The 257,042-nt window shown below is 44.3% G+C and overlaps 16 protein-coding genes and 1 long non-coding RNA gene across 27 annotated transcripts; 8 read left to right on the top strand and 9 right to left on the bottom strand.

Annotated features, from left to right (window-relative positions):
• Window positions 1-6: 6 nt before the first annotated feature.
• On the top strand, window positions 7-12,511 carry LOC117594402 (dynamin-like 120 kDa protein, mitochondrial). Of its 2 annotated transcripts, none has more exons than XM_034291804.1 (21): window positions 7-12; window positions 209-313; window positions 423-509; window positions 719-832; window positions 1,794-1,874; window positions 2,578-2,652; window positions 2,840-2,911; window positions 2,991-3,090; window positions 3,810-3,940; window positions 4,211-4,283; window positions 4,445-4,517; window positions 4,701-4,816; window positions 6,279-6,343; window positions 6,538-6,614; window positions 8,263-8,428; window positions 8,854-9,006; window positions 9,390-9,498; window positions 9,924-10,144; window positions 11,500-11,616; window positions 11,918-12,011; window positions 12,315-12,511. In XM_034291804.1, the coding sequence occupies exons 2-21, from the start codon at window positions 209-211 to the stop codon at window positions 12,494-12,496; spliced, it is 2,211 nt and encodes a 736-aa protein (XP_034147695.1). In that variant the 5' UTR covers window positions 7-12; the 3' UTR covers window positions 12,497-12,511. The 2 variants fall into 2 exon arrangements, with proteins under 2 accessions (XP_034147695.1, XP_034147694.1); XM_034291803.1 differs by having other exon boundaries at window positions 209-319.
• A 15,337-nt stretch (window positions 12,512-27,848) lies between these two features.
• On the bottom strand, window positions 27,849-31,017 carry LOC117594401. The gene is made up of 3 exons (XR_004575699.1): window positions 30,900-31,017; window positions 30,735-30,812; window positions 27,849-27,971 (listed from the first exon to the last, which is right to left on the bottom strand). It is a non-coding gene; the product is annotated as an uncharacterized LOC117594401 (long non-coding RNA).
• Window positions 31,018-48,405: 17,388 nt separating this feature from the next.
• LOC105007540 (cytochrome c oxidase assembly protein COX18, mitochondrial) lies at window positions 48,406-55,766 on the top strand. The gene is made up of 7 exons (XM_010866507.5): window positions 48,406-48,571; window positions 49,151-49,586; window positions 50,283-50,383; window positions 51,201-51,367; window positions 51,500-51,615; window positions 52,028-52,135; window positions 55,075-55,766. Exons 2-7 carry the CDS (start codon window positions 49,161-49,163, stop codon window positions 55,240-55,242), a joined length of 1,086 nt encoding a protein of 361 aa, XP_010864809.1. The 5' UTR covers window positions 48,406-48,571; window positions 49,151-49,160; the 3' UTR covers window positions 55,243-55,766.
• Window positions 55,767-55,962: 196 nt separating this feature from the next.
• Window positions 55,963-67,742, top strand: igfbp7 (insulin-like growth factor binding protein 7). The gene is made up of 5 exons (XM_010866506.4): window positions 55,963-56,442; window positions 58,149-58,258; window positions 62,344-62,451; window positions 63,309-63,435; window positions 66,027-67,742. Exons 1-5 carry the CDS (start codon window positions 56,019-56,021, stop codon window positions 66,053-66,055), a joined length of 798 nt encoding a protein of 265 aa, XP_010864808.2. The 5' UTR covers window positions 55,963-56,018; the 3' UTR covers window positions 66,056-67,742.
• A 200-nt stretch (window positions 67,743-67,942) lies between these two features.
• Window positions 67,943-78,145, bottom strand: polr2b (polymerase (RNA) II (DNA directed) polypeptide B). Its single transcript, XM_013133590.4, has 24 exons — window positions 77,952-78,145; window positions 77,470-77,542; window positions 77,212-77,362; window positions 77,006-77,118; window positions 76,509-76,728; window positions 76,219-76,377; window positions 75,625-75,789; window positions 75,336-75,532; window positions 75,060-75,179; window positions 74,693-74,879; window positions 74,442-74,585; window positions 73,061-73,200; window positions 72,687-72,798; window positions 72,172-72,525; window positions 71,531-71,699; window positions 71,315-71,411; window positions 71,132-71,226; window positions 70,748-70,998; window positions 70,296-70,385; window positions 69,733-69,840; window positions 69,046-69,159; window positions 68,796-68,956; window positions 68,444-68,639; window positions 67,943-68,312 (listed from the first exon to the last, which is right to left on the bottom strand). Exons 1-24 carry the CDS (start codon window positions 77,968-77,970, stop codon window positions 68,223-68,225), a joined length of 3,525 nt encoding a protein of 1,174 aa, XP_012989044.2. The 5' UTR covers window positions 77,971-78,145; the 3' UTR covers window positions 67,943-68,222.
• A 149-nt stretch (window positions 78,146-78,294) lies between these two features.
• On the top strand, window positions 78,295-82,203 carry noa1 (nitric oxide associated 1). Its single transcript, XM_010866505.5, has 7 exons — window positions 78,295-79,689; window positions 79,891-80,055; window positions 80,236-80,447; window positions 80,801-80,932; window positions 81,021-81,137; window positions 81,229-81,346; window positions 81,430-82,203. The coding sequence occupies exons 1-7, from the start codon at window positions 78,411-78,413 to the stop codon at window positions 81,663-81,665; spliced, it is 2,259 nt and encodes a 752-aa protein (XP_010864807.2). The 5' UTR covers window positions 78,295-78,410; the 3' UTR covers window positions 81,666-82,203.
• An 83-nt stretch (window positions 82,204-82,286) lies between these two features.
• rest (RE1-silencing transcription factor) lies at window positions 82,287-90,575 on the bottom strand. Its single transcript, XM_029119383.2, has 4 exons — window positions 90,431-90,575; window positions 87,757-88,764; window positions 87,542-87,625; window positions 82,287-87,234 (listed from the first exon to the last, which is right to left on the bottom strand). The coding sequence occupies exons 2-4, from the start codon at window positions 88,751-88,753 to the stop codon at window positions 84,671-84,673; spliced, it is 3,645 nt and encodes a 1,214-aa protein (XP_028975216.2). The 5' UTR covers window positions 88,754-88,764; window positions 90,431-90,575; the 3' UTR covers window positions 82,287-84,670.
• Window positions 90,576-92,843: 2,268 nt separating this feature from the next.
• On the top strand, window positions 92,844-109,664 carry b4galt1l (DP-Gal:betaGlcNAc beta 1,4- galactosyltransferase, polypeptide 1, like). Its single transcript, XM_010866503.5, has 6 exons — window positions 92,844-93,783; window positions 97,052-97,287; window positions 102,508-102,695; window positions 104,623-104,745; window positions 105,695-105,799; window positions 106,399-109,664. Exons 1-6 carry the CDS (start codon window positions 93,501-93,503, stop codon window positions 106,646-106,648), a joined length of 1,185 nt encoding a protein of 394 aa, XP_010864805.2. The 5' UTR covers window positions 92,844-93,500; the 3' UTR covers window positions 106,649-109,664.
• Window positions 109,665-118,025: 8,361 nt separating this feature from the next.
• On the bottom strand, window positions 118,026-120,698 carry exosc3 (exosome component 3). The gene is given in 5 exon segments (XM_010866502.3): window positions 118,026-118,530; window positions 119,426-119,577; window positions 119,697-119,846; window positions 120,279-120,337; window positions 120,340-120,698. Coding segments are annotated over 5 exon segments (657 nt in total). The 5' UTR covers window positions 120,428-120,698; the 3' UTR covers window positions 118,026-118,322.
• A 744-nt stretch (window positions 120,699-121,442) lies between these two features.
• LOC105007533 (serine peptidase inhibitor Kazal type 2) lies at window positions 121,443-122,865 on the bottom strand. Of its 2 annotated transcripts, none has more exons than XM_010866501.4 (4): window positions 122,528-122,865; window positions 122,262-122,293; window positions 122,006-122,118; window positions 121,443-121,731 (listed from the first exon to the last, which is right to left on the bottom strand). In XM_010866501.4, exons 1-4 carry the CDS (start codon window positions 122,577-122,579, stop codon window positions 121,686-121,688), a joined length of 243 nt encoding a protein of 80 aa, XP_010864803.1. In that variant the 5' UTR covers window positions 122,580-122,865; the 3' UTR covers window positions 121,443-121,685. The 2 variants fall into 2 exon arrangements, with proteins under 2 accessions (XP_010864803.1, XP_010864802.1); XM_010866500.4 differs by having other exon boundaries at window positions 122,262-122,296; window positions 122,528-122,851.
• A 2,502-nt stretch (window positions 122,866-125,367) lies between these two features.
• nipsnap3a (nipsnap homolog 3A (C. elegans)) lies at window positions 125,368-132,464 on the top strand. The gene is made up of 6 exons (XM_010866497.3): window positions 125,368-125,526; window positions 128,594-128,801; window positions 129,023-129,184; window positions 131,217-131,366; window positions 131,484-131,570; window positions 131,730-132,464. The coding sequence occupies exons 1-6, from the start codon at window positions 125,452-125,454 to the stop codon at window positions 131,804-131,806; spliced, it is 759 nt and encodes a 252-aa protein (XP_010864799.1). The 5' UTR covers window positions 125,368-125,451; the 3' UTR covers window positions 131,807-132,464.
• abca1b (ATP-binding cassette, sub-family A (ABC1), member 1B) lies at window positions 132,238-171,740 on the bottom strand. 4 transcript variants are annotated; one of them, XM_013133585.3, is made up of 37 exons: window positions 171,718-171,740; window positions 166,245-166,362; window positions 165,354-165,447; window positions 162,581-162,722; window positions 162,264-162,382; window positions 154,770-154,891; window positions 152,532-152,732; window positions 150,044-150,133; window positions 146,331-146,571; window positions 146,038-146,177; window positions 145,783-145,899; window positions 144,988-145,182; window positions 144,467-144,672; window positions 144,209-144,385; window positions 143,719-143,941; window positions 143,189-143,410; window positions 142,743-142,947; window positions 142,456-142,569; window positions 142,106-142,280; window positions 141,075-141,206; window positions 140,667-140,944; window positions 140,272-140,568; window positions 139,901-140,151; window positions 139,173-139,738; window positions 138,705-138,989; window positions 138,302-138,440; window positions 137,511-137,755; window positions 137,212-137,389; window positions 136,660-136,920; window positions 136,453-136,576; window positions 136,048-136,361; window positions 135,835-135,941; window positions 135,405-135,681; window positions 134,710-134,813; window positions 134,289-134,381; window positions 133,927-134,170; window positions 132,238-133,746 (listed from the first exon to the last, which is right to left on the bottom strand). In XM_013133585.3, the coding sequence occupies exons 2-37, from the start codon at window positions 166,308-166,310 to the stop codon at window positions 133,591-133,593; spliced, it is 6,900 nt and encodes a 2,299-aa protein (XP_012989039.1). In that variant the 5' UTR covers window positions 166,311-166,362; window positions 171,718-171,740; the 3' UTR covers window positions 132,238-133,590. The 4 variants fall into 4 exon arrangements, with proteins under 4 accessions (XP_012989039.1, XP_012989038.1, XP_012989040.1 ...); XM_013133584.3 differs by lacking the exon at window positions 171,718-171,740 and adding an exon at window positions 168,792-168,969; XM_013133586.3 differs by lacking the exons at window positions 166,245-166,362; window positions 171,718-171,740 and adding an exon at window positions 168,792-168,969.
• A 181-nt stretch (window positions 171,741-171,921) lies between these two features.
• slc44a1b (solute carrier family 44 member 1b) lies at window positions 171,922-193,012 on the top strand. 6 transcript variants are annotated; one of them, XM_010900312.3, is made up of 16 exons: window positions 173,403-173,599; window positions 175,271-175,360; window positions 177,347-177,489; window positions 180,819-180,955; window positions 182,564-182,657; window positions 183,433-183,602; window positions 184,237-184,326; window positions 184,517-184,683; window positions 185,010-185,196; window positions 185,373-185,541; window positions 185,752-185,908; window positions 186,280-186,363; window positions 186,481-186,618; window positions 187,011-187,247; window positions 188,100-188,201; window positions 190,038-193,012. In XM_010900312.3, exons 1-16 carry the CDS (start codon window positions 173,483-173,485, stop codon window positions 190,059-190,061), a joined length of 2,106 nt encoding a protein of 701 aa, XP_010898614.3. In that variant the 5' UTR covers window positions 173,403-173,482; the 3' UTR covers window positions 190,062-193,012. The 6 variants fall into 6 exon arrangements, with proteins under 6 accessions (XP_019901490.2, XP_019901488.2, XP_010898614.3 ...); XM_020045931.3 differs by lacking the exons at window positions 173,403-173,599; window positions 190,038-193,012 and adding an exon at window positions 171,922-171,941 and having other exon boundaries at window positions 188,100-189,615; XM_020045929.3 differs by lacking the exon at window positions 190,038-193,012 and having other exon boundaries at window positions 173,390-173,599; window positions 188,100-189,615.
• Window positions 193,013-195,359: 2,347 nt separating this feature from the next.
• tbc1d2 (TBC1 domain family, member 2) lies at window positions 195,360-212,754 on the bottom strand. Its single transcript, XM_020045668.2, has 17 exons — window positions 212,474-212,754; window positions 209,825-210,353; window positions 208,795-208,872; window positions 208,044-208,194; window positions 202,241-202,367; window positions 201,787-201,923; window positions 201,255-201,553; window positions 200,851-201,120; window positions 199,123-199,248; window positions 198,867-198,977; window positions 198,451-198,623; window positions 197,884-198,196; window positions 197,563-197,750; window positions 197,125-197,245; window positions 196,850-197,035; window positions 196,514-196,635; window positions 195,360-195,977 (listed from the first exon to the last, which is right to left on the bottom strand). The coding sequence occupies exons 2-17, from the start codon at window positions 210,347-210,349 to the stop codon at window positions 195,773-195,775; spliced, it is 3,132 nt and encodes a 1,043-aa protein (XP_019901227.2). The 5' UTR covers window positions 210,350-210,353; window positions 212,474-212,754; the 3' UTR covers window positions 195,360-195,772.
• Window positions 212,755-213,438: 684 nt separating this feature from the next.
• Window positions 213,439-223,726, top strand: elp1 (elongator complex protein 1). The gene is made up of 34 exons (XM_010900353.4): window positions 213,439-213,802; window positions 213,987-214,145; window positions 214,266-214,418; window positions 214,520-214,601; window positions 214,725-214,805; window positions 214,921-215,006; window positions 215,159-215,258; window positions 215,611-215,701; window positions 215,808-215,931; window positions 216,208-216,301; window positions 216,503-216,733; window positions 217,218-217,388; window positions 217,662-217,746; window positions 217,831-217,995; window positions 218,080-218,186; window positions 218,961-219,061; window positions 219,289-219,342; window positions 219,511-219,741; window positions 219,849-220,001; window positions 220,217-220,296; window positions 220,389-220,532; window positions 220,693-220,778; window positions 220,860-221,008; window positions 221,176-221,299; window positions 221,380-221,477; window positions 221,556-221,757; window positions 221,844-221,968; window positions 222,057-222,117; window positions 222,214-222,327; window positions 222,493-222,604; window positions 222,737-222,864; window positions 223,097-223,248; window positions 223,341-223,413; window positions 223,560-223,726. Exons 2-34 carry the CDS (start codon window positions 213,996-213,998, stop codon window positions 223,625-223,627), a joined length of 3,975 nt encoding a protein of 1,324 aa, XP_010898655.2. The 5' UTR covers window positions 213,439-213,802; window positions 213,987-213,995; the 3' UTR covers window positions 223,628-223,726.
• A 112-nt stretch (window positions 223,727-223,838) lies between these two features.
• On the bottom strand, window positions 223,839-225,475 carry LOC105028476 (actin-like protein 7A). Its single transcript, XM_010901249.3, has one exon. It carries the CDS (start codon window positions 225,473-225,475, stop codon window positions 224,174-224,176), a length of 1,302 nt encoding a protein of 433 aa, XP_010899551.3. The 3' UTR covers window positions 223,839-224,173.
• A 919-nt stretch (window positions 225,476-226,394) lies between these two features.
• Window positions 226,395-231,562, bottom strand: smu1a (SMU1 DNA replication regulator and spliceosomal factor a). Its single transcript, XM_010900371.5, has 12 exons — window positions 231,436-231,562; window positions 230,817-231,027; window positions 230,350-230,502; window positions 229,738-229,848; window positions 229,316-229,444; window positions 228,845-228,964; window positions 228,573-228,689; window positions 228,336-228,463; window positions 228,118-228,244; window positions 227,841-228,008; window positions 227,579-227,731; window positions 226,395-227,061 (listed from the first exon to the last, which is right to left on the bottom strand). The coding sequence occupies exons 1-12, from the start codon at window positions 231,459-231,461 to the stop codon at window positions 226,963-226,965; spliced, it is 1,542 nt and encodes a 513-aa protein (XP_010898673.2). The 5' UTR covers window positions 231,462-231,562; the 3' UTR covers window positions 226,395-226,962.
• Between the last annotated feature and the right edge of the window lie 25,480 nt (window positions 231,563-257,042).

Genomic DNA, 257,042 nt, shown 5'->3' with positions numbered 1-257,042 from the left:
CTCCGAACACAGGTATTTACAGGATACATCATATGCATGATAACATGGCCAAAAGCATTGCAAGACCATGCTAAATTCATAAGGTGATAGGACCATTTGTTTCTGAACGTGTATGGGTAAAGAAAGGGTCACGTCTGAGAGTCTTGTTGACTGAATTAATAAGGAGATCCGTTGTTTAAACTGGAGCTCGTTTCTGCGTCATCCTCAGATGAAGTACCAGCGTATGCTGGAGAGACTGGAGAAAGAGAACAAAGATTTGAGGAAAGTGGTGCTGCAGAAGGACGAGAAAGGCATCCACCAGAGGAAAGTCAAGGTTAGTGTGAGTCGTTTAAAACATTATTATTAAAAATAATTCAGTAGAAAAGTATGAAGTCCCCCATCCGGCAAAGCTGCAATCACACTTCCATCTGTGTTCCTTACAGAAGTCTCTAATTGATATGTACTCTGAGGTCCTGGACATCCTCTCGGACTTTGACTCCAACTACAACACCCAGGACCATCTGCCCAGGGTATGGATGAACCGTGGATGGACTATGGCTGTATTTGAATGCCCTCTAAAATTAGCAGACATAATTTGGATGTGTAAAACACATTTTCATAGATTTCCCACAACCCCTCTGATCTGCTTCTGGGCTTGGCAACACGGTCTCATCTCTCATGGCCTCGTCTTCCTCGTCATGTTTCTTCCCTCCCTCCCTCCCTCTGTGCTGAACTGTAGGTGGTGGTGGTGGGGGACCAGAGTGCCGGGAAGACGAGTGTGTTGGAGATGATCGCCCAGGCTAGGATCTTCCCCCGGGGATCTGGAGAAATGATGACCCGATCTCCTGTCAAGGTAATACAGCTGATCTATTACACTAGTAGAACCCTTCAGACTCAAGGCACACCCCACTGTAGCAAAGTTATCGAAGGTCCTGTGTTTGCACTGCCCCACTTTCTGATTCCTCAGAGTTCTTGTAGTTTCCACATGCGCTTTGGGAAGATCTGATTGCTGCTTGTCTTGGTGTGTTGATGTAATCTGAGACCAAGAAATGGCTCGAACATTTGTTGCTTCTTAAATAAAGAATGTTGTGCGCCATGTGAAAAACGGTTTGACCTCCCTTGTTAATTCAACCCATTGAAATGGATAAATACCAGGTTTTAAATATACATTTCTGAAGGCATTTCATAAATATGGGTTACAAAGACATTTCTTAAACTCTGGGGCTTTAAGAAAGCCTGTATTTCAAAGACATATTGTCCTGATGGACAATGATTGGGACAGTAACGAATCTTGCTCAGAGTGGCTATCCTGCCAAAACCACAATGAGTATGGAGTAAAATTGTCCAGGAAGTCACAAAAACCCTGAAACAACATCCAGGGATCTGCAGGCCTCACTCTTCTCAGCTACCGTCAGTGTTCTTGACCAACATCAGAAAAACTTAGCAAAAATGTGATTAAAGGCAGAGTAGCAGGGCATAAAACATTTCTGGAGAAAAACTTGCCAAAAGCAACTGGATTATCCTCAGAGGTTCTGGAACAATGTTCTGTGAACCTTTTAGCCGACGTGGGCCCTGTTATGTCTGATGAAAACCAAACACATCTGGGCCGAATTCCTCCACGGTGCTCTTAGAGACTAATCAATAACCACAGGAAGCATTTAGCTGTCGTTCTAGCTGCTGAAGTTGGCGTAACCAGTTACTGGGTTCCCTTTGAGCTGTGCAGGTCTGATCTGTTCCACATGTGTTCCGGGTGGATGGGAAGCATTGTGTTTTGGTTTTGAACCAGGGGCTGCTGTTTTCTTGTCCTCCACCAGGTGACACTAAGCGAGGGGCCGCATCATGTGGCCATGTTCAAGGACAGCAGCCGTGAGTTTGACCTGGGCAAAGAGGAGGACGTAAGTTAACACAGTTTTGGACCAAACCGACTTTAGGGGTGTGTATCCAGGCAACCTGTTTTATGTTTTTTGACAATGTATGTTGTGGTATTTTCATGCTTTTATTTGATAGCAAATGTGGGGACAATTGAGTAGATGGCTTTTGCTATGAAGAGCAGTGGGTTTGATTCAAACCTTATCTGCAGTGATGCAGTTTTGCCCACTGGGCCACCAGTGGCCACGCATTTATTTAAAGGTCAATACACGGTCCCTTCGGCATTTGCAGTTTTATATGAAATAGTTTTTTGATGCGGCAGTCTGCATTCTACTTGGGAATATGAAGTGATTTTGAGAATTTAGTGATAATAATGAAAATTTGATTGTTTTAGAAAATCAGGGCAGATGAGCAGGCAAGCCCTTACATGATGTTGGAAATTGTTAATTTAGCAATAATTCTGCAGTCAAGGCATCTTGGAGGGACGGATTGTGTTGATCTGGATCCCAGGGAGAGTAGTTACTGCGTTTTCAACAGATAATTTTAATCCTAATCAAATTACATAAGAGCATATGACGAGTGAAGCAGACTGAGGGCAAAGACAGTCACGCTTCCTGTCACCATGGAATCATCCAATAATTGTTGTTGTCCTTGGTGACCGTAGTCATGGATGCTCTTTGTTTTTACTGATTCATTTACGTGGCGATGCGGTGATTCTGTCCTCTGTAGCTGGCCGCCCTGAGGCATGAGATAGAGCTGAGGATGAGGAAGAGTGTGAAGGAGGGCCAGACGGTCAGTCCTGAGGTGAGGACACCCTGCATCAAATGTTCTGCTTTGTGTCTTTCATGGCTCCCCAAATGTGACACCCTACTGGGGCCCTTTTATGTATCGGGGCCCATCGGTCAGAAGCAGTTAATGAAGAACTGCAGAGAGAGCGGTGACATCTCAGCCTGGCATTTAAGCTGCTTGTAACTGTTTTATTTTGCGACAGACGATCTCCCTGAATGTCAAAGGCCCGGGCATACAGAGGATGGTGCTAGTGGATCTACCGGGAGTCATAAGTGTAGGTAACACACACACACACACACACACAGGTCGGAGCAGTGATGGTGTGGTGATTTCATGCCGTGTGTTCCCATTAGACCGTAACAGCAGGCATGGCGTCTGACACCAAGGAGACCATCTTCAGCATCAGCAAGAACTACATGCAGAACCCCAACGCCATCATCCTCTGCATCCAGGGTAAGTCGACGCCGGAGTCATCCATTTAGGTCACGTCATCCTGGAACTCCTTAACTCCATGTCTCTCTCGCCTCCCCTTTGCTCCTCTCCTTGGCGGCCTCCTCTTTATCTTCTTTAACCTTGCTGTTCATGTTTTACATGTTAGTAGTTTAGCGGCCACTCTCGTGCAGATCGATGTGCCGTTGGATATTTGGAAAAGCCTGATGCACAGAAAATCACATTTGGCTGGGAAGGGCTACAGAACTTATACATTTAAAAAGTACATTTGGAAAGACTAACAGAATGACTTACCTACTCACGCACTGACTCCCTCCTGTCTCCCCCTCCGGTCTTCACTGTTTCTCCCCTGTCTCCCCCTCTGGTCTTCACTCTCTCCCCCTCTGGTCTTCACTGTCTCTCCCCCATCTCCCCCTCTGGTCTTCACTGTCTCCCCCTCTGGTCTTCACTGTCTCCCCCTCTGGTCTTCACTGTCTCCCCCTCTGGTCTTCACTGTCTCCCCCTCTGGTCTTCACTGTCTCCCCCTCTGGTCTTCACTGTCTCCCCCTCTGGTCTTCACTGTCTCCCCCTCTGGTCTTCACTGTCTCCCCCTCTGGTCTTCACTGTCTCCCCCTCTGGTCTTCACTGTCTCCCCCTCCGGTCTTCACTGACTCCCCCCCGTCTCCCCCTCTGGTCTTCACTGTCGTCGTTACCCCCCGTCCCCGCCCCCCTCCCGTCTTCAGATGGGTCAGTGGATGCCGAGCGCAGTATTGTGACAGACCTGGTGAGTCAGATGGACCCCCAGGGAAAGAGGACCATCTTTGTCCTGACTAAAGTGGACCTGGCAGAGAAGAACCTTGCCAGTCCAAACCGGGTGAGAGGACACACAGATCACAACAGTCAACAGCAGGAAGCATGAATGACATTTCAATCACAGAAATGACTTTTGACACAGAAAAGAGTGTGATTGTCTCAGTCCAGTATGTCATTTTTGCTTCTGGTTGTAATCCTGTTTTACCACAAGAGGGAGCGCTTTAGTTTGTTTTCAAAGCTTGATAATACACAAGTCATGTCTGATGTCCGACTCAGTGAAGTCCATGGACATTTGCCTTCTGCTTATGGAGTTTTGCTTTTCTCCCCACAGATTCAACAGATTGTTGAAGGAAAGCTGTTTCCCATGAAGGCACTGGGCTACTTTGCTGTCGTGACAGGGAAAGGTAGGCTGAATACCAATACTGACATTAACCACTAGGCTGGATATCCTGAAACCACTGATTAAGATTAGTGGATTTTTTAAATATTTATTGGAATGATGCCATCTTGATTTGTGTGGTAGTTGAGTAATCAGGCCTTGAATTGGTCTCCACCTCTTCACCAGGCAGTGCTGGGGAGAGCATCGATTCAATCAAGGATTACGAAGAGGACTTCTTCCAGAACTCCAGACTGCTCAGGTGAGTGTCCCAACTCCTCTTCATCATCATCATCATCATTTATATGTGGACACATGCAGTTCAGGAGGTACCGTATGGGTCATTCATTTAGTTGGTGGGCTTAGTTTTTTTCTGAATGAGTTCTTAGGGGCTTTGAGGTGGACCTAGTTGTCCCTGACCCATGTTCTGGTTGGTCCCCGTCAGAGACGGCATGCTGAAAGCCCACCAGGTCACCACCAAGAACTTGAGCCTGGCTGTGTCCGACTGCTTTTGGAAGATGGTCCGGGAGTCCGTGGAGCAACAGGCCGATGCCTTCAAAGGTAACCTCGTCCAATCACCGATGCGAACGGACTGTCCATTTTGACTGTCTCATACCGGGTCCCCTGTGGGAATCGAACACGCAGCGCTAGTGTTGCGCACGCCGTGCCCTAATGACCGAAGTCACCCAAGGAGTGAGACTGGATCACCGGATGACTTGATAACCAGCGCCGTTCCTTCTAGTCCCTGTCAGCAATTATCCCAGACGGTTGCAGGTGTCCGTAGTGGCAGAGATTTATGAGCTAGCGGCTGTGGTTAGTCCCTGTGGCTCCCCTTGCCATTGTGTGGTGCATTGATCCACGCATAAAAAAAAAAAGAAAAAACTCCCGAGCAGCGAGCCTGGTGCCCGACGCCATGGTCCAATAACCCAGCCGCAATGACCTTCATTTACTGGCCTTTGATTAAGAGCGCGCTCATAAGACGATGATCTCAGCCTCGGCGCCGCTGCCATTTGTACTGTTTGCGAATGTGACTTAGGAATGAACCTGGTCCTGAACACACTTAACGTTAGTGACTTTTTCAATATTTCTAATGAATAATAATGAACCCCCCCCCCCCCCCCCCCCCCCCCAAGATAATAACAGACAAGGCCACTTTTGGACAGTGAAGTTAGTCTCAGCAGCTGCCCTGTCTGTGCCACTGTCTACAGGAGCCTCTCAGCCCTCACTTGGTTCTTTAACGATGGAGACAGAGGTCACATCATCCCATCTCCCTGGGCTAAGTCTGGTGCTCATCCACTAGATTGTCTATGTCTCAGGCTTCTCAGTTAAACCTTCAATATGGTACACTACTCTACTGAACCCTTAGAAGAGAGAACCCTTCAATATGGTACACTACTCTACTGAACCCTTAGAAGAGAGAACCCTTCAATATGGTACACTACTCTACTGAACCCTTAGAAGAGAGAACCCTTCAATATGGTACACTACTCTACTGAATCCTTAGAAGAGAGAACCCTTCAATATGGTACACTACTCTACTGAATCCTTAGAAGAGAGAACCCTTCAATATGGTACACTACTCTACTGAATCCTTAGAAGAGAGAACCCTTCAATATGGTACACTACTGAACCCTTAGAAGAGAGAACCCTTCAATATGGTACACTACTGAACCCTTAGAAGAGAGAACCCTTCAATATGGTACACTACTCTACCGAACCCTTAGAAGAGAGAACCCTTCAATATGGTACACTACTCTACCGAACCCTTAGAAGAGAGAACCCTTCAATATGGTACACTTCTCTACTGAACCCTTAGAAGAGAGAACCCTTCAAACGAGGCTCAGAATCAGATGGGTTTGCATCTCACTGTTTTAAAGGTTATAAAAATAGATAATTTTGGGCTTAGTCGTGGTCAGTTGGCAGTGTACAAATAATTGTAACCGTATATTCTGCCCGCCTGATCATCAGTTGTGAATCTAGTTGCCCCAGTCCTGACTCACCTGGCCTTCTTCTGTTCCCTCAGCGTCACGTTTTAACCTGGAGACAGAGTGGAAGAACAACTACCCTCGTCTCCGAGAGCTGGACAGGGTAAGAGCCACAGAGATGGGTAGATAAACACCTCAGTATGCATACAACTTCAAAATAGTTATTTTCTTCTTTTTCCACAGCTCTAAAAAAACCTGCTTCACATTTTCAAACTAAATTTCATGAGACCGATGATAAATGTACCAGATTCTGCTCACTTATCCCTATTCTTCTGTGTTGATTTTTTTTTCCCCCAGAATGAACTCTTTGAAAAAGCCAAGAACGAAATCTTGGATGAAGTCATTAGCTTGAGCCAAGTGACACCAAAACACTGGTTAGTGTTTTCCCTTATGTTTCCCATATACTTGTCATATGTCACCTGCAGTGTCTGGACATTATTAGCGTTTTTTTTTTATATATATAGTGGAGTTGCTGGACACAGTGCTTAGCTGTGGTATATTGACAATATACCACAAACACCCAAGATACCTCCAAACCAGTTACCAGCACAATTACATATGTGAAAAGTGAGGTCATGCCCATGGTATATGGTCTCTTATACTACGTCCATCAGGTTGTACACTAAACAGTGCGCCTTAGAGAGAAAAAACAATCCATGAAGTCCAAGGAACTCTGTAGAATTGTGTCGAGGCATTTGGAAGGTTCTAAGAAAATTTAAAAAGCTTAAGTTTTGAAGGTTCCCAGGAGCTTTGTGGGCTCCATCATTGTAAAGGCAAAAGTTTGCAACCAACAAAACTTCCTTTAGCTGGCCGTCTGGCCAAACTAAGTTACCGGGCAAGAAGGGCCTTTATCAGGGAGGTGATCAGAACCCAATGCCCACTTACAGAGCTTTAGAGCTCATGCCATCCATGTGGTGAAGCCCAAGGTGGAAGCATCATGCAATGGGGATGCTTCTCATCTCCAGGAACTGGGAGACTGGTCGGGATTGAGGGAACAAACAGAGCCAAATACAGAGAGGTCCTTGAAGTCCTGATGCAGAGCTCACAGGCCTGTGTCGGTTGTGTATAAATAATATTCTACAGAAGCTCTGAGTGATGCAGGTGATTGGTGGGGTGGGGGGTTTCTTTCCATTCGTGTGGTTCTTAGCCTGTTCCAGAAGTTAACAGTTGGCTAAATAAGATGGATGTCCAGCGTTTGGTGAGAGCCCCGCTGCGCCCCATCAGTTGCACTGGATCAATGGCCTGATGAATGGGCTACGGTGCGACCGGGGTGGTGTGGAGCCAAGATGGCCCTGTTAGCCAGCAAGGCTATTGAAGCATCTGAGATGTGTTGTATTGATATGAGTGGAACGGGGAGCGAAAACAAAGGGTTGTAGATAAAATATGACTGCTAGTGATTAATGGGATGTCACGGCATCCCGGGGGGATTGAGGAGGGGCCTGTACCATTGTCAGAGCCTGGACCGGTCCGATGAAGAGCCTAGCTTTAGTTAACAAGCTGTGGAGCACTTCCGTGGAAGCGTGTCCTGAAAAGCAGTCTGTTCCCTATGTATTGCACTACTTTTGACCAAATAAACACAGCAGTCCATTGCTGTCTGAACAGTGAGGGTTTAGGTTTTGTCAAAATGGTCATTTTCCTTTGCATTCTGATAACTTTATATGAAAGTGCTGGCCAGGTCAAAGCCCATATCCTGAGCTATTTATCTATGTTTTTGTCTTGTGGCTGCTATACATTTTTTTAGATCTATGAATGTGCCGAGGACACAACTACTGAATGCCACTTGAGTGTTTTTGAAGATTCAATAGAATTTCTTGATTAATATATTGCTGTGAACATAAAAAAAGGTGATGGAGAACGTTTGGATTAAAACCACTGAGGGCTAGTCCCGGCTATATCCGAACCACACAGGCCACCATGTTAAATTACAACCACTTGCCCATTTGTCATTTCAAGTCTGCTTTCTCAACAACAGAGGGCTTGCTGGACTGTGTTTTGTCCCTGTCTGGCCCTTGATTCATGTAGGGAGGCCATCCTGCTGAAGAAGCTGTGGGAACGAGTGTCCACCCATGTCATTGAGAACATCTACCTGCCTGCCGCACAGACCATGAACTCTGGTACCTTCAACACCACCGTGGACATCAAGCTCAAACAGTGGACCGACAAGCAGCTGCCCCACAAAGCCCTAGAGGTAGCCGACGCACAGTGGCTTAACTCCCATTATTCCCACTCTTCGGGATGGTCGGGCACATCATGTTTTGTTTGTTATTGTATGTGAATGCTTTTACCGTGGCAGTTGATGGTTTATTTGGTTTGAAATGACCATTCGTCTTTCTCTGTCGCTGGTTGTGATGTGACGTTTCTGATTTAGTATGGCAGTAATGTACTGCGGGGTTTCCCACACCCCTCCCCAGGGACCTCCTGGCGTTTCGCATATCTGTTGTAGCCCTAAATTGGCACAACATCACCAGTCCTGGAGAAGGTCCGGCGGTACTTCTGAACCAGGGCTCTCCGGCAGGGGTGTTGCACGCTTAACGTGTGAGGTCCGGAGCCTTCTGGTTTTCGATGCTGAGGAGGTACTGTGTCCGTTTTCACCTGGATCTCCGCTCCCCTCAGGTGGCCTGGGAGACACTCCAGGAGGAATTTGCTCGTTTCATGGCCGAGTACAAGGGGAAGGACCAGGACGACATTTTTGATAAGCTCAAGGAGGCGGTGAAGGACGAAAGCATCAAGAGACACAAGTGGAACGAGAGGTCCATGGACAGCCTGGTATATATATAAATACACACACAAGCACACCTGTGCACATTCTAATGGACATAAAAAGCCAATCATTTTTGTAGCCTGACAAATATTGGTGAGTCAGTCATACAACCTGTTTCAGCACATTAAGACTAAACTGTGTTGAATGACAGACTGCAACTAACTATTTTTTAGGTAATACATTTAATCTGTCAACACATTTATGGTACTTTATGTTCAAATAGGTTAATCGCCTTTCTCCTGTATTTTGCAAACTCAGTGGAGGATGTCTGCTTTGTATAAATATTTAACCATGCCTGTAATTCTGTATAGGAAAACTCGGTTTTTCACACACACATTGTGGCATTCTGTATGAAATTAAGCAACCTGTGTGTGTCTGTTGTTATCAGAGAGTGATCCAGCACAATGCTCTGGAGGACCGTTCCATCACAGACAAGCCCCAGTGGGATGCTGCCATCGAGTTCATGGAGGAAACCCTGCATGCGCGCCTCAAAGACAGTAAGTCTTCACCCATTTCCCCTCTAGCCCCCCCCCCCTCAAAGACAGTAAGTCTTCACCCATTTCCCCTCTAGCCCCCCCCCCCTCAAAGACAGTAAGTCTTCACCCATTTCCCCTCTAGCCCCCCCCCCCCCCCACACCCACCCTCAAAGACAGTAAGTTCCTCCCACTCTCCGATCACTTGAACTGGGTTTTGGCAGAGTCATTAGGTACAGCCATTCTCCATGGCTTTTTGATCATGTAACACGAACCCCCATAGTATGTTATTGCTTTTATATATCAACGCAATTAGCAGAGGAAAAATGCATGTTTTGTCTTGTAGCTTTTGACTAGTCAGGGTTTCAACTGTCTGATAGGCTTGTTCTAACCCACTGGGCCTTTAATATGACTACTTACCTCTTATTATTCTCCTGTCTCGTTCCCAGCGGACTGTGTGATCAACGACATGGTCGGTCCCGACTGGAAGCAGCGCTGGCTGAGCTGGAAGAACCGATCGCCCGAACAGCACATCCGCAACGAAACCAAAAACGAGCTGGAGCGCCTGCTGAAGCTCCATGAGGACCACACGGCGTACCTGGCCAACGACGAGGTCACCACCGTGCGCAAGAACCTGGAGGGCCGAGGGGTGGAGGTGGACCCTGTCCTGGTCAGTCACAGGACCATCTAGCTGTTTCTCAACCCTGCTCCTGGAAGGGTCTCTCCCTGCCCTAACACACCTGTTGTAGTTCATGAAGGACTTGATAATGAGCTGATCATTTGAATCAGGTGTGACAGAGCAGGGAGAGATCTAAAACGTGCATGGAGGGGGTCACCCAGGGCAGGGTTGAGAAACACTGGTTAACTCGCTCTCTACTACTGGTTAACTCGCTCTCTACTACTGGTTAACTCGCTCTCTACCACTGGTTAACTCGCTGTTTACTACTGGTTAACTCGCTCTCTCTACCACTGGTTAACTCTAGCTCTCTCTACATCTGGTTGGGGTTTAGGGTTAGGGTAACCCTGTACCTCTGGTTGAGGTTTAGGGTTAGGGTAACTCTGTACCTCTGGTTGGGGTTTAGGGTTAGGGTAGCCCTGTAACTCTGGTTGGGGTTTAGGGTTTAGGGTAACCCTGTACCTCTGGTTGGGGTTTAGGGTTTAGGGTAACCCTGTACCTCTGGTTGGGGTTTAGGGTAACCCTGTACCTCTGGTTGGGGTTTAGGGTAACCCTGTACCTCTGGTTGGGGTTTAGGGTAACCCTGTACCTCTGGTTGGGGTTTAGGGTTTAGGGTAACCCTGTACCTCTGGTTGGGGTTTAGGGTAACCCTGTACCTCTGGTTGGGGTTTAGGGTAACCCTGTACCCCTGGTTAATTCGGAAGCTCAGAAGGACCCTTGGATGACTTAACATGATGTGCAAAATAAGATTTTTTGGAACAAATCCTGTCCTGGTCCTGGTGCCATGCACAGTATTGATATCATTGATATAATTGATACCCTTGTTAAGCTTCACAATCAATTTCAGATGGGAAAAGTCGGTAGGGTCAACTGAACCAAACACCAAACCAAAAACCATTACAGGTGGCAAAACAGCACAGCTTTTATACCAGGAGATGTTTTTTTTCTTCAAAAACAGGAACATAATAAATGAAGTCATTTCATGGCAGTCAAATAATTAAAAGTCAAGAAATAATAGCATATAAAACCATTTGATGTGTGAAAATAGTGTGTAGGGTAACATTGGACTTTGAAGGGATTTGTGCCACAGGTTAGCATTTCAAAACATTGCAAGGATAACCAGAGCATGCATTCTTGTCAAACCTTTGCATAGACCGCTTAGCAGGTAAAGACACTAATGCGACATTTCGTAATTTGGATATATCCCTTTAATTCTGAAGGCCGAGCAGAGATGCGCTGATCCTAGTCTTAGTCTTTAGCCTGACTCTAAAGATTAACCTTGCAGTTTCTGGTGGAGAACTCCAGTCACAGTGTTTGTCCTCATCGTCCCCTGACTGTTCTCTTTCCAGATCAAGGACACATGGCACCAGCTGTACAGAAGACACTTCCTGCAGAAGGCTCTTCAACACTGTAACCTCTGCAGACGAGGCTTCTACTACTACCAGAGGCATTTCGTTGACTCTGAGGTAAGGAACTAGGCCCTGTGGTAAGGAACTAGGCCCTGTGGTAAGGAACTAGGCCCTGTGGTAAGGAACTAGGCCCTGTGGTAGGATGCCAGCACTTAGCTGTTTTACTCTAGGAGGTTCAGAAGGATATTAAGATTTAGGTTTATTCCCATAGTTTCTCCTAGCCCATGTGCATTGATCCTTGTTGTTGCTTTCTCTTTGGGGTTTCAGGACCTGTAAAAGCCCTTAGTGACAAAATGCAGCTGACTTTTTGGGCAAAGTTTCTAGAAATGATTAATCCTGTTAATCTTCTCCTCCTCAGCTGGAGTGTAATGATGTGGTGCTGTTCTGGAGGATCCAGAGGATGTTGCTCATTACCGCCAACACTCTCAGACAGCAGCTCACCAACACTGAGGGTAATGTTGGGTCTGGTTCAGGGGTATCGGTCTGGGTTATGGTTCTGGCTCTGGGGTATGGTTCTGGGTGGTTCTGGCTCTGGGGTATGTTTCTGGGTGATTCTGGGTCTGGTAAAATGCAGACAAGGCCAAGGTGGAAGCAGATGGGCTGTGAGCTCGGCTGTCTCGTTCCCAGAGCATTCGCTTCACTCACTTAATTTTTTACTACCTTCTGGTGATCAAAGCAGTAAGACTGTGTTATGGCTGCTTGTGGGTGTGTGTGTGTGTGTGTGTGTGTGTGTGTGTGTGTGTTTGCTCTCACAGTGCGGCGCCTGGAGAAGAACGTGAAGGAGGTTCTAGAAGACTTTGGTGAGGACACTGAGAAGAAGGCCCATCTCATCACTGGACGCAGAGTACAGCTGGCTGAAGACCTCAGTGAGTCACACACCCTTTGGTTGATATTTTGGTCGGTCTTACTAGAGAATGTATCTGATGTATTCTGGTAACTGGAAGTTAACACAGATTTTGCCTGTCGGTGAGGAATGTCGTAACTTGCCAGTAGATGGCAGTGGTGTAAAAGAAAAGTCCTCTCGGTATACTGAATGTCCGTGTCGAGTTGGTCTCTGGGGTCTGCAGCGTGATGCCACCGAGAGTGACACTGTCTTAGAAGGTTGATGAGTCTGCTTCATGGCGGTGACCTCTGACCCTGACCGCTCACTGTGCTGCTTCCGTTTACCCAACCACCCAGACACGTGTGTGTCATGCGTTGGAAATCTCTCTCGCCTTATTCTCTCTTCCTGGCTCACTTTCTCCCTTCTCTGTTTATGCCTCCGCGGGGCTTGATACTTTAATTGCTGTTCTCTTGAGAGGAGGAGTAGGAGGAGTTGGTGGAGGGAGGGGGTCTGGCGCTCGTCGTAGCTCACCGTGCGCTGCAGCCAGCCTGTCACGTCCACCCTCCCAGCCTGCTCTCTGGTTAGGAGCCCTGCTGATTAAACACAGCAGTTTGTTGGGAGGTCAAACGGAGTGCCGACAAGTCCAGGCTAGTTCTTCCCCACCCACCCTCTGATAGGCTAAGTGACCGCACTGCCACATCAGTTAGTGGGGGGGGGGGGGGGGGGGGCTGGGGGGGGGGCCGTGTCCCTGTCCCCTCCTAATGAGGGACTGGTCCAGGCCTGGCAGGGATACCAGGTGAGGGCAGGTGACGTCCTGGTCAGAAGGAGGGAACTGCTTTGTCTTGGCCTTCCTGGTCCGCCATTGGGTGTCGGATGTTTTCATGCGTCGTACTTTACGGTTGGCCTACGGTTTAACGGCTGTGGTTGGAATTCTTCTCCTGTCAAATTTTCTGATAACCATTTTCTGGGTGTGTGTTCATGTATTGTCCTATCTTGAAGACAAGTGAGGACATTGGCCTGGTCCCCACTTGCAAAATAATATTTCTGTTTTCTTTTTGATTTGCACTTGGGATTTAGGGTTAGATATAAGGCTCTAGGTAGGTTTTTGGAGTCTGATTAGAATGCAGTTTGTTTTATGGTTAGGACAATGTTTTTCATTGGTGCTCAATTTTACAGTCTCCATTAAGATAGAAGTTGGAGTGTGTGTGTGGGAGAACAGTTCCACGGTTCTGCCCATTTATTGAAGACGTGGTCACATTGGTCAATACTACCTGTCAATACCTGCCTGCACACTAGGATTTCCTGTGCTATGTACATGCTTGTCTCAACCTGTGGTCAGTACTACCCCTGCCCTTAATGAGCAGTCCTGTCTGTCTCTTGGTGTCTGTCTGTCTGTGTCTCTGGTGTGTCTGTCTGTCTGTGTCTCTGGTGTGTCTGTCTGTCTGTGTCTCTGGTGTGTCTGTCTGTCTGTGTCTCTGGTGTGTCTGTCTGTCTGTGTCTCTGGTGTGTCTGTCTGTCTGTGTCTCTGGTGTGTCTGTCTGTCTGTGTCTCTGGTGTGTCTGTCTGTCTGTCTGTCTGTGTCTCTGGTGTGTCTGTCTCGTCTGTCTGTGTCTCTGGTGTGTCTGTCTGTCTGTCTGTCTGTCTGTGTCTCTGGTGTGTCTGTCTGTCTGTCTATGTCTCTTGGTGTGTGTCTGTGTGTGTATACTGTATGCCTGTGATATGAGTCATTAGAACAGCTTTCGTCGTTGTGGTAACGGGTGACCTTATCGTTGTGGTAACGAACTCCTAAGCGGTTGGCTATGAGACAAATACTCAGCGGCAGACATAAAACACACCCCAATGTCCTGCCAGAAACTGACCGTTAGCCATGCCGACTATTCTGATGAAGACAAGTCTGAGCTTGAACTGTGTGTGTTTGGGTGGTTGCTAACTCACTACCAGTCATTGTTTCTTGGCTCAGTTGGTGAGGTGAAACTGGGAACCATTTAACACGCCTCTCTCCCTGGAGCATCGATCTGCGGGACCCCAAAATCCAATCCAGAATGTTTGCTCACATTTACTTTCTGCCTTCTGATGAAAGCTTCTTCAGTTGTGACAAACAACTGCACAATTTTCCTGCCCTCTTCTCTTTGCTCTTCTGGTTAGATGCTAACAGCATTTTGTTGTACTGTACTTGTACTGTTCAATGATCAAGTTGATTGTAATCTAAAATAAGCCTGCTGGTGTGGGAACGGAGAGACCTGTACTGCCTGCCTGATGGTAGGAGGGAAAACAGTTTGTGGCCTGGACGTGGAGGGTCCCTGGTGATGCTGCACACCCTGTGCTGACACCGCTTCCGCTGGTGGTCTACGATGGCTGGGAGCTGGGCACCCGTGACATGCTGCAGGGTTTCCACCCCCCGTTGCAGGGCCTTCCACCCAGCCACGGAGAAACCGCCAAACCTCACTGTGGTGCAGTTAGTCAGAATGCTCTTGATTGTGCAGCGGTAAAAGTTCACAAGGATCTTGGAAGACAGACGGGCCTTCTTCAGCTTCCTGAAGAAGTACAGGTGCTGCCGTGCTTTTTTGACCAGAGCTGAGGTGTTGAGGGACCAGGAGAGGTCCTCGGAGATGTGGACACCCAGGAATTTGAAGCTGGACACGCTCCACCTCTGTGCCATTGATGAGAACTGGGGTGTGACTGCAGCCTTTAGACTTCCTGTTAGCCAAAATGAGCTCCTTGGTTTTCTTTGCGTTGAGGGCCAGGTTGTTATCAGCACACCATGCCGCCAGGCGCTTGACCTCCTCCCTGTAGGCTGACTCGTCATTGTCACTGATCAGGCCAACCACCATGGTGTCGTCTGCGAACTTGACGATGATGCTGGGGCTGTGTACAGGAACGCCGTCGTGGGTGCAACATTGTTTAAATATACTAGCATACCCGTTAAAACAAACTAGCATACCCCTTAAAACAAACTGTTGTCCATTGTTTTCTTTATTATTCTTTATTTCTTTAAAGCAATTTGGAATGGCACCTTTCATACTTCAGGACAAAACGGCTTTGTAAAACATCTGTTGCTACATGCAATTAATAAAACCCTTTATTTTTTGCAAATGCTTTCTCTGTTTTATTAATACTGTCAAGTTGTTTTAAGGAGCACATTGTGCAAGATGAGAAACACCCTCTTAATATATATATATTAAAAGACGTGTAGTTAATCCTGGAATAATCTATTAGATTATCAAAAATAGTTGTTCGTTGCAGCCCTGTTCTCTGTATGAATGAAATGTGGGCGGAACCTCTTCAGTGGTGCTTAGTGACTGAGGGGGAGTGGCGAATGAAATGTGGGCGGAACCTCTTCAGTGGTGCTTAGTGACTGAGGGGGAGTGGCGAATGAAATGTGGGCGGAACCTCTTCAGTGGTGCTTAGTGACTGAGGGGGAGTGGCTCTTGTCTTCTTATCTCACCCTCTTATCTAAGTGCTTCAGTGTGCCTCAGTGGAGCCGCGCACGAGATGAGTGCTGTCAGCCAGGCGGGCCCTTGTGATCTCCTTTACACACACACACACACACACACACACACACACACTCTGTCATTTACCATGACACACACATCCAGTTTTAAAAAATCATGGCAAATGGATTTGGCCACAGCCTGAGAAGTCACCAGTCACATACACAGACAGGCACCGACAAACCAGTTGTTAGTTTCTTCTCAGACTAGATTGGTAAAAGTGTGTACAATGGTAGTATTCCACGTACAGGAATGGTAAGGTTTCGATAGTATTCCACCTACAGGAATGATGAGGTATTTTTTGTGTGAGGAGCTGTTCTCTTCCCTTATCGGATTTCCAATACGGAATGGCATTATGACCTCAGGTGAGGTCAGATTGGCTTTGCTACCACAGAAGAGGAGTGAGAGAACCCTTCTCACTAGAGGAATTCCTAGACCTGCCCGGCCTTGCAGCTCCGCCTCCCCAGCCACCACACCTTTCCAGGTGGCACGGTTTCCACACAACGCCTGCTTCCCCACTGGAACACTGGTCCCCTTTTCAGTACACTAGGAACTAAATAGTTAGGATGGCATTTGGGATGCTGGTCTGTATTCTTCAAACCACTATGACCTAATGTAGCTGTGGTCTTTGGGGCGTTTGAAAAACCGCCAAGTCTGTAGCACGGAAGCGTCGATACGTTGGAATGAGCATGAATTGAACTTGGAGGCCCGAAGCCTTTTGATATTCGGCTTAGTGTGCATTCGATTAAACCCTCTACCTTCCCCTCCCAGGGAAAACAATGGCACGTGTTGGCACATCAGCCTTAACTCCTGAGCTCCACTCCTCTCCGGTTCCTTGAAGTGCCAAGGGGGACTTTGAGACAAGCCCGAGCAGGGCCCCTCTCCGTGGGGTGCCTGGCTCGCCGCTCTCCCCCCCCCCCCCTCGCTCGGGGAGGGCAACACCTGCAGCCGTGGGCAGAGTCAGTGTAGTGTGAAACCTGTTCCCAGCCGACCAGCTCCCCCTCAACCCACATCACACATTGCTTAACAGGAGGAAGTGTTCGAGGCAGTGAGTTATTTCCTATTCCATAGATAGTCTATACCCTATTCAGAAGTTGTGCTCTAGATGGGGTGTGACTTGGTGTGATCACAGGTCGACAGGTGCTCAGAATGATCACAGGTCTACCGACGGCCATAAGATGGTCACATTTTGTTTCATTATTTGGTCAGACGCTAATGTGAATCGTTCTTGTACTGATGTCAGACTCTGCTGAAGTCTAGGTTTTCACTGGTTGTGGGTGTGATCTCAGACCTAATGTTATCTGAATGTTGGTCTTCTTGCCATCCAGTCCAGGGCTCTTGGAAATCGGACTTTGAGCTAAATTAATGTGAGACTCGTAATCCAGTCTGAATTAGTCGTTGCGTTTTCCTTCTATATAGTAAAGGTCAAGTGTTTATAGATGCCTATGGTGAGCTATGAACCAAGCGTCTTGGAGGTTCTGCTTTACTATCGTGAGCCTCACACCTGGGGGCCCTTTAGGCCCCTTGCTCTACTATGGTGAGCCTCACACCTGGGGGCCCTTTAGGCCTCGCCCATCATACTCGACAGGATGTGCCTTCGGATTCAGACAAAAGTGGTTGTTTGGGCCACAACCATGGTGGAAGCACTCGTTCACCTTTGAGGAAATCTCCTGTCGATATGAAGCTACATCAGAACTGTTCTGGGCTCAGGCTGGAGTCCTGCATGTGTCTGCGTTTTGGAGCGTGGAACTCAGACCGTTTTGGCCACCGCTGTTTTCCGAGAACCTCCCTACAACCACCAATATTTTTCTTCTGCAACTCCATTCGCCCGCATAGATTTAGTTACCAAAGCTGAACCGTTAACCCACCGAAACAATCTATTTATTCATGCCTCCAAATGTAATAAATCTGTCATATTCTTAACTTCAATCTCCTGCAGTAATTCAGTTTTGGGGGTCTGCTTCTTTGAACCACTGAATTTATCCATGAAACCCCTAAATAATTCCTAAGTTCCTGGTACATTGCGTGACATTTTTGCTTGAGCTAAAATGTTTCCCTGAAAAGTAGTGTTGCTAGCAAAGTAGTATTGCTGGTTGAGATAACTAGCAACAGATTATATTCTTAGGTGGGGAAAGGGACAGTTCCTGCTCAATTTCTTCAACTCTCCCTGAAATAAAGTTCTGTCTTTTATATAAAACGTTTCCAGCCTGCAAAAGTAATAGTTTTTAAACAGCAACTGAGACGCAGAATGTGATGCCTAGGGAACCCACCACTCTGGCCTGTGCTAGCTGCTAAATCTCATTCAGTCTATGAATACGTTGCTGTCTGTGAGCACATCCTAACCTTTACTATTCAGGTTACATGTTCTACTAACAAAACGCACTGCTCAGAAAAATTAAGGGAACATGTAATCATCACAATATAACACCAAGTCAATTAAATGTCAGGGATATCAATCTGTCCAATTAGGACACACAAGCGATTTTGAATCAGTATCACCTGTTTTGGTGCAATTGACAACAGTTGCACTGCAGAGGCAACCGCAAGACAACCCCCAAAATGGGAATGGTTTTGCAGGTGGTGGCCGCAGACAATTGCTCTCTCCTTATCCTTCCTGACTGATTCTTCTCTAGTTTCACGTTTTACTAGTGTCCTTGTCACAACTGGTAGCATGAGGCAGTACCTGCAGCCCATTCAGGTGGCGCAGGCAGTCCAGCTCCTCCAGGATGGCACATCCATACATGCCGTCACAAGAAGGTTTGCTGTGTCTCCCCTGTAGACCGTAGAAGGGCATCAACCCAGCAGCTAGACAGATGACATCTCTTTTTTTGCGAGTAGGATCAGGAGGAGCACTGTCAGAGCCCTACAAAATGACGTACAGCTCGATTGGCATTTGCCAGAGAACACCAGAATTGGCCGTCCACCATTGCCCCCGGTTCACTTCACAGATGAGAGCTGGTTCACACTGAGCACATGTGATAAACGTGGAAGAGTCTGGAGACGCCGTGGTGAACATTATGCTGCCTGCAACATCATCCAGCATGACCGGTTTGGTGGTGGGTCTGTGATGGTCTGGGGAGGCGTATCCTTGGAGGGTCGCGCAGACCTCCACGTGCTAGCCAACGGTACACTGACTGCTGTTAGGTACCCAGATTAAATCCTCAGAACCATCGTCAGATCTTATGCTGGTGCATGGGGCCCTGAGTTCCTCCTGGTGCAGGACAATGCCTGGCATCATGTGGCCAGAGTGTGTATTCAGTTCCTGGAAGACGAAGGCATTGAGGTAATTGACTGGCCCTCACATTCCCCAGACCTGAATCCAATTGAGAACCTCTGGGACGTTATGTATCTGTGCGTACTCTGTCAAATGGTTGCCGTTCATACAAGGGCCTGTTCATTGCCCGATATGACTGTCAAATTGCCCTGGTAATCCTGGTTCTGAGGTCAAGCAGGTGGCTTCACCAACAGTTGGTTGTCCAGAGGGTGCTGGTCATGGGCATCTTGATGGTTTGTCTGTGTGTGTGTCTAAAATTGAATGCGTTGGCCCTTGAAATCCCCTCCAAGCTGTTGTTTTACGCTCCTCTTCTCCTGTTCGGAGGGCGGAGGTGACAGTTTCTCAAAGGTGTTAGGCCAGGTCAGAGGTCGGCTCCAGGGGTCAGCTACCTAATTGATCGTGCCGAAACATTAGATCTTCCCCTCTCTCACTGTCTCTCCTGCTGTCTGCTTTCTCCTCCCACTCCCTGTTTGTGTGTGTGTGTCTTAAGTGGTGGGAGTTAAAGGTACCAGAGCCTCACCTGGCTGTGTGCTGGAGGGAGGGAGGGAGGGAGGGAGGGGGGGGGGCACTTTTCTTAATAAAGGCAGAAATGTGCACCCTGAGGCAGGCTGTAGCTGAGAGTGGTGTGCCCCTACTCGCAGCCGACCGGCAGAGCCCAACTCCACTCAGGTTTCTCATCGTGTCTCAGGTGTGTGTGCCGGGCAGACGACCTCCGTGTTCATATGGACCTGCAAGGCCCGTCACGAGACCAGAGCCTGGATGAGGACCTGTTTTAACTCTTCAACCCCTGTGACTTTCCGTCCCTCTCTGTTCTGTCTCCACCTCCTTCCACTGTCTTCTCCCCCCTCTCACCCCTTCTCTTTCTCTCACCCCTCCTCCCCCCTCTCACCCCTTCTCTTTCTCTCACCCCTTCTCCCCCCTCTCACCCCTTCTCTTTCTCTCCCCCCTCTCACCCCTTCTCTTTCTCTCACCCCTCCTCCCCCCTCTCTCCCCTTCTCTTTGCCTTGTGATCGACTGTTTGAGTCTCGATAAGTGGGAGGAAATTGCTGCGTAAACAGTGCCAGGGATGGCCCTCCTCCATGGCTCCTCTGACAGCAGGACTCTTCATGTCACATCCATTGGTGGGCCTGACAGGGAGCCTCTGGCTGTCACTTCCTTGTGGAGTGTAAATGCCACTTGTCACGTTGATGGAGAGCGCGTGTGTTGCAGACTGGAGCACAAAGCCAGAACTTAATAACTGAAATTATAAACCACTTAGCTGTTGTTGATGTTTTTCCCTCCAGTTAGCTGATGCTTGGTTACATTGTATACATTTCTGAATTTCTATTTAATTTTACTGAACTTATTTTGGGCCAAAATGTAAATATATGTTTGTTTGCCTTTTTTATTATAATTAACCTGTTATTCCCTATTCATCTGATCTCAATCAATCAATCAATCAAATGTATTTATATAGCCCTTTTTACATCAGCAGTTGTCACAAAGTGCTTTTACAGAGACACCCGGCCTTAAACCCCAAGGAGCAAACAACAATAGTGTTGAATTTCAATGGCTAGGAAAATCTCCCCAAGAAGGCTGAATTTTAGGAAGAAACCTAGAGAGGACCCAGGCTCAGAGGGGTGACCAGTCCTCTCCTGGCTGTGCCGGGTGGAATCTGTCATGTCTAGCAGTAAAAATAAGTATTTTAAATGGTGTAATAGATATCCATAGTTAAGTGTGCCCTCACAAGCCTCATATTAAACTCAAATGTATTAGGAGTATGTTGTTGCATTTGTTACAACTGACTCTTTACCTAAAGTTTGGCTGTTTTAAGTGTGTATAACTGAACGCTGAAGAGGGCATGTGTCAATTATTCTCTGAATTTCCTTTTTCCATACTCAGTTTTCTTCAGACCACTCCTATAGACGCGTCCACATGGTGCTGTTGGCAAATAAATGCAGCTGTTAGGCCTGAGCAAATAAATGCCTACAAAAGCGATTCCATTCTTAATGGCTACACTCTCTAATACAAATTCTGAATCGACTGGTTAACTGAAAGATAATGTTGTTTCACAAGACAAGCTGCAGTGATGGATTGTGTCCTGTTTATTTTCCACCGGGCTTTAGAGTTATACTATAGTATTATTTAGAGCTGTTTATCATATCACCATTACACACCCTGCTGTCACACTGAAAATCTGTATTCAAAACATTATTTTGAGGAAGTTGATAAAGTGCAGGACATATGACCGATTAACCACAGTAATTATGGAATCTGTAATGTTTTGGACAAACCGGATTTAGTTCTGAAGCTGTTAATTTATGTATTTGGCTGTGCTCACAGAGCAGTTTGAGCAGGGAGATTAACCTGGAAGGCGGTGACAGATGAAAGCCGTGCAGTGTCGTCCCAGACTCTCTCACAGCCTCTGTAAACACACACACCTTGAAGTATACCAACACACGCGCACTAACTTCAGTACTCCGCTTCACGTGTGTGTGTGTGTGTGTGTGTGTGTGTGTGTGTGTGTGTGTGTGTGTGTGTGTGTGTGTGTGTGTGTGTGTATGTGTGTGTTGCTCCACAATAGCACTCTTGGTTGTCTGGACCTGCTCCATGAAATTCCCTCTCTCCCGTCGTCTTCCTCCAAGCCTTTCATCTGGCTTCGCTCTTCCTTCCCTCTCCATTGAGCACCTCTTCCTCTGGGGTGATTAGTGGGCGTCAGTGAGAAGTGGCCCTGTGTTTCCTTGTGCCCCAGTGGCTGATGTATAGGACTTTGTGTTTGTGTACTCGCGCACTCGAGGTTTTACTGTGTTTGCTCTGAGTAGCAGCAGAAAGGGCCCTAGTAGCCTGGATCGACCAGGCCCTCCTAACACACACACCCTCTCTCTTGTCTTTGTGTTTGCTCTCTGGTCTCGGTGGAAGCATCTGTTTTAGGACGTGATGGCACTTGTCTGTTTGTGACGATCCCTTGCCTCTTCCACACGGTCTGCCGGGGACTGGTGCAGATTTTGGGGAGAGCCTGAGGGCTACGTCCATTCTGCATGTTTGAAAGATTATTGCCCATCAAGTAACTTCGATTCAGTTACGTTTACGTCATGGAAACCCATGGGGAGAGGTTGCTGTGAACCCCCCCATCTGCCGGAATAAGCTTCCATTTAGGATGTGGTATCTGCCTGTATTTAACAATAGATTCAGAAATTGGAGATCAATGCTTAAATGGATGGAGACCAGATTTTGCTTATGCAAGCATTTTGTGGTCACCTTGTCTCAACTCTGTCTGTCTCTCGTTGGTTCTCTCTCCCCCTTCCCCATTTCCTTTATGTTTTGAAAAAATATTTCATTGTCTTAACTTCGTCTTCACAGAGGCTGATGCAAGGCGATGGAAGTGGTCTTACTAGAAATGGAGGGTAGAAGCTACATTTTCAAAGCAAAGTCTTTTTTCTACTTCTTGGATTTGACTCCCTGTTTGTCCCAAATGGCACACTGTTCCCTATGTGGTAGACTCCTTTTGACCGCAACCAGTTCCAGTTGAAACTAGTGCATTAAGTAGGTAATGGAGTGCCATTTGGGAGGTTGACGCTAACGCTGGCGTCTATTGTAGTGCTGAATCAGGTATTATTATATATATTTATTTTTTTATGAAGAGGAAACATCAAACATTGACTCAGGGCCAACATGTCCATTTTCTCCAGAGCTGGCAGTAGACAAACACACTGTTTGGAGTTGTCATAAAGTTGCTTCAGTGCATTCTGATCTGGCTTCTCATCTCGAGCCAGTTCCCTCAACTCTCACACACACACACACACACACACTCTTCTAACGTGCACACGTATGCATGTGAGTAACAGAGAAGCGTCTCGTGTTAAAAGCATGTGTCGTGTCTCCTGTTCAACCCCGCCCCCCTGACCAGCCAGTCCCCCTCTTGCTTTCTCTCTTTCCCCTGACCAGCCATTCCCCTGCCCTCATCCCTGTCTTTCCCCTGACCAGCCATTCCCTGCCCTCATCCCTGTCCTTCCCCTGACCAGCCATTCCCCTGCCCTCATCCCTGTCCTTCCCCTGACCAGCCATTCCCCTGCCCTCATTCCTGTCCTTCCCGACCAGCCGTTCCCCTGCCCTCATACCTTTCCTTCTTCTGACCAGCCGTTCCCCTGCCCTCATCCTTCCCCTGACCAGCCGTTCCCCTGCCCTCATCCCTCTCCTTCTTTTGACCAGCCGTTCCCCTGCCCTCATCCCTCTCCTTCCCCTGACCAGCCGTTCCCCTGCCCTCATCCCTCCCCTTCTTCTGACCAGCTGTTCCCTGCCCTCATCCCTGTCCTTCCCCTGACCAGCCATTCCCCTGCCCTCATCCCCGTCCTTCCCCTGACCAGACGTTCCCCTGCCCTCATCCCTCTCCTTCCCTGTCCTCTAGAGGTTGGGAAACCAGTCTATCCACACCTCGTGTGTTATGGTGACCCCCCCCCCCCCCTTCCTCTGTCCACACCCCCATCATCCATGCCTGTGTTTCACAGCCTCATTGCTGTAGCTGTCCCAGAGTGGTGGTAAATCACTCCTCACTGCCCGTGCAGAGAAAGAGGGACCAGGGACGTTTTGGGAGGCTGTCCACCTTGTCAGAGACTGGGCCCAGACAATCTGTTAACCCACCTCTACAGCAGTAGATAAAAGCATTTAAGGATGTAACAGTTCAGTCACAACCCAATATTGACTGACTATTGAGATACGTCCCCAGTTCTCCTGAGAGTGTTGAGTATCCATTCACTACCTTCTTTCCCATGTTGGATTCTCTCAGGAGTACCAAGGATAACAGATGTTCTGGGGTCAGTGTTCAGCCAGCTCTAGTAGCAGTACCTGAGGCAGAAGGTTGGGGGGGGCTGATTTGTGGTGCTTCTGGTTTTCAAGGCTTTGGTAGTGGAGGTCGTTTTGGAGAAGAGCTGTGCCTTCATGGGACTATGTGGCGTGCAGAAGGCTGAATCGCTTTTAAATTGGATTTCCCTTGTGTCTCGGATCTGAATTGGCACTTTCGAAGAAGGAGTGGATGAAAAACAGCAGGAGTGGATGGAAAAACAGCAGGAGAGGATGAACAACAGAAGTGTTTTTCTGCCCTGCAGGACTGGAGTGGTACAGCCTTTTGGACTCATTTGACCATGACTGGAATTGACCGCATGTGTGTGTGTGTGTGTGGCAAAATCCAGAATAGAACCAGATTCAGTTCCCTAGGCTAGTGTAACCCTAGGTGGTGACATTTTTGGCGTTGTCGGCAGGGTTCTGGTTTGCCTCACACACAGAAGGGAATATGGATGGACAAGAGGAGACGGTACCACCTACTACCAATATGGCTTGGCCTTGGTTTATGGGAGTACCATGTGGAAATTCAGTGGAAAAAAGGGAGTAATGAGCTATGGCGATTGGGTTGACCAAATGAAAGCCCTCTTATGGGCCCAGGGCCTGTCAGAACAACAGAAAGTGGACTTCCTGTTAAGTGCTATAGAGGGGGATGCAAACGGGAAGTGCTGTTACTGGAAGAGAGAGATAGACAAACCACTAAGGACATTTTTAGGATTTTATTTGGTTTATATGGTGACTGCGCATCAGTGGCTGATTTACGGATGAGATTTTTTTATATCAAGCAGGGGGCAGGAGAAACATTGGGAGCTTTTATCCTCAGATTACGGGAAGCCTTTCAGAGGTGGAAAAGAGGAGAGCCTAATGGGTCAGCCCATGAAGAATCTACGATCCGTGACCATCTGCTCCTGAGCCTTCACTCCGGCCCTCTAAAAAGGAACTACATCGTCAGGTGCGTAGGAACCCCGATATGTCCTTCGCAGAGTTGGTGCAGGAGGCAAAGGAACTGGAGAAAGAGGGCTGGAACGATGAGGAGGATAACATGGCAAGACAAGTGACCTCTACTGCCCTGCCTCCATTAATACATTCACCCAGTGGAAGGAGCAGACCCGTACTGAGTTGTTACAATTGGTCTCGGAGCTGGGGAAGACTCTGCGTGAAGAATTACGGATAACGGCAGCTAAACTCCCCACTACTCCCGGTTCTCTGAGCCTCAGCGACCGCGTCGTCAGCTACAATGGGATGATCAAGGCCGCCCTATCTGCCTCCAGTGTGGACAAGCGGGCCATATGCGCAGAGTGTCCCTGCCTGGCTAGGGAGACTAGACCTTCTTTAAACCGGAACACCCGGCCACTGTAGGGCGAGTGGACGGGGTAAGCAATGAACCAGTGGAGCAACTGCGACCGGTCTTTGTAGGGGAATGCCCTGGAGTGGAGGTGATTGCTGGAGGTGTGACGTTGCCATGTCTATTGGATACGGGCTCACAGGAATGCTCGACTACCAGTGGACCTGCTCCTCGGGGCTCCAGGAAGGATGAAGGGGGAGTTGCCAGGGGACTGGGTGCGGATGCACCACTAGAAGCTGGAGAGGGCTTATGGGACCGTGACTAGGAAGGCTCAACAGAGGCAAAGCTGGGATAAAGGACGCTATGACATCCGCGCCCGGACTACACCATTACTACCAGGGGAATGGGTACTTTTAAGGAACTCCGTTGGAGGACGCAGGGCAAGTTGACACCTAGATGGCAATCCCACCCCTTTGTTATCGTGGGAGCCTGGTCTCCAACTAGCCCGGCTTATAGAATTAGACCGGAAGGTCGAGAGGGGCCCGAATGTACGATTCATCGCAATAATCTAAGGCCACGTCCAAATTTCCTAGGGCCAGGGATATCGGCTCCAATGGACACCTTAGAGGTACGTCAAGGGCACCCGGACCCCCCCCCCCCCCTTTGTTTCCCATTAGACCTCAACCAGATGTGGCTGTGGAGCGTGAGTCGGAGAGCACAGCGCCCCCTGTGATACCGGCAAGGCGGTCGGGATTTGGAGAACCTGACAGTTCCCCAGCATCAGCCGAGCAGAATGATGTGGAGCCGAACATCCAGGGGGCCCCAAGTGTACCGGTGGAAACCGAAGTGCTGGGGGACGGGAACCCCACCGACACCACAATGAGCCAGGAGCAAATGCAGGGCAGGGGGCAGCCCCGGAAATCAGTTAGGGCCAACTTTGGGGTGAAACCTAGCCGGTACGATCATTAGTGGAGGTTGTCGGGACGACTACCTATCAAGTGGGGGGGGGGGGGTCACGGAAGGCAACTAAGACTACACTTTGATTCATTCTCCATTAATTAATTACTCAACTTTTGTCTAGTATTTCTGAGTTAGTGTTTGTTGCTATAATAATTTGCAGTGTTTTAATGTGTAACTTGTTTTAGTTTGGCGGCATGGTATTGTGTGTATGGGTTGGTCATATGAGTTGTTTTGGGTTTGTACGCATGTGTTTTGTTTTTGGTGGCATGGACTTTGTTTTTGTTGCAGTTTTGACAGCTCTTGGTTTGCCACGCCCACTCCGCTTGATCCACATCTGCCTTCAACTAACGCAGCTAATGAGACTGCTGCAATGATTGGCCGAGCAGCGAATTAAAGGATATTTGAAATCCTAGCGAGGGAAGAGGGGAGAACGAACGACAGAGGGAACAGGCCAGCCCAAACTAGAGAGAACCCACTGCCTGCGGGGTACAGCCAGTGGATCGCTGGAGATCACACAAATAGCGATTTGTTGGACATCAGGCGAGTACCTGTTTTATGCGCTCTGTCAAATCAAGTCTTGTAAAAGGCCGATCTGGGGTGCTCTCTTTTCCTCTCTTCTCTCCCCCGTCAAGAGGGCCTGGCGACGGAAGACTGCGACTTCATTAAACGAGCCCGGCTTTGTACTCTGCTAGTTTGTGCCCACCCTTAAAGAGACAGTACCGACGTCTACAACTCTGCCTCTTTGATCCTGGAATCCCGGATGTCCGTTTTAAGAATGTTTTAAATATTGTGGATATAGACTTTGTTCACCATTTTTTGAGTAACTTTTTATATATTTATTAATAAATTGTTCCAAGTGAATTGTTGGTCTGTGTGTGTGGCAAAATCCAGAATAGAACCAGATTCAGTTCCCTAGGGTAGTGTAACCCTAGGTGGTGACATAAACATTACACATTAAGTGAGCAGTAACACAACATTATGAAATGATATCCCACTTTAAGTTTGGAATGTTCCAGGTTGTAATTAGTGATGATCATTACTAGTGAATCAGATAAGCGTTAAAGTGAAGAACCAAAGTGGCTCATAAGTATAAGTTTTACGCATATTATATGTTTACAACATGAAATCAAAATGGATTTAGATGGATAAGTTTCTTCCGACTTTATACATCAAGCCACAGCATTATTGGCCCGAAAGCTAATGCAGTCAATAATTTACTGTTTCGTATTTGTGATCAGTTTACAACAATTTGTAAGTTTAATTTTTCACTTTGACATTATGTACTATTTTTGAGCCGATCAGTGGTAAAAACCTCTGATTAAATCAATTTTGATTACAGGTGGTTTCATGTTTCAGCCCAAGGGGTAAATAACAGCTGAATCATAATGTCATTTGGGCGCAAGAGTTCAGAGAAACGCCTTATCGCACTCTAACTATGGACCAACAAACGTTCCGCATTTTTAAATTGTGACCCTCATGATTTAGACCCGAGGACACCAGGTGGGTACAGTTAATAATCAGGTAAGAAAGAAGACAAGCAAGACCTGACCCTTTGCAGGGAATGAGTTGAATAACCTTAGAAAATGTAGACCACACACTCTGCATCAGAAGAGCCAAGAACCATTGTATTTCTCTTACCTTCACACTTGTCCATCTTGGAGGATTTGTAGGTGAAACCGACGGAACACTTGCACTTGAAGGTGCCACTCTCATTTACGCATGTTTCATGTTGCCCACAAGCGACATCGACACACGTTCTGTTGTCTAATAGTGAGAGTGAGGACAGAGGAAAATCCGACAGAGGATGGTATAAGTGGCGGAGAAAGAAACCTGATGGAATTGTGCATGGTGACCAAAAAGAGTGAACATCCTTGATAAATGAACAGTCACACTATAAATACAATTGTACAGAGCTACACTTATTGTACATACTGTAATAACATTCAGAGTTGTATTTTCCATATGTGTTGAAGCAAGTTCTGTTTCTACAGACGTAATTCTCATTTAGGCACCCATCTACGTTCTTGTGAAGAGGTAGATACACCCCATGGAAAGTTGTCTTTTTTAAGACAACCTTTATCATGTTCATTGATAAAGGTAACCCAATTTACCAAATCACAAAAAAGATGTTGAAACCATATATTGAATAAAAAATCTACAGAAATGCAATTTCTGTACATGGAAAATGTACTACACCCCATCATGTGCCATCAAATAAAATGGCAATAATTCAATGGTTGTAAGTTATTCCAAAAGTCATTAGAGAGTAACCTGGGAGGGAGCAGCCTTCTGTTAATTAGAAACCTATGCTGGTTTGGTCTTAACCATATGGCTGTGTGGTGACTCTGGTTTGGTCTTAACCATATGGCTGTGTGGTGACTTTGGTTTGGTCTTAACCATATGGCTGTGGTGACACATCCTGCAGAGACCAAAAGGCCTGTTTCAGGCGCATTGAATCCCATGAGGCTGGGAGAGGTTACAAAGACAAGTACATCATTCCACTGTCTGAAGGGTAATCTGCAAATGGAGGAATGTACAGACCACTGGCAATCTACAAAGACAGGTCATCCCACCAAATTCAAGGGCGTACTGAAATATTCCTATAGAAGTCACTAAGAACTCCTGGGTAACATCAAGGCATCTACAGACCTGTCTTGCCACTGTCAATGCTGAAGGGCACAAGTCAACAGTCAGAAAGAGACGGCACAAATTTGGCCTACATAGAAAATCAAGAAGGAAGAAGCCTCTGTTCTAAAAATGCCACTGGCATATACTATCAGACAACACCCAAAACTACTGGAACAAGGTGCTCTGGACACATTAGTCAAAGGTGAGTTATTTGGGCACAATACCAGGCGCCATGTTTGCCAAAAATAGAACACTGTCTTTGTATGAAAGAACCTCATACCAGTTGTAAAGCATGGAGAATTTGGCTCTGCGGTTTGGAGCGCTATGGGCACGGACAACTTGTCATCATGAAATCAGGCATGAATATTGTACCAGAGCATTCTTGAGGGGAATGTGAGGACATCTGTCAAAAAGTTGAGGCTGAACCAAACATCTTGCAAATAGACAATGTCCCAGAACACACATGCAAAGCTACAACAGAGTGGCTAAAAAAGAAGAAAATTGACAGTTATGGAATGGCAGAGCCCAAGCCCAGATCTAAGTCCTACTGAAATGCTCGAATTTAGCCGTCCATGTATGAAAGCCCTAGGTTACTGGAAAAAAAAGTGTGTGCAACATTTCCTTTCAGTCAATGTAACAGACTGATTGATAGTTACAGGAAACGGCGACAGGAAGTTAGGCAACAATATTGTACTTATTTTTTCAGCACTTGTGATGAATAGATTACTGGTATAATCTTTCAGTGTAATTTGTTGAAATAGGATATCTTCATCTGTGTTGTAGTGAAAATTATATACTATCATTGTGTCCTAATATGTTAAATATTACTTTCCAGGGGGTGTACCTACTGTTACAAGAGCTGAACTTAGAATTAATAGAAATTATTCACTCAGCCTAGTAAGTCCACGTCTCTCTCACACACCAAACTTGTTCATGCATTTATAGTTTTTTCCCGGTCCATCTCAATAATATAACAAGCAGCTAGTCAAAAACATGACAACTTTTCCTTACCACCCTCATCAGGTTACCCCTGACCAATGGCTGTGTCCCCTCGACATAGTCTCTGTCCTTTTAAAGGAAACAATATTTGACACCTTCTACTGTACATCGAAAACTATAGACTGGCATGCCTTCTGTCTTCACTTTCCAAGTCATTTGAGCATGCCGTCTCCAACCAACTGTCCTGTTTTCTTTCTCAGAACAATCTCCTTGATTCCAACCAGTTAGGCTTCAACACAGGCCACTTGCCCAAAACCGCTCTCCTCTATGTAGCAGAAGTTCATCACGATGCCCAAGCTAACTCACTCTCCTCTCTTCACATTCTCCCACGGTCGATCCACTGCCTAAGAAAGTGTAACCCAGTCTACTCTCCACCCTTTCCAGGTGTCTCAAGCCCAGCACTCTTGGGTTGCTTCCTACCTGGCGGACCACTCCTACTAGGTGACATGTGTCTGTCTCACGGCCACTTACTATTGGCTCAGTTCTAGACCTGTCCTCTCTGTGTATAAGGTCTCCTGGCTCTGTTATATCCCCAAATGGTCTCTCCTGTTATTGCTATGCACATTATATGTACATATGTAAGCTCAGCCTTTTTGTCTACTGGTTGTTAGGGTGATGCTGTCAGTCCAAAACGGGTCCCAGAGGATTTTGTGTTTTGTCATATGTGTAACCCATGTCATTACAACTACTCTCATTGAGACCTGGAATCTCATGACTGACTAAGGTATGATAGTTATTCTACTTTTATATTATGCACATTTAAATGACATGTTACTAAATCTGTACGAAAAATGTAAGGTTTGAATAATGAGTTTGTAATTTAGAAAAGTCCTGGATTGCATCTTTAAGTGCTGAAGCAAAGAACTCCATATGAAAATATATATTGTTCATCATTATTACCAACACAAGTGGATGCGGGTGATGAAGTTAAGCCATTCAAACATCCCGTTCCTTCTGCACTATGGCTCTTGAGAAATGCTAAAAGACACAAGAAAATTACAAACATGAATATGCTATAGTTTACAAATGTTGTGTTGGTTAAAACAAAAACGAAAATAGACTGACCCAGAATCAGCAGAAATAGAAAAACTCCCATGCTCTTTGACAGGTGAGTGACAGTGGTCCAAAACATCTCTCTCTCATGCTTTGTATCATCTACAGCCAATTCCGTTATTTCACTTTTTTATCAAGTTTAGCCACGTAGTTCCTTATTCCTGAGTAAGCTTGACAGACGTAGTTTACTGGCCACTCCCTTCATTTACTAACTTTCATTATACCATTGTGACAGTTGTTTCTTAGGTAGCGCATGAGCTAATTAAATTCTCTGTAATCTTATGTGCACTCAGTTTCATTCTGGGACTTGACACTGACTGTTAGCTCCAGGTTCTCTTCCGTTGACACACAACTGATGATTGCCTGAGAAAAAGTAATTAATAGACAATACTGAAATGAAACTTTAGTCACTCAATCAATCAAATGTATTTATAAAGCCCTTTTTACATCAGCAGTTGTCACAAAGTGCTTTTACAAAACACCTGGCCTTAAACCCCAAGGAGCAAACAACAGTAGTGTTGAATTTCAGTGGCTAGGAAAAAATGTATCATTTTGTTCTGGTATTTGTATGCTTTTTTGATAGAGACTGGTGAAAGATGGTGGAGGTTGGAGGGAAAGGGCAGTAGCCTGGATTCAAACCCATACTGCAGTGATATATTTCAGTCAGGGGAGCGGCTTTGATCTCTGTACCACCTCGGCCACATCATTTTAGATTTTAGTTCAGCCTTTAATTTTATTACCATTGATGTTTTAGGGTTTCACACCCTTTGCCCCTGAAAGCTCTTCATCTAACACGTCTCCTTTAATGATGGCATCTCTTATATAAACCATGTGAAGCAGGGGAGACTGGGGATGTCAGAAACACTTTTTGTTTGAACTTTAGTTACTTAGTGGTTGTTCGTGCTAGATCTGTCAAAGTTTGATACACGGTACCCATATTTGTCTACAAATAAAACTCACTTGGATGTCTACTACACAAACACGGATTATATGAGTTAATGTCAAATACAAAGAGTTCCGTTGTTACAACCTACCCCACTACTGGGGTGAGTTGTAACACTAGCTGAGGATAGATGTTACAATGAGAGGTAATCTGCAGAAATAAGATCCAAACCTACCAATTTATGCAATAACTTAATTTAAGAATATAGGAATAAACAGTTTTGAATAAAATGAACAATTTAAACTGACAAAAAACATGTTTTACTAACAGAACTTATAACTCTAATAGCACAAAAACAATTGATGTGTATGTTTGTGTGAGTTGTGATGGAAATTCCAATGTATTGACACTCGGAGTACGGAACACAGAGACAAAGTTCTCTTTGTACATTCGAACAGTTTTATTAACTATTATGCACATATGAGAGACACGTCCACTGCTTACACACACATAATCGTCTGAGGAGTCTCTGACTCAATATAGCTCATTCGACCGTATATATCACATAGAAAAAGGGGTGTGGTAAGATGCTGCCATCGGTCTTGTCACAAGAGTTTACCAAAAGGGTGGGCTGTCCCCCCACCTTATCCTTCTCAACTTCTGAGGAGACACAATGTCTGGATAGTCAACAGGGACACTAAAGGGTTATACAGATTTACGAGTACCCCTCTAATCCACCCGTGCCGGTCAAGGATGTCTCCTATTCAAACACCAGACCCATCTCGGTATCTTTAACTAGTAACTAATTCATACATGTATAGGACGACAAAGAATACATCCTTCTTCTAGGCAGAAATACCTAATAATCCTCTGATATTATACAGACATGTGTGTCACAATCGAAGTACAGATTTACATACCAGTCAATAGAAAGACAGACATTTCTCAAATGCACCTTAGTTCAAAATTTCCATAACACTCCATCCTCTTTGATACCATGTCAAACCTTGGTATCAATCCTTAAACAGTTCACTCATTAGGATGTAGAATGCAACAAAACAGTACTCTTTAACATGACCCAGTCAATATCATTACCCTTAATGATTATAGAACGGAACAAATCTGAAATGTCTGGATCCTCATTTACATTCTTCTAGATGATTACCTTTGTATAAATTCCAAGATCACACATGTTCATTATACTGAATTATAACATAGTACAACAAAACCTTTTTTTTATTTTAAAATCATAGGTCAAAGGAAATGATTTCAGGTGACATATTGACAGTATGGGATATGCAGCATCGACACGTGAGAGTGTAAACACATTACTGAATGCATCCTACAATTTATTACTGTTACAAAGTCCTCTCATGCCAATTAGATGTACTTCCAAAGTCATCACAAATGTTTTGCTCCTGGACCATTACCTGTTCTGATTCTATCCTCCTTAGTGCGACAGTCTGTCTGCACCAGAGACATTTGTATCTTTACCATTAAGCCTCCTTTTCCTATTTGCTCAGTGTAGGTTAACCTGAATAATTTGGATATGTTTATCCACATAGGACGACGGTGGTTATTAAATTCTATTATCACCATATAGACCAAATCCATGTTAGCCCCGCTCTGCCAGTCAGGAATGGCTGATGGGGAATAACAGTCCTTATCTGGCGGCATCATTTGTGCTGCCACATCCACCCAACCATATGCCTGCCAGTCTGCTACTGAAAATGGGTTAGGGGTTAACATAGGAGAACGTGAAGATGTGTTGGCAAATCCAACAATTAGTCATGTTCTTGTGTTTTGCATAGTCAACCATTATCCTAAGGGCTATGTTGTCTGGCTCTAACAGTGCTCTCCTTACTCTACCTGGTTCAGAACGACGTGGTGCAGGAGTAGGAGCTACAGTAGTACGTGCAACTGTTAAGGGACATATCATAGCGGGTCTACCTTTAGGGAAGTTGGGTGATCTGCAAGTGGTGGTACCCCCATTGGTACCGAAACACCAGTAATCCTGGATTACTCCTAGTGGTTTGGAAATGTTAACAGTACAATAAACATATCATAACATCTCCACCTATTCACATGGTTGAGAAAATGGTGTGAGGGAAACAGAGTTCCCTCCTGTATACAGGTGAGTCCAATACCACTCATTATCCTTCAACACTGGGCATGTCAGCACATAGCAATCCCCATCCGGGGGGCAGCTCATCATGTCACAAGAGATTAACAAAGTCTGTTCGAAATCAGACCCTGTCTGTATCTGTGGTTCGGGCATCTTCTCATGGTGTACAAATGTCTCTTTCCTTGCTTCATCAGGTGTCATATTTACAATCTGTCCATGATCATCACAGTGCGGTTTAGAAATCCACACTATCGGTATGACGATGATAATACTTAAAAATCAGCAGGCACCCGATGGTGCACCTCATTCCTCCAGACCTCCTGAAGGGGTTCCATGGTCCTTGTCTCTCTGGCTCCATGGTTGCAGGCTGTGTTGGAGTTGTTGGTTACTAGCACCACAACCCACGCCGCCCTTAGGTAACTTCAATTTACCTATTCTTTCGCCATATCTTCTAATCATGGAGCCTTCTTACAGTGTGTGGTGTTCAGCAACTTTGACCGCAGAGTGAGTGACCAGTTGAACTTGGTATGGACCCAACCAGTGTGGCTTGCTCCAGTGCTTTCTCTTGCAGTCCTTGATGACTACCCAGTCTCCAGGCTTGATGTCGTACAGCAGGCCTTCAATGGGAGTTGGTAGACAGCTTTCACACTCCTGTTGCGTGTGTCGTCGACCCCAGGTTCCTCTCTCAGCAGTGCCTCCATCCTCTCGACCAGAGGTTACCTTCTCCATCACATTGCAGAATTGTCAGGACTCAAATCAGTCCAGCTTACAGGAAACCAACATCCTGTAGACGTGCGGCACCTAGACGTGCAGCGAGCCAGAGTAGACTCCTCTCTCAGCTGTAGGACAGTCTGTCTGTGTGTCTGTGAGATCCATCTCACCTCAGCCACCTCACAGTTGTCCTTGTAAGCCAAGCTCAGTCTCTCTCTGGGCTCCAACAAGTCCTCTATTGCCGAATCGCTTTCAAGTGTCCTGTATCTGAAGTGTGAATTATCCTTGAGAAGATTAATTGCAACTGCACAGTACACCGTCACATATGTCCATTACGTTAGCTTGTTGCATCTCACTGATACATTAGAACCACACACTATCAAACACTCAAACCCTATATTTCCAATATCTCTCTACTTCCTTTGTCAAAATAGATTAGAACAGTTGTAATCAATAACAGTATCGTTAAAACATTTCTGGTGCTTCTGTTCTGCCAGTATAGCAAAATAACAATTCCACTCTTTTCTATAGTTGGTTTAACAACCAACACAAAGAACAGAAGAACACAATTCCCCATTACTGTTCCAATAACTCATCAGTTAAGATAGTTTGCTTACATTGAAGTACCACTCTCAAAAAGTAGTTCATGGACAATTCTCAGTTCTCCATTTAACCAGATCACAGTTGCTATATAAATTACATCTAAATGTGTTGTATCAGAACTACAATCAAATTCACCATTGTTTCACATAAAGGATCAAATACCTTATTGCAAATCACACCATCTTGAAGGTCAGCTAACATAACTGTTATTTAGCGTAATAACTCTACAAGATTAAACTCAGTGTGAATGTCTCCAAGTCTCCTATAATCCTAGCACCTAAAAGACACTTCTGTAATCCTGTCATAAATCATGACCCCCCCCCCCCCCCTTGCTTTCACAACAGAGTCAACGGAAAATGACTCCAAGTGAAAGCAGAACCATTACAGGACAGACAGACAAAAAATCGATAGTTGGGAGGAATCTAACATTCATTCAGTAAAACGTCGCAAACTGAATATGCAACCAAAACAAACGTTCAAATGATAAAAACACCCACAAATAAAAAGAAAAAAAGAAACATCCATAAAAGAAATAAAAACAACTGTACCACACGGTCGCTCGTGTGAAGTAAGCATATTAAAACAACTCCCAAATTAGCATATCAAAATTAGCATTTCCACAGGCAATGGCCAAACTAAGTTGAGACCAAACAAACATCATGACTCAATTTACCTCCTAAAGTCTAGGGAACATACTCAACTTTAGATGTATGTCTATGTTACTCAAAATAGTGGCGGACAGCCAAAATCGCTACTTGTATAAGTCATGCAAAGACATCAAATTTGTTCTAGCAAATAACAATGTTGGATGACTTAAGGTCTCCACCCTTACTACAATCCGTCTCAAAACCATACATGTCAACATTAAGGCTATGGAGAGGAAAACGCATGTAGCTTCCACGTAATGTTTGATTATCCCCAAAACTAAATATACTCATGTAGGGGAAATTACCACGGGTGAGGACAGGCAGAAAACTCGAACGGAAAACTTAGAGCAAAAGCCAACCCAGGGGGTGTGCCCCCCTTCCTGGAGCCAATGAAAGTCCCCACACAAAAACGTGACATTGTCTTCAGACTGCCTGGAGTAAAAGACGTCATGCCTACAATTTAGCCGATAACCTACATTAACTGAAAGTCCAGAGTTATAGCTCCATCCATCTAATAAAATTGCTTATCTCATCAACACAGCAACAGTAGGGGGGGAAAACTCTCAAAATAAAAGCAAGTCAACAGAAAACAGACGCATGAAGTTACCAAAATCAAGGAACAATCATTGAGTGATCCCCAGGATACTCCAACCTAGATCTCTAAACACAGTCACATCAATCAACCCCAGTCGTCAGTTAACCAGGCTAGAATTTAAACGCCAGCAACGAGCATTAGGCGTTGGTTTTAAAAACACAAGTATAATCCCAGTTATCGTTGGTAAATATAAACTAAGCGAAAGTAAATAATTAATTAACCAAATCCAATTGAACATTTAAAATAGGACATTGTTGAAGTCTAACACTTCCCCGAGTTGGTTTGTTGGAAAGGAGAATAAAGCACCAGGAGTCAGGTCAATTACCGTGTCATATGTCCATTTATTACAGAAGCTTCTGGAGACACGTGTCGCCGCACAATGTCTAAGGATCAACATTCAACAGAGCATTTTATACTTCTACTACGCCCAAAAGATAGTCGTTAAATTCACAGAACAAGTGTGCTATTGGTCCAGTTCCAATTCTATTCCTTATAAGGATAAACGCAAACATCTTCTTGTCTCCTCCTGGTTTCTGTCTGGCCTGTCAGACTATGTGTGTGTGTCTCTAACCTGTGTCCTGTTTCTCAAAAGACAGACATACTAAAACTTTCTCTCCCCGGCAACTGCTTAAACAGGGTTTCCTATTCTCCTACTTGCTCCTTCAGGTTTAGCACATATTACAAACATTTAATATTTTGTTTCATTGGTTACAACAGCTTATAACAATTCACTAACTTATATAATCAATACATCTACATTGGTTACAACAGCTTACAACAGTTCACTAACTTATATAATCAATACATCTACATTGGTTACAACAGCTTACAACAGTTCACTAACTCATACAATCACTACATCTACAATTCCCCCTTTTGATCTCTCCCCAAAGAGATCACCCCTATTCGCCAAGCTCCAGTTCTCCCGGGTCATGCTGCTCCAGTAGAGGCATCAGCATCCCTGATGGCGATCCTGGAGTCTTCTCAATGGCTGTAGAGATCACTCTCATGGCAAGCCCTCTTATGCATGGGATACAACAACACCCACAAGTAACCATTATAGCACCAAATGTAGAAAGCGATAAAAAACAGACATTATCAAACCTCTCAAATACCTCTCAAATACACTGGCCGAACATCGAGGTCAGCCATTCCTCCAACGGATTATCTATCCCAGAATGCTCGTGCATAGTTCGCGAGAGAGTCCTAAGGCCCTGCAGCGCCTTAGCAACCGATCCGTCCGGAGCTGTATTGTTAGGAATGAAAGTAAAACACATGTCGCCAAACATCGCACACACCCCGCCCTTCTCTGCCAATAACATATCGAGGGCTATGGGATTTTGCACCGCCATCAACGAGGTGGGGCCCAACTGTTCTGACAGGCCCTCCACCGCGTCACGTGTCAAATTAGAGAGACGTAAGACATTATAATGTACATAGTTAATGCGGTCTACATTCTTGTTTGGAGTGACGGGGAACAAAGCGGACAGGATAGGAATATTTTCAAATCCTGCCGCGACTTGGTCTGCGAGTTTGAATTCTTTGGGGACCCCTCTAGGGACCCCTATCACATCTATATAGGTTGGGGAGTCCACAGTGAGGTCGAATGTATCACGTGAGCGACGGTCTATTACATGTCTACGCCGGCGCTGAGTAAGGGCATCGCTCCTTTTTGCCTGGAGTGCTTTAACTCGGTCACCTATCAGCACTAAGGGTGCTGCTAACCGTACCATCGCACATACCCCCTGGGTGCCTGTTGGGATTCTTACCAGGAGTCGGGTGCCCCCACAATAGTAATACAGGCCAGACCGGGCCCAGGGTCCGATAATAGATCTGCTCTGAATCGTAACATTACACCACTGCAAGGGGATCTCGCCAACGTTTACCACGGGTTTCTGACTGGTGAAACGGAAACAGGTATATCCACCTCTCCCTTCATGGGGAGTGAACGGCCCTGTCCTGGTGTCGTTAGCTACCGGAGGAAACACGCTTGCCAGGGTGATGCAATTCACAGGGGAAGCGCTATGTGTAAGAGCTAACATGCACTGATATCCCCAAGGGTCCTCTGAATACAAAGGAGCCGGCTCAGTGTATAGTTGAGGTCGGCACATGCCACACAGTCCCCTAAATCTTGTTCTATAGCATTTTGCAACATCCAATCAAGCCAAATATTACTCTCGTGATACCCCGTGGCTTTCTCGATCACCTCTAACAGTTTCAATTTGGTATAGTCCACCCCTACCACTTCCCCCGGTTGCACCTTACCTGCTGAGGTGTCCACAGTCCCCGTAACTGCCACAGCTGGAGAGCTAGTGGTCGGCACCCTAATGTTAATCTTAATAAACGCTTTGGTGTCAGTCCCTGCATGCTCCACTCCGAGAACCAAATATGTCTTGTCCGCGCCTCTGTATGGAGAGGTGTCCCAACCTCCGACAGACAAGGTAAGTGGATTCTGGGAGGAGCTGAAATCTCGTTGGAACTTAAACGAGCTCCACATAGTGGCATTTGGTCCCCATGGGAGTCCGGGCTGCCACTGTCCCGTATACGCTCGGACCTCGTCCCATCCCGGGCACCACCTCTCACCCGGCAGACGTCCCATCAGGCCACACATCCTATCTACATCTGGAGTGTGACACACATACAGGTTGTAATCCCTCCACGAGCCATTATATCTCCCGCAAGCTATGACCGAGCATAGGTCAAACGTGAAAGCAGTATGTGACCCTTTGATATAATCCAATTCAATACCCCCTCCCTGCATCAGGCAGGCGTCCTCTTTTTGTGTCCCCTGCCTTCTCGCTGTGGAAATGGAGACTCGACGCCAGCCAGGAAAATCTGTAGCAACATACAACACACATATCAATATTCCACCAATTCCCACATACCATTTCATTCTACTATCATCACCCCAGACCTTTCTCTGTAACCCTGTCATCTTGGTACGAGTGGTATGAGCCACTCGGTGTCCTATACCCCCTTTTGTTACAGTATTTTTCAGTTCTTTCCCCTAAGAGTGTATTCCCCTGGCGCCGTCCTCTGTCTCCTTCACTCGCTCGTAGTCCCGCCGTGTCCTGGGATCCGCTCCTGGCACTGGTCCGGCTGGTGTTGGTCCTCCTTCCGTCCACGCTGGGGAAAGCTCCTCCTTCCCGGTTTGGATGAGGTCGGTTAGCGACCTTCCTGGCTCCTGCGCTGGTGTACACTGACTCCAATGGTACCACGTCTCTCCTTTGTCCCTCAGGCGGACCGCATGATTCGTTCTCTCCACCACCTGATGAGGACCCGTCCACCTTGGCTCTGACCACTTTCGCTTGATGACCTTCAGCAACACCCACTCCGCCTGGGGCAGGTTCTGGTCCAGCGGGTGCAGGTCCCTCCGTTCTCCGACTCTATTGATGAATTCTGAAACGAGAGCTCGCAATTCATCAAAATACACTTTATGGTCTTTGGGCCACTTTTCCCCTTCCGGGACCGCAGGCCCCGCGGCTGGTCCTGGAAACTGTCTCCCCGTCAGCAGCTCGTATGGGGTGAACCCAGTGGTTTGATTTAACGAGCACCGAATCGTCATGAGTGCCAGTGGCAGTTCAATTTAGTCTGTGCACATATCTTAGCCAACTTGTTTTTTAAGTTTTGGTTCATCCTTTCTACCTTTCCCTGGGACTGTGGGTGGTACACAGAGCCAAAAGCATGTTTTAGGCCCAATAATCTCTCTACCTTCTGTAAATCACTGTTCTTAAAGTGAGTCCCATTGTCTGACCTAATTTTCTCTGGGAAGCCGTGTCTGGGAATGTACTGGTTCACTAAACACTTGATCACTATCTGACTGTCCTCCCTTCTTGCCGGCCAGGCTTCTGGCCACCCTGTGAACATGTCCACACAAACTAACATGTAGCGGCACCCCCGTACAGTTTCCCCCATGTCCGTGTAGTCTATCACTATCTCTTGTCCAGGTCTCGTCGTCATGGGGAACGCCCCCATCTACGGTTTGATCGTCGGTTTTGGATTGTGGTGTGTGCAGATGGTGCATGTCCTAGTGTAGTTACGTACCATGTCTACCATAAACGGGTGCCACCAATGGCACAAGTTCCTCAACATCTGTGCTGGCCCTACATGGCCCAACCCGTGGGCTTCTGCAAATTTATCTCCCCGCATGGCTGGTGGAAGTATTACTCTACCGTCTGGCCCTCTCCAGAGCCCGCTCGTCTCTGTTGCTCCTCTCTGTTGCCAAATTGTTTTCTCTTGTGGGGAAGCCCCCTTTTGATGTCTCACTAGCCTTCTCCCCACCCCACTTCCTCTTCTGCGCTTACCACCATCACTCGCGGAGTGTACCCTGCTGCCTGTTTTGCTGCTGTGTCTGCCGCTTGGTTTCCCTGAGCTACTACACTATTTGAATTATCGTGTCCTTTGCATTTTATGATGGCTACCTTTTCGGGCAGGTCTAGGGCCTCAGCTAGTTCTCTCATCTCTGCCTCGTGTTTAATCGGTTTGTCTCCTGCTGTTCTAAACCCCGCTTTCAACCACTGTCCTAGCTCCACGTGTGCTGTGCCTACTGCGTATGCCGAATCTGTGTAAATGTTTACTCTTGTTCCCTGGGCCAGTCTAAGGGCCTCTATTAGTGCTCTAACTTCTGCTCTCTGGGCTGACTGCATCCCCTCGAGCCTCTCTGCTTTCAGCGTGACTAAACCCTCTGGTGTTAGTTTCACTACCGCAAAAGCCGCCCTCAGGCCGTCTTGTTCGTGTCTGAAACAGCACCCATCAGTGAAGAGGTCCTCTGCCCCTGGGAGAGGTTCTGCCTCCAGATCGGTTCGTGTCTTACTCTCCCTCACTACCTCTTGCGCGCACTCATGTGGTAGCCCCGTCCCCATTCGGTCTGCAATATTTATCCCTTCATGTGTGAAAATCAAATTTGGAGCCCCGAGAATTTTGCTTAGGTGTTGTTGCCTGAGGGAAGTCATAGTGAACATCTGTGAATTTACATACGCCACTACACTGTGTGTTGTGAGTATCTGAAGGTGATGCCCCATCACTATGTGTGCACATTTTTGAATGAGTCTCGCTACCCCCGCTGCATGCTGTGTGCAGGTGGGGTGCCTTTTTTCGGTTTTGTCAAATCCTACGCTTATGTACATAAGGATGTTCCTATCTCCCCCTTTTTTCTGAAACAGGACCCCGTTCATGTCCTGTTTCAGAAACATCTAGAAAAAAGGGTTTTGTGTAGTCAGGTATGGCCAGATCAGCTGCGGTTGCTAGTTGTTGTTTCAGCAAAATGAAGGCCTGGTCGGCCGGGCAAGTCCAATTGAGAGTGGCTTTAAGTTTACGCATTCCCTGCTCCTTAACTAGCGCTCTAAGTGGCTCTGTGATCCCTGAATAGTTTGGGATGTAATTGCGGCTGTACCCCGTGAGCCCCAGGAATGATAGCATTTCCTGAACAGTAGTGGGTTTAGGATGGTGGAGGATGGTTGTGCGGTGAGCTGGGGAAAGCCCCGCTCCCTTCTGCGAGATTACTCTGCCCAGAAAGGAGACCTGCGTCCTTACCAGCTGTAGCTTTTCTTTCGACACCTTGAACCCTTTCTCAGCCAGTCTGGTGAGGACCGTCATTGTAGCTTGGATGCAGGCGGCCACCGTCGGGGCCGCCAGCAGCAGGTCATCTACGTACTGGACCAAAGTTACCCCTGTCGGCAGGCAGCATCCCTGCAGCGCTTCTCTCAGTACCTGGTTGAATATACCAGGGGAAAGCGCGAACCCCTGTGGTAGTCTCGTGTACCGCCATTGCCGACCCCTATGTGTGAAAGAAAAAATATCACGAAGTTCCTCTGCTAGTGGGAGACAGAAAAAAGCGTTAGCCAGGTCAATGCAGGTGAACCATTTTTGATCCGGGGTCAAATTAGTGAGTGCTACATACGGGTTAGGTACCGGTATGGTGGGTGTGAGTAAAATGTTGTTTATAGCTCTGAGATCATGGGCCATATGGTATTTCCCTGTCCCTTTCTTTTCTACCGGGAGGATAGGTGTGTTCCACGCGGAACCTGACTCCTCCAACACCCCTGTGGGCCACAAACCATTCAATGTCACATCCAACCCTTCCTCTGCCTCTGGTTTGTGTGGGTATTGGGGCAGCCATATGGGCTCTCCCGGTCCGATTTTAAAGGTGACCGGTGGGCAATCGGTGAGCCCCACATCCGTGGGGCCCTTGGACCACAGTGAGTCAGGTAACTCATTAAGTCTGGCTGTGGCTACAGGGTGATCCATCTTTTCCCTCCCATGATCCCGAGTTATCTCCCTTCGCTCTAAATATACCCAATCTGTCCCTGGTGCTTCTAACCAATACGTCTTACAGCTGGGTGAGTACCATACGTTTGGCGCCTGAGTGAGTGTCCAATCAGTGCATTCGACCGCCCTTTTAACCATGGGCCCCAGGTCTTTTGCTTGGTGTTTAGGATGCAGTGCCTCCGCCATCATGTACCACTGATCCTGCTCCTCTGTCAACTGGACATCTGCCGCTACCCCTTCAGGGCCTACATATATGAATTTAGACCCGACCTGCCACGTGTCCCCACACACCACATCCCCAAACCCCTCTCTATACACCTCGTCGCCCTGCCGGTCATAAAATAGGGTTACATGTGGGGGGTCTGGCGGAGGAAAGTACGGCTCGAGGAGGGAGATCCACGGCCTCCATTTGAAGTACTGGGACAAAATGCCCTGTTTGTCCGGCTTTTCCGGTGTCAATAGTCCCCAGTATATCTCTGCTATTTCACCCTTCACCGGTTGTACCAGGTAGGGCCCTTTGCGTGTGGTTTCAGGTCCGCACACCGCCGATGTCCCGTCTGGTAACGTGACAGTTAGTCCATCTGGAGAACATAAGATATTAGCCCCCAGTTTTATCAACAAGTCTCTCCCCAATAAGTTCACTGGTGTGTTTGCCGACACCACATACGGATGGCTGAGGGCCTGTTTACCCAGTATCGTTTTAAGAGGAAATGTCACTGGCAAAGTCTGTCCCACTCCTTCAAACCCCACAACTTCCACTGTCTTGGAGGATAGTAGTCCTGTGACGGGAGGGGCGGTGATGGTGGAAAAAGTGGCACCTGTGTCAACCAGAAAGGGGAAGTCCTTCCCGTCGACATTCAGGGACAGCATAGGGTCTGCCCTTCCCCCGCTGTCCCCCCCCCCCCTGTAGACCGTCACGCCTGGTCCCACCCTCCCTCATAAGAGAGTGGGTATTGTCCAGGTGCGCTAGGTGGTGGGATGGCGTGTGGGTTGGGTACTGGAGCTGCCCCTTGGTTTGGGTATCCTCTGCCCCCTGCAGTGTTCTGTGGGCACTCTCTGGACCAGTGGTTCGGGTCACCACACGTAAAGCAGACTCCGTATGGGACTTGGGCTCCTGGAGCCCCTCTGCCTCTACCCCGCCCCCTCCCCCTACCATAACCTCCCCTCCCTGATTGATAGGGCGCGGTGAATGCCCCCCGGGCCACCGTGAGGTTGGGGTGCCCATGTGGGAACAGGGTATAAATCGGGTATGTCAGGTTCTCCTGAGCCTAGGGCTGCCATCTGTCTGTGTTTCTTTTTCCCTTCATTGAGCCTCCCTTTGGCTTCACCCAGCTGTAAGTGCAACAGGTTCTCTTTCAGTCCCTGTATCTGTTTGTCTTTCTCAGTCTCCTCATCTTTAGCCCTCTGTAAATGATGCGCTATGTGTCTTTCCCATACGTGTGATTCACTACCCGGCAAGTCAGGATTTGCCATCATTGCCTCTTTTATTTTCTCTGGAAGTCCCTCTAAGACCGCCCTTCTAAACCACTCCTGCTGCAGACCCCCCTTCCCCGGGTGGTGCCCTGTGTGTTTGGCCCATGTGTCCTTACATGCTTCTAGATACTGTCTAGGGTGTTGCTCTTTTTCCCAAGGTAACTTGGGCATCGGGGCCCCAGCGGGCAAGGGAAATCGTTCCCTCAGGGCCGTGGCTATGCGCCCGACCACCTGACTGAAAGGAGTGTCGTCAGGGCTCCGCCTAGTGGCGGCCCCTTTTTCTATCTCAGTCATAGCCTGGGCGGACACGGCTCGGGCGGCTACTGCCCTCCAGTCCCCCAGTGCCAACATTTGACCAGCTGTGAGTTTATCAAATTGTGACAACCATAGTCCACCTCCCTCTCCCATCGGGGGTAATTTATCTACCAGTGCCTGTACGTCTCCCAGCCCTAATGGTTTATATCGCGGTTCGCCGCCTCCCACTCTAAAGAGAGGCAGCTGAAACCCAGCACAACCAGCTTCCCCTGCTTGTGACCGCGTATACATTTTATTTTTAGTCTTTTGAATTGATTCTACTGCGTCATGGTGTAGTTTATGTTCTGGTGGGGGCGTACGTGGCAGAGGGTATACGTCTACGTCTCCCTTACTCCCGTCTCCACTACTGTCTGTGTCGGGGTCTTCGTCTGAGTCAGTCCATCTCCCTACTGCATTGCCCATGAGTACCACCCGTCCTCTATGTGAATTCCTTTTTTTCTGCCTAGTTCTGGTCCTTCTCACTGTGTCACTATCGTCCGACCCCGACCTTGAGTCCTCACCTACCCTGCCTTTAGTACGGCCTGACCTTCTCTTTATGGCCCCTGTAATCTCATCTCGTTTATTCTTTCCTAGTCGTCTCTTCTCATCGTATATTCCGTACTCTCTCACGGCCCTTGCCTTGAACGGTTTCACCTCCCCCTCAGTGTCTGTTTCGCTCTGTGACTCCGCCTTCCTAGTCAACTTTCTCTTATCTTGCTTTCCTGTGACTTGAGGAAAGCAAGTCCCCAGTCCCCACTACGTTTTCCACAGGTTCACAATTTAGTTCACAGCCAATATGCAGATTTAGATATAACAGGCTCTGCTTACCTTTCTGATGCGCCGGCGCTGGAACCTTTGAATCCTATGTAGGTTAACTGGACCGGATCGAATTCCTTCTCCTCTTTCCAATCCCGGACGAGCCCCCAAAATTGTTGAAGTCTAACACTTCCCTGAGTTGGTTTGTTGGAAAGGAGAATAAAACACCAGGAGTCAATTACCGTACCACATATTCCGTTTATTACAGAAGCTTCCGGAGACAAGTGATGCCACACAATGTCTAAGGATCAACAGTCAAAACATAATTTTATACTTCCACTACGCCCAAAAGATAGAGGCGTTAAGTTACAAAGCAAGTGTGCCATTGGCCCAATCCCACCTCTATTCCTTATAGGATAACTGCAAGTATCCCCGTGCCCCCCTTGTGGTTTCTGTTTTGTCTGTCCGACTATGTGTGTGTGTCTCTAACCTGTGTCCTGTTTCTCAAAAGACAGACATACTAAATCTTTCTCTCCCCGGCAACCGCTTGAACAGGGTTTCCTGTTCTCCTACTTGCACCTTCAGTTTTAGCTCATATTACAAACAATTAATATTTTGCTTCATTGCTTACAACAGCTTACAACAGTTCACTAACTTATACAATCAATATATCTACAGAGCCCTAACCCCAAGTATACTCGCGCCCAAAACGCAAACAAAGTGTCCTTACCTCCCGAGTTCGAAAGTTAAGTCCGGGTACCTGTACTGAGGAATCCCAAAAAGTAGGAGACCACAGGGTCAGTAACTGAGGACGAGCCCCCAAATTGTGATGGAAATTCCAATGTATCGACACTCGGAGTAAGGAACACAGAGACACAGTTCTCTTTGTACATTCTAAAAGTTTTATTAACTATTATGCACATATGAGAGACACGTCAACCGCTTACACACACATAATCGTCTGAGGAGTCTCTGACTCAATATAGCTCATTCAACCGTATATATCACATAGAAAAAGAGGTGTGGTAAGATGCTGCCATCGGTTTTGTCACAAGAGTTTACCCAAAGGGCAACGAACACAGGTGCATTTTATTGATGGCATTTTGAATGCACAGAGATACCGTGACGAGATCCTGAGGCCCATTGTTGTGCCATTCATCCACCACCATCACCTCATGTTGCAGCATGATAATGCACGGCCCCATGTTGCAAGGATCTGTACACAATTCCTGGAAGCTGAAAACATCCCAGTTCTTGCATGGCCAGCATACTCACCGGACATGTCACCCATTGAGCATGTTTGGTATGCCCTGGATCGGCGTTTACGACAGCGTGTTCCAGATCCTGCCAATATCCAGCAACTTCGCACAGCCATTGAAGAGGAGTGGACCAACATTCCACAGGCCACAATCAACAACCTGATTAACTCTATGCGAAGGAGATGTGTTGGACAGCGTGAAGCAAATGGTGGTCACACCAGATAGTGACTTGTTTTCGGACCCCACCAATACAGTGAAACTGCACATTTTAGAGTGGCCTTTTATTGTGGCCAGCCTAAGGCACGCCTGTACAATAGTCATGCTGTCTAATCAGCATCTTGATATATGCCACACCTGTGAGGTCGATGGATTATCTCGGCAAAGAAGTGCTCACTAGACAGATTTGTGAACAATATTTGAGAGAAATAAGCATTTGAGTTCAGCTCATGATAAATGGGGCAAAAACAAAAGTGTTGCGTTTATAATTTTGTTCAGTGTAAATGTACAGATGTGCATGTGGAAACAAAACAACCTCACTAGGCAAGATACAAACTAATCCAAACAAAGCATCTAACAGTCGCTCAACCCACTCAGCCACCAAGTTTTAACAGCAAACATGGGACGCGCGAATACGAGGCTCGGCGGCTGGCTCTGAAATTTCAACCCAGCTTGCTCGAACGGAAGGACCGAGGCTTGTATCCAAGCAACAATATCACGTGATTGATAACGTTTGAAACATCGGACGTCACGCAACCATCTAATGTTGTTTTTTAAAGACATGGCACTTTCCAACCATGCTTTAAAACATATGAAACTAAATTAGTCTCCAGCCTAATTATCAAGAACTAATGACATTCAAAAGAATGAATGTGCAAACGATACTGTTTATTGTATTGTATAATAATTTGTTTTATTTTGTGTATCTTATGACACTTGCCTTATTAATACAAAACATTAGAACGGATGCAGAGTTGAAAAATGCTAGTCGGAAAGGCAAGAAGAACACGGGATACGAACCGGGCATTACAATTTCCCTTTGGAAAGCGCATGCGTAACCACTGCATGTTGGGTAATAAGGAAAAGACGTCAATATCATTCAGCATTGGATATTTATTCTTGACCAACAGGTGACACCCCTGTGTAGTGAGTTTCAAAGCCTCGAAAAATCGAACCATTTTGATGAAAGCCTCAAAAGCTTCAGAAAGCCTCAGTTGCCCGTCGCTAGTTCCACGCACGATAGCCAGTCTACCTATTAATGTAGCAAAACTACAACGAAAACGGACTGGAGCTGTTGATGTTGACCAATGTAGACGCATTTCCTCTCTTAAACCCGCCCAACGTGAAATTTGTGTCAAAAACTCGCTAACGCAAAAATAAGAGAACGAGTGCAAAATCCAGTGTAACGTAACCAAAGATAGGGAAAAAAACTGCAGCCAAAAACATATTTGTTTTAACCCAATCGCGTTATCCAGAAAAAAATATTCCCTCTCAAATAATTATTTGTATTCGTTTTCAATAAAAACATCTGTTTTGCATTTCAAAAGATTTAATTTGCAGTATATATTTTTGATCTCAATACTTTTAGTTGATGTTTTGCTTTCAATATTAATTATTTTGTTTGCAATACTAATACTTTTGTTTGTTCTTATTGAAACAAAAGAAACTTTTTAACTATCAATATAGGTGACGATAACTGACTATCATCATGTGAAAAGACGAGATAATCGTAGAATTGTTATTACGGTTTTGGTCTAGATTACCCCAAAAAAGATGCACGAATACATCCACCATGAATAGTAGACAATTCTATTTCCGCGTACTATTATTTTGGACTAACTAATCTTCTCGCATACTAATCTGGCATACTACACAGTATACAAGTGTGCGAGTTGAGATTCAGTCTGGACGCCTGATCGGCGTCGTTTGCCGACGTCATATTTACTCGACACGCTGGTGGCAGATGGAGGTGAAAACACTGGATGAAACTAATCATAACAAATTCAATCTGATTCAACTGTTGTGGCATAACTGGATTCCTTTTAATAGTAGTTCTTCAGCGGTTCAAACAAAGGTGAGAATGTATTATCACCGGTAGACAGAAGGTTATTATTAGCTATTTAGCCGAACTGCATGTGTAACATATAGCAAACACAGGCTAATATCAGCTCCTGTAGAGTGGCTATAAAGCTTTAGGTTCAGTGTATTCAGTAGTCGGGTTCCGTTGTAATATGATATGTGACTGAATTATTTTAAAACTACACGACTGAACTCAATTCCACGATTTACAATACATTATGGAGTACGGTTCGGTCTCCTGATTTGGACGGTATCCATAACCGGTGGACAGTTTTGATGCAATTGGCATTGTGAAAGTGAATCATGTATTCAGCAAACGTATCAACAAAAAAGTTTTTTGTAGATTTCTTTGTACGTATATGCCCTCTGATTTCTCAAACCTTCTTTAACTACTTGGCGTTCTCGCTAGAAACGGAAGAAACGTTCCACTTTGGAAAATGTTCTGCTTAGTTACAGAAAACTTTGCCACTTTTTATTTTGTATGTTCACAATAAGGATAGCCCACGTCCATTGTCACCCTGCTTCTGCTATTTGTTGGTCAAGTGTTCTCATACAAAATGCCCTCCTCTTACAGATTAGTTAGAATGCTCTGGTTGAAGACGACCATGCAGCTCAGAACTGACTCACTGCGGAAATTATGTCAAGTCAGCCGGCACTCATCCGGACCCCCTGCGCAAAGCGTTACCCCAGCGCCCTTCACCAGTGACCGCAGAGCGACAAGCCGCCACCGTCACGTCCCACTTCACACGTTACCCCTCCTTCACCCCAGTCGGCTTCACAGATCGGCGCCGTGCCTCCATCTCTGTAGACAGGCGTCAACGACCGGTGGCGCAGGCTGGTACGAGGGCGTAGCTGACTCGATTCCAGTCCATGTGACGGAGCAGCTGTTGACCTGGGTCAATCAGGCCACAGGTCTTCCCTGGTGGGCCACCATCGTGTGCACCACCTTTGCTCTGAGGACAGCCATCACTCTGCCCCTTGGAGCCTACCAGGCCGTTGTCGTTGCCAAGGTCAGTTTCACGTCGACAACCAAGTGTCGTGTTCTAGAGTTTGTTGTGCCTGTTCTAGCGCTGGTTTTGGGGACCACAAGTCCTAACAGGCAGTGCTGAGATGGTTGGCCTCCGGGTTGAGTCTCAATAGTTTAGTTGTGTCCTTCGTTGTGTAATTTGCAATAGAGGCAAGCTTTCACCGATATTACAAGTTTAAAATTGGTGAAGGGAAGGAAATGAGGTAGGAGGATGAAGCTACCGTAGAAATGCACACCTGATGCCAGGTATAATAAACTTGACCATTTAAAATGCAGAATTGTGTCCAGTCCAGCAGGTTGGTTTACGTTTAAGTCATTTTGCAGTGCAGACACTCTTGTCCAGAGCCACTGACAGTAGCTTGTGTATAATTTTCTTTTTTGCATTGGCCACGTGCTCTTACCTTTCATAAGAAGAAAGTCCCTCACTCTTGAATGACTTTGCGAACTTCGTATAGAAAACAATAGTTGTCAGCTTAAATTTTGTTGTACTGTTATATCCAGAAAGATCAAGTCCTGGGTATCAGGCTCTTTGGTTAGCCCAAATCCCCCCAAGACCCCATCTTAGGTTACTCATGTGCTGCACAAAATTGAGAAATTTTGGCTGCACTTCAGATGGAGACAATTTTAAATTATGTTGAATCAAAGTCAACCCTCCCTGCCAATCTTTTCCTCCAGCTAGGTTGAAGGCCTTCAACCGGAGATAGCGGAGCTGGCTAAGAGGCTGCACTACGAAATCTCTGTGCGTGCCAAAGAGAAGAACTGGACAGACAAAAAATGCAGGTAGAGACCTGACTTTTTTCTTGGGCTCCTGGAGGGCTGCCTCTGGGAACATGGCACCAACCCCAAAACAACATTGAAACATTTTTATAATGTAAGATACATTTATTATATTTCCTTTCAGTTGGTCAATCACTGCATCTCTCATGGGTTTGACACTCAAACATCTTCACTTTCCCAGTGACTCTGTTGGCAAGTCTAACTGCAATTTAACTGTCTTGCTTGAGTAATTCCATTTTCCTACGGGTATTGTGTGCAAAGGTTGGTTTGTATTGTGTTTATTGACAAATGCAAAACTAGTGGAGTAGTTCTATTTATGTGATTTGTCATTTTTTGATTTTATAAAACTCTTGATTTATTGCCACCATTGGTGAAGATCAGCAAAAACGAAATTTACTTGGCTTACACAAAATATGACACATCTACATTTTAGTTGAGTTAAAAGAAAATAATAAATTCTTAATCTGAAGCTTTGTGAACAGAATGAAATGTAATGACTTGCTTGCTCAACATGAGTCATCTGGCACAAAAATGCACGCTTAAACCTTAAGAGGAAGCCTTGCAGAGTGTTATGCGGCTAATAAACCAGTATTAAGGGCAACAAGCAGAAACAAGTTCAATATTCTTTTGTTGATTTGTATTTACTGTAGTGTCATATAGTGTATTTACAAGGAAATAAACACATTGCACAGAGAAATAGCTTAATACCATTTTGTTTGGTCATCTGAGGCTTCTGCCAAGGACATTTGCCAATTTTGGGCATTTTCTTCAAGTCCCACGTGTAGCTCTTTGAATCCACCCACCGTTTGTTTCCTGTTAGATACCAATTCAAGAAGAATCTGAAGAGGATCGTGTCCGAGCTGTACGTGAGGGATAACTGCCACCCCTTCAAGGCCAGCGTGCTGATCTGGGTACAGCTGCCCATGTGGGTGTGCCTCTCCCTGGCTCTGCGTAACCTCAGCCTGGGGTTGTCTGAAGCCACCACTGGTAAACCTCCACACCCAACCAGTCGACTAATCAGTTCACCATCCAGGCAGTTGTCTTCTCATGCATAATCACATTTCCACACCTCTCCTCTAACCAATATTGCCCCCCCCCCCCCCCACCCCCACCCCCCAGCGTTGCAGGGGGAGCTGACAGTAGGGGGCGCCCTGTGGTTCTCTGACCTGACATTGCCTGACTCCACCTGGATAGTGCCCATCTCGTTGGGTCTCGTCAACCTGCTGATCACAGAGGTGAGGCCCCTGGCTGACAAACACACCCATCCTGAGTAACAGCTCCGTTAGAGGGATTCTAGAGAAAGCGTTGAGAGGGCAGCTTTGATCCGGTCTGTATTCAGACCCTGCGGCTGTTCTTTGTTTTATAAGTGTTTTTACACAAGGACGCCCTTTGATTTCAGGTAGACCTGTGTTTAACACTCAATAGACTCCAGGGGTCAATTTGAGTGTAATGAAATACCCAAATGGAGACTGGACCAATAGCGGTCGGCTATCTGCTGCGATACAGCACTGATTGATTTGATTGGTTGTTCTGCACCCCCCGCTGGCCGGTCCATAGAAATTCGAAACAAGAATGTACTTTCAGAATGTATTTTCCAATAGGAATGAGAACCTTCCCTTAGTGCGCCTGCTTTCCGTTTGTTTTCAGATATTTGCCCTGCAGAGAAGAGAAGCATCCAAGGTCCAGAAGTATGTGACCCACTTCATCAGGGGCATTTCTGTGCTGATGGTTCCCCTGGCCGCCACTGTGCCCTCAGTAAGTCTTTGTGTGTGTATTTATGATTTCATGTTTATGCATTTATTTGTCCAATCATATTCATGCGTGAATTAATGTTATCCTTCGACACAGTGTAATCACAAAAGCTGTTAATCATACCAGATCACTTTCCACAATGGTTTTTCTATTATCTAAGGGACAACTGCTGTGTTTGGAGCTGTTACAAACATTTAAGTATGAAAATGTACTAACTCATTGCTGTAGGTTGCTCTGAAACAAGTAACTTTTACACAAATGTCATTTACAGGGTTCTTCAATAATCAGGTGTAGAGGTTTGATATTGTTTTTCCTGCTCATGTAATAGGCGCTTTATGAAATTAAATGAAGTGGACTGGTTGATATCTGGCTGTTTAGTTACAAGTCAACCTGAGCGAGCAGGAGTAGTTGAGTATTGCGTGAGGTCTCCTGGCCTTGTTATGTTCAGGAGACCAATGGTTCACTTTAAGGTCACAAGCTAGATGATCCAAGTGCACAGAGCAGGAGACCAATTTTAAGGTCTGGGAAAGATCATCAGGAATGTGATATTTTTGCCTGATTTTCATAGTTTGCAACTATGGCCTGCAAGTGCTGGCACATACTGTGTGTAGGTGTTCCTGCAGGTGAGATACAACCGTCCCAGCTAGAGACGTTTCTAGTCAGGATGAGGCCAAGAGGGTAGAGTTTTGCAAGTTCTCCCGATCACTGAGTTTTTATTTATTTATAATTTTTAGTGAAAGAGTTACTTTCTTAAGGTGTGAGGTAAAAGACAGATCCTCAGCCACTCTTTTAGCTCCGGAAAAAATGAAGAGACCACTGGACCTTTTTCTTTCCTTTCCAAAAAAGTTGAAAAGGAAGATTTTGAGTTAGGAACAGAAGGGTTCAATTTGCAGTGGTCTCTTAATTTTTTTCGGAGCAGTATGTTACGTTTTAGGTTGTGTGGATGAAAAGTAACAATTGACAAAAGAAAATGCGGTACTCTAATGATTTGTCATTTGTGTTTTCCAATCTTCAGGACCATTTAGCATGATTATTCCAATGTGACATTTTTGAAAGAGACCTGCGTGTTTTGTTGTTTCTAGGTGGAGTTATGGTCTCATTCGCACAATCTGGACTTATTTTTGTAACTACGGTGTTTCACTGTACCTCCCTATGTTTACAACACATCCATCTTCCTCGTGCCCAGACAGGCACAGCCCTGATGATCCCGTGCTCCTATCCACCCATCGCGTTAGATACAACTTCAGGATGCATGAGGCCGACATGAGCGCACCTAAACGGGGACAGTTGAAAGCATTCTGAGGATGTTTTCCTCCGGAGTCCAGCGATAGTTCCACCAAGTCCATTCGTCCGTACAACATGTCTCTGTCTTATCTGGTGCAAAAGACAGACACACACTGTACTTAGTTGCATCAGACAAACCCCGCTTGTACCCACAAAGCCTCAAGGGGCTTTGAAAGCCCTCGTCCTCGTTTTGCTTCTATCTGTCTCTGCCCCCGGACGCTGGTGTGGCCTCTCAGCGAAGCACATTCAATCTCATGGGATAATCTCGAGTGTCATTTTGTTGTGTCTTCTGTTGCGTGTAGCCGTGATGGAGCTCTGTCTTCAAAATGCACTGGTCCATGTTAACGGGTCCTTCTGTACGCGTCCTCACAAGTGTCCTGAACCTGAGAGAGGGAATTATGGGGGACGTAGGGGATTCCAGTGGGTGACCAACGATGCCGCCTCCATGAGCGAAATGGAATCCCATGACGTCATGCTGTTCTGAGGTTTTCACAGTTTCAAACAAAATAATGGATACAGTTGCCTAATTGGGATTTGTTTGTGTCTGGTTTTAAGACTAAGGTGAAAATAATTTAGCACAACGAACTTGCACGTGCAGGATGGAAAAACTAAAAATAATTTCCACAACTCTGGTGCACAAAATACACAATGTTTTGATCCAAACAGGATCTTCATTAAGATCCCAATTGGATCCAAATGCCTATTTCTGTGTGTTCAAATAAATTGACCATAGGAGGATACTATGTAAGGGGGAAAACCTCAGAAGTAAAATATTTAACAGATGTTTATATTATTATTATACATCCAGAGCGACTTAATAAGTCAGTATTGAGTGTGTACAGTTTTATCTTGTAAAAGTTCAAAAAGCATTTCAATCTTGAAGTGTTATTTAAAGGAATAAATCGTAATCAGTTTGATGGGTTTCTTGATCCCCTCGTGACTCGCTGAATGTTACTGTCTGAGTTTAATCAAAAGCACATGACAACCTTGGGCCCTTGAACCAAGTTGGTATTGATGAGGGTCTGGTTTGAGAGTCACAGTTTGACTAGACCATACGAAAAGCAGAGGCTATTTACATGCTTTGCTTTAGATCAGTGTTTTGTAGCACTGTACTGTTTTGGGGGCGTTTCCAGGGGTCATTATGAAGGGTTACCTGTATGCGCCCTCCGTTTCCAGGTGTCATTATGAAGGGTTACCTGTATGCGCCCTCCGTTTCCAGGGGTCATTATGAAGGGTTTACCTGTATGCGCCCTCCGTTTCCAGGTGTCATTATGAAGGGTTACCTGTATGCGCCCTCCGTTTCCAGGGGTCATTATGAAGGGTTTACCTGTATGCGCCCTCCGTTTCCAGGGGTCATTATGAAGGGTTACCTGTATGCGCCCTCCGTTTCCAGGGGTCATTATGAAGGGTTTACCTGTATGCGCCCTCCGTTTCCAGGGGTCATTATGAAGGGTTTACCTGTATGCGCCCTCCGTTTCCAGGTGTCATTATGAAGGGTTTACCTGTATGCGCCCTCCGTTTCCAGGTGTCATTATGAAGGGTTTCCCTGCATGCGCCCTCCGTTTCCAGGTGTCATTATGAAGGGTTTACCTGTATGCGCCCTCCGTTTCCAGAGCTTTGACTGACACTCATTAAGTTCTCTCCTCCCTCTTCTCCAGTCCATGGCTCTGTACTGGCTGAGCTCCAGCTGTGTTGGACTGGGACACAACCTCCTCCTTCGCTCCCCGCGCCTCCGGAGGCTCTGCCACATCCCCCCAATGCGCTCCGACTCGGACACGCCCTACAGGGACATCGCCTCCTCCCTCGTCGCCAAATACATCAAATGAAGACAGTGGCCGGTGTTCTGCTGGAGAGGACAGGGACTTTCACCGCGAATCGTGTCGACACCAAAGCCCCTTCCCCTGATTCTGAAAATCCAGTAAGTTGAAGAGGAATGCGTGTCGGCGCTGGGCTGCAATAAACCACTTCAGCTTCAGCTCTCTCCTTGGCGACCACTGCACTGAGATCTGGAGTTTGACCACGTTTGGTGTTGTTGATCCACGTGACAGAATCCGCTATACGTGTCCATCTACTGACCAGCTGAAGTGTCAGAATCTTTTTGATTTTATGTTGTACAGCATGTAAAGGCCTGTTTATTTTCTGTAACTGTAAATTCTCCCTGCCTAGCCCATGGTCACTTGTTGTTGTGATTCAAGACTTTGACTGCCATTGTGTAAGAGACCAATTACACTTCTAAAAGGTATTTTAGAGAATTACACTTATAGTGGGTTAACAATGGTTGGTAGACATTTGCCTTATATTTTACTGTAAACTGCATGACATTTTTATTTATTAAATATGAATGTCCATCCATGTGATGCAAATAATTTATTCTGTTAGATATATTCACAAAGTTCAAATAATTGAGTTTAAATTACTTAACTGGGATTATATTTTTAGCATTGGTGCACGACATGGCATTTGCAACAGTTTTGGAAACATTGGATCAAGGAGGGGTTGTGGTTTGGGGGCGTGGTTAAACAAACTAACTACAGACGGTACAGTGGTCCACAGTATGAGATAGTCGTTCTACAGAATCGCCACTCCGAACCCATCAAGCAACATGTTGGTGTTCTTCTCCCTTGTCGTGTCTTTGTCACTTGCGTCCGCAACGGCGAACCGTGTGCCGCGCAGCTGTGGGGCTTGCGAACTCAGCCTGTGCGACCCTATACCAGAAGAGGGCTGCAAGTTTGGCACGATTTTCGACTCCTGTGGGTGCTGTTCATTTTGCGCGTCTGGAGAGGGAGAGCCATGCGGGGGACGCGGATCCACGGCCAAGCGTTGCGCCTCTGGGCTGGAGTGCGTAAAGAGCGACAAGGACAAGAAGACGAAGTTCGGCGTTTGCGCATGCAAGACCAACTACGAAGTGTGTGGTTCAGACGGAGTGACATATAAAACTGGCTGTGAATTGAAAGTAGAAAGTCTGAAAGCCTTGAGCGAGGAAAGGCCGGAAGTCAGAATCCTAAATAAAGGGAAATGCGCAAAAGGTGAGAAGGTGATGAAGGGCAGATGCAACGGTTTGCTTGAGAGAATATTCAGGGCAGATGGAGGTTGTCTTGACGACATAACGCAGTATACTAGAGGAAATGTATTTATTTAGAAAATATGCTACAATGTGCATTATCCTACAATAATTACGAAATTAATTGTGGCCTGAGCCCAGTAAACATCAGAAACCTTCACATAATGTTGATGTTAATATATCCACCGATTCAATGCATTTTTTAGGTCTATGTTAAAGGATACTTCATTATTTCATGAACAAAATATTGGTTTCCACTTAAAATAGTCAAAAGACTGGAAGGGTGCTCTTTGTGGAACAATCCTACAGTCCCCATTTTCCTCATATGAACAGGTCTTGATTTGGCTCTTGTCTAATGCACCAACAGCCAAGTTGTTACTTCCTACCAGCACACATTTGTTTTGGGACCACGGTAGGGACATGAGTGCGCTCTGATGACGGTGCAGAGCTGACCGAGAACCGTGATAAATCTGTTGCTCCGGTGTGGACGCGGTCAACTTCGTCCTCGGGGCCCCGTCCCGTAACACCACCAAAACAACCTAAGCCAGCTAAAGCCAGCCGGCCCCTGAAAAAGCAGAAAGCCATTGTCTCCACTGTGTTGGCACCCTCCCCATAGACTATGTAGCCCTGAACAGACATGTCTGAAATTCCGCCCCTCACAAGAGGGATTTGGCATTTTTAAAGGAGGTTGACCGTCGATCAAAGCGGCCGGCGGACTACAAACACACAGACAGGCCCTGTTGGTTTAAAGCAAAGCCAGTTGGGTTCAGCTTTTAGTTCAGCGAACCTTCACATGATTTATTAGAACTGCATGCCGCCACTCTATCAGTCAGGTAAGGCTTCGCGCCTTGAAAAATAGTGTGTGGGGTGGGGGGGCTAATTAGCTCGTATCAAAACGGATGAAGTGGGTGAGCAGAATAGCTGTGCCCTGTGGTCTCTCAAAGAGGTCAAAGTTAACAACAGAATGGGGCACGTTCAAGGGCAGCCTTCCTTTCCCCTCTCTGGGTTGTTGTTGTTGTCTCAGGGACTGTTGGCTAGTCACAGTGTGGTGTCCTGTTGACCATCCTTAAATGGTTACAGTCCTTTTCACAGGAACAAGAAAGGGGATTGGGAAGTTATTCCTTGAAGTTTAGAACATTCTCTCGTAGACCTGTTATAGCATGACATTCTTTTAAAGAGCATTCTTGTTTGACACACATTCTTGTCTGTACCCATAAAAGGAACAAAAAAACAAAGTTGGTTTTTCTGATATATAAATAGACTTTTAATTTATGCAAATCATCTGTTTTGGCTATGACAGCACTGTTACAGTGTTGATAATGAGAAACCAAATAGAGTTACTGTTTAACTAAATCCAACTTTCATCGCAAGGCAAATGGAGAAAGTATGCTCAATTAATGTGAACTATATTCCTCACTAACAGAGTTCACTCCAAAGTCCTTCTTGTGGTAACTTGGCACCAAACAAGACTACAAACATAAAAGAAACCCACATTATCTCCATCGTAGATAGCTAGGATGAGGGGTTTGTTGACAAGCTGAGCCATTTAAATAACACGTTTATTATAAATCAATCTGACTGTTACAGCTGTCATTATTCCAACGGTGGTTTATTGTCTCTGACTCCTGCCGAAGGTGACCTCTCAACTTTGATCTCTGTTCTTCTCCCCAGCACCTGTCATTGTGACACCCCCCGGCGAGATCTACAATGTCACTGGCTCTCAGGTCTACCTGAGCTGTGAGGCCAGTGGAATCCCCACACCTGTGGTCACCTGGAAGAAGGTACCAGAAGGTTCTGTAGTGAGGTCACCAGGACCTTTAGTGAGGTCACAGATTCAAATCCGAATCCATAGTTTCCTGGGTTGTTGTTCAACAAAAATTGGAAACCTTTGTTTTTAAAACCCTCGCATGTTTAGTTTGGTACAGGGGACCCCGATTTTGTCCACCAGAATTTTTTGGTACCCCATATTTTGGGACTGGCACTCCTACCCCAGTGCATATCAAATAATACAACCTTAAAATCGTTACATTTTGACTTTCATCAAAACTGTACGTTTCTCTGGGTAACAATGTCTGCTTATTGACTAAAATGTTAGTTTAATGAGCATCATCATTTTTCAAATTGTCTTACAGGCAATGGTATACAAAAATGGTATACAGGCCTATAGAATAAAATAACATTTTATTTTAATGAATTTATAAAAAATATACATACAGTGGGGAGAACAAGTATTTGATACACTGCCGATTTTGCAGGTTTTCCTACTTACAAAGCATGTAGAGGTCTGTAATTTTTATCATAGGTACACTTCAACTGTGAGAGATGGAATCTAAAACAAAAATCCAGAAAATCACATTGTATGATTTTTAAATAATGAATCAGCATTTTATTGCATGACATAAGTATTTGATCACCTACAAACCAGCAAGAATTCCTGCTCTCACAGACCTGATTGTTTTTCTTTAAGAAGCCCTCCTGTTCTCCACTCATTACCTGTATTAACTGCAGGACAATAGGCAAGCAGCTTGGTGAGAAGCCAACAACTGTTGGCGCAATTATTAGAAAATGGAAGAAGTTCAAGATGACAGTCAATCTCCATCGGTCTGGGGGTCCATGCAAGATCTCACCTCGTGGGGCATCAATGATCATGAGGAAGGTGAGGGATCAGCCCAGAACTACATGGCAGGATCTGGTCAATGACCTGAAGAGAGCTGGGACCACAGTCTCAAAGAAAACCATTAGTAACACACTACGCCGTCATGGATTAAAATCCTGGAGCGCACACAATGTCCCCCTGCTCAAGCCAGCGCATGTCCAGGCCCGTCTGAAGTTTGCCAATGACCATCTGGATGATCCAGAGGAGGAATGGGAGAAGGTTGTGTGGTCTGATGCAACAAAAATAGAGCTTTTTGGTCTAAACTCCACTCGCCATGTTTGGAGGAAGAAGAAGGATAAGTACAACCCCAAGAACACAATCCCAACCGTGAAGCATGGAGGTGGAAACATCATTCTTTGGGGATGCTTTTCTGCAAAGGGGACAGGACGACTGCACCGTATTGAGGGGAGGATGGATGGGGCCATGTATCGTAAGATCTTGGACAACCTCCTTCCCTCAGTAAGAGCATTGAAGATGGGTCATGGCTGGGTCTTCCAGCATGACAACGCCGCAAAACACACAGTCAGGGCAACTAAGGAGTGGCTCCGTAAGAAGCATCTCAAGGTCCTGGAGTGGCCTAGCCAGTCTCCAGACCTGAATCCAATAGAAAATCTTTGGAGGGAGCTGAAAGTCCATATTGCCCAGCGACAGCCCCGAAACCTGAAGGATCTGGAGAACGTCTGTATGGAGGAGTGGGCCAAAATCCCAGCTGCAATGTGTGCAAACCTGGTCAAGCACTACAGGAAACGTATGATCTCTGTAACTGCAAGCAAAGGTTTTTGTACCAAATATTAAGTTCTGCTTTTCTGATGTATCAAATACTTGTCATGCATTAAAATACAAATGATAACTTAAAAATCATACAATGTGATTTTCTGGATTTTTGTTTTAGATTCCGTCACTCACAGTTGAAGTGTACCTATAAAAAAATTACAGACTTCTACATACTTTGTAAGTGGGAAAATCTGCTAAATTGTCAGTGTATCAAATACTTGTTCTCCCCACTGTATATGCAGACGTTCCCACTGCAGTTCTTACACAACAGTACCAGGGTTCAACCCCATCTTTGAATATGCTACCAATGAGCAGCTCTGGGAAATAACTACCCATTGTCTTGGACCATAGAGGTATAAGGTACTGGTAAATATCAGCTATAGCTACTGTGCAATGTAGACACTCTGTTTTCTGTCACAATTGTAAAACAGTCAGTTTTTCAATAGTTTATTTCAAAATATAATTGTAAAAAAATAAGAAGCTTTTTCAAATTATTTTAATAATTTCTTCAGTAGTTTTGTATACTTATTCATCATTGCGAACAACAGTAACTAGTATTTTTTCTTCAGCTATCCATGCAACAAAATCATGGGCTTTTGACTTCCTTTAAACCATTTTCGCAAAACGAGCGGACGTGCTTGTCAATTCCCAATCACATCGTTTAGTCTGATGGTCTGAAAAACAACATGCAATAGGTAATTCATGTATTTTCCCGGTGTTACATACTTCCATAGTGGCTCAGGCTTCCTCTCCCACTTATTGTTTATCTGGGCTGTATATTTGAGGACAACAATGGATGACAGAGATATGAAAACAGGGGATAGGAAGCGTGTAACGTTTAACCACATACTGAAACAATAGTGCCGGACAGAAGGGCTTAGAGGGGAAATACTGTATTATCTGATCCTTACAGCTTTACATCATACCCACAGTCAGTCACCACCGTTCTAATCGTTCTTCAAGATGTAAATACAAAACAAAGAGGCATGAAATACACCATTGGCTTGACAGAGCTAGAACACCTCCTGAAAACAGAGAGGTTTGATTGAGGATAAGGCCAATTAATAAAGTAGGGGGAAAGGCGTGGAGGGGTTATGGAAAGCCTGGATGCTAGATGTCAATGTGGCGAGCCCAACTCAGCACTGCTGACCATGAATTTAAGCCTCTTTGCCTCCTGCCAAAACAGAGCAAGACACTACTCTAAATAGGATTCAATATGAAAACAGATACAGTATGCAGTCAGGTTGGGTGTGGGGAAGGGTTGGGACTTAACAAAACGTAGAATTTAAATCTGTTTATGTTGTTCGGTTAATGTTTGACCTGCCACCCACACTCTTGCAGCTCTAATGGATTTTTCTTTTCTTTTTTTTTTAACGAAGGTCGTAGATTTGAGGTTTGCCTCGATCGGTTAGGCCTGACCTATTTTGCAGTCGACGACGTACACTGTGATGTAGGGCTTTCGTTGAAAGGGTCAGTCACATGCCGAACATTATTACACTGGTTGTTTCTCTTAGCGGAGGGGCCCCAGGTAATCACAGCAGCCAGTAGAGCTTGGGCAGCGCGCGTAGCCTAACAGCTAGTGGCTTTGTTGCCAGGAAACCAACGGCTGCTACATTGAATCTCAAGTCGTCTTAAAAGCAGTGTGTAATGATGATGACTCATGCCAAGGGACAGCCATGTCCCAGACCTCCTGAACAACGGCTCCCTGGTTGCCTGAAAAGCCCCTAAAAGAGCGGAAAAGGGAATGCAGAAGGAAAGAAATGTGGGGGTGGTGGCGGCATGGAGAACGCTTAGAAAACAGGGACGAAGGACTGACAGGAGAGATGGGGGGGGGGGGGTGAGAGAGGAAGAGCTGAAAGATTAGATGAAACAAAATAACTGGAGAGACTTCTCTGAAGCGTGGCCATTCCACACATCATAAACACTTTGTTTCAGGGCAAAGACCCTTTTGGTATGCATGAAGTAAACATACAACATGAATAGTTGGATTCCAAGAAGTCATGTTAAATGTCACATCCGTTCAAAACTCTTCGTGTGTGTGTGATTTCCAGGGTTTTTGGTTTGCTTTAACATTTCCTCGCTTATGTAGTATATTGTAATTTTTTACCTTTATGTAAATAGGATCACAACAGGGAAGTTATCCAGAACAATTATGTTTTATAGCCTGTACACAACTCAATGTCATGTGTTTTCATAGCTGTACATCTCCGTGTCTGAGCTTAGGTCATAATAAATGATTGTGATCTTAGATTACGTTGAAAAGCGTTGTGCAATTTGCTGAAACCAGCTGGAACATAACTTGTCCATAGACTGTAATAAGTATCTGAAGCACAGTATGTTTTCCGTTTCACAGCTGCACACACAAACACACACACGGCATGCCTTTAATACGCTGATTTTATTAGGTCATTTTTAAGTTGACTGTGGTTTTCCCAGGTCACCAGTGGAAAACAGAGAACGGACCTGCTTCCAGGGGACAGGGAAAATCTGGCAGTCCAGATCCGTGGAGGACCCGAGAAACACGAGGTCACCGGCTGGGTCCTGGTGAGTCCAACTAGCCCACCCAAACACAACCATATACAGTACACATGCTTTGCATATACAGTACTTTAAGCTGTTAGTACAAAGGACCCAAATATTTTAGCCTTCATACAGACTCGAGGATCGTCTCCTATAGACATAAATAAGTGAGAGGCCCTCACAGAGAGGAAGGGAGGGGAAAATGAAACATTCGCTGTGAGAGTTATGTACAAGCTGGCTGATGTTCCATTATTTATGCTCAGTATTTTTCTGAATACTACTTGAGGCACATTCCAAAGCTATTAATGAACACTCCCTAGTGTCCTGTTCTATTCAGAGCACAGAGGGTTAAGTGGGAATTAAACTCCTCCCTGAGTGTTTATAATTGCTGTACATTTATAGGGTTTAGTAGACGAAGACAGACAAATTACAGTATGCATACTGGAGACTGTCATGACAGGAAACAATGGCAACAAGTCAGAACAGTCTTCTCTGAGCAGGCACCTCCCGGTCCACAGAAAACATTGGCGGGCCTGTCGGTGTCATTCATTGGTGGGCCTATTTCCCTGTCAATATTCTCAGTATTCTGTGACGTCAAACATTACATTACCTTATTTATTTCAGTGTATCATTTTGGTATTTTAAGAATTTCAAACGTTTTAGCTTTGACAGTGATTTGTTTACCAAGTTGTCCTTTCGCTGGCGATCTTCCATGTTTGACGTTTGTACTTGGAAGATGTCGACCAGGAAACATTCCTTCACAGGCATGAACAGGATAATACATTAAACTCTACATGATGACCCTCCTTCGAAAAGATAATGGTTCAAGGCAATGCTTGTCTGACATGACCAATAAAATCCATCGCCGCCGTGCTTTTCAGATTTCACCTCTCTCCGAAGAAGAGGCGGGCTCGTACGAGTGTAGCGCTGTTAACGCTAAAGGAGAAGCCTCGGCGGTGGGGACCATTCACGTGGTGGAGTCCATCGATGACATCCCTGTCAAGAAAGGTACACGGTCCTGTTCACTGCTGAGTCTGGATCTGGGCTTTGCAATTTGGATCCAAAGGGTTTATGTACAGTCCCCTTCAGATTTATCTCCTCAGACATACACGACACTGTGTCTGTAAGTCATATGTCACATGCTTGTTAAACCTCAGTTTTAGACAGTAACACGCTTACTTACCCACCTTTTATCCAAAAACAAAAGTTAAAAGAAAGATATAAAGAGATATGTAAAAGGCATAAACAAGGAATATGCAGACAATAATACGTTGAAATGACAACAGCCTGTCTATAAGGGATTACCCGTGTGTTAATGTGAGGGGCTATGAGGTATTGATGTACTGGGTTACGAGGTAGTTGATATGCAGGGCCACCAGGTAGTAGATTTGCAGGGGAATGAGATAGCTGATGTGAGGGGGTACGAGGTAGTTGATGTGCAGGGGAATGAGGTAGCTGATGTGAAAGGATACAAAGTAGTTGATGTGAGGGGGAATGAGGTAGCTGATGTGAGGGGGTAAGAGGTAGTTGATGTTCAGGGGAATGAGGTAGCTAATGTGAAGGGGTACATGGTAGTTGATGTGCAGTGGAATGAGGTAGCTGATGTGAGGGGATAAGAGGTAGTTGATGTGCAGGGGAATGAGGTTGCTAATGTGAAGGTATACGAGGAAGTTGATGTGGAGGGGAATGAGGTAGATGATGTGAGGGGGTAAGAAGTAGTTGATGTGAGGGGGAATGAGGTAGTTGATGTGAAAGGGTACGAGGTAGTTGATGTGCAGAGGAATGAGGTAGCTGATGTGAGGGGATCAGAGGTAGTTGATGTGCAGGGGATGAGGTAGCTGATGTGAGGGGATCAGAGGTAGTTGATGTGCAGGAGAATGAGGTAGCTGATGTGAAGGGGTACAAGGTCATTATATATATATAGTTGCTTATAAGGTATCTACACAACTGGATAGGCAATAAACCTTCATTATATTACATTCTATGATTAGTTCAATGTAACAGTGTGAGGAGAACAGTCTAAGACAATGTGCATCCTCGTATGCGTACGCTCAGCGTGTGGACACCTTTGGAATTCAGGCCTTCAAGCCAGCGGAGGAACCCATCCTGTCCCGACATGTTAGGGAGGACCTGTCGGGCTCCACACACACCTCCTGGCTGTTGTCTTGTCGGGGCTAGACGGTAGCATCGACAAGGCTGCGCGTGTCACTGGGTGTGACCGGCATGAATGTTGACACGTGAACACGTGCACTATCTGTACAGCTTGGCTCCAGGGGAGACACGTGGACAGCTGAGGGAAAGATTCCCACTGGGAATCTAATAAGAGATCCTTGAAAACATATCATTGGGATTTTTACATGGACTAATAACTTTGAACAAATTATATTTGGATACATACCAGCAAATACATTAAAAAAAAAAAAAAGTATTCAATAACTTACATTTTTATGTTCCGTCAATAAAAAAAATATATATATATTCTGTGGAATTTTGTTTACCCCCTTTGCAGTCCCACTGCGATCTTGTATACCAGATACCGGGGATCTTTGTCCTTTCTCTGGGGATACCAGATACAGGGGATCTTTGTTCTTTCTCTGGGGATTCCAGATACCGGGGATCTTTGTTCTTTCTCTGGGGATAACAGATACAGGGGATCTTTGTTCTTTCTCTGGGGATACCAGATACAGGGGATCTTTGTTCTTTCTCTGGGGATACCAGATACAGGGGATCTTTGTTCTTTCTCTGGGGATACCAGATACAGGGGATCTTTGTTCTTTCTCTGGGGATACCAGATACCGGGGATCTTTGTTCTTTCTCTGGGGATACCAGATACAGGGGATCTTTGTACTTTCTCTGGGGATACCAGATACAGGGGATCTTTGTACTTTCTCTGGGGATACCAGATACAGGGGATCTTTGTACTCTCTCTGGGGATACCAGATACCGGGGATCTTTGTTCTTTCTCTGGGGATACCAGATACAGGGGATCTTTGTTCTTTCTCTGGGGATACCAGATACAGGGGATCTTTGTACTATCTCTGGGGATACCAGATACAGGGGATCTTTGTACTCTCTCTGGGGATACCAGATACAGGGGATCTTTGTACTATCTCTGGGGGTACCAGATACAGGGGATCTTTGTACTATCTCTGGGGATACCAGATACAGGGGATCATCTCTGGGGATACCAGATACAGGGGATATTTGTACTATCTCTGGGGATACCAGATACAGGGGATCTTTGTTCTATCTCTGGGGATCTGTGGTAACGGATGCTATTTAAAACTGCGTTCTGTAAGCAGCACTGTGAGCAGCCTAACCACTTTATTTTATTTTGCTTCAAAGTCCACCCACCTTCTGTGGAGAATGTATAGACAGCTTACCTTTTAACTTTCACCACGACCATGAATCAGCAATTCCCAGACTATTGTTCTACCATGACACAACCACTGACAAGATAGGCAAGATACTTGAGAAACACAAAACCAAGCACTCTGGTCTCTCCTATCGCAGCTGTTGAATAGATCTAGTGAAGGACCTTACCCCTTTGACCAGATCACAATAAAGTGTGTTTCGTTGTTCTCTTTTCTCTCTCCTAGTGACTAAGGATGGCGACTCAGAGGAGTAGGGCCACAAGTGGCACCTCCTGTCCGGACCAGGAGAGGAGGGAGCAACCCCACTGCCCCGCCACTGACCCGAAGAGGAGCAACGCCACATCTAGCAACACGCAGAGATCAGATTTCAATTTGACCAATCACGTTCAGAGTGCTGTGTCCGCACGACTAAACCGGCTTATCTCACGTCATCAAACGTTGCCATCTTAGACAGCCCCCCACGATACGCTTAATAGCACGGCGTTTCACGTGTCTGCTTCACCCTTCCTCACCCCTCCTCCTCTTCTTCTTCATGTAGGTTGCCATCTTCTTTTGAATCATTTGTGCTCTTTAAATCAAACTTCTATCTCATCAGGAATACTAGCCTGGACGTTGGACTGCTTCTGCACTCAAATATAATTGCAAGACAATCACTGGTTGGCCGAGGCGAAAATACTGATAGCCAGGCAAAAAATAACTAAAATGGCAAAGTAAATATTTTATTAATATTAATAAATTGAAAGACATTACATCAAGTCCCTTATTAACTACACATTATAAATGTCATTGTGTTTCCATAGGTGTTGCTATGTTATTACCAGGTTAAACAGCATCAGTTATAACATCTGTAATTACACATCTACTTGCTGACGGTTTTGTCACAAACAGTGTGTAACGTTGTCTTGCCCCGCTGTGTTACCCCTTGGATGATGTTGCAATCTCACGTTTGGACGTCACACGTCACGTGAATAACTCAAACTAAAACCTGTCCGTGTTAAATGTTCCTGCTCGATGAGACTCCCTTCAGATCCACAGCTAACATCGGGTTGGAAATCTGAATGCGCGTTCTCAATGTTTCCCACACGGCCCCGCCTGGAGGACTGGCGTGAGTACCGGGTCTCTAAGGCAAGAGGCATCCTTCCATCAAATGTAAACAAAATCCCCCATAGTTATCGGACAATATTGTGCATGATGTATGTACTGACACCAACCAAGTCCCCTCCCTGATTTCATTGTGTGGGACAAATGAGGTACTGTTACCATTTATAATAGTACAAAGTTAATTATGGCACATAAGACATTAAGTGGGTGTTTTGCACAGTCCTTAATTCAATAAACAAATAAACCCTGTTACCATATAATTACATATGTCTAACCCTGTTACCATGTAATTACATAGCATTACTCCTAAACCCTGTTACCATGTAATTACACTGCAATTTCTTGTTGACTACGTTGTTACTACAGGTATTACTGTAGTTACAAAAATCATGAATTAAGAAATTCTAATTTGTATATTGTAATATTTCTAAGCCAACCTCTCTTCTCTTTGACATCCCTGAAAAGTACACATCTTTTGTTTCCGTGACACGGCCCTTGGAACGCCACGAAGAGCCTTCACAGATGCTGATGGCCCAACATCTAAAGCCTAGAATCCCAGCGCTTATAACAGCGGTATAGCAACCAAGCCAGGTATAGGATGTGGGGGGTGAATTTATCAGAAGGTACATTGACTGAAGTGGGACACGGTTGAGAAAGAAAAATCTGTTGTGGTGTTACAGATCCAAGGTGCTATTTCTAGAAGTTGCCAACACATTCAGTTTTCTACATGTATGATTTGTTGTGCTCACGTGGATACGGCTTACTAACTCTGGTGTTACAATGTGACTTGTGCTGTATACCACTAACAATAAAACAAACTACAAGTTGTGGCTATTTGAATATTATATGATCAATGCTTCAAAGATTTTTATGGGGACTGAAAACACTGGACATGGTGGGGAGGGGGGGGGTTAGGTTAGGTTTAAATGCCTTGCTGAGGTCAGACCAACAGATTCCTTAGCTTGTCGTCTCAGGGTATCGGGTGACGCTGTCCTTCGAAGCCACACAAAACGAACCAGCTCAATGCAAAACAGAACAACCAGATTAAAAACCATCCTTTATTTATTCTACTTTTACAAAAACCACTGAAGATGTTCCACCCGTTCCAAAACAGTGCTATCACAACAAAAATATTTTCGCCAGACGTAACGCAAGATCCTAAACCCACAGCGTCGACACAAGAGGACTGCTGAATGTAGAGTGGGCAGTTTGCCGAAATCCTGCTGCTCAGTCTCTCACAACCCTCGGAAGAAAACGGTCGGCCTCATTCACTCCAGACGTTAAGTCCCACTGCTTTAGCAGGTGTCCGATCGCACTCGCCTAGCTGGTCATCATACGAGGGGCGATACTCATGGACATGAGCTCCTGGAAGAGCAGCTTGCAGGCATACGGCATTCTGACCAGAGAGATCTGACAAGAAACATATCGGCAGACATGACAATCACCGTACCGAGACACCAGAAGAGACACCAGAAGGCCCAAAGGAAAACTTGTCAACAAAACCAGTCTGGTTTATACAACGGGAAGAATGTCGGTGGTACCTGGGTCTTGTTGCGACAGCCCCTGCACTCGTAGGTGTGCGTGCGCGTGTTTGCAATGGCCATCAGTCCGCACAGGTTGCAGACGTGAACCTGGTAGGGGTCAGACGCCTCAAACAGCCTCTCGCGCAGGAACTGGGCCGCGCCGTGGGCAATCTGACAGTCACGCTCCATCTCCCCGAAACGAAGACCTCCATCACTGGGGACCACCAAGAGCATGGTTAGCGGACTGGCCTGGAGCACATGTCAATCCCCACGCTCTCCCCGAGACAACCAAACATTAAACGTCTACTCGCAGGTGTTTCAGGAATGCGAGCCCTGAAAAAGGTCAGAAGTTCAGCAGCAGCATTCTCACCGTGACCTGCCCTCCATGGGCTGTCTGTTGAGTATCTGGACCGGGCCTCGGGCCCGGGAGTGGATCTTGTCGTCCACCATGTGCTTCAGGCGCTGGTAGTACGTGGGTCCGAGGAAGATCTGCGAGGTGATCTTCCGACCCGTGAAACCGTTGTACAGCACCTGGAAGGGGAAGGACGAGAGCGGGTCATGGCACTCCATGGGCGGACGAGTCTGAAATGAGGAGAGGGGGGGTCGCGGCCCGTGCTAACCTCGTTGCCTCTCAGGTGATAGCCGTATTCAGACAGCAGGTTAGAGACTTTCTGCACGTTGACCGCGTCGTTGAACGGCGTAGCGTCGCCAATCTCCCCTTTGTTGGCCGAAACCTGCAGGGAGCGCGGCGGTTACAAAACTGCTACGAGGAAACAACCACACACACCAAACACCTGAATGACTAATTAAATGTCAAAAGAATAAAGACTCTACTTGTTTTCCCAATTGAAAAAGTGCACTATAGAATCCTGCCTCTCCAGGATTTAAATAATGACACAATTTCCTCCTCTTCCCTTACTGAATGGGACCAGAACATTATTAGCTTGTCCAGGGTGGTTTAGGGTGGAAATGATAGTACTGTGAGTGTCTAAAGGAAGTATGAGACTACAGTACAAGTCGATGCAAACTGATAGACTGACCAGAATCTCAGGAGCTCTGAATCTTTTTGTAGAAAACCAAAAAATATAATTTTTTTACACACACACACACACACACACACACCTACCTACCTACCTACCTTCTGGTCATTTATGCTAGTATTAATGACTGTAGTACAGTAAAAATCGAACACATGGCCTCTTTAAAAAAAAAAAAAAACAACCGTGGCAGTTTGCAAAACATGTTCTTAAAAAGGCCCTAACACACACACACACGCACACGCACATGATCGTTCAGGCTTACAGCACCTTGCCCTGCAAGCACTCAATCAGATGGCCAACTGTCATTCGAGAGGGGATGGCGTGGGGGTTGATGATGATGTCTGGGGTGATTCCCTCTGAAGTGAAGGGCATGTCCTGCAGAAGGCATCCAAAACAACACAGTTAATCTACAAAGGCTTTGTTCGTCAGTGTGAGTTCAGAAACAGGTTTTCTAGAAAAATATATTTGTAATCATTGTGTAGGACCACCGGTCTGTGAGCATCCAGCGTTCTGTAAATGGAGCATTTTCTCTCATCTTTCTGTACACCCCTCCCCGGTTGGAAAGCATATCCTCTCACTGGAATGTGGGACGTTCTCCAGAAACGTCCGTGTTTTGTCTAAATCATTTTCATAGTATAATCCTTCAGGGACGTTGTTTATCTAAGCATTTCCTGTGAAGAGGCCTTCGGCTGTATTTTTAGGTTCAGTCAAAACAACACTCTAGCAATGACTAGACACCATGAGAACCACTGCTTCGCCTAATCACAGATTACAGTTAGTAGTCCCATAGACCATGTAAAAAGAATAGAGATCTAAAAAACACACTTCACCTCCTGCCTGTACTGAATTCCACAGGTCCCCTTCTGCCCGTGTCGACTGGCAAACTTGTCCCCGATCTGGGGGATACGAACAGAACGAACCTGCCGGGAGAAAAAACATTTGTTTAACCGTTAAACAAGGAGGCATTATAACTCAAGGTTAGAGGATGAAACATTCTATTCATTGACCTCCTGCCTTATTTCATTTGCCTACAACTATAATACGGCTTGTCTATCTTCTTGCTTCCGCGGAAAGGCGCAGTGCTGCTTGTAAAACTAATGACAAACCCCAACAGCGGATGTCACTCCTGTCTATCCTAAATCTGACAAAAACGAGGTAAAGCCGTCAACAGGGATGACTTCATACAATTCCTTTTTCCCCTTTTCTTTTTTTCGGCCAAACCCTACACAATAGACTAGTCAGAACGGGCCTGCAGAGGGACTCCAGAGGAACCAGGACTCACCCTGATCTTGCAGAACTTGTAGCCTTCCTGATTCAGCGTGACCATGACTTGGTCCACGATGCCGGTCTCGCTGGTGCGGAGGAACGTGCTGCAGTCCCGCTTGGTGTAGCGCCGGTTGGTGCTTTCCAGCTCATCGTCGTTCTCCGGCAGGGTCACCGTCTTGCCGATGATCACGTCCTCGCCGGAGACGCGGACGCCGGGAGCTATCAGGCCGTCGTCATCCAACTTGTCGTAAATGGCGTGTCTCATGCCTGGCAGGAGGGGGGGGGGGGGGGTGGGGGGTGGAATCGGGTTATTCGATTGACGTCCCTTGTTCGCCTAAACACTGAGTTGCGCAAAAAAAAAAAAACACCTGTGTGGAGGGCCAAGATGCCCGGGACGTACCTGAACAAGTTTCTCGCGTAGGCTTTTCAAAGATTTCCTCCTGATCGAAGCCTTTCTTCGACTCCTGTTCTTTGTAAGAGCGGTAGAACACAGATCTGCGGACAAAAACGCTTCGTTACCACCACCGTCTAAAGACCCTTTCACGCCGCAGGAAAACCTCAGTGTTCAAACCACAGCACATACCGGAAAAAGCCCCGGTCCACAGCGGAGCGGTTCATAATGACGGAGTCTTCCTGATTGTAGCCAGTGTACGAAGCGATAGCCACAATAGAGTTGATACCTAGGCCGCGAGCGCAAGAAGGGGTTTAACGTTAATACCGTGGAAGAAAAACAACGAAACACGCGTTTATGTCACCGTTCGGGGGAACCCCATTGGCCGCTGTACAACCCAAGGCTCACCTGCAGGAAGCTCTCTGAAACGCAGGTACTCCATGGAGCGGGTGGTGACCAGGGGCTTCTGGGGGTAGTAGAGGACGTGGGCCAGGGTGTCCATGCGCACGTGGAAGTTGGTGATGTACACGCCCATGGCTTGTTTACCCATAGCAGACTGGTATGTGTTTCTGGGAGACTACAACAGGGGGGAACATTACAGTGGAGGGACGTGGGCATTCGTTCGCAGTTAAATGGAGGGTAAATGTATTCACGTGCCGCACTGAATACCAGGACCGGTCCACCAGGACCAGACCACCAGATTCAACCTTGGGACAATTTATTTGCATGGTCAAGGTGCCAGAGCATGAAATTACAGTTTTCATAAAGGTAAAAATATTTTTCCCCTTACAAAAATAAAATATTATTATATATAAAAATATAATAATAAATATATATAAATTAATCTATTATTTATATATAATAATAAAACATTTTTGTATGGGGAAAAATATTTTTACCTTTATGAAAACTGTAATTTCATGCTCTGGCACCTGGACCATGCAAACAACTTTTTTTTTTATATATAATAATAATAATAAAGTTCCAAAAGAGACAAAGTACTTCAGAACAACAGCCGCAGTTCAATCAGCCCGAGCTGGACATCTCACCTGGTTGTGGTCGGGGAAGGGAATGATGGAGGCACAGACCCCCAGAATCATGGAGGGGTGAATCTCACAGTGAGAGTAGGTGGAGCAGTAAGCCACGCCCTTCTCCTGGAGGTCATCAGGGGTCATGGCCAGCATCACAGTCTCCTCCTCCAGGGTGTCGATGTACTCCACCACCCCGCTGGCCACCAGGTCCTGCCAGCTGTAGTTGTTGTACTCCCTCTCCTTCAACTGGTCAATGTGCCTCCTCTTCAGCAGGAGCTTCTGTTTCTCCACGATCAGCAGGGGGCGGCAGATCCTCCCAGCGTCCGTGTAGATGCGGATTTCCCTCTCTCGGATGTCTCGGATCATGGACACCTAGAAGCGGAGGGGGGGGGTGGGGTCGGACGTTTAGCCGGGCCGCGTGGGGAACGTCAAAGCAGGGGCGGTCGGTGGGTTGACGCGAATGTCGATCGATAACAAACCCCCGAACCGGCACAGGAAATCAGAAATAGTCCTGGAAAATGTTGATGTTGTACCTCAGACACGATGATGTCCATCTGTCGCCTCAGTTTCCTCAGAGTGTTCATCAGCTGCTCCGGGTCCTTGTGGATTCCTACCCAGCAACCGTTCACAAAAATCTTCGTGGCACTGTTAGATAAGGAAACGTTTTGGAAAATGACAGCGTTAAAACGCTGATAAAATGGGTTGACAAACTATACAAGGTACGCATAACCCTTTTACAGTGAGATTCAAGGCCATATTATATATATCTATATCTTATTTATTTATATACATATGCACGCACGGCACAAACAATTCAAATTATCCGATGTGACCAGAACATCACAGAAAACACTTGTATTTTGTCCGAAATGATAAAGGGCCGTGTGCTGCCATCTGCTGGACTCACTCTGCAATAGCAGCAGGAGAGATCTCCTCCAGGTTCTCCATGCTCCACTCCTCCAGGAACTCCAGGATGGGGGACGGCTGGGAGCCCACAGAGATGTAGGCCATGAGTGCCAGGTTCTTCACCAGACCTACAGCGTGACCCTGGGAGACAGACAGTAAGGGTCTTTCATTGGCAACGGTAAGGACCTAACAGTGAGAGTCTGGTTCCTTGCAACGTAACCTTAAAACCAGGGTTGTGTAGGTTACTTTTTAAATGTAATCCGTTACAGTTACAAGTTACCTGTCCACATTTGTAATCAGTAACGTAACTTTTTGACTACTCAAAATCAGTAACGTAATCTGATTACTTTGAATTACTTATAGATTACTTGAACATTAAGAGGCATTGGAAAACAAATAGGAATAGCCTATAACCAATTGAACACATTTTGCAGGATCAATCAATGTTAGAGTTTACATAACTGGTCAAAAACGGAATTTGCGTACACTCAATCTGCAGTAGTCTGATGTTTTGCTCCACAACCATTGTCAAAACGTTGTAAAAGCCCCAGGCACGCGAACACACGTTTGAACACCCTCACACAAATACATTTTACCTGCGTGAACGTAACCTGTGATTATTAGGGCCACCAGCTACAGATTTTTTTTTAATTCAATGCGATCAGCAGCCAATGATTTTCTGAGATGCAAAAGCAGGACCTGTATGGATGGAGTTGCGGTGGCTGCAAATCATCATCCTTTGGCAAAGTGCTTCCCAAAAAATTCTCTCCCCAAATGTCGTGATAAAACAATGTTTTATATTGAAGGTAGCACCATGCTACAGCTATCAAACAAATAGTTGCCTAATCTTCTAAACTCTTCCCGGCTGTGTTGTTCAGTGCAAATAGACATTGAAACTTGAAAAATGTATAACACCAGGTAGGCCTATCCCCTGTCATTGTTCTGAGAAAGATGCGTTGAGGGGATAACTAAATCACATTTTATATAGGCTTATATTATCGTAGATGCACTGTTTTTACCAATAAAACTAGTGCTTCATCTGTCACTAACCTGGTTATGCATGCCCACCTTTGTGCGCATGATGATCACAACTGAGGCGCGCAATTGTGATTTTGGTTCAAGTTACGATGTTTTTAAAACATTATATAAAGAACATTTTTAAAATCAAACATGCAATTATTTCACACAACTATTCTCTCAATTGAAGTAATCCAAAAGTAATCATATTTTTTCAAAAGTATCTGTAATCTGATTACAATATTTTAGTTGGTAACGTAACATATTAGAGTTAGTGTTTTTGTAATCCGTTACTCCCCAACTCACAACCAGGCATCACACAAAATAACCCAGACAACTGGAACTTGGAGGGGTACTGGCCATACCTCTGGGGTCTCAGCCGGGCACACCATGCCCCACAGCGTGTTGTGAAGCTGCCGAGGCTTGGCCAGCTTTCCGTCCCTACCGATCGGAGAGTTGACACGACGTAGGTGAGAGAGGGTGGAGGCGAAGGTCAAGCGGTTCAACACCTGAAAACAGCCGAGGCGCGTTGTTGAACGACGACATAGGCACATCCTGCCACAGTGTAACTGCAAACTTACATTTGTAGGGATGAGTATTTTCTGCATTGTGTTACCTGAGACACTCCAGCTCTGGCCTGGTGGGCCTTCTTCACGTCACCCCAGTTCCCCGTGGCCAGGGAATACTTCAGGCCATCGGAGATGATCCGCGTCTTGATGGCCAACTCCAGGTTGAAGTCTTTCCCTCGGTCGATGAACTTCTGGGCGTAGATTCGGATCTCCTTCAGGAGGTTCTTGAACATTCTGAGCGTGCGTGCAAAAAGACGACAGCTCGATCAAAGCTCCAGCCTCGGCAAAGGCTTTGACTTCACACATACTAACCAAATGACTAGGCTGGACGTTTGCACAAAGTAGCAGTACATTAAGGATGTATAGCCTTACGGAGATCTGGGCAATGTGTAGATGTGTTCGTTCGGGTCTTACCCACGGAACAGGAAGGCCAATAGGGGGCCGGCCAGGTCCAGTCTCTTGTTGCCATAGTGATCCCGGTCATCCAGCTCTCTTCTGCCCAGTGCGGCCAACAGCAGCCTGTGGACCATGTACCTGATAACAGACACACAGTGTAACCAACGCATCAGACCACAACCGCAGAGCACCACTGGATGATGACGTCACACATACGGACAACGTGACCAATCAAATCTCCCACAGGGAAACGTCCACAGGTCACAAGATTAATGTGCCGCTGTGGCTGCTCACCCTAAGAAATAGGCCTTCTTGGTCTCGCAGAAGTCACTGACTCCGACATGGGGTAGGACTTCTTTTTGCAGGACCTCCTTGGCGTACTTGATCCTCCTCTCTTTGGTGACACCCGGCTTTGCACCACGAGAGCCGATAAAGTTCAGCGCCACGTTCTGCTCCTGGATCACAAAAGCCTCGTCCAGGGAAGGCTTCACCTGGTGGAACACAGCATGTCAGAACGAGGAATCTGTGTGCCTGCGCGCGCGATCCTAGACCGACAACTAGAAGATCCTAAGGTGCCATTTACCATCTCCATCATCTCAGGGTCATCAAAGTCATAGATGATGTGCTCCAAGATATCTCTGTCGGACACAAAGCCCAGGGCTCTGAACACTATGATGATGGGCACTTCCTGTCTGATGTAGGGCAGAGTGGACACAATCCTCTGACCAATGGCACTTTTCTTCACCCCCTGGGAGAAAAACAAAGGGTGATGTGTACAAATACAGGATGCTAGCAGAACAGGAAAATGTTTCAGACCACTTCACCATCTCCACTTGTTGTTGTGTTATGGACAGAATAAATAATTGCTTATAAATTATTGTCCCATGTTCTCTGCCCATCAAACTACACACACTATCGAACATTGACAGTGGGCAGGTTGTGGCGACGTCATGGATGATCAAAGGACACAGGAAGCATCAGAGCTCAATTTGGAGTTTAATGGCAAAGGGTCTGAATGCTAATGCAATTTATGAAATTACTGCATATTTTATTATGAATTTAAAATGTTACAGTAGATTAAGAAAATGTTGTTTCATCATGTGTGTCGTGTACAGGGACACATTGTAAAACAGAACAAAATAAAAGGAAAATCCATGAATATGAAATTGCAGGCTACCTGTCCTCCCCTGGCCATCATGCTGACCCAGATGGAGCTGGTGGGGCGTGAGGAGTTCTCCAGGCACGAGCGGCACTCCCCGGTGTAGGCATACTTTGAGTCCTTCTTGGCGAAAACATACACAGTGTTGGTGGCCATCTTCTCCTGGGCGATGAGCACCTACAAACCAAAGAAGGCAACTGTTATCAATAAAAACAGCCCCTTAAAGCCAGAGCTTTGCGCCACCGTACGGCAAATCACAGCTGGACCAGACATCCACCTCGGGGGTCGCCCTGAACTTCTCCTTTCACCTTCTCTGACCCGTTGATGATGAAGTAGCCGCCGGGGTCCAGGGGGCACTCGTTGAGCTCGCAGAGATCACGGTCCGTCAGGCCGCTGAGCAGGCAGTAGGTGGAGCGCAGCATGATGGGAATCTTGCCGATGAAGGTCTTCTGGTGCTGTGTCTGCAGCTGGTCCTCACCTTCCTTGATGATGGTCTTGGTTATGTCCACATACAGGGGGGCAGAGTACCTGCAGGATAAAGAGCCGACTTAGTTGACACTGGCAGCCCCGAATGCTGCATGAGACATCTAACAGGGGTGGGTTTCGCTCAGTTTAAATTCCAGTCAATTAGGAAAGAAAAGCGGACTTCCGTTACAAAATGTCCTTGAAGGAAGGCATTTAACGGAACTGGAATTCCAGCGTGATCTCAGTGGTTTTTCCCGAAATTGACTGAAACCAACCGCAAGCTAGTTGTGTCAGGGAGATATGTTGTGATACAAGTAGGGCTCTGTTGAAACAAACTGACGTTAGGTTCCGGAGTCTGGCCTCGTTGGGCATCATGGGCGACGGGGCTCCATCTCTTTCCCAGTGAGTCGGTTTGGAGAGGTAGATCTGCTCAAACTTCAGCAGGTAGCGTGGCTGAAGAGCAACACAAAAAGGATGGTTACCAATCTGAAAGAGCACTACTAGGCCCTGTAAAGGAGCGGCAGGTCAGGGGCATGCCCGTCTCACCGGCTCTTCCACCTCTCCAGAGGTGTGCTGGGCTTCAGCCTGCAGGTCAATGGGCGGGGCATCCTCCACAATCCTCTGCACCGACATCTGGATGAACTCATCAAAGGAGTCCAGCTGCTGTCGCACCAGTCCTTTCTCATCAAAGTAGGAACTGTGAGGAACATGTGAGTAATTTATGTCAGCACGCTTTCTGGTTCTTTATGTACGCTACCTGGTCTTGAGGATCAACGGCAATAGGTAGACAGCGCATCGTTTAACCTGATAACAATCCAGCAAGCTTCCTGCCATAAATCGGGGGTGATTTCGTCCTCGTCTTCGTCGTATTGGATGTCTACAAGAGATCACAACAACAACGTGAACGCAGATACTACTAGGTTTTCTACATCACACCGAAGATAACGTTACTGTAGCTGTTTAAGTTTTGCACATCTCAAACTCAAAGAGCTTATTTTTTGTTTCAACCAAAATGTATGATGTGATGATCACGTATATCTACAGTAGGTGGTCCGTGTGATAAAACTATATTAGGTAACTGGTATGTAGAAAATTACCTATAGTCAACACAGCAAGCTGCTGTATACATCGCTAGCAACATTAAGCTATGCTAGCTAACCGTTGTTGATGTGCTCCTGGCGCCATACATTAGCCCGTATGCTAACTTAAATAGAAATGTAGGTATCTAGCAACAAACCTACATTACGCAAACTCCAAATGAGAAAGGGTTTTAAATACCAACATACCTTCATCCTGGTCATACATGATTACTGCTTATTCCCACTGGTTTTCACCAAATAAGCAGAAACCGACTATTAAATCTTCAACAACGTCGATATCAACGTTGTCTAACGATATACTGACTTCACTAAATGAACACACACTGATATCGATGGTCAATTCCAATACGTCATTTCCTATACCAACTTTGTATTTTGACGACTAAGAAAGTTTTCATAAAATATTAGCACTATTCTGCTCTAAGATTTATTATCATAATCAACGTTTTTCCAACAAACAATATATTTTTTAATATTCAATGACGAATCTTAAAATGTAAATAAACTACTACATTTCCGGCTACGTAAGTTCCTGTCAGGATATGCTTGGATTCTTCTATCTGTAACTCACGTGTTTTTATTCAAGGTTATGTTATAATCATCTGGTATTTGTAATATATTATTTAATTGTATTTGTTATTGAACATGTACAAATTGTTGCAAGTCCCGTTACGTGAACTTGTTTCTTGTAAATGTCCTCGACATCTTTCCGTTCCATGTCTGTCTGTAAAGCATAGGACCAAATTGATATCATCATCATATCCTTTGCCAAGGTGCTATACGTCTGTGTTTCGAGGAAGCATTTTCCATTGTGAACTTTCTTTTGTATTGAAAGACACATGCACGACGAGATTTTACAGCACTGCAAGAGGAACGAGTAGTGAAATTCAAGAGCTGCGTAAACAGGACAATACACAAGGAAAATACACATCCATAGAGCCAGAAAAAGAGGAAACATTTATTTTCCTGGAATACATTGATCCAGAAGACACACACAAGGACCAGCTCAATGGCCCCCTCCATGTCAACGCTGTCCCCCTGATTTCCACAGAAGATGACAGCTTGCTGCCCAGGTCAGGCTTGGAGAAGCAGCAGAGGATGCTGGAACCACATCTTCAGTCACTGAAGCATGGGACTAAAGGGGACTTGTTAAACCCTGATTCTCTCATTGAGTTCCACGATGTAGGGTTTCAGCTTGAGGAAAGAAGCAAAAAGAAGAAAAAGAAATCTAAAGGACAGCAGAAAATATACGGCACGCCTGATTTGGAGGAGCCCGTCAGTGACACCTGTTGTAACGGATGTGGTGCAGTCATGCACTGCACTGACCCAGACATGGCAGGCTATCTACCAAGTGAGAAGTATAAAGTTCTGCAGGAGGAGGACACGTTAAAACAGGCCATTTGCCAGCGTTGCTACTTGCTCACACACCACCAGAAGGCATTGACTTTAAAGATGTCCAAGGAGGAATATCGCAGTGTGGTCTGTCAGGTGAAATCTCAGAAAGCCTTGGTTCTGTTGATAGTGGATCTCCTGGATATCCCAGACTCCATAGTGCCAGACCTGCTCGAGCTCATTGGGGAAAACAAACACGTAGTGGTTCTGGGCAACAAAGTGGACCTGATCCCCGGAGACTCTGAAAACTATTTGCAAAGGATTAAACGCCAGCTTTCACAGTACTGCATTGATTCTGGCATTTCCTGTGATAATATCAAAGACACCCACCTCATCAGTGCCAAAACTGGATATGGTATAGAAAATCTGATCACATGTCTTCAGAGATCGTGGAAGTACAAGGGAGACGTGTATCTGGTAGGAACAGCAAACGCGGGGAAATCCACTCTCTTTAACACTCTACTGGAGTCGGACTACTGCAAATCCAGAGCCTCAGATGTGATTCACAAAGCCACCATATCTCCATGGCCTGGTAAGATGAAGCTCTGCCGAGCCTATAGTCCACAGTTTCACAATGCAATAATGTTACGCTGTGGAACGAGCTTCTAGGTCAAACTTTAACAATCACACATACAACAGTGAACTGATCGCGCCTGTTTTTATTGGCTCACGTCTCTTGACATTTTGAAATCAAAACCCTTCAGTGGTCCTTCCTATTTACTGTCAAACGCAGGCACAACACTGAACCTACTGAAGTTCCCCATCATCAACCCTACACCATACCGCATGTTCAGGAGGTCGGAGAGGCTCCAGTGCTTCTCCAAGCAAACCGAGAAGGATCTCTCCCCAGAGGAGCTCCGGCGACTGGAGCAGTTCAGCAAGCAGGGCTACCTTGTGGGTAAGATTGTGTTGTCAGCTGTTTAACCCTTCAGCGTGTGGCGATACCATGTAATATACCGATCAAAGTCCTCAACCTGCTGTTTTAAAAGGTAAAAAAAAATTATGGTTTGCATTTTAACTCTCGTATGATTTGGACTTTTGATGTGGAATAATTATTAACAATCCTGTGTTGGTTTAGGTCGCATTGGAAGGACGTTCCGGACGAATGGACAGTCTGACAAAGACCTGATAGAATTTGATCCAGATAGTCTGGCGTATGGGGAGGATGTGAGGGACGAGGAGGGAGAGAGAGACCTCTCGAAACCTTGCACCGAAGTCGGCTTGACACACAACGAACTGAAAGATGCCCACTGGCTCTATGACACCCCTGGCATCATGAAAGAGCACGACGTGAGTTACTTTCATTTGTTACAAACCTTTGTGAGGGGAAACGGGACTACCTTCTTATTTCTCTCCGGTGGAAAGGCCATACCACAAAGTATGATGCCATGATTCATTTGTCCTACAACAATAGGACAGATTTGATCCTCCATCTTGCTGTATATAAACCGATGTAACAGCAATGGATTGGTGACTCCTTTTATTTTGTATTGCACCACTCGTGTCAGGGGCTTCTTACAGGAAAAACTCCAACTGAAGTTATTCCTCACCCAATTGTCTGTCCATTGATATAGCACCCCATGGGGCTGTGTACTCTGTTATGGGGTCCAACTCCCTGTCTGTCTCTTTCTCACGCTTGTCAGGTCCTCAGTCTGTTGACAGAACAGGAGGTGAAGATGGTGGTACCCACACAAGCCATTATACCCAGGACGTTTGTGCTCAAACCTGGCTTGTCATTGTTCCTGGGAGCTTTAGGGCGAATTGATTATCTTAAGGTGAAGGACTTCTCTCATTTGTTTCTCATGAGGTCTGATGACGCTCAAACTTGTTCAGATGTTTGATGAGTTGTGTTAATTTACTCAGGGTGAGAAGTCCTGTTGGTTCACAGTCATTGCTTCCAACCGGGTCCCGGTTCACATCACTAGTCTGGAAAAGGCTGACCGCACCTATCAGAAGCATGCCGGTCAAACCCTGCTTGGGGTGAGCTCATGCCACTTACTTTACTCAGGTCATAAAGATCTTTTAAAAAATAAACAAATAGTGTTGTGAACATGAATAACTCTATGACTAGGTGCCAATGGGCGGAGAAGAGCGGATGAAGGAATTCCCCCCTCTCATCTGCCAGGATTTTGAGCTGGAGGGGCAGGGCTATACAAAAGCCAGCGCTGATATCAAGATGTCCTCTGCAGGTAATGTAGAGGGAATTCTACGATGGTCAATCGGCAGTCGGACGTTTGGGCCGGTGCAGTTGTCTAATTCATTATCTCCTCAGGTTGGGTGGCAGTGACGGGGGTGGAGGGGACCAGCGTTATGCTGCGTGTTCATGCCCCAGAAGGCGCCGGCCTGTCCATGAGGAGCCCCCCTCTACTCCCCCATGTCGTTCACCTGAAGGGAGAGCGCATCAAGAAGTCTGTCGCCTATAAGACCAGGAAACCCCCATCCCTGGTGGATACCAGCCTGTCCTACAAGGGAGCCAAGCGGCTTAAGGTTAAAAAGAAGAAACTATGATATTGACGTCGATGAGGCAATGCACATTTTCATGTCATATGCTTTCGGTATTGGATGTCTGAAGTCAGTGGTGTTCACATTTCGCCCACGAAAGCCAGTTCCACCCCATATTTTCATTGCAACCCCCCAAATTAGGGACTTATTTAGCCCTGGGATACCTGGTGGGTGCAATTAATGATGAGGTAAAACAGAAGGCTGAGTCCTTGGGTTAGGGGTTTGCAATGGACAAATGGAGTGGAACTGGCTCAAGGGCTTGAGTGGAACTGGCTCAAGGGCTTGAGTGGAACTGGCTCAAGGGCTTGAGTGGAACTGGCTCAAGGGCTTGAGTGGAACTGGCTCAAGGGCTTGAGTGGAACTGGCTCAAGGGCTTGAGTGGAACTGGCTCAAGGGCTTGAGTACCACCGGCTTGAGGTGGTGATACCACACTTTCGATTGTTTCTCAGCTCTGGGTTCTGTGGGGTTGTAAATGTAGTGAATCTAAATGCTTCACATCAGAGCGGTTTTTTTCTGCCTGTGGATGCTTGTCTGTACATTTACAGTCGTTACGAATCAAATAAAACTTATTTTGTAATGTTGTTTATATATGCGAATTATATCAAAAGCATTCACACAAACAGCACATGAGTTGTAAGACAACTTTTATTTAGAAACAAAACTTCAGAGCAGGATTGTACAGGATGTTTTACACGGCACAAAAAATTCATAACTATCCAGTTGTTTTCTTTGGGGAAGGGGGCATCAGGAGGGAATTGATAGGGGGGGGGGGGTATATTTTCTTTACTAACTGAAAACCTCAAATGACAGGAATAGGCTACAAATGATTACAAATATGTGAATGCAAAATGTTTACAAAGACGGTAATAAGCATCTCAAATTCATTAAAAAGAAAAAGGTGAACAACAAAAATGGATAGTTCAGAAATAAAAATATGTACATTTAAAGTGATAGAGAAACTAACTGTCAAGATAAGAGTGCATTTATACATAGAGGCTAAATAGGAAAAGTTACCCTGGAAACTTGGAAATTCTGTTATTTCTAATAATCAGGAAACTTAAACCATATGTTGTTATAAATCACTATCATCTCCACTTTGGCATCACACCCAAAATACAATATTGCACTGAATTTACTAAAAGAATACATGGCATACGTTTATTAGCTTAGTCTATGAAATCACCTCAGAATAACAGAAATGAAAAACTAGATGTGTATGAAAGTAGGAGACATAAATCATGGATGGCACAAAAAGGATGAGCTTTGGAGGCACAATTCTGGTGAAAAAAAATGAGTTGGGGTCAAAAGCAAATGTTAAAAACAGAATCGCCCATCCCCATATCAAACTCACAGCTCACCCCTGAGAGGGCTGGTAACATCAGAGAAATTGAGTAATCAAACTATTACAACTAATGGAATGATATTAAAGATAAACATGATGTTACGATATACAGTACCAGTCAATAGTTGACACACTTGAATTGGTAACTATGTCCAGATGTTTAATTGGTACTGTAATTTAAATCTACAGTAAAAAACAATTGACTCAACAAACCTACACTCCATATGCAACATCTTAACAGAAAACAATGATTGTCGAAGGCACTGAAGAGCAAAACAAACTAAAATTACTAATCAGTAAAAAAAAAAAAAGACAAAAAAAAGGAACTCTTTGGACTTTACAATATCAAATACAAAACTGATAATGGCAACTTTACAGATGAGTGGACAAACAGCGATTTCAAAACTTGTTTTCAATGTTAGCTGTCCATTCTACAGTATATCAGCGACAGATCTTGTAAATGTCAACTTCTATAGGCCTACACTTTGAAGGGCTATTAGAGATTTTTTAATGAGTAGCATGAGTATTTTTAAGTTTGACTAAATTTACTTGGATATACAAAACATTTGACAACAAAATTCAGACATTGAGAAAACAGGAAACCATTCCATACCCACGTTTCCACCATTCCACCAGACTAACCCAGAGAAGCCAAGTAATTTCAATCGTGGGACCAATTCGCACCCAAAATATTTCTCGTCATGGAGATTTTTGTAAGGTCAATTGCACAGATTGACAATTGATTCAGGCAACTTTTTTAATGAAAAGAAATCAAAGTGGAAGATCAGCAGTTGTCAAGTGCTGCCAAAATGGTGCCGTGGACCAGTCACACTTGAGAAAACTTTGACCAAGCAGCCCTCGTCCTGTCTTCAGAGGATACAGCGCTTCACTGGAGTGGGCACACACAAAAGACTCAAAGAGCTCCATTATCCTCTGGACTTTTTCGGCTTGGACCACCTGGGTCCTTCTAATCTCCCGGCGGAAATACGACAGGGAGGGGCCTTCTTTGGTTCTTTGTGGGGGAAAGAATTACACTTCCTTTCACAATATATTTTGTTGTTGCTGTATATTTCTTCTACTAGACTGATGGACTGAAAAAGTGATTCTCATATCATTGTGGGTTCTTCTAATATAGAAAACTCAACCGGTTTGTGAACCTCAGCTGTTGAAATTTGTTGAAATCCAACCGCTATTTAAAATATATACAGTGCACTGCTATCACAGAATTGTACTTAAGTTAGTGTGAGATTTAAAAGTAATCATGTTATTTTGCTATATTTGATATATATCACACGGCAAACAAAGGATATGAGTTTTGGGCTTCACATGGTTGTCAAATCACATATCCTCTGTGATTTAAATGAAAGGCATCCCATTATGTTTGAATAAAAGAACTGTAGAATGAATTGCCTCACATTCAAAGAAACTGCTATGTGAAAGCCCAGACAACAATAACCATTTAAACAAATCCGCCAAAAAGCTAGTTTCACATAGCACAAAATATTTCATACAACGCAAAGTGACCGATAAGCACTAATTCAAGGTAACTGAATATGTACTGCTTACACGTTTACACAGAACTATACACACTCATATCGGGGTGAAAGAATAAAACAAAATGGCCACATGCACCTGATTACAGAGAAGAACGATGTATTTCAGCCGGCCTTCACTGGTCCGGCTTGGCTGCATTGTCGAGATAGTACACATTGACCAGGTGGCGATTCAGGTGCCGGCGATACTCCACCTCCATGGGAAAGGTGCGGTCGCAGAAGATGCAGGTGTGACTCTTGAGTTCAGTGGGAGTTGGAATTTCTTCCGTGGGAGTTTCAGGGTCGTTGGCCATTTTCCCTGCAGCGGCGGCCAGTCCGTTGAGCCCAGAGTCGTCGCTGCCCTCCGAGGCGCTGTCGCTGATGTCGCTGCCACCGTCGTGGCTGTGAATACCCTCGTCTTCCTCAGTTTCGGAAGGCTTTCCCCGGGGCTTCGGGAGCTCCAGGGAGGGTGTCGTCGGTGTTGACGGTTCATCCCGGGGCTTCGGGAGCTCCAGGGAGGGTGTTGTTGGTTCCCCCCGGGGTTTCGGGAGCTCCAGGGAGGGTGTTGTTGGTTCCCCCCGGGGTTTCGGGAGCTCCAGGGAGGGTGTTGTTGGTTCTCCCGGGGGTTTCGGGAGCTCCAGGGAGGGTGTTGTTGGTTCCCCCCGGAGCTTCGGGAGCTCCAGGGAGGGTGTTGTTGGTTCTCCCCGGAGCTTCGGGAGCTCCAGGGAGGGTGTTGTTGGTTCTCCCCGGAGCTTCGGGAGCTCCAGGGAGGGTGTTGTTGGTTCTCCCCGGGGTTTCGGGAGCTCCAGGGAGGGTGTTGTTGGTTCTCCCCGGGGTTTCGGGAGCTCCAGGGAGGGTGTTGTTGGTTCTCCTCGGGGTTTCGGGAGCTCCAGGGAGGGGGTTGCCAGGTCTCCCTGTGGCTGTCTGAAATCAGGACGACTGTTCCCTTTCAGGGAGCCAAAGCTTTCAGGGTTAGCAGTATCTTTTGCTTTGTCTGCAGTTTTAGTCTTCACCACTTCTATAGTTGTGAATGGATTTTGCGTTGCAAGGTTGTTTGATCGATTATTGAGCCGTTCTTCTACCAAGCACGGCCCAGTATGTGTATTCAGAGCAGGGACAATCTCCTGCTCAGCTGCCCGCTGCTCTTTCTGTAAGCTTTCAGGGGTGCTAACAGGGTTCTCAATCGTGGAACACTCCTTGTTTTCACCGGAAACCTCCGTCTCTCGATTACTTGCTTCTTTCTTGTTGGTCTTTTTGCTCTTCTTCCCTTTTTTCACCGCAGGCAAGTTCATCATCTGGTTTGCTTGGCCCGCCTGCTCTGCTAGGCCCAGTTGCTCAGGCGCAGGGGAAGGTTGAGTCACCAAGCTCTGAGGGGTTGTGGCCTTTGAATGTGTCTTGATTGCAGCCTTGAGTTTCAGCCGTTTGACCTTAATGTCGTTGCAGGGCTTCTCGGGAGATTCCTGTATGGATAAGTCCAAAGCCTCTGCAGCTTTCCTCTTAACTGCCTTCGTCCTGCTCTTCTCACACTGGGCTGTCACTTCCTGATTTTGGGGAGCTTTCTCAACCTTCTTTTTAAGCAATTTCTCTGTTTTTTTAGGAGTCTTCTGAGATTTAGTAGTGTTTTTTCTCTCTTTTTCTTTATCATTCTGCTGTTTTTTCTCCTTCTGCGGTCTCTTGTTTTCTTCCTCCTTCGGTTTCTCCAAATTCTTTTTCTCCACTGTACCTTTCTCTAAACTCTCCTTAAACGATTTCTCTTTCTCAAAAATGTCTTCTTCCAAACTTTCCTTTTGGACTTTCTCCACAGTTTGCTTTATTTCAATCTTTTCCTGAACACTTGTCTTCCATGTCATCTGTTTTTTGAGAACTGCAACGGATTTCTCTTTCCCACTCTCTTTCAGCGTAGTATTGTCCTTTTTATTTGCCCTGCTCATCTCCATATTCTTGCGTTTCAGTTTAACTTTTTTGTCAGCCTTGTCATTTGCCCTTTTAGGTGTCTCTTTGGTAGTGCAGACGTCAGATTTCTGAATACTCTTGTCCACTGGCACGCTTTGTACGGCTTGAACAGGACTGGGCTTGCTGCTCTTCTTAGTTTCTTTGACAGGGTAAATACAACTTCTCTTCGGGGTCCTGTCTGTTGCCATGCTTTCTACTCCTTGAATTGGGCTAGGTCTGCTGCTTTTCTTGGCCTCTTTCACAGGAGCAACTTCACATTTCTTATGGATCTTGTCTGTCGCTGGGCTAGGATTGCTTCTCTTGGTTGACAGATTGATTGGGCGTGATTGTTTATCAGCTCCAGCTGGCACCCCCTCCGTTTCCATATCCTCCTCCTCATCAATCTTCTCCGTTCCACTCACCGTGGCGCACTCGTCGGGGAACTCATCGGAATCGGGTTTCTTCACGCGCAGCTTGACCTTTGACACGTCCATGCCGACCTGCGGGCAGCCGGGGTGTCGAGACTTGATGTGATACTGCAGGTTGCACTTCTTGGAGGCGGCGTACTTGCAGACGGGGCAGAGGAACTGGCGCGGGTTGAGGTGAAGCTCCACGTGCTTTTTGTAGTTGCTCCGGTCGGCCGTCTTGTACGTGCAGTAGGGGCAGCACAGGGGCTTCGGCCCGTTGTGGACCTGTCTGGCGTGCCGAGTCACCTCATGCTGGTTGGCTGCAAGGTAGTTGCAGCTGTCACACTTGAAAGGGCGTTCACCTGTTAAGGAAATGCGTTGGGGAGGGGACGGTTAGTTTGGATACATTTTAACCGCTGGCGTAGGAACACCGGCGTGAATTTCATGCAGGGGGAGACGGACCGCAGTATGGAGGGACATGTAAAAATTACTGGTTAAACACTAAGCATCTCACGGCACATAACACAAACCACTTTACCGTTCTCATCCAAAACCCAACTGCTCCAGCGAATGCAACAAAGGAGAAAAAGTTGACCGTGAGAGGTAGGACTAACAGTGAACAAATCCATCACGTGTCTAATTCGAGAAGCAAACTGCAAACATAGTCACCTGAGTGCGTCCTCATGTGTCTGGTGAGATGGGTCTTCTGGGAGCTTGAGTACTCGCAGTATGCACACCGGAACGGACGCTCACCTGGAGTTGCGCAAATAAAATTACGACAATAAACCGTGAGCAAATTGGATAGAAAGAAAAGAAAAAAAACTCACACTTCGACAATTAGTCGTGTGCTTGGCTAACAGGTCACGCTTGCACGTCGGACCCACCTGTGTGAGTGCGGATGTGCTGCACGTAGTTGTTCTTGCGGTCCGAGAAGTAGCAGCACTGGCTGCACGTGAAGAGCTTGCTGGGGAAGTGGTTCCTCAGGTGCTTCCTCCAGTGGTACTGGCTGACGGTGGTGTACGTGCAGATGGTGCACCGGTAGATCCTCTGATCGTCGCCCTCCCTCTCGTGGTGCTTCAGGTGGGCCATGTAGTGGTCGTAGCGGTTGGTGTTGTAGCCGCAGCGCTCACAGCGGATCACCCCCTTGTTGACAGCGCCGTCGCCAGCGCCGCCGCCCTCGGCCTCCCGCTGGGAGCCCGCTGAAGCTCCGGCGGCCTGTGACTTGTCGCCCTCCACGCGTTTCACCACCATCATCCGGTTGGCGCTGTGGATTTTGATGTGTGTTACAAACTCCTGTTCACACTTGGCCTGGTAGTTGCAGGGTTTGCAGAAGAAGGGTTTCTTCTTCTTGGCGGATTCTACAATCTTGCCCAGAGAGCTAGCTGGGGTCAGAGGGCTAGCCAGGGTCAGAGGGGTAGCCGGGGTCAGAGGGGTAGCCGGGGTCAGAGTGCTGGCAGGGGTCAGAGGTATCAAAGGGGTGGAAGGGACAGAAGGGCTAACAGGACGCTGGCCAGAGGGTTTGGAGAGGTCAACACCTTCCTCTTCTTCATCGTCAATCTCCTCAGTCCGGGTGAGAGTTGGCCGTGGAGACTCAGAGTAGTCCACAATGCACATCTCCCTCTCGTGGCTATCGTAACTGTATCGGATGATGCTCTCATCCTCGCTGTCAGAGTAGTTGTTGCAGCCGACGGTTTGAAGTTCCATCATCTCCTTGCCTTCTGCGGGGTTCTCGCAGGCCACGTTGGCAAGCATGACCAGCTGCGGGGCCGGCAGCTCGTTGTGCGTGAGCTCAGCCAGCCCCTGGGCATCCTCCACCATGGGCACGCTAACTGCACTGGAAAACATGACCAATCCCATTGGAAATACTGTCTGAGCAGCCATGCTTAGAGGGACTGTGGGGAGGAGTTCAAAAGAGGAAGTCAGGGTCACTGATCAAACAACTGATGTTAAGACTGATTGAGCTGAATTATGTTTTTTTCTTTTCATAAATAAGAGGTGGGTTGAGTCAGAGTTGGATTTTTAACGGCCCTTTATTGGCCTTTCTTTTGAATGGCTATCACATATGCCCGATTTCTAAGACCAGACTTAACCCAAGTTAGATACATGTGGTCCCAAGTAATTAACATTCAGCCGCTTCCAAGATATCCAAGTAAATAGTTAGTAAAAAATGATGTAAGGTAATATCACTGTTCCATATAATGGTCTACTTATAGATGATTAATGTTTTTAATACAAATCCAGGTTTGGCCATTAAAAGAAATAAAAAAATTAAGAAAACCAAAATGAAAAGATTTAAACCAATAAAATGTAAGAACACAATGATAACTAGAGGCTTATTTGTATTTCTTAACTCACTGTCTGCTCTGGATTTTTATACTAATTTACAATTTGGTCAGATGACCATGTTGAATTCTTAATTTGTGCAAACTTAATTACCTGAATACTTTCATGACACAAATGTATACCGTTTAAGAAATAATCAGTTAAATAAACATCAAATAAATAGTTATTTTACCAATATATATTTTAAAAAATCCATAGAAATCTGCCAAGACTATCCCACCACCACAACATGAGTTGTTGACCTACTTCATCTATTAAACATTTGACGCTGTGATTTGAGAAACCACCCATGCCTGTTTTTGCTTGCACAGAAATGCGTGTTCGGCCATTTTGAAACAGCACCACCAACTTGGTTGACAGCGCCCAATAACTAAAGTAGCTTGCTGTAGTTTGTAGTTAGTATGGATAGGAATTAAAGCAATAGAAAAACACATTGCGCACTAGATTGTATGTCGTCAATGCGAAACAAAAAAATAGACAAAACTGGTTATAATTCCCTAAAACGTTTTCAAACCGGAATTAGAAGCCTGTCTTCATTTTCTAAAAGCAGAAGTGTGAAGCTTCGACAAAGTTTGGAAAATTGTTTGTATCGAAATAATCACAAATTAAATGACTACCCTAAAAATACACAATCTTTGACACATATACTGTATAGTTGTAAACAAGAACTTAATCTCAACAAGTTGCAACAAAAAAGCGACACGATTGGTAGCAAATGGTTAGCGCATGGGGAGAAACACAACACGTTTCACTTAGTTAAAATTAATGGATTGTAGCCAAAAACAAACTTTAACCAACAATACTTGTTAAATAATCACTACGAAAGCTTGCCACGACAGTGGTAGAGAATGTCGCTGTCCAGCAAGGCCCTCAAAACTTGACTCGGAAAACAAGTTTTGCGGAAGCGCAAAGTCCGAACAAAACACGTTTGTTAACTTGTAGAATTTTCTAAAAAATCTGATATATATTGTATGTAATTACTTTTTCTATATATTTGTATCCCGTCAAGTTAATCTTGCAAACACTTCGAAAGTTTTACACAGCGTGTGTTAGCCTTGGTCCTGATCTCCGTGCTGAAATCAGCCCTGGACAGCGCCTCTCCCTTTCAGCAACCCCCACACCGCCTCCATTTTCAAAACTGTTCGTAAAAGTTAGTTTGTTTTACAACTCAAACAATATACAACACTGTTCATTTCTGAATTACATACAACGTACCCTATATCAGTATCCACTTCTTGTCGGTATTCGATCAATATTATCAAAGTACTATTACACAAACTGTTGAAGGAAGAAGTTTCCGCACATTCCTACACATCGCCCTGGCTCGGTCAGTCTGTTTGCAGGGATGGCTGACGTCAGCACGAGCTCGTGTTTCTGCCCGAGGCTGCTTCCTTCCAAATCCCAGTGCTCCAAATGGTTGAAAAACCAGCAACCATGTTCAAAATGATGATATTACCGTAACTATGTGACTTATCTGGTTAAATTATACATTTAAAATAAAGATATTTTTCATGTTAAAATGCATGACAAAACTATACGATAAACAGATCTAAGATTATACATATATAAGATTTTACAAGCCGAAGTTTAAAGATTTGCTCACAACACGGCATCCCACTGCTGGCTTGGTTCTGAAGTTAAGTAACGTTGGTCCTGGTCAGTCTCTGGACAGGAGACCGCAAATGCTACTGGAAGTTTTGTAGAAGGGCCAGTAGGGGGCACTCTTCCCCTGGTCAAAAAATATAATCCCGATGTCCCAAAGCAGTGAATGAGACCTTGCCCTGCTACTGGTTCTGTTTTTAGCAGGGGTGTAGCACAAATTTCTGGGCCCTGTACATATGTGGTCTCAGAGGGCCCCTCCCCTCTTTATTCAAGATTCAAGCATTTTCGAGGGCCCCTACACGTTATGGTCCTATATACTTAGTACCCATTTCCCCCCGGTCCGATGCCACTGGTTTTTAGGATGGGATTTTAGGATGGGATGTTTTAGGGGTGGGGGGTGGGGTTTGGGCTGTATGCATTCAATACTGTCAATGCTGTAGACAAGAGTGACTGCTAAATTAGATGTGAAAGATATCAGTATGATATTGATTCATCTATATTTTACTAGGTATTCTGCAGAAAGCCCACATTGGGTAAAGAGCTGTTGTGAATGATTTAATTTGTATAAATATAACCAGGGATAAGACAATGTAGAACAAGAGCCACCCATACAGACTGCAATATCAAGGCAACAATGGGGCCCAAGTGATTCTCTACAAATCAACCCGAGCAACCATGAAAAAAAGACAATTTCCAAATGAAACCATGTTCCTTATTATGATAAAAGTGAGTAGTTTTGAGTGCATACTTTCTTCTACCAGTGTCTCTGGAAAACTGTATTAAATATGGCCATTATGTGGCCTGGGGTGGTTGGGTCCCCTGCCTCCAGTGCGTTGTGTTGCTTCAGCTTGGGTTTGTGTCTTGATAAAATCACACTGAAATTTTCTCTAACTTTCACCAGGGATTTACGTAAACCATAACTGTTTCCATCTTTCATTGTGCATATCCACTTTAGTTTTGTGATATCCGTAAGAGTTGTGTATGTGCTAAAAAACGAAGGTGTCATATCATAGCCTTGGAAGATTTTTCTTTCACCACATTTGTGTTCTTAGAAATATGAAAAGAATGGTTATCAACAATCGGTGCAGTGTCATGGAGTGATTTGAGCCCCCCAAAAAGTATTTTGCAGATATTGTATTTTCATCCTCCGTGAAAAGTCCTATAGCAATGCTTCCGATTAGCTTAATTTCTCCAACGTGCCCATCTGTCCACATTTAAGGGTATAATCCTAACTGGACCTATAAAAAGACACTTCAAATGCTTCCTTTGTATTTTGTTTGTCCAATAAGTGAAACTATTTGGTGCGCATATTTACATTTTATAATTCGGAAATAGCATAGAAACAGCTTTTCATCTTAATGAAACTGTTATCAAGTTTCAAGGTTTATTTGTCAAATGCACCAAACAACAATGCGTCATCCTGCACAATGAAATTCTTGTGACATGGCACCCGACTACGTAGTGAGAGTTAAACAACTACGTAGGCGTCCCGGTCATTAATTATAAAAGAGGAACAGGTTGTTGAGTGAAAACAAATGTAAATGAAATAAACTAGGCGGTCACTATTTATATATTTAGTCACCAGATATGATTACCCACATTTCCGCTAACACAACATGAAATAGACAATAAAATATAGAAAATACACAATACAAAGGGTATTAGCCCCGTCTGCCACTGGGTGGCCCTCGTGTATTTAATTTGACATGAAGAGACAACATTTTACTGACACTTCAGTCTCTTAAGCTCATATGCTTGCCACTCGTAGTTGCCAAATATTCTTTGCACATGACGTGGAGTGGAATGTAAGCTAGGCTTATGTTACTGAGTTTAACTAATCATATGCTGTGATCTTTATACTGTGGTAAAGCAAAACAGTTTCATGCCATTTACAAAGCGAACGCAAAAATGTTTAACTTTGTATTTTAAATTCCATTTTTGTATTTTTAAACAAATTGTTATTCTTAAATCAGTTTAAATATATGTAATACCATTATCAGTTTCAATGTTCTTTAGACCCCTCCCTTCATCAGCCACCGACCAAACAAGAAAAACTTATCGTCAGTTACTGGAGGGTCCACACGGAAATGATATTCAGGGCGATTGTAGGCATATATTTTTTCCTAAATGTACAACTCTGAAATTACTTTTATTATAGACGTCTATATTTTAAATAGGCGCATACTACAGGTATTAAGATGTTCTAATCCATCGGATATTTGTGTTTGGTAAACTCACAGGAAACGGTCATTCAGAGAAACTCAAGAGAAACTCGCTTCGGGGTCTTGATGCTGTTATCATTCGCTGGCTTGGATAGCCACTTGTAGCTAACGTTAGCAAACTTTTAGCCAGTTTAAAAAGTAATTCGGGGCAATTAGTAGGGATAGTCGTAACTTGAGAGAGTCTTTTCAGCAAAATAACTTCTTTCTTGAAGGGACTACCACAGAAGTACCAAAGAAGAACTTCGACAACTATTACGTGAAGTTGTCTCGAGCGAAAATGAAACATTTTACTATAAGCTAGCAGCTAAAGTTCATTAGCTAGCTAGTCGACAAAAGACATCCGTGGAAAGTAGGTATGGTGTTGAAACTTTTTAAAGTTTCGAAGATATAGTTCGACCACTCCGGACGTTAGCTCATCCAGTCTTTATCTATATTGCTGTCTAATAGAGCATAGTAAGCTAATGATGCGGGATTCAACAGTGAATTTCAGCGTTCTTCACAGAACATGCAAATTACTCGTCCTTCTATGTTTTCTCCATATTTCAGTCACTTTAATTTTTTACGTGAGGTCGTTAGAAATTCCATTTGCGTTTGCACAAATTCGACAAACGCATTCAGCGAAGAGTGACCAAACTACTTCAAAGGGCACGGAACCTGACCGGGTTGGAACAAACATTTCTGTCGATACCGTGACTACAGTCACCAACAAACTTGAAACATGTCCTGAGACATCGCCTCTGCTTGGTAAGTTTTATATTTTTCTGGTGGTTTGGCGAGTTACCGTACCAATACTGGCTAATCAATGTTTAATTAACATAACGTTCACAATATTTTTGTCTTAAGCTGTGGGCTGACACTTACATTGTTGGCTGACTGGTTGGTATTCATTCAAAAGTTTTTTTTTTTTTATCAGCATTTTAATTTCAAGTCAAATGCAAAAGTAAAGATCCCCCTCAACCAAAGGTTTAGTCTTTTTCATTTGGTCTACCTATAGCCACACTATTAGCTACATGCTGCTAAGGAATTCATTGTTTGAGAAACTTGGCTTATTTCCACATTTTGTTGTTTTCGTTCAGTGGCCTTGTAGCTTATCTCACATTTCAAAAAGGATATGTTTTTGCAGCTGTTTCCCTAGCTGAGCTATCCATCTGTCACAAAACTCTTGACTGTTTGAGGTGTGGAAGTCAGTGGATTGAAGTGGTATGTACGTCTTCCCTGAGTTAACTGAAATGTATAGTTTTGCAGTTCCCGGACATCAACCACCAGGTCACATTACAGAAAACAATCCAGGGCAATGAGTGTGTGTGTAATTATGAACTATGAATATGACCTGTAATTCTATGGTGTATTCTATATCTATCGTGCCTACTTTAGGAACACACTCTGTTTTAATTTAGATATTAAAACAGCTGTTGGTCATTGTCACAGTATTGTTAGTAGGAGATTGGAGATAATTGCCAAGTGCAATGATAATGCCAAGTGCTATGTCTATCAAAAACAAGGAACTGCTCATGATCTGGCTAATACCATCCATACAGTGATGCATGGTGGTGGAATCATCATGCTATGGGGATGCTTCTCAGCGGCAGGGACTGAAATACTGTTCAGGATTGAGGGGGAAAATGAATTTTTCCTTCAGCCCATGTTTTTTGCATTTCCACTGCGGTCTAAAGTCCTTTGAAGATTATGCAAATTAGCCCTCTGACGTATGCAAGTGCCCCATGTGACACTGCAACAGCGCAGTAACCATGGAGGAGATTCAAGTTGTGCTGCTGTAGATTGTGGTTTATTGAATTTTACGAGCCTTTACTGAGATTGACCGTGAGATGACCGACGGATTCATGCCAACGCACATTTTTTTTTGTTCTTTATCTGTTGTGATTTAATAAACACTTCGGCGGTGAGACAGTGTGTGGGAGTTTTCAGATTGACACAAACGGCTACTATACACACACATTGTGGTTCCACAACTAGTTATTTATCTCCAAAAATGTAGGTGCAAAATACAAATGTGCAAAACGCAGGTATAAATAACAACTAACAACTTGTTTTAATTTTGTATGTTTCTCCCAGCACCTTTTCCCGGTGTGAGTAACGTTCAGCTCACTTCACTTTCAGGATATTTTGTATATGTTTAGGAACAAAATACACATTTTGTATACACCCATCGCCGTTTCCAATTCCGGCTGGATTTTGTTTCCTCATTATAAAGACGCAGTAGGGTGTGGACTTTGTCTTCGATGGTGGTAATGTGAATGGATAACGCATGCTGGTTCTCATTGCTTTGGAGTGTATCATCTCAAATGCGTGTTAGGTTGCTGTCGGAATATAAGTGCCTGTCTGCTACATACGAGCGAAGAGTGCACAATAAGCTCCCTGGTCACTTCAATTATCCACCCAGCTTCGGTATCACACCTGTAAATCCGTGGCGAACAATACGGTTTGGAGGACCAATCACGTGCACTAAATTAGTACGGAGCTTAAATTAAATGAGGACCTCCATGGAAATGTTGAAGGAAGATTTAACTACTTGCACTAAATTTAGAAATTATTCAGAAGGCAATATCTGGGTATTCATAGTTGGTAGCTTTTTTTAAATTTCACATTAGCGTCAAACTATTTATTTTTACACAATGAATCGTTGGAGACAGGAGTAGAAGGCAAATAGTGTACCGGTATATCATGTACGTGTTATTGATATTGGCTGCTGGAATAGTTTAAATGTATGCATGTTCAGCCTAAGGAAAAAGCCTAAGGATTTACCATTAACAACAAAAACACACTTGAAACAACATCCTAACAACATAAATTGGATGATTGACATGCAACAGATTATGCACCCCAGAATATATACATAAATATGTAGCTAGGACATTAATACCCGACCAAGGGAAGCAACTTTTATGGTTACCATGGAATAATGCATATATTAAATGTCTCCTGATATTTATTATAAAAATGTGTATTGAAAGCCTTTGTATGATTGCTCAATGTAATTAAACGTGGGCTGCATATCCTCGCTGTTTGCCTGCGCTCCAATTCCATCTGTCGTTCAATTTCTTCTCCACAGTCTTTTCTTCTCTTTTTGTAAGCAAAATAAACTCCTTTAATGACTCCTTTAACTTTAGTCTGCTGAGGACATTTTATTAAATGGCGTTTGCCAACTTTACACTACTACTTGACCAGTCAGAAATGTTCAGCACTGCAAGCCCCACCCCAACATTTCTGGTACTCTGTGACTGTCCTGCCCCCGAGCAGGGACTATTTTGGGGGTAAAATGTCGTTCCTGGTTCCTGTGGTGGAAACGCAGTAAGTTCCTCAAAAGGTTCCTAGTTCCTGGGTAAAGTTCCTGCTGTTGAAATGCCGTTTGAGTCTTTAAGCACTAGAACAACCCAAAGCACACAACCAATGCAACACTGGAGTTGCTTCTGTGAATATTCTTGAGTGGCCCAGCCAAAGCCTGAACCCCATTCAACATCTGTGGGGAAACCTGAAGATCACAGTTCTCTGACACTCCCCATCCCATCAGACAGAGCTTGAGAGAATCTACAAGGTAGAATGTGAGAAACTGGCCAAATGCCAGTGAAAACTTAGTATAGGGATACCCAAGAATATTGAAAGCTGTGATTGCTGCCAAAGGAACTTCTGCAAAGTACTGAATGATTGGTCTGAATACTTATGAACATGAGATTTCAGATTTTTTTTGCCAGACTAAGTGGAGCCGGCCAAGAAGAGTGAATGTCTCTTGTTGCGTGAGTGACTGACTGACTGACTAACCCTTGTTAAATAGCGTTGTGGTTAGAGACACGGGCTGCCATGTAGGCCACTGGGGTTTGATCCTCGCCACGGCCAAAACTAATTATTCATTAGGATATAAGGATGGACAACTTTGCTGGCTACAAGCTTCAGTAAAAGTGTTTAGTTATATTGCGACTATTTCTGGTTTGCATCACCATAGCACCAAGTAAAGTTATAGTGCCTAATGAATAAGCCATGACTCATTCTCTTTCAGTGGGCCCCCTTCGCATAGAATTTTCAAATCCAGTCAGCCTGGATCTCGTGAGGAATGAGAACCCCAATCTCCAGAACGGGGGGCGCTTCAAGCCCAAAGATTGTGTGGCCCTTCAGAAGGTGGCAATCATCATCCCGTTCCGTAACCGTGACGAACACCTCAGGTTCTGGCTCTACTATCTCCATCCCATTCTTCAGCGCCAACAGCTGGACTATGGTGTCTATGTCATCAACCAGGTGGGTTCTTCACGACGACTCTCTGTTCTCCGCCTGCATGCATGTCTACAAAGGGATTTTTGCCAGTTAGTAAATCTCAGGGCAGGCTGTTTCCCAGAATGCTTCAAACAAACAAAGGTTGTTTGTAATTTTAAGTATTGTAGCTGGAGTTAACTGGCAAGATGAAATCGCAAGTATGGATGCTACGCATTGGAAATTGTTGGGAGAATAATTAAAGACATTATGTGAATACATTACATCTGCAGTTTGTTTTGCGCTTGGGGTGAACTGTTTTTGATTAGCAGTGTTCTTTCCATTCAGATATCGATCGCATGGAGGATGCGTCCCATGTCTAAATCCTTTTAAGTTGCGTTACTTGGTGTGATGTTTTCGAGTGCAAATAAATTAGTTTGTAGCTTGTCAAATATACCCGCCTTGGGATGAATCCGAGCGTGGTGGTTTCTGTAAAAACACTCCAGATACCTAAATCATCGCTAAACTAGAAATGGTCGTAGACCTATGTTCGTATAGTTTTTGAACAGTCTCCATCTAGCAATTAATCATTCAAATAAAAGCTAGATCTGGTATCACACACAAAAATGACCCACTGTAATGGCATTTAGCGACAGTATGAGCTGGAAGATGTATTTGCTTTGGGAATAGCTCTTATTGGAAAGCAGACATCGGTCCTGTTTAACTCAGGAACCTAACAGCAAAGAAACTTGTCAGTTAATGGGAAATATTTCTTCCCAGTGTGTCAAAGGTTTATATGCCTCAGTTTTCTAATGGAATGTATTGCTTCACGGTCAGGTGAAAGTGTAGGCAAGCATCTGAATAACTGATTGTTTCTTATTTAAAAAATGCTTACAATCTGAGGCAATCCTTCTGTGTTCGACCTATATGGGGAAGAAATCTGATCATGTAACATAGTGCCAGCATTTGTCTATGCGTCTGTTCTTTGTCTGTCAGCAATTTCCTTTATTTATTCATGGTGTTTGCACAACCAAAAGACTATTGTGCCCTCCAGTAAAACTAGCGCTGAACACAGAAATGGGCTTGGCACAGAAATAGACAACGTGTGGCTTTCAGACTGGACTATCTCTTTCCATTTAAAGACCTGAAAGAACAGCCCTTCTGGAAGGCTCTTTTTATACTTGCATTCCTGTGTCTCTTTTCATCCAGGTCCTTTTGTTTGTGTAATGGATTTTCTTTATTTTTTTTTTATGTATGCAGGTATAAGGGTGATTACAGATGACTGGAAGAAGAATTTAACAAGGGTGGTACTTAAAGTGAAATTCTCAGTGTCTTCCCCAAACTGTCCGTAAGAACATCGTCTCAGTCTAATTCCTTGTTTGGTGCGAGATGTCACTGCCTTAGGTGTAGTTGAGTAAATCCACTCCTATCCAGACTTACTTAGGTCAGTGGGTGCACAAATGTTCAAACCTTTCCATTCTGACTCCTGGTAAGAATAAAACACGCAACCCTGCTGCTGCAAACACCATGCTCCAATGTCCCTACCCCGTTGTACCACAGATTATTTTATTTCAATGCCAAAAAAAAAGAAATCTTCAAGGACTGTGATGTCACAGCGGTGATGCAGCAGTCCAGCCTGTTCCCTAAAATGTAAACACAGTTGCTCTGCCAGTTTTCAAAATGCTTTGTAAATTCCGTGTGCAGAATCTCTAGTTCAACTGGATTGACTGCTTGATCTCATCTGTGGTTCAGAGTTGAGCCGACATAGCTACCTGAGCTGGGCGGAGAAAGCACTGGTTGGGCTGGCATCATTCGATCCTGCAAGTTGACCTTGTTGCCGGGTTGAAGGACAACAGGCCTCAAGTGTCTTTTCTGAACATGTCTGGGAGGGACTTCAGGTGAAGGACTCACCCAGGAAAATGTAGCGTTGCTGTCAGAACAGTCCGTCTGTAGGCAAAACTTACCCGTTGTGGTGTGCTTAAACAACCCGGCGGTAATTTATCTAACTTCCCCTAGTGCAGTTTTAGAAATACTTTACAGCAAGTGTAGGTGAAGACCCTTATTTTAAAATCAGGGTATTCAACTCTTACCCTACAAGGTCCGGAGCCTGCTGGTTTTCTGTTCTACCTCAACATCAATTGCCCTCACCTGATGTCCCAGGTCTAGAATAGGTCCCTGATTACAGAGTTGTAATGGAAAAAATGGAGTGGAACTTGCTTCAAGATCTGGAGTTGCGTATCCCAACTTCAAGATCTATACAGTAGCTTGCGGAGACAGATATCAGCTGGGGCTGCTTCATTGCGGTCTGTGTCCTGGCAGATCTACCCTTTACATTGCTTTTGTTTCGAGCAGACGTCGCTTTGGGCCGGACACCAGGCTTGCACTTGGGAGGCAGCCTTGTTCCATAGAGATTGTCAGTTGCTGAAAATAATGCTCACATCGGTACCAGTGCCAGGTGAATTAAATGCCCTCAATGGCTGTGTCTACACATGCAGTCCAGTTATGATCAATTGGACTGCAGCTGTTGTCACTGTCACACACTATTCACGATCAACATGTATTAGTCATCTGTTCTTCTTTCATGCAATGTCTGACGTGAACAGTGTGGTGAAATCCTACGGTCAGGTCAACACTAGGTCAGGACAAAACTCTAGGATGCTTATTGACATGCCAAATGCAATCCAAATCACACAGGACTGAATGATTTAGGTGCTCTAATCAAATCTGTATCTGTAGGCACTAATTGGCACTTAAGCTGGTTTAGAGCATGAGGGGTGTGATCGACCTCTCCCCTTTGACTGGATGCCGGGATGGGTTACAGGTATAGCATGGGAAAACCAGTGTTTTAGTGCAGAGAGTCGGTCACGCCCTGCCAGTAGTATATACTGGATCAAGACGTCATGATTGTCATGATGCGGTGCGTGGCAAAGAAAATCAGTTAAAAGCTGCTATTATTCTAATGGACCAATCTGACTTTCCGTAGTTAAGAGTTGCCTAGTGATTTCCAAAAGCTCTGAGGCTAAGCACAATTATTGGGTCTTTGTTGGCTTTCTACTCAACCCGTCTGTTTCTCTCTTTTCTCCTGTTTTTCTCATAGCCTTTCCTCTCCCTTCCTCCTTTGTTTTATCTATTCCTTTTTTCCTTTTCTCTGCTCAAATCACCTGTCTTTTGCATGTCGGAGTATCTGGCCAATGGCTGTGTTCGCTGGAGGAGGAGAGAGGGCGCCCCCCCCGCTTGCTCTGACCAATTGCGTGACACCATGGGCTAAGGGGTCTGTCTGGTAATGTGGGCTTCTTTCCTCTTTCAGTTTTTCTGTTGTATTGACTTGATCTGTTTTGGAACTGTGCTTTCTTCACTTCCCTTCAAATGAGCGACCTGTGTGGCGATTTTATATGCACATGCGTATGATGCTGTAATGCCCTGACAGGGAGAGATGAGTCACTAGGCTGAAACAATATACGGCCACCATAAACAAACTCACTCTGGCCTCCTTAACAAATTTTGGTTTTAGACCGTATCGGGTGGGGATTATTATTATTATTTTTTTATCAATGTACATGTTTGTCTGTGTCGTGTATCGCCACTGTGTGTAGTATAGAATGTTACCTACGGCGGGGCTTCAGCCAAGGACGCGTCTGAACTTTGAATCAATCGTCCAAGTGTTTTCGCTAATTTTATGCATAAGAACTTTGAGTCCCTGTTTCTGTTTTTATAAACACTACCCAGGCTTTTCTTTAATTTGAGACCGTCCTTGTTTTCATGTTGTTAGGGAGGGTCATCTGCCCCCGGGTTCTATAGGTATTCAAGCAGGTCTTTTCAGGACCAGATCAGATAAAGCCAGTGATATTTGAGACACGTCTGTTGAAAAGCACTCCATGCACATTGAAGACACATTAAGGCAGAACATGATGCTCCGGTTCTTTTGCCAAGCGACGCCGTTTAGAGAATGGACACAGGATGCTTACGTACATCGGCCCTGGTAATTGACGATGTGTTTTATCCATCTTGAGAGGACCAAGAGTAAATAGACAGACAGGCCCAGCAACTAGTGGAAGACGTCACTGCCCAACCCGATCAACCTGGATGTTCCCTGTCGGATGTGATTTTAATATATTGAAATGTCCATAATAGAACTACCAAATAATTTGGTTGAATAGCAACTTGTGTTTCATTAATAAAATTTCTAAGCCTTTTCTCATGCTATCCATTGGCATAATCTATGTGGGTAACATTTGAAAAACAGAAAAAAACGTCCCAGAGGAATAGAGGCGGTGTGTAGTTATTTGATCCTCCAATTAAGAAATGGGATTATGTTTTCCCTCCAGCTATTTTATTGAACAAGGCTCATGAATGAAGGTCAACAGCAGAAACTCAACCCTGAGGAGTTACATAGATCGAAGACTTTTGAAATCGCAAATGTTCTAAATTATACCAATAATACCTCAGGTGACCTGTCTGTATACCTAAGCAATCCTCTGTTTTGAGTTGTAAGAGCAAGACTCAATTGAGGCGGCCTCTTTCCTTCCCATAACTGATAACAGGAATTCCTCTCTATGTTCACTTTACACTAAGCATTCATGTCTAGATGTTTTTAAAGTGCCGCAGTTGTTTTCAGCTCCACTACATTATGTTAAAACCTGCTCAAATAAAGCCTGGGGCTAATCGACGGTACGATGTAATTGTCTGTCGCCAGGTGTTTGGGACAATGTGTAAATATGTTTCCCAGCACTAATACAGCTATGAAAATCAGGCTGGCTTGCCTCACAATTACTTTGAACAGCAAGCTGGAACAATATACGGATGGATTGTTATTTTCTTTAGAGTCAGACTACATTCCTTTAAATTGTTTATAAGTGAGTCGATTCACCCTAGCCGGTGCTAATTCCCCAGATCTCTGCCGTACATTATGATGTGTTAAGTCTGCTTGCCTAGTACAATAAAATAAATTGATAAACAATGCAGAAGCGATTATTCGCAATTATTAATTTTTCCCCAGAGGACACCAAGATGACCGTACTGTTGTTCAAATGACATCAGAACCCTCACCTCAAGTTGTATTCCTGGTATTCACTTGCTGGTGCAAAACACCAAAGCAAACAATCCAGGACCAGTGTTGCCTATCAATCAGTCAGATTTCTAAAGCCCGTTTTTACATCAGCAGTTGTCACAAAGGGCTTTTACAAAAACACCCAGCCTTGTCTACCGTCCGGATGTTTGTTTTCCGTCCTACGGTTCTAATGTCCCGTTCCCTCCATCCACACTCTCCAGGACGGTGAAGAGGTGTTCAACCGGGCCAAACTCCTCAACGTGGGATACGCAGAGGCCTTGAAGGAGTACGACTATGGCTGCTTCGTGTTCAGCGACGTAGACCTCATCCCAATGGATGACAGGAACACCTACAAGTGCTTCAGCCAGCCCCGGCACCTGTCTGTCTCTATGGATAAGTTCGGCTTCAGGTAGGCCTCCGCCTCCGCCCCTTGGCCAATAAGAGGGCACCTGTGAATTCTGCATTGTCTGTTGCTATAGCTGCGCCTCTTAACGCCTAACTGTGGAAGGTATCACTGGTTACCAAGGCCACCGTTGTCTTGGCTTGATGATGCCTGTTTGAATATTCCCTCGAGCTTCCTGTTCTGCAGGTCTGTAATTCCGTAGCTGTCTAGATATGTTTAAAGAAAACAGTGCAAACCAAGTCATTCGCAGGGTGGTTTTGGTGAACTAAATCCCTAAGACATGTTTCTCATCGTGCTCCACCAAACCCTCGGGTGAACGCCGGCAAATTGTCAGTAATTTAGTTATTTCTTCTTTGGCAAATAACAGCCTGTCTGTAAGTGGAATCAGTTATCCCTCAGTTAGCCATGACATTTTTAGTTTGATAGCAAGTGGTTTTTAAGAAATGGGCCACATACAGAGTCTAATACAGTTTTCTTGTTTTGCCAAATAAAGGCAGTGTAATTTAGGCCAATTTCTCAGACTTACGTGGGGAAAGGCTTGTTTCTCCATACCCATATCAGTAATACAGGCAAGCGTTTCAATCCTTTCAAGACTAACGCTGTGGTCAGTCTTTTAAATACTGGAAGGAGCTTTGCATGTACTTTCAATCAGGCCCTAAGCTCAGCTGCTCATTGCAAACTGCTTGTATTTGGGACCTGATTTGCCTCCTGTCATGTGTTTCTGAGCAGCTTGCCTTTAGACTGGCCTTGTTCTCGTTAGGAATGCTGGCCCCGGGGGTCTGCTGTCAGAACGGCTTAAATGCTTATTATTTTAGCCCGAACTGCTAATGCTGTGTCTGACACGTTTGTGACAATGTTTGCTCGGTTTTCTCCTGTATAGGAGGACGTAGGGCCACTCTGCTGTGTTTTAAATGGTGGCTCCACGTGTAACACACAGTTCGTTTGAACCGTCCCAGGTGGGCGTGATTTCATTGTTCATCCAGGTCACAACGAACTGGAGCTCACAGACATGTCGGAGCCGGTCTCTGTGAAGCTACAGGCATTCTTTGTCCGTGTATTGAATGAAAAGATTCAGGACCTTATCTTCCTTTTTGATGAAAATCTATTTAGCTTTAGTTTGGCTAGGTACACATCTACACTTCAGATGTCTACTTCTGATGCAGAAGGCTAATCCAAACATCCTTTTGCCCTTGTTTTTGTTACTCCCATGTTTTTAAGATTTAGCGCTTTCGGGCAGCACGTGTCAAATGACAGCTCATCATAATGTGTTCTGCCAAAACATGATTACACTTGGCTACGAGTTTGTATTGCTTGTTAATTTTTTTGCAACTTGACCGCTGACAGACTTGTATATGTGCTTTTATGGGCATTCGGTCACCAAAGTCTTGTCCCAAAACTCTGTGTGCTCTGTCATCTTCCTGCTGTTCACCAAACATCTGGAAACAATATCCAGCAGAACTCTGCGAGGAAAATCTGTCTCAAAGACGGACGCTGAGCTCTCCTTGTTTGGCAATTTGTTCGGTGACTAAACCCTACAATGGATTTTCACCCCCACACACGCGCACATTTAGATTTACTATACTGCGGCCGCCTTTTTAATAAATCTTTATGAAATGACATTACGGCTTAGGCTAACCTGTTGTAGTGTCCAAAATCAACATGGAAATGAGCTGAGGCTAAACCAGAGGGCATTCTGCCTCTACATGTGATCATGGGAAGTTCACATGTACAGAAGCAGTCAGACATCTGCTAGACAGATACTTCCCGTATCCTGGAAACAACTGACAATGTTTTCTGTTGGCGCCCCAGTTCTTGACCCCTCGTTTGAGAGCTGTTTAACCCCTTAACAAACAAATGGTAAGTTTCCTCATTTAGGGCTACTCGTTTATTCTGCCCCTCTCTCTCACACCCTATCTGCTTTGACGCCTCTCAGGTTGCCATATAACCAGTACTTTGGGGGCGTGTCATCAATGAGCAAGGAGCAGTTCCTCAAAATCAACGGCTTTCCGAACAACTACTGGGGCTGGGGAGGGGAGGACGATGACATTTTCAACAGGTGAGAGTCTTGGCTGCTTAAGACAAAACCCCAGTGTAAATGCTTATGTAAGTTGAGGCATATTTCTCTCTAGATCCCTTCTCATTTACTCTCTTGTAGTCCATAACTGGTCCTAGCCTGCATTTTAGCAAAGCAGCCATTACAAGCAGATGGGACAACCAAAGAAACTTCTAATTTGTGACAGGGGTGCAGGGGAGTGCTTTGTGAACTTTCTCTGAGACATTCTGGACGACCCCCTCCAGACATCCCCCATGGTCCTCTCTGGGAGGCTGTTTTTCTTATCAGGGCAGGATCTAGCTGCCAGGCAGCTTGTTTGGATCTGTAATGGAGGGAGGGGGAGGGGCCTGGGATTGACGTGAATCGGAAATCGGACCCATTTCAGGATTAAATTCTCTCTACGATACCATGCTGTACCTTGTTAAACATATGCCTTTAAGGCATTCGTAACCTCAAAGCATCCATTCTGACACTTTCTCTGCGACTGAATAATGCCTGTAAATTAAACTCCACGTGGGGGTCATTATTTAACATAGAGCCAAATGGCACAAAGTGTTAAGATGTATTTTTTGTTTAGTTTTTTGGATCCAACAACTGGTCGATAGCTCATTATCCATTTCCATAATGATGTTAACAACTGGCACAGCAGCAATTTCCAAAGATGCCCTATTCTCTGTGGTGAATAGAGCTTTCAGAAGGCATTTATCAGCTGTGTTAGTGAACTCTGCTAGGCCAGACAGCTTCTCAGTACCGATAGACCCGACAAAGTGTGCAATTTCCATCTTGTCCACAGGGCAGCCAAATTGGAAACCAAAGAGCCTGTTTCACTCCCTATCACATCCGGCCTATATTTAACCTTTTTTCCTTGTGTGAAAACCTTGTGCTTGGTGGGACGATCTGTTTGTAGTTGTGGGCGGGTCTGAAACGAGCACCTGCCCCTGTGTGTCAACAGGCTGAGCTCCAAGGGCATGTCCATCTCACGGCCTAGCGGAGCCGTGGGGAAATGTAGGATGATCCGCCACGACCGAGACAAGAAGAACGAGGACAACCCGCAAAGGTGAGCCACGCCCACCTTTGATGTTGGGGGGGGGGGGGGGGCAGTTGTGTCTACAGCGGCACATCTGTCGCTGTGAGATTAGTCCCTTTTGCGTACATCTAGCCAAATTGAATTTAATAGGAGCAAGCAATAGGTCCCCATCTAGTTTCGGCTATATTGCTTAAAACTATCCAGCGTTATCTGTTGTAGAACAATAAGTGTCCACAGTTGAGCCCTCCCCAGACACTCCAGTCACACACTTTTGTTCCAACTCCATGCTGACGTTCTCTCTACCTGAGCAGTACATGCCTGGGGAAACTTTTGCATGCGAAAAAACAAAACGCCTGGGCGGCCATTCAAATGAATGTGGTCATTTATTGAACAAGGCCTCACTCCAGGGTCGGGAAATGTATCCGGTCTGTTGAAATCATTGTCTACTTTATTACGCGGCGTATGTACTTTGTAGCGGATTGTTTGCACTTTTTATATAACTAGTGTTTGATCTTGCAAAGTGTGTTCTAATGTCCAAAGGAGTTGTTTGCCGTAGGTTGCATCTTAACCAAATCCGAAGGACCTGGTTCCTTCACTGTAATCATTTGAATTGTGTTTTTTCGTTTCAGGTTTGACCGCATTGCCCACAACCAGGGAGACAATGAACAAAGACGGCATCAAACCCTGGAGTACAAAGTGGTCAAAGTGGAGAAGGATCAGTTATACACCAAAATTACTGTGGACGTGGGGAAAAAAATAAGTCTGAAAAACATTAACAGCCTTGACAACCAATTTGTCGCTGTTGTGGATATAGTTACCAAATGTGCCTTGATGCTAGAAACAATGATATGGGCCCTTTGGACCACAGAGAATGACTGATCTGATCAGTGAACAAAACCATATTTCTTAATATTCCCTTTATTTTTTTACATTTGCACATCCAATTGTGAATTGAACTGGGATTCCAGTGTCTAGATTATAGGATTCTTAAATCGTTCACACCAGGAAAGATGTTTGACAATCAGTGATTTGACACTCATGGTGTCCCATCAGGCTGAAATGGCCACCACTCTCTCTGAAGACAGCTGCTGAGACCCTTTGTGAGCCATTTTGTATTGGGGATTAAATTAGCCTGGCTAGTGAATTGTCTAATCGATTGCCCTAGGCATTCTGGGACTGTCGTTCTGTCCATCTCTTGTCTATGTGTTGTGGTTTAGGTTCCTGTTGGGATGGTTTTAGTTGTCATCCTTGGAATGGCTTTTTGCTAGTCTTGGGGCCCTCTGCCGATAGCGCAGGTTGTTAACCCATACAAATCAAAGAGCTTGTTTTGTTAAAACAACCAAATAACTACTTTAACACTGCTGTGCTCTAATGTTCCACTCAAAGTATCTGGAACATGTGGGCACACAATTCCAAAAACACCTTGTTGAAAAAGCCAGTTGCCATTGTCGTTCCTATTAGCCATTCTGTTTCCCACCGTTAATGGTCCTTGGGACCATGTGAAAAGATGGCGAAAATGCCTCTGCTGGATCTTCCTCCCCTGTGAAGAGCACCGTCCCTGGTAGCCTGGAAGGAGGCCTCTTTTTTATTTTTTGGAGGAGAGCCACCTGAATGTATTTGCCTGGTGTTGTGCAAGTTTAAACCTTGAGGTAAATTCTACCATGCTGTTTTCTATCACTAGTGTCACTAGTATCACTAGTGACTGATTTAATTGTGCTTTTTTTGTGTGGTTGAGGAAACGGGGTTCTATGCAGAAAGGAATCCTCTTGTATTCAATGAATGTTTTTAAGGAGGTGTGGGAGGAAAAAACTGATCAGCCAGTGTTTCCCCTGTATTAATTTAGCAGCCGTGGACTAAATTGTTGCCACCACATCAAAAGTATGTAACTTGAAATATATACATTGAAGTCATAGTAGATACATGTATATTTTTTATATAAGGATGTATACAGTACTATAGGAATAAGAAATGGCATTTAAATGGATAGTGATTTTTGGCGACTACGCCCTTTTTCTACTTACCTATAGTCCAATAAACGTATGGACTTATGTCTACAAGCAGTTTGTAGAGAGTTGCTAACTAGTTTTAGTGCTCTCAGCACAATGACTGGACATCTATAGGAGCGGCTAGCATGCTAGTGCAACCATTGCCACTGCTGCTGAAAGAAATCCAAGGGGAAGCACTACAGTTTCAAACGTGTACTAACTAAAAACCCTGAAAGGCCACCGTTCACCACATTTTCTTACAGATCCCTGGAATGCTTCTTTTACAGTGAAATCTACTTAAGATTGTTCGTTGTGGGGCAGAACGTTGCACAATACAAGTAGTTCCTCAGTCTTATTGTGGAGAAAAGCCATTGAGATTAGTAAATTCTAGTGGTCGGATGTATCAATATATGGTAACCGTGGGCTCTATGCTTATCAATATTTGGTAACTGTGGGCTCTATGCTTATCAATATTTGGTAACTGTGGGCTCTATGCGTATCAATATATGGTAACTGTGGGCTCTATGCGTATCAATATTTGGTAACTGTCGGCTCTATGCGTATCAATATATGGTAACTGTGGGCTCTATGCTTATCAATATTTGGTAACTGTGGGCTCTATGCTTATCAATATTTGGTAACTGTGGGCTCTATGCGTATCAATATTTGGTAACTGTGGGCTCTATGCGTATCAATATTTGGTAACTGTGGGCTCTATGCGTATCAATATTTGGTAACTGTGGGCTCTATGCGTATCAATATATGGTAACTGTGGGCTCTATGCTTATCAATATATGGTAACTGTGGGCTCTATGCTTATCAATATATGGTAACTGTGGGCTCTATGCTTACTCATGTGTGTTCTTCTCCTGACCGCTTCTTAACTCTATCAGCCGCCGCTGTCTGGAGAATATTTACATTGACAGCCATTTCTGCCTTAACCAAATAAACTTGAAAGAACTGCATTAATTGGTCAGTTTTGAGACTATACTGAGTACATATGCACCTTGAAACGATGGGTGTAAGTATTACATTTAAGTGCTGAATCCAAGTCTGTCATTTCCTAGCTGTTCCCCAAAAACGCTTTCCAAGATGTTGAACGATTGTTGGCTAAGTTGCTACGAGAACATATTGTACTCGGGCCCCGACTGCAGAAGCCAGCCACTCACGCATGCGCCGTGCGCGCACAGACACAGCCTATATATATTTTACACTGTAGAGCAGAGAACTTTCGTGATGTCATGGGGTTTCCCTTCCAGCTGTATACCCAAAGGACTTTAGTTAATATCACAGGCCTGTTCAACCTTGGTGAACGTTGTGTACAGAAATGTGATTATTTCTTGTGAAGTCGTGGTGAATGTGGGTTTTCTGTGTGCAACACAGCTTTATCATCCAAAATGAGATTTTGCCACATAAACCTAAGCCTCAACAGCCTCCTCTCTGTACGCATAGATTACTTTGTCTGGTAGCGACATTCAGGAGCTCGCAGTATAGTCTTGCGCTATGCTGTCTTGCTCTGCAAGTCTGGCATGCAGGTTTCATTAGCTAGCGATGCATACTTTATTTTTTTTTCTCTTTTTACCTCTGTTGTAAGGTTCCTCCCTGAGACAATGGCCTTTGTCGATTAAAGCCAGCTGTGTGTATGTCAGTGTTGATTCGTATGTTTAACAAATGTTAGCTGGGTAATCTGTAAGGCCTGCACCCTCTGTTTTACTTGGGTTGTTTTCTGTTTCCATTATGATTCAGTGAGTTTGTGTCCACGTCTGTGTATACTTGGAGTTATGAAAAATGCATGTGTCTTTGTAAATCTGTTGCAGTCTTTCCCAGATGTAATTCCAAAAGTGTTTTCCTGATTTGTGGGAATGTTTGATGAAATGTTTAGGTAATTAAATTATTTGATTTTAATTAAATGTTTTCTCATTGTGTTTTTTTTTTGTGGGGGGAAATCATCATTTAACTTCAGACCTCAGGACGGTTTCTCTTGTGTCCAGGTGTAAATAAGACTCTGATACAACAATGAACCATCAGAGACCTATTTACATTGCTACACCAGGTGGGAACAATTAATGAGGTAGAACAGAAAAACAGCAGGTTCCAAAACTTAGTAGAGTTATAGTTGAATAAACCTGCACCAGGAGGTGGTTTCTCAGACACTTCCTGGAATTTTTTAAATGCTTACTTCCAGACATTTTCTCTTATGCTTCATTGGCAACAAAAGGGGGAAAAGGGAGGAGAGATTATTGCTGAGTGTGTGTTAGGTCAGCCATACCACCCCAGGACACTGCTGTTCGATTTTATTTTCTTTAAATTAAATTCTCCATGTTAAAAAAAAAAGTTTTTACTCCTAGCAAATACATTTGTTTTAGTTCAGCCAGCTAAACCTTTTTTCCTATTACTGGTTAATGTTTAGTGTTGCCATGGTTGGAGGGTTTCCATGGGTACCTCGACAGAACATGTGTGCAGGAGCAAGTCGAGAAGCCGCATGGGGGTTTATGACAAGTTCAATCAGGCTTTCTTTTGTCTCGTTCTCAGTACTGGATCTTGATTTTTTTATTTAATTTTTTTTTTACCAATTAACAGATTACAGAGAGCTATGGGAGCCATATGTGAGGTTGCTTTGTTAGGTCTTGTATTGAGGGCCTTGAATAAGTGCAAGACCTCATTAGATTACATTTCCATTCAGGGACCTCCTACCACTGGGTCCTGTCGAGCACAACCGGCCCCTGAAAAGTGTCATTCATGTGCCCATATGGGTCCCACGTAATCAAAAGCTTCCTTTCAAACTAGGGGTTTCGTGGCTGACCTAAGTACGACAGTGTTCCTGTTTAGAGCCCTCACACACAAAAAACATATCACACATCCAGCCCGAATCAGGAGGTTAAAAACATGAATACAAATATTTGTTAAGGTTTTGGTGCAGTGACAGCACAGTTTTCAAACCTGGTGTCTCAATGAAAGTGTGTGGGTCTTTTAGTAGAACAACCCAAAATATGCATGAAAAGCTTTCCGTGTGTTCTAGGGCGATGAAGAGATCTGACCGTTTGCTACTGATGTACATGCACTGTGACAGCATGGGTTCAAATCCTACCCACAGCCCCTTTAGTAAAAACTCCCCACCGTTCTGTCCAATGAAGCATAGAAATGCCTCTCTTTTTTTGCACTCAATGGTTCAACAAAGAAAAGCTCAACTATTCTGGAGTGGCCAATAAAGCCTCCTGTTCTGAATCACATCCAAAACCTCTGACGTGAGCTGAAAACAACAGCAGATGGTGGAAGGCACCTCTCTGGCATTGAAGAAGTTGCCAGTTTAAAGGTGCAGCAGGAAGATTGCTGATGGTTGCCAAAAGCATTGGCTGGCACTTATCTTGGTCAAATGTTGTGCAACCAAGTTACTAGCTTCCGAGTGCCTATCATGCCTATCATTTGTTTTGTTTGTATCTCTAAAATTATAAACTTAAGTTAATCGAAATAAAACAAAGTCTGCAGTTGGTGACTAAACTTTTTCTTCACTTTGATGTGAAAATAATTAAGTACATCATTGTTTATCTGGCCGTATCTGAATTTCCATTGACGTTAGATGTCTGTCAACCTTTCATTTTGACTTCTGTCAGGGGAAGTGACTCTGTACTATTCACCCTCTGTGTCAGAGAGAGGACCATAATTTGACCCCCCAGCTTATTGCTCAAGCAGTGGACAAATTATATCTACTGAAGTAAAGCCTTCTGATCCCCCCCCCCCTTCTCTCTTTACCAGTAACGTCACAACAGACACCCGTGACCCTGACATTTGTAAACAAACAAAAAACTGACTGAAACAAATACATAATGGACCACCTGCTCCGCTTTGCTGCAGCCAAAACCCAAGAAACTGTTGCTGTTCTCAGGAAGGTGGCAACCTTGAGTGTCTGCGGGAGGACTCCAGGGCCCAGCAGCAGCTGAAGGAGCGTGGGGTGGGGGGACGTGGAGGCTCAGACTGCAGCCCTCCACTCCCACCTGTACCAGACACGCTCAGCTGCAGCAGATAAGCGGATTCTTCCTGGCCAAACAGGAAGACCTACACGACAGCGAGCGCGGGGAGAAAGACGGCAGATCACACACAAGGCATGTGATCTCTGCATGTAGCCTTGTAGAGCCAGAGAGGTGTCATATCCATCCAATGTATCATTTGATTTGTGTGTTATTGAAACTAAGCGGGAAACTGAGAGGTCTTGTAAGCCAGTGGAAGGGTGCTCGTGTTTTACCAATCCGTAACAGCTGAGTGAGAGTTGCCACACCTCTGTGGCTCTGGATAATGTCAACCAAACTGTTTTGGTTGAACGTAGTGGTTAGTGCATAAACCAGTCACCAGAAGCTCTCGGGTTCGAATCCCATAGCTGACAAGGTGAAAAGGTCTAGGTCCTTGAGCAACGCACTTAAGTCTAATAGCTTGTTTAATTAGCTGGAGAATCATGTCTGCTAAATTTCAAGTAAATCTAAAACATCTGTTTGTGTTTTAGGAGTGGCTGGGAAAACGATGAGGTTGGGGAGATGGAGGAGAAAGACGGGAATGAGGAAGAGAAAGTCCAAGGATAAATGTTTTATTCATAGAGGACTTTAGACCCATGAGCCCCGAGGTGCTCCTATCTAAGCCTAGCCCACAGACAGAGCTAAAGACTGTGAACCAAGTAACAAACTGAGTACCAAGAACTTTTTTCTTTCTGCAGTTTACTGTGCTAAATGTTTCGTTATCTCGAATCAAGGTAAACACATTCTGCAAAGACCTTTTAAACGCCAATTGCAATCCTGGGGATTCACTGCCAATTACACTGTTGCTGATAAAATGTCCTCCGGGACGGTGTTGTCTTCTGTGATGGGAAAGAGGAGAATCTGGAATGCACTTTCTTCTCCAGCTGTTCCTGAGTCTGGCGGTGTGTCCGCCGCTACAGCCTCACACCACAGCGTAGTGAGCCACAAAAAGCCTGCGACAGACTAAGGTGTAGGCCTAGTCATGTAACACGGGCCTGCGACAGACTAACGTGTAGGCCTAGTCATGTAACACGGGCCTGCGACAGACTAACGTGTAGGCCTAGTCATGTTACACGGGCCTGCGACAGACTAACGTGTAGGCCTAGTCATGTAACACGGGCCTGCGACAGACTAACGTGTAGGCCTAGTCATGTAACACGGGCCTGCGACAGACTAACGTGTAGGCCTAGTCATGTAACACGGGCCTGCGACAGACTAACGTGTAGGCCTAGTCATGTAACACGGGCCTGCGACAGACTAACGTGTAGGCCTAGTCATGTAACACGGGCCTGCGACAGACTAACGTGTAGGCCTAGTCATGTAACACGGGCCTGCGACAGACTAACGTGTAGGCCTATAGTCATGTAACACGGGCCTGCGACAGGACTAACGTGTAGGCCTAGTCATTGTAACACGGGCCTGCGACAGACTAACGTGTAGGCCTAGTCATGTAACAACGGGCCTGCGACAGACTAACGTGTAGGCCTAGGTCATGTAACACGGGCCTGCGACAGACTAACGTGTAGGCCTAGTCATGTAACACGGGCCTGCGACAGACTATTCATGTAACCCGCCGCGAGACTGGACGACACAGGTGTTGTTGTCAGAGGACCCTGAAATGTTGTTATTGTTGAAGCCGGGAGGAGGTTGAATTTCGGTCTTAAGAAAATACTAATCCCTGTCGTGTAGTGTTTCTTTGGCCCTGAGCTTGTGGTCCACAGTTTGCTGGCTTTCATTGCCCTCGTCTGTACACGCGCACAAACACACACACTGATTTATGGGATATGCAGACTGGAAAGACGTTGTTGGAAAACTGCAGGGCTAGACACTTTCGCTAGCCAATCATAGAGCAGTGTTATAATGATGTCATTTTTAGAGACCAATTTGGATAAAAAGGGCCAGGGTTGTAGTGACAGTTTGTCAGGATGGTGATGTTGTTAAACTGAACTGTTATTTTCACATCTCGAATCTCCCTGGGACAACCTCTGGGAGTGGGGGTCACAGGATCAGTTAGGGTTAAGTGTCTCAGATCGACAAATAACTTTTCCTTTGGCTATATTCCACCTCTTCCTCAAGGAACCTTATGAAATTATGAATATATTTGCGTGTTTAGTCAAGGTTCTTGGAAAATTCTTTCTGAACACAGAATACAGACATAGGATGACTTATTTCTCATTCTCCCTCTTATTTCATACTTTCCTGTTATTTTCGCTTCCCAGTTACACAATGCTTTGTCTGGAATGTGTGTTACATAATGTTAATATCTTTTCTTACTGGGCAATACTAGTATTTCATGTGCTTACTCTTGGAGCATTCTGAACTCATTCCTCACTCCAGTTAGCTGTTGCGTGCCTTCATTTATTGGTTGCGTCTGAGAAGTACTGTATGTGCCCAAAACCATGTACTTATGCTTAAGTCTTGCTGATGCACCGTTACCAGATTCCACAGAAACGGACCACACGGACAATCCTTTTTTGGGCTGAAAACTTTATTTCAAAGCTAAATGGGAAAAAGGAACTGGGCTCTGAAATGTCTGAAAGGATTAATACTTGGGAATACATCCATACCTGCTCAATCAGCTCTACACACTGTAATAATGTGAAATGTACCCACTGGGAAGTTGCTTATTATTTTTTTTGGCACATGGGTATTTCAGCCATATTCCAATTACATTGATTAAGGAAAACCAATTTAACAAATCACACAGAAAAATCAACTTTAAAACCATTTCTGCTATTTAGAAAAAACAGAAATCTAATTTCCTTCAGGGAAAAAATACATAGAATTGCTAAAATTTTAATTGGCTGCACCAAAACAGGTGCACATGATTACAAACTCCTTGAAAAGTAACCCAGAAAGGTCCTTCCATAAAGATTAGAAACTTGGTTTGGTCTTTACCATATGGGTTTATAATAACACATCATGTCAAGATCAACAGATGTGTCAGAGGCACTCAGAAAGGGTTACAAGAGGGCTTACAAAGCCATTGCCAAGGATTTTGAAGTACACCTTCGTCAGACAGACGATCTACAAATTGAGAAAATTCCAGACCACTGGGAATCTAAACAGGACAGGTAGTACCACGAAATTCAGCCCAAAGGCTGACCAACCGATTCTCATAGAAGTCTCTAGAATCCCAGGGTAACATCAATGGATCTACAGGCCTCTCTTGCCACAATCGGTGTCGAAGTGCATGAATTAAATGTCAGAATGAGACAAATTTGGCCTACATGGCATATCAGGAATGAAGAAGCCTCTGCTCTCAAAAAATAATATCAAGACATGATACTTGGGAAAACACCAAAAACCCAAGGACATGTGCTCTGGACAGATAAGGGAAGGAGTTTTTTGGCTGCAAGAACCTCACCCTTTCTGTAAAACGTAGGCAGTAGCATTACGGTTTGGGGTTGCTTTGCTGTCTCAGGACCTGGCCACGTGTCATCATTGAGTCAACCAAGAATTACATATTGTACCACAGAATTCTTGGGAAGAATGTGAGGTCATCTGTCAAAAAGCTGCAGCTGAAACTGACATGGACCTTGTAACAGCCACATCAGAAGCTACAACAGAATTGCTCAGAAAGAAGACATGGAGGTTTATGGAACGTCTGAGTCAAAGCCCAGATCTAATTTCTATTGAAATATAAAGTCCTCGAGCATGACAGTTGAAGCAGTACTGTAAAGAACAGTGGGTAAAAATTCCTCTCAGTCCATGTAAGAGACTGATAGACAGTTGCAAGAAATGTCCACATAGTCATTTTACCCAAAGGGTGCAAAACCAGCAATTGAAGCAATTTTTTATACTATGAAACTTCTGTAGATTTCTGATGAATAAATGTAAGTATACTCTTTCAGTATAATTTGTTAAATTGGCTTTATCTGTCAATAACTTTGAAGTGACAATTTCATACCCGTATGTCCAAGTACAGCTCCGGAAAACATTGAGTCCACTGCACCTTTTCCTTTCCTTTCTAAAAAAGTCGAAAAGGAAGGTTCGAGTGAGGAACAGAACGGTTAAAATTAGAGACCACTGCAAATTGAACGCTTCTTCTGTTCCTCACTCAAAACATTCCTTTTTAACTTTTTTGGAAAGGAAAGAAAAGGGTGCAGTGGTCTCTTAATTTTTTCTGGAGCTGTATGTACAACAGAATGTTTCAGGTCCACATTGACTAAATGAACCACACTGTTCCGAAGTTAGGGAAGATGATAGGAATGTTTTAAGCTTTTTTCCTTCTTGTTTCACTCATTTTAAAAAGTACATAACCAATTTCTGTTTCATTCCTTGACGGTGTTAATAAATATGGAATAAATATATTTGAAATGTTCATATGCCATTTTAATGCAACCAACCATTTAGAGCAACTTCAGCAGCCCTGGTACCGGTCCTGATTTTGACAACCCAAGTGTCCTACATCAGCAGGTAACATTAATCAGTCTGCGGCCTGTCCATTCTGCAACAACAAGTTGTACTGAAGTAGTTAGCACATAAAACGCCAAATGCAGACGGTGAATATACACACCTCCATTTTCCACATAAAATGCCTTCCCATGCATTCCTTTCCATCTGCTAAAATATGATGGATAAGCTACTTCAGACTGGTGCCTTAGTATTGGCCATTACACGTTACTGCCATTCCTTGTCTGTCTCTCCTGATTTTCTACTGACAATGAAATTTCCACTGGCTATCTCAGGACAGAACAAGGGGTCTGGCATTGGTAAATGGCTGGGATCAATGGCAACATGAGCCAGTGGTGGCCAATTCATGTAATCGTCAGAAACCAATACTTGGCATCACCTCACACCAAGTTGCCCTTATGTTATTACTAGGATTAATTTAGTCCCTGTGTAATGACACACCATTACTGGCCAAATGTGTGCTTTGACATGCAATTGTCCTTTTAGCTTTACTGAGTAGACGGGCATGAGTGTGCTGATGCTGTAACTGCAGCAAATCAAGAAGGCCTCTGAAGAGATGTAATACACATTGCCTGCTATCGCCCAGGGACCAGAAGGCCAAAGACTGGCTGGAAAAAGCTGCTCTGCTCGAGGTCGGGCTGCCCCCCAAAACATCATGATCTGGCTACAAAACTGCCAGAATCACGTTTTACCTTTCAACAAGCAGCCGCACTGTTTTTCCATAACGGTTAAGCAAACTCCTTTAATCGACTGAATCAAAGGCATGTGGATAGATTGGTATGATTCCAATAATCTTCTGTGTAGTTATGATTATCTTAATGCTATGACAGTTGGCATGGCAGATATATGCTACAATACCAGTTGTTCTAATTACAATTACATTCCAATCTCCATTATTTACTTAGAAAGCCAATTCTTTTGTGTAAATTTTAGGACTGTGTGCAAAAGGTAGAGAACAACAGGGAAAGGCTGGTTTTCCTGGAAAGAGGAGATCTTGGGGTACCAACCGGACCCTTGGCAAGTGATGATGTAACCCACAAAATCACCTTTGACCCTTGACTTCTAGGCCCAGATGTCCATATATCATCCATAATAATCAATGCATTCTTTAAACAATTTTTTGCCTAAGCACTAAAACCTGTAATCAATTCCAAAGCAGGTTTACATGTATTTCAGATTTTAGTTTTTTGATGGGGGCTAATAATTTTTATTGACAGTATGAGGCGCTGGGTAGGAATGTATGCGCAAGGAAATGGGAGCTCAAACCCACGTCTCCCAATTGGGTCATTCCCTGGCATGTTGGGTCTGGAAATTGTAGATCTTAGAAGTCAATTTCTGATTCTGCTGACGTCTACAGCATTTACTGCAAATGGTAATACCAGGGAAGATTGCCTTTAAAATCCACCATGCCGAAAACCCACTTTCAGATTGAAACCTTGCCTGGTTCATCATGTCTTTATTTAACAAGGGAATGGTCCGCTGATTATGTACAACCACAAGAACTAATGTAAATGTTTCTTTAATATAATTTAGTATTTAGTTTGCCATGTACATGTTTGACTTACTCTAATCGTTCTTGGCACCATTAATTTTTATTACAGAGTAAACAATATGCCTAATACATTTCCCTTCACTTATACATTTACCTCAGATTAGTTTTTAAAGATAATTTAGTTGGGATTGGTGGGGTGAGTCACTCTTCATGAGTAAGTACCGCAGGTCATTTCCTGTTTGGTCAGTTCTTGCCAGTGGAGGCTAGTAAAGGTAAATAAGTATGCCCCCTAGTGGATTTGATTTAAATAAACATGAATATGTAGGCCACTACTACAGAAAATGCACAAAGAAATCCAGTAGACCATAACAAATATTTATACATAGTACACATTATCAACCAGTAACAAAATTACATTGTTCTCACTTGCATGTATAACAGATTAAAGTAGCTTAAACAGTATCACACAGACCAAAATCCAATTAAACTGATAAGGAAAGGGTTGATAAATGTTTCGACTACAATGCAAATATTACTCAGTTCAGAAGAAAAAGACGGCGGTGGAGGTAAAACCTTACTTCCTCCTTTGAATGACAGACTATCCCCTCTTACTCAGACCGCCTGAGTGTTTCTTCCCGGAGAAGTGGCCCCCTAAACTAGATAGATCCGTCTGCCACCCTCCTGAAGAGGGTCTGCCGTTGCTGTGCTGTCATGTTCTCACAGCTCTCCAGCAGGTTGGCCACGATGAGGGTCTGCTGGATGGTCTTGGCTTTGACCCACACTCGCCCATTCATCCCCACCACCATCTCAAAGGGGAACATCTTTTCTAGGTCCTTGGCTATCTCACTCTGTGGCGCCAGCAGTCTGCAAGGAAAGAAGGCATTTATTGATCAGAACCAGGGTAATGTTCCACAGCATGATCAGAACTGGGGTAATGTTCCACAGCATGATCAGAACTGGGGTAATGTTCCACAGCATGATCACAACCAGGTAATGTTCCACAGCATGATCAGAACTGTGGTAATGTTCCACAACATAATCAAATCCAGGGTAATATTCCACAGCATTATCAGATTCAACTTGTTTGGCCTCTGACACAATTAATCCAAGCTGACTCAGTTGTGACCCGATTTAGAAATGTGAATTTTTTTATTTGCCAATATGCTATATTATGTAATGCTGACAGTAAATGTATCACTGATATTGGATTGCACATGTTTTTACCTCCGAAAATACCTCCCAAATACCACAATCTGTGTAGTGTTACAGTAGATTTAATTGGGATTTATTTGTCACTGATCTTTAAAATACAATCAAGCTTCTTGTGAAAAGTTGCAAAAATACGCCCCCCCCACCTTAATTATAAGTGTGGCCGATTGCTTTCAGGAATCACAAATAAGTCTGCCATAGAGAAATTAGACAAGTGATCTGAAATCACCCCTGTTCAAGGCAGGAACCATATCTAAACAAACATAACATTAAACCAAGACTTTTTCAAAACACTTCCAGGAGAAAATTATAGAAAGGCACCAGGCAGGGAAGTGCTGTAAAATTGCTGGCACTTCCCAGAGAGCCCGGTTAAACCCATCATCTCAAAATCCAACAAATATGGCACAGGCACCACACCGCCTAAACTGACCGACCAGACAAGGAGTTCCATAGCAGATTTTGGATAAGTGGACTAGCTAAAGGACCCAATGACCCCCCCCCCCCCCACACACACACACACACACACACCACTTCATGCCGAACGACATACCTGCGGACGAGTCCCAGGGACACCTTGAAGAGAAGACCATCGGCTCCGAACACACCCAAGCCATTAGCTCGTCCACAGCTGTCTATACACACCAGCTCTGGTTCCATGTCTTTGTTGGCAACTATTAACTGAGAGTATACCAGGTCCCCCACCTGCAACGAACACAGCATAAAGGCAGAATAGGCACGTGAAACTTTAGATTAAACTACGTGCCGTTCGAGGGTAAGCGCGCCATCTGGAAGAACGAGGTGGCGTTTGTGACGGGGCTGACCTGCACATTAGGTCGGTTCCTCTTGGTGGCGCCTTCGAACGCCAGGTAGGAGAGCGACGCCTGCTCACTTCCTCCAATGTCCACCTTGAAGATGTCCCCTGACTTGGCAGTTACGACGCCGATCACGTTCTCACCCTTTGATGGAACATACTGGGAGACGAAAAATAAGAAGTGAGTCCACAACTTCAGTAGAAGAGTGCAGGCAACACTAACATAACAGGCTACTTCCAGGTCCTCTTTTTTTATTCCCTTGTAATTTTATATCAGGTAAGTATGACAGAGAACACACTCGTTTTGAGCAACGACCGATATGGACCTTGTTCAGTGACAGAACTACATATTTTGTACCTTGCCGGCTCTTGTACAGCACTAAGGTGCAACTTGTTCATGCCATTCATACCAAGACCATTAACTTCAAAAGAAGTGGGCATGCGCCATTCCAATACTTCTTACACGCGAGTTTACTAACACGCCGTGTATATTGTTGATTCAGACCATGAATTATAGACCGTAATTTAACAGACAACGGTTACATACAGGACCGACACACTATCATGTACTTGTAAACGTTATGTTGCATACCCGCCTTTGCTGCGAGTCAATCCAGTACAGATTGGGTTGTTTATGTCGAAGGATTCCGCTTTTGCAACAAGTACTTCATCTCCGTTTCGCCGAAGCCCTGGTCCACAAACTACCTTCTCTGGTTTGCTGTCCGTAATACTCTCGGGCATTTGAAAAGAAATACATCTCCTGGTAATAAAACATCACAATTTTATCTTTGAAACTATTCTAGCATGGCCGTAAAATCTGAGGGGGAACAACTAAATGTAACACAGAGAAACCGGTGAAAATGAGAAGCCTCACGCGGACATAAATCGTATGTTGCGCAGCAGTGAGTTGAATCGAGAATATTCGTTCAGTGCGTCCTCATAATCAGGCCCACACACTCGTTTCTGCCTCTACTCCCCAGTTAAGGAGTTAATATTTGATACCCGCCAGATATCTCACCGGATGTTTTAAATCCGAGGCATGACGGGGAAACAGGAACTATGGCATTTAAATTAATCTGGAACACAATTCATGATTGTGAAACACCTGGTCTCAATAGTTTTCTATTACCAAAATATATTTTTTTAGGAACAGTGGACTTTTGTAGACTTTACCCTCTGCCCTTTCGTAAATTCTGCCCACACGGCTTCACTAGCAGCTCGTGGACTATCTCGATTTATAAATCTATTCAGTCACGGCATCAATCATTCACACGAGCTAACCATATCATGACATTAGTTATTAGTAATCTTCATGTTGTACTAATCGTTATTTTGTAATCGCACATCAAAACAGACCAAACAAAACTACAAGTTTTCTAACGCCAACTACTACCTGGGATTTACTTGCTCATATCAGTCAAAACGGCTGAATGAAATACATTGCTTTCCACTCGAATCTCAGCGGCCTGACACACGTCATTATTAGACATATCAAACTGAAATAATAAAAAAAAAAAATTAGCACCCCCTTGTGGACTTAAAGTTAGTTCTACAAAGCCTTTCAACTAAATATATTGGTTTCTCGTCTGTAGATGGCCTAATTGTGGTGTGTGTATCAGCATTCAGATTCCAACCCAGTTTATAATGTGCCGTTATTCACCTAGTGTGTTTATGAAATACAAGAAAACACTTACAATCTAGTCTGGACACAATAAGGAGCATCTAGACTTTTAAGGATAAAAGATTTCACAAGTGCTGGGAATGAAAAATAATTTTATTCTTTACAAAGATAGTGTTAAGATTTAATACAAATTAATGTGATTATATAAAATTATAATGCATTTGAGAGAGAGAGAGAGAGAGAGAGAGAGAGAGAGGGAGAGCATGAGTGTTCCATAAAAAACAACTTCTACAACCTATTCTAACAATCACAGAATGATGAAAGATACATGTGATAAAGTTATCACTTTCACAGCTGAATCCTCAGTAGGTTTACGCTTCAGCAACTTCCATCTTTGACTATCAAGATGTCCGCATTGGTTTCCCTGAAGAGAGAAAGATTTCAAATATCTTCAGACTTTGATGGGATCCAGAGAGTAGAGTAATTCCGGGCAAATTATGTTTTCCATTATTTGTTTAACAGTTGGGGAATTAAGCAGGAAAAAAAATAGGCCTAGCCTAGTCACCAATACCCTTTGTGCAGATTCTTCCACCAGGCTATTTTATAGTACCGACCACCTGGCTATAAAGAAAATGTCAAACGAGCGTGGATGGCATTTGGGTACTACAGGGGCAATGAAACAATGACAGGAGACTCACAGTCGGTGAACACAGAGAGAACACTCGTTGGGATACGTTTTCCCATCATTGCCGCACACTGGGGAGTAGTTGAGCGGACACGCCTGGGTTCGGCTCATATCACCACAAGAAGGCTGTTAGAAAGAGAGAAAGTCATTTGAGATGTGACTCAAACCCTGGTGTTTTGTACTCACACAGAAATTCACGTGAACGCCCTTATTGTTGCCAAATGAGTATTAGGAAATGCATTGGGAATATTTGAATGGAAGCCTCTTACCCTCCTGTACAATCTGGATTTGTCCTCTGCATCTGCTAATGGGACAACAAATAAGCTTTTAGTAAACACACACAAGTAGAATTTTGCCTATCCTTCTTAATTCTTTACTAACGTAAGAACTTATTCTTACATACGTGACCATTAATGGACAAAGAATAAGGCAATCATTGCTATTTTTGTACAAACTCCTGTTCCTATATGGAAATGGATTAGAAATAGACAGAATAGTAAGACATTTTATGAACTTAACTTCTTAATGTATTTACCTGCAAAGAAGAAGACTGCCAGGCAAACTAGTAAAACGGTTTTCCCAATCATGTTCTGGAGTTCAGTCCAACAGAGATTGAATAACAGCAGTTTGTATACAGCCAATTACCGAACGCAGCTCCAAAAGTTCAGTATGATCTCCACCAGGTCTCCTTTGCCTCTGTCTTATCTCCGATGTGCCTTGCTCAAGGTCTGCTGTTGGTTTGGTCTCCGTGGACGATGTGGCGTTGTCATATAGTGGAGCGCGGGTCTGTTTGCCTGTGAAATAATGTGACCCTGTGTGGCGTAAAGCTAATGTTTTGACGCCCGCGCACCTGACCTACCCGCCGGCAACAGTTACGACAGAGCCCCCCTATTGTCCAGGCCTTTATTAAGGGATGAACATTCCTACAGCCTAAATATTGCTGAGCTCACTATAAAAACAAGGGGGCGGGAGGGGGGGGGGGGGGGGTGACAGGTGTGTGTGACACTGTGTTATTGATGATAGAAAGCATACATGTTGACCAAGAACAAATGTCATGTGTAAGGGTTAGTACACCCCCTGGAAAGTTTTTTTTTTTTTTTTACATATTCAAATGAATTTATGAGTTAAATTCCAACCACCTTCATTGATAAAGGTAACCCTGTTAAAAAATCTAACCCCCACTAAAAAAACATGTTTAAATAAACAGAAGTACCTGATATGGAAAAAAGTTAGTACATCCCAGTCTTTACCATCACATAAAATGGCTAAAATTAAAATGAAAATTTTCAATCAATTTTAAGACATTTGCCAAACAAGACCTGGGTAAAGACCAAAACTCCTGGAACAATGGGCTCTGGACGGAGTCAATGGCGGAGTTGTTTTGGCCACAATGCCAGATGCCGTATTTGGTGAAAACGAAACACCAACCATAAAGCATGGAGGCGGTGAATTCAGAACCAAACACGGATCTTGGAACAGGACAATGATCCAAAAAACACACAGCAAAATTAGATTGCCTTTTAAAAAAAGAACTTTTCAGCTCGTGTGCTTACTTTTCCACATGACATTAAGCCCCAAAATAATATGAGCTGGTATTTCCTTTCACTCTGTATGGTTATTTAGTTTCACTGCCAGCCTACAGTGGGGTTAGCTATATTGTCTAATAATAACAATTAGGCGCAGGGCCACCATTAGAGAGGACAGCCAGAGGGGGGGAAACTGTCTGCGCTTATTTGTTATGCTGCTATTTCAGGCAACGAACGGGAATATTCTGTCTCGGTGTCTGGGGTTCCAGACAGCAGGCCTGATTATGTGAGTGTTTATTTGTCCTGGTTCACACATGTATGTGGTGTATTATAAATCAGTTGTGTGAACATCCCGTTTTCCCAGAGGCACCCTGGATAGTGAGCCAGGGGCCAGGGAATTAATCATTATTCACGGTGACCCTGAAGAAGTTAGGGTTTAGCCCCGTGCTCAAAGGCAGGACAACAGATCTTTCATCTTGTCTACTTGGGTAATTGAACTAGCAACCTTTTGATTTTTGCTCCACTGCTGAAACCACTAAGCTTCCTGTACCCCTTAATCTATAAGATGCCCTCATTCACAGAATTAATGGACTACGCTCATACAGAAAGAAAGAAGTTCATGTCTGGCACTGTTTCCAGATGCTGACTGTTTAACAGAATTCTGCATTTGTGGCACAAAACTCTACCAAATCCTGGCACCAATGACAAATCATCTGAAGTATACAAAATAAAGTGTGATGCTCAATAAAGTATTTTAAAACATATTGTGGGACAGTGTTCTAGACAGTTAACTGAAATAGTATGATAATCCCCACAAAACCTGAGAGCAGCTCTCTCAGGCATATCGAAAAATATCTTATGGAACAAATTAATGGTGAAATAAACCAAAAAGCTTCACTCTTGTTTTGCCGCTAGTTTTACAAGGTTATCGATGCAACAACTATTTCGGTTTACGCCTTACAGTACAGCTGCGTCATTGTAGCCTTGAGGTTGAATTCTGGCCGCAGCACATCAACAACGCCTCGGTGTCCAGCAGAGGGCGGTGAAAATTGGTTCAGTACCACCCAGATGAACAGGTGGATGTTGGACCGGGCTGTCTTGGCACCTCGGGCTCTGACGACTCCTAGTGGTAGGCTGGGCGCCTGCGCGCTCCATCATGTTTTTTGCTTGGGCATGTGCAAATTGTAAATACAAAAATGATTATACAGTAAACATGACTGTACTATATACTTTTGTATTATTTAAATGTAAAAACAGTAGTAATGGCTTATGTCCTTTATGGTAGCTAATTGCTTGGTCTATACATTTACATTTATTTTGTATTCTCCTACAAGATTAATGGATGCTCCATTTATCCTTCATGTTTTTATTAATCCGTCTTTCCCGTTTGTGATGCAGCAGATACTAATTTAATTAAAATAATAATAAGTACACCTATTTCAGAGTTTAGGACTCAAACACGTTGAAAATGTATATTATTTATGAGTACATTTGTTAATATCAGAGTTGCGTTTCTAAGTGTAGGGTATGTAAAGTTTCGTTTTTTCGTGGATCACGTGTGCTCTTTCACGGTTTCTGTACTCCACATCTATCCACCAATGTGAATATTATAGCCTACTTAATTAACGGACTCCTCGTGAGGTGTGTATAAAACTAGCCACATAAATCTATTTTTGAAATTCGAAAATATATTGGAATAAAACACCAAATAATAATCAATATTAAGAGGAATGGGTAACTGTAATCAATTAAAGTTACAGAATCCACGAGACAACGGATACATTATCATTCATCTAGGGTTTATTTAAGGAAACTTTCTGACTTCCTCTCCTCAAAGTATAATCGGATGTGACGATATATAACGTCATTCGAGTGTTGAGGGTCCAGGGGGTGTCTACTGCGGGTTTGTATCGGGAAAGTCATTTCAAGCGACATGTTTACAGTAAGAAATGCATTTCGCAGATCGTCAAGGCTTTTTGAAAATAATATTTTGAGAAATGGCGAAGTGGTAAGTTTGTGGCCTACTGTTTTTATCTAGTCGATTATTTTTCTGTGCACTTCAGATCACAGGCATGTTTAACATAAGTCAATTTGTTTAAAGCTCAGTTTGGAAAACACGTTGTGTGGTAAACGTAAAATGCTTATTCAACATCATATCTACGGGATACATGTCTGCATTTTTATTGAAGGTAATAGTATTGCCAGTATACCATGTCCTAAAAGCTGTTGTTAGTCATGACCCAATGCAGAGTTCCTGGATACAGCACGTAGTCATAACGTATTGCCAACATACTACATAACCCCGCTGAGTCATGTTGCTATTATAAACCCGTTACCGACCGAATAACTTTATTTTTCGCCATACCTGTGGAATGTGTGCCAATGTTTTAGAAGCCATAAGCTTTCGGAGTTTGGATCACATGGTTTATTAAAGGGTTAACATTGTGGGTGGATTTAAGCTCCAGTGTCAAATCGAATTTGGATACAAACCAAAACTGGACTGCAGGTGTTGTAATCTATCGCTTTTAAAATAAGAACTAGATTACTTAGAGGCTACATCATGGTATGTATTCACTATGCCATGTAGACATGTCTACGTCTGAAGCACCGGTGTGCGGTTAAGTCATAAAAATGCGCACTGCGGACACTATACAGGTGCTGGTCATAAAATTAGAATATCATCAAAAAGTTGATTTATTTCAGTAACTCCATTCAAAAAGTGAAACTTGTATAATGTATACGTTCATTCCACACAGACTGATCTATTTCAAGTGTTTATTTCTTTTAATTTTGATGATTATAGCTGACAACTAATGAAAACCCCAAATTCAGTATCTCAGAAAATTAGAATATTGTGAAAAGGTTCAATATTGAAGACACCTGGTGCCACACTCTAATCAGCTAATTAACCCAGAACACCTGCAAAGACCTTTAAATGGTCTCTCAGTCTAGTTCTGTAGGCAACACAATCATGGGTAAGACTGCTGACTTGACAGCTGTCCAAAAGACGACCATTGACACCTTGCACAAGGAGGGCAAGACACAAAAGGTCATAGCTAAAGAGAGTCAGTGCTTCAAGAACCACCACGCACAGACATATGCAAGATATGGGTTTCAGCTGTCACATTCCTTGTGTCAAGCCACTCTTGAACAAAACAGTGTCAGAAGCGTCTCGCCTGGGCTAAAGACAAAAAGGACTGGACTGCTGCTGAGTTATGTTCTCTGATGAAACTACATTTTGCATTTCCTTTGGAAATCTAGGTCCCAGAATTTGGAGGAAGAGAGGAGAAGCACAGAATCCATGTTGCTTGAAGTCCAGTGTAAAGTTTCCACAGTCAGTGATGGTTTGGGGTGCCATGTCATCTGCTGGTGTTGGTCCACTGTGTTTTCTGAGGTCCAAGGTCAAGGCAGCCTTCTTCCAGGAGGTTTTAGAGCACTTCATGCTTCTTGCTGCTGACCAACTTTATGGAGGTGCAGATTTCATTTTCCAACAGGACTTGGCACCTGCACACAATGCCAAAGCTACCAGGTTTAAGGACCATGGTATCCCTGTTCTTAATTGGCCAGCAAACTTGCCTGACCTTAACCCTATAGAAAATCTATGGGGTTTTGTGAAGAGGAAGATGCGATACGCCAGACCCAACAATGCAGAAGAGCTGAAGGCCACTATCAGAGCAACCTGGGCTCTCATAACACCTGAGCAGTGCTACAGACTGATCAACTCCATGCCACGCCGCTTTGCTGCAGTAATTCAGGCAAAAGGAGCCCCAACTAAGTATGGCGTGCTGTACATGCTCATACTTTTCATGTTCATACTTTTCAGTTGGCCAACATTTCTAAAAATGATTTTTTTGTATTGGTCTAAAGTAATATTCCAATTTTCAGAGATACTGAATTTGGGATTTTCATTAATTGTCAGTTATAATCATCACAATTTAAATAAACATTTGAAATATATCAGTCTGTGTGTAATGAATGTATATAATATACAAGTTTCACTTTTTGAATGGAATTACTGAAATAAATCAACTTTTTGATGACATTCTAATATTATGACCAGCACCTGTAGACTGACTTGATCGGTTGACCTCAAACGCTGCTATACAATAATGACCGTTGGAACAAACTGCATACAAGGTTAGATGACAGACTGATTCCAGAAAGCGATAACAGGCCACAAGTTTAACATTAACTTAACATGTATGAACAGTTCTTAGATAAATAAGGGGGAAGATACGTGTTTGACTTAAGCTCATGGTTGGCGTCAAATAATTGTTTATGGTACTGAATTAAAAGGAAGTTCACCCATTTTTGTGGCCTTATTTGTGCTCTTTCTGCTTATAGTTGATGCCCCAAACTTGTTTTTAGAAAGTATTTTTCCAAAGTTGGTGTTCACATTTTGTTTCTTCATCATTTGCCATTGCAGAAAATGCCATTTAAAATCTGTCCAAGCCTGTGGGTAAAACGTTCCCAAACTGTACATATTACATTAGAATGTATTGTAATTGTAGATTACACATAATTATGTAAAATTAATCACTGTCCATTAATCCATGCTGACATTTTTTTGTAAAAAGCATGGCTGACAAAACACTACTATGATCAAGGTTGTACCTTTTGTATCCCAGTTCATTCTTGCAATCTGATTTACTGAGAATCTAAGAAACCGGTGTCCTTTAAAGTGGGAATTCCTGCGTTGTTCGTCAGATATTTTTGCCTCAAGATATGCAGGCGGCGTATCTTGACAGTAACGTTGTGTAAAGCAGGTTAATGGGCCATAGTTTTATTGCTGTCTGACCAGGCGAGAAGTGAAAGTAATATCAACATTGCCCTTGACTAATATTGCTCAGGTTCTGAGGCAACTGGCATCATGCTAATCTGATGTAAAAAAAAATCTGTGAACTTCCCCTTTAAGTGTGCTCAAGCAAAACACAATATAAAACCACAAGTTGGAATTCATAAGGTGTAATAAATACATCTGCATCAGATTGCTGTGTTGAGAATGATAGGCAGGGCATGAAAAACCAACATCGGCCACAGGGTGTCAGCAGTGACTGTATTTCTGGCCCCTGCAGCACCAAGCCTGGATCTCCACTGGGCCCCAGCAGCAGCATGGGACATTCTATGAGTTCCGTACCTACAATATCCGTCCAGAGAAGAACGCTGCCTTCCTCAAGCTGACAGATGAGAAGATAGGCCTGCGCACGGCACACTCCGAGCTCCTTGGTTACTGGAGTGTAGAGTACGGTGGCTTGAACCAGGTCTTCCACATCTGGAAGTATGGTGAGGAAGACTCTGAGCAAGCTGGGGCTTACCGGCACGTTCCGTTAGAAATTCAGTAAATTTAAGATCTGAAAATTGTGTAAAGGAATATAAAGATGTCCTCTAATAAGTCACTTGAGTAAGAATTTCTGCAATGAATCCTGCATTAACACAAACTGAAGAGAATTCAAGGTGATATTCGGTAGTATCTCCAGTTTATCCCTCTGTCTCCGGTCATTTAGAAAGTTATGCCCAACGGGCGGCCGTGCGAGCGTCCTTGGCTCGGGACCCCGTCTGGATAGAGGAGTACATCTCCAAGGCCATGCCCATGCTGACATCTCAGGACAACGAGGTCAACTACCTGGTGCCCTGGTGCAAAGTGGAAAGGCCCCCCAAAGAAGGTGGTGAGTGGGTCACTGAGACCCCTGGAGTCTGAGTTTTGTGGTTTACAGGCCGAAATCGATGTGCAGCCCGCTTTTCAACGATGCAAGAGTTTGAAAGTAGGAGAATGATATAAGATGGCAGGTGACAAATGATAAACAGCACAGGGTGTGTTTCGCTTGCTACATGTTCAGTGCATAATGTAACCAATGTGGATAATCTGGGTTTCCATTGGGTAATCATTTGTCAATCATGTTTAACAGTGGCTTGTGGGTAGAAGCTGCACATGATTGTGTTTAACAGTTTCGTGGCTTGGGGTTAGAAGCTGTACAGGGTCGTGTTCAACAGTCTTGTGGCTTGGAGATAAAGGCTATGCAGGTTTGTGTTTAACAGTTTCGTGGCTTGGGGTTAGAAGCTGTACAGGGTCGTGTTCAACAGTCTTGTGGCTTGGAGATAAAGGCTATGCAGGTTTGTGTTTAACAGTTTTGTGGATTGGTGGTAGAAGCTGTACAGGGTCGTGTTCAACAGTCTTGTGGATTGGAGGTAGAAGCTGTACAGGGTCGTGTTCAACAGTCTTGTGGATTGGAGGTAGAAGCTGTACAGGGTCGTGTTCAACAGTCTTGTGGATTGGAGGTAGAAGCTGTACAGGGTCGTGTTCAACAGTCTTGTGGATTGGAGGTAGAAGCTGTACAGGGTCGTGTTCAACAGTCTTGTGGATTGGAGGTAGAAGCTGTACAGGGTCGTGTTCAACAGTCTTGTGGATTGGAGGTAGAAGCTGTACAGGGTCGTGTTCAACAGTCTTGTGGATTGGAGGTAGAAGCTGTACAGGGTCGTGTTCAACAGTCTTGTGGATTGGAGGTAGAAGCTGTACAGGGTCGTGTTCAACAGTCTTGTGGATTGGAGGTAGAAGCTGTACAGGGTCGTGTTCAACAGTCTTGTGGATTGGGGGTAGAAGCTGTACAGGGTCGTGTTCAACAGTCTTGTGGATTGGGGGTAGAAGCTGTACAGGGTCGTGTTCAACAGTCTTGTGGATTGGGGGTAGAAGCTGTACAGGGTCGTGTTCAACAGTCTTGTGGATTGGAGGTAGAAGCTGTACAGGGTACTAGCCATGAAGGCAGTGTAATTCCTATAGAAGCGGTGATACAGCTGGTCAAGATGCTCCCCATTGTGTAGTACTTTTGAGCCCCGTGACACATCTTTGTGTGTAAAATGGCTCCACAAACGTGCGTGTGTGTGCGTGTGTGTGCGTGTGTGTGTGTGCGTGTGTGTGCGTGTGTGTGCGTGTGTGTGTGTGTGTGTCAAAGAGGTCAACAAAGGTTCTGGGGGATTAGCAAAATTCCTGGAGGATTTTTATAAGGGCAATCAACTTTGGTTGCCCCATTTTGATAGGTGTGTGTATGGTGAGCTGGGATAAATCCCACAGACCACTAATCTAGACTTGTAAACAACAAATCTGTTGTTTTTTTTGTGGCGTTGTGTTCAGACCATTCCTTGTAAATACTGGCCTGTGCTGTTTTTGTTGTTGTTGCCGGAAATGAATTGAGTATCAATGGATCAGCATTGTTGGTGATGATTTGACCTAAAGGAGAACCCCATAACCCTCTGTCACACAGACTCCCTGTAACCAAGGGCTGTACACTTGGCAAACACGATTGTTGTGCGGAAATTAGTATAAGATAACAGCCAAAGAGTGTGTGTGTGTGTGTGTGTGTGTGTGTGTTAGGTCTTACTGAACGAATTGTGTATAGTAAAACCAGAAAAAATTGACCTCATTAGGACCTTTTGCCGGTCCCTGTGAGGCAAAAGTAAATTTCCGGTTTAGGGTCAAACTTACAATTGATTTTATAGTTAGAATTGGGGTTTCTTTAAGGTCCAGCCGTTGTTGGTTAAGTTTAGGGTTAAGGTTAGGCATTACATCTAGGTAAAGTTTAGGCATAAATGTTACTTTATTGAGGTTTAGGGTTAAGTTTAGGGCAATGGAGCATGCAATTTCTATTTTCTGGTCCCCATGAGGGTAGCTGTACAAACTTGTGTGTGTGTGTGTGTGTGTGTTAGGAGTGTATGAGTTGGCGTCTTTTCAGATGCGCCCGGGGGGGCCGGCGATTTGGGGGCATGCTTTTCAGGCCGCAGTGAGTGTCCATTCCGCCACGTGCTACGGCCACCTGGTAGGGGTCTTCCACAGTGAATTTGGACAGCTGAATAAAGGTACGGTAAGAATGGATCAACGGCGATCCCAAATGCACAGTCCCATATGCAACACAATGCAGAGGCTAGTATGGGAATTCAGTGGTGCCAGGTAGCGTTTCTCCTTTTGTGTACCAGTAAATGCCCTGTGGTGGTATGAGAGTCCGGACCAGCGGGCAGCGGCACGCCACACAGCGCACGGGGATGCCAGGGTGGTGGCAGCCGGTAAGAACTTCACCACCAAACAGAGAATTTTGCCAAGTTTATACACACTACGTTTAACCTGAAACCATTTAAAATCTCTCATGTTCTCTCCCTTTCTCTCTCTCTCTCTCTCTGACGTTTTTGTACTTTCTCTCTCTTTCTGTCTCGTTCTCTCCACAGTGAGGGAGAGTGTGAGCTACCTGATGTCGCAGACCAACAAACTCCTGTTTCCCTGCCCCTACTCTCCTCTCAAGTGATCTCCTGCTGAAATGTGGGTTGACAGGCCTTAACTGTGTCAATCCCATATATGCCTTACTGTTTGTACACCTGTAAGAAGTGATAAAACTTTAGCATTTTTGGTCATTGCTTCAAATGGTGATAATGTCATCTGAATGTGATAAATTATGGGTCAATACTATATTATGGAAATTAACATGACTGATACGCGGTTTTTGTTGAAACTTGTTTTTACATTGTGAAGATCTTATGAAATGTCTCTTGATCTGCTCATATGATTACCTTCAGCACATATGATTCAAACCACCTGATTTATGATTTTTCTTTATCAATTCCTGTCCTCTGGCCCACAACAAGAGTTCCTGTCTGTCACAAACAGACAAGTGTGGATTAAGATGTCAACAGACATGTTGAAACAAGATAAAGAGAATAGAATTCACTTGCAAAGACGGGCGATTTGTTCAGTTTTATTGAGTAAAGAAATATTGTACAGGCCGAGTAACAGATATTCCCACAGTGTTTCTCAACACGTTAAGTGAACAAAGATATTGTTATTAAATAAAACAACATTCTCTTGGTAGGATTCTTTCTTTTTGATCAAAAACAAAACAAACAATTGCATACATAATAGTAGTCTGTGGAAATTCCAGTGCAAATAAAAGATTCCAATCAACACCACAAATAAAGTGCATGGAATGTTGAACTGCCTAACTTCAGGCAAGCTTTATGTTAAAAAAGTATTTTTTTATCTGAAGGACTGTGAATTTCACAACAAATGGTACTTAATTGCACAGGAAATGCCAACTGTTTTCAAAACTGACTTGACACTATCAACCTCGAAGAAAAAAATAAAACCCATCCCCCTTCAATATCTATTGTATTGTTACTGGAAGCACCACTTACCCACTTGGGGTAAAATGTCTGTTCTGTGCTAGTGGTCAGGCTGTGAGAACACTGGTGTTCTTCAAATAGTTTATTACTGGCTGGGCACTATGACAGCTTGTGTTGAGGTATTCATTGCAAACCGGGATAATGACAACTTGACACCCAAACAAATCTTTTGTGTTTTCTATAAAAAAAAATGAAACAATCAATTAATGTTTTATTTTTGACTCTGCATAGTGTATCACATAGAAGGGCACTTAGAAAGTAAGTCTCTGTGATTGGAGTGTTTCAAAATGGCCGAGGTGTGAGCCAGAAGAACATTGGCGCAGAATGTAATGCCACTATGGACTCGGCCAAACAATTGCTTGTTTGTATATTCATATATTCATTTACACGTATAAATAAAAAGAACATCTTAACAAAATCAATGAATTTAGATTTTGCAGTTTGGCCCTAGGCCATGGAAATGATTGTGAATTCTTCATCATGTAATTCTGGTCTATGAGTACAAAATAAAAACAGTCGACGCTGACTTTTCCTATCACTGGTAGAAACCAGTAAGAAGTAGAAAATATCTCGGTTTCCATAAAAAAAACATCTACTGCCGCGGCCTAACATCTTCTGTGTAAAATCGTGGCAGTTATTCAAGTTTTTAATACTCTTGTTCTCCTTAACGACTTTTGCCCCGCCTCCACCCCCGTGCCCGGCTTGCTACAGGCCGATTGGGAATCTTTGCATTGACTTGCATTGCGCTTTCCAGCCAGGCCTGTCCGAGGGCACCGCCTCGGTCTGAAGAATTAAAACAAGTGTTCAAATACTACTGTAGTAATACAGGGATGCCAACTCAGTCTAACACCGTTTTACGGGTTTATGTTCCAGTTTTGGAAAGAAAGATGGAGTCCCCCCCTCCCCCCTCCGCTCAAACCAAGCTCTCCTTTAGCCTCTCCTCAGCCTGCTGCTCCTCGGCCTGCCGCGAGGTGAGTGGGGTCATGTCCACCACCGCGTCTTTGCGCTTCACTGAATTGTCTTTTAAGTGGTAATCATCACTTTGGTCCTTGGCGAAGTTCACAAATACCTGGTGGGAGGCACACAAAAGGGTGTCAGCCATCGTCACGGAACACTGAGATCGGCCTAAATGAGGCTCCATTCGACCTACTAGTCGAAGAACACACGGAATGCTAGGTTTCGCGCGTGATTCAAACGAAAACATGGTTGGCCTGCCAAGGCTTTAGTCGGTGACGCGTTGCGTCTTTACCTGATCGAGAGTGGTCTGGGACACTGAGTAGTCCTCTATCTGAAGCAGGTCCTTGTTCTTGGCCAGGATTTTGAAGATGTGGGCTAGTGAGGTGAGTGAGGAGGACAGCTGGTACTGCAGCATGTTCCTGTGCTTCTCCTTCAGGGTACTGCCCGGCAGCTCGCTCTCGATGAACTTCATCACCGGCGGCAGGTCAGGGTCTGGTCCTGCCACGCGGAGTATGATGGTGTAGCCGTCTCCGAACCTGGAGGGCGGGAGGGAAGAAGAAGCGACAAGCTGAGCAAGCAATAGTTGATGTTTTGTGCGACGTGTTCAAATCCACAGAGCAGACTGTGCAGGTATCGGCTTTATCTTTGTCCTACCTGTTCTTCAGGTGCTGAACGCTCCCCAAGCAGCGGAATCGGCCGTTCACCATGATGGCCATTCTGGTGCACAGTGCCTCGCATTCCTCCATACTGAAGACGCAAAATGGCAGACAGATTTTAGCAGTAGAACCCACGTCCCACAGAGGTAGAACTGTCAACTATGCTACCACACGTCATTACTGTCAATCGTGCACTGTAAGTAATACGTCATACCCTGTGGACTGTGCTATGTAGCATAGCCACGGCCAAGAAAAGGCTACATTGTCCTAATGAGGTTAGCCAAACCGCAGATACCCGTAGACACAGAAAACCACTGTATGTTGCCGAACAGTAAACAAAATGAAAAACCACACATTTCGAAGGGTCGCCGTTAGCTTTTAGCTTATCACAGCTGAGGCGGCATGGCGTTCCTGGTTACCTGTGAGAGGTGAGGACCACGGAGCGCCCCTCCTTGATGACACTGTGGATGCAGTTCCACAAGGCCCTCCGGGCTTTGGGGTCCATTCCAGTAGTGGGCTCGTCCTGTCACAAAGAGCACAGCCAGGTTAAGGTCGGCCAACAGGTCGATCAGGAAGCACACTGAGAAGCCCAACAGTACGGGGAAACGAGGCATCGGGGTTCCTCTGGCGCTGAGTGACACTGCCAAAATAATTCTGCTAAGTTCTGCCTCTCTCTTGCCCTGTTCCATTCTTGCACACCATGTCCCTCGTTTTCTCCGTTCACGTCCCTCTGCCTCCCTTTATCAGTTTCTCCATTTGACACGTGACCAGCTAATGCGCTCAGTCCCTCTCTGCCGCCCAATAAGAGAACAAGTGCACGATTTTCTTGGCACACAGAACACTTCCCAGGAACCCCTTCCTAGAGGTCTGTGGTACACCAGCCAGGGTGGTTTTAACCTAACACCTGTTAACACTTGTTACACAACCCTCGCTGCTGCAATCCCTGTCAGGAGAGCAATTAAACATCATCTGTCTCAGAGGAGGCCGACCATTATTTCACATGGAGGTCACATGCGAGTTGATGCAACCCAACTGATCCCCTTGTGTAATCCTTGTGTGTCCTTGTTCTGTGTTGTTGTCCGTGCGTGTGCGTGTTGTTGTGGTCTGTGCGTACCAGGAAAACCACGGGGGGTCCTCCGATGAGAGCCATCGCGGTGGAGAGCTTGCGCATGTTTCCTCCGCTGTAGCTCCCGGCGGCCTTGTCCACATACTTCACCAGGCCCAGCTTGCGGATGCCCCACTCGGCAACCTCGCACACCTCCTTCTCCGGCACGCCGCGCAGGACGGCGTAGAACTCCAGGTGCTCTCTGCCGGTCAGCAGGTCGTTGATGGCGTCAAACTGGGGGCAGTATCCCATGTTCTGATGCACCTCGTCAATCTCCCGCAGTATACTGCCAAAAGGAACGTCAAATCAAGTCATTTGCGTGCAAATTGTTTTTCCAGTCAAATAAGCAAAGGTGTTTGACTTAAGATGTCAGTGTAAACGCAGCCTGGTGAACAGTAAAGGCAACTGTGAGATGTCTGGCACAAAATGGCTGCTTTACCTCTTCCCTGCCAGGAAAGCCTCTCCACTGGTGACGAGGGAGTCTCCTGTCAACATTTTGAAGGTGGTGGTCTTTCCAGCTCCGTTCACACCCAGGAGGCCAAAGCACTGTGAGAAGTGATTTTTAACCCCCGGAATTTAAATATACATAAAGTGGTTAAAAAAGATTGTCCTATTGCTTATCTACTAGACTAAATAAATCCTCTAATTTTACCTCTCCCGGAGGTATGCCCACACAGAGCCGGTCGACAGCTGGCTTCTGCTTCCTCTTGTAGACCTTGGTGAGCTGTCGGAGCTCCAGGATGTCTCCTTGCCCCAGTCCATTGACAATCCTCGTCCTCTCTCTGGCCACATCCTCGTCTTCCTCTCCCACGGTAGGAAGCTTGGTGTGCATGTTCAAGGGTTTGATGCAGAAGCGGTACTGGATGAGGACCGTAATGATGAAGAAGACCACTCCTTCCACAGCCATGGCAAACAGGTTCTTGCCCACCATGTCCCACTCCAGAGGGGATCGTAGGCGGTTCTCACCTGTGTAACGGAGCAGCAGTTTCAGAAAAATTTTCAAGGAACACCTCTATGCTGATTTACCTGGAACAAAATGGCTCAGGGGGAAAATTACCAAATCTCTCCAGAGCATCTGCCATGGCCTGGTTCTTCACCATGTCGATGAGGCCTCGTCCCAGACAGAAGTGAGGGAAGATCAGGAGAACGTTCTTCAGAATGTCATTGATGCCTCCGATCTCCTGAAGAAGGAAGAGGAGGAATATCTAAGGCTTTTCCATCGAGACGGACAGGTCACACACGGTTAATTTGTGGTTTCACTCACGTTGTTCCCGAAGAGCTCCATGACAAAGGTGGAGATGCTGCCGTTGATGCCGATGAGGATGTTGACAGAGGTGAGCACCACGTAGGCGGTGCTGGGGATCTTGAAGAAGAACGACGCCGGGTACATCAGCGGCGTGATCGACCAGCCGTAGAGAAGCAGAAGCAGCGCCAGCGCGGGCAGATTGGTGGACGACACGTACGCCTTTTGTTGGAAGCCGACGAAGATGATGATGACGAGCATTGCCGGAACAATGTAATTACACTGCAGGACAAAAACATGAGTGGAGAAGCTCACCACTAAATCAATGAAAAATACATTGGTCCTGTCCATGCATTGCTTCACACGAGTACAAAAAGGCTGCTAAAGGCTCGCGAGAATGGCCACTACACTACAAAAAGAAACGGGTTCCTGAAGACGATTTTGAAGGACACTTTGGGGGACATATGAAAAGGCAGGTTTTTCACATGGCTCTTTGAGTAACAAGTATAAATAGTTCTTTACAATACTCTTTGATTATTTTAAATACTCTTCCCAGGATGCACGGTTTCTCACCATGTCCCAGATGAAGTTGGCTGTCCAGTAGAGGAGGGGCTGCACGCCGCTGATGAACTGCATGTGCTTGGCCTTGCTCACTCTCTCCTGGATGAGGAAGACCACGAAGCTGGCCGGGACGAAGGACATGGCAAAGATCACGCAGATGGACACCAGCACGTCCACCGAGGTGGTCATCCTACAGGGGGGGAGGGGTCATGAGAGTGAGGTTAGAGTGGACAAAGATTCCACACTCAATGAGGTACATGATGTACGTGCCCTAACTGTTCCTCCGGTACCCCCGAGTTGTAGCTACTTACAGTGCCACCTGGGACAGTTGCTCCTTGGTGAGATTCAGGGGGTGATTGAAGGCGCGGATGCCGTGCTTGCTGGGATCCTGGCCCGGGGGCAGGTTGGCGCGCAGGATGCCGTTGTTCATCACGTTGAGGAAGGCCCCCATGCTGTGCCAGCCCTTGTTGTTGAACCAGATCTTGACGTTGTTCTTGGTGTCCAGGCCGTTGATGAAGCTGGACAGACTGTCCAGGAACCGGTCGGCTGCGCCACCCTGGCACAACGACACACCGGGTTAGACTGGTGCTGGTGACGCTGTGTTCAGCGGAGCGTCACTTTACCCGGGCAGTGTCCAGATGTCCAGACCTTAACACTCTTTCTACACTGTGCAGGGGTTGTATCATGTTGACCACAGAGCCCACAAGGAGACGTGTTCCTTATTTAATACGCCATTGCTAACAAATGCGTTCTCTCGCAGCGGATGTAAGGGAAATGCTAACGATCAAAAGCAATAGTAGGCATTTTGTAGACCATGACTGATGAGACACACCATGGGCATCCTGGTTACAAGCAACTGTTCAGTTTTTTTTGTACTTACCGATGTATGTTTTTTTCAACTTACCGATTTGTTTGTTTGATGATAATAATAAGACAGACAAGCAACTATAACACGTGCATGCTATAACATTTCCCAAAACATTACAACAATATGTTAACAAATTCTTCAGTTTTTTTGTGGCAAGAAGGACCTATTTTATTTCACAAATCTGAACGTCAAGAAGGCCTTGGTGATTACATTGAAAGGAAAAATAATCCTTACCTTCTTTAATTCAAAAATATTCCTAACCCGAGCGATGGCGTCATCAATCTCATCAGCTGGAGGGAGGACATGGGTGCTCCTGGCGCCCAATGAGAAGCCTCCGTACCGAAATTCATTTACCCAGATCTTGTTCTTCAAACTGTGTAAAGCAAAAAAGGAACCTAATGACTGAATGCAAATTAGGGCTGGACAGGTATAAAAAACTACGCCCGACTATATCGTTTTGACACATTCATATTCAGGTCATGTAGCCAATGCGCCAAACCAGAGGAACTTACAGCGGTGAGTGGCTAAATAAAACCCACCCTTCTGGAGTTGTAAGCACCGTGTTAAGAAAGCGACACGCGCTACATCCTAGCACCTCGTACAAATGAAAGCTGCGTGCTGTATTGGAGAGGTGTACCTTTTCCCAATGATCTGTGCATAGGTCTTCACCAGGTAGTCGGAGATGTTTCTGCCCGTCAGGTTTTGAAGGGTGTCCGTCTCGCTGATTTTTATCTCGGGTGGCGGCAGTCCTCCGGCTCCTTCAGGACACTCAGGGAGCATTTTCTTGCGTCCGTCGCAGCTGCAGGCACATGCGGGGGAAGGCTCCTCCATGGTCCAGTTTCCGGTGCGGAATAGTTCCAGGAGGCTCTCCGGGATATCCGGCACGGACCAGTCTTCCTCACCCATAGTGCACGGAGCGTCACTAAGACAAATGAAGGAGGGAGTGAAAACATGTAACCTTTGTGCTTTGGGCGGGATTTTCTAAAGAACACTGGAAATACACAACGTATCCAATCCTAATCTGTTGTGTTTGTTATAGGAAACATTTTACAAATGGAAACTAATGAATAGCTAGTTTGCAAAAGTCTGGCGAATGTGGACTTACGGTATAGGGTGTCCATCCATGCAACGTGTTCCGAACCCAGGGCCGTCGATGAGGGCACTCAACAATCGCTGTGTGCTGGCATCTTCAGGGGCATCGTCGCTGATGAAGAGGGACTGCTCTTCGTACATCCACGGCTGAAGCTCTAGACTGGGGTACTTTCCGAAAGGTGGGACAATGAGACTGAAGACCAGGGCAATGCACACAAACACCGCAGGGAGCACGATCTGAGCGAAGAAGCCTTTCCTGGACCGTTGAGCGTACAGAAACCTCTTCCATATCAAGGCGACAAACTGCTGCCGCTTCAGACTCCAGCCCTTCACCTGGTAGGAGCCTTTACCGTCTGACCCGCTGAGGAAGTCCGTCTCTTTGGATTCTGGGTCGGCGTCCGAGTCGTTGGGTTCATTGTGTTCGTCGTCAATCTGAGGTCTAAGGCAACTCTGGTGGTCTCCACCGAAGGCATTGCCTCCACCAAAGGCGTGATGTCTACGACGTCGGCGCATGGGCAGGGTACCGTCTGAGAGGACTTCAGTGTCAACTCCGTTGTCCTCTGCCACTTTCAGGAAAATCTGCCACGAAAAAAAGAGATACGTTTTATAAATACGTACTTTTGGGCCTCAGGCTGTTTATAGTGAACCCCCGCCATTTAAAACGTGAAGCCGTTTCAGCATCAGTAAATGTACCACATGAAGGCATTACATGATCTATTCAATGATCGTTCCCACCCATACCTCTTCCAGGGTGGTGTCAGAGACGCCGTAACTGGAAATGCCCATATCAGGCAGACGGTCATCCATGTCCTTGAAAAGCTCCACGAAGGCTCCATCCTTGGCGGCACCATAGGGCAGGACGTAGGTGAGCTCGTGGCCCAGGTCCTCCACCATGCGGGCGGCTGGGACGTGCTTGAAGATCAGGCTGGAGATCATGGAGGCATCAGGGGCAACAGAGGCACTTTCGCATATGGAAGCAGCCTTGGCGGTTTCTATGCGTGGCACAAAGGTGGCGTGTTATAAACCTCCCCGAGACATCACAGGACAATGTTTTCCCCGGCCCATATTATTGCGATGATGATGATGATGATGATGATGATTTGAGGTCTTACCGATGGTGGCGGCTTCACTCTCGTGTTCGCTGCCGAGTCCCGCATCAGAGCTGCTCTCAGAGGGGCATTCCTCTTCCTTCTTGGTGAAGGAGACAGTGCTGGAGGAGTTGCGGCAGGAGCTGAGGGAAGGCTCCGGGTTCTTTTTGACCAGGGTCAAGTAGTAACCGGTGCCCAGCTGGTTCTTCAGGAACAGGGAGGAGCCGACGCAGCACAGCTTGCCGTGGGAGATGATGGCGATGCGGTCGCCCAAGATGTCCGCCTCGTCCATGTGGTGTGTGGAGAGGATGATGGTACGACCTTCAGGAGGAAAACAGTCAGTTATCACACAGAACTCACTGGAGCTGAATGGTCTCATTTCCTAAAATGTGAATAGCCGTCAAATAGTTAGTGGTTACCTTGACGATACTGGAGCAAGAGATCCCAGATCCCCCTGCGGGCATAAGGGTCGACCCCGGCTGTGGGTTCGTCCAGGATCACAACCTTTGACCCCCCAACAAATGCCAGGGCTACTGAGAGTTTCCTCTGCATGCCTCCAGACAGCGTGCTGCTCCTGGAAGTGCGCTTGTGTGGAAGGCCGGTGTCTTTCAGGATCTGTTCAATCTCAGGCTTCACCTGCTCCTCAGACAGACCCTTCAGTCGAGCGTAGAACCAAATGTGCTCCTCGACAGTCAGCCTGAACAAAAACCCCAAAACCGCCACTACGTTAGACAACCGCTCACAAGAAACCAATGCAACTATTGACTCAAACGTTTCCAGCTTTTGGTCATTGGAATTGTCTTGTATGATTGTTTGGGAATGCGTACATGCTGAAGAGAACGTTGTGCTGTGGACAAACTCCTAAACTCTGGCGAATAGCACTCAGCTCCGACCGGATGTCTTTGCCCATGATGTAAGCTGTTCCCGAGGTGGGGGGGAACAGTCCCGTTAGAATCGACCTAAAGACACAAACATGTATTTCATCATTAGATCAAACATAGCTTTCAAAAAAAGTCTACTAACAAATCATAGATTTTTTTTCTTTTCATTTTGGAACATCTCCAGTGATGTATATGTCAAATTATTTCTGTAAAACCAATAACAGATCATTTTGAAGTGTAAAACAAGGTTGCCCTGTATCACTAAACCTGTTTATTACAGCCACTAAGTTGTTTAGAACTGGCACACAATATCAATGTATGCCGGTTTTTCTCGACTTCTCGTCTTCAGTTCTGGACTAAATATGATGCATAGTGTACCAAATATAATGTCTGTTTGTCTGTAAGGGTGTTTACTACGGATTTGGTCCCTCAAATATTCCCATGTAGTCTCCTGATCAACCAGGTGGATAGAGCAGCCAATGTGCTTCGTGTAAACATCCCAGAAGAGTTGAATGACCGTGCAACTATTAGCATTCAGAGAAAACATTACAAGGATTTTGAACCATGGAGAAGGACAAACCACTTGATTATTGATTATATCAACCACTTTCTGTGGAGAATAAATGAAAAGTGTTTTATTGGATTTCATCCCCACAAGAGGAAAAACTGTACTACTGCACAAAACCGAATAGACTAATGCTTTATATAGTTGCAGGGCAATGTCTGCCCAATACAAAAGTATTATCAACTCAAATGCCTTGTGAGAGACAATCCTTGTTGCACTCTTGGGTTTAGGTGTTTATCTTTGTAGCAACTACGGCTGAAGCATTGCAGGTGGGCGGATTTGGGTCCCCCGTGAGGCACCGCGGCAGAGTGGAGAGAGGTATTACTTGAGGACATGGAGGAAGGGGGGTATTCTGGGAAAGATCAATTCATCTGTGGACTTCTGAAGGTTAGACAGCAGTCATCGGACTTACATGGTTGTGGTTTTCCCGGCTCCGTTGTGGCCCAAGAAAGAGGTTATCTGTCCCTCGTAGAAGCCCAGAGTCAGCCCGTCCACAGCCAGCTTCTTCCCATGCCGGTACACCTTGACGAGGTTCTCTATGAAGACGCCGGGTTTCAGGTGGGCTGGCTCATCCTCTATGCAGACAGCTAACGAGGCAAAGCGGTATACAGTCCATGAAACAGGGCACGATGACAATCTCATTTCCCTTTGCATAAATACACCAATTAAACACATTTTCCATTACCATTCTCTGGCAACACACGTATACCACTCCCTTGTGGACACTCAGTTGCACTGCATGATAGCGACTTCGGGTCTTACCTCCACAGTTTGTTTTCTTCTTCTGACTGAAGTCAGTCTTCCTGTTTTCTCCTTCTCCAAACCAGTAGGACTTAGAGATGGGGAAGTACCAGGGCCTGGGTATCCCATACTGACCTGAAGGATACCACAACTATCACTTTTAGACAACAACAACAAAACAACAACAAAAACAACGCAACACTGAAAGAACACAAAACAGTAGCAATTGCCTCAACATAACTCTGCACGATGGGACCTAAACAGATACTGTAGATTTTTGTGGAGGAGTAGAGTTCAAGGACACATACCGGGGAAGACGGACTCAATGTACCAAGTCATGAGCATGTATAGGAAGGAGTCAAAGTACATGAGGATGATGGCCGTGGTCAGACTGAAGTCATCCTCCTCCATGGGGCTGTTGAACAAGTTGTGCCACTGGATACCTATTCCCTGCTCTTCAAACAGGGCAAAGTATTCACAACCAAAGCCAAAGGCCACGGGGGACAGCAGGCTCTGTAGAGAGAGAGAGAGAGATGTAATACCATACAACACCAATCACACGCAGTCAAAAACCCGATACTACTATAGATTAGTAGTGACACTGTACTTCCTAATGGCGGTTGAATGACAGTTAAAACGAAACGAAACGAGAATTAACACAATTTGCTCATTGCTCTCGCTTCCGCTTGATTGACAAGCTAACAACCACGATCAACTCAAAATCCCTGGTCCATATAAATGGCGCAAAACTCACAGCCACTATTTTCCCGGCGAAGCCCACGTAGTCCTGCCAGGCCACACAGAGCACGTAGGGCAGGTAGAGGGTGAAGTAGATGATGCCCCCGCATGCCGCCGCCAGGTTGGCCCGGGCAAACATGGTGCTGATCAGGAAGCACTGCATGATGGTCACCACGGCGAAGGAACCCAGGAACAGGAAGACGATGCTGGGGTCGCTGTACGGCAGCAGGTTTCCCATCTGGGTGGGGAAGGGGGAGGGGGTCAATAGGGAAGACGTCGACTGACACTTTGAAACATTCACACTCAAACCAAGTGTATATATAAAGGGATTGTTGGGCCATATTGGATAGAGACATTTATTGCGACAGAGAAAAGTATTGTGATAGAGACAAATATTGCGATAGAGACATTTATTGCGATAGAGAAAATTATTGCGATAGAGACAAATATTGCAATAGAGACATTTATTGCGATAGAGAAAATGATTGCGATAGAGAAAATGATTGCGATAGAGACATTTATTGCGCTAATTCTGCAGTGCCGCACCTTGAGCAGAACCACCAGCAGCCCGGCGGAGACAAGCAGGGGGATGAGACTGCTGATGAACCAGCTAAACCACAGGATGCCGTTGTCCAATCCCATGATCCTCATGGTCTCCTTGAGCCGCGCCTCCTTCTCGTAGACCACGCCCTTGATGATAATAGCCACGGAGTACATCCAGGCCAGGGTCATGAAGAGGGGCATGGAGCGACTCATCACGCGCAGGAAGCTGCAGGTCAGAGGTCGCAGGAGGAAATTTGTGACATGCTGAGACATGTTGCAGTTCAGGTCTAAAGGGTCACGGGTAGATGAGACACAACTCAAGTTGACACTGGACAATTCCCAACACTCTCTGAAATCCCAGACACAGAGCTTGACGTGTTTCAAACTCTCGCGGGACTGTGATGTCACTTTGAACATGAGCTGTATCCCCTCTAGCCGCGTCCGGCCGGAAGACTACAGTGATTGCGGGGGAAACGTCCTCTGTCCTACTCACATGTCGTCCACGTAGCAGGGATATGGCATCTGCTGGAAGTACACGCCGGTCTTCTCCCTGGTGCCCGTCACCACGGCGATGATGCTGTGCTCAATGATGTCCTGGAGGTAGGAGAAGCCACCCCAGATGTAGCGCAGGTCCTCAAAAGGGTCAGCGCGAGGACCCGGGTCCCAGTACCTGTAGGGAAAGCGCATGCGTGTTCATTTGGCCCCAGCAGTCCTCCACATCACCACTAGTAGGCAGGCAGGGGCCACCTACCCATCTTTGATCTTGTTGGTCCGCTCCACGTTGTCGATGTCCATGCGGATCTTGTAGCTGACATTGGGCGGCAGTTCAGAGCTGTTGGCCTCAATGTCAGGAAACACGATCCCCGCCCAGAACTTCCTATCGTCCAGGAGCGTCATCGACTTGTTGACCATCCTTTCCTCATTGGCCACGGGCTCCATCTTATCCAGGTTCACACACTGTTAACAGAGAAACGAATACATGTTAAAGGCCTGCCCTCATCTGCTCACAGCAGGGCCACTTGAGTATGCAGGTTTCTATTAAAGACAGGTCCTTCTCCTTCTGGTCATTTTCTATTATAAAGTGGTTGAGGTCGGGATTACGTAAAATGAAAGCCACTGACCTCTGCTCCCACACAGAGAAGCCAATGACTTTGGTCTAGTTTCACTTCATGTTTCCCTGCTCACAGTGACGTAATTGGTCAGTATTGCAGGTCCCATACAGGGATTTCATCATAACGGCTGGGTATTCGTCAAGAAAAACAAGACACTGACCTCCATGAAGCTGGATATGCTCATAATGGCCTGGTCGGTCTCGTTGAAGACTTCCCGCCAGGTGAAGGCGGTCCCATGAGGACGCGTGTCCTCCGAATGCTTTGTAAGGAAGTGGGAGACGTCCTCTACGGTCCACTCTGTGCCGGCTAGCTGGTCGGAGAAGAAGCTGGCGGAGGCATTGTTCTTCAGCAGGGTCTGGGAGATGGGCAAGAGGAGCGAGATGTTGGCCATGAGCTGCAAGAGGACCGGGGCGCCGTCCCGCATCCCACCACAAGGGGCCAGTGTTGACGGCTCATTGCCGGCGTCTTACTTTCATACGTTGTGTTTTCGTTGTGTTTAGATATTTTGATATTTTATTGCGTCGTGCCCTTTGCCCCTCTGTGTCTATCATGATCACATTCTATGATCCAAAAGAACATATGTTATACATATTTTCATATACATACAGTATATATTATATTGTAATAACTTTTTTACATGTTGATCTATACATTTTCCACCCTTTTTTGTCTCCCCTCCACAATTTAGTGATATCCAAATGTACATAGGACCTTGCCTAACGGGCACAGGAGAGTTTAACATTATGGCATGTCTTCCTCCTAGGTGTCCACACCAAGCCATTCTGCATGTATTGCTTCACTTGTATGCAGCCCTGTTAAGTTAGTGGCACCTCATCAGCACCATTCAGGCTTTAGCCTTGACCGCGGTGGACAGCTCGGCACGAGAGAAGAGCGCCACAGGCCAACGCGCCACCAGGGTCAAATATAAAAGAAGCCGGCCCCCATGAATACGTACCCTGACCAGGTCCATCTGTTCACTGCTCTCCATGAAGGTCCAGACCTTGGGTCGGACCTCCTCCCACATGCCACCCAAGTCACGGAGGACGCCCAGCTCCTGGAAAGTTCTGTTCACCTGGAGGAGTAGAGAGAGAGACAGCTGACATCATGCTGAAGACTACGGCCGAAACAACTCAAGGCACAGATGAGACGTGGATGAAAACAGCGGAGAAATGCAGCGGCTACACAAGGTATAACGGGAACCAAAACACACCTCCTGGATGATCTTCAGAGTGGCCGGTGTGTGTGGGGTGTACAGAATCTTGCCCATGAGCAGAGGCTTGAGGGCCTGCCAGATCATCTTGGACATGGGGCTGGACTCCATGTTCCTCATCATGGCGTTGCAGTACGGAGCTGGAGTGGGTCACAGAACAAACAATGACTTGGGGGGGTGGTGGGAGGGTTGGGGGGGTGCAGGCAATTATATCACAAAAAGCCATTAAAAAACAGTAGCGTAGCAGATCATGTGGGGGGGGGGGGGGCGAAGACAAAAGACGAACTGCTTACTGGATGTGTTGTCGTAGGCAGAGATGGCCTCGTCCTCGGTGGCGTTGTGGTTGCCGAACAGGGCTTTGTAGTTGCTGTCCTCGTACCAGTTGAGGGACTTGATCTTCAGACCACCACCCTCTGGGTGACCACAGACGATGCGTGACACCGCCTGGTACATGTGGCTCGGGGAGGACGTGGCGTTCTGAGTGAGGAAGATGATCTCGTTGCGCAGGTCGCTCCAGCTCTTCATGTTGGCTAGCTGATTGGGGCATGGTGTGGGGGGGGGTAAAAAAGGGCTTCATAAATACATTTGATTGATTGATCGGTTCAAGTGCAGGACGCGACCTTGTTTGACACAAGCTTGTTAATGTAGTAATATGCTGTAGGTGTATGTCACTGTGGGGCACTGGGTCAGAATGTCTTTGTGGATGGATGATTTAGACTCGTCTCTACTGTTTGCCCCCAGCTCAACCATGCAAAAAACGCAACATATCACGCTCCCTCATGGATTAATGGTTTATTGCTCCTTTGGGGCATTTGGATGCCTTTGTTCTTAGTTTGGCTGACCTCAGGGTTTTTTACAACAACCAGATTTTGCTGCCTTGCATTTTTGGTCACAGTTTGGTAGATAGTGGGTGATAAAGGGGAGGTCTAGGACAGTTGAACACACAACGGACATCACAGAGGGCCTGAGTGCTGACTGTCCCATCGCCCTAGAACGCACAACACCACGTTCATAGCAAGAAATGTGTGCTGTTATTTATGTTTATGTGTTTGCCCTCTTCTCTTGCACTCTCTATATCTCCTGCTTGATCTTTCTGTCTCTCTCTCTCTGGGGATGCAAGGTGCGCTGGTTTTCTATTTGGAATAGGGAACTAAAGTCAGGAGGAAAACATAGAGATGGAAAGTGGTCTTTCTTTGCCATTATTAGGCAGCACCACCGAAGTAATCAGTTTCAGTATAATACACTGGCTTATCAAGTTGAAGTTGTCTCCCACCGGGTGATCACAGGAGATTGGCCAATGAAGCTGGAATTTCCACCCAGTTGACTACATCAGAATGTTTGATGCCTTCAATGGCAATGTCCACACAGAATCATTTCTAGGTGCCCTCCTAACCATCTCTGTGGAGTGAACTAAATGGGCGTAGAGAGGGAGAAGGTTACTCTTGGTCATTCATCGCTAGGGTGGAGGAGGATAGAGGTGGAATCAACTGGTGACAATGTGGTTATAAACATGCCAGTCATGTCATCTCCTTCCTCCACTTCGTACAGTTGGACCTGACTCAGCCTAGCCACATCAGCAAGAGGGCAGTCACATGCTTCCAATTTGGCTCGGGCGGTGCACCAGGAACTCTGTGTGTGTGTGTGAGTGAGCGAGCAAGCGAGTGAGAGAGAAAGAGAGAGAGAAAGAGAGAGAGAGATAGAGAGAGAGAGAGAGAGAGAGAGAGAGACGCGGGGGAACACAGCTGTACATACTGAACTCTCACACAGAAAAGTAAACACAACAGGACTCTGGCCCCCCGCTGAAGGTAGCTGCATGGGACGGTCCGTTCAACAACATCTCCCCCAGGGGAAGTGCCAAACCATGACAGGCCACATTCAATGACTCAGAGTTGCTTTGACATCCTCGGATACATCGCTGGGATTAGCAGGGTGCCGAAAAACAACAGCGCCTGTGTCTGCGGACTGCCGGTGTTGGGCAACATACAGCGTTCATAAACCCTACATGCAAGTTAATACACAGCTTATGACATGGGCACACAGATGCGGCATTCCAACATGCGTTTGTTGACATACGAATCGATGTACAGTTCAAGGGTCATTCTTGTTGTTGCGAGCCAATGCGTTCAACACAGCACCAAGTGGTTGAGAAAACACAGCTAACAGACTTGGGTACAGTTTGGCCCAACGTCCAGCAAGTCTTAAAGCCTCCTGTTTGTTGTCATAGGGGCATGCATTCACCTCGCGGTGCAAATTAATCAGCTTGAGTAAACTTTCCTTTGGGTAAATGCTGACTAGCCAAATCGTTTTTTGTTTCAAGAAAGCCTTTCCTCTTTGTTCAACTGTTACCGGGTCATCTGTCTCTTCGGGAAAAAGGAGCCATTGAATCTCGACTCAAGACACTGGACATCTATACAGTTACTGCCAAGACATTTACGAGGGCCCTTTTCTATTGCTTGTGGAGGAAAGTATAACTGCAAATTTTTTTAATAATTGTTATTCTCATTATATTAGTGCATTAGTGTCTTCCCAAGAGTGTCTTTCCAATATTAACATTTGGCTCAAAGTTGTCAAGGAGACGATTCCAGACCAACTGCCTCTCTAACTGTTTCACTTTCTAGCTACATGTATTGACAATCCAAAGAAATTATGACAACATTCTATCAGACACTACAGGGCATTGAAAAGGGCAGCAAAAGTCTACATTCTGTTTAAGTCCAGTCTTTGCCTATGTATACTGTGAACCTTCAAAGACCAGATGAAAGAAGTACAATAAGAGGAAATTATTCTCGGGTGGGGGAGGCTCATAGCAGCCATCTTGTAATGATGGGATAAAGAATCTTTATGTTTTCATCCTGTATATCTAAGTGCCTGTTCTGTCTGTCTGTGACCCTGCCAAGTGCCACCTGTTTCATTTCTCATCAGGCTCATTATGATCAACATAAAACATGGACACAACAAATACTAGGAAAAGAGCTTGGCTATGTGGGTGAGTATTATGTCTGCCTCCATCTGGAGACACCTAACATCATTCAACGCTTCTGAAAATGAGGAAGTGACAACATGTAAGATTGTTTTCATTAAGAAAGCTTTTAATAAGGTAGCAGAATACATTTAAGTGATATCTACCTCAACAGCAATGTGCTCAGTGTACCGTGGTGATATCTATCTCAACAGAAATGTGTTCAGTGTACCGTGGTGATATCTACCTCAACAGAAATGTGTTCAGTGTACAGTGGTGATATCTACCTCAACAAAAATGTGTTCAGTGTTCCATGGTGATATCTACCTCAACATAAATGTGTTCAGTGTACCGTGGTGATATCTACCTCAACAAAAATGTGTTCAGTGTACCGTGGTGATATCTACCTCAACATAAATGTGTTCAGTGTACCATTGTGATATCTACCTCAACAGCAATGTGCTCAGTGTACCGTGGTGATATCTATCTCAACAGAAATGTGTTCAGTGTACCGTGGTGATATCTACCTCAACAGAAATGTGTTCAGTGTACAGTGGTGATATCTACCTCAACAAAAATGTGTTCAGTGTTCCATGGTGATATCTACCTCAACATAAATGTGTTCAGTGTACCGTGGTGATATCTACCTCAACAAAAATGTGTTCAGTGTACCGTGGTGATATCTACCTCAACATAAATGTGTTCAGTGTACCATTGTGATATCTACCTCAACATAAATGTGTTCAGTGTACCGTGGTGATATCTATCTCAACATAAATGTGTTCAGTGTACCATTGTGATATCTACCTCAACAGAAGTGTGCTCAGTGTTCCATGGTGATATCTACCTCAACATAAATGTGTTCAGTGTACCGTGGTGATAGCTATCTCAGCAGAAATGTGTTCAGTGTACCATTGTTATATCTACCTCAACAGAAATGTGCTCAGTGTACCATGGTGATATTGACCTCAACAGAAATGTGTTCAATGTACCGTGGTGATATCTACCTCAACATAAATGTGTTCAGTGTACCGTGGTGATATCTACCTCAATGGCCAGAGAGCTGAGGCTCTGAAGGAGGTTGTCTGTGGCCTTGGCAACCTGCTGAACAGCTTCAGGGTCAGCCCTCACATCTTTCTGTGGGGGGGAATAAGTGTCAATCCACACATATAAAGAACATCAATCTTTTGGTTACAAACCACCCCCCACAACCACACCACACATCATCCTTTCAGAGAGTTGCACAGGAGATTGCAACACTAACATACAGTGTGTTTTTGAATCTTGCTTAAACACTGAATGGACAGTGGAACATAATCAATTACACTCTGGAACAATTTTGAACTTAATTTCTGTTGAGTTGGATTTTCCACTTGATTTAGACTAAATTTGGCATGTTGATTTCAAAAATACAGTTAGTTTTCTTTTAGCACATCAAGTTTTTTCTTTACCGCTTACTCTGAATAGGCAAAAAAAATTGTATTGCACTGGGGAACACAATTTTCGTTGAGTGACACCTGACACTTGTTTTTGGCCTCTGAATCCAAAAATGACCCCTTTTTTTTCTCTATCACATCAACTTTTTGAGCTACAGGATACCATCGCTTTGTCTCATGAATCAGGGCTGTTTAGGCACTTATGACAAGAACTAACAGAGGCAGCCAGGATCTGAAAAAAAAGGAGAAAAGTATGTGAATACAAAATAAGTTGAACAGTCAAAGAAAAAAACTAATTGCACTTTAATTGTTTGTCCATAAAGGGCTGTATGCAAGGGGTTAGCAGACCTTATGTATGATTTTTTTTTTGTGACTGTTCAAACAATTGTTTGTCTGTAAATGGCTGTACACAAGAGGTTAGCAGACCGTACAAATGTTGTTGTTTTTTTCTAAGCTTGTGACTGTTCAACATATTTTGTATTCACATACTTTTTTCCTTTCTTTCAGATCATGGCTGCCTCTGTTAGTTCCAGTCATAAGTGCCTAAACAGCCCTGATTCGTGAGACAAAGCGAGGGTATCCTGTAGCTCAAAAAGTTGATGTGGTAGATTCGGAGGTCAAAAGTTAGTCAAAAACAAGTGTCAGATCAAACTCAACGAAAATTGTGTTCCCAAGTGTTTCACTGTCTTGAGGTCTGGTTCCCCATGTCTTGTTCCCTAAACTAAAGTTTACAAAAACAGGAGCAATAATAGTGAAAGAAAGACACATGATTAAATTGTCATGCAGATTTGGAGACTGAATGTGAAAATGGCAACCAGAATTAGAACACGTTCACCATGACCTGAACCTATTCGTGTTTATCAGTCAGTGATACAAAGGTGATACAATTCTCAGCAGTTTTATAGATAATAACCACACCAACTCATATTGGCTTCCAAGAACAAGCTGTAAAAATTACATAAGATGACCCTGATAGTATAATTTCTATTTAATTAATGGCCTATTCTCCAAGGATTTAAATTCCTCTGCACTGCGGCTAAGACGTGAAATTAAATTACCTTCATAAACTATGATTCAAATAAAAGTTCTACTCGTGAATGACATTTAAGATTGAGGCCAAATCCTTTGTGACGAAAGTTTGTTTCCCCAGGGAACAGAAAGAGGCAGATCCACGTGGACAAGAAACTACATGCCCACACCTACATGCATATTTTAACATTCTAGGGCGTTCCTTCCCAGCTACACTTTGCATGTCATTGATTAGAGTCATCTACACTGGAAAGAAAAACTGGAAGGAGCAGGGCGGTTGGTTTATATTAAGACATGGCTTTCTGATCCTTGCCAATAAACAAATCTTCTGCCATTTAGGGACCTCTTCTGATTTTCTCAGATCAGGCATACTCATTTAGGCTGTTCTAACATTTCAGTTGAGTCCCTGTTGGTCTGGCAACTACTCTGGAAGCATCAGCTCTTCAAAGGGTCCATAAAACAGGGTTCTGATAATCAGTGTGAGCCCCAAGCCATGTTAACTTCAGGCAGATGTCAGCATGACCTGAGTCTGTTTAAGACTTGGCCCGATGACAACAGCCCAGAGAATGTGTGGACAAACTGTGTGAAGTGTCTTACTTGATGTTTTAGGGGTGCAAAGCCACCTATAATTTCTTTAAGTTACCGGAAATTTCAGTAGGCCCGTTGACATCTACTGAGACTTTGGTAATTTTAACTTAAATAACTAATGTATACAGTATATATATGAATATATGTTTTTAGTTATTTTATATATTTTTTATTTTGTGTCCATAAAGGCGATTTGTTTCAAAAGGAGATATAACGAAGTTGTGGTATATGGCCAATGTACCACAGCTAAGGGCTGTTTTTATGCGTGACACAACCGAGTGAATGGATACAGCCCCTTCACCGTGGTATATTGGCCATATACTACAAAAACCCTGAGGGGCTTTATTGCTATTTGAGATTGGTTCCCAGCACTTTAAGAACCATGGTGGTCTATAAAGTTGTTAATAGCATGTTCTGACATCTCATCAACCACATCATATTCAGGTCCGTGCGATGGGGTCCTGGGTCCCGCAGATTCTTACCCGCAACGGTTTGAGGAAGTCCAGGTTGTTGAGGAAGTGAACCTCGGCCTGATCAAGCCAGGAGCCCGGAGACCTGCAGATGATCTCCCGGACGAGACCGGACACCTTGCTGTCTGCGATGGTCACAAAGTCCTCCAGAGTGACGTCATTGCGACTACCGCACATGTCCCTCAGGTGCACGCCGAAGCCTCTGACCAGCACCTGGGTGGAAGGGGGCAGTGAGTGATGGAAGACCATGGGGGGGGGGGGGGGGCGGGGGGGGGGTCGCAGCAGTTGAGAAACACGGGGCACACGCACAAGGTCGTGAGACTTTGGAGTTTCATGCGTGTTGTTATCTCAGGGGTGGACGCCACCAGGCAACACGCTGACTTGAATTGCTCACATATCTAGATTCCCGACCCTGTTGGTCGGCACCACATTGTGTATGAGGCCAGTATCAGTCCCCAATCTGACTGGAGTCACACACATACTCTTAAAGAAGGCAGTCTGGTCGAGATAATTGCCCCATGGACGTACAGAGGGAAATCTTACCAGCCGGCTTTGAGCCTTCTAAACAAGGGTTCCCAACCCACAGGCTACTGGAAAGCGGAGATGTTTCTACTGTACCTCGTAAAACTGAACAGCACAATCACCACGTTCCACAAAAGGGCCACGCCCTGATCTGACCCTGTCATTGGACCTGCTGCCACTGGTAGCCAGCCAGGGCCGACAATGATAACTGTGACTGTTGCGGAGACGAGCAGTCAAGAATAGAAAGCAGCCATCCACCGATGATGTGAGAGGCCTTGTGTAAGTTATGGTTGGTTGCAACAAGTGAGCACTTCAATCCTGTGTGCAGTCTTAGGAAAAAATTGACTCCCAAATCAGGGAAGGATGCCATGCAAACCACAACTGAGTGCTTTTCACCTCAGTGACATTTTTTGTAATTTTTATGAACCCCTGCTTTAAGGGATATCCTATCCGAACTTTCAAAAGTGTATAAGAAAACAGGCTTAATGCATTCAACTGCATTCAGAACACCAGCTATCACAGCTGCTGAGCAGACAGAGGGTTCCCAGGCAACATTACTTTTGTCCCTCTCAGAAACACATGTTACAAAATTAAAGGGCCACAGACGTAATTTTCTCAGAGGTTGTCAATCAAATCTAACGCGGAAACACTACTGACCTATGCAGCATTTCCGCTGGTCCTTTAGCCCGGTACCAGGGCTACACTGGTGATTAATGCTAATGTTGGCTCTAGACTTTCCTGTTTCGACTATACATTTGGAACCAAGAACTTAAGAAGGGGCTCAGGTGGGGAGGGAGGAGTAAACTATCAACGCGATTTGGTTTTCCGGTTACAAAAGGCGCTATTTTTCTGGTAGTAAAATAAAATAAACAATAACGCCATGCGCAGTTTGTTTAGAATACGGCATTTGAACTTGAGTAATATGCAGTGTCACTGGGTGACACTGCAACTGTATTCGTTATTTAGTATTAAAAGTATTTTGTCAAAACTCTAACTTTAATAGAAGGCTTTGGGAGAATTCGGAGGTTATTTTGTGTTGTTAAAGGTTCTGCAGGCTATGTCTCGGTCTCAGCACTCCGTTTTCGTATTTAGTCAATGGCATTGTACCACCTTCGGTCATTCCAATTCTTTACGTCTCTGCTTCCCTGTACTGTTACTTTCTTTGCTTTATTTTATCAGGAATCTGGTTGTTAGATCGAATGAAAACCGTTACGAGAAATCTAAGACTAAGCAAATTATACATATCGCTATTCAAATAGCACAGCATGCAACGCAACATGCAACGCACGCAGCACAATGCATCAACCCGCAAGTCCCAAAGTCCAGGGTTTGACTCCAAGTGAGAGCCGGGCTACTTGGCCACGGCCTAGCGGCCGACTGGCACTGGCCCGTGTCAGTGGACTTTAGGGTAAAATACCAGTGTTTGGTACCAGTGGAAACGAGGCACTACTGTACATATGCCATTTTTAACAATTGGGTATGCTGAGAGGACCAGGGGAGGAGTGGGACTAGAAATTAACCCTGGCATTTCGAGCCACCCGGCACATTTATTTCCGCCCCCATTGTTAGCAACAGGTTTGAAACATCAAAATGGGCTTAAACTGGACACGCCCATCTGTCGTTTGTCCAAATTGCCAAATGGCCAGTCAACACCTGTGAACAACTACTAGACAGCTGATAATAGTGCCCATCATGAGTGAACTATATATTTTTTTCATTTCTTCTTACCATTTCCAAGTTCACATTGGCCTCCGTGACCTCATGCAGAGCGTGTTCGGAGAAGGAGGCGTTTTGTAGAAGGAAAGTGGACAAGGTCTCATTGTCGTGGAGGAAATCCTTCAGCTTGAATCCTGAGGGAACAAAAAATTTAATTGTATGAGCATTTTAGGATGTTCTTACCAACAAATAAAATGTACCTTAATTATGGTTACTATATTAGGTTTCCACCTCTTTGAAATTTTGTTTGCCCGAATACCACGGAGAACATGTTCTTGCTTGCTAGTTACCCAGGTGATCAACCTTACAAAACAACTTCACTCAGCTCAAATGTGCTTTTATTTTGTAACTCCCAAACTTCTTACCCCCTTCCCCATAAAGGTAGGTTCATGATAAGCCTTTCAATGGCTGGAGAGGTGTGTCTTCATGCAATTATCGACAACATTAACATTTCTGTACATGCCCGCAGCAAAAATCTAACACTGATGCGCTACCAGCCATAAGAGGTATAAAGCCCCACACATTTGAACTCTCTCTAACTTCCCTTAGCAACCGACACACTTACACCTAGCAGGCACTGTCCTCTGACACACTGCCCCCATTTGCATCATTTACTGTGTGAACTGAAATAATCAATTGTTGGCAAAGAGCTGTGGAGGAGACATCACACCTTCAACTGCTCTGACAACCCCCTCCCCTAGTTCTGGTTTTACAGAGCTGGGTCTGGACTACAAATGTATGTTTTCACACAAAGACACTATACTGTAATATTAATTATAGGGTACTGTAAAATGGATGGGGCAAATGCAAATGAAATATAAAAATATCCAAACAGTGTAGTTTTCTGAAAGGTATTGAAATATTCCAGCCCTATACGATCATCTTCTAGTATTCTAAGCAAGCCTAGTGTGAATTGCTGAAATAATTATTGAGCTTGCACCTCCTCAATCAAAACACTGAAGCTCCTTTGATGATGTGAAATATGTTTATTCTAGATCTGCGGCCAGAGTGAACTAAGTGGCAGTCAGGTAGACCTGTCCATTCTGCCAGGAGAGGTTGTTTGAATTTCTCAGACACTCAACATGCCTCTGCGCACATCAGATTGACAACATAAAGCCCAAATATCCACCATTTTGTCAGACCGTAAAGTGGTCAAATGGGCTGCAGTTCACCTTGTCCAATTTTTTTTACATTTACCCACGGTATATTTGGCATATACAACATCTTAAGTTCTATCGCACAAGCATACTACAAAAGTATGTAATAAGTATTACAAGTCATCCAGGGACACTACAAGTAAATTATTGTGAGGTAACGTAAAATACAGTTTACAACAGCATTCTGCAGTGTCCTTTCTCCTTTCTCTCCCTTCACTCAAGTCCTTTGAAAGAACAAAAGCTGGAAGTGGATCCAGTCACAGTCCTATTGGCAGTGGGGGGTCTTCCAGACAAAAGGCCAGGAGGTGGCAGATTCCTGGAACATTAACCCTTCCCGGCTGGATGGCTGTTTGAAGCCCAACGATGTGAGGGGGGTGGGGTCAAACTGGGCTCATGAACTCTGGGGCCTTTTCAGAAGCTGACAAAATCCATTTTTGTTTTACTGTCTAAAATAATGAACCCCTGTAAGTCATTAAAATCGATTGTCAAAAGGAGTTACAAATTAGCAACACATTTTACCCAGCGAACCATGAACATGCTTCTGAATTTAGCGACAGGTCAATTGAATCAATGTTCATTCGAAGGTTACAGTACATTAACAACCCCCCGCGTCGCCCCACAACGCCTTTCAGAAAATGTACGCTGCCAGATCCTTCAGTCTGTTGTATTGTGACATTTACAGTCTTTTGTAAATTCCTGTTTTCTCATTGGAGGTAATGCATGGTAGCCATGGGCTTGGTGTAAAAGTACACCACCTGAAAAGGTTTCTTTTTTTTTAAGAACATATTTGGAAAAATTAATATTTTGGCTAAATTCCAACCACAGTCTTTGATAAAGCTAATCCAATTTAACAAACCATACATAGAAAAACAACAGCTTTTAAATCATTTATGCAATCAAAATAAACAGAAATAAAATTTTCCATGCAGAAAATCTTTGTACACTACCTTTACCAGAACATAAAAAGTAAAATGAGAATCAACTGCACCAAAACAGATGCTAATTATTAGAAAGTCATTAGAAATTAATCAAGGAGGTTCCAGCATTCTATATAGTTTATAAACCTGGTCTGGTTTGGTCTTCACCATATGGGTGTGTAGTGAAACATTGTGCCAAGCAATTGAAAGTGCATCATTCCATCACTCCAAATTCCAGATCACTGGCAATCTACCTAGGACAGATCGTCCCATCAAATTCAGCCCAAGATCTGACCAGAAGATGCCCAGTAGGAGTCTCTAAGAACACCAGGGAAACATCAATGGATCTACAGGCCTATCTTGCCACAATCAGCATCAGAGTGCATGAGTCAGCTGTCAGAAAGCACAAGCTTGGCCTACATGGCAGGTCAGGAAGGAAGAAGCCTCTGCTCTCAAAAAATAATATCAAGACATGACTGGCATATATTGCCAGACAACTCCCGGGTAAAGCCTGAAACTACTGGAACAAGGTGCTCTGGACAGACGAGACAAAGGTGTTTGGCAATAATGCTGCCTTTGAACAGAAGAACCTCATGCCAACCATAAAGCATGGACATGGTGGCATTATGGTCTGGGGTTTCTTGGGTACTTGATATGGGCCACGTAAGCAAGAAAATCCTCAAATATGACACAGCTGACGCTGAAGAATGGTAAAAAATTCCTCCAAGTTGAGCAGTGTTTCCCTCTTACTGTAATAACAGCGGCTGTCCACTACTGCTAAAATGTGATGTGCTGCCACAGAAAAACAGTGTATTTGTATGAAATAATAATACTTTACATAAGTTAAAGAATATTATAAATTGAGAAAAAATGTTGAGCATAATTAGGTTATTTAGAGAACATATCTAATATAAAGTAATCCTATATATATATATGTCATTATTGTTGTTAATTTGCTTGTCCTCATTAGCTTTGGAGAGGGATTGTGTTATAACGCCAACCACACTATATTTTCCATCCCCCCCACTGAAATGAACTTTTTGTGGAAAAACTATTCAGTGCCACAGTGAATGTATTATACAAAATACTCAGTTTGTAAATTTAAAAATCTAATGTGAAATCATAGGGCACTGTGTGCTACATCCAGCAACTATATTTAATACCCCCTCATTAACCCCCAATGCAACACACTATACTGTACATTGGAATTCATACTGCCTCATTAGTTATAAGCTAGTGGCTTTTATTAGGAGTCTGGGACACGATTCATGAACAGTTTTTAGAGAATGGTTAATTGAGAGTGAGTACTTATGTTATTATTAGAGAATGATTTTAAGACAGTATTGTCAAATAATGTTATGAAAATAAAGTTGACAATAAAGAAAGACTGTTTCACATGGAGGACGTTTTAGAATTTCACTGCTACATGAAGCTATTTCAGCCAAGTGGGACAGCACCAGCTTTTCAATCTAGGAGTGAACTTATTTTCTCTACACTATGAAATTGCATTTCTGTTTATTTACAGAAAAAATAATCTTTCTGTTTAATTTGCTAAATTAGGTTACCTTTATCTGTCAATAGTGAAGATTACATACTAATACGTCAAAATACGTAATAAAAAAGGACAACTTTCGAGGGGGTGTATTTACTTTTTCACAATACTGTAGGTGTTGTTCATGATACTTATTGTTAATCCTGAGGTAAGTCAATCTAGAATATTACCGCATGTCAACTAAAGAGTCCCTCTGTTAAAAGTGTACTCTGAGAACAGAGTAACACACAGGGGATCTAAAGCTAAATATGACACAATTGCAAAAGTCAGTGGAAGATTACACAATTAAACATGTTTATTTGAGCAACTGAGTTGGAGACACACTTATCTACTCTCTCAGATAGAGAGTCCCACTATGAATCAATTTTACCTTGCTAAATTCAATCAAATACACTGTGAGTCCAAACAGAACCATGAATCATTTTTACCCTGCTAAAGTCAATCAAATACACTGTGAGTCCAAACAGAACCATGAATAAATTTTACCCTGCTAAATTCAATCAAATACACCGTGAGTCGAAACAGAACCATGAATCAATTTTACCCTGCTAAATTCAATCAAATACACCGTGAGTCGAAACAGAACCATGAATCAATTTTACCCTGATAAATTCAATCAAATAAACCGTGAGTCGAAACAGAACCATGAATCAATTTTACCCTGCTAAATTCAGTCAAATACAACGTGAGTCCAAACAGAACCATGAATCAATTTTACCCTGCTAAATTCAGTCAAATACAACGTGGGTCCAAACAGAACCATGAATCAATTTTACCCTGCTAAATTCAGTCAAATACAACGTGGGTCCAAACAGAACCATGAATCAATTTTACCCTGCTAAATTCAGTCAAATACAACGTGGGTCCAAACAGAACCATGAATCAATTTTACCCTGCTAAATTCAGTCAAATACACCGTGAGTCCAAACAGAACCATGAATCCATTTTACCCTGCTAAATTCAGTCAAATACACCTTGAGTCCAAACAGAACCATGAATAAATTTTACCCTGCTAAATTCAATCAAATACACCGTGGGTCCAAACAGAACCATGAATCAATTTTACCCTGCTAAATTCAGTCAAATACACCGTGGGTCCAAACAGAACCATGAATCAATTTTACCCTGCTAAATTCAGTCAAATACACCGTGAGTCCAAACAGAACCATGAATCAATTTTACCCTGCTAAATTCAGTCAAATACACCGTGGGTCCAAACAGAACCATGAATCAATTTTACCCTGCTAAATTCAGTCAAATACACCGTGGGTCCAAACAGAACCATGAATCAATTTTACCCTGCTAAATTCAGTCAAATACACTGTGAGTCCAAACAGAACCATGAATCATTTTTACCCTGCTAAAGTCAATCAAATACACTGTGAGTCCAAACAGAACCATGAATAAATTTTACCCTGCTAAATTCAATCAAATACACCGTGAGTCGAAACAGAACCATGAATCAATTTTACCCTGCTAAATTCAATCAAATACACCGTGAGTCGAAACAGAACCATGAATCAATTTTACCCTGCTAAATTCAATCAAATAAACCGTGAGTCCAAACAGAACCATGAATCAATTTTACCCTGCTAAATTCAGTCAAATACACCGTGAGTCCAAACAGAACCATGAATCAATTTTACCCTGCTAAATTCAGTCAAATACACCGTGGGTCCAAACAGAACCATGAATCAATTTTACCCTGCTAAATTCAGTCAAATACACCGTGAGTCCAAACAGAACAATGAATCAATTTTACCCTGCTAAATTCAGTCAAATACACCGTGGGTCCAAACAGAACCATGAATCAATTTTACCCTGCTAAATTCAGTCAAATACAACGTGGGTCCAAACAGAACCATGAATAAATTTTACCCTGCTAAATTCAGTCAAATACAACGTGAGTCCAAACAGAACCATGAATCAATTTTACCCTGCTAAATTCAGTCAAATACAACGTGGGTCCAAACAGAACCATGAATCAATTTTACCCTGCTAAATTCAGTCAAATACAACGTGGGTCCAAACAGAACCATGAATCAATTTTACCCTGCTAAATTCAGTCAAATACACCGTGAGTCCAAACAGAACCATGAATCAATTTTACCCTGCTAAATTCAGTCAAATACACCGTGAGTCCAAACAGAACCAGGAATGAATTTTACCCTGCTAAATTCAGTCAAATACACCGTGGGTCCAAACAGAACCATGAATCAATTTTACCCTGCTAAATTCAATCAAATACACCATGAGTCCAAACAGAACCATGAATCAATTTTACCCTGCTAAATTCAGTCAAATACACTGTGAGTCCAAACAGAACCATGAATCAATTTTACCCTGCTAAATTCAATCAAATACACCATGAGTCCAAACAGAACCATGAATCAATTTTACCCTGCTAAATTCAATCAAATACACCGTGAGTCCAAACAGAACCATGAATCAATTTTACCCTGCTAAATTCAATCAAATACACCGTGAGTCCAAACAGAACCATGAATCCATTTTACCCTGCTAAATTCAGTCAAATACACCGTGAGTCCAAACAGAACCATGAATAAATTTTACCCTGCTAAATTCAATCAAATACACAGTGGGTCCAAACAGAACCATGAATCAATTTTACCCTGCTAAATTCAGTCAAATACACCGTGGGTCCAAACAGAACCATGAATCAATTTTACCCTGCTAAATTCAGTCAAATACAACGTGGGTCCAAACAGAACCATGAATCAATTTTACCCTGCTAAATTCAGTCAAATACAACGTGGGTCCAAACAGAACCATGAATCAATTTTACCCTGCTAAATTCAGTCAAATACAACGTGAGTCCAAACAGAACCATGTCACCGGCGAAAGAAAACACATATTCTGATAAAATAGAAACAAGTTACGTTAAAAATAAGACGGCCGTCATGTGAAGCTGTACAAGTGAGGGGTATTATGGGAGGAACACAGTTGAAGCTCTGTTCTCAAACTCCATGACACCCGGTATAATGGAACAGCTTGAACTCAGCGTGAGGAAAACACAATACCTGGCAGAACATTTCAAAGAGTTCATTTTGGTCAGGGAAACAACTTGCCGACATTAAAGTTACTGCGGAATTTGCTTATTCTGTCTTCATTTCTTCAGATCTCTGACCAAGGCTAAGCGATATAGGGGATCATTATCATCCTCTATACTAAACTCTTTTGAGCTGCAGTCGCTCAAATGTAGCCCTACCTGTGCTTGTAAGAACAGTGTGACGGGTTTTCAGAAATTAGGTTTTCAACATGGGTCATGGGGAGTGTCTTTTTACAGACCGTCAGAATGTAATACAGGCTCACATTCATATTTCAGCCACTGAACAGGACCCTGCCATCCAGAGTGTCTACATGGCTTCCAGGGTGACTCCCTGGAAAATCTCGCGTCTGGAACGCCGCGAGATTACCTTCGAACCACATGCACCGAACGTCAGCCCAACTCTGGACCTGCCAGAGCCTGCTCTCATCCGCCCACTTCCTCTCCCCCTGATCACGCCACCGCGCCGAGCACAGCCTCCAACCTGAGTGTGATACTGAACCGGCATGATCTATTCATTCACAGCCATTCACAGGCACGGAAGGAGAGCCCAGAGGGCAGGTTGGAGCAGGAACAATGGTCCCGGCGTGGCGGCTGGGGGGGGCTTATCGAGGTGGAAAGCTTAGGGCACGGCAGGAAGAAAAGCACTACGTACACTGAGGATGACTTCAGCAAAACTCCTGTCTATTCATGCCCCTGAAAATGAATTGGCCCCTGGAGTTTCTAGTGTGTGCATTGTGTAGGATCTGGGCGTGTAGTGGTTGGAATTGCTCTATGGGCCTTACACCCACGGCTTTCAGAGGTGGCGCTTACCTTCCGTGTTTGCCTGTAGTGTCTTCAGGGCCTGAAAAAGGTCTTTGAAGCCATCGAGGTTATGGTCATTCTGACTGTACAGCAGGATCTTCTTGACATCGGAGAACAGACGAGAGATTCTGCAGACATCCACAGGGAAACCGATTAAGGCGGGGCACAACTTGAGTTAGCTCAATTGAAGTGACACAGATTGGGTATATACAGGAAACATCAATGTGACCCGTTTCTTTATTAGGAGACATTATTCATCTTATAACAGCAGCTGGGCAGACTACGGAGTGTTCCCTATTGAAGAGACAGTCGGGGAGGGGACTAACATGGATCCGTTGAAGTTGCCCACTACCCCAGGGGACTCTGCGGGTGTGGGGTGGCGGAAGCAGGGGTTGTTGGCGTTGCAGATGATGCCTTGGATCCAGGGCAGGGTACCCGCAGAGGGCATGGCCTTGTTGGGGAAGTGACCTGTGGGAGACACGGGCAGAGGACCATGGGTGATGTCGCTAGACGGTATGACCAAAAGACCTGGACCGGCAGGACCAGGGCAGAGAAACCAGGAAGATAGCTTTGGTATTTTGAAACTGAACCACATCTACGAAAGTAACAATAAGACTAAATATAAATGTGTGTGTGTGTGTGTGTGTGGGTGTGTGTGTTTATCCAGACAGAACAATGAAGAGGAGAAAATAAATGTAGGAGGGACTGCTAGTCAGTAGGCCCTGGATCAGTCTCATGCCCACTCTGGTAGCCTTGGGTGCTGCGGTTTGTGTGCTTTAACACTCGGACCATGCAAGCCACTAAAACAAGGCCTTTAAAATGATCAATTAAACGTTTATATCGGTCTATTCAGCCACTATCAGCATTGTGATAACACAGAGATCTGTTCACGTGTCAGGTGATACTGAGATCTTAAAACAGCCTTTTAATCACCCCGTTGGATCTACCACAGTGTTCTTTGAACATCACGCACCGAGCTCCAAACTTATTTTTGGTCCGGGCAAACTGCAGGTACACCCGATGGAGCAAAGACAGTTTATGTGCGTTCTCAGATTGTCTTATCGGCCAGTCAACGGCTGAGCTAGCAACGGCTTGGTCACGTCTATTCAGGGTGCGCTCTGCAGCTTAAGGGCCTCATTGGTGTGAGGTAATGGACGCCTAACGCGCGACCTTTGCACCCCTCACAACGGCTGCCATTTCCCCAAGAGGCAAGCCATGACTTGTAGGATCGGTCAAGGAACTAGCAGAGCTATCAGTAAACCTTCAGACTGCCAACTGTCCCACTGCTAAGCAAAGAAGAGATAAGCATTCACTCCACGTACCCTATTGATTAGCAGATTCAGGGAAGCGGTCTATGAGCTGTCTCCGCTTATGCAGGCTGACTTCTACTATAACCTACATTGACTTACTGCTGTGTCACTTTTTCCCTGATTTTAACCTTATTTTCTTGGTTAGAATCCAAGCAGAGAAACAATTGGGCGAGCCAGGTCATTTCAATCGAACAACATGTCTTTCCCAGTTACAACATACCCAGAACCACGTGCTGCATGAATCACACCAGAAATATGTCTCGGCCCGGCGTGTAACGGGATATCATGGCAGAAATGAAAGCACATTACCAGCTAATGCTTCTGCTTTCTGGCAAGATGGAAAAACCGCAGGCTTCCGGGAAACGAAAGAAAGCAAATGGTCTGGTTTAGACAAAGGTTTTTCATGAGATGATGAATAATGTTATTAATCATATTTATTAGAAACTGTGTCTGAATGCTTTGACCTGCACAACTATTGTGCATGCTGAGGCACAGCAGTTATCAATAGGTCAACCGCAGTGCAGTTCATGAAGAATTCAGAGCACCATGCAAGAAACAGGAGTTGCTTCAGCATAGGTGAGGTAGCTGGTCAATGCATAGATTGGGTTCTGTGAAAACATGCTGTGGTTCAGCAAGGGCATGGCTGTTATGTAAGCTGTTCCTGTGCCAAAGACTGGCTACCTAGGCCTTGCGACCTTCATCATCGCTCACATACAGAAGGTAGATAATGAGAAAAGAGTGTCGTGAACTTTAACCTCCCCCTCACTGTAAAATTAACAGTCAAGTCAAATACAAACTCTGAAACACACACTTGAACATTTTAGTCTGATTAAATAAACCAATTTGCATTGAACAAACAGTTGTTTAGCAAGAAATTATATCTACAATTGTGACATTATATAATATAAGTTAATATACGAGTAATGGACTGTTACCAAGGTGTGCAGAAACCAGTGTTTCTGCACACCTTGCTTGAAATAAAAACCCTTTATCAGAGGTATGTCCATGCTAACAAAGCAAAACCATTGATTACATTTATTTAACTCATAAAACACTCAGCATCTACACCTGATAAGGACTAATCGTAAACTGACAAAACACTATTAGGTTGTTGTCAGAATGTGAATAAGTATGAATCCTCTTGTTTAGCTAAAGTGTGTTAACTAGAGTGGTCATTTTTGAAGTGTATGAAGGGGAGTGGATGTGTGTGGATGAGTGGATGTGTATGATGGGGAGTGGATGTGAGTGATGTGTGAATGTGTGGAAATGGAAGTGAACGTGTGTGATTTTTTGATGTGTGGGAAGGGGAATGGATGTGTGTGTTGTGTGGGAAGGGGAGTGGACGTGTGTGTTGTGTGGGAAGGGTAGTGGATGTGTGCAATGTGTTTGATAAGTGGATGTGTTTGACGATTGTGAAGGGGTTTAGATGTGTTTGAAATCTATAAAAATTTGATGAGTGTGATGTCTGTGATGTCTGTGATGTGTGTGATGCTTGTGATGTCTGTGATTAGTGTCATGTCTGTGATTAGTGTGATTAGTGTGATGTGTGGGATGCTTGTGATGTCTGTGATTAGTGTGATGTCTGTGATTAGTGTGATGTGTGTGATGTCTGTGATGTGTGTGATGTCTGTGATTACTGGGATGTGTGTGATGTCTGTGATTAGTGTGATGTCTGTGATTAGTGTGATGTCCGTGATTACTGGGATGTGTGTGATGTCTGTGATTAGTGTGATGTCTGTGATTACTGTGATGTGTGTGTGAACAAGGAGAGGTGTTTCCCCGTACTTACATTCATGCTGCTCGTATGGTGGGTAGCTCACTCTCACTGATATCAAAATGAAGAAGATCAACAGGGGCCAGATTATCTCAATCAGCAGTTGGAGCTGACAGGGAAAAACACAAATGACCAGACAGTCAACGTTATCAGTTAGGAGCCCATGGAACCCATTACCCCCGTCCTGCCCACTGTCAGGCATCTCACCCATTATACCCCCCCCCCCCCCCCACACACACACACACACACAACACCACACTGGGTCTGTCTCAACATTATATACAGACAGGATGTTTTCTCGCAAGCAGGCTTTTATCACAACCTCGTTAATAATAGATGCAAGGCGATCAATACAACCAACCCCCGACATCAAAATAGCCAATGCTACACGTCCACATCGAGCCACAGTGGAGTCATCTCTCGTATGAGAGGGTTCATATGGGGCATGAATGATTGAATCATGCAGTGGGGACATATTTTAACCCCTACTTTGATGTCGAACAGAATAGAGGCGACTGTGTCCCAAATCCCAAACACATTCAAAACTTCCCCTGTTGTGTTACAGATTCCTCTGACGCCCCTCAAACGCTCCTCTAGGCCTTCTCCTCCTCATTAATGGGGCAGGCCCACACCGTTACCTAACCTCTGCTCAAATATTTTGTGCAGCGAGATTTGCCAAGAAGAAATTAATTACCCAATATATGACAATTTTACAGCAACACTACAATAATTACACATTTGTTGAACACACCAAACATTGTGACAGAAGAAGATAATTGTACACCCCCCCTTGACCGACTTATTCTTTTATTTTTCTTTGGAACAAAGCCATAGTCCATTGTGCCAGATTTTTACCAAGCACTTCTGATACACACAACCCATCTGATACAAAGAGGTTCTTCTTACCGTTTGCCTTTTTCTATAAGTAAAGTTCTTCCACAACAGCAAGCCCAGCTGAGTTGAGATGGACATCTCTACTCCGGAGCTCTTCTACACAGGCTGCCCTCAGCTGCAGCTCTCTCAACTGAAATGACACAAAGTCAACTGTGACTCTGGGTAAAACAGCAAGTCCGGCCAGCACACGGCTCAAAGGTACAAGGTCAAGGGTCACTTGTCTATCTGGAACCGGCAGGATCACGTCTGCCCCAAATGCCCTCCTCCCAAGTAAACTCCTCCCATGGGTCCTCCTCCAGCCCCGCAAACCCACTCAGTCCCCAGACAGGCTGGGCTGGAAGGGGCGTTCATAGGGCCATCTTTTCACAGGACATTAGGTCTTCCAGGAGAGTACAAAGCCCACTGATTGGTTCTTTGATCACTGATGGTCCCTAAAGAAACGCCCATTGTTTTTTTGTGAGTAGTGCTGGTGAGATTTACACAGCATATTGGGGTCCCGAAAGGTGTTTCACAAACAGATTCAAGAACGTGATTTAATTTGGCAAGCCCAGTTTAAGTTTAAAAAACAACAGCACAGAAACAAATCAATCAAACGAAAAAGAAGACCTTGGTTACTGAAGGTAAACATGTAGCCTAAGAATACATAAACTTTCAACACAGAGCGATTTATAGCAGTGAGTGCTTTTTCTAACTGTCAGGATCAAAAAGAAAGACAACCCTGACATTACAGGCACCATGATTTAACCAGCAAACCACACGGAACCCAAATTAACACTTGTGTCTATACAGGGGAAAACTGTTATTGGTTAACAATTTCATGTCATGTTCATCAATATTTAAAAAATACTTGGGCAGTAAATGGTCACAATGGTGTTGAGTGAGTATACATATAACCAAGTAGTATTAAGTGCTGCTAAATTACTCAAATGTAACTATAAGTCCTATGAAATTGTATTGGTCTTTGCAACCTTTACATTTTTTTTGCGCAAAATATTGTTATATGTTCAGTATAGATGCAAATGCTTTCTATTCTTGGTTGGCGTAACACTTATCTCACAATACATCATAAAGACCATGTCATCTTGTACTAGCACATGGTTTACAGCTTTGTTGTCAACCCATCCAATCAGGTACTAGGCCCGTTGCAGTTGAAGTACAGTAAGTGGTTCACAAGGTTTTGTTGTTGTTATAAATAAATGATTAGTATTCCAGTAGTAATAAGAGTTGGCAATATTAATGGAAAACTAATTTATAAGGTAATAGAACAGTAAGACAATAATATCCCTTTAAATTGTAACCTAAATTGCAACGGTTAACTACGTTTGACCACCAATATATTATAGTTTGAAAAGCATCTGTGGCTTGGTAATAGGGGTTCTGAATTATTATGTATATATTTTCCCCCTCTAGTTTACCCGTTTTTCTCCACTCCACTTTGTGAAGAACAATTCTCATCGGGTGCATAGGAGACAAAGACCAAGACTGTGTCCACCGATGCTTTCTTGTAAAGTCGTTAGGTCCCAGATAAATTATCATTAGCGGACCAATGCCGCACGCAAGAGCGCATTCTGCCAAATTACCCTGCCCTCTGACAGACCCCGGGGTGCTGTCAAAATGCCCCTGGTCATAACAGCGAAGCGTAGATGCAGTGACTTTACTTAACATACATGTTAATGTCCTTTGGAGAGGATTTGAATTTTGGCTTGAAACTGTATAATTGATACGTAGGTGACCTTAATCGTTAATGAATGGGACATGGTGTCGGTGTGTGTGTGATGGGGCTACCACCAGCGCCTCCACCGTTGCTTGGAGGAACCAACTCAAGTCAATAATTGTCTCAGTGTCCTTTGTCCTCCAACAATAACCAGGTGGGCTATTACTGTGAGAACTCTACGCAGGTAATAGGATAAATGAATAAAACAACTTAAAACGCAATAATTAATACACTAATGAATACAATTGTATTTGCCGAACTTCACGTAGACGTGTAGCCTACACAAAATCTTATTGTAGACAACGGGTTTCTTACGTGTATATTACCTGGTTTCGCTGCTACGAGGCACGGAAAGATGCAGTAACTCAACAAAGAATGTCATTGAATAAATTATATGGGAAACTTGTTATATTATGTCTAGTAGTTTTACTGAGATCGTTGGTGCCGTGCCGTGTTCCCCACCTTGCTTTCTGGAAAAAACACAAGTTTCTAACTAAACCCGCATACGATAACATGGTAAACTATCTAACATTCCCTAAGTTTAAGTCAATGAATCTTAGCATACATGAGAACCAGTGCTGTGGTTTTAAATGTGCGCTAGGTCTCAAGACTACACTAGCATTCCTCGAGTTTTCCAAAGAAGTAAACAAAAAATACAATACGTACGAAAAACATATTATTTCTCTTTGAGACAGAAAGTATATAAATTATGCAATGTTGAAACTAAAAAGTTTGCCAAACATCTATAATCGTACCATCTTTCTCTCTAGCAGATAGTTCTGCCACTGAAATAAGACAATAAACAAATTAGACAAAAAAAATAAATCAATAGAACATCTAAATACCTTTTTTCCAAAGGCACGAAATCCTTTTGGCATGAAATGTCTTTCCTCCCAAGCTTAACCACACTCATTTAGAACTTGTTCATATTTAGTTCTTGTTTCGTATAATCGGTAATCTGTACATAGAAAATAAGCATCTGGATCAAGACTAGCTTTTATAAGGATAGAACCTTGGCTACATCCGCTTGGAGAGCTGGGGTTACTCGCGGTCATGGACATGTACTGTGATTAAATCCCCCTCTAGTGGAGCACGTGACTCAAAACAACTCGTAGAGCTACTCACACTCCCCGGCCTCCTAAAACATCTGGAAGTGATAATCGCAATTAGAGGAAAATTACAATAAATACCATAAGCCTACATGCATTAAAAGTAGCGCATATGCTAGAGACTGAATGCCGCTTGGATTTAGAGATTGACCTAGTCAAGTTTTTCCGAAAAATGTCAAAAGAACAAACAGATTTTGAATACATTTTCACATCTATTTGGATGAAACCCCATACCTTATGACCCCCCCCCCCCCATTGATTATTGGTATTGATCAGTTGAGAAACAGTAATCAGTTCAGCTGAGAGGTTTTTGTAAAAAGAAAAATGAAAAGAGATCCACAAATCCTTGTGAACATGACACGAAACACAAAAGGGTTATTGTGACAACCCCTCTAAATTGCATTAGTGCAAATATATTTTCCTAAAAGGAAATCATGAGGCTGACAACAGTAAAATAATTGCATTACAGATTATGCAAGAAACATTCAGGAAACCATTTTAGTAGTTACAGTGTTAATAGCTTCAAATAATCGCTTATTATTATTTTGTGCATGAAAGAGAAATGGATGATGACTTTTTTCTCCAGGGTTCGGGTCACACTGGAATTTAACATAATTCAAGCCATACATTTTAATTGTAATTGGCTGCACCCTACATTTTAATTGCAATTCACCACACCTTACATTTCAATTGTAATTGGCCACAACCTACAGGACGTTGAATTGGAACTCAATGAAATATGATTGTCATTAAAGTCTGATGATGTAGTGGCCTAAGGTGGTCATGTCGTCTGACATTTCACTGCACGTGTACCGCAGCAGAGTGGGTTTGAATCCAGCTCCCACTGCCCTTTAGCAGAAAAGCTATAATCTTTCCTCACTGTCTCAGAAAATAAAAAAATGAAATACCATGTAAGGAGCAGCAGGCTAGAGTAGTGGTAGTGCATCTGACCAAGGAAATCATCATAAATTAAAAAGTTACAGAACAGGCGTACTTCACAAATTAGGTTTTTACCCCAGATTTTGTGATATCTGTCCCTTCATTGCAACAACTCCTAGTATATTTTGGACAGCTCTTGTCGAGATGTGTCTTCCAAAGAGCATCCAATGCCGTTCTGCTTCTTATCACGTCACACGTCATTCTGGCTACACCAGAATCTCTATGCACCGGAGGGTACTAGAGCAGGATGATTCAAGGCAGCCCAATTAGACTAACTGTGAGACAGGGGCTTCACTGCTGTATTATTCAAGGCCTCGATATTAGTGAAAGTCAAATGTAAAGTGATTGGGTTCGCAACAAATTTTTTACTATTTACATTACCACTACAGAAATGGAAATCAAATGGAAACCTTTGGAAAATGTGATTGCTATTTTGTCGATCACCTTAATAATTTTTAAAGAATGTTTGCGTGAAATACATTATATCACCTTTCTGTCTTCAACTACATTCAATTTTGCATTTTAAAAAGGTGCACATATAAGTTTGACAAGTCAAACTACAGGTCAAAGAACACCACATTGACACACCAAAGGCAATGGGTGGATCCTTTTTAAAGCCGTTAGTAATCCAAAAATAACTGGAAGCAATGTGATTATGTTATTGAGTTTGGGTAATCCAAATATTACCCAACCCTGTATAATTTGCAGAAACCAAGTATTGTGAAATGACAAAGATCTGTGACTGATTACACAATTATTTTATGTATTTATTTTTTCAAAACAAATGCAAGGATTTTAATGCTGTATATGACAGGAAAGACATAGGAGAGATTTTATTTTGCTATAAGCTGTCAGAGTTAATCAAGTAACTGATTTAAAATTTTGGTAATTTGAGTGCACTAATTTGTTCTCAACATGATTGGTTGCATTGTCTGAAACCCTTGCAAATGGACTGAAAACAACGAAAATAATGTTCTGTACAAAGATTTATAGAAACTGCAGTTCTTATAAAAACTCTAACCAAAGAAACAAGAACAAAAATAGCATACTTTGTGAGACACGAAGAATTGTCATGATATCACCATACAGGCTAAAAAGAGAATTAATGTGACAGAAAGATTATAAATGTATTCACTAAAAGAAAGGCATTAAAATCAATAGCCTAATTATGAACTCAACTGGGTCCCTGATAGAGTTTCGCAGGATGCTTCAGACCTACACTAGTCTGGCCCCTGCTGGGTGAAAGTAGGTGAAAGGTAAACTGGCGTCAGCTGACCCTGGCTGTAGTTGCCCCAGCCCAGATGTTCCAACTCAGTTTTAGTAGGTAGCAAATAGTTTGAACAGTTCGGCACAGACACCTCTGTATGTATAAACAAAAACAGAGTCCTAAATCACAAAAGCTACGGACTTTTTTACGATCACAACTAATTAATGCATCGTTCCATCATTCAACAGCTTTTCTGAACTTCTGTACATATGTATGCAGACGTCAGCAAAGCAAACGCTGCGGACTGATGGCTAAATCTGCTGTGACCCACATATTGTCCGTGCCAGTTAAACAGAGCGTGACATGCGTTTAACTGCAGCTATTTTGTCTGAACATTGTAAACACGAGTGGCCCTCCTCAGTGTGACAACCAACACATTTTGTTGTACACTGAGTGCGCGGGACCCAGTAGGAATAAACTGAAGGGATATATCCAGAGGAAATGAGGCACACCTACCGCTACAAGAATATTCCCCACCTAGACGAGTGAATCTTAACTTCATTCTTCACTTCTGTGCTCGACTGCTTCTCAGAACCTATTGGCCGAGCTTACAAGGGGGGCAGACCTCTGAAATTGTCATCCAATGGGTTTTAAGGAAGCGAGAAGAAATTAAATAAGGAATCTTGGACGTGTTATTGAGATCCTCCACCAGTCTATTTTTAGCCGAATGTCAACGTCAGGTGAGTAAGAAATAACAGTTAACCAGCACCACATTGGTAGGACTGGATGTTTGATAAATAAGACAAACGATGAACTGTTCCTCTCTAATTTGTTCCACTACGTTAAATACAGTATGTGTTTTAAAAAAGGTTAATCTGCCAAAGGTTTTACATCAGAGCCAATAGGAGATTTTGCTGGGACAATTTTTTTAAAAATCTAAACAAGGGATATGAGTCTGAAACCTGATTATCCTGAGCTGATATCCAATGAAACCATCTCTTGAGTCACTACATATACCATGCTCTCTCCCCTTGGGGGCATTGAAGTGTCATATCGCTGATATAGTCAAACTTACTGGCTTGCTTTAAAAAATATATCCAAGTCTATTAAAAGCCTTGAGAGCACGGTGAAAGAGCCACCAGAGTGATAAAACAGGTTCTGAATGACACACCAAATGGAGGCTCTCACCAACCACAGATAAAATACCCGGGTAAAGGAAAACAAGAAACTGCCCACTACTGCAGAAACACCGCTGAATAATACGTTACATCCACGGCAACAACTTGTGTAAGCCAAAAGTTGGAGCTACTGGGTTGATGCCCAGGATGTAGACATGAAAATACATTGGTGCTCAACGGCAATGATGGGCCCTGCAGACATAGTTACAAAAATAGAGGATAGTATGTTTAGTTATAGTGCTGGGTTATCACATTTAGTCAGACAGACTGTCATGAGACGCACTCCCTAAAGCACGATGACCTCAGCGTTTGGTTCATAACCTCGGCATCCCGATATTTTATCGGACAGAGTGCACAATATCACGAGCTCGCAGGGTTGTCCCACAAAACCTTTGAAGTGTCTACAAATGGGTATACCATCAACCGCACACATCTGCTTTCCATACTTGATTTCCTTTATCAGTGCTCATCTGTCGTCAATCAGTACAGTTATCTAGTTAAACTTGAGACACCCTGAAGGTTTGACAACCCCTTTAGTCCGACACCATACAGTGTAGCAATGGTGTTCAAGTTCGTGATGTTTTACGTAGCGCATGACTGCTCTCTAGTGGCTAAAACCAAAGTACTTCAAGAAATCCAACTATGTGTTGAAAATAAAAATAATCACCTGAATTAGCCTATGAATGATCAAATGTCGCCTTTATTATTCTATAATTTAAACGTTTGTATGTGAAATTACTTTATATAAAAGTAAAAAGTCGAAAAGGACAATAAAACCCAAGAACGAGCTCTCTCCACTCGATGGAGTGCAGTGGTCTAGTGTGGTCCAGTAGTTCAAGTTGCAGCCTCTGGAGCAAGTATCAGGATATGCTGTTTAAGTAAAAACTATCTGTGTCTACTAACGAAGTATAAATGCCTCCCAAATAGAAAAAAAGCTGATTCATAACAACCTTATAAGTAAAAACATTGCACGCGCTGGCACACACACGCGCACACAGCTCACTCTCGCCCTGGTACAACAGAGAACAATGGAACAAAGGGCCCTCTTTTAGCTTTCACACTGGCATCTCCCTGCCGTAGCTGTGCTTCACACAGCCAAGAAGATGGAACAGAGAAAGGCAACAAGCGGTTCCCAGCCAGGAAGGCCCAGGAAAAAGGTGGACAACCCTTATTTGGAGGCAGACCACAGCTTGCAGATACATCCTGGATATCGTATGAGAGTGAGAAAAGCGTTCATATATCTTTTTGAAAAACTTTACAGGATTACGAAATATTAGGTGGTTTCTTTTTCTGGTTGAAAGGCACATTTTAAAACGTTCATTCAGGCGTTTTAGGCTACAATATTGTACGTCAACAATGATAAAAACAATAACAATTGATCTCACAAAGGAAAAAAAATAAGTTTTTAGAATATTGATATGCCGTCTAGGCTTTACCACTGATTCATGACTGATGAAAATGCATTAACCTCTGATGAAAACCGATTTACAGCCTAATAGTCAGTGCAGACAATTTGGAATTAGATGGACATCCTTAAACCATTATGTTAATTGGAATAAAATGAGCACTGATACTGAACGTTAAAGAGAACATGTCACTTAGTTGCCCTACTACCAATTTTAATTACGGTAGCCTACGCGCGGTGGGGCTATGCCTTCTTGGCCACAACAATAATTGTTTTCATAGTTCCTCGCAAGCTATTACGGAGTAGTAGATCACGATGTGTGGTGACACTGAGTGGATGCACCGAAGGCTGCGAAAAAGCGGTGCGTTTGGAAGTCGCGCGCTCCGTTCCACCTCCCGCGGTCCTCCCGTTATCCATTCGAGTACCAAACGCGCAGGCTCAATGAGATGAATGGCTGCTACATTCCTTTTCCGGCTGCATCTTCACAATCCACCAGGAAGTGTGCGGTGATAAATCCTGAAGTATTAATCCCTTATACCTGGAGGAAGGAGGCAGATATTAATATGCATTTTGGATGGAATATACCATTTGTGTCGCCTTTCTAATCTACAAATCGTTCAAGTCGGTGCCACGTAATTCATGCAGGGTAAACATAATACCGTTAACTCCCTGCAAGTTTGGGTTATTGTTTTTTCTTGTGCTGTAGTGTTTAGCTATTCGCAAATCTAACCCTTGCCTGCAATGGGATGCTGCGGTAGCACAGAGGTAAGATAACGGTTTCCTCCACCCCTTTTTTGTATGATTTTGTTTCAATGTTGCAACTTGAGCGTAATGGAACGACGATTGCACTGCTACATTGTTGCTACAGCTGTCATCCAATGACAATTCTCCTCACGGTAGTCAGATTAGGTAAGGCGCCTAGGCTGTTTATCGGGGAATGCTAGTGTAATCCTCTTATTATTATTGGAAGCGAGAAATGCATATCAGGCTATGTAGCTTCATACGAATAACGTTAGAATAGTTTTCTAACTAAGTTGCAACGACATTTAGCATAGGCTACACGTTGGAAAGCAGCTTTGCTTTATCATAAATAGCTCGTGAGCACCGTTAGCCGTGTAAACAAACATCACCTCTCCCCGCGCAACGTGCCATCATTTGACGCAATTGAACTACAGCTTGACAATTAGGGAGGAAGAATGGTTCAGTTATTTGTTCAGAGCAAAGTAGCAACGTTTCCTAGATCGATGTGGTTGTCTCTTTTCTACGAAACAGAAGTGTAACGGGGAAGAAATAAAGGCAGTTAGAACTTGGCCTAATGACATTCACGGTGACTACTGAGTCAGTGCCGTTATGTACAGTCGATCGTAAAACATTCTTTGCCTAATTGTCAGCTGTCACGATATTAATTCCAAAACGGTAGTCACCGTGTCGGTAGTCCTTTTGCTAACGGGCACGGGTTTGCTGATAATGACATTTTCTTTCCCAGAGGACAAAGAGAGAATGGAGACCCTTGGAGGATCGAAGTTGCACGGATTTGCCGTGGTTCCTTTTATTTACTGTATTTTGCGTTGGAATGGTAAGTAGCTTATATGCCTATTCATTTGACAATTGCAAAGAACAACGTAAAACCATATATAGGTTAGAAAAGGCCACTCTGGTCACGTCTGAATGACCGAATGTGGTAACACAGTACCATAACCAAACATACCACCCTCACATTTTAACTATATTTGCTGAGTCCTGTGGCCTTTTGTTTAGATTGAGCCCTATCTATTTTTAGGCCTTCATCGTGGGCTTCAACTCTGTGGTTCTAACTTTTAGCTTACATAAGTTGTTGGGGATGTAACATTATTCCGCAGTCTTTCTGCATTTGTGGGAAGGTTCTCCTCACCCAATTCAAATTTCCATGCTCTTTCAGAAATAAGCCTTCTGTTCTTGAAGTGATTTCACCTTTTCTAAATCTGAATTCTACCCGACCTCTCTCACATTTGGAGTCTAAGTACAAAGTTCACCTCCATAAATGTTGTTCTTGTCATGACAGTCCTTAAATGCCTGACCAGTGGCACCTGTGCCAAGTTATTACTCCACTCAGCCAATAGCTACAAACTTGCAGAAAAAACATAAATACACAGGGTCCGGAGAGTTTGTCAGCATAAAAAGAAATGGGGAAGGATTAAAGTTTGGTTTGGTAAAAAGTAACAGGATAACCTGGCTACATTTTCAGAAAACTAACCCTGGAATAAAGTATTGTGTTTGAGAGAGACACATGTTTATGCCAAACACTCACCAGAATTTGTAAGAGAGGCCCAGCATGAGGCCAGACTCAGTTTAATTATTGCTGTTCATAAATCTGCTGAGGTTGAGTTATTTTCCCTAAAGCAAATGGAAATGTATGTTAACCTGAGAGTTGTGCGAAGCAGTTTCTGAAAGTGGTTCACATTCAAAATGGCTCCAGATGAAGCTGCCACTAAGTGTTAACTCTGCGGTCTGAAGACATCAGGCGTCAGTACATCTTTATTTTAATTGATCATGGAAATGTGCAATAACATTATTTTGATTAAAGGTTGTGTAGTACGAGGCACGGGTCTAAGCCATAGTAGTGGCATCATTAGGAGTAGTGGCATGCATAGTAGTGGCATCATTACGGAAATCAGTTTGAATTCTGGTCACAGCATACTGACGGAGATGGGACGCTTGGCAAATTAGCTCAGAATGGGTAGAACCTTGGCCTGGCATGCCTTATCTCGTTGCGCTCCATTGACTTGTGGTGGGTCAGACACTTGTGTTCAGTCGTTGGTGTTGGGCAGGGGCAATTCGTGTCCTGATTGAATGAGCAGTCTGTCCTGTTGTGAAGTCATAATCTCCAGTTGGATATATTTACGTGCTTTGAGCTGGTTTAGTAACACTGAAGCTGTCAATGTCATCTCTGTAATGTGTGACATCAGATATTCACCCCGTGTGAAAGGTCTGCGCTCTTGAATGACTCTCCCCTAGTAATGACTGGTTGGAGGCTGTCGTAGTTGTTGTCCCACCCCCCCCTTACCTGCGGAATAACCACTTCCCAATTGGCAGTGAACATGGGGTGGGATACCTTTTGCCAGCTAGCTGGAGAGGGTCTGTTTTAAATCACTGACCAAGCAAATGAAAATGTTTCTGGTTCCCTTTCTCTGGTACCATCTGCTATTGATTTGCATTGATAAAACTTAAACGGCTCCTGGTATTCTGGCGGTGCTCGGAGGCAGACCCTGGGCTTCTCTCAAAATGTCCAGTGGATTTCCCGGAGTAGTGGGGAGTGGACGTGGAAAGGAACTTGCAATGTATTAGATGTACTAATTAACACTATTCCACTGGTTGTGTGGTTAGAATGTAAATACTCCCAAAACACTAAATTTAGGCTGGTGTTGAGGTTGCCTTTCGTTACATTGTCCATGAGCATCACGGTCAGGTTGTTACTTGGAATATTATATCTTCAGTATACCTGTTGTTGTTGTAATAAAAAGAAAAAACAACAATAAAAAACATTGTAGCATTAAATGCTAATGCTCGCTAACGCTTCTTTCAGGGTAGTATCTGTGGATTCACTATCGCCACGGGGGGTGCAGCTCGTCTTGTCTTTGGCTACGACAGCTATGGAAACACCTGCGGCCGGCGTAATGAGCGGATTGAAGGGGTTCGGTTGAGCGGACTGGATCAAACGGACAAAAAGTGAGTCTCTTGCTCCGGCTCTCCAGTTGCAATTATGTTTCGACTTAGGTCTAACTTTTAGACCAGGAGTGTCAAACACATCATCCTGGGGGCTGCATTCAACCCACACTGAGATTGAAAATGTGTCACGATCAAAATGACCAAAAATAGTCTATCCATATTTTGGGGAATTTTCGATGTTCCCTAACTGTCTGGCTTTGGTTTAGGTGATTACAATTCAGTTAGAGACAGTAAAAATAACCCACTCTGAACCCAAGTCCATTATCATTTCTACTGTTTCAGTTTCTTTTTAGCCATTTTTAAAATGTGTATCTAAGGTTTTTGAACTATTTAAAATATATTAAAAAAGAAACTGCCCAAGATTCACAGGATACAAACCTCATCTCTGAAATATGGTGTGGGGGGGGGGGGGGGTAATGTTTTGGGCATGTATGGCTCTCATTGGACCTAATACACTTGTCAGCATTGACAATATAACAGCATTTAATTCTTAAGTGAACAAAAGCATTTTCTCTGCTATAGAACATGCAAATTCTTATAAACCCATTGGACAGTGCCTCAATGCATGCAAGACAAAGACCCCAAACATACTACCATAGCAACCTAGGACTTAATTTCCAAAATTAGATCATCTAATTGAGCATGCTTTTCATTTGCATGTGTGTCCCAGAATTCAGGCAGGTTTTGAATGAAAAGGACAATTTTTATGCGCAACTGTGTAGATGGTTCTGTTTTATTACTCATCCTTTACTTTTTCTCTGTCTGTAAGGGGCAGCGTCAAAGCATATCACTGATTAAAACCGAATTGTTTTGGCAAATCTGTCCATTATTCAGATGTACTAAGAAAAAGCTTTGCCCTTTTGCTCATTTGCCTAATAGAAATGTCAAGTTGCAGTCATTTTAGCCCTGGCTTCTTGGAAGCTAGCACAGATAAAACCCTGAGTAAATATGCAAGAGGCTTAAGGACGTTCTGTCACCGTGAACATTACCTATGTACGGCGCTCGACCCTTTGGGAGTACTGGTGTTTCAGGCCACGTCATTGGCACGGTGGGCTGATTGTTCCCATTTGGACCGACGGTTTGGTTAATGATTGGCTGGTGGCACCGACCTGTGAGTCACCAACACAGGTCAGGGTGATTCATTTCTTTTGGTTTAGCTGGAGCGGCAGTGAAGTGAAATGAATGGCTTTGAAATTGCTCAGCTTGATGCCCCCCCCCGCCCCCCCATTACGGTTAGGATAGCCGGCTGATGAAAGAGTGGAACATGAAATGTGTCATCGTTTAAAAGAATAACACTGATTCGGTCCTATTGAATGTGGCTTGCTATCAGACTCTGCCAGGAAGTGAGGAATAAAGAAAGAAGACGTTTCTGGAGTGTGTGCTAGCTGGCACAAGCAGGTCACCGAAACACTCTTCAGATGTTCCTGGCAGTGTCTTTACCCATCTCTCCCCTGTTTCTCTTCTCTTTGCTCTTTTTTCTCAATTTGTAGGGTTTCCCCTCTCTGACTCTACCCTTTCTTTTCACCCGTCGTTGTTTACTGGTGTTCTGCTCTGCGCGTTGGTGCAGAGGTTGCTGCCACAACACTCTGCTCCCACCCACTCTCTTTAAACAACTTCAAACTGCCTGAGATAGAACAGAGTGGAACACCCACACCCATTTTACAGCGGAATGTTGTAGCAGCAGTGACTATGCTGATTTCAGGTACAGCATATTGTGCTAATGATCCTTGTGGGGGGGGGGGGGGGGGTGCTGGTGCAGAGAACTTGCCTGCGGGCAAGAGCGTTGTACATTATGAGAAATGTTGTTTACGTGGCCGTTGCGTAAATTGATCCCAGCGTGACTGGGGTGCGTGTTTGGTAGTCTCAGGTTTTGGCGGTGGCTGTCGAGTGTCTGCGTTTTGATTTGCATGTGCTTTGTCGACGGAACTATTTGGAAATTCAACAGCTTCTGTCCTCAAGGATAATTGGTTAGCTTTCCCCCGGTCCATTAATACAGTGTCAGTGTTTCCCCTTGATGAACCTCCCAGGGTGGGGCTGTTGATATAACTGACACACCAATGCGCGTTACCGGCAAAGACGGTTTGGTCGGTTTATGTGCCGGACGTTCTTCCCCAATAGAAGTTCCCGGATCATATTTGTTAGCGGTTTTTGACTAGTAAGCACAGGTAACTTTCGTGTCATGTTAGTTATTTGACTGTTCATTTTTGCTATTCTCGGACCAACTAACCCAGGCATTGTTTTCGGGGAGGTGCATAAATCGAGGCCCGCTACGGGGTTACTTCAACGTCATATGTAGTCCTGCCTTCTGCAACCTTTAGATTGACCTGCCTATGAGAGGTTATGGGATCGGTGACCACCCGGTCAAAGCCTAAGGTTTGCTAGTGGGGTTTTAATTTGCTAATACAGTTAAGCAGCTCCACATTTACACAGCCTTGGAAACCCACAGTGCTCTAGCCTGATCCTCTGGATACGTTAGCTCCTTGACGATCAATGATCAGTTCATCCAAGCTCGATCCTAACCTCAGCTGTTTTAGAAATTGTAGTCAAACTGAACTCCAATATTGTGCTGAATCGGGCGGGATTAGACTTTTCTTGATTCCTCTGAGCCAGCCTATTAATCACCAGAATAGTTCATTTCTACCAGCTACAGTAGATTCACCGGAGTCTGACCTAGATGTTTGTCTGGTCTGTACGAATGTAATTAAACTGGCCCAGACACTGTGGTATGTCAGTATGGACGTTACAGCTCTGGGAGAAGCATGAAGTCAGTAATGTCTCTCTGGGTATCTGTGTCCAGCTTTTGTGCGTGAAACTCTGGACAATGCCTGTGTTGTGTGCGTGAATAACAGCAGAAGGCAGATGGGTCACTGTGAAGTGTTTTTCTCATGGAAATGTCCTCGTTCCTATCACTGTATACTCCCTTGCCAAGGTCCATGGTCCAGACCCAGTAGCAACAGCAAGCAGAGGCTCACTCTCCCGTGGCCTCCTGTCACGTATCAGTGAATGAGGCTTTGTTGAGGCAGTGTGTTTTCTTTGTCCGCTAAATGGGCGTCACATTGAGGGTAGGTGTAGGCTTCAGGTCTTTTAGGTCTGTATTTCAAATTTTTTTTGCTTTGTTTCCCACACCAAAATTCTTACATTCCTGTCTTTCTCGTGACTCATTCTTCATATTGCTGTCAGGAAGTGTGTGTGTGTGTGTATGTGTGTGTGTAAAAAGAGAAAAAATAAACAAATTCCTAAAATGCTCAAGTTCTTTCGGACATGTTGCCTTGTTTAGGAAGTTTGGATGGATGAAGAACAGATTAATAGAGAGATTGTTTGGTCTGCAGATATGTGTTCTTCCTGGACCCGTGTAACATTGATATAGTCCAGAGGAAGATCAAGTCCATGGCCCTGTGTGTGTCACTGTGTCCTGATGAAGAGCTGAAGACGTACCAGGATCTCAAGAGGTTCGCCATGCACAATGGTAAGTATAGCCTACTGTGAAACACATTCCTCTTCAGGCAAAGTAACCCTAACCCTTCTGAGTCAATGATTCTCTGTCCTCCTGTTCCTCGTTTTGGAATCCGTGGACTGCAATTCATTGACAATTGTCGTTGATTGTGGTCTGGAAAAATGTGTGAACTTCATTTTGTCGGGCAGTTTTTATGCTTCATTGGACATGAACGTGAGAAAAGGCTCAGATTTTGATGGCTTTCTTCTGAACGAGCAGCGGCCTGGATTTGAACCCACACTGCAGCAGGACACGTGTATCGAAAGCTTTTGCTTAGACTGCTGGATTGGCCGAGACCACAGATAATAGGAACGTACGTTTTCCCAGAAACACCGTTTTGGCGAGTCCGGATTTGCGTTTAACTGGTTTTCTGTTTTGCTTTGTGTTTATTTTCATTTAGAGTTGTTGCATGTCTAGTGGGTGACATGTAGGAAGGCACTGAATTTCTGTCTTTCCGCAGTCTGCTGTGGTCATAAGGACAGCATCACGGGTAGTCATGACAACCAAAACGGTCCCTCTTGGAGTGTCCCTTCCCCCATCAATGGGAATGGGGCACTAGGTCACTGTTACGGATGCCATCCATTACGCCATTGACAGTGAATCACCGCAGTCCCATTGGAACGACACTCTCCCACCAACGGTGGCGTGGCCTTGACCCCACGTGTCATTGTCCAGTAATACTTGGCCTTTCAGTCAGCGCGCACGCGTTGTGGCCCTGCGGGAACCTTGGCACGTGTTGAGTGCCAACTAGATCAACAAAGACGCCATTAATGCCACCATTGCTGGCACAGGCCCTATTGTTTGTCCCGCTGTAAGCCCTTCAGCCAGGCCTGACTGTCCACAATCAGTGCAGTCATTTGCTGATTGTAAGACGCACACGCTTCACGTGCGTGCCCCATTATTGACTGCACTTGGTATATGTAGGTTTTCTGCGTCGTGTATTTGTTTTCCGAATTCACAGGGCAGAGTTCAGATTTTTTTGGGCGGTGATTAGAACGCTGGGCGGTGATTAGAACGCTGGGCGGTGTGATTTTGCCGTGATGTTTTTTTAAAAGGTGTAGTTTGTCGAAAAATCATATTACAACTTTTGGTAAGGGATTTTTTTTGGGGGGGAGAATTTTCTTTGACAAACTATCCCTTTAATGTTGCCATGTGGGTCAGCATCCATTGGGTTAGTTTTGGGGAAACTGAATTTCTTTCAGCGGCACTAACATGGTGCATGGGACATGGTGGGCTTTGCATTACATTAACGCTTGTAGTAAAGACAAAAAGTTGGACAAAGAGAATTTAGACTGTGCTTGTCCGCAAAAACTAGTCCGATTCAAGCTAGCAAGTGACAGATAATAGCACGTTACTACTTCCTGGGAATACATTAATTACTTAATATATATGCATTGTTTTTTGTCACACCTGTTTCGGCTGGCAAGAAATTGGACAGATTAATTTGTATCTAACTACCTGCCAAACGCAAGTAGCGATATACTTGAAACTTCTGTTTCGGTTAAGTATTTTCTGCGCTCAGTCAAGCCCTGGTGTGTTTTTACTCCGTCTCAAAAACTTAATAGTTTCTGTCTCTCGCAGGGTCTGAGTTGTGTTCCTACGAGATGGCTGGTCACAGGTATCCCAACCTTCCGGAACGGTTCGACAAATGTCCCAAACTTCCAGTTCCACCGAGGTAGGAAGACCTGAAATGAGGCGTACCTCAGAATTCCCTTTAATAGCTGCTGTAAGTACATTTCTACACACTCAGCCATTCACCAGGTGCAGGGTCAAGATGATTAGCCTGTGTCGTGGAGAACGTTAAGATTCCTGAGGTAAGACTGTGATTTACGTTTTGACTGCGTTGGGGGAAAAAAATTACAGATGCTATCTAAAACGTTTAAAATGCCACCACTGATCCAATCCTTCTCAGATCTCCACCAGTGTGTTTCTGGAAAGACTGGGGGGTAATATGGTAGCTAGAAGCTGTTTCTTGATGGGCTGGGGATTTAGTGGTAGCTGGCTTGTTTGGTTGCTTCAGTAGAGCCTCAGTCCTTGGGAGAATCTCAACAGAATTTCCCTGATTCGTCACATTCTCTTGTCTCCCTTACGTAACTGACTGGATGAGAAGGTCAGAGGTCCCTGTCAAGTTTTGAGATGCAGAGAAAAAGAAACAATTGAGACGTGCCTCTCCTCCCCACCTCCCTTTCAAAGCCCCCTGGAAGGGAGGTGAAAGACAGACGTAGTGTGGAGGAAATGAGGACGGAGGAAGCAATCCCTTGACAGCTTGAAGTGTGATCACTGATTGCTATTGTTAAGGCCTGTCTTGTCAGACCCCACTGTATTAACCACAAAGAAATGCTATTCTATTTAATAAAACCTCCCTGACTCAAAAGGCAGCTTTGTTTGACGAACTCTCAGGTCATGTGACTCATGACCTTTGGACCCCTGATTTGCTCCGCCCCCGACAGCAAATCCCTCCCGGTGTTCAACCGCTGCACGCCGGTGGACATCTCGTGCTACGCAAAGTTCGCCGAAGCGGTGGTGACGTTCGTGAGCGACAACAGCATGCTGCACAGGCTGATTGCCGGCGTCATGGCCAGCAAGGAGATCATCATGGGCCTCTGCCTGCTGGCGCTAGGTGACGACCTCCTCTTCCTACATCTTGTAACATCCGTGGCTCGGGAAGTGGGGGGGTGGGGGGGAGGAGAGGGGGGGTTGTACCGGACAGGGCCTGAGAATCCTGTCCCCGGCGGTGTGGGACGGGTCTTGCGGTACTCAACGTTGGTCTGCATCTCCGTTGTCTCCCGAGACTTCCTTTCTAGGTGAGCTAGTGAAGAACTGTTCTGCATAGGGAACGTGTGTACTGCACTAGTGCATTCTGCTGATTTCTCCGTGTGAGTATTCTGGGTGTCAGCATGTAGGCAGTTACCAGGGGTCAGACATAAAGGGTGGGGAAACGCAGCGCTGGGGGAAAATACAGCAAAGTCATCACATCTTTGAGTGGTCCCAGTGAGATGTATGCCGTTTAGAATGAGACAGAGGAAGCTCACTTTGTCTTCTCCCTTTGTAAAGCGCTATGGCGCCATGGTAATAATACACTTGTGGGAGTCTTACTTGACACGTTCAGGGGTTCACGGTCAATTCCATTTTCAGTTCTTGTTCCAGTTTAGGTCAAGGTTGAGGCTGACCCGGGTGTTAACTGATCCTGTGTCTGTGGTTAAGCGGGGGGTTTTAAGTGCTGTCGTGTCTGTCGTGTCTGTCGTCTGGTACAGTGCTCTCCATGATCCTGATGGTAATCATCCGTTACATCTCGGCTGTGCTGGTCTGGATCCTCACGGCCTCCGTGGTCCTGGGTTCCCTGGGTGAGTGCACTTCCTGTCTCACCTGGCCCTACTTCTGTTTTGTTGTACTCCACCACAAGGGAACCGCTGAAAACCGCCCAACGTCGCTGCGTGCTTAGCATGTATTCTCCGGTATTGTTTTCTTCCACCGAGCAGTAGGTAGGGATTTCATCTCATCAATGATGCGGCACCTTCAAATCTGTTTCCGCAGCGGGCACGAGCATTCTGTGGTGGCTGTACATAGACCACCGGCTGACCGCCAACCAGACCGTGTCCACCAAGACCGTGGAGACAAAAGATGCGAAGGTGGAGGCGGGGACGACCAGGGACAGTGCCCAGGGGCTGCTGGTGTATGCCATCGCCGCCACCGTCTTTACAGTGAGTTCCATTTGGGGTCACAGGGCAGCTGGAGGCCACCGAGCCGCGGGGTTGTCGGGCTGCGGTGACATTTCAGATAAAGGACGCGCGCGACTCGCCACCTCCCTGACTCTAACTCTCACCCCCTTGGCTATTTGTTATCTCCTGTTCTGTCTCTGCCCCCATGGTCTTTCTTTTTGGTGGTCCTGTCCCTTCCACCCATTCCCAATCACTTTTTCTTGCTATTCATTGCCCTCTCTCCCTCCACATCCCTCTCTTTCTCTCTGCCCCCTCCCCTTTCTCTCTTTCTTTCCGCCCCCTCCCCTCTGTCGGCACTCCCGTCTCAGGTGATCCTACTCCTCCTGATGTTGTTCATGAGGAAGCGTGTGTCTCTGACCATCGCTCTGTTCCATGTGGCCGGTAAGGTGTTCATCCACCTCCCCCTGCTCACCCTGCAGCCCTTCTGCACCTTCCTGGCCCTGCTGCTCTTCTGGCTCTACTGGAGCCTGGTCCTGCTCTTCCTCGGCACCACCGGTGAGGAGGTGGGAGGAGGAGGAGGGGAGGACGGGGGGGGGCGGGGGGCTTGGTGCTGATGTACCCGGGGACCAGCGTTGAGACAGGGTGGGAGTGTTGAGCAAGGGAGGGGAGTTAACAGAACCACGTACTGGACCACGCAGGAGGACTGAGTCAGACATGTCCCCCCCCCCCAGGGAACCCAGTCCAAAACGAGGAGACTGGTCTGACGGAATTCCGTCTGACGGGGACCCTGCAGTACATGACATGGTACCATGCTGTGGGCCTCATCTGGATCAGTGAGTTCATCCTGGCCTGCCAGCAGATGACGGTGGCCGGAGCCGTGGTTACCTACTACTTCACCAGGTCTGGACCACGAACCCATGGCACAAAAACAAACAATCATTATATATATTAAAATTGTATAATCATAAAAAATTATAAACTAATTATATATTAAGCTGTAGTATTTACGGGTGATCAGATTTGAAATATATAATCAATTCAACCCCTCCACCTCTTTTTGTCTTTTACTCCCTTTTTCCCTCCCCCTGTTGCTGGCACCTCCCCTCTTAGGGACAAGACCAAGCTGCCACTGACGCCCATCCTGTCGTCAGTACTGAGGCTGATGAGGTACCACCTGGGCACCGTGGCCAAGGGCTCCTTCATCATCACCCTGGTCAAGATCCCCCGTCTCATGCTCATGTACATCCACAACCAGCTCAAGGGCAAGGTGAATCTGTCTCACTCTCTCTGTCTGTCTCTCTCGTTGTCTCGTGCTCTCTCTCGTTGTCTTTCTCGCTTGTGCTCTCTCTTGTTGTCTCTCACTCCTTTCTCTTATTTCTTGAAAAGTTATTTTTGAGTATTAACAGAGAGCGGTGGGCCAGATTCCAACCCACACTGGAGGCCTACACTGCTTGGACCAACAGAGGCCACACCTTTTGCTTCCTCTCTCAATTTGTCCCTTGTTCCTAGACTTATTTTGCCTGCTTTGATTCAGCGTCATGCTCTGAAGGGATATATTGTTTGTTAGCATGAATGTCATTTTGAAGAGTAGCGGTAGTTCATCTCAGATGACCCCCCCCCCCCCCTTCTCTTACCCAGGAAAATGCATTTGCACGTTGCATGTTGAAGACATGTATCTGCTGCCTCTGGTGTTTGGAGAAGTGCCTCAACTATTTGAATCAGGTAGGAGATATTAACCAGTTCCCGGATTAAGGAAATAACAGATGGACGTCAGCTGTTTGGCATCCAGCTGCTTTGCTGTAGTAACTGTATCCCCCCCGCCACCTCCCCCCACTGCAGAATGCGTACGCAGCAACAGCCATCAACAGCACTAGTTTCTGCACGTCAGCGCGCGACGCCTTTGTGATTCTGGTGGAGAACGCTTTGAGGGTCGCCGCCATCAACGCTGTGGGAGACTTCGTCCTCTTCCTTGGCAAGGTGAGGGGGCTGCTGGGATACCGGAGGGCTTCAGGATGCTGGAATTTAAGAATGTTTCAGGAAATGTAATACAGGTGTTGGGTGTGGTTGAGTCTTGAATAAGGATGCCACTTTACATTTGTTGCAAACCCTACACTGTGGGTGGCTGTCTGTCTGCGTGTGATGGGTGTCTCTGTCTGTCTGTCTGCGTGTGATGCATGTCTCTCTCTCTCTGTCTGTCTGCGTGTCTCTCTCTGTCTGTCTGTCTGCGTGTCTCTCTCTCTCTGTCTGTCTGCATGTGATGGGTGTCTCTGTCTGTCTGTCTGCGTGTGATGGGTGTCTCTGTCTGTCTGCGTGTCTCTCTCTCTCTGTCTGTCTGTCTGTGTGTGATGGGTGTGCGTGCGTGCGGGTAGGTCCTAATTGTGACGTCCACGGCGTTCGCGGGCGTGCTGCTGTTGAACTACCAGAGGGATTATGCAGAGTGGGTCCTCCCCCTCATCATTGTCTGCCTATTTGCCTTCCTGGTGGCACACTGCTTCCTGTCCGTCTTCGAGATTGTGGTGGATGTGCTCTTCCTGTGCTTCGCCATCGACACCAAATACAATGACGGCACACCCGGCAGAGAGTTCTACATGGACAAAGCCCTGATGGTATGATCACCTGGTGGGATTCTGTTGGAATGCAGTGTGTTTATTCACCCTTGTGTCTTTATGAAATAAAAAATCTCAGGGCAGTAGAAAGCTGTTCAAACATTTTGGTCCAATAAGTTCTATCTATTGAAAAAGTTAGATTTTTGTCCTGTTTTTAGTAGTTGAGAGCTGAATTCCTGCATCTTCCCCTTCTCTACATCGAAGAACTATCGGGAGCTAAACATTCAAAATGAAGATACAAAGTGGCTTTATTAATTTAACTCACCACCTTGAGCATCCTTAATAGGAGGTTATGGGAGAAATTAGAAGGGGGCCTAAACAAGTGTATAAATAAATAAGTAGTTGAAGGTAAATGCAAAAATATAAATAAAATTGTACCTCATTTGTAGCTGCATAATATTCATGAACTACTTTCACTACAAGTGTTAGGAAGAGGTGTGAACAGAAGCTGTGTTATGTTTAGCATGATGTACATTACAACACATCTTTTGGTGCACTTGGTGAGTAAAGGTTAATCAGGAGTGTAGGTTTTGCTTTGAAACGTTGGTTACTCTGATGCTTAGAACCTGTTTAGACAGGTGTAGTGTTATCTAAATGAACAGCATTTGTGGCCAGATTTGTGTCAGAGGAAAATAAAGTAGGGTGTAAACAGGTGACTATCAATTGCTGCACGCTAACTTCCTGAGGTTATGTGGTATATTATCACTAACCAACTTTCCAGCTGTCACCAAACCTGAGAGTTAAAGTTAGTTTTATAGTGGACGCAAAAATCGACTTAATGCTTCTTGAACCACAGAAGCAATAATCAGTTTCAGTACATTAAACAATTTTGCTCTCCATCTCCACCTTCAGGAATTTGTGGAAAACAGCAGGAAGCTGGAGCGGGCGGCGGAGCGAGGGCGGAGCCGGCCCACAGAGGCAGTGTCGGTGGAGGGGGAGGAGATGAAGCCCATGGTGAGTGACAGCGGAGGAGGAGGCCCGAGAGGACCGGGACGGACTGAGGAGGTGGGCTGGGGCCTGGATGGTGGTGGGGGAGAGTGGGAGGAGCTGCAGGAGTTCCACATGTACTACCTCCTGGCAGGGGTGCTGGTGGACTGGGCCCTGGGGGAGCAGAGCACCATAGTGCCCTTGATCCTCTGCCTGACCGAAGACATGGTCCTCTTCTTCTGTGTCTACCTGCCCACCTCCACACTCTTCCTCTTCGCCACACTCCTCCAGAAACCCTCCTCCACCGTCGTGCCGCAGCCAAAGCGGCCGTTGCCATCTAAACAGTCGTCCATGCATGCCAGCTAATGCATGTTGAACTAACGCATTTGGAACCAACGCATGCCCCAACTAACGCATGTGGAACCAACGCATGCCCCGGCTAACGCATGTGGAACCGACGCATGCCCCGGCTAACGCATGTGGAACCGACGCATGCCCCGGCTAACGCATGTGGAACCGACACATGCCCCGGCTAACGCATGTGGAACCGACACATGCCCCGGCTAACGCATGTTGAACCAACGCATGTTGAATCAACGCATGCCCGGCTAACGCACACCAGGCTAACACATGTTGAACCAACGCATGCCTGGCTAACGCATTCCAGCAACTTGTGCAACACCATGACATTCCACTTGCCCTCCACTTACACCTTGTCCTGCTCAACTCTACCAATTTACTTTTTTTTTGCTTGCCTGTCAGTTCCTGATTATCTTGAACCTAAAGTATGTTCCTGGTGTATATTTTGTTAGCAATTCTTTTGTTTTGCCTTACTATCACCGTGGTGCTTTTGGGGCTAGAGGGACATTAGCAATAGCACAAACCGAACCACAGAAGGGAGAATTTACTCACAGGAACTGTAAATAAAAAATGATGCCCCCTCTTGGAGTGAATAACCACAATCATGCCAGAAGGATACTGCAAGGCAGTAAGCTTCCAGTCCATTGTATCTTGCTACTGGTTGTCCATCACCTGCAGAATATACTTTACTTGTAGATATGGCCTTTTCTTATAAAAATGAATATGGTCTGATTGCATATGGGGAAGTAAAGCAATTAGTTGGTAGTAATTCCCCTGGTATATTTAAATAACAATATTTAGGGCTGCATGACTAATGGAATTACAATTGAAATTTCGATATGGACATGTGCAATACTTTAATGGAAACGTCCGTGATTTTTGGCTTCCAAAAAAGTGGAATTAGACGTGCTAGCGGTGCCCCATCGAAATTGCGGCACACAGATGGTCAGGGCTCGTTGGTATTTCACTATTGTTGTATTGAAAGCACTCAACATTAACTTGTTTTAAAAAAATAATTTAGCACATAGGCTATGATTTCTATGGGATTCCCCTGGGTCTGAAATAAAGTTTTTTTATATATATATATATATATATATATATATATATATATATATATATATATATATATATATATATATATAATGATCTAACTTTAAACATGAGGTTATCTTCGCTGCTTACAGTCTTAAGATCGTGTTAAGATCACACTTTGTAATTGCAATTGCAGTATTTTATCCAAATCTTGCAGCCCTATTATATAGGAAGGTCAGAGGTCTGAGAGCATAGTCGGTGCTAGGGAGGTCTGGCACAAGGATTCTCAGCCTTCAGGTCACAGTAGGTCGCCTAACCGTGTTTTTCTTCGTCCGTGTTCATTTTAACATCATCTTGTAATTGCTTGGAAATGGTTCTAACCCTCATCCCACATTTTATGTTACCATCCAGTGACAGTGCATGCCATCGACATAAATGGAGTAATGAGACTGTAATAACTCTGCTTTCTAGGCTCCAGGAACAAGTTCAGCTTGACCAAAATCACCTGATGGGACTTTTTAAAAAAGACATTCCAAAATGTTTATTTTTACCAATGTGTAACATGTTTACTATGGTTTTACTCCAGGGAATACAATATTTTAATAAGAAACTGTATAAAAAAAATAACGATGTAATGAAGCACTTTATATTGAAGCGCTGCATATTTTAAAAGGCTGATGCATTTTTCGTAGTGATGTCCTTTTTTATATGACAAAAAAAAAGAATTGCCATCTTGTCAAACACAGTACTAAAATGTATTGAATCACTTTGGGTTGTTAACGTTTTGCATAACAAGTTTGCCTTTTGTTTGGACTTCTCGATCAACAAGATACATATTTGTCATGCAATGATATAGCACTTAGGTGTGTTTTTAATCAACCACAGAAACTTATGTTAGACTCACATTTGCATTTGAATTCTGTATCATGGAAGAGTGGTCTGTTTCGAAATTTGTCTTTTTACCAGAATGAGTGTGTGGGGGGGCTTTTTTTCACAGTATACTTCTGCAAGTTTTTTCAAGGGTGGCTGTGTTTTGTTTTCCTTACATTTTTTTGGAATGTAAAGAAATAGTGGCTTGTGATCCTTCAACTGTGTACCAGCAGGAAGAAGAAAACAACATGGTTTGGTGGAACAGAAGGTTACTATCAAGTGGAAGTTAGTCATGACCCAATACACATAGACATTTCGTAGCTCTACAAGGAACCATAAGGATTGAGTTATTTTAGTTATCAGTTGTGCATAAAGTCTAACTGAAAAGTAAAACCTCCTTACAATCCATTTGGTTAGGTGAGGGGGGGCTGCCACATTGGAGCCTGGGGAGTAAGTAGGTGTAACTGTCTTGCTCAAGGACAGAACAACATGCCGGCATGGTAATTAGATCTAGCAATATTTCGGTTACTGGTCTGGTGCACAGATTGCTAGGCTATCTGCCAGACGAAGAAGACTTTCTAGGCACAGCGAACAGGGGATTCATTTTGAATTGGGTGTGGAGTCTGTAGTAGGAACTATCCAGAGAGCTGTGAAGCCTGTTTTCTTAGAACTCAACCAATTGTCCTCTAGCTTATTGATTCACTCAGTTTATTCATCAAACCAATCAAGCTCATCACTGGGACTGATTGATCTTTGGCCTAATCTGTAGTGTCTTCTAGTCCTGTTCCGCTGTCGTGGGAGGTGTCCGTAGAAAGTCAGCCACTTTGCAGCCCTCGAGCAATAACAAAACCATCAGTATTTACCATTACCACCACGTCTTCCTACTTGCACTACAGTTTTTAAAGAGCGACGTTTCTGGCGTGGCGACAGCATCTCTGTGATGCTCGATGGAGGACAAACTCGCACTTTGCCTTAAAGGGTTCCATAGGCGGTGCCCCTTATCATGTCGATTTGTGATGGCATTCCTGTCCTAGGTGTGGAAATGGGGGTAGACGTGCTGTAGGCCTTAAACACCGCTCTTTTAGCAGTGGATTTGTGTATTTTAATACCCAAATTACTGAATCCATCAGAGTGACTGAGGAACACCTTTGCCCCCCCCCCCCCCCCCCCCCCCCCCCCCCGTTGCTATATTTGATCTACTAAATCTGAAAATGCTCCCTTTTTTGCTTGTGAATGGTATGAATTGCAAACTATGGTGTGTGCATTTATGTATTGGGGAGTTATTTGTGTTGATAAGACTGAATATTTCCCTGTGTATTCTGATTCTGTTGATGGAAGGAGAGATGGCTGTGACTGTTCCCATGATAACCTGTTGTTTTCAGCCTCTGGTGTGGGAGAACAGGAAGCGCCGTGCCATCCTACATCATTAATGTTTCTAAACAGGAAAACAAAAACAAAAATCTGTTGGTGCACTTTTTTTTTTCTTTTTCGGGGAATATACTAGACCGTACAGTAGGAGTTACCTATGAAATATTCAGAGCATGTATGTTGGGGGAAATGGTAAAACAGAATTACTGTTGGCACAGAACTGATGCGCAGAGCATGTTAAGAATTGCACTAAGATGGTATTCCTTTCACGCTGAGATCAATTTAAGATACAGTACCTGTAAAATATTCATGGTTAAAAATGTTGCTCAGTCAGTCAGCAATCGAGATGTTTCTAAAATGTTTTTGAAGACAGAACTTGCCCACCTGAGCAGAATTCTCTGAAAAATGCCAAGTGCAATCAAGACTCCTACATCTGACGCAGGTCACACTGCAGATCACTTGCTTTCCAACATTAGCGTGTCCATCATGGAAGACGAAGATGACGAGATGGACACTCTCTTGGACATGTGTCTAACTGTACATAGGACACCGCTGGTCTGAACCACACTGTTCTGCTCTGCCAAAACTGTACCAGTCGACTCGCAGTGGGATTCTCAGACACTGACAACATGTCTTGAACAGAGACGGCGTTGTGCGAACTCGTAGGACACTGGTGGCGTGTGAAATTCAAGTCTGGTTTCTTTTTGTTTCACTTGCTCTCCAGCCGGCCGAGAGGCGAGGGGTGTTTTTGCCAGCTGCTACCAGAGCGAGGCAGAAAGCCCTACAACTTAGAAGAGAACATATTGTAAAAGCCAGTAGCTACTCAAAATAAGACAATAGACAACTTGCATGTTTTCTGTCCATTTTTTCTTCCTCGCTCTTTTTTTTTTTTTTTTTTGGTGCGAGACATCTTTGTAGGGTGTGAATATAATGGCATTAGATCCATGTGACTTAAGATTTTACTGATAGAACAATAGCTTTACCCAGTAACAAAGCCACCATTTTCTTCATTATTGGAAACAAAATGAGCATCTATTCTCTTGTAACACAGGAATGGGTATTCCTAGAATATTGTTATAAACTGGCAACACATCAGTTTAGTCGAGTGTAACACTAGCTTTTAGCTATTTCTCTGCAGTGAGGTTGTTTGTAACACTGGATGACTTTTTTTGGGTTGATTTTTATATTAATACAATTATCCTATTGTATTTGTTAGCGTTGGTTTGTTATTCTTCAGTTCCTGCCATGGAAAATTAAAGTATAAATTCCTGTGACATGGTAAGGCATAGAAAGGTGAATCTTGGCACAATTGTAAATGGCACTGGTCTACCATCCCGTGCAATGACATGCCATTTGGCCACACGGTGGCGCTATGACAAGCGGGGACATTTTCAAACGCTCGCACTACTAACCCCATGTGCTGTAGAGTTGTGACATTTGCTACACAGGTCCGCCTCAACACTCAATAAGTCTGCCACGAGGGATTTTCCATCATTTTCTTAAAAAGCACCCACATCCTCAATCCTCTCGGAAGGAATGACCGAAATGCTTGTGAGTGGGCGTGCAGCATCTATGGATGTATATTACTACGCTATATTTTACAACATAACTACAACATAAAACAAGCTATTATTGACCAATGAATGTGTGTAAGGGGTCTAACACAAAAGCCCAGATAAATATTCGGCCAGGATATTCAGATCATAAAACTTTGTGTATGTGTTCAGAATGAGCGTTAGACCCCATACACATAAATCAAAACAGCGTATTAATTATGTATGGAACATAACTGAAAATGGTGGAAAAATACAGCTTTATCGTTCCATTGTTCATTTGTATTGTTTTGGAATGTTGTCAAAGGAGTTAAGAGCTAATTTGGGGGAAATGTCTAATTTGCCTTGATGGTAGCACAGTGAGCAAACTCCTGAAATGCTGCTTGAAGCTTACATTTTTTATGAATTCATTTAAAAATGTTGATACATTGGAAAGTTAACTTGTCATTGACTGCCTTTTAAAAAAAAGTTCATAAAGTTGTGCTCAAAACTTTGCATAACCTTGGAGAATTGGTCATATAGGTACCATTTGTAGTGAGCAGGCATAACATCTTATTTCTTATGGGATTCACATTCAACTGTAGGTCATAACAGAATGGCACAATCATAAAACAAAACATGGCAACAAAGAAAAGAAAGTCTGCATACCCTTAGTTCTTAATATTGTGTATTGACCCCTTTAGCATCAATGACAGCGTGCAGTCTATTGTAATAGTTGTCTATGAGGCCCCAAATTCTTGCAGGTGGTATAGCTGCCCATTCGTCTTGGCAAAATGCCTCCAGGTCATGCAAAGTCTTTGGTTTGAGATCTCCCCAGAGTGTCTTGATGATACTAAGGTCAAGAGACTGATGGCCACTCCAGAAGCTTCACCTTTTTTTAACCACTGGAGGGTCAACTTGGCCTTGTGCTTAAGGTCACTGTCGTGCTGGAAAATCCAAGAGCATACCATGCGCAGCATTCGTGCAGAAGAAATTATCTGTCAGTATTTTCTGATAACAGGCTGCATTCATCTTGCCATACATTTTCACAAGATTCCCCATGCCTTTAGAGCTCACACACCCCCAAAACATCGGTGAGCCACCACAATGCTTCACAGTGGGGATGGTATTCTGTTCACTATAGGCCTTGTTGACCCCTCTCCAAACATAGTGCTTATGGTTGTGACCATAAAGCTCTATTTTGGTTTCGTCACTCCAAATTAGTGTGCCAGAAGCTGTGAGACGTGTCAAGGTGTTGCCATGCATTTCTGGCATTCTGTCTGGCTTTTTTCTGGCAACGTGACAATGCAGCTCTTTTTTGTTCAAGTATCGTCATATTGTGCTCTGTGAAACAACAACACCGTCTTTTTCCAGAGCAGCCTGTATTTCTCCTGAGGGTACCTGTGGGTTTTTCTTTGTATCCGAAACGGTTCTTCTGGCAGTTTTGGCTGAAATCTTTCTTCGTCTACCTGAACTTGGCTTTGTATCAAGAGATGCCCGGATAAGTGATTGAACAGTATTCTGACTGGCATTTGCAAGGCTTTGGATATTTTTTATATCCTTTTCCATCTTTATAAAGTTCCATTACCTTGTTACGCAGGTCTTTTGACAGTTTCATTTTTGCTCTCCATGGCTCAGTATCTAGCCTGCTCAGTACATCCATGTGAGAGCTAACAAACTCATTGATTATTCATACACAGACACTAATTACAATTTAAAAAGCCTCAGGTGTGGGAAATGTACCTTTAATGGCCATTTTCACCTCTGTGTGGCGTTGTGTGTCTGTAACAAGGCCAAACATTCAAGGGTATGTAAACTTTTGATCAGGTCCATTTGGGTGATTTATCATCATTACGATTTAAAAAGGAGCCAAAAAACTGTGACAATAAATGGCTTCATATGATCCCTATCCTAAAATAAGAAGTTTTTTTTTTGCATGATCTGTCATATTTTCAAAATCAATGACAAAATCTCAATTTCTGCCAGGGGTATGCAAACTTATGAGCACAACTGTACACGAAGAACCTATTATCATGCTCTGGTAGAATCATAAAGGAGATGGCATTTAAATATTTAAGAGAAACAACATGCATATGAACGAAAACTTGAATATAAAAATCTGAATATTCTGTAGAAAATCTAAACAACACTATCACTGTTTGAAATTCCCACCGTTGAGATGTGTAAGTTGTGTCTTTGGTGTTATTTCCTAATACAGTGAACAATAATACTAAGTAGGTGATTCAGTGAGAACGTGATTGATCAGGTTTAGTGTTCTTGACCAGAACCTGGAAATTATTTACCTTCTAAAAGCCACGAAAACAGAAATAAAACATTTGTCCTCAGTCAGATCCGTTCTTGCTGGGCCATCAATAAAACGTCCTTTCAAACCCAGGCCACGTGGTCTGTCTCCTGGCCTAAAGTCCCTTACAGCCACTAGAGCTCCTCGTCATCCTCGCTGACCAGTATAGTGTCCAAGTCTTTGTCCTTGCGTTCGGCGCTCTCTGCAACAAACTCCTCTTGCTGGGCCTCCAGTTCTCGGAGCTCCCCCTGCAGGCGCTCCAGATGCTGTGCTCGTCGGTTCTTCACCACTTTCATAGGGAACGGGTTCATGTCGCTGAAGGCAATGTTAGTCAGCTTCCTGTCGAAGGGAGCCGGAAATTACAAGACAGGAGATGTGAGAAAACGCAACATTACTGCTATTCAGCTTATTTCCATACTGAAAAAAAACTGGGTTTTACTCTGTGCTGGCAGCTTTGTGACTGAATAGGTGGCGACCTGGAGCTTGCTAAGCACTTCAAGGTCATCGGCACGCTCCATCTGTGTGTTACATATGGTGAGGTCTGTCTCCGTCCGCAACAAAAATATCTCCCATTGACACAGCAAGCAACAGACTAAATAAGGCAGCAGAAGAAACACTGGGCTCAGTAGTCACAGGAAAAACAGCCCAAAACATAGACACAACAACACCTGGACGGAATAAAAAGGTCAAGCTGCACAAGATTTTGACGAATTTGACAAACACTTAGAGGTGAATCAGGTGGGTTAATGCTGGGCTGTAATTAACCCCTTTAACTCCTTTCTAGTTGTTCCAAGGGACACTGATCTAATACGGTGCTACTGTCCTCATAGCACAGCCTCATGCTTTGACCTTAGATGACCTCTCAGGCTCCTCACCTTCCATCAGAAATGGTCTTGGTGAAGAAGCGCAGGTATTGGTAGATTTCCACATTGTCATGGATCTTCAAGATGTCCTCCTCTTTGTACTTGAACAGAGCTAGGGCGTAGCGAAATATCACCTGCCAAAGGAATACATAAGCACGTATGCTTACGTTACCACAAGCTACTACTACGTTAATACACATCGTACAACAGAGCCTCTCCAGCCAACCAATAACATTTATTAAATTGGTTGTGCCGACGACATTAAGGCCAACAACCGAACACCCATAATCTGGGAGTTGTCTGTGTTTCTCTGCTGGCCAGGCGCCATCCCTGAGCTGGGCGCGGTACCTTGGTGCCCTCGTAGAGGAAGGTGTCCCACACCCGCAGCAAGATGTCACTGGGCAGGCTCTCCACGAAGACCACCAGGAACCAGTTGAAGGTGATGAGGGACACGTCCACATTGTGCTCCTCGAGGTGGGCTGACAGACGAGGCATCTTCTCCGCCATGAAATCCTTCAGCACGCGCTGGTCCGCCTGCCAGATCAGTTCACACGCCATGTCAAGTTCAAACAATACAAACATACATTACTTTTTAAAACTGGTCTTTCAAGCCAGATGATTACCTGTGAGGCTATGAGTGTTTTGGTGTAGTAGTCCTGGGGCATAAGGGCCTCCACCACAGCTACTAAACACCAGAAGGCATCCTCCTCACTCTGCAGAACCAGGAGAGCGATGGCAGCCAGCCTGAAGTGGGAGAAAGGCCAGGTTCTTTGATTTATGTGGAGAACTCTTTGGGTTCTCTGGAATCTTATATGGTATATGTGCACAGCAGGACTGCGTAAGGGACGCATCTGGATTTCAAAATTCAATATTGGTTTCTTCATCAAATTAAAACTTCAGTCCAGGAGAATATTTTGAAAATGCATTGACCATCCATTCACCACTCTTAATTTATCTTGGGGCGAGCAAGCAGATTACAGCTTTGCCCATTAGGGGGCAGTCTTTCTCAGTTTTATATTTTAAAGAGCACAGTTCTGACTGATCCAGGGCATCTCAGGTACCTGTTGAGGCCCTGGCAGTAGCCAATGGTGGGGTTGTGCCAGGAGAAGGCCATCAGGACCCGCTGGAGCTCCAACAGCACCGGGCTGGACGGGGAGGAGAAGTGCTCATTGGTGGTGAGAGTGCGGTGCAGGTCTAACTGGATCTGCCTGTATGCTGGGTGGGGTGAGGTGAGGCTCTTCTGGCACAGCTACAACAACAATAACAACAGGTTGATTTCATTCAGATGGGTTCAAAAGACTGGCAAAAAAAACAGGCCACAGGGACCGCAAACATGTCACACGCAGATTGACACTCGGAAGCAGTTACCCGCTGTCACCTACCTGTTCGTAGCGGCCCGGGTGGCGCTCCCTCAGCAAGCGCGTGCGTACCCTCACCACCCAGAGCCAAACCTGTGGACGGTACTCGCGAGGCACACCGCCTCGTAACAGGTTCTTGAGCTCCGAGGACGGGCAGAGGTCGTCGGCCGGCCGGCCTCCCAGGTACTGGGCCCAGCGGGCCAACAGGGGCCTGTCTCCAGCATCCTGCCTCAGCAGATTGTGCGAGCGGATCTCCAGGGCCTGAATTTTGGCCAGCAGCTTCATGTCCTCCACCTCGTAGTCCGGGATGATCTTGAATCCGTACTCATCGTGCTCCCTGAGGGGGGAGACGTGTGGTGTTAGTTGGAGTTGGCCTTGCCTTGATACCTTCAATACTTGTGACTTAGTTGTTGATTTAATGCCTATTTTTTAAACAAGTGACTTCTTCCTTGATTATCCTCCCTGATAGGTCGCCAAAACCAAGTTTGAAAGCAGCATGTTGGAAACACATCCAGCCCTGCCCAACTTCAGTGCAGCGAAGCAGATGGGAGTAAGGAATCCATTTTCGATTGAGCCACACACCCCCATTACCTGACAGGGTTGAGTTTGAGCACGTCGTTGGGGTCTCCTTGTAGTGCGTCTTCAATGAGTTTCCTCACGGCCTCCTTCTGGCCTGATTCGAGAGCCTTGTTTTCCTGGAGCTTCTTCAGTACACCTAGATAGCGGCTCTCGATCTGACAGTTCCGGGCCTCCAAGTAAGCGCACTGAAACACAAAATAGAGTAGAGTGTTTCACCAGACATTTACAGTTAAGTGATTAACAAAGTCTTATTCAGAGAAACTTCCGGCCGACAATTAGGCACTTTGCTCAAGGGGCTCTTCAACCGAACGTTTTTAACCTTGTTGGCACAGATATTGGAACCAGCAACTTTTCGGTTACTGGCCCACAGGCCTTGACCACTCTTTAAGGATGTTTTGGTATTCCAACAGCCAGTTAGGCATGCCCACCTTGACCATAAGGCTTTTCTCCTGCTCTGAACTGTTCCGCCACAGCCGGGTCAGCTGGTAGATCTCGGAGTTCAGGAACTTGTTCTGCATCTTGTAGGCCTCAATGTCATCCTGTGTCAGCAAAACATAGACAAAGAAAAAGGACGGATAAGGCGACTTGGACTATCATGGTTTAGTGACCAGGCAATGGACCACAATAATCCTCTTGGTCTGGGTCTCCAGTGGTGGACTGACCTACTTGCAACCACAGACCAACCTTGAGGTTTTCAGTGTCCTTCTGCAGCTGGCAGAAGGTCTGGGCCTCCAGGGCGTTGGTGCTGGACGCGTTCTCTCTAGGGTCGGTCATGCAGGCTGCTAACTGCTCGGACAGCTTCAGGATCACCTTGAAACACATCAGGAGGGTTGTAGCTAATTACACAATCATATCAGGTGGCCCTACTGCACCCTGGGGAGTCAATCAGAACCCAACCTCAAATCAACCCGTAGCCTTGTCCATATCCAGTCCATTTAGAATAACAAATGACATGCTGACTTTCTAAGTCCGTCCCCATTGACAACTTCCACTGGAGATCGCAAAGACACCCCGGGAGGCACAAATATCTCTGACAAGAAATGCCCGGAGGCAGCATCGAGATCGCAAACGAAAGCGAGGGGCAAAGCAAAAGCTAATCCCCCATTGGCTTCCACTACCTAGCCTTCTCCTCGCTAACGAACGCACACTCAAATGGATGCAATACGACTAAGAATCATCTCACAAAAAAGGATTATGGATTGCATCGTCATGATTTTCACAGAAACGTGGTTTAACAACAGCATACCCGACAACGCAATTGGCCTAGAGGGGCGTGGCGTCTTCATGGCTTGATCGTACGGCAGAGGACTCCGGGAAGACCACAGGAGGTGGCCAGTGCAGTTATGTAAATAAAGCTTGGTGTCCAGACACTAACATTACCGGGAGTCACTGCTCAACCAGTCTGGAGGACCTAATGATTAGGTCCAGGCCTTTTTACTTGCCTCTGGAGTTTACCTCCATTGTTGTTACTGCTGCCTACATACCTCCGGATGCTAATGCTAAACCAGCAATGAAAGAACTGCAGGCTGCTATTAGCAAACAGAAAACGGCACATCTGGATGGTCCTTTTATTGTTGCAGGGGATTTCAACCAATCAAATCTGAAAACAGTTTTTCCCCCAAATTCCATCAAAATATCTCCTGCCCCACCAGGAGACAATACACTAGACAACGTGTATACAAACATTCTGGCGGCTTAAAAAGCCATTCCCTTACTCCACCAGGGACAGTCTGACCATCTTTCACTGTTCTTACTTCCCAAGCATTTACCCCTCATTAAAAGGTGTGAAACCATCAGTGAGGACAGTCAAAATGTGTCCAGAAGGGTCAGACTCATTACTACAGCATCAGTTTCAACACACAGACTGGGAGTTTGTTTGCCACTCAAGCCACCCTTGACTTCCATATGGACATCCCTTCAGCCTCAATAATGACACCACCCAAAGTCGTGGATGAACAGAGAGGTCTGACGACAGCTAAAGACACATGACTCTGCTTACAGGCCTACAGCTCATTCAGGGCATCAAGACGGCTAAACATGACCACAAACTGCGGATTGAGGAGCACTTTAACAACAGCTCCGAACCCTGAAGCATGTGGCAGGGCATCCAAGTCGTCACAGACTACCGGCCAAAGAACCCCACCCCTACAGCCTGCAACGTCTCCATCGCCAATAAGTGAAATTAGATTCAAATGTATTGTCACTGAACAGGTACAAGTACAGTACAACAAAATGCAATTAGCATCTTACCAGAAGTGCAAACAGAAGAGGGCGGAAAAGTTAAACCATTAAGAATAATGTATGTTACAAGTGGGATGTATAGGTGTGTATAGGTGTGCAAATGCAAGTACAAATGGTCATTCTAAATGTGCAATAATCTAATCAAATCACACCCCTCTTACCGGGCCTCACCTCTTGTTTTGCAGCGTTCTTCTCCCTCAGCAGGGTGACCTTCCGCTGGAGCTTGTCCACCTGCTCGTCCTTCTCTGCCAGGCCCTGTCTCAGGCCCTCCGCCTCGGCCCTCACCTCCTCCAAGCGGCCGCGCAGGTCAGCGGCCTGCCGCTCGCGGTGCCTCAGCAGCTCCAGGCGCTCCTGCTCGCCCTCGGCTGCCAGGAACTCGGCGCATGTCCGCTTCTCCAGCTGAGCTGCCTCCAGGGCCTTGTGCAGTAGCCACACCAGCTCCTGGAATGGGGCAGGGGAATAAGCGGCGCAGGAAGAAGACGCAGGGGCCGTGTAGGAATACAAACTCAAGTTACTCCGACTGATACGAGAGGAGACCGTTCACTTGCTTGACATCGTCTAGATTTGGCCTGTACCTTCTGGGCCTTCACCTCCTCTGCCAGCATCTCCTTCTCCTGCCGCAGGTGTGTCACGCGCGCCGACTTTTCTGAGGAAGCTTCCCGGAACACAGCGGGCATCGTGGCAGAACTGCCCCTCTTCTTCCTGCTCCTCTGGGACAGGCATGGGGACCACCTGGCCTCCTTGGGGGAGCACTGGCCCACGGGGTCTGCAGCCACCAGGGGCGTGGTCGGTGTCTCGGGCAGCAGGGGCGTGGCCGGTGTCTCGGGCAGCAGGGGCGTGGCCGGTGTCTCGGGGTTTCCTGCATTCCCAGGGCCTGTGGGATGGCATGGAGGGTAGAGGGGGAAGGCCACACCTCTTTGGTCATTACAGCCGTGAGCCAATAGAAAAGATTTTTGGTCAAGAAAAGAACAAGGCAATTACAGCGTTGTGCAGACGACATGAAAGCCGCAACCTTCTGCATGATTTAATCAGCTGCCAACAGAGGTCAGCAGGAATACACCAGTATATCAGAGGACATCTCCGGAAGCTGAGGTGTGTGGGACCTACCAAGCCTGTCCTGGGCCGTCTGTGAGGGGGCGTTGGAGCCGTTTGAAGGTATCCAAGGAGGAGGTGTCTCCAAATGGAACACGCTCTGACTCAACTCCTGGGAGGACCGCTTGGAAAGCAGACTGTGCACAGAGTTCCTGTAGGAACAGTGCACGTGAGAGCACGCACGCACACGCACACACACAACTAAATGTGTCATCTGATATGACATAAGGATCCTTATTAGCTGATGGAGTAGCTACTCCCTGAACACACAGGTTCACGTCTTGCCATTTAGCTGACGCCCTGATCCAAAGCAACTAACAGTAGTGAATGCATGCATTTCCGACCTGGTCCCCAGCCCATGGGAATCGAACCCACACCCTCTGGCGTTTGCAAGCACCATGCACTAACAACTAAGCTACACGGGCTCAATGGAGAACGAATAGGGGAGAAGAGGGGAGAATGCGCTTACTGAATCTCAATCAGCGGGTGTTTGAGGGAGAAGTTGCTGAGGGGGTTGCGTTGTGACGATGCTGCCAAATTGGTGGCGTCCTCGCCCAGGAGACTGGACCGGTTCTTCACAGTCGGCAGGAAGGCATCTACGTTATATGAAGTAAAAATAAATAATTTGGTCAGTGCCCGTGTCTTTGGATCCACAAAAGTCACAGCTACTCATGCAGCTAGTAGGAAGCTTTCAGCTAATGATAATGAGAGTGATATTATTGGTTGAATTAGAGGGTAAAGGTGGCTGCCTGACCACTTTGGTCTTATTTAGGTAAAGGTGTTTGCTTTTACTGTACTGATATGAAATGAAGGCTAATTTCTACAGTTAAAACTGACTGTTCAGTTCCACCATATTGTATGTGAACCATTCTGGACATGTTAGGACAAGCAGGAAATATTTTAATTAGTTGGTAGGTTGTGGGTTATGTCAAAACTAGGCAAAGACCTAAATGATGCTTGGCACGTCATAAGTTACTAACAATAGTATAATCTTCAATGCATGGACAACTAAAACATATTTGGTAATGTTTTCACATACGCAAGCTGTTTGGCATTAACAATAGAATGTGGATGTGTTTTGTTGGACCCAAAAAACCTATAGCCTATGTTACATACAGTGGAGAGAACAAGTTTTTGATACTCTGCCGATTTTGCAGGTTTTCCTACTTACAAAGCATGTAGAGGTCTGTAATTTTTCATCTTAGGTACACTTCAACTGTGAGAGACTGAATCTAAAACAAAAATCCTGAAAATCACATTGTATGATTTTTTAATAATTGATTTGCAATTTAATTGCATGACATAAGTATTTGATCACCTACCAACCAGTAAGAATTCCGTCTCTCACAGACTTGTTAGTTTTTCTTTAAGAAGCCCTCCTGTTCTCCACTCACTACCTGTATTAACTGCACCTGACTTCTACACGCTTTGTAAGTGGGAAAACCTGCAAAATCGGCAGTGTATCAAATACTTGTTCTCCCCACTGTAGCCACACTGTTACACTGGAGAGTCAGATCAACTTCCTCTCTTGGCTTCAGACCCACTTCCCCTGGCTGTCAGCGAAGCGTTAGCCACAACGTTTTACCCAGAACCCCGAAGGTCAAATAGCAGGGAGCACTTAGATCAACTGGCACATGTTCTGCAGGTAAACATGAGATAAATATCTCACCTGGGGCTAAGGAATAACGCCAGCTCAATTATTGACATTTCTGTGTTCAGCACTGCACTACATTTGCCTACTGAATGAGAGGCCCGTCACGCCATAGCCTGTAGCTAAAGTAATACTGCTAAAGAGACAGTGCAAATCTTTTCAACGAGCTAAGAGCTGTGAAGTAGCTACAGAGCACTAACATACAAAAATACTGTAGCTGCTGCAATGTAACAATTTCAACAGGATCAAATCTAACTCCATTACGATCTTCACAAGAATTAATACAAAGTAGATTAGCATCTACATTCCGGGTAAATATCCCTAACAGTAGATAAGTTGTTTACCGGGATCAAGTCCCGAGAGATGACAGCGGAAAATTATGCTATCAACCCAGGCCCCGGCATGAGGAAATGTCTGCAATTTGTAGAGAAATATCTTGTTACATCTGATCAACATTGTTATCCTGAAATGTAAACCACCAATCTCCCAGGACATGATTTACAATTCAACAGCGGACAGATAAATAACTTATTTTCAATTATGTAAGATGGAAAAAATTCACAGCAGATGCCCAGTTGTTTGAGTCCCAAAGCTATTAAGTTGAAAATTCTGTTAAGCCATTGGCCATAATGCCAAACCCATGTGCTCAGACAAGCGTCTCTGAATAACACTGTCTGCTTATTGACACACCTATAACACTTAAGACATGCCACTATTTCAGGAAGTAAAGCTGTAGGTCACTGGTGATCAACCATGCAGTTGAGACATCACTTCAGGCATGTTACATGAACTTACAAGAGAGAGGACCGTTCTGATTACATTGAAACTTTAGAAGGACAAATGCTTTCTCAAACATAAGCGGACTGGACTGTCAGAGCACCATAGAACAAATCTGTGGATCCTCCAGCACTGCTCCAGTCAAGTCATACAGAGGGCCGCTACGCTAAAGAATAATCAGACAAATTCATTATGTCAAAAATATACTGTATGAGTATTACTGGGAACATTTGAGTGGTTCAAGTTACACCATTGCTTAATGTAATCCAAGATCTCAGCAGTGATGAGGTGCAACAGCTGACAAGAATTCCATAACATTTGTGAAATGTTTCTGTATACATGAGATGGAATTGACAGAACATCTGTCCAAATGTATATTGGAGCGATGAATGTTACGCAGTGTCTGTAGATGCGTCTCGTGTCCACTGACATCTGGCAGATTTGCTCAATCACCAGGAGGAAGTGGGTGTGCTGCCAGACTAAAATGCTTTCGGGAAGCTAGACCTCACAGTGAGAGTTAGGAAATCCCTGGCGAGGTCATTCAACATGCAGGGACAGGTTGACATTCATCGATGAGTCATTGGGGGTGGGGTTAAGATCTGCAATTTCACATGTGTTCTATTGATTCAGGCAGTGTCATAGGGTGTGAAATATTTTCTATGGAATATCAAAGGCGGCCATAATACTATTTAAAATAACAGAAAATGGCTCTAGCTGACAAAGCAAAACTTGGACCAACCGATGACAACATGACTGGTACTGCTCACTGAGCAAAAAAAAAACACATCATGTGAAATAAACACATCATGTGAAGTGTTCATCCAAAGTTTCTTGAGCTGAAACAACAACAAAAAAAGAAAAAAAGCTTACTTCTCACATTCTGTGCACAGATTTAACATCTCAGTGAACACTTCTCCTTTGTCTACATAATACATCCACCTGACAGGTGTGTCGGAAACAGTCCACTTTCACGTTAGCATTTTCTGTTCAGCGTACATAAGCACAAGACATTGTAGACGAAAACAAGAGTAACAGATAAGTAAACTATGCAAAGCATTTTACATCTTGGCACTGACAGAAATGCCGACGGTGTGTCAGCTGGCTTTCGCTTTCAATACATCGATATTCCATACTTACAGTGTCCTGGGAAAGTACTCTGACGCCTTCAATCTCTGCACTGTGTTAAAGACTAAATTCAGTATTGATGAAAATAATTCTCTTGTACATAGGTATTTAGACCTTTATTCAGTACTTTGTAGGAGAGCCATTGGCAGCTTGCACAGCTTTAGGTCATCTTGGGTTTGCCTCTACCATCTTTTCACTCCCATTGTTGCTTATATATCCTCTCAAGCACTGTCACACGGAATTTGGTTGGTGAACTGCAATCTTCAGGTCTTTCTGGAAATGTTTAATGGGGTTCAAGTCTGGTCTTTGGCAAATGTGTCCCAAAGCCAGTCCAGTGTTGTGTTGGCTGTGTGGTTTTCGTCTTCGTCGTGCTGAAAGATCAATCTGGCCCCTGTCTCACATCCTGTGTTCTCTGGTTCAGGTTTTCTTGTCCTTCCGGTATGTTCTCAGTTCTCTGCAGAGTATCTCTAAACCTGGCTCAAAGACTGGTCTTGTAGTTCCCAATAGCTTTCCTTTAAAAATGATGAAGCCCAGTGTGCTCCTGCGAACTTTCAGTGCTTGATATTTTACAACCTTCCCCAGACCTATGCCTCAACAAAACTCCATCCCCGCAGCCTACAGCAATGTTCTAGGAATGTATGGCTTAGTTTTTGCTCTGACAAGCTGTGACTTGTAGGACCTTATATAGGCAGACATGTTTCTAAATCATGTCCAATCATTTGAATTTGCCACAGCTGGACATTAGTCAAGTTCTACAGACATCTCGAGGTCACAGGGTCAAAGGACACAGGGTGCACAAGGTCAATTTGGAGTGTCACGGTGAAGGCTGAATACACAGTGTTCAATTAGGCGGCCTGGTGACTTTGTGACCCTGTGGACAACCCCAGCCTGGCAGGTGAGGGAGGGAAGAGAATAACTGATTGCACCCGTTAAATGGGCTTTTCTATATGCCCATAAAACAAGGCATGAGTCCCCAATCTCCATGCCAACGTGCAAAAAAAAAAAAAGTGTGTCAGTCAACACTTGTGCAATGCCAGAGTTTGTTTCCCTCACTAGCTCCAGGGGGCCTCCCCCAGATACAGCCACAGTGTCACCGGACCCCCCTGTCTCGGCCCAAAGTCTTACGCTGCTATATTATTGTTCTGGGGGAGTATGGTCAGTTCTCCTTCTCCACTAGAAATCTTTGTAGATATAGGAAATGCATTTTCTAAATTTTCCCTGTCTCCTGCTGTTTTAAGCTTAGGAGGACATGAGGTCCTGGCCCAGACCTGCAGAGTACCTGGCTTGAAAGATCCATTGCTGTCCCTGTCCAAAATCCTCCTGGTTGTGTTGCAGATCACGACGATATCTGATGATTTCAGCTGCCACTGTGCTGACACTACCCCTGTGTTGTCCCTGTCCTTGTCCATCTGGTCGTGCTTCCGACCTGGACTAAGTTTAAATAGAATCTGGAATCAGCCCACATCCATTTATCAATTATTATAATTGTACTCTTAAAATGTTCACCCGGCACAGCCAGAAGAGGACTGGTCACCCCTCTGAGCCTGGGTCCTCTTAAATTTGGGTTTCTGGGTTTCTTCCAAAATTTCAGCCTTCTTAGGGAGTTTTTCCTAGCCACTGAAATTCAACACTACTGTTGTTTGCTCCTTGGGGTTTAAGGCCGGGTGTTTTGTAAAAGCACTTGCTGATGTAAAAAGGACTTTATAAATAAATTTGACTGATTGATTGATTGGGTCTTTACCCAAATTAGTTCAGCTAATTTTCTGCCTATTCAGCCTGTGTTCATTCATTTTGCCAGTTATGATTTCACTATCCCTGGTGAATTCATTTTACATTTTTTATACTTTATTATTGAGAATTCTATTATTTCCTTTATGGAGTTAGCATAGTTCAGGACTCATATAGTCTGTTGACAAACTCATATAGGATGAAAATTAAGACCTTTCATTGCTGTCAGAATTTATTCTACCCTCCTCCTGTCCTGCTGGTTCTGTTGTTACCCCGAACTGTTTAAATTATGTACGTGTAACCGCTGGGCATGGACTATGCTGTGCTGGCTGTTGTATTTCTATGTTCAATGTACTTTAGTTCTATGTAGTGTTTCTATGTTCTGTTTGAATCCTATGTTCATTGATTTCACTAGTGTCATTTACCCCAGTCATGTTCCTATTCAAGTTCCTCCTGCCCTACTATTCTTTATTTCATTTTCTGTCACTTTTTGTCTGCAAAGCATGTATAACTCCAAGTCTTTGCATTAAAGAACCTTTGTTTAATCCACCCCTGCGCCTGTGTCCTGCCACCACTTGAACAGTTAAAATTACATTAGATTTTAGTTTTTCCATTTTCAATAAATTGGTAAAAATGTCTAAACAAGTATTTTGCTTTGTCTTTCTGGTATTGTGTGTGTGTGTGTGTGTGTGTAGATTGAAAGGAGGGAAATGTATTAAATTGAAGTCTAAAACACCACAAGACATGGGAAAATTAAAGTGGTCTAAACAAATATTAGCATTACAGCCTGCCTGATGTTAGGCTTACCCTTTTCCACTCCAATGGTTCACAAAACCACTCACTACAGTATGGTACTATAGGCTTTTAAGAGGGGAATTTTATTATTTTAATTTCCATGGCTGGGTCACCAGATCTCTACATGATCTGCTTCCCCTGGCTGAACGTGATACCAGTCAGTGTCTACAGCTGCCTTCACGTCTTCCGACCGTACCTGGGCAGCTGGGTGGTAATGAGTCCTGTTGCCCTGGCTCCTGGTGCTGAGAACAGTGGCGGGTGGATTCTCCAGTCAGCTGGTCACGGTGTTGCCATCTCTTCAACTGCAGCTGCTGGAGCCAGTACATCATAGCCTCCTGGTTAGGGGCCTGAGATTACACCAGGGACACATTCAGTGGACATTCATATTCGCCCGTCAAAACCAACTAATTTAAGACAATGAAAAGTATGGGTTCTTGATCAGGTGAAGGTGAACTACCATCTACACTTTTCAATGTATCAATCAAAGATTAAAATTTTATTTTTGTAAAAAAAAAAATTGAATTATATTAAAATGCAATAGCATCTATGAAGTTGCCATGACAACATAAGTGCTATATTCAGACACGTGGGGGGATGGGCTTCAATCTGAGGCTTTTAGTTTAGTTTATGCAATAGCGTCTACAAAAATGGGTATATTTGGACTCAGGGGAGAATGAGCTATAATATACAACGTATTTTTTCAAAATATTTTTGATAATTTTTTCTTTTAATCCTTAGAAATTCAATAGCGTCTACAAAAAGTATGCCATGAGAACTCAAAAATTCGCAGAAAATTTTCAAAAAACTGCAAGCCGTAGATTGTAGCCCATCTTCCCCAGAGTCAGAATATAGCACTTTTGTTGTCATGGCACACTTCTTGTAGACGCTATTGAATTTATAAGGATAAACTCCAAAATGTTCCTAAATATTTTTTCGTAGATTGTAGCCCATCTCCAGTCAGGGTGTTGCCATCTCTTCAACTGCAGCTGCTGGAGCCAGTACATCATAGCCTCCTGGTTAGGGGCCTGAGACGACACCAGGGACACTGTCAGAGGACCGTGCATACAGCTACTGTGTGTGTGTGTGTGCAGTCTCTGTAATGTATGACTTGTCCAATGTCTGCGCTCCGCATCGGAACAGCACTTGTCCTTTTAAGCCGTTTAGCGAGCACCTTCATCCACCCTTCTGAGAAGGGGGTTTTGGAGCATCTCCGAGATGTTTTAGAGCATTTGCTAAACATGCATCTGTTGCAAGAGGACAGACGCCCACAGTGAATCATAAAGATCAATATAAGACGAGACGTTCCCGAGAGCACTAACATTCCATGCTTTTTCGTACTGGCCCCATCCTGTGAGGGTCAAACCCACAAGCCTGCCCTTGCAAGCACCACTCTCCCCAGTCGCGCTATGAAGGAAATACAGTGTGAATATGAGCATATTCGTCTTCCTGCATGTCAAACAAGCACCCTAAAAAAACAATACGAGGCAGACGCCTTAATTTTGTATTAATAAGCATTCCCATTCAGTCCTCAGGATGCAGCTCTTGAACAAAACGGATATGTTGTCAATTGTCAGGGAGACGCGACACAGCTGTGCGAACAAACCGACAGGATTAACATGAGACTAGGCAACGGCGGCACCACGGTACCGCCACTGGTTCACTGCTCCATCCACCGTCCACATCACCTCACCAAATAAAAATCACCGTAAGACAATGTTGACGACCGATATTCCCGACAAAGGCATACATTTTGGGAAAAACCCTTGGGATACAGATTGGAAAATGTGCTGATCCAAAATGTGATTGCCGACTGATACGAGACCCCCCCCCCACCCCCCCCCACCCCCCCCCCCCCGGGCCAACCAACTACGTTCATTGTCGTTTAACTAACCCCCTGTGGAGGACGTACCAGCAGAACTGCCAATGTCAGAGTTCAGATTTGAACACCCCTCTGTGTTAATATTAAATAAGCCATACCTTGAGGATGAAGGTGCGTTCAGAGGTGTGGATGTGGAAGGTGCCCTGCTCCCCCCGGAGGGGGTAACTGAACGTGGCGCAGCAAAGCTCGACCCAGCCCAGGGGGGTCACATCCTGCGCAGTCCTGTAATAAAACAGCTGGCTCCTCTTCTCCTCGTAGGTGAACCAGCGTGACTTCCACGTCTTCAGTGGACCTCCTTGTTTAAGGAGGTACCCGCAGAGTTTACCGGCGGACCCGCTCCCCGTGGGCGGCTGTCGCTCCGCCTGGCTGTCGGTGGCGACGGACTGACTGGAGAGAGCTTGTCGTTTGTCGCCGACCGCGGTAACAGTGTCGGCCGGCACGCCGTCCCTCGGCACGTCTTGGCTGGCCCGGCCCATGCCGTTTGGGTGTGTGGCCGGCTCTTCAGAGCTCCCCAGTGTTGTGGTACAATTATCCTCATCCGCCGGGCTCAACGCCTCTGCTTGGGGAGGAAGTGAGTGAGACACAGCAGCGTTGGGATTTCCTCCCGGGCCTTCTGCCTCCATCACACTGAGAGGAGGGAGATAAGAAGGAGAGAGAGAGAGAAAGAAAGACAGAGAGTCAAAACAAAGCCGAACGGTGACGCTATACAATGGAGGGGTCAGAGGGCTATATTTAGATGGAGACTTGACTGAGGAAGTGAGGTCTTCACAATGGAATCAGCGTGAACACCGTTACAAGGGGTAATACTACGGTCGTACATGACAGAGCGCTGAATACATTTAACACTAAATTGGGTCTCTCCAATCTGTCGCTGTTCTTTCTTTTTAACCTTATAGTAATTTCTCTCTTATCCAGTGCGGTATATATTAAGTGCATACATTTTAAGAAAGCTATGTGAAAGCTATGTGAAACCACACGGCTTAGTTAGTGAGTGGATTCTGATCAATGAAGTAGTAATCAGCAAACGTCAGTGCTGGAAAGGAGAACATAAACAATTAACATAAAAAGCTAAGATTACAAAAGACAACAGAGGTGGTGGCAGTGGAGCTACTTTAGGTAATCTGAGAAAAATCCAGTGTTACTCGGTAGAGCACAGCGCTTGCAACACCAGGGGTTGAGGGTTCGATTCCCAGAAGGGACCACGTCTGAAATGTATGCCCTCACTAATGTCAGTCGTTCTGGACAACTGCGGTAGCTTAAGGACTGAAATGTAAATGTAGTTATGAAAAGGAAGGTTACACTGACAGGCTGCGGTCAAGTTAGATTATCTACTTCGCCTTATGTATTTAAATTAGTAACTTATTGGTATGAAAAGGTCCGTTAAACATTTATTGTTAACGGATAAACAGGGGATTATAAAAGATGCATTCCTGTGCCCACAGGCTTTGGCGATAACTAATATTTACAACATAGCCTCGATAGGTATTTTAACGCCATAAATGAGTGAGGTAACCAACTATTAGGACAACGAAAAGTGTGGGTTCAGGTGAAGGTGAACTAGAATCTACACGTTTCAATGTATCAATTAAAGATTTTGTATCATTTTTTATAATGATATTAAAATTCACTAGCATCTACGAAAAGTGTGCCATGACAACAAAAGTGGTATAATCGGACTCGGGGAGAATGGGCTACAATTTACAATTGTTTAAAAATATTTTTGATAATTTTTTCGGTTATCCTTATAAATTCAATAGCGTCTACGAAAAGTATGCCATGACAACTCAAACATTTGCTGAAAATCTTCAAAAAAACTACAAGCCGTAGATTGTAGTGCATTCTCCCCAGAGTCCGAATTCACCAGTTGTGTTGTCATGGCACACACATTTCATAGATGCTATTGAATTTAAAAGGATAAACTCCAAAATTTGCTAAAATATTTCGAAAAATTTAAAGCCGTAGATTGTAGACCATCCTCCCCTGAGTCCGAATATACTATTTTTGTTGTCATGGCACACTTTTTGTAGACGCAATTGAATTTTAATATCATTATAAAAAAATATATTTTGTCAAACAAGCACACTAAAAAAAGATCTTGATTGATACACTGAAAAGTGTGGATTGTAGTTCACCTTCACCTGATCAAAAACCCGTACTGTTCGTTGTCCTAAATTAGTTAGTTTTGATGGGCGAATATGAATGTCCACTGAATGTCCATTTTAAAACTAACTTTACCTCGCTGCATAAATAAAGTGTTTTTTCGGTGACCCCAGCGACGTAATATTGTACGGGAGACGCTTGGATTCAACAAACCAGACCACTGCACAATACAATCTACCCCTGGCCAAAATAAGGATTTGTATACATCTGTTTATTTTCCTCATTGTTTTCATATGGTGCATTCCTGACGCAAGTGGGAATTTCCCATATACCGGTCTGAGAAAATCCACTTAAATTGTTGGTTATTATACTGAACAAGGGAAAGCTACTTTTTAACATTTAGTGAAATGTGTAATTTGGTTTCTTCGTTGTATTTCTACAAGTGGATTACTCTGTAACTATAAAATACAAAGCTAATAAAAGACAGTGACAAAAGACTATAGTTAATAACAGCAATGAAACGTGTTTTGCACCTATGAATGGCTTTCATACTCATTTCAAAAGCTTCACATGCACGCACTTCAATCAGTCGCGTCTTACGAATGTAAAAACTAGGCTATTTTAATCAAAATCGGCAAGCAGCTTACTTGTTTTGCAGTCTTTCTCCAAATAAACATGGAATGCTTTGGCAAGCGATAGATCCCGAGAAGTCAGCAACAGCATCCAGAGTTCCAGTGACATACAGATTTAAAGTGTCTTGGAATAAATGGGCCACGGCAGTTGTAACATGTTCAGTTCGTGTTTTCTTATGTTATGTTAACAATATAACCTAATAGTATATTTCCTTCCTTTACAAAAACACGATGAGAACCTCCATGAAATGAGGTGTGTTCGAAAACTAAGGTGTTAAGCGACCTTGGCAGGCTGATGTGTAGGTGGAGCGCTTTATAGTTCCTGGCTATAGAGAAGGAAAAGAGGACGGATTCATCTGTAAACATTTCCAAAAATGGGGTATGTGAAGGCATGGACGTCTCAACTGAAGACATCCTGAAGGCATCCTGTTCAAAGTGGCTCTTTTGAAGGCATCTGCAATTTTATTTTTCATTATTGCGAAATACAAACCATTATTACAAAGCTAAATAAAGTTGAATTAAAATAATAAAGTTGAACAAATCAGATTAAATCTAAATGTTTGAGGCCTTGGATTAGATCAATGTTCAGAGTTAGACTTAAAGAAAGTGTCTTGATAATCAGGGGGAGTAATGAGTAGGATTTAGTGTTTTTATATGCATTCAAAGGAATTACTTTGATAGGAAAACCATATATGTCTTCAAACTGAAAACATACATTTGAATGTAATGTTGTAAGTTTTTGGGACAGTTTTTGTCACATTATTAATTGACATTTATTTACATGAAAATCATCCAAATCATGTGCTCTGGGAAATAATACCACAATAATGTGAGCCATCTCCGTTCCTTTTCTGATTCTGATGTCAAAATGCATGCTATAGCCATAAACCTAATTTGGTCGCTACAGACATCTATCCTTCTTCATGGCTGGTGCTTTTGGTTGTTAGTCGGTTCCAAGTGTTGAATGAGGTTGAGGTTATGGGTTTACTTTTACCATGCCAACAAGTTTGATCAATATTTAAAGCGAAATATCCACAGCTCAGTTAATGTCAAGAAAGAAATACATTTAGCTGGTTAACATCGTGTTCATCCATCCGGAAGATTCGGTACTCACTACAAGTAGTTCACGTTCGCGTGTCAGTTAAAACCTTTTATTTTCTTGCACTGCCAATGCAATATCCCTCCGTACAGAAAGAGGGAGACATTGTAAAAAGGATCTTCGGATTTTTAAAAAGTTTTGTCTAGGTTGAAAGGTGAAATCATTTTCTGACAGCGCCGCATCATGTGTGTTGTGTTATCGCTGTGGTACCTTTTGTAGTTCAGTATTATTGGAGCTTTTAGAGGGTAGGTTACTTGTCTTCCACAGTGTCAGTAATTTATGTGACTTTTCCCTGAATAACATGGCTTGTCTCTACACACACAACTGGCTAAAAGTGTCTTGTTATCTTTCCATGTCGGCTAGCTTGCTAGCTGGAGATGATAATGCTAACCAGGTTTACCTCTCAACATCTGTGATTTGTTAAATAAGTTAGGTGCGATGCGGAACCTGAGGTTGCTGAAGAACCTTCGTTGCTCCGAGCTGCAGGGCCCGGGCACGCCGCAGTGTATCTCTGTTCGGACGGACACGGGGACCGTGCTCATCGCATCAGAATTTTCCGTCACCGAGTTGGACCCACGAGCTGGCCAGGTACTATAACTTATAGTATAAGAATACTGCAGCGTTCTCCAATCCTGGTCCTGGACACCCGATGGGTTTTTTATTCCAGCACATCACTAACACAATCAAACTATTTTTTATCGTGCTAAGGTGGTGAATGAGGTGTCCTTGACAGCTGATGGCTACCTTCCGGAAGATGGAAGTGGGACAGTTGTCGGTATCCAGGATTTACCAGACCAGGAGTCTGTGTGTGTGGCGACAGCCACTGGTGATGTAATTCTGTACAACCTCAATACTAACCAGGTATTAAAATGAAGGAGGTCTTTTTACTGAAATAGGCGTGAGATTGCGTTGACATCTTTATCCATAACGTGTGTGTGCCCGCACCCCTGCGCTAATTTCAGCTGGAGTGTGTGGGAAGTGTGGACACTGGCCTGACAGCTATGAGCTGGAGCCCAGACCAGGAACTTGTCAGTCTTACCACTGGTCAGTATACCAAACACGCATCCAGCTAATTACTGTCAGTTATTCATGGCTTCTATCATGAGCCGTCACAAGTTATTGTCTATTTTCCGCTCTCCTTTTGGTCTCTCTTTCAAAACCTTTCAGGTCAAGACACCATTATCATGATGACCAAGGACTTTGAACCAATCACAGAGGTTGGAATACACCAGGATGACTTTGGAGAAGGTAGGGTTAGGGCTGGACTGTCAGATCACTAAAAGTTGGAAAATAATAATGTTACTCTTTTTGCTTATGTACACTATTGATGTGGTTGACCCACCATGTATTTTATGTGTTTCAGGGAAATTCATTACAGTGGGCTGGGGAAAGAAGGAAACCCAGTTTCATGGTTCAGAGGGCAAGCACGCCGCCCAGAGGAAGACGATAGTAAATCAAATTATTACATTTGAAATGTTTCCGTATTAGTCGGAAAACATTTCGGCTCTTACCCAGCTCGACGGTTATTCCGTTTTGATCCTGAGGCGAGCAGCAAAGCACTTTAAGGACGGGTTCTGCCTCTGCTCTCTCGTACGTGACAGGAGGTGCAGTCAGCCTTGCCGTGGGATGACCGCCGGCCAAGGGTGACATGGAGAGGAGATGGCCAGCTCTTCGCCGTGAGTGCCATTTGTCTGCAGACTGGTGAGAACGCACATAGGACCCCCCCCCCCCCCTCCACAGGCTCTGACATGTTGGAATCGCATGTCGTTGCTCATTGATGAAAACCTCTATTACAGCAGACACTCCCTTCAATGTAGTCAACTATATGTATATACTATGTATATAAAATACATTTATGGAAAATAGGTATTTGTAGTTTCATGTGTGTATGTTAGTTAATTGAGAGAGTATGGTCATTTCTTTTTTCTCTTTTTGTTCCTGAAAATTGTCAATTTCGTAGGTTTTCGTCAGTTGGCAAACTCCAAAGAGTGAGTCAAGAATATAGTAGAAAAATGAATATGGTATGTGGTGTTAAATCAGGATGTTGTTTCAGGCGCCAGAAAGGTCAGAGTATGGAACAGGGAGTGTTTCTTGCAGTCTACAAGTGAAACTACCAACGGTCTGGAGCAGTCACTGTGTTGGAAGTAAGATATGTGTGGACTGTCCTTCATCTTAGATGCCACCTTGTGCTGGGGTTTAGGCGATTTAGCGCTGTATGCTAGCTTGATTAAAACCAGCGCTCTGTTTCAGGCCGTCAGGTAGCTTGCTAGCAGCTACGCAGCGTCTTCCCAACAAGCACAGCGTGGTGTTCATGGAGAAAAACGGCCTGCTGCACGGTGACTTCACCCTGCCCTTTGACAAAGAACAGGTTAAGGTAGGTTTCGTGTGCTCCACACTCAACATGGATCTCAGGTCTTTTTCACAGTTAGACAAAATTTTTTCACCTTTTCACCTTATTGTAACGCCTGATTTACTGAAGAAAAGGTACATCTGAATAGATTGAATGTGTGTGTGTGTGTATCCCGAACCATATTCATACTTTGTATATGGCTTTTCAAAAGTGAACATCCTTTCTAACACGGCATCGTTAAGGTTGGTATTTGGAGAGGTCAACTGGTCCTATCTCTCTCTCTCTCTGTGGTTCTTCCAGGTCAAGGAGCTGCTGTGGAACAGTGATTCAACAGTGTTGGCTGTGTGGCTGGAGGACATGATGCCTGGAGACGGGGGCGGGGCCAACACCTACAGTAAGATTCCGCCCATCATGTCTTTTACATATCACACAGGTTCCTCTAAGTGTCTTTCAGTCCATTTGTTGTTGTTTTAGTTATAAACAGAGTACCTACTTAAATATGTTAAACCTATCTGGGATGACTTTCAGCTAGCATTGTCGTATCCAAAATGAAACCTTTGGGGCCAATTGTTTCTGCCGTGTCCACCCCCTCCAGTTCAGCTGTGGACAGTGGGCAACTATCACTGGTACCTGAAGCAGAGCCTGTGCTTCGGTGGCGACCCCCAGCAGGCCCCGGCCTGTGTGAGCTGGGACCCCGAGAGACCCTTAAGGTTGCACCTGGTTACCCGAGGCTGGAACAGCCTGACCTACGACTGGGGTTGGAGCACGGACCGGAGCCACGGGGAGGACGGCCAGGACAACGCCAGCGTGGCCGTGATTGACGGCGGTGAGTCATGGTCCCAACGATGACGTGTTCCTGTGTTTCAGCATGACCCAGAGCACAAACCCATATCGCTGTGGTCACGCAAAACGGCCCACTCACTGTTTGTCGTGAGAGCGCAAAATGACACATCCAGCATTAGACCATATATTTTAATAGTAGTACAATTGTTTCAGATTCACAGATACATGTACTCCGTTAACAGTGGTTTTTGCAACAGTTCATTAGCCAGTGTGAGTAACTTTAGTTTTACGTCATTAAGCCTCTACGTTGCATACATTTCCTCAAATAGATGATGTTTGAACAGTTCAACAGAATTGTGTGTCAGTCTAGACAGTCAGATGAGTAATTCCCTTCAAAGGGCATGAGTAAAAAAAAAAAAAAAAAAAAAAAAAAAAAAAGAAAATGCATTTTTAAAAGTGTTATAAATGAACTCTGAATTGGGACCGTTTTTGATGTCATCCCAGTGTGTAAATGCCTCTGTTTGTAGACAAGGTGCTGGTGTCAACGTTTCGGCAGTGTGTGGTTCCCCCGCCCATGTCAACCTTCGACCTCCAACTAACTGCTCCTGTTAACCTGGTGACCTTCCTCCGGCAGCCCCAGAGGACCAATGAGCTGGCAGCGCTCACGGCCGATGGGCACATCTCTGTCTATGGACAAGGTGGGCTAGGAAGCTTTCGGTCTGCCGCTTCCTGTCTTATCAGGCTCTCCCTTCAACTCCACTCTGTTGTTACATTATCTCTAGGACCTACTGTGTTGTGACATCATCTTTATGGCCTCCTCTGTTGTTACGTTATCTCTAGGACCTTTGCTGTTACATTATCTTTATTAGCTCCTCTGTTACATTATCTGGACCTCCTGTTCCTCTCTCCGCTCCTCACTGTGCTGCTGCGGTTCTGTTCTTTCCACCTTGCTTCTGCTGTCTGTCGTCCAGGTACCGGAGATCAGGTCCAGTTGGAACCCAGAGCGGGAGGATTCCGCTCCGTCTCTCAACCCCTTCAGCTAAAGACCACTTACAGGTGCGACCAGGACAGTCACTCCCTTGCCTTGGTGTGGTATTGCGTCCCAATGTTCCTCTAACGTTGCAGCTGCGTTGCGTTCAGGGTTGCGGTGGAGCAGAAGGCGCCCCTGGCTCTGCGTCTGCTGCTGTGGCTGAGGGAGGACGTGTTCCTGGGGGTGGGGGTCTCCATGGAGGGCCCATCCCAGTCCAGGCTGCTCATCCTGGGACCCTCGGAGGCCGGGAGCCCCCAGCCCACCCTGGAGATCAGGTGGGAATCGAGTGAATACCACGACCTGGCCCTTTGCTGTGCAGGTACAGCGACAGCACCCTTAACTGTGTGTTTGCCCCCCAGGTCGCTGGTGGAGGTGGAAGGCCACGTGATCAGCATGTGTCACGGCGCCAAGACGGGCACGGTGGCGCTGCAGCTGGAGAACGGCCAGATCAGGAGGTTCCTCTGGGGTCCGTATAACCACCACCGATGAGAACAATGCTTGTTGTCTTAACAGCAGTGTCTGTAGTGTTAAGCTGATTATTAACTGTTCTGCAGATCAGTGGTCCACTGGGATCACTCTTGGTTCCATTCATGTTATGTGGCTCCCTACCAGATAGACCAGGTTCAATACCTGTCTCTACCCTTCACCACGATGTCTTCCCCTGTTCCTGGGTCTTCACCACTGTCTCCTCTTCCTGGGTCTTCACCACTATGTCTCCTCTTCCTGGGTCTTCACCACTGTCTCCTCTTCCTGGGTCTTCACCACTATGTCTCCTCTTCCTGGGTCTTCACCACTATGTCTCCTCTTCCTGGGTCTTCACCACTATGTCTCCTCTTCCTGGGTCTTCACCACTATGTCTCCTCTTCCTGGGTCTTCACCACTATGTCTCCTCTTCCTGGGTCTTCACCACTATGTCTCCTCTTCCTGGGTCTTCACCACTATGTCTCCTCTTCCTGGGTCTTCACCACTATGTCTCCTCTTCCTGGGTCTTCACCACTATGTCTCCTCTTCCTGGGTCTTCACCACTATGTCTCCTCTTCCTGGGTCTTCACCACTATGTCTCCTCTTCCTGGGTCTTCACCACTATGTCTCCTCTTCATCTTTCTCTATTTCTCGCTGTTAATAAAAGGTTGGAGACAAAAATCCCATAAACAATAAGTGAGAAGAACGTTCTTTAAAAAACTATTAAATGGATCAAATTAAAGAATAACCAAACCTATTCCTGTCTGTGTGTCTCTAGACTCCCTGAAGCCCAGTGTGGTTGAGTGGCAGGACTCAACTGGCTGCAGAATCAACTTCCCAGATCTCTGTGTGCAGACAGCCCTCTGCACCATAGAAGAGGTTAGACATACACACACAGACACACACAGTGTGTTCTGATCTCAAAGACACACATACCAGACCCACTGTATTCTCTTCTCAAAGACACACACCCCAACTATATTCTGTTCTCAGAGTAAATGTCCTTGAGAGTGTCATTTGGTGCTTCCATCCAGCCGACTATTGGCCAATCGTGTGTCTACCTGCTGGTCTGTGATATAACGGGGACGTTTTTCTAATGTCAACAGGAGCGTCTGCTTGGACTTACAGAGCGATCTCACCTGTTTGTTGGGGACTCTGAGGTATGTCTCTGGGTTTCATTTGGTGGATCCCAGCACACTTTATTTGGGAAAGAAAACCATACTCAAAAGTTACGCGTTACACCAGATTCACAGAACATTCATGGAAACATTGTATACAGAACAGCATCACACATGCATGTGTCATTGCCTGCCTTTGTTCGTCCCCAGGTGGCCTCCAACGTTTCCTCCTTCGTGGTCTACGACGACTTCCTCCTCCTCACCACACACTCGCACACCTGCCGCTGCCTGCGCCTCAGCACGCTGACGGTCAAAGGTCTGCAGGAGGCCCTTGCTTCAGACGGAGGTCAGAACGACCAGAACGACGAGACCCTGCGCAGGGTGGAGAGGGGCTCCAGAATCGTCACCGTGGTTCCGCTGGACACCAGGCTCGTTCTACAGGTCCGATAACAGAATCCGGTTACAGCCGAGGTTTTGGCACTGCATTCCTGGTCACGACGATGTTGAGTATAGTGCGTGTGTGTGTGCGTGTGTGTGCGTGCGTGTAGATGCCTCGCGGTAACCTGGAGACGATTCACCATCGTGCGCTGGTATTGGCCCAGGTCAGGAAGTGGCTGGACGGTCTGAATTTCCGAGAGGCCTTTGAGTGCATGAGGAAGCTGCGGATCAACCTCAACCTGATGTACGACCACAACCCCAAGGTAGGCAAACCCACGGCTGGGTCAGTCTCCAGGCCAGACCTGCCTGTGACCTGGTGGCAAATAGCACCAGATTCAGGAAGTTGTGTCTCCGGTCCTGCTGAGAAGAGACTGGTTTTGTTGGGGAAAGCATATAAATTCCCCAAAAGCACAATTTATAATTCAAAAGGATTTGGGACGTTTAGTGTATAATATCGCCTGTGGTTGCATCCTGGAAGGTGTTTCTGGAGAATGTGGAGATCTTCCTGAGACAGCTGGACTCTATCAGTCACATCAACCTGTTCCTCACAGAGCTCCGGTAAGACCTGTAGCCTTCTGGCAACTGGGAGACCGAAGCCATTAACAACGCATTAGTTGGTTTCTACTATGTGGTTATTATTTATTTCTCAGGGAGGAAGACACCACAACGACAATGTACCCATGTCTACCGAACTCTACTGTCCCTGTCCAGCCTGCCCCTGGGCCTTCTGGGAAAAAGGTGGACATTGTGTGCGACGCGTTGCGCTCCACCATGGAATCTATGGACCAGCACAAGTATGCGTGACCTTTTTATGCGGGTCATACCTTCTGTTAATGAAAGCCAAGAGCGTGTCATTTTGGTAATTTCTTGAGCACCTCGACTAGTGTTGTGCTGAGGTCATGTGTTTTGTTTACAATGTAATTTATCCTGTACCACTGTCCCTGTCGCCCACAGATACTGCCTGTCTATTTTGACGACACACGTGAAGAAGACTGTTCCAGAACTAGAGGTCGCCCTGCAGAAAGTCCATGAGCTAAGAGGTAAAAAGAAAGACGGAGATATTGACAGGAGCCAAGGAAAATGGCCGGCAGCATGTGTAAGGTCTCTGTGTCTGTGTCTAGTAAACCCACCGAGCGCTGCCACCGCTGTGAGTGCAGAGGAGGCCCTGAAATACCTGCTGTTCCTGGTCAATGTCAATGAACTGTATGAACACTCTCTGGGCACCTATGACTTTGACCTGGTCCTCATGGTGGCAGAGAAGTCCCAAAAGGTGAGTGTCAGTAGAATACTACTGAACTGAACGAAGAAGCCCCCTAAACAAACCTAATAGTTCTTTGTTTACAGTAAGACGGCGTGACAAGCGTGCGACTTTGATACACTTTTATGTGCGTCAAAGCAGATTTATTATTCTTTGCCTTCCCTAAAATCATTTAAAAGGACCCCAAAGAGTACCTCCCCTTTCTGAACATGCTGAAGACCCTGGAGCCAAACTACCAGCGCTACACCATCGACAAACACCTCAAAAGATACCGGAAGGCGCTGCATCACCTCAGCAAGTGTGGTGAGTGTCCGCGGGAATTAACAGTGGACTGGGTGGATCCAGGGTGAATAAGCTAAACAGGGTGTGATGTTTTACTCCAGGCGAGGAGCACTTCACGGAAGCCCTGAATCTGGTGAAGGACCAGAGGCTGTATGGCGAAGCCCTGGGGCTCTACCCGGCGAACAGCTCCCAATACAGGGTAACGCATCGCATTTCCCGAAGCATGTAACCACGCCGTCCCTTACTGCTGACCTCCAACCCCTGACCCCCTGTGCAGGCGCTGAGCTGTGCCTACGCTGAGTACCTAGTGGCTCAACACCAGCCTGAGCAGGCCGGGTTGCTGCTGTGGCGATGCGGCGAGGCGGCCCGCGCCCTCCAGGCCTTTGTGGGCGGCGCCAGCTGGAGAAACGCCCTCTGCGTGGCCGAGCAGATCCCACTGCCGCCCGACCAGCTGGCGCTTCTGGCCAGGGACTTGGCAGGTACGGCAGCCGGTGCTTAGCTCGGCCATCGCGACTCTCTGGTGTTTCAGTCTCGTTTGGTTTCACATTTCTCCCTGTCGTTTCAGAGAAACTGATAGAGCTCAGGAGGTATACAGAGGCGGCCGTGTTGCTGGAGCAGTATGCCAAAGACTGTGAGGAGGCCATCTCGGCTCTGATCACAGGTGCAGTCTGGGAAGAGGCGCTTCGACTTGTGAGTTAACATGATGGCCACCAGCCTGATTAACACGCTGTGAACTCCCAAAACAAGACAAGATGACCTGTTCTTTTCTCTGTTCTAGGTGTATTTGTACAACAGACAAGACATTATTGAAACAAACCTCAAACCAGCTCTCTTGGAAGGTCAAATGATGGCAAATGCAAATGAAAATACATTTGTTATCGATGTAATATGTTTAGCACCATATTGCCTTTATGAACACCGTTTTCTCTCTTTAGCGTTCAGTTCTCAGACCTCCTTCTTGGAAGCTCAGAAGGCGATGTTCATTCGCCACAAAACCCGTCTGGCTGTGGTACGGGAGCTCAAAGAAAAAGCCAGGCTGGAGTTACTCGGTAGGAGGACATTACTTACGCAGTCTTGGTTAACCCGGAACTAAAGTCATGTGTGATTGGTCAGATAATCAATGAAAGAAAATGTTGGTGTAAAACTAGTAATAGTTTTAGGCTTCTGAGAAACGACCTTGATCCATCTGTCTGTTTTTCACCATCTCTTCCTAGACGAGGATGTCCCAGACTGCCCAGAGGCAGAGCTCTACTCTGAGGCCAGTAGTGTGATGACAGGTAGCCACGCCGGCTCCAAGTACTCCCACAGTAACTCTCGAATCTCCTCGTGAGTCAGCCCTGGGAACATCTCTCTGAAATCACACGAGGTGCCCAGTTTGGGCCGGTAAATGCGCTGCTGAGACTTGGCAGCGAGGTATCGGCCGTCTCACTGTCATACAATCTGACCTCTGTCCCTCAGGAGGTCGTCGAAGAACCGGCGGAAGGCAGAGCGTAAGAAGCTGAGCCTGAAGGAAGGAAGCCCCCTGGAGGACGTGGCTCTGCTACACGCACTGACAGAGGTCATACACTGTGTTGACAAGATGAGAGGTGGGTGGAGCACATTCTTACTGCTCTGCCATTTTTCCCTCCACCATTTTTTGTCCAGTCGGGCAAATCTTAAACTCCTAGTAATATTCATTTTTCCAATATTTCTCAGCAGACTCAAAGTTATCTGGTGGAACAGTTTTCAGTGGTTTCGTTCATGTTTGTCCTAGTGATACTTCTAAGATGGTGTGGGAAGGCTATGGTCATGGACAGTGTCTTTCCCTTCCCCCTGCAGAGGAGGTGCACAGCCTGCTGAAGGCCCTGGTGCTGTTTCAGTTTGACGGACAGGCAGGGAGGCTGCAGCAGGCCTATGGGGAGGCTCTCCTATTGATTGAGGCGGGCATTCCTGAGGTGTGGCAGGAAGGACTTCAACCGACCCAGGCCCCGGTGGGAGACCACGCGCACTCTCACACACACTACACACTTGCTCTGAAGAATGGGTGTATTTATCTTGCATGTGTTGATGTTTTCTTTGTCAGGTCACTGGTCCAAACTCCACCGCCAACAGCATCATGGCCTCATTTCAGCAGCCAAGACACTCGGTTACACAAGGTCAGTTTTAAATGTAGTATTAGATATATAATATAATATAATTATAGTTTCTTTACTGATGTCAGATGGTCATATCAAATATTTATTTTTCCCTTTTAGTGAATTGACTAAGTAATCTATAGATATTATTCTGTTGCTTTTCACAGAGTCAGAGATGCCCCCGGCCCCAAAGATGAGAAATGGTGTTAAGTGGAAGCTGAGTATTCTGAAGTAGCCTTTTCTTTTTTCTACATTGTAAAGCAATCATCTTCAAATTTAGCCAATTAATAAAGCTGTGTCCTGGGTCTTTTATGACTGCAGGATAATGAACAGAGCTCAGTGTTGTTTTATCTCCTAATGAAGTGTGGGTAATGGGTACAGTGCCAGAAGAAAGCATTTGCCCCTTTTTGAGATTTTCCTATCTCAAACCAAGACATATCACGTTTACATTTCAGTTATTAGCCAAATGTTCTTATTTGACACAGTGACTGCAACCAAACACTTCCTGTAGTTATGTATTAGTCTCTCACCTCATTGTGAAGGAGTTTTAGTCCACTTTAATAAAGAATGACTTTAACTTGACATTTTTCCGAGTGAAAATGGTTCCCTTTATCAGATATTCGTTTGATTTAAAATGGGAAGACATGCAGTGTAAAACAATGCACAAGTAGAAATCTACAAGGATGGCAATTATAACTTTAAAAGGCAATCAGTCCATCTTTCAATGTAGTTTATTTACGGTTATTTGCCAACCACAGAGGTACATTTCACTATGCAGCTTTTAGAAACATTTTTGATAAATGAAAAGGGGCCCTTTTTCCTCATAGTCTTTCTTATCAATCCAGAGTGACTGGAAAGAGGACAAGGAGGCCAGTATCGAACCTCCGAGCCACACTGCATTCTTACGTTCAGCGGATGCCACGACAGAGGTCTCACCGAATGGCGCGATCTGGTTGAGCTCGCTCCGCAACCGTTCCTGAAAACCCCTGAACATTGTGGAGCCACCGCATATTAGGATGTTGTGTAACATGTCACTCTTAAGGTTGATATCACATTTATTAATACAGTTCATGACCAAAACGGGTAGACCTGGCTCGCGGGACTCAATCAAACTTGGCTGGAATAGCACCTCTGGACAAAGAAATCGCTCCTTTCCCAACGAGACAGAATTTCCGTCTGGAAGCGTGTACTGCATTGCAGTGTCGTTTTTTCTTAACTCAGTGTCTACGTCAGGGGCCACATAACACGCATTTACCTTGATTTCATCCATTTGTCCTAATTTGTCACAATAAACGTGTTTTTCAGACTGTTGCAGTAACTTCTGTAAGTAGAGTTCAACGCTTCGCCCCGCGTATTCTGCGCGTGAGGTACAACTTGGCATGTAGTAGCCGTCATCAATCGGGACTGCGTAAGAGCATCCGTGTCCGCACTCCAAAACCAGTCCACTTGTCCTACCATAAGAGTACATGGATAGAACTGATTGGGTTTCGATGAATATTGCTGGAGTGCTAAATCTCTCGAACATAACTTCGGCAAACTTTTCTCTGTTGGTGGGCGGACTAAGAGGCGGGTCACTTAAAAGCACGGCGTACTCCTCGCTTGGCACGCGTAAAGTTTCGAATGCGTATTCCCACAGTCTTTCCACGGCGTCCCATTCTGTTATTATGCCATTGTGCACCGGCTGGATGTGCGACATGTCAAGCTTGTTAAGGATTTCGCTCCCAACACAGCCGAGTTTGTAATCTGATTGGCCAGGGTGCGCCAGACCCAAAACACTCGGAATAATGCACGAGGGCGCTCCGGCTCCAGCGAAACCTGCTTTAAAGTATCCGGTCCCCACATCGAAGACTACAGCATTGGGGCACTTCAACGTATCCTGTGGATCGGACTCCTCTTCGCCAGGCTCCGTTGAAGGTTTACAAGACGTTGACGGCTTAGGGTTCTCTGTATCTGTTGTTTTGTTTGATTTTAAGTCCTTTTTTCTCCTCTGGCTTTTCCCTTTTTCGTTCACCCTAATTAATTTGGCGACTTTTGCAGGACCCTCACATGGAAAAATCGGATCCACAAAAGCGTCGATATCCATATTTTTTATTGCATGATGTTAATACATATGTGGTTAAGCACGCAAAACCCTTAAAGCTCCGTGCTTTGATCATTAACACAAATTGAATCCGCAAGTCATCATTATGACGTCAAGCGTCACAATCAATAACGTCATAGTCATGCACAAAACCGTTAAAACGAAAAATAAAACTTCTAATTGACCACGGGCACACTGTAAAGTAATTTGAAAAAGTTACGTGGTAAACCTACCTGGCATTTGACTAGCTTGCTCCAAGGCACAGTTAAGATTGTTCAATAGGTTACAGTATCTTGGACTTTCCAAATCTACAATTATACCACCTCTGTCTAGCCTATACAGACGAGTTGCAAGGGAAGAGCCTTTGAGAGAAAGCAGCAATTTTAAGTGCCTTGAGTTTGTTAAATGGCATTGGCATCTGTATTGGAACCGGGTTCCTGTGGTCAGATTAAATTGAAATAGATTCCTTAAGATTCTGATGTACAGTATAGTTGGTTTGAAGTGTGTTCAATTAAATATATTGAAGTATTACTTTCCCTAAAAAAAAAGCTATTTACTGGAGCAGAAACAAGCAAGACAATACAATGTTGAGACAAGACTTGATAGAGTAGAACTCTAGAAGTCAGAAAGTCAGTCAAAAGAAATGTTTGTATTCAGTAGAAAGCCAAACCCCCTCAACTGTAAGCTATAGCCCAACTTGTGAAACTAAACCCTAAAAAGCTTATTTTAATACCTAGATTGTTACCTAGAAATGTGTATTTGATGGTGAGTCTCACAACCTTTCAGAAGGATTCTCCTGAAAGAATATTCTGAATTCTCAAAACAAGGCATACACCCCATTTGATGCTATGTGTTCGATAATCCAGTTCTGCACTAACACTCAATAACAGGGCCGCTCATTAAAGAAAACACTGTCCACATATTCCTGGTCAAATATCTTTAATGGCTCAGACAAATATTCCATGTAAAATGTAAATCCAGGCTACCACTGACACTTGGTGTAATAACTATAATCCATGCATTGCACATGAAGCATGTGGGGAAAAAATATTGTCAGATAGGAGACACAAGAAAATGAAAAATCACAATGAGTCTTACAGCAAAGACAAATGACAGCCCTTTCTGTTCTGCTGTGAAACAAATCTACACCATGGCTGACACACAAAATTCTAAATATCCAACCAGATGTTATTGGACAAAATGCAATAAAAAAATATTTACATGAAGTAAAAAAAAAAAAAAAAAGGTTATTAAAATAAAATACACCCGTCTGCACTTCCAATACCCCAGTGTTTCCTCTTGTTTAGATTCTCTCTTTGGAGTCCCGACCTGGACAGCCAACTGAAATCAATTAGTTCTGACTAACAGAACTAAACAAGACCTTACCCACCATGGCTAAATGAAGGCCTAGGGGAAACACTGCACAGTCCCAAGGGAAGAGCAGCTGGCATGCCGATGGAAGGGGCTTGCTGGATTAAGCAGTGCTACGCTCATGGTTTCCAGAGCTTGAGTAGGCCGTCCTCGCTGTAAGTGGCGATGAGGTTCTGGTGGGGGTGGTGGGCAATGCCGATCACATCCTTCTCATGGACCTGGGACAGAGAGACCAGAGGGAATGGTGAGAGAAGTCAAAGAAAACCTTCAGGCCTTCTCAACTGGCGGGTGGCACCCAAGAAGTGGGTCCAGAGGCCGACCTAGTTGAGGCCCACTTCTTTAGAGCGTGGCCAATCATGACCAGGTCACAATGATCAGGCTTGGGGGTTCTTAAACTTGAGCCAGTCACACGTGTACACCATTTTACATTGAAGCAATCAAGCGGACACTTATCCATCCAGTAACAGCTTTGTTTGAAACCACCCCTGGCCTAAAGGTGCTGGAAATGCATGCTAAGAGCTCTGATGCCGACAATTTCACACAAAGGAATTAGGCTGCAGCACTGGGATGTTAATCAGCCTTGGATGGCCAGGATCTCAGCCCAGTTGAATAATAGGCCTCATGCCCATCATTCCAGTCAACAATCATTACAGGAAATAGTAATTCAACCATGAAAATCTGCATAGCACTGCAAGAGAGACTCAGAGAGTTATCATGAAGATGGCATCACCGTACCGTCAGGGTTCTCTCCAGCTTGCCCGTCACCGTGCTGAAGCAGTAGAGCACGAAATCCTCCCCGACACAGTAGATCCACTCACCGCGGGGAGACAACGTACAGCACACAAAGTCTCCTCCCTCTCTCTTACCAGAGCTGAAACTCCTCACGATCTGGGGGGGGGAGAGGGAGGACGCGTCAGTAGGAGAACCACACGGGGACGACGACGACGACGGGGGGGGGGGGGGGGGTGATATTAGGAGGGCCCCGACGAGCACTGACCTGTCCCTGCATGTTCATGATGACCACCGTGTTGGAACGGTTGCACACTACAAAATGCTCCGGATTCTTGGGCAGCAGGACGACGTTGTTGACCGTGATGTCGGTGCCGGCTGAGGTGCCGAGGGACTTGAAGGTGTTGGTGCATTCCGTGGTTTTCATGTTCCACACCTGGCAAAGAGCACCACACAGAGTTAACACCCAAATGCCGGCAAGACACCCCACCCCCCCACCCCCCCACCCCCCCTGGCTCCTAGCGGCTGTCAGGGAGGGCTCGTACCTTCACCGTCCCGTCAGAGGAAGCGCTGATGATGTGGTGGCCGTCCGGTGTGAACGTCGCCTCGTTAACAAACGACGAGTGGCCTCTGAACTCTTTCAGCGACTTGCCCGACTTCAGCCCGTGAACCCTGTGTAACGCCGACAAAACAAAACAAGGCATGGTTCATCACTGGGGACCACTACTTAACAGAATAAAAGTCAGAGTAAAAAGAGGGTTACCTTATTGTCTGGTCGAAGGAAGCGCTCAGAAGCTGGCTGCTGTCCTTGCAGAAACTGAGACAGGTCACCCCTTTACTGTGGGCTCGCTCAAAGCGCCTCAAGCACTGGCCACTCTGGATCTTCCACACCTAGTGGGCGACAAACAAGGTGGTGAGAGTCCACTCAGACCGGGGGAACGGAGTGTGAACCGTGAGCAGCCCACGGTATCAGTGTCAGAACCACAGTGACAGTACGGACCTTTATTTTGCCATCCTGTGCCCCCGTGGCTAACATCTCTGTGTCCCTGCTGAAGCACATACACAGGACCGCGTCGTCCATCATCATGAAGTTGTCCTGCGCCTGGTACTTCAGATCCTATTTCACACCAACCACAGCCCGCACCCGCACCCGCACACACACACACACACACACACACACACACACACATTAGATCGACGTTTAAAAGGAGGAAGCATTAAAAAAGACATTAGAAATTCAGTATATTTCCCAAATCCGAGGGTCACGCACACCTTTCGGATTTTGCCGGTGGTGAAGTTCCAGACCTCGATGAAACCATCGACTGACCCTGTGACCAAGTACTGACCATCAGGAGAGAAGCGGGAACACTCCACGTGGGACTTCTGACCAAACTAGTGAGAATAACATTTCAACATTATAAGACATGAGTAGCACTCCTTCAAAATCAAATAATCCTTTACCGGTTACGTTCCCAGATTTGCCGATGTTATGGCATATGCGACTAGCTCAAACAATGCTGTAAAATGCCTAACAAATTCACAAAATACCAAAATGCTAGTGTCCTAGTTGATTTTATCATACATTAAAAGGTATTCATGCAGTAAAAAAATTACAAAAACATTACCAAAAACATAACCAATCCAGTACCATTGAGACACAGGAGCCTGTGCTGCATGAAAGCTCTGGCCAACATGAAGCATCTCATATGACAAACCCAGGGCCAATCCCTCAGCCGGGAATACCTTGATGTGTCGGGCCAGCTGCGTTGGGAAGCGCTCCTCCTCCACATCCTTCACCGCTGCCTTGCCCCTGAACAGATCGATGGTCATGCCAGGTGGCAGGAGACCCTGGTGCTGCTGCCACTTTAGAGACTGAGAGAGAGAGAGAGATGTGGTAAAAATATGGTGTTTAAAATACCAATGTTTAGGGTCAATTCCATTTTAATTCCAGTCACCCAAACACCAATTCAAAACGTTCCTTGATGAAGAGCACTGATATTTCAGGGCCATTCCTGAATTAAGCGTAACCTGCGATATATACCAGTCCTATGGAATATAAGATGTCACACCAAGCCCCTACACAACATTAGCATGGTCATAAATGACACAGTGCTGAGTTAAAGTAGAGAGATGGTTGCCCCGGGACACGGGAACAGGTCACCCACCTGCCCCAACAGGGCCATGAGACGTGAAGGGGGCACCACGCTGACCTCTCCGGCCAGGGCCTGGGCGATGGCCACGCGTCGCTTCTCCTTACTGCTGCCGTCCGGGTACGCCTGGAGGAGAGACACCACACAGCCACAGAAGAACATGACGAAAAACCATGACGGCATCCGAGAGGCCAACCCCACACTACAGCGGTACATTGGTACTGTGGTGGTTAAGACAGCTAGACCACCCCAAGCCACAACTCCCATACCACGATGCAAACTATTAATCTGTGAGCCCTTTTGACTATGATAGAACAAGCAAATCAATTTCAGATCGGGATTTGTTTGCTTGGTAGATGCAACGCGTGGGCTGTTTTCAAATGTCCCAGTTTAGCAAAATCTCTCCATTTATATGATCTGAACCAAGCTGTGAGACGGTGTGTGTGTATAAGGAATAATTTGTACGTCTTAGTCATATCACAACAAATAAATATATTAACAATAAATCTACACATTAAAACAAATAACATATTGAAGTGAGTGAGCAAACAAACGCGTAAGGAGCTATTGATTTTAACATTATCAGGGAAACGGTAAGTCTCGCCTAGTGTAATGTAGTCCACCCACCTCTCTGGGGTCGAAGTAGGATCGAGCCAGCAGGTTCTCCAGGTGGATGTATCTCTCTGGTTGGGTCTGCTTCAGCATGATCATGGGGTCTGTTTGCCTTAGCAGAGACCTGGCCGCTCCCAACTCTCTCAACTCAATGAGCTCCAACACCACCTGGGGAGGCACGCAAAAACCTATTAACCATCCATCTTACAGGAAAGGGATTTACATTATACAACCCACCCCAGAGACCCGAAACCCATCCACTACCAAGTACCCCCGAACAGTCTCAGTACTAGTAGTCAAGTAGGCCCTTTTTATTGGCTCATTTTAAATGTATTTTTTCACGTCTTCTATTGAATTGTTAGGATTTTGTTGGAATGGACTATTAAAACTGTTTCCAGAGTAGAGTTAGACGGGAAATACAGTTCTGGTGTACACCATTTTCAAATGTAACACATCAGCACGGCTCGTGAAGGTGGACTCACCTGTTCATACAAGTCTATCAAAGTCTTATCAGGGAGCTTGAGTGACTGGATAGCTTGTAGCACGGTGTCCCAATGGCCACTGTTGATGTCTGCCACGAAACTCTCGATACTGTCCACTGTGTTCAAAGACACAGTGGTCTCTTCCTGTAGGGTGGTCAATGTCCGGTGCAGATTGTTCTCTTTCAAGTACTGCATTATCAGACGAATCACGCTGCAAAATCAAGTTAGAGTCCATCAAGGTGTGTAAACGTTTCATACAAGACAGACTCAGTCTGGTTATCCGACTCGGTCACAGGCTAACGCTAGCTAGCGAGCCAGCTGGGTGGTTTGGCTAGCGATGTACAATAGTTAAAGCAATCGGCAAATGTATAGGAACGTTAGTGGTTCTACACAAACATTAGTTATATGCCTGAAATACTAGCGCGGCAATCATGGTAAAAATACAACGCTTGCTAATGAAACAGGCTTGCTAGCTTCGTTAGCTTAGCGGACGATGGATAATGCTGCTTGCAGATTCTGGTACTAGGCCTCAAACGAGTTTAGAGCCACGTGAATCATAATACAAAAATAAGTCATAAAACAATTTCCTTTTGCAAATATGAAAAGTTAGACAACTTACTCTGCGGATTCAACCTCCAAAGACATGATTAAATCACCAATAAGTTGATAGTTATGAAAAGACAATTCAAGTCAGACGAAAAAGAGGACGAACGTCTTAGAAGTGGGAGGAGTTTCCGAAAGAAAAAATGTGTTTCCAAAATAAAAGTCAAAAAGTAAAACGTCCACTAGATGGAGCCCTTGTAACTTACTAAGCTAAATGTGGTAAACCTTGTTAACTTGTTTCTAGACGCAATCATCTGGGTTTGTAATATACAGCTGATATACCATGTAAAAGGTCTGTATCCAAGCATTCTGTATTGCTGCGTAAACATGTACCGCCATTAACCGAGGTATATTGGCCATAAATCGCACCTTCTCATGCCCTATTGCTTAATAAGTAAAGGCTTTTGCTGTGCTTCCTTCATCTACCTACAAATTCAGAGCGTTGGGCGAGTTCCAGAGATTAACGTTGATCAAGATGTTGACAAGTGCTAGTTACCCCCGGTCAATAAATGGATAAAATGCGTTTAAGTTGTCAAATGCTATGAACTGGATGGGCTTTACAAAAACACGGTTATTTAAGGGCCTGACGGGTAACTGCAGTTGCTATCGAGTCGTATATGCTGAATGTTACTGCATAGGCTATCTACCTTACTGGTCGTAGCGACTTCAATTAATAAAAACAAGACTCGTGCGAGTGTAAAGCCTAATGGGTTCTATTTATCATTCTTTTGAAGGGTTGCCTGGCCTCTAGTTTTGAAAGTACAGCAGTGCTCTCAAACGAAAACATGTGCTCGTGATTTTTTGGTGTTCTACCGTCATCGGTTTTGTGCTAGCTGTATTTGTGTGTTTGTGCAATTCGTATATTTCATTTTTATGATATTATATATGAATTCAGTTGGGACTATATTATATACAAAATGGTTACCAGGATCCTGGACCCCATTTGTGTTGTGCACAGCCAAAAATACATTATACTCCTAGATGAGAGAGGAATTTGGTGGCAATATCAAAAATCACTTGATATTTATTAATGATTGTCTACATTTACCATGGGGTTAAGTTTATGGGTAGATAATAACACAACATCTTTTAGATTTGGTTTGGAAAGATTTTACCCCATTTTCTTTCAAATGGCAGCCTTTTTGGGTAGGTGCCCTGGATGACTGAAAGATGGAATAATATCTGACATTGCTACTTCAGATCTTCAAAATGTAATAAAATCATGAAGTATTAATGTGATAATCATATCACGAGGCACACAATTAAACAATTTTACTATTGGATGCAGCATCAAAGCATTCCCACGTTAATCAGCAACAAAAGGCTTCTAGACTCCTTACCTCAACCTTCTTGGTAATATAAACATTACAATAAATCAATAACCTGCTCTTCAGGATGAGATCTTCACCTCTCAATCACAGAGACATGGTCCTACCAATATTTGTGTTGAAATCATTTTTCTACGGTATATTTATTAATCCAGGTACCTGCTTCATTACACCATTTACAAACTCCATTTTAATTCTTTTTTTATTCCATCCCAACCAGTCTACAAATTGAAAGTAAATTCTTATTTACCAATCTTACCCAGAGCAAGTTATAGTCGCGAAAAACATACTTTTCCCCCCGTAAAAAACTGTTTATGAATGGTTCCATAAGGAGCACGAATGTAACATAACCAAAGCCAATTACACGCCTCTATAAACATCCCAAATGGCCTCCTCCATCCCTGCATGGTCATAAATGGGCCATGCCACTTGACACCATTTCCTGCTTCTCCCCAGTTTTTCAACAGGGGGAGATAGGTCCACATTTACACAGACCCATTTCAATGTTCTCTGCAGTGAAGGTCTTTCAAGGTTAGAATGCTCAGTGCTGCTGCACCAGACCAGCTCATAGTTCATGTAAATGTGTCCTGGTGGGGACATTGGCTCAGTCCGTCTCTGAACATCACCCTAATTGCCAATACATTTGGCAGACTGCAATTCATGCATGGTTATTGAACATACCCCGGTAAAAGCCAAATAATTGCCTCCTCCCACGTCCCCATTTGAAACCACATTGGCTTTCATTGTTCGTATTTGAGATTTTGATTGGCACGTGTAACATCTATTGTCGCTTTATATCCCATATTTGGAATACTATTAGCTGTCCGGTTCCACCCATGATGACCCTTTCCCACGATAGCATTAAATACATGACCTTGTATGAAAAAACTAAATATGCCCGTTTTATCACATTAATACAGACCTGAGAGGTTTTTCATGTGTTTACCCAGCTGAGGCACTACACGGGGGGCCATTCATTTGTCCTAAGAAGCTTTTTTCCTCTGTTCACTAATGGCTAGTGTGTGCATTAGTCTGCTCTCAAGACTGAACCAGGGGTGGGTGGGGATGGATAATAGATAAGGCCGATTTTTCTCTCTAGGCGGCTTCTCTCCTGGATCCGAGCCTCCCTATTGGTAGATCCATCATTTTCCCTACACCTCATTGGAAAGGGGATTCATTGATAAGCCACTATTGATCCTTCTGTCTCCCAGGCTGAGAGAAGAGAAAAGGAAAATGAGAGGGAGGATACTAAACCGAAGGGCTAACCTATTCAATATGCTGTAAAATTCACACAGCTTACGATGTAAACAAAGCCCTCTCAATTGGACGTTTTCATTTCCAAACCAGCTTGCATTGGAATAAAATGAATCAAGGCGCAGGACCACCATAGAACGCAATGGTGACAATGAGACGGTGTCAGTGAGTCAATGCATCCACACACACACACACACACACACACAGACACACACAGATGTACGGCTGTCCTGAATATCCTGGCTTGGACAGATAGATGGCAGATGGGCATCCCGCTACTGCTATGTTTTATCTATCTGCTGCTACAACTGGCTGAACATACTGTACATAAATTACCTGGTACCCCTGCACATTGAGCTATTGAAACAAGGTACTTGTATTCATATAATCGTGTATTTATTTATTTTTGTTTATTAATGTAATGCGTGTGACCATGCATACTGCATTCCTGCTGCTGCTATTTTCTGTCTTTCACTTTTATTTACATATTTTCTGCATTTTCCAACAAGGGCTGGTAAATATACCAAGTCACTGCTAGTGTTTACAAAGCAAGTGAGAGCATCGGATTTCAATTTGAGCCTTCTTGCTTTGGTGCCTGGAAGTCTGGGGTCACCATAGGGGGGGGGGGACTGTTCGTCGCTGGAAATACAACTAGGCTGTTCCAAGTTGTAGTTTCACAAAAAGTGATGACACAACTGGGTGTTTTGAAGAGCGTTGGCACTCTCTTTTCAGGCACTACGCTGTCTCCTCGGCTGAGCTCGCTGCCCGGATTTAAGTAACTGTGACATGCACAAGGTTGGTTCTGTATTGTCAAGTAGTTCCAGCACTGTAAGTGAGATTTGTTGTTTCGACTGCATAAGAGGTCTGTATTAACATTACAGGATAAGACAGTGCATTGTCAGTTCAAATGCCGATCAAAGAGATATTTGTCAGGTGGTAGGATGTGTTGGCTGTAATGTAACTAGAAACTTTGTAATTGAAAAAAAAGGAAGGAAATGTGAACGCATCACACGTTACCACATAAAGTCAATAAGCCACCAGAAATTATGCTAAATCCTGTCACAGCGTAAGCTGTATTAGACTACTGTACTGCACCCCACACGAATTGGCTCATGTGTTCTTATGTCTTGAAAGATTCAGCAGTTTGCTTGTTACAGTAAGAAGACAACAAGCTTGTTATCTGTCATTGAAGGTGTAAATAAGTGACAGGCTATGGGTTGAATGTGACTTGTCGTTTTTTAATCCTTCGTAATGTTAATCAGTGAAGCTCCATACCGAATGACTCAGAGAATGGAGACATAACTTCACTTGCCATCGGTAATTGTTGTGCTTAGGCAATTACATTTGCACATGCATACTTGGTTCTTCTGAAACAAAATGTAGGTTAAACCAGTTTAAATGTGGTTATTATGCATTATGATATAAGAGAAAGAAAGACAATTTGCAAACAAATGCTGTAATTACCTCACAGGTGTGTGAAGATAGTGTTCTAGAAGAAAACATTCTCTGCCCAAAACATATGCTGTATTTGCCTCACTCTTTCTGATGAGTTATTGATTCTCTTTGTTTGCTCATTGGAATGCTGTCAGGAATTACTAAATCAATCTTTCTCTTACTCAACGGCTAGAAATAGATATGTACCGCTGCCTTTGACACTGAGAACACATTGACACACCTCTCCACCCCCTCAGGGCTGGCTATCTCTGGCTCTTGGATTGCATTTACCCAGCAAGTCCCTCCTGCCAGCTGACGTAGAGTGGATTTGTGTCTGCTCCACAGGCATTCACTCTTGGCGTCCCCCAGGGCTTGGTTCCTGGCCCTCTCATCTCTCTATGCGTCCAGTCACTCTGGGTTTGCCTCTATGGAGCTACAAAGGGAACTGCCCCTCCCTATCTTTCGGCTATCCCCAAACCATATGCACCAAACCGAGTGCTCACCCGAAACACAAGCCGCCTCTGGTCACTTGGGTCAGCTCTAGCACGTTCCATTCAAAGCACTTCTCTGACCTGATGCCACAGTGTCGTGACAGGGGAGTCCCTGAATTTCTTTACAAAACGCCTGGAACCATACCTCATCAAAGCGTTATTGTTATTTTTATTTTACTACCAGATAAATGTTGCCTTTTGTTTTTTGTAACTTGAAAACCTTGTGGGGACTGATTAATCAGGTTTTACTATCTTTCTGAGAACTTTGAATTCACACATAGACCTGGATCTCACACACACACACACCCACACACACACGCATTGACATTGCAGTGGGTTCTGAAGAGGCAGGACTGGGTTCTTTTCAAATATTAGAACAGATGTAATAGTGCTTGCAGTCTCACTGGGGCGACTGCTGAGAGAGAACCAAACTGAAATGTCACCGACTCAAACCTACCTTTTTGGCCCCTCTGCACAATAATACATTTTTAAATGAGAGTGGCATTTGTCACCATGGGCATTGGTCTGGCTGTTGGAGATGACGTAAGTATAGCAAAACCCTGTTTTTAAAGGTCAGGTGCATATAATGAGAATGTGAGGCAACTCCTCCTGGAATACCAAAGTGCAATTTCAAGATTCCACATAAATGACTGCCACAATTACCGTGATTACATTATTATTATTAGCATATACACTGCTGTGATGAGGGAAAATGAACTGTTTTTATATAAATATGTATATGTATATATTTATTTTATCTATATATATTTGTACACTTATTTACATATTGATATTTTTGCTGCCCTTCACAATTGAAACCCTTACATATTTCTACAGTTGTATAATAGCTCCTTTAACAGTTCTATTTTTTTGGAGATCAGAATTCCTACAGGTGCCAATAATAGTCACAGGTTTTGGAAGAAAACTAATGAATTGAACTATTTTACCTCAATAAAAAATTGGTCTCATATTTTAGTATGAGATGAGGCTGATAAACAACAACAAATATTTTTTCATTGTCTTTTTTGCTCATCTTCATCAAGGGTCCAGTGATTTTGGAGGGGACGGTACAGTATTTGCTTCATAGGCATAACAGACATTTTATGCTTAGACTTTAATATACCTTTTTAAAGGAGATTTTAACCACTAAAATGTGAAAGATCTGTACACATCGCCACTACAACAGACACTATATACAGAGTTAAATTAAATTAGGTCACCGTTATCTGCCAAAAGGTTTGAAATGAAGATCAAATATCCATGTCCCAATCTATAAAAAATATAGCTTTTCAGTGTATATATCTGGAAAGCCCTACAAAATAATTCAATTACAGTTTATTTTAATTGGTCAAACACTGAATGAATAAATATTGTTTACATGTCATTTCTACCCCAAATTCTTTTAATTACATTGTATCCACGTAGAAAACAAATTGGATTTGCTAAAAAGAAATTCTGGGATTTCATTTAATTTTTTTTGTTAAACCAAGTGGTTACCAAAGTCCAATGACATGGAGAGAATTTATCTCAATTTCCACTGACAACATCAACTGAAAACCCAAGTGTGTAGTGTCACTCTACAATTGATTTTCACTTCCTATTTTAACTGCTATATTAACATCTTGAAGTTAAGTTTGGGGTTAGGGAAACCTTCCTTTTCCACGTCAATCAACCACGCTGCGCTACAGTATTTTGACACAGGAACTACTCCAGCCGTAGGAAGCACGCAAAACACAGTTGCATTTCCTCCAATGTACAACCAAGAGTGCCAGTTTATTTCCGCACTTTCTGCGGGCCGATGCCTCTCTTGCTCAAACAGCCTCACGTTGACCGGGGTGTGAAGGACAAGATGTGCCTCCATCTGACTGCATTCTTGCTCAAGCACTACAGAGCAGGACGAGAAGAGCGAGAGAGGAGGTGAGAAAGGCAAGCGGCAGAAAGCATTCTAAACTAAACAGAGGGATTGGGGGGGGGGAAAGGGGCTGAGAGAGAAAGACAGAAACAAGGGGAAGCCGGTCCTAGCCCGGTGCTGTTACTTTACCAGCGTGCCACAATGATTTCCTTCTCCCTGTGGGAACCTGACATTAATCAATGGGACACATCGTTTAGCCGTGGGCATCGATTTCCGCAAACATGGAGCTCTGCAGTCCACACTGCTATCGTGTCTACTCATGCAGTCTTAGACAGATAACCTCCCTGTGGTCAGAGCCTTGGATATTATGTAAATAACAGCCATTAAAACCCAGTACCTGGAGGTGGCACCATCGACAGGTTCAGAAGCCATATTTTCTATTGTATATGTTTCCGGGGAAATGTTTTTCTTAAAACATATTTAATGTTTGCAGCTGTTGGTGTTTATATGTCTGTATGTGTAGCTGTTGGTGTTTCCCCCTAATGTTTGCAGCTGTTGGTGTTTATATGTCTGTATGTGTAGCTGTTGGTGTTTCCCCTCAGACAAATGTCGCCTCCATGCTCATAGCTACAGTAGGCAAATATTTATGGTTCATATTGGTGGCTCTGATCCTGAATCGGTCTGAATAACGTGGTACATTAAACCCTATGCTATGGGTAAGAGGTCACATAACAACCTTTTGCTATTGTAACTGCATTGGTATTCTCTTTTAATGCTGTATCAATACAATCAGCCCTTAGCTCATATATAATGGTATATTGGCCATAAAGCACAACCTCTAGACTTATTGCTTAACTATAAATCTGGTGCTTCCGAACCCTGACATCTGTTTGGTTAAATGCTGTGATAAAAAAGATATACTATCACAGGTACAACAAACAGCATTTATTTTGCTGCAGCTCAGAAACCATTTTTGTAATCTTGACTTTCTGCAACAATTCACTGGATTTCCTTTTGTCCCTCAAGGAAGTAAACTAAAAAAAAAGTACTGTTCATCAGATACAGACAGCTTTTCAGGTCTTCTACTGAGCTGTCTGTTGTTAACTTTCCTGGTTACCTTAAACTTCTTGTGGTACAATCGCCCCCAACCCGAGAATGCCCGGTAGCTTCCAGAATCTTGGTGGGGCAGCTGGCATGGACAGCCCCGCCCCCACACGCCGGCCTCCTACTGGGACCTCGCCTGGGGTGGTTTTTCTCAGGTCTCCCAGGGAGTAGTATTGGGGCGGAGGCCAGCAGAAGCCATGTGGAGCCAGGCGAGGCTGCAAGATGGTGGAGGAGGATGAAGAGGACAATGGCCAGGAGATGGAGGGTGCTGGGGTTTGCCAAAATAACTACTGCCACCTCCCATTCCTCCAAAACCACCACTGGGAGGTTACCACCTCACCATTAAAGGGTTGAATGAGTCTTGATTTCCTCACCTCCTCCTCTCAACCTTCTGTTCTGTTTCCTGTGTCTCTACCCTTCATATTCTGGATGACATTTCTTAAAAACTATCCCACCAGACACTGATTATATTTGGGACAACACAATAAATTCTTGTTGCATTTAAATGTAGGCATTTAAAAACGTCTGTTCATTCCAATGGTACAACCATGTTTCCAAAAGAGTTGGGACATTGCGTAAAATGCAAATAAAAACAAAATTCAATGATGTGCAAATAATTTTTCCCCCTGTATTTATTTGAGAATAGTAACAAATCAAATGTTGATACTGAGGAATGTTCTTGTTTTTGGAGAAACACATGTCCATTTTGAATATAACGCCAACAACACATTTGGGACAGGGGCATGTGTCCCCCACATTGTGTTGCATCACATCTTTTAACAATTCTCTGTAAGCATTTGGGAACTGAGGAGACCAATTACTGTAGTTCTGAAAGTGAAATGTACAGCTGTGCTCAGACGTTTGTGTACCCTGGCAGAAATTGTGACATTTTGGCATTGTTTAAGGTCATGCAAAAATACTTTATTTAAGAATGGTGAATCATATGAAGCCATTTATTATCACGTAGTTGTTTGGATCCTTTTCAAATTATAATGATAACAGAAATCACCCAAATGGCCCTGATCAAAAGTTTACATACCGTTGAATGTTTGGCCTTGTTACAGACACACAATGAGACACACAGGTGAAAATGGCAATTAAACGTACATTTCCCACACCTGTGGCTTTTTAAATTGTAATAAGTGTCTGTGTATAAATAGTCAATGAGTTTGTTAGCTCTCACATGGATGCACTGAGCAGGCTTGATACTGAGCCACGGAGAGCAATAAATAACTGTCAAAAGACCTACGTAACAAGGTAATGGAACTTTATAAAGATGGAAAATGATATTAAAAAAATACCCAAAGCCTTGCAAATGCCAGTCAGAATACTGTTCAATCACTTATTAAGAAGAGGAAAATTCAGGGATCTCTTGATACCAACCCAAGAAAGATTTCTGCCAAAACTGCCAGAAGAACCGTTTCGGATACAAAGAAAAACCCACAGGTAACCTCAGGAGAAATACAGGCTGCTCTGGAAAAAGACGGTGTGGTTGTTTCACAGAGAACAATATGATGATACTTGAAAAAAAAGAGCTGCATTGTCACGTTGCCAGAAAAAAGCCAGAGAGAATGCCAGAAATGCATGGCAACACCTTGACACGTCTCACAGCTTCTGGCACACTGTAATTTGGAGTGACGAGACCAAAATAGAGATTTATGGTCACAACCATAAGCTCTATGTTTGGAGAGGGGTCAACAAGGCCTATAGTGAACAGAATACCATCCCCACTGTGAAGCATGGTGATGGCTCACTGATGTTTTGGGGGTGTGTGAGCTCTAAAGGCACGGGGAATCTTATGAAAATTGATAGCAAGTTGAACGCAGCATGTTATCAGAAAATACTGGCAGACAATTTGCATTCTTCTGCACGAAAGCTGCGCATGGGACGCTCTTGGACTTTCCAGCACAACAATGTCCTGAAGCACAAGGCCAAGTTGACCCTCCAGTGGTTACAGCAGAAAAAGGTTAAAGTTCTGGAGTGGCCATCAGTCTCCTGACCTTAATATCATTTAGCAACTCTGGGGAGATCTCAAACGTGCAGTTCATGCAAGACAACAAAATATTTTGCATGACCTAGGGGTATTTTGCCCAGACGAAAGGGCAGCTATACCACCTGCAAGAATTCGGGGCCTCATTGACAACTATTACAAAAGACTGCATGCTGTCATTGATGCTAAAGGGGTCAATACACAGTAATAAGAACTAAGGGTATGCAGTCTTTTGAACAGGGGTCAGTTAATTTATTTATTTATATGTTTTATGATGTTTTTTATGTTGAATGTGAATCCCAGATCAAATTAAAGACATGTGTTTTGCCTGCTCACTCGTCTTTTCTTTTTAAATGGTACATATTACCAGTTTTCCAAGGGTATGCAAACCCTTTGAGCACAACTGTATATACAGCTCAGAAAAAAATTAAGAGACCACTGCACCTTTTTCATTCCTTTCTAAAAAAGTCAAAAAGGAAGGTTTTGAGTGAGTAACAGAAGGGTTAAAATTAAGAGACCACTGCAAATTAAAAAAAGGATGCAGTGGTCTCTTAATTTTTCCTGGAGCAGTATATATATTCGCCATGGTACAATATGTTAGCAATATACCACACTCCAAGTTCATTGCTTAATTTAGTTCATGCTCCAGTCTCCAAGTTTGGTCTTGCTGTGTTAAGCACTGACTGAGATAAGCGCTGATACTGTAATTGGTATGTTCTGAAAATCACAGTGCTGATCATTTATTGCTGCACCTCTAAAATAAAACGTTGTAATGTGCCAGTGCAAACACCATCAAGTGTCATTTCTGACACCTTCAAAAAGAAACAAATCTCCATTCCTCAGAATAGATTTTGTAAGGCATAGAAAAAAACAGTATTGCTCAAGTAGAGGAAATGGGATGCTTGAAACACAGACAATGTCTTCAAAACTGTATTAACAAAATAAAACATGACAAACCAGAAACGTTTTCTTAAAATTAGCATGGTAATTTCCCCGCTTCACTGCATTGTTCTGACGTATCACAAAATCAAAGCCCCAGATAACAGAGGTATGCTTCCAATTTTCTAGGAAGAGGTTTGTCTCACATGGGTCAGTGGCCCTTTATCTTTTAGGGATACTACCCAATCAATAATTCATTAGCTTAGATGAGATGTGGTGCTAAGGCTGGATAAGGATGGAGGTAATCAGCTGCAGGTCTCAGGGCCCACACCTCTATGACTAAAACACAAAGGAAATAGCTTCAGGTACAATCTCTTTCCTGGAGCTAGCCTGGATTACTCGTCTGGCCTCAGCGCCACTGCATTTGGCCCACAATACTGACAGGCTGCCTTAATAATGTGCCTTCTGTTTTCTCACAGTGGCTTAGACATTTAGGCTGAATGTCACACAGTACACTGACTGCACTCTAATTTTGTGTTTTAGGGAATGCACTGCACTGTACAAGGCACTGACCTTATGGATGATCTTTGTAGTGTGGGTAGTCCAGCTACACTAGTGTTATACAGTGTAGACGAGGCATCTTCGTTTGTGATGTACACTCCAGTTTTATATTTTCACAGAAAACACATTTTAAAAGGTCCACAAGTTCTACTCTTTGGATCTCATCAGGTGAGATATAAACACGATCTCTTATTTTTTTATCAAATTCTCTACTCTGTCTTAAGAAGTCAGCCACAGAACAATGACAAATATAATTAAAATAACACAGGGGAATTTCAGGACAGCTTCCTTGCAATATTAAAGTGGGAAGACCATGTAACCTTCACCCTGTGTCAATAATTCTGTTTATCATCTTTCTGCAACCCTCCGAGAATAAAATATTGCTCCAATTATCCTTTCCCCCTTGTCTCTAACTCTCAAAGCAATAACAAAACATTGCTAAACTGGGAGCTAAGAGACTTTTACAGTTTTAATCAATAACCATCCTTAATGAATGTGATGTCTTGATGGGTTTAATTCACTACTTCGTCTCAAAGAGTGTAATGAAGGGATTCCCAGATGGATGATTACATCCCGTGTTTACATCATCCTTCTCAAACCCCATTGCGGAAGACAGAATTAGTCTTCAACAAAAACGTGTCGGGTTTTTCCTGCATTGCAATGAGATCCTACACCGATTCCCATGAATGTTAGCTGTTAGACTTGTGATATTCTTGTGATATTCACATAATACAAACAGGATCCTCACATGCCCTAAAACCTCTGCTTTCGGGAGTTGATGAACTTCAATTGAACCAAAATGCTACCCAGAAGAGAAATCAATAACAGTTTTGAGGGCTTCATTATTTTTTGTGATGGACCTGCGCCACGCCGTATTAGCCAATCCAATACATCAGCAAATAAATGGCTTTTCAGTGAACCAAGTTCAGTGGCGCATTTATACCATCATTTATGAAAGTTTGATGAAAAGCCACACTGTAGACTTAAAAGTGCCTATTAAGTGATGGAAAAACACTGTAGAAAAAAGGAACCATTCATATAGCCCGCGGATCCTTTTGATGGGGCATGTTTTGAGCTCCCCATCGCAGATGGATTCAGCATCATTACAGACCTTCGGAAATAAAAGGGCTCTTAGCTACTTTGTGCCACTGAGCGTAATTACCTGTCTCTTTTTCGCTGGCTCAGGATCTCAGAGGGTAAACAAGTCTGCCTTGTTAGTGTCAAAAGTAGTTTGATATATTTTCAACCATCTGATCTCTCCCAGGCAAAGTCCTCCCGGAGGACTTGGCATCTTTGAGTCTCAAGGCAAAATCGCAAGCGTCTTCTAAGCTTCTTCACCTGCTATAACTTTAGACCGAAACGATACCAAATAAATGTTGAATGTATCTTTTGTGACTGTGTGCAGAACACACCTGACCTTTGAGATATTTTGTACATAATGCTATAAGACCAAATGTGCAATAGTAATAATGATTAAAGGTGCATTAGGTTGAAATTCTGGATTTTAATATAACAACATGTCCTTAATATATTTGAAGTAATAGTGGAATGGTAGTGTTGTCATTTCCTGTTTGATAAAATTCTACACAGTCCACAGAAATCAAGTTCTAAATAGTATGTGTGTATCATACCATACCATACCATACCATCATCTTCCGCTTATCCGGGGCCGGGTCGCGGGGGCAGCAGTCTAAGCAGGGATGCCCAGAATTCCCTCTCCCCAGACACTTCTTCCAGCTCTTCCGGGGGGACACCGAGGCGTTCCCAGGCCTCCAAAACAAATGCCCAAGCCACCTCAGCTGACCCCTCTCGATGTGGAGGAGCAGCGGCTCTACTCTGAGCTCCTCCCGGGTGACCGAGCTTCTCACCCTATCTCTAAGGGATTGCCCAGCCACCCTGCGGAGAAAGCTCATTTCGGCCGCCTGTATCTGGGATCTTGTGTGTATCATTGTCATCAAAATTACTTTGCTATTGCTTTTACACCTTTTTGTAGCTGGTTAACCAAAAGTTCAAGCAAACTTGTGCTAGTGGAGGGGAGAGTTGGTTTGAACGTCCTGTAGATAAATCCTCTTTAATATTTTGTTGTCGAAAATAATTTAAAGTACAGAATATCAAGACAAACATTGATTATGAATCTACATTTAAAAATCTCATCTAGATATGCACCAAGAAAATGAGAGTGATGAGGAATGAAATATACGAAAACACATGGAACTCGAGATAATGGAATATTAGTGCAGTTATAGTGTGTATGCTTAGTTTGGTCGAATCAAGGCTAATAAAGGAGAGGAGTGTAACTTCTGGTCCTGAGTTGAGTCCTTGAGCTTGACACTTGTTGACAGAAGAGATGGAAGAGTGTCTTGTCTTGTTATGTTCTCAGTTGGCTCCTTGGGTTGTGGAGGATGTCCTCTGATACCTTTCTTGAAGTATCAAGAAACTAGTTAACTAGTATTGAACCGAAAGTTACCCATACTCAGAAAAAGATATACGTAATGTATTTGGCTTTCCGGGATGATATAATGGGAAAGGTAGAAACTTGTGACACCTACCTCCTCCAATAAGTATTATAATCTTTGAGGACGATTCTATTATATTATTGTTGTCTCCTGTTTTAGTTAATTGGGATGGAGAAGATTTTTGCTTTCGGTGTTAGTTAAAGATTGCAACTGAGAGAAGTCATTTTCAAGAGGATCAAAACCACACTGTATCATAGTTAAATTGTGACAGATCTACAAATAACAGTGTGTTGTTCTTTCTGATGAAAGCTCTTTTGTAGATCAGTCAGTCTGCTGTCGTTATGATCCTCATATGATCCTCTCAGACAATGCATTGTTTGTACAGTAGCTTACTACTGCTGCTTTGCTGTCTAGCTGACTTGTTAGAGAGTTACAGAGGCAAGTTTAGGAAAAGGTGAAACATGGGGAAAAGCAAGTTCAGGAAAAGTTCACAAAACACATTTTGTTATCACCTGAAACAATGCATTTATCCGATTCCTTATGAAAATGTTCCAGTTTGCAAAGGAACAAACTAAATGGGATTACTAAGATGAGACAGCGTCCCGGAGGATCCAAATGAGTGCAGGCAACTGGAAATACACTGATCTACAAATCAGTGAATAACCATTAAATATTATTTTGTTCAGTCAGTAGCAATATAACCATGATGCACTGTGTTTTTCATTCTCTCGAATGGGCCCACAGGCTCTCCATTGCAGTCTTGTCCTACAAGTCATGAAACAGGGTTACATAAAAAGGACGTAATACCATCTGATCTGTACAGTTATGTGTGTACTGTATGCAATTTGTTATCACTCAGCTGTCATTGTCTGGAGTGAATGGAGAGTCACAGTTGGACAGCGGGATGGTGAGTCGCTTCTGTGACACTTTAAACGGAGAATGAACTGTGCTGTCATCCTCCCTCCCCCCAAGGACCTGCTCACCTCCCTGGCTTTACGCATCCATCCACGCTCTGCTCAAACCACACGGTTCCAGCCTGACTGCCCATATTAGACTCTGACAACTATCACATCTGTTTTGTTTTATTCTTTTTTTGTTTAGCACTTTCATGCGTTTTGAGATATTTTCTGTTCTGAAAAGCACTATAAAAGTTGAATGGAACTATTCACCAGAGCTGTCCAAAGATAATTAGTTATTTTTTCACGATTCTACTGAAAAATGTTGTGCCATTCATGACAAATACATTCCACCATATAGAGTATTTTCCAAGAGAATTGTGTTCTAATTCTATGCAAACATATTTCTGAAGCATCAAATTATGCGTTATAGTTCCAAACATGCAAACAGCTCAGTGGACTTGAATGTCTTCAATAGTAAGTCCCCTCAACACCTCAAACCTATAACAGCACTGATACAACAAAGCTCTTATAGCCTTATCTAAACGCCATGAAATATGATTGGCTGAAATGACTCATTGAAAACTCAGGGCACCTATGCTTAAAATAAACCTATCACCACACGCTGGTATAATAAAGTGATGTACTCCAAAACAAATAATTTTCAGATTGTAGTTTTAGTCTTTGCAGAATAGAGCATGGCGCTTCCCCCTCCACTGCTGTTGGTGGTTTGATTCCCATGGGTGGGGGTGTGCAATAAAATGAAGGCACTGAGTGCCTGCGATCTCAGTCATAGCTGGTTGCCGTCAAAATGAAGAGTTTTTACATTGTATCTTGAAGGATTTTCCTGTGATTTCCAGCGCTGTAGTCATTCGTGGATTTTTTTTTTTACACTGCTATTTAACTGTATTCTGAAAATAACAATTCCGATCGTTGAGATTGTTTGGCAGCGCTCATTGTATTGCCTGGGCACGTGGAGTGTCAGCACCCCAGAGTCAAGGACTCAAGGGTTGTCATGGACGTGTCGTCGTGTCTCTTGTTGCTGGGCCCGGGACAACATAGGATCTTCCTGCCAGCCCTAATCCACTCAGCGGCCACGGCCCTGGCTTCCATCCCATTCCCACATGTCAAGAAACTTCATGCTCTTCTTGGACCAGACAGTGATGGGACCTGGCATCCTCGAGGCACAAACAGGGCACCGATAACAAATCCCCACGCAAGAAGCAATACAGAGAGTTCATTCACCAATGGCCAACGAAAACTGAAAACTGGTCTTTGTTATTCACCCATGTCATTACTGGTCTCTCAAATGGTCTCTCTGTGTCCAAAGTTTAAAAAGAGAAATGGGAGGGAGAAAAATAAATTTCCTCTTTCAGGAGCACTTGTGGAAGCATGACCAATTACCCTTAAGTGTGGACCAGAATGATAGCACTTTGCAAAAAGAAGATACATCTCATTTGGAGAGCTATACCTCAATCCACCTTTTAATTCTGAAATGTTGAACTGAGCCCACACCGGCAAAGGGAGAATCTACTCGGGCATTCATCACATTAAGGCAGTTCACTGTCACCAAGAAACAACCGTCATAAATGGTAATTACTATTGCAATGCACATGAGATACTCCAAGGGGAAAATGACAAGTCTCTTTCAAACCTTTCCACCTGAACAGCATGCTATTTAGCCCATGTTCACTTAAGACCATCATGGTCCAATTTGTTTTTACTTCATATTATGTAAAGCATGCCCCGGGTGGGCGAATTACATTAAAAAACATTTTAAAATGTATTATGTTAATGAAGTGGTGATCTAACAATAAAAACAAATCCAAATGAATCACTTGAAGTGTCTACACTTAAAATCCCGTTCGGGCAACAACACTCGGACCACGGCGTCTCCTTGACAGCTCTTTTGGGCCCTTTAGATCAGGGTCTCTGTTAGATTCCAGTTCATGAGGGCTTCAGTAGTGGGCCCCGGTTATTAGATTGTTACAGTTACAGAGCGTCTCACGTTCTGCCTGCCAGCCGCCGTGACCGCTACAGCACCAGATCAGTCTCGGCTACCATTAGTGCAAATGTCAATACCGAGGCGAAGGGGCTTGAAAAAATATCCCGCCCGTCTATATATTATAACATAAGGTAGTGTCCTCGGTCTGCATCCAGGGCCTTTATTTTCACCTTTACTTCTCCTTCACATCTATTTTCACTTTCTCATTATTCTGTGTGTTTCTGATTAGGGTTCTGCCTCATAATTTGTCGTGAAAATGTATCTCTTCCCATCAAGCTGTCATGGCTTTCCGGTTTAATTAGGCTCCTATAACTAGGGTATTGGACACAGCCGCAGGCCCCTAATGCTTTGGAGTTTCACGCGCCCGTCATCTAACTGGACGATTGTATACGAATAATCCTGACAGAAAAGTGTTTTTGTTGTCCAGCAATCTGTGTGAGCGAATGAGACAGTATCGTTTTAAAGCATCTCCGGCTTATACCTCAGACTCTTCGCTTAATTGGCTATCAAGTTTTTTTTTAAAAGTGGCTCATATGAAGTTGGACTTAAATACGGAGAGTGTGGGTGTGCGGACGTACCTGATGGCTGCATTCACTCATCATTCAGAGTGCGTCTCTGACTCAGGAAGCTATAGCCAGCCAATTGAATTCTGATGGGAAGGCTAACTAAACGGCACTGCAAACAATTTAGCCGGTTGTACTTTCAAGGGAAGCTTGGTTTAGGCTAATTCAAAAAGAGAGACCTACAACGACGACAACAGAACCTAACAAAAACATGAGATTTTGAAGAAGGATCTTAAGAGTAGGAAGTTACCATTTCAAGGTATATATTAAACCAGAAATGCTGAGACCAAGTGTTTTGGGTAGAACTTGACCTATATCAAAAAGACTACAGAAGTATTTGGCTGAAGCATTTAAGAGGTAGGCAGTAAAACTTTATCAGATAATAATTTGTAGCAATTTCTCACGGCTTCCTTAAGGTTGACTATGCAACAAACGTATCTACCGCATATACCAACTGTGTATCCACTCATTAAAAGCCTGGCGCTAATGTCAAGAGATGGTGTTAAAAAGACACATGATAGTGTTTTCATATCATCTTTAATATTTCACTGTTAAAATTAATTTAAGGTTATCAGTGTATCCTTTCTTCCACTGTTCTGTTGACATTACTGATTTTTGGATTTGTATCGACTGCCCCTGTTTCAAACCCTGTACCGTTTTGAATAATTGCTTCATAATTGCTGAAGTACTAGGCATTCAATTTAAAAGCCATTTTTTATCCAGCGTGTGCTCTTTTTCACATCACCATGTTTTGTTGGGAGAAAGTCAGTGCCATTGGCTTTGTGTCAAACACTATGGCTCATCTTAATGAATTAATCGCAACTAGCAATTAGAATGGGGGAGTGGGGTAGGTCTCTCTAGCGCTAATGAATGTTACCAATGCATCTTGTCCTCTGCAACTCTCAGCCTCCTTTGTAGGCCTAAAACCCCTTGTAATTCCCTGAAAGGGGGTCTGTAAACAGTTCCAATGCTAAAGGAGCACGCAGCTGTTTTAAGTGTACATTTCTCAGCTAAAGGAAACAATATATGATTAACCCCAGAAGATTATTCAATTAACAGCCAGTTAACTACCCTGTCATTCCCGCGAAGAAGCCCAACAGCGCAGCATTGTGCTTGTCCCTAACAATGAATTACAGCATGGAGGGGCTCAGACAAAACCTGTCCGTGCAGACACATTCAGATAAGCCTCACTCTCTCTGTTTCAACAAGGGGAAAATCATTGCGTGTGCTGAGGAAAGAATTGAGAGAGAGAGAGAGAGATAGAGAGAGAGAGAAAGGAAGAGACTGTATTGCAGAGTTTTCACAGAGACGCTCCCCGGTCAATATCTCCCGGTTCAGCTGGGACTGCAGTGCGCGGATTAGCGCCGCAAGACACTCACTCTGCATGCAAGGCAGATCACCAAGTCAACACCAGTGCTTAGCATACGGAGGAGCGGGCCTCCGTCTCCTTTAGCATTGATCTGACTGCAGACCCATCCACCCACCCGCCCGCCCGCCCACACACCACCCACCCACCCACCAGGCAGAGGCGAGCTAGCAGGGCCAGGACACTGTGAAAAATCGAATCACAACACTGCAGAAACCATGTCCGCCGCGAGTCGCCTGGAAAAACAAAGGAAAATGGGTTTCGAATAGTGTTTTCGCAGGCGCCATCTTTCTGTTAGTGTATCATGACCGAGAATGAGTCGGCGAGAATGAGGCGTCGCGCGAAAAAAAAGATAATTAGTAGTCGATCAGCAAATGGCCTTGAGCTGATGAATGGGACATGGGAAGCTTGTGGTAAGTTTGCCTTGTTAAAGCCCAACCGGGTTTCTCTCGACCAGCCTGAGAGGATCCCAGAGAGACTGTCGGCCAGCCTGAGAGGATCCCAGAGAGACTGTCGGCCAGCCTGAGAGGATCCCAGAGAGACTGTCGGCCAGCCTGAGAGGATCCCAGAGAGACTGTCGACCAGCCTGAGAGGATCCCAGAGAGACTGTCGGCCAGCCTGAGAGGATCCCAGAGAGACTGTCGGCCAGCCTGAGAGGATCCCAGAGAGACTGTCGACCAGCCTGAGAGGATCCCAGAGAGACTGTCGGCCAGCCTGAGAGGATCCCAGAGAGACTGTCGGCCAGCCTGAGAGGATCCCAGAGAGACTGTCGGCCAGCCTGAGAGGATCCCAGAGAGACTGTCGGCCAGCCGACTGATTAGGCCTTTATGTCAAAATGTAGTTAAAAAGAGGATTGTTAAGAATCGGTTACATGCTTCTAGAAAATAAATGTTTTCCAGTGCCGGAAAAGGCAAATCCACACTCCACCAATTTAGGTCTGGCAGGGCAGCCGAATGGTAAAGTGTGTTGGGCTAGTATATAAAAGGTGGCTGGTTTCTAATCCCCAAGCTGACAAGGTGAAAAACCCTGCCGTTTCTTTCCTGAGCAAGACAGTTACGCCAAATTACTCTCCAGTCGAAATTTAAATATATGTTACACAGTATGGCTGATTGATAAGTGATTTACCCATAGTTTTAAATTCCTAAAAGAACATTCGAACAGGGAATTTGAATGTATTCAAATACACTTCAAACACTGTTAGCTCACCAAACTAGACATGCTTGCATATTATAGTACTTGCCAGAAACATCTTAACATATTTCAAATCACCAGTTTTTGCATACATTCTACACTCTTCTACTTCTACGTAGCCAATGGAGACACCAACTGCTCAAGCGAGAAACGACCTGTTAGTGGGCTTCTTATAAATATGACATCACCATGACAGGACCATACAGATAGACCCCTGCAGGCAGTCCCAAATGGAGAACTGTCAGAAAGCTTTCTGTCAGGATTAAATGCAAACTAAAGGCCCAATGTGGCCCTGATCAAGTAGATGTCAGAAAGTGGGTGTTTACAGAAAAAAGACAGGGTTGATATCTCCCAGGGTCAAATCAGTTTGATGTATTTAACATATAAAATTGATAAAAAGCGTAACTTTTATGAGAACTCGGTTGTAACCATATTTGAGGGGAGGGGAAAACTGAAAACCAGCTGCGATTGAGAGGTTTGGAACGCTTATTACGTCATATTAGACTATTCACTTATGTATTGCCGGGTGATGTCAGTGGGCAAGCCAAAGATCCACCCAGGTGGGATTTAACACAAACAAAACATTTTGCAGACTTTTTGCTGTTAGTCTCTCAGCTGTTCTACAATATTTCATGAATATGATTGAGAATTTCTACTGAACTGGGCACTGGTTACCCGACGTGTATGAGGAGCTAAAGCTTCTCTATTCATCAACATTGCACTGTGCTCACAGTGTCAGGTTTCCTGAAAATGAGCAAGCCACAGAGCTACGCCAGATCTCCACCCCAGTGTGTCTTTCTTCTAGATACACATGTTTTAATCACAAGCAGGTTTCCTCCTGACGTCACCAGACAGCTGGCCTGAGGAGTGTGGATGTCTGGGGATGTGGGCCTGGGTGTGCCGTGTCCCCAGGCTACTGACCTTTCTGAATCCACAGGACCTCTCAGCAGCTAACGCTGACATGCTGATGGGCTCACTGGCGCAACGCGCAACCAGAGGAGAAACCACTCTTGAGTGAAATGAACCCAGCAATATGCCGAAGAAAAGGCACGATGTGAGGAAAGATGACTGGAAATGAACAGGGCTGGAATAATATTCCACTATTTTTTTAACCTGTAATAACACTGATATAATGTAAACCTGTAATAACACTGATATAATGTAAACCTGTAATAACACTAATATAATGTAAACCTGTAATAACACTGATATAATGTAAACCTGTAATAACACTGATATAATGTACACCTGTAAAAATATTGATATAATGTACACCTGTAATAACACTTATATAATGTACACCTGTAATAACGTTGATATAATGTACACCTGTAATAACGTTGATATAATGTACTTCTGTAATAACATTAATATAATGTACACCTGTAATTATGTTGATATAATATACCCCTGTAATAACATTGATATAATGTACCCCTGTAATAATGTTGATATAATGTATTCCTGTAATAACATTGATATAATGTTCACTGGTAATAACATTGATATAAAGTACCCCTGTAATAACATTGATATAATGTACACCGGTAATAACATTGATACAAAGTACCCCTGTAATAACACTTGTATAATGTACACCTGTAATAACATTGATTTAATCTACACCAATAATAACATTGATATAATTTACACCTGTAATAACGTTGATATCATGTACACTGGTAATAACACTTATATAATGTACACCGGTAATAACATTGATATAAAGTACCCCTATAATAACATTGATATAAAGTACCCCTGTAATAACATTGATATAATGTACCCCTATAATAACATTGATATAAAGTACCCCTGTAATAACATTGATATAATGTACACCTGTAATAACACTTATATAATGTGCACCGGTAATAACTGGTGGAAAGGACCAGATGCTCGACAGTAGAAATACAGCACAGAATAACAATAGCGACTCCCACTAACAGTACCCCACACACACACACACACACGTCAGCCACAACAACAACAAAAACCCACACACTTTATCCAAACACTCCGTGATTATACTGCCGCCAGTCGACCTCTGATCTGCTCTGCCAGGTACGTGCACAGTGGTGTAGGTGTAGGAATGCAGACACACGCACCAGCCTGTTTGCCCAGTACAGGGACAGCTAGATGTCATTAGCTAATCTGAGGCTGCATAATCAGCTCATGCCTGGGGTGTGGGTGAGTGTGCATCAGTTGATTGGCTGTGACCAGGGGACTGAAAAACAAACACAAAAAACAATACAATGTTACAAATGATGGGTTATTATTGTAATTTTGCATCTCAGATTTAGCAAAACATTCCTAATGTTGGGCTTCTTGATCACAATATTCCTGCTAACCATAGCTTTTGGGCTAGCCCCAAATTGACTACCACTCATTCCTTGTCCCAGTAATACCCCATAATGCATTGCTTGGCCTACTGATAACATATAATTAAGGTAAGCAATGGCCTTCAACACAATTTCTGTGAAGTTTCCAATCTCCTCAAAAGTATCTCTGGCCAGATTAAGTAGCATAGAACAAATTAAACACAAAATGCCCTCAGCAGGGGGAATTATTCTACAGTGGTAAATGTGAATTTATCCAATTTGCTGGCTTTGTGGATCTGCAATGGTCCAACCAACGTGTGACAGGAAATCTTGTTTTTCTGAAGCTGTCTCATTGTGAAGGCACCCCACCTTTTCATTACAAGCTATTTCAAGAATTCTGATATACAGTTGTTGGATAGTACACAGGTCAGCTGATGCTGATGACCTTTAGCTATCCTCACATGAGCGATCCAATCAGGCTGATTGTTAAATGTCAACATCTGCGTTCCCAAAGTTTTCACTGCAATTTACATCATACACTGTACATCGAAACACCAGACTCTAAAGTTAACTTAAGAGTCACTCCTATAAAACTTGAGAACTCTTAACTCACTTAGGAAAAATGGTCTTGGTTTATTAGCAGATACAAAGCACTGGGAGAACTTGAAAGTAAATGATCGTTCCCAACAAGGAATATATAAATTCTCTCTTGGAGATACTTGAAAGTGGAATGTGGAAGATCTAGAGAAGACATTCCCTTTTAAAAATTATTAATTACACTTGTAAAGCACTTTCATTCTACATAGAGAAATATCAAAATGCATAGAAAGATTACATGAAAAAATAGTTTAGGTGGCTTGGCCTCACATTTGAAAAGTGCTTTGATTCAACATATGAAATGCTTTTTTTAAATCTGTGGAAGGATATAGAAGTCCATTATTACTAACTTTCACTCTCTGAGAAAATGGGTGGCTCAAAACCTTTGTGAAAACTACTGTAGGCTTATATAGTAAATTAAGGAAATGTATGCAGAGAGTGCATGAATTTTAAATAATAAAATATTTTGTTTGTATAATACTCCTTCCAATAGGCCCCATGAGAGCCCAATGCCGTACCTGTGATTGATTAATTGTCCTGCCTCATGCCCTTATGGGTGATACTCATAGCACATATCCTGTAATATAAAGTAACAACAGAAACAATTTTGAGCCAATTAATGTGAAAAAGATATTTTTTGACTGGAAACCACAGGCATTTTGTTGTCAACAAGAGGTCCTGTGGAGATTGTTAAATGCTAGCATATGAGCAACACCAATAGCACATTAGTCGACCTTTTAAGTGACTGGCCTGATTACACGTGTGCTTCAAGACCGTTACAAATGCATTGGAAATATCCCATTGTTCTGTGAAAATTTAACAACAAGACACATTTTAGAATATGTTTATGTTGCCTATGATGATCACAGGGAACCGCAAAAATATTTATTATATTGTAACAGGGAATCAAACTCGGAGAAAAGGGTGCTTTAGACCCATCTTACCCCAGCCTGGTGAAGCTGCTTTTAATTGTATAACATTATGGGATATGTTTTAATAGAAATCATAAAACGATTGATTAAATATTTGTTAATGGTTTATCCTGCCCAAATACTGTGCTAATAATTTTGTCTAATAAAAATTTCTTCTTCATTAATTTTGTATTAAATGTTTTCTGAATAAACTTGTAATTCTGTTCTTGGCAAGGTAAATATAATTAACTACAATAATTTGTATAGTACATACATACTGTAATCCTATTTATAATGTGTTTTTTTGTTTATGGTGTATGGTTGTGGTAGTTGAAGATGTCCAAAAAATACAATGTTGGCAGATATTTTTGTAAATAAACCTTTCTTCTTAGAGAACTACGAGATGCCAAACACTGTGATTAAGGACCTTCAGCTCTTGCTGTTTCTCTCTTGCCTCTCTTGTGAGATGTGCTACAAAGCCCCCAAATGTAGCTGTCACAAGCTTAGTTATGGTTACCACGAAGCTCTACGTTATTGAGAGGCCTGGAATCAACTCCAGATGTAACATAAACTGACAGTTGCTGAGATCTACAATGAGCTGAATCTGCAAAGTGACACCCAGAAGCTATCTTCCCCAGGACCCACAGTGATGCGCTGCCTAAATGTTCTATGCAGAATTTCTGGATGAAATACTTTATGCTAAGCTAAATTTGTTTAAAGGTTTAAAATACTTTTCATTCCATCTATTATGTGATGCTTCAGATTTTATATACCTGCTAAGAACGGTAATTACTACATTATATTTGGATAACCCAAATACCAGTAATATGCAATTAAATTCAGATAATAATGCGATTGTCCTTTATCTTTACATTAGAAAATTAAAGTTGAGAATGAAACATTTCTGTCATTCCAAAACTGATTCCGAAAATGATGTGGAAACATTTACAGTTAAATCTTAAAAAATAAAAAAACGTTAAAAAATGAATGATACGCCCCAAAAAGGTCTGTTTGAATGTGAAAAAAATTATTGCCATATGGTGCTTTTGCCATCAGCCTATGTTTATGTTTTCATCTGTGAATCTCAATAATTTCAGCTGTTGGAGTCTGTTCAACTACATACTTTTGATCAAGATGTGTCTGTGGATCTGTGGGAAAAAATATTGACTCAGCTCTATTAGACTCAGGCCCTACTCGAGGTCAACTGAGACCCATTTTCTACAGAATTTAGAAGCTTGCATAATTCATACAGGCATGGATCCAAGAGCTGAGCGAATATTGCTGTAGCTGTCCACGCTTTGCAAAAACACTGACAGATAGCCAGTTAAGGCTTCATTTTCATTCAACTGTTATCAGGATACTTTTAGCCACGTGCGTTCAGCCATTCAAAACAGCAATCGGTGAGGCTGATTGCTGACAGTTGAGAGAGCAGCAGGGTAATTCACATCGTTTTCTGTAAAAGAACAAGATCCCATATAGTGGGGAGCCAATATCAACTAGGGGTACAATGTCACTTCTTAAACAATTGATCGGACACCCCTTCCATGTCCAGCTGAAGGTACAGGTTTGGATAGAAGCCCTGCTTACCTGCACTGCTTGCTATGACTGGCACAGTCCTCCACACATACACACACACACACACAAGACTTCTCTTCAAATACAGTCACAAATTCCTTAAAAGTAATTAAAAGGTCAAGGGTTATCCTTCTGGCTCCCTCTGCTGTGCGTCCCAACCAAACAGGCCAAATATTGATGATGTGGTTAAAATAAAGTGTACCCAGCGCTTGACTTGGGATAAAACAAGTACAGGAACGGCCAAATCGCACATTAGACTACGTTCATGAAAATGTACGTGTTAATAAGGCTTGCCTAAAAAAGGAACCGGAATGCTGTTTGTCTAAAATTAAAAGTACCGAAACACCGTTCCAGAACGTTCCGGTCCGTTCCGATCCAGGCCAAGGACTGAGTGTTACAAATGTAATACTGTGCCAGGCCATTTCTTCTTATTGTTCCTTTGAAAACATAGTGTAGTAAACTGCTAAGCCAGAACAGTGAAAGGCTCTGTCAAAGATGTGTCCGTGGTAGATGGCCACGTCATGTTTTCAAGAGAATAATTTAGTAGATCATTACAGTAGGCCCACAGGGAGTATATTTGAAACGTCAGGGACATGAAAAGCATGCAGGGTATCATAAGGATTCTGTGTGCAGATCCTCTCTGAATTTTGTCTACTTTTTCATCTGTAATCTGATTATTTTTCCTGTTTATCGATGAACCCATTATCGATGAACGACCTGGGGATGGGTTCAGTAAAGGTCACAGAGGGTGAACCTCAAACTGAACGCTTCGGCGACCAGATCTTTGAGAGTGTGCCCTCACAAGTCAATCAAGTAAAACGCTAGTTGTTGATGCATCAAAGGTCCACT

Source organism: Esox lucius, chromosome 4 (genome assembly GCF_011004845.1).
Source record: "Esox lucius isolate fEsoLuc1 chromosome 4, fEsoLuc1.pri, whole genome shotgun sequence".
In the NCBI taxonomy this organism is placed as follows: Eukaryota; Metazoa; Chordata; class Actinopteri; order Esociformes; family Esocidae; genus Esox; species Esox lucius.
Note: the sequence above shows the minus strand (reverse complement) of the source record. Positions and strands in the feature narration are given on the sequence as shown.

Bases quoted from the DNA above. Each gene is read 5' to 3' on its own strand.
- LOC117594402 (XM_034291803.1), top strand. From the start codon at position 209: ATGAAGTACCAGCGTATGCTGGAGAGACTGGAGAAAGAGAACAAAGAT. The intron at 2,653-2,839 runs GTGAGGACACCC...ATTTTGCGACAG, and splicing joins GCCAGACGGTCAGTCCTGAG to ACGATCTCCCTGAATGTCAA. The intron at 8,429-8,853 runs GTAGCCGACGCA...CGCTCCCCTCAG, and splicing joins TGCCCCACAAAGCCCTAGAG to GTGGCCTGGGAGACACTCCA.
- LOC105007540 (XM_010866507.5), top strand. From the start codon at position 49,161: ATGCTCTGGTTGAAGACGACCATGCAGCTCAGAACTGACTCACTGCGG. The intron at 51,616-52,027 runs GTGAGGCCCCTG...GTTTGTTTTCAG, and splicing joins TCAACCTGCTGATCACAGAG to ATATTTGCCCTGCAGAGAAG. The intron at 52,136-55,074 runs GTAAGTCTTTGT...CCTCTTCTCCAG, and splicing joins TGGCCGCCACTGTGCCCTCA to TCCATGGCTCTGTACTGGCT.
- igfbp7 (XM_010866506.4), top strand. From the start codon at position 56,019: ATGTTGGTGTTCTTCTCCCTTGTCGTGTCTTTGTCACTTGCGTCCGCA. The intron at 56,443-58,148 runs GTGAGAAGGTGA...TCTTCTCCCCAG, and splicing joins TAAAGGGAAATGCGCAAAAG to CACCTGTCATTGTGACACCC. The intron at 63,436-66,026 runs GTACACGGTCCT...TCTCTCTCCTAG, and splicing joins TGACATCCCTGTCAAGAAAG to TGACTAAGGATGGCGACTCA.
- polr2b (XM_013133590.4), bottom strand. The intron at 72,799-73,060 runs GTGAGTCCAGCA...CTTATCTAACAG, and splicing joins TCTCCTGCTGCTATTGCAGA to TGCCACGAAGATTTTTGTGA. The intron at 71,700-72,171 runs GTGAGATGTCCA...CCCCTGTTGTAG, and splicing joins CCTTCCCCGACCACAACCAG to TCTCCCAGAAACACATACCA.
- noa1 (XM_010866505.5), top strand. From the start codon at position 78,411: ATGTACAAATTGTTGCAAGTCCCGTTACGTGAACTTGTTTCTTGTAAA. The intron at 80,448-80,800 runs GTGAGTTACTTT...CACGCTTGTCAG, and splicing joins GCATCATGAAAGAGCACGAC to GTCCTCAGTCTGTTGACAGA. The intron at 81,138-81,228 runs GTGAGCTCATGC...CTCTATGACTAG, and splicing joins CCGGTCAAACCCTGCTTGGG to GTGCCAATGGGCGGAGAAGA.
- rest (XM_029119383.2), bottom strand. From the start codon at position 88,753: ATGGCTGCTCAGACAGTATTTCCAATGGGATTGGTCATGTTTTCCAGT. The intron at 87,626-87,756 runs GTGGGTCCGACG...GCGCAACTCCAG, and splicing joins GCACATCCGCACTCACACAG to GTGAGCGTCCGTTCCGGTGT. The intron at 87,235-87,541 runs GTGACTATGTTT...TTTCCTTAACAG, and splicing joins ACACATGAGGACGCACTCAG to GTGAACGCCCTTTCAAGTGT.
- b4galt1l (XM_010866503.5), top strand. From the start codon at position 93,501: ATGATGCGGGATTCAACAGTGAATTTCAGCGTTCTTCACAGAACATGC. The intron at 93,784-97,051 runs GTAAGTTTTATA...ATTCTCTTTCAG, and splicing joins TGAGACATCGCCTCTGCTTG to TGGGCCCCCTTCGCATAGAA. The intron at 105,800-106,398 runs GTGAGCCACGCC...TTTTCGTTTCAG, and splicing joins AACGAGGACAACCCGCAAAG to GTTTGACCGCATTGCCCACA.
- LOC105007533 (XM_010866500.4), bottom strand. From the start codon at position 122,579: ATGATTGGGAAAACCGTTTTACTAGTTTGCCTGGCAGTCTTCTTCTTT. The intron at 122,119-122,261 runs GTAAGAGGCTTC...TCTTTCTAACAG, and splicing joins AATCCAGATTGTACAGGAGG to CCTTCTTGTGGTGATATGAG. The intron at 121,732-122,005 runs GTGAGTCTCCTG...TTCTCTCTTCAG, and splicing joins TCTCTCTGTGTTCACCGACT to GGAAACCAATGCGGACATCT.
- nipsnap3a (XM_010866497.3), top strand. From the start codon at position 125,452: ATGTTTACAGTAAGAAATGCATTTCGCAGATCGTCAAGGCTTTTTGAA. The intron at 129,185-131,216 runs GTGAGTGGGTCA...TGTGTGTGTTAG, and splicing joins AAGGCCCCCCAAAGAAGGTG to GAGTGTATGAGTTGGCGTCT. The intron at 131,367-131,483 runs GTACGGTAAGAA...TTTGTGTACCAG, and splicing joins ATTTGGACAGCTGAATAAAG to TAAATGCCCTGTGGTGGTAT.
- abca1b (XM_013133585.3), bottom strand. From the start codon at position 166,310: ATGTCCATCTCAACTCAGCTGGGCTTGCTGTTGTGGAAGAACTTTACT. The intron at 152,733-154,769 runs GTAAGAAGAAAT...CCTTCCACCCAG, and splicing joins CCAATGTGAACTTGGAAATG to GTGCTGGTCAGAGGCTTCGG. The intron at 135,942-136,047 runs GTAAAATTAGAG...CACTTCTCACAG, and splicing joins TGGGCATACCTCCGGGAGAG to TGCTTTGGCCTCCTGGGTGT.
- slc44a1b (XM_020045929.3), top strand. From the start codon at position 173,483: ATGGAACAGAGAAAGGCAACAAGCGGTTCCCAGCCAGGAAGGCCCAGG. The intron at 180,956-182,563 runs GTAAGTATAGCC...TGTCTCTCGCAG, and splicing joins GAGGTTCGCCATGCACAATG to GGTCTGAGTTGTGTTCCTAC. The intron at 185,542-185,751 runs GTCTGGACCACG...CTCCCCTCTTAG, and splicing joins GTTACCTACTACTTCACCAG to GGACAAGACCAAGCTGCCAC.
- tbc1d2 (XM_020045668.2), bottom strand. From the start codon at position 210,349: ATGGAGGCAGAAGGCCCGGGAGGAAATCCCAACGCTGCTGTGTCTCAC. The intron at 198,978-199,122 runs GTTGGTCTGTGG...TTGCTGACACAG, and splicing joins AGGACACTGAAAACCTCAAG to GATGACATTGAGGCCTACAA. The intron at 197,246-197,562 runs GTACCTGAGATG...CTCCCACTTCAG, and splicing joins TACTGCCAGGGCCTCAACAG to GCTGGCTGCCATCGCTCTCC.
- elp1 (XM_010900353.4), top strand. From the start codon at position 213,996: ATGCGGAACCTGAGGTTGCTGAAGAACCTTCGTTGCTCCGAGCTGCAG. The intron at 216,734-217,217 runs GTGAGTCATGGT...CTCTGTTTGTAG, and splicing joins CGTGGCCGTGATTGACGGCG to ACAAGGTGCTGGTGTCAACG. The intron at 220,533-220,692 runs GTATGCGTGACC...TGTCGCCCACAG, and splicing joins GAATCTATGGACCAGCACAA to ATACTGCCTGTCTATTTTGA.
- LOC105028476 (XM_010901249.3), bottom strand. From the start codon at position 225,475: ATGGATATCGACGCTTTTGTGGATCCGATTTTTCCATGTGAGGGTCCT.
- smu1a (XM_010900371.5), bottom strand. From the start codon at position 231,461: ATGTCTTTGGAGGTTGAATCCGCAGA. The intron at 228,965-229,315 runs GTATTCCCGGCT...TATTCTCACTAG, and splicing joins AGCTGGCCCGACACATCAAG to TTTGGTCAGAAGTCCCACGT. The intron at 228,245-228,335 runs GTAACCCTCTTT...GGCGTTACACAG, and splicing joins TCCTTCGACCAGACAATAAG to GGTTCACGGGCTGAAGTCGG.